General features: G+C 41.1%; 3 protein-coding genes, 1 non-coding gene and 2 pseudogenes across 4 annotated transcripts; 4 read left to right on the top strand and 2 right to left on the bottom strand.

Annotated features, from left to right (window-relative positions):
- Nucleotides 1-53286: 53286 nt before the first annotated feature.
- On the top strand, nt 53287-55747 carry LOC138070385 (serine/threonine-protein phosphatase 1 regulatory subunit 10 pseudogene; annotated as a pseudogene).
- A 12986-nt stretch (nt 55748-68733) lies between these two features.
- On the top strand, nt 68734-102440 carry RNF11 (ring finger protein 11). Its single transcript, XM_068964568.1, has 3 exons — nt 68734-69085; nt 98862-99031; nt 100196-102440. The coding sequence occupies exons 1-3, from the start codon at nt 68963-68965 to the stop codon at nt 100365-100367; spliced, it is 465 nt and encodes a 154-aa protein (XP_068820669.1). The 5' UTR covers nt 68734-68962; the 3' UTR covers nt 100368-102440.
- On the top strand, nt 92831-92902 carry TRNAY-GUA (transfer RNA tyrosine (anticodon GUA)). The gene has a single exon. It is a non-coding gene; the product is annotated as a tRNA-Tyr (tRNA).
- Nucleotides 102441-111333: 8893 nt separating the features above from the next.
- TTC39A (tetratricopeptide repeat domain 39A) lies at nt 111334-151165 on the bottom strand. Its single transcript, XM_068964050.1, has 18 exons — nt 151128-151165; nt 143420-143524; nt 135701-135832; nt 134763-134839; nt 133451-133518; nt 131315-131379; nt 129164-129263; nt 127783-127848; nt 125770-125878; nt 125285-125352; nt 125144-125203; nt 124087-124248; nt 118692-118783; nt 116606-116726; nt 114417-114528; nt 113888-114002; nt 112852-112968; nt 111334-112340 (listed from the first exon to the last, which is right to left on the bottom strand). The coding sequence occupies exons 1-18, from the start codon at nt 151163-151165 to the stop codon at nt 112217-112219; spliced, it is 1731 nt and encodes a 576-aa protein (XP_068820151.1). The 3' UTR covers nt 111334-112216.
- Nucleotides 151166-172811: 21646 nt separating this feature from the next.
- On the bottom strand, nt 172812-235640 carry EPS15 (epidermal growth factor receptor pathway substrate 15). Its single transcript, XM_068965052.1, has 13 exons — nt 235470-235640; nt 218534-218695; nt 217940-218137; nt 212263-212466; nt 209954-210070; nt 209625-209715; nt 205915-205950; nt 204539-204675; nt 200039-200108; nt 181472-181548; nt 178646-178808; nt 176122-176306; nt 172812-173583 (listed from the first exon to the last, which is right to left on the bottom strand). Exons 1-13 carry the CDS (start codon nt 235638-235640, stop codon nt 173437-173439), a joined length of 1758 nt encoding a protein of 585 aa, XP_068821153.1. The 3' UTR covers nt 172812-173436.
- On the top strand, nt 194561-195396 carry LOC138073600 (large ribosomal subunit protein uL6 pseudogene; annotated as a pseudogene).
- Nucleotides 235641-236759: the final 1119 nt, after the last annotated feature.

The raw sequence follows: 236759 nt of genomic DNA, 5'->3' as shown, positions 1-236759 counted from the left end.
CTAATTTTGGTAAGATTCTAAAGCTTCCCTAGAAATTTGGGGTTAGAGACAACAGATTCTAGCCTTGTTTTGACTAATCTCTGGAATAGAAGAGACATAAATTGGGGAGCTGTGGACTGCCATGTCCCACTCTGTGGTTTAGGAAGAAAAGAACAGCAAATCTGCAGTAAGAGAGCAGTGAAATATTTGCAAAGCAAAGAACAGAGATGAGAGATCAGAAAAATGTGATCCCTGGCTTTCTTAACAGTGCTCCATTCCCTTATTCCAGTCCTTCTTGAATCCTGCCCTTGGCTTAGTAAGGCACCCTCATATCTTAATTATAAATTCCCCTTTTTGCTTAAGCTGCTGCTGCTGCTAAGTCGCATCAGTTGTGTCTGACTCTGCCACCCCTAACAGATTTGATTTCTGTTACTAGCCTCTATCACTGAGGCCTGTTTTTAACTGTTTTGTTTTGTTTTGTTAGCTTTGGTGAGGTACCCATATAATTCTTTAATAAATTACCCTTTTTGCATTAAGTAGAGTTTTGTTTCTGTTACTGTAACCAAAGCATCCTAATCAAATTCTTGTCATTACAAATGAGAAATAAAAAGAACTATACATTTAAAGAACTTTTCACACTGTAGTGATAGAAAAAACTGAGTATTTCTTCAGAACCTAATACATTTGCTTGTTTATTAATGTGTTACTTTGTATCATAGGTATATACCTTGTTCTCTTTGAAAAATCTAATGAGCAGTACATAAGAAATTACAGCATGTCTTTTAAAGTGAAAGTGAAAGTTCCTCAGTCATGTCCAACTCTTTGCAACCCTAAGGACTATATAATCCATGGAATTCTCCAGGCCAGAATACTGGAGTGGATAGCCGTTCCCTTCTCCAGGGGATCTTCCCAACCCAGGGATGGAACCCAGGTCTCCTACATTACAGGCAGATTCTTTACCATCTGAGCCACCAGGGAAGCCCACATATGTTTTAGGTCAGTGACAAAGGACAGTTTATTATTCATAGCAATAGCCAAAGTATCATCATTTTTGCCTCATTTCTTGAGCCCCAGTTCCCAAAAGGCAGTGAAAAGAGGCCCAAATAATGACTGCACAGTGGATTGCATAACAGGAAAGAACACTGAGTGAATGGAAGCAAGTATTTTATAATGAGCAATAAGCATGCCTGCCCTTTGAACCATAGGAAGCCACAATATATTCTAAGAGTGTTTTACTCCATATACATTGGTGAATAGAATTTGGTATTCTGTGTGTCTGCTCACAGGCATGCAGAAATACAAGAGATCTGTGATTAACACTGCCATAGGGTATTGATTACAGTTTATTTTTAAATCACAAATACCTGGAAATCAACACAGATTAGCTTAGGAAAAATATTTTTATTTGTAAATCTAATTCAAATAATGGTTAAGCAACTAAATATAGAAAGCACAAGAACATCTCTTCTTGGGTCTCAAGAACACATGGAACAGGGTCAAAGTCCATCAAGACTATTTCTGTTTATACCAGTCAAGTTTTGATGAGGGGAAAATGAATCACTATCATGTATGAGAAAGGGGATTTTTAAGAGCTATATCTTAAATAGTTGTAGAAGAAGCTGGGGAAGTGAAGGTTTAGAAGAGAAGTTAGAGGATCAGACAAGTCACATAATCTGAGAAGCCACCTTGTCCAGCTGCCACAGGGAGCCTGGGGAAGGGAGAAGGAAGGCTTGTGAGAATGTCTAGAGGAAGATGTGCCTCTGTGTAGCAACTGCCTTGACAGTATTTTATCAGCCATCTGGTGGGGACCGTGGGGCTATTGTTTGTCAACAGGGTCAACAGTTAGGAAGAAAGGCTGTATGCTGGGGGAATGAACTAGAAACACAGCAGAGGAGAGTGAGGACAATTTGGAGCCCACTGTCCTCTGCAGATACCACATGTAAACATGATGGCCTTCACAGAATAATGGCTTCTGCTTGAAGTCCGCCTTCCAAATAGTGCACAGATTACTTTCTTGGCCAACTCTAACCCATAATCATACAGGGGAAAGTGTACAGGGAAACATAATTCTAGCGTAAGGAGTTAACAGAGTATAAACTATCTCAGTCCACTCATCAATTTGGCGAACGCCAAATTGCTAGAGTCCCAAAGAGTCGGGCACAACTGAAGCAATTTCACATGCATGCACACATGCACACACACTTTAACAATATTTAAAACTTCTGCAAAAAGAAGTAGCAATTGTGTTCTCATGTTCCATGATGAGATGATGCAAGATACCCCCCATAAAAAACAATGCACCTAGACTCTCCCCAGTGGAGGATACAGAGTCCCACTTGTCACTCTGTCCATTTTTGAGTGATGTTTCTCTTTTAGTGAGACAGATCCGCATTGAAATTCTGTAACCTAAATAATGAAATATAAGGTTAGCCACTATTTACATGTGTTCTTAGAGGAATAAGATAGAGGAAGAAAAGAAAAAGAACTGGTATATATTCATTTCAAGGTAGGAGTGAAATGCCTGTAACTACTGCCATCATTTTTGTAATTTGTCACGTGGTCATTGCTGAGACAAAATATTCACAACTGGATTACCAGAAGTAATAGAAGAGTCACTCTTTTCTACACCCTTTCTTTCTTGGGCCTGAGAATCCTGGCCAAGAGATAGAGAGATCTCACTATATCTTGGTATGGAACACATCTGTCTGGGCCATGAAAAGTGTTGCCGTTAAAACTGGGTCTTCAAAAAGTCCCCTCTCCAACCCCCATACCATTCTATCAGATTCATGCTTTGGGTAAAAGGGAAAATGGTAAGAAAAGTTAATTCCATGAGCACAACCCTACTGACACACCTCATTTGATGTCAAGTAAAATTGTCTTCTGGTCAGAAGCGATCTTTTCAGATACCATGATGGTGAATCAGGTACCCTGAAGTCCAGGGATAGTGGTAAAGGAAGAAGCTCTGTGGTCTGGAAAGGCAAATCCATATCTAAAGTGAAATTCAACTGAGAACACAGGTAATAATTTTCTCATGGTAGAAGTAGTCTGATGTAATCAACCTGTTACCAGATGGTGATACATGCTCCTCCCAGGAAATGGGGAACCAGTGTTAGTCTCTGCTTTTTGCAAGTGGGGCTCTCAGAAGTGGCTGTAGTCACATCAGCTTTAGTGAGTGGAAGTCCATGTTCCTAAACCCATAAGTAACTTTCATCCCTTTCAACATGGTTGTTTTCTCCATGAGTCTGTTGGACAAGGACAAGGGTAGCTGTTGGAAGAGGCTGACTGACGTCCATGGAACAGATCATCTTGTCCGCTTGATTATTAGCATCTTCTGATATTGCCCTTTGGGGAGCATTTACAAGGGCCTCCAATTTATCTTCACACTTTGTGCCCATTCTGAGAAATTTACCTACAAGTATCTTCCTTGACTCCTTATTGGTGATTTTCCAGTTGTACTCCTTACAAGTTCCCAGCCATCCCCCCACATCATTAGCCACTGCCAATGAGCCAGTGAAAATCTATACGTCTGAATGTATACTTCTTCCAGTCTATAAAAATAGGTCAGTGCTCAGAGTTATGCCTACTAAGACTGTCTTTCACTCTTGACCATCAGAGTGATATATGAGCAGGGCTATGGTACTCCAACTCTGAATTTTTAGCTGATGCTGGCACGTCGTTCAGAAGCATCTGTGAACCAGGGTCAAATATTTCCCTCCTCAGTCAACTGGTGACAAGCAAGTCCACTTGATCTCATAGATACAAGTTGAGAGAAGACCAGGTAGCAGGAATCAGAGCCCCAAGAATATTAACCATTTCCTCATACAATTTCTTTGTGCCTTCAGAATCTACTCAAATTCAGTTTTACATATCTTAATGCCATGTTAGATCTGTCACAGATCTGTATGCCTAACTTTATCTAGTGAGTCAGACAACATCCAGTTCATGGCGAGCAGCTCAGTTCACCAGTTCAAGGTAGCTTGGTGGCCATGGTCACAGATTAAGCCTCTACTGGCCTAATGGCAAGCTAGGTGTTGTTTCCAAAAGGTGAATAATTATTGGCAGGTGTAACACAGCTTTGTTTGGAATCCTATAAACTTTGATTAACCTTATTTGCCTGCTGAAATCTTCATACGGCTTCCTATCTGATAGATGCTTCAAATAGCATAGATCTGCTGGGCCATATGGCCCAAGGGGCAGAACAATTAACTTGGTAACCTGGACCTGTTGCAGAGCCTTCTATTCTTTTGGGCAATAGTCAGAACTGGAACTCTTTCCAGTTAACTCAGTGAGTCAGAGTAGCACATCCAAGTGAGGTTTGTGTTGCCTCCGGTATCCATTGTACCTCTTAGTGCTTGGAGAAGTCAGATGCAGCAACTATTTTTCCAACTTGAAGCATCTTGTCCATTTCCATCTGAACATGCTCCAGACCACTGGATGCTAAGAATTTGCTGAGGCAACAAGCCCTTGTATTTTGTGGAATTTATTTCCATCTTCTGACATGCATATATCTTATCAAATTATCTAGAATAGTTACTAATTCTTATTCACCATGGACAATCAGCATGATACCACAAATATCCTGTGGTGTCCATTCATGTGTAACGAAGATCAAGACCAATTTGGACTAGATTATGACGGAGGGTTAGAAAAACAATATAACCCTTGGGGGGAACAGTGAGGGTACAGTGCTTTTCTTTGCAAATGAAATAAAACTGCATCTTGTGGTTCATACTAACAGGAATAAAGGCGGGGGAGTATTTGCCAGAGGAATAGCAGATACAAGGGAAAGTGTTGATTTTTTTTTTCCAGCAATGAAACAACACATGAACTGCAGCTTTAATTGAAGTCTACCTGAATAAATCATTTGGAACAATCCTCTTTCATCTTCTAGAAGCTATCTGTCTTCTGCACAGGCCAGAGAAGCAAGCTGAAAGAAGAGTCACCATCCCTGCCTCTTCAAGCAACATTAATCTTTTTCATCTTTCTATGTGGTTTTGCTTTTGGTTTCTTATTTTGGTAGGGAGAAACACTTACAGTGCCTTGCATTTGGTTTTTGCTACCATAATAACTCTCATTCCATAGGTTAGAGAGCCTACATGGAGATTTTGTCATTTGTTAAGTATGTCTATTCCAATTATGCTTTCTGCAACTGAAAAGAAAACCATGGATTGGGTTTGGAATTCACTGGACCTGTTGAGATGGACCCAAACCATAGCTACATTAGTGACCTGACCTCCGTAAACCCCTATTTGACTAGTGAACTACTGTGACATTTTAAAACTCCAGTAATTAGTATAAATTCACAACTGCTGTCTCCATTTAAAAATCTGGTTTTTTCCCTTAGCCCAGTGCACCATCACACTGGAAAATGGTTGTACTTATTTGGGGGGAAGCCTAGAAGAAAGATTTACAGTGTGAATTTTCAGCAGAACAGTGAGGTCCTTCCTCAAAACCATCTTTTATCCTAAGGGCTCTGGGTCTGAGAAAAAGCTTAAATCTGGGATGTAGTTGAGGAACCACAACTGTATATTGTAGAGATTCAAGCTATTTATCTAGCTAGAGCTTTTTCTCTCATTCAAATCATTAGCTTTTATAGGTTAAATCTGTCTGCACTGTGGTAGACAACAGCTGAAGTGTCTGCTTGGCTCTTTCAGCTCTTGTTTTGCCCCTGGACACCTTGGATTATCACCTATATAACAATTCAATAGTAAGCCATGGCAGAGGACCAAAGATACATTTTCCCAAAGACACACAGATGGCCAACAGGCACATGGAAAGTTGCTCAGCATCACTAATCATCAGAGAAATTCAAATCAAAACCACAATGAGATGTTACATCACACCTATTAGAACGGTTGTCATCAAGACAAATATAATAAGTGTTAGCACTTAGTGGAGAAAAAGAAATACTTGTGTACTGTTGGAGGGAATGTAAGTTGGTGCAGCCATTGTGGAAAACAGGGTGGAGATTCCTCAAAGATTCTAAAATGGAACTACCATATGGGCCAGCAATTCTGGATCATATCCACAAGAAATGAAAAGCTATCTCAAAGAGGCATTTGTATCTTCATGTTCATTGTAGCATTAATTACAATAGCTAAGACACAGAAACAAGTTTCATCAGTAGATGAATGGATAAGGAAAATGTGGTATATATAGACAATGGAAGAGTGTTATAGGACTATATAGTGCACATCTTGCCATTTGTGACACTGATGGACTTGATGGGCATCATGCTAAGAGAAATCAGGGGAAAGCAAATATTGTATAGTCTCACTTATATGTGGAATTTCAAAAAACAAAACTCAAAGAAACAGAGGGCAGATGAGTGGTTGCCAGAGGCTTGGGGTAAGGGGTGGAGATGGTCAAAAGGTACAAATTTCCATTTATAAGATAAATAAGTTCTGGGATATAATATACACCATGGTGTTTTTAGTTAACAATGCTGTATTACATACTTGAGTGTTGCTAAGAGAATAAAGTTCTCATCACAAGAAAAAAATTGCAACACTTTGGTGATAAACATTAATTATACTTGTAGCAACCATTTTGCTATACATATATATATATATATATATATGTGAAATCATTATGTTGTATACCTTAAACTAATATTGTCAATTACATCTCAGTAAAACTGGGAAATTTTAAAAGAAATTAAAATATATTTTAAAAAATGTTGAGCCCTGAATTGCAGGAGCATTTATATGCAGATTTGGTGTTCCACGTCCATTTTAGCAGTCACCAATAGGTGAAGGTACTTTTGTGGAAGTCCAGGAATCTAGTGTAGAAGTTCCAAAATACCACCAAAGAAAAATCTGAGAAGAAATATTTTGAAAATGGTAAGATAAAGAGTTTCACTTTGCCCGTGTTTCCTCTCCCTCAAGGTAGCAGGGCTTGGTGTCAGGAGAACCCCACAGCCTGTGATTTTGCCCACAGGAGATGAAGAGAATATGTGAGTGAGTACCTGCTTCTCCCAGCTGTGCAGGATGCTGACCAAGAGATGCTTTCCTTTCTCATCCAACTCAGTTTACTGAAGTGATCTGCAAGACTGTGTGATTCGGAGAGGGTGGGAGGACAGGGACACAATTGTGTCCCTTTGATGTATTTATATCAAAGGGACACAACTAATAGCTTCACTCTTCTTCCTACCAGCTGATCTGTGGATTCTATCAAAAAGGCCAATCATGAGACATTGGGAATGCCTTACCCTACCAGGATCATGAGAACTCTCAACTCTCTGTGCATCTCCGCCATATCTACAACCTCCCCAGGCTGGCTCCCAGCATGAGCTTCTATGGACAGTGAGAGCTAGCCCTTGCAAATGGCTAGTAAACAAGCACAGAAAGTCATCCCAACTCTGTGGGCCTAGGAAAAGGTTCATAAACTTTAGTGATTCAGGGTAGTGCTAAGGGGAGGGAGGCAGGGGGCTCTCAGCATCCAGTCTGTCTTTGCAGGATTAAGAAAAGGCATACGATTTTTAGAATTTCCCCTTAAGAGGAAGCACAAAGTATAGATTGGGCATACCCATAGAAAAAGTCTTTAAAAGTCTCAGAATTTCTTAGCTGTACTAACAGATGAAGGTACTCTCTCCTGAAGTCAGTCAGTAAATAATGAAAGAGATGACTTCTTCAAATGTGAAGACAACAATGCAAGACTTTAAGAAATAATAAAAAATTTTTTCAAAAATCAAAGAAATATTACACCATCAAAGGAACACAATAATTTTCTAGTAACCAATCCCAAAGAAATGGAGATCAACAAATTGCCTGGCAAAGAATTCAAAATTCTTATTAGGATTACTTTTGGTCACACTGCATGGCATGTGGAAGCTTAATTCCCAACCAGGGATCAAACTTGTGCCCCCTGCAGTAGAACCACAGTCTTAACCACTGGACCACCAGGGAGGTCCTCAAAATAATTGTTTTAAAGAAACAGTGAGCTGCAAGAGAAGACAGACAATGAAATCAGGAAAACAGTGCATGAAAAAGGTTCAACAAAGAAAATAAATTATTTTTTAAAATTCTGCAGCTAAAGATACAATGAATAAAATAAAAATTGTGACAGCATGAACAATATACATAATCAAGCAGAAAAAAAATCTGTTAATTCAAAGAGAAGTAATTTGAAATTATCATCCATCATCACAGGAATATATAGTTTATTTCAGCTATCTAATTTTTACCTCAAGGAACTAAAGAAAAAGAACAAACTAAGGTCAAATTTAGCAGAAAAAAGAAAATAACAAGGATCAGATTAGGAAAAGGGTACAGACAAAAAAAAAAGAAAAAGAAAAAAAATCAATGAAACTAAGAGCTGTTTTTAAGAAAAAACAAACAAAATTGACAACCTTTCAGTCTGACTAAGGAAAAAGAGATTCAAATAAATCTGAAATGAAAGAGAAGATATTACAATTGATATTGCAGAAATACAAAGGACCATAAGAGACCATTATGAACAGTTATATGCCAATAAATTGGACAACCTAACAGAAACAGATAAATTCCTAGAAAGATAACCTGCCAACACTGAACAGACAAAAATTGTGAATCACTATGTTGTACATCTGAAACTAATATAATAGTATTATAAATCAACTTGTACCTCAGTAAAAATTTTTTAAATAAAATAAAATTTTATTTAATTTTTAAAAAGACTGACTCATGAAGAAATGGAAAGTATGAATAGACCTAAAACTGGTAAAAAGATAAAATTAGTAATCAAAAATCTTCCCAAAATAGAAAAGTCCAGGACCAGATGGTATACCTGGTGAACTGTGCCAACAGTTTACAGAAGAATTAATGCCAATCCTTCTCAAACTCTTCCAAAAAATTTAAATAGATGGAACACTTCAAAGCTCCACTTGCAAGGCCAGCATCACCCTTATACCAAAGCCAGACAAGAATACTACAAGAAAAGAAAGTTACAGACAGACCAACATCCCTGATGCACATAGATGCAAAAATTCTCGGCAAAGTATTAGCCAACCAAATTCAACAATACATTAAAATAATCATAAACCATAATCAAGTCGGATTTATTCTAGGGATGCAAAGATGTTTCAGTATTTACAAATCAGTAAATGTGATATATCATATTAGCAAAATGAACACTAAAAATCATATGATCACCTAAATAGGTGCAGAAAAAGCAGTTGATAAAATTCAACATCCTTTCATGATAAAAACTGTCATCAAAGTGAGTACTGAGTGAATGTACTGCAACATACTGAAGGCCGTATATGACAAGTACACAGCTTACCTCATACTCAGTGGTGAAAAACTGAATTTTTTTACTGTTAGATCAGGAATAACACAAGGATGCCCACTCTCACCACTTTTATTTAACATAGGACTAGAAGTCCTGGCCAGAGAAATTAGGCAAAAAAAAAAAAAAAGATATCATATATAGAAAACCCTAAAAAATCAAAACAATTGTTAGAACTAATAGTTACAAAAAAACACTGTTAGAATAAACAGATTCAGTAAAGTTGCAAGATACAAGATAAACATACGAAAATCACTTGCATTTTGATATGCTAACAATAAACTGTCTGAAAGAGACATTAAGAAAGCAGTCCTACTTACCGTCACATTAAAAACAATAAAATATTTAGGAATAAACATAATCAAGGAGGTGAAAGACTTGTACACTGCAAACTGTAAGCTACAGATGAAAAAAAACTGAACAAGACACAAATAGATTGAAAGAATATAAAAAAAAATCCATGCTCCACAAAATGATCTACAAATCCAACACAATCTTTATTAAAATTCCAGTGGCATTTTTCACAGACACAGGGGAAAAAAAATCCAAAAATTTATATGGAGCCTCAGAAGATCCTAAATAGCCAAAGCAATCTTAGAAAAACAAAGTTGGAGGTATAATACTTCCTGATGTCAAATTATACTACAAAGCTATAATAATCAAGCACTATGGTACTGGCATAAAAACAAACACTTAGAACAATGGAATGAAATAGAGAAGCCACAAATAAATCATGCATATACAACTAATCTTTGACACGGGCACAAAGAACACACAATGGGGAAAGGATAGTCTCTTTAGTAGTGTTAGGAAAACTGGATATTCACATGCAAAAAAATGAAACTGGACCTCTATCTTACATCACTCACAAAGATTAAAAACTTAATGTAAGACTGGAAAATGTAAAAACTCCTACAAGAAAACACAGGGGAAAAACTCCTTGATGTTGGTCTTGGCAATGGCATTCTATATTTGACATAAAAAGGACAAGCAACAAAACTAAAAATAAACAAGTAAGACTATATCAATTTAAAAGGATTTTGCACAGCAGAGGAAACTATTAACAGAATGAAAAGGCAGCCTGTGGAATGGAAGGAAATTTTTGCAAACCACCTACCAAATAAAGAGATTAATATCTAAAATATATAAGGAACTCATATATCTCAATGCAAAACACAAATACTCAAAATTTTAAAATTAGCAAAGGACCCAAATAGGCATTTTTCCAAATAAGACACAGAAATGGCCAATGGTACATGAAAAGATGCTCAGCATCTCTAATCATCAGGAAAATGCAAATCAAAACCACAGTGAAATATTACCTCACTCCCATCAAAATGGCTATTATCAAAGAGAGAATACAAAACAAATGTTGGTGACGATATGGAGAGTAGAGAACCCTGGGCACCGTTTGTGGAATGTGAATTATTTCAGCCATTATGTATGTCGTTTCCTCAAAAACTTGAAAACAGAATTTCCACATGTCCAACAAACCCAATTCTGAATATATATCTGAAAGTGAGTATCTTGAAGAGATATCTCACTTCCATCCATGTTCACTGCAGCATTATTTATAATAACCAAGCTATAGAAACAACCTAAGTACCCACTGATGAAGGAGTGGAGAAAGAAAATATGGCGTGTGTGTGTACATACACATGTATATATACATATACACATAATAATGAAATATTATTCAGCTACAAAAAATAAGAATATCTTGCCATTTGCCACAACATGGACGACCCTGGTGGGCATTATGCTAAGTGAAATAAGCCAAGTAGAGAAAGCCAGTTTCTGTGTAGTATCACTTATACATGGAATCTAAAGAAAAAAAAAATGTCACAGTTATGGAAAAAGAGTAGAATTGCATTTGCCATGGATTGGGAAAATGGGGAGATGTTGGTCAAAGGGTACAGACTTTCGGCTATAAGATGAATAAGCTCTAAAGGTCTAATGTACAGATAGTGACTGTAGTTAATAATACTGTATTACATGCTGAAATTTTATAAGAGAGTGAATCTTAAGATTTCTCACCATACACACTCAAAAAAGTGTCCTTTTTTGAGGACACTTTATTAAGTGTCCACCCACCTATTAAGGTGAAGGACATGTTGATTAAATTAAGTGTGTTAACATATCACATCATCATGTATACCTTGCTGCTGCTAAGTCGCTTCAGTCGTGTCCGACTCTGTGCGACCCCAGAGACGGCAGCCCACCAGGCTCCCCCGTCCCTGGGATTCTCCAGGCAAGAACACTGGAGTGGGTTGCCATTTCCTTCTCCAATGCATGAAAGTGAAAGTGAAGTCGTGTCTGACTCTTTGCTACCCCATGGACTACAGCCTACCAGGCTCCTCTGTCCATGGGATTTTCCAGGCAAGAGTACTGGAGTGGGGTGCCATTGCCTTCTCCGAGCTAGAAGTGTAAATCCCACCTAACTCTGGATTTGCATTTCTCAAATCTATCTGCTTCCTTATAAAGTCAGAGTGATATTTTATAAATGCAAATCTAATATCATCTCTCCTCACGTAAAGCCCCTCAATTGCTTCCACCTGACACTAATCCCATCCTTAAACTCTAGGTTCCCGTCATCCCTAAGCAGTCCTGGAATTCATCAGGCTGTCTCATGCACCTATTCTTGTTTTACTCCCCAATCCTTTAGCCTTTAAAAGATAGGTCTCTGTGGTCAGAGAGTAAAACTTCCAGTTACAAGAAGAATAAGTTTGGGATATCTATTGTACAGCATGTTGATTATAGTGAATAATATTGTATTATATACTTAAAGTTGCTAAGAGAGATCTTCACCATTCTTACCATAAAAAAGAAATATTAGTATGTGAGATGATACAGGTATTAGCTAATGCCATGGTAGTATTCTTTTTGTGATATAGAAGTGTATCACATCAGCATGTTTACACCTTGATATTACACAATGTAATATATCAATTATATCTCAATGGGGAAAAACAAGGACAGCTCTCTGAATCCTTTATGAGGACTTTTTAAACCACTCCTTGCATCTCAGTTCAGCTCAGCCACTCAGTCGTGTCCAACTCTTTGTGACCCCATGGACTGCCACACGCCAGGCTTTCCTGTCCATCACTGTTTCCCAGAGTTTGCTCAAATTTATGTCTGTTGAGTAGATGATACCATCCAGCCTCTTATCCTCTGTCATCCCCTTCTCCTCCTGCCTTCAGTCTTTCCCAGCATCAGGGTCTTTTCCAACGAGTCGCATCAGGTGGCCAAAGTATTGGAGTTCCAGCTTCAGCATCCATCCTTCCAGTGAATATTCAGGACTGATTTCCTTTGAGACTGACTGGTTTGATCTCCTTGCAGTCCAAGGGACTCTCAGGAGAGCTGGCACAGTCAATTCCTTCTTCATTTGTACTGACATTTTATCTAGTACTAAATTCAATTGTTGTTATTATTGCTATCTGTTACTACTACCATCTGTTCATCACACACACATATATTAAAATTAATTGTGGGCAGGTGCTACAGAGAGGTGGAGGAGGAAATGGCAACCTACTCCAGTATTCTTGCCTGTAGACTCCCCGTGGACAGAGGAGCCTGGCAGTTTGCAGAGTCAGATATGACTGAAGTGACTTAGCACACTGCTGCTGCTGCTGCTGCTAAGTCGCTTCAGTTATGTCCGACTCTGTGCAACCCCATAGACAGCTGCCCGCCAGGCTCCGGCATCCTTGGGATTCTCCAGGCAAGAACGCTAGAGTGGGTTGCCATTTCCTTCTCCAGTGCATGAAAGTGAAAAGTGGAAGTGAAGTCGCTCAGTGTGTCCGACTCGTAGTGACCCCATGGACTGCAGCTTACCAGGCTCCTCCATTCATGGGATTTTCCAGGCAAGAGTACTGGAGTGGGGTGCCATTGCCTTCTCTGGACTTAGCACACTACAGAGAGGAATAGAGGAGTGAGACCCTGGCACCCGATATTCCTGGCCCTGTCTTCTACCTGTTGAGCTGGACTGGCCACCCCCAGGGGCTCTGCACTGCCACCAGACCCTGGATACCTGTGGGGTACACATATTCAGAGTTTGACCTAGGATGAGCAGAAGCTCAGTGTGGCCAGGCTGGACTCTACACATCTCCGTGGTCCTGGCCCACTGACCTAACTGCTCTGGCCAGAAATACCAGTTGTTGATGGTAGTCAGTGGGGGTGACTTGGGCAAGTTGGCGCTCACCATCCAGTACTATTTTGTAATGGATTGTGAACCAACCATCTGCTTTGTGTATATGTGATAAATGATAGAGCAGCCCAGCTAGATATTCAGGTTACAGTGGGAGAAGAAGTCCTGAGCTATAACGGTTCCTGAGAACTGGTGAGGGTTTCCTATTGCTCTTTTCAGTCATGGATAGAGGCAGTTTTGAAAGTATCTGTCAGTTTAAGGAACAGACTCTCAGAGTAAAGAATCATGATGAGTTCCAATGATTTTAATTGGCAATAAATCAGACTTGGATCATCAAACTCAGGTAACATAGGAAGAACACCAGTGGGCTCACAACTTACAGTAACACACCATGGAGGTGTCAGCAAAGACTAGGCTGAATGTAGACAGATTAAAGGAAACACTAATGATGCTTCAAAAATCATCTGATAGGGACTTCCCTGGTGTGGGCTTCCCTGATGGCTCAGACGGTAAAGGCTCCACCTACAATGTGGGAGACCTGGGTTCTATCCCTGGATTGGGAAGATCCCCTGGAGAAGGGAATGGCTACCCACTCCAGTATTCTTGCCTGGAGATGGACATAGGAGCCTGACAGGCTACAGTTCCATGGGGCTCGCAAAGAGCCAGACATGACTGAGTGTCTCACTTCATTTCACTTCCCTGGTGGCCCAGTGGTTAAGAATCTGCCTTTCAATGCAGGGGACGCAAGTTTGATCCCTGGTCAGGGAAATAAGATCCCACATTCTGCAGGGCAGCTAAGCCTATGCCACAACAAGAGAGGGCACAAGTCACAGCGAAAGGTCCCATGTTCCACAACTAAGACCCAATGCAGCCAAATAAATAAATAAATTTTTAAATTATCTGATTCCATATAAAAAATACACTCAAACTGAAATGAATTTAAGACTTATGTTCCTGATTTGAGATACTAAGTGGTATTGTATAGTTGCCACTTTATTGAATGTGTACAACAGTCCCATGACATTTGTAGTGTATGCTTGTATGGCTTCAGATTCTAGAACTAAAACTGATCTGTTACCACATATAAAAAAATTATTTGTATATCTGTCCCCACTGCTAAATTATGAGCTTCTTAAAAGTAGCACTTGTCTCTTTTTAGTGTTTCTATCCCCAGGAATTAGCACAATGCGTAGCACATAGTAGACGTATAATAACCATTTGAGAATTCAGAATCAGTCCAATTAGCTTCTACCTCCAAAATATATCACAAGTATATTCTTGTCTATATCATCTGCTGCTACTCTAAATCATTATTATACCTTGCCTATGTTACTACAAGTCATAACTATCTCCCTGCTCTTTTTTCTTGGCTTTGAACAATTCATTCTCTACACAACATCCAGAGTAATATTTGGAAAAATAAATCAGATTATCATGATCCCCTTCTCAAAAACTTTTAGTGTCTTTCTGTTGTGCTGAAATTAATTCCTAACTCCTTACTATGTCCTATACAGCTTTTTATTCAAACCACCTTTCAGTAGCTCAGTGTGTTCCAACCACTCGAGTCATTCTGCTTCTCAAACATACCACACGTTCCTGCTTTGAGTCTTTGTGTTGTTCCCTCTGCTTTTAATGATTTGCTTCCAGAGTTTCGCATGGCTGGCTTCTAAGTATTATTCTGATTTCATCTCAAATATCACTTCCCTTGAGAGACCTTAGCTGATCTTCATGCAGGAAAAGACCACAGAATTAAAAAAAAACGTGTAATGTGGTATTAGTTTGGAGTTACAAGTATCCATATATATGTATATATATTGTGTTTGTATATTTATTTATTTCCACTGATCCCTCTAATCCTGTTGTTAGTATTAGCATATTCATACTATATATGCTCATCCTATATATGTTAATACTGATATCTCATTCCAGTGGCAGTGAGCACAGTTAATGCTCAGATTTTGGTTTCTAAAAACTATTCCCCACTCAAGGGAAACAGTGTTCCTTGAAGAAATGGAAAATTCTATCTATTTCTGCTTTATTGACTATGCCAAAGCCTTTGACTGTGTGGATCACAATAAACTGTGGAAAATTCTGAAAGAGATGGGAATCCCAGACCACCTGACCTGCCTCTTGAGAAACCTGTATGCAGGTAAGGAAGCAACTGTTAGAACTGGACATGGAACAACAGACTGGTTCCAAATAGGAAAAGGAATATGTCAAGGCTGCATATTGTCACCCTGCTTATTTAACTTATATGCAGAGTACATCATGAGAAATGCTGGGCTGGAGGAAGCACAAGCTGGAATCAAGATCACCAGGAGAAATATCAATAACCTCAGATATGCAGATGACACCACCCTTATGGCAGAAAGTGAAGAAGAACCAAAGAGACTCTTAATGAAAGTGAAAGAAGAGAGTGAAAAAGTTGGCTTAAAGCTCAACATTCAGAAAATGAAGATCATGGCATCCAGTCCCATCATTTCATGGCAAGTAGATGGGGAAACAGTGGAAACAGTGGCTGACTTTATTTTGGGGGCTCCAAAGTCACTGCAGATGGTGATTGCAGCCATGAAATTAACAGATGCTTACTCCTTGGAAGGAAAGTTATGAACAACCTAAACAGCAGAGACATTACTTTGTCAACAAAGGTCCGTCTAGTTAAGGCTACGGTTTATCCAGTGGTCATGTATGGATGTGAGAGTTGGACTACAAAGAAAGCTGAGCACCAAAGAATTGATGCTTTTGAACTGTGGTGTTGGAGAAGACCCTTGAGAGTCCCTTGGACTGCAAGGAGATCCAACCAGTCCATCCTAAAGAAGATCAGTCCTGGGTGTTCATTGGTAGGAATGATTTTGAAGCTGAAGCTCAAACACTTTGGCCACCTGATGCGAAGAGCTGACTCATTTGAAAAGATCCTGATGCTGGGAAAAATTAAGGGCAGGAGGAGAAGGGGATGACAGAGGATGAGATGGTTGGATGGCCTTACCAACTCAATGGACATGGGTTTGGGTGGACTCTTGCCTGGAAAATCCCATGGATGGAGAACCCTGGTAAGTTGCAGTCCATGGGGTCGCGAAGAGTTGGACACGACTGAGCGACTTCACTTTCACTTTTCACTTTCATGCACTGGAGAAGGAAATGGCAACACACTCCAGTATTCTTGCCTGGAGAATCCTAAGGACAGAGGAGCCTGGTGCACTGTCGTCTATGGGGTCACACAGAGTCGGACACGACTGAAGCGACTTAGCAGCAGCAGTAGCAGCAGCCAGGAGTTGGTGATGGAGAGGGAGGCCTGGAGTGCTGCGGTTCATGGGGTCTCAAAGAGTGAGACACGACTGAGCGACTGAACTGAACTGAACTGAACTGAGGGCAAGAAGAGTACAAAATGAACCTCGAACATTTTCTTGTCCTTAAAGTAAGGAAGTGCTTATTAATTGATAGGACCAGGCCGAAAGGACATCTGAGCCAGCTTGAAGGGGCTCCCACTCGTCAAACGTGGGAAATTTTGAAATAAAAACAAATAGTAATAGGCTATAATGTATTGAATAAAAAAGAATCCATGAGTCCATATTGATAACTTTTTTAAAAATTTAAAGGAGATAATGACAGAAAGTAAGTAGTAAATGCAGAAAGAATGATAAAATTAGGACATCACCATTTTGCAACCTCTTTAGCAATAACTAACAATTGTACAAGTCAATGTACACTAAAATATGAGGTTTAAGATTGTTGAGAATATGATATTCACAGTCTCAAAGAATCATCCACTCCTTATGTATAAAAAGAGAAAGCACTTTTGCAATGAAAAAAATCTAAAAATGACGAAAGTGATCAAAATTGTGTTAAAATGGGACCAGTTAACATTGTTTGCCTCCTGATAGGTTTGTGCAGAGAAGAACACAGCAATTCCTATGTAGTATTTCTGAGGTTCTGCCTCCAAATTAATCTGTATGTAATCATGGAAGTGAAAGTTGCTCAGTCGTGTCTGACTATTTGCGACCCCATGGACTATATAGTCCATGAAATTCTCAAGGCCAGAATCCTGGAGTGGGTAGCTGTTTTCTCCTACAGGGAATTTTCCCAACCCAGGGATCAAACCCAGGTCTCCTGCATTGCAGGCATTAGAAACCAATAAAATAAATGTAAATTAAAGGATAGTCTGTAATACAACTGACCTGGATTCTTCAAGAGCGCCAGTGTCATTTATGGCTGATTCACATTGTTGTATGGAAGAAACCAACCCAATACGGTAAAGCAACTATCAACCAATTTAACAAAAAAAAAGAATGCCACTGTCTTGAAAGACTAATGAAAGGTAAGAAATTGTTCTTTTTTTTTTAATTTAATTCTTTATAAATGAGACTAGGAGCTTTGCTTCCCTAGTGGTCCAGTAGTTAAAACTCCATGCCCCCAATGCAGGGGGCGTGGCTTCAATCCCTGGTCAAGGAACTGAGATCCCACATGTCATGTAGTTTGGCCAAAGTAATAATAATAAATAAGACTAAAGAAACATGTCAACTAACATGTGATACTTGCTTGGATCCTGGATCTCCCCCCCACACACACACACATACATAAACACATACATAGCACTATAAAGAATATTATCAGGACAGTTGGGGAAATTTGAATATAAACTGTAAGATAATAATATTGTATCAATGTTCAATTTCATGTGTGATAATTATATTGTGAGAATGTCCTGACGCTTCAAAGTTACATGTTAAAGTGTTTAGGAATGCTGTATTTCCCACATTTATAACATAATTCCACCTGCAACATAGGAGACCTGGGTTCTATCTCTGGGTCAGAAAGATCCCCAGGAGGAGGGAATGGCTACCCACGCTAGTATTCTTGCCTGGAGAATTGCTTGGACAGAGGGGCCTGGCGGGCTACAGTCACTGGATTGCAGAGAGTCAGACACAACTGAGAGACTCTCACTTTCATAACATAATTGTTTAATTTAGTATTTTGAACTAGAAGCCCCAGTTGGTAACTGATAATAAAAGGATTTATTGTTTTTCAGTTGCTAAGCCATGTCCAGATGCCCAATAAAAGGATAAAGTAATAGTTTCAGTAAGATTGGTTTAGAAGTGATATGCAAGATAAACTGCAGGGAAATTATTTAAGAACTTGCTCTGTTATACTAGAAGCAATCTGAGGTGAATCTTGATCTATTACCAATGTTTTACTTGGCAGAGAAGTAGGAGAAGAGCAACACAGGCAGAAGAGTCAACATCACACAGCAAGGGGAGCAGGGTGTTTGGTTGAAGAGGAAATTGTAGTCTAATGCAGCATGAGCCGGAGTGTAGTAAGGGACACAATGACGGGAGATAAGACTAGAAAAATAAATTGCAGCCACATTGTGGAGAGCTTTGAATGCTCAGCTAATGTTCTAAAGGCAATAGGTGACATAAAATATTTTTAAGAAGAGAAAGATGTTTTGGAGTGAAAATTATAAAAGAGTATTGAAATGCTCAATCAGTTCAGTTCAGTTCAGTCGCTCAGTCATGTCCGACTCTTTGCGACCCCATGAATTGCAGGACACCAGGCCTCCCTGTCCATCACCAACTCCTGGAGTTCACTCAGACTTGCGTCCATCGAGTCAGTGATGCCATCCAGCCATCTCATCCTCTGTCGTCCCTTTCTTCTCCTGGCCCCAATCCCTCCCAGCATCAGAGTCTTTTCCAATGAGTCAACAAAATTCAAGATAGAGAAAGTTTTCTTTTTCCTAAATTTGGATTTTCATAAATGACAGTGTATGCTTTAACAAAACAAAGTTACAAAGAAAATTCCAGGAAACTAATATTCTTGAAGAGATCGAAACTTGCCAGCTGGTTTGTGTCTCATCAGATAGGTATATCAAATATAAATATTTTGTACCTTTACTTGAATCTGCTAAGGATATGTTTTTGAGTGTTAAGTTTGATTATCATTGTAACTCCTGCATTTTTAGATTTATGTTTCATTTGCAGTGTTTCTGATTTCAGAGGGATAATAATTATTGTTTTAGATTCTTGTTTTTTAGCTCTTCCATTCAAAAGCACAAAGGAGTCTTTGTTCCAGTTTTGGCAACATTATTTTTATTAAAAATTTTCCAACATGCTTTTCTCTTTGCTGGTGTTATTCTTACACACATACCTACAAAGTCTAAATCAACAAAAATACAATGAAAGTGGCATTTTAATTTACTAAATCAGACAAGATATTTTGAATTGTAATAAAACTTTTTTTTTCATAGAAATCAAATAGTAGCATATGTAGTTGCATAGAAAATAAGTTGGATTCTTTCCTGGATAATGAAAAGAAGAACCAATAAAATCAGGCATAGGAAGAATAATAAGTTGGAATCTTCACTAATTTGCAGTCTTCAAATTACTTAAATTATTTAGCTTCCAAGTTCTCTTGGAATTATACTCTTCATGTTTGATATGTGTCTTATATGTTGATATTCTACAGCGTTATATATGAGTGATGTAGATAGTACATGACTTAGCATTTTAAAGGGTAATTTTGAGTATGTTCAGTTTTTGGTTTAAGCCTAATTTTAAATACAATTATTCTGTCTCCCCATCTATTATTAAGATAGGATTTAAGTGTTTCCTTCTTTCTTCCTAAAAGAGTTTCATTTAATTAGTTGATTTTTTTTGTGTGTGAAACATTTACTTCCTGAGGAATTTCTTTTCTAAAGAGAAATGCCAATTTTCATTTATTAAAGTAATAGCAATACTGTTTAAAATGTTTACCTATTGGAACTAGAAATGTACTATTTCTTTTCAGATGCTCATTGGGTTAAAACTCTTGGCATTACTTTTGTGGGATGTAGATGCTATCTTCACTCAGGTAAATATGAATAATGATGAATAAAGAATATTTGTTAAAATAATACTCATCTTAAATATTACAAACAAAAATGCCTTTAAAAAATCAAAACACTTCCAGATGAAAGAGTATGAGACATGATAGCAATACTTGAGACACTTAGAAGTAATATTTATAATGATTTTGCACAAACAGATTAACTTCTGCAAAAGAAAGCACCATTGTTGTTATTATTGTTGTCATCAAGGCAAAAAAGTACAACCCAACATTTTGTATTCACCATGATTATTGTTATACAAAATCATAGCGTATAAAGACTTGAAAAGGCAGGAAGAAAAGGAAAATACTTGCTGAGTTAAGATTTAGAGATTGTTTTTATTTCTAAAAAAAACTGCAAGTTTAATTAGAAATAAGCATATTAACAGTCTACAAAGCCAGTTAAAGGTCAGTCTTTATTTTACCATGTTAAAGAGAGAAAATGTTTTAAAACTTTTAACAATATTGAAAATAACAGAAAGTAAACTATTAAAAATATTCTTTTAAAAAACACTTCAATCAAACTATTTTTTTAATCAAAGAAACTGTCAATCTTCCTCAGGGGTGGGAAGAAAACAAAGGATTGAGATGAAAGCACCCTTTGATTTGTCCAAAAAGGATTTAGGCGTTTAAAAATTCCATATGCTTTTATAACCTTCTGATTTATTTAGTCTTATGTTTCTTGGCATAGCTCAAACTTCCATAGCTGGTCTTCATAAGAGGTGTGTGTCTACACTGATAGAAGAAAGGAACACGTGGTAAAGCACCGCCACATTAATTTTCCATTTTGAATACTTTCTACGAGGGCTGATAATGCTGTTTTTTCTTCATTCAAGAACTTTTGAGATAAATTTTGCAATTTTTCAAAAGATTAAAATCGTGTCTTAGATGCAAAGTTTGAATTATGTAATCAATAGTATCAAGTTTTCAGAACCTTAGGCAAGAACCTGCTTCTGGGGCCCAGCTGTGACAACCTCAGACATGGAGAGGAATCAGCTACCTTTGAATCTCCTAAGATCTTTATTGACCCAGGAAGTCAATCACTGTCCTCAGTCACAAAGACTGAAGGAGATACCCTTTTCATTTTGACATTCTCCTTTGCCTCAGGTGAGATATTTCAGGATTATCCCTGCCCTGTATTTGGGGAGGTAGAGAGGCCAGACATTTGGCAGGAAGTTGTGAGACTGCAGACACATGTATTATATTGTTCTAGTTTCTTCTGGTATGATGCTAAAGTGAGGACCTTTCTGGAGATAGAGACAGTAAATTCCCCTTCTCCAAGGAGGAGAAATGCAGGTATAGTAAATATATTTCCACATGACTGCTGAGCCCTTTGTCTCTTTGAAATCTGCCAGTTTCAGCCCTTGCTCTAGGGATTTGCTGGCCATGGCTGCATTAGGTGACCCTTCCTTAGCATCCTTTTGACTACTGCAGAACAGATCAGAGTTCACACCTGGTCCAACTTGAGTCAAATTCTTTTTCTCTTAGAAATTTCAAATTGGTATTCAAAGTTGATAGAATTCAACTGGGAAAACCAGACGTTGTCTGAATGTACTCCCAAATTGGAGTGTTCCTGCACTGTTTCAGGATGTCAGTGTGAGGGTGAGAGCAGGTCAGGGCAATTTAAGGGCAAGCATTCTGAATTTGAATTTCACCTCTGCCACATACTCAATGTGTAACACTGAGAACATTAATCCTCTCCAAATTGAACTTTCAAGTGAAAAAAGATGCAGTTAAAAGTGCTAACCTTGAAGCACTGGCTTCCGTTGCAGCTCAGCTGGTAAAGAATCTGCCTGCAGTGCAGAAGACCTGGGTTCAATCCCTGGGTTGCGAAAATACCCTGGAGAAGGGAAAGGCTACCCACTCTCCAGTATTCTGGCCTGAAGAATTCCATGGACTATGTAGTCCATGGGGTCGCAAAGAGTTGGACACGACTGAGCGACTTTCACTTTTCACTTTGCAGCACTGATGTGAAGCTCAAAGGAGATAAATGATGTGAAATTAATGTGATCATGAGCAATGTTTTTGTGATGAAATTGAGTCAAGTAGAAAATATCACACTATATAACACATAGTTGTGAAACTCTGTCATATATATATATATATATATATATTCACATATATGTATGTGAAACTCTGTCATACACACACACACACAAATGTGTGTGTGAATTGGATCAAGCTATAAAGTGTATTAAATTGTTTTACTAAAGGTTGTGGTATTTTTTTTCTTACATTTGAATGGTGCTGCTTAACATACATGGTCCAGAGACATCTCCATTAGAATCATTTGGATACCTGTTAAAAATGCAGAGTCTTGAACTCCACTGCCAAGAATCAGAATTTCTGAGGGTATAGTTCAGGAATCCACATTTCAGCTACTTCTCCAGATAAGTCTCATATACACTGAAACTTGAGAATCAGTGCTTTAAACTTCTAGAAAGTATTCAAATGTTAGTTGTTATTATTATATAATTAAGTTCATTCCTGCCTTCAAACACAACTGTACTCCACGACAGGCATAGAGGAGGAGGCAGTTAATCTGTTTCGAGTCGTGTAACATCTATCAGCATAGTGCTCTGGCATTTTGGTTGATCTGATATGTTTTGCTGCATTTGACTTCTTGTTTACCAGACGACTAACTCTAAGGCTAGAACTCCCAACCTCTATACTGTACCTCAGAAATGTCACAGATGTTCCCAAGGTATTGATTCCCCCAGTTCTCAGAAACTTGAATTATGAGACGCCTTCTATATTTACTCCAGTGTGTCATTTTTGGAAGCACTAACAAAGGCACAGATGGTAAATATATATATATATATATATATATATATATATATATATATATATATATATATATATAAAATTTATGGTCAAATGTAGACTAGAATTCAGATACACTAGAGCTACTACTCAAAATGTTGTTCACAAGCCAGAAGCACTTACATCATCTGGAAGTTTGTTAGAAATGCAAATCTACCTAGAGGGGTAGAATGGGGTGAGAGGTGGGAGGGAGGTTCCAGAAGGAGGGGACATGTGTATATCTATGGCTGATTCATGATTCAGAACCCAACACAATATTGTAAAGGAATTATTCTCCAATTAAAAATAAATAACTTATTTTAAATGCAGAATCACAGGCCCATCCTAGACCTACAGTAAAGTTTGAGAAGCACTGTACGAGAAGAAACATATAATCTGTTACCTAATTTTCAGCAACAACTTCATGCAAAGGTAACAATTTTCTGAAAAATAATTATTTAAAGTATACCCACTACCCTATCAACAAAAATGCCAGTATTTTGTAGGTAGTGTTTGCTGGCTATAAAATCATATGATTATTGCAGAGATGTTTGAAAATTTAAAAAGTAGGAAAACTTATCCACAATGAAATGTATATTCATGGAACTTCCCTGGTGGTCCAGTGGCTGAGAGACATCTTCGTGGACAGATTATTGCACTGTGGTGTGATAAGTAACAGAAGAGCATTCACACTGTGAATGAGGCAAGACTTCTGGGATCCTGGAACCTATTGGGTAAGAAAGGAGTTAACAAGATAAAATCCAAAGTAAGAATAAGGCAGTTTAGAAAATATTCTAGTCTGAAGGATCACTACAATAAAAGACACAATCGTGAAAGATAACACTAAAAATTTTACTGAGAGTTTATTGAGCCAGGCATTGTGCTATTTATCATCTTCTTGCATATGCACAACCCCATAAGGTTGGATTTGTCATAGGAATGATAAAGATGCCATTGGAGGGTTTTAAGCAGGAGAGTAGTGTAATTGTGTACTTTAAAGGGAAAGAATCACTCTAGGGGATTCCCTGACAGTCCAGTGGTTAGGACCACGTTTCCATTGCAGAGGGCAAGGGTGCAATCCCTGGTCGGAAAACTAAAATTCTGCATGCTGTGCACCGCACCCCCCCAAAAAAAATTAAAAATAAATAAATAAAAGAGTCATTAAAACTAAAAAACAACAACAAAGGATCACTCTGGCAGTATAGAAAGTGCTTTTTTAAAAAGCCACTACATGCAGGCTCTCTTGAAATACGTGTAATTACCAGCGTTCCCCAAACCTGGTTTCATAAGTGAGATCTCAGATTCCCGTTACCACTTAAAACCAAACTGTCCAATACCTTAACTCTTTTATTCTATATCTTCTTTTTCTCTCTATTCTGTTGACTTTCTAGCAACATACAACACTCTGTAAGGAAATTGTTATTAGGTTTTGTAACATGGGCTCCCTCTGTTGACTGTGTAGCAATAAAACAGCAACCGTTCGACATCCAGCAGAAACAATTGCTTTGGATCTGTACAGTAATTCTTCTTTTTTTTTGCTTTTAGGAAAATTAGAGGTCTTTAAATTATGTAACTTATAAAGCAATCAAGTGTATTTATGACCCAGTTATTGGGTCATTTACATTTTAACCAAAGAAATATTTTCATACTCACAGTCACCATTTTCACTGGCCTTGTTCCATTTCTTCATCAAAAAGCCATTTATGCTCATTAAGCTGAACAGCTACTTGAATTTCATAATAGAATTATTCAGACTTCAATTTCCTATTATGCCCGTAGTCACACAAATGAACTTTATTATTGCCACTTATCAGTAATAATCACTCATTAGGCGTGTCATTTCTATACAACCTCCAGATCGCCTAAGTCCATAACAGGTTGGCTCCCAACAGCTCCAAATGAATACCTGGCAGAGACTGCAGTAAGGGATTCACTATGTGGGCTTCCCCTGTTGGACTGTAGACAGTCATGCACTCATTTAACAAATACCTACTGGCACTTGCTCCAAGCCAGCTCTGTGCTTCAGAGACTTATTGTAACATCGATCCTGAACCCAAGATTCCCTTGGTCTAGTGAAGGAGACATTTGACATCTGAAGCAGCCTCTACCTTGTAGTAGAATTTACATGTAATTCCAGTGGTACTGCATGCCATAAAAGCAGGAGTTATTAATTATGATTGAGAAAATTCAGAAGGATGCCTTGGAGAGTATGCCATTTGGTCTGAAAAGGATATAAGCACCATGACGGCAGGATTATTTTCCTGTTTTGTTCAGTGTTTTATCTGAAGTTCCTACAAATACGACTGGCACATAATAAGTGCTTAATAAATAGCTATTGAATGAATGGGTTGATCTTGAAATCAATAAGAATTTTAATGACAAAAAAGCAAAGAAAAAGAATTTCCTTTTTGAAGAGGCTTCAAAGCCATGATTATTACCTTTCGTTTACTCTTGACTTTCCATTACTTTTAGGATAAAATACTGTCCCCTGTCCTCTTCTCCAGAGTTATATCCACATATCCCATTCCAAGCCATTAGAGTTTGCAGATGTCTGGTGAGGAACTGGACAGCCTACATTTTATCTATCTGAACAAGAAATAAAAAATACAAAATATTTTAACTTGGTATGAATCATTCCTGTACCAGTTATAATGTAAGTTATTAGTGAACATACTGATCCCGTGTATATGTGTTTCAAGTTGAAATCCACACAGTTTCAAGAAATAGAAAATCCAGTTAAAATTGGTTTAACTTAGTGAAAGGATTTATTGTCAAATGTAACTGAAAGCCAAACAATAGGGCAGAGTTCAGAGTGGTTCAATCGGGGCTTTTCCTCAATCGCTGTTCAGCTGTTTCATCTCCAACCGCTATGAATATAGCCCATAATCCTTGCACTGGCTTCTGTAGTGGATGCAGACTAGCAGCTAGCAGAAAGATGATGTGCTTTCTTGCTCACATACAAAGGAAGAGAGCATTGCTTCTTAAAACTATTAATAGTGAGTAAAAGTTCCAGACTTGACTAAACCCCCACTGAACTGCTTTCTGTAGCCAGAAACTTCCAGGTTTGACTGATTTATGCCTGATCTACCAGAACGAATCGTTGTGTCAAGGGGCTTAAGATTGCCTGGCCTCTGTCAGTCAGAGCCCCTCTAGAACTGGGATTGGAGTCAACGACACAAGGAGGAAGGAGTAGTGCCCAGAGGAAAATATGAGTGTGGTAAGAAAGGGAGAATAGCAGAAAGTGAAGAGGAACTAAAGATTAGATAGCATCACTGACTCGATGGACAAGAATTTGAGCAACGTCCGGAATTCAGTGGAGGTCAGAGGAGCCTGGCATGCTGTAGTCCATTAGGTTGCAAAAGCGGGACATGACTTAGCGACTGAACGACAAAAGGAAGGGAAGTGGGAAGGCTGGTGCTGGATAGGCAACTGATGAACCTCTAATGTGTCACCTTTTTGATTGGCAAGTATGTATCAGCTATTGCTGGAATTTTTATTGAGGTTATCTGAAATTTCTGCTGGCTATAAATCTACAAACAGGCCTGAGCTTTTACCATTGCTCCATCACATATTCAGCTCTCTCTCCCCAGAAACCCCCTTTCACCCAGGAAACTCTTATTGTCCTTGAAGAACTACTCTTCCCTGAAAAGGCTTTTCTGACTCTCCATCTGGTTACTCACTGACACCAGGCTCTCATGGTCCCCTGGTTTTCCTCTAGGGCAGCAGTTGACATACTGAGATATATTTGTTTCCATATCTGGCTCTCCCACAGGCAGGGTTCTCCTTGAGGATAATGTTATCAGATGCTTTGGCTGCAAATAACAGAAACCTAATGCAAACTGACTTAACCAATATGATAATTTATTATTTTTCAAAATGTTAAGTGTTTGGGTAGGGCAGCCTCCAGAATTGGTTAATATAGTGATTCAACAGTCTCATCAAGAGCTCATCTTCTTTCCCTTTCTCTGCCATCTTCAATGTTTAGCTTCACCTTCAGGCTGCTAGAGAGAAGGCAACGGCATCCCACTCCAGTACTCTTGCCTGGAAAATCCCATGGACAGAGGAGCCTGGTAGGCTGCAGTCCATGGGGTCGCTAAGAGTTTGACATGACTGAGCGACTTCACTTTCACTTTCACTTTCAGGCTGCTAACAGGATGGCTAAAAAGTTTTAGGCATCATATAATCCAGAGAAAGAAGAGGAAATTTCTATTTCTTTGGAATAAGGAAAACATATTCCAGAAACTCCTATGAAGACTTTACCTTACCTTCTCAGCCATCTCTACATCAGTCACTGGCAAGGGGAATAATGTTATCACAGAGTTTAAGTTAATCATCCAAGGCAGGGTGGAAACTGGTAAATGTTTATGTTAGTTACTACAGTAAAGTCTTGCTGTCAGCCCTCATCCCCTGAACTCTGAGATTCTATGGCTCTGTGCATCTGCCTTTGTGACTCCATTTTCCACCCCAGGCCAAAACTTACCAACACTGTCATATCCTAGACCATATCCTTACCAATAAATATACCCCTCCATAACTTCACTTTGAAACATCTCACTTGCTGACTATATTTCCAGCTCACTTTCTTTAGTATTGCAACTCCAGCAATCTTTCAGCCTCACTCATATTCCACTAATGATTGACATATTCCACCAATGTTCCTACCACCTTTTCACCATCTGTCACCCACTTTATGCCCTCATTTCTCTTCCTAGCCAGCTTAAATTTCATGGTGCATGGTTATGATCACTCCCTTGCATATACTATCAACACCCTTGCCCCACTTCATTTCATGATACTTTTTTTGTAAGGTTACACCCCTACCCATACCCTACTCAGCTTATTCTGTGCACCAAGACCTTTATGTGTGGCTGAAGAAAAACACATGACATTGTACACTAGTCTTTCAGTTCAGTTCACTTGCTCAATCATGTCCGATTCTTTGCGACCTATGAACTGCAACACGTCAGGCTTCTCTGTCCATCACCAACTCCCAGAGCTTGCTCAAACTCAGGTCCATCGAGTCTGTGATGCCATCCAACCATCTCATCCTCTGTCATCCCCTTCTTCCACTTCCAATCTTTCCCATCATCAGGGTCTTTTCCAATGAGTCAGTTCTTCGCATCAGGTGGCCAAAATATTGGAGCTTCAGCTTCAACATCAGTCCTTCCAATGAATATCCAGGACTGATTTCCTTTAGGATTGACTAGTTTGATCTCCTTGCAGTCCAAGGGACTCTCAAGTGTCGTTTCCAACACCATAGTTCAAAAGCATCAATTCTTCGGTGCTCAGCCTTCTTTATGGTCCAACTCGCACATCAATATGTGACTACTGGAAAAGCCATAGCTTTGACTAGACGGAACTTTGTTGGCAAAGTAATGTCTCTGCTTTTTAATATGCTGTCTAGGTTTGTCATAGCTTTTCTTCCAAGGAACAAGCATCTTTTAATTTCATGGGTGCAGTCACCATCTGCAGTGATTTTGGAGCCTAAGAAAATAAAGTCTGTCACTGTTTCCATTGTTTCCCCAACTATTTGCTGTGAGGTGGTGGGACTGGATGCCATGATCTTAGCTTTTTGAATGTTGAGTTTTACTTAACCATTAGTCTTACTTTACTCTTAATGGATTTTTACCGCTGAACAGTAAAGCTGCTCAGCAATCACAATACATTTCATTAGTCTGTTTTGTCTTTCATTCTCCTAGGTGATCCTCCATCTCTGAAAATACCTCCTTTTATGTTCCAAATGTAACTGCCTACTCTGATTCTTATTTTATTGAGAAAACAAAGGTGACTAGAAGAGAACTTCCTTAGATTCCTAACACCACATCTAGCCATCCAGCTGCATCTGTGCCGATAACCTCTGCTTTCTCTATTAATGTGCATTCACAGTCTATGAAACTAATGGACCCATTCCTCTTTTTATGCCATAGATCCAAATCCATTCTCACTTACTCAAGGATATTGCCCCAGCAATTTTCCCATTTTTCTGTCTGGCATCACCAATATTTTTTTCCTACTATGTCAGTGGTTCTTAACCATGGGTTATTTTTGCTCATTGCCCTCCCTCATCTTTCAGGGAACATTTGGCAATGTCTAGAGTCCCTGATCGGAGAAGGCAACGGCACCCCACTCCAGTACTCCTGCCTGGCAAATCCCATGGATGGAGGAGCCTGGTAGGCTGCAGTCCATGGGGTCGCTAACAGTTGGACATGACTGAGTGACTTCACTTTCACTTTTCACTTTCATGCATTGGAGAAGGAAACAGCAACCCACTCCAGTGTTCTTGCCTGGAGAATCCCAGGGATGGGGGAGCCTGGTGGGCTGCCGTCTATGGGGTCGCACAGAGTCGAACACGACTGAAGCAACTTAGCCGCAGCAGCAGCAGCAGCAGAGTCCCTTATGGCTATCACAGCTGGGGAGATTGGGGAATGCATAGAGTGGATAGACTGCCAGGGATATTATGTTCAGAATCCTATAATGGAAAAGACAGCCCTCCACAACAAAAAAGTATTCAGCCCAAAATGTCAGTAGTGCCAAAGTTGGGAAACTCTAAATTAGGTCATTCCTATAAGCACACACGCATAAATTCTGATATTTCTCTCATATTAAATCCTTAAACTCCCCTTCCAACTTCAACCCTGTTGCTATTTTATTGTAGAAGTCCTCAAATATCTTATCTAATCTTGCCGTGCCACTTCCTTTCCTCTAAATCTCACTTAAACTTTTCCAGTCTGGCTCTGCCCCATCAAAGCCAGACATTCCATCAGAATTTCTCTTGTTAAGTTCAACAGTCAATTCTCAACGGCACATAATTGAGTTGATCATTCTATTTTCCTAGAAACATTGCCTTCATTTGATTCTTAAAATCTACCCTCTCCTGATTTTATTTCCAATTTTAGCAATTCTTCTTCAGTCTTCTTTTCTGGTTTTTTATGTCCTAACCTTAGCCCAGAGCTCAGTCCTTGGACCTTTTTCTTGTTTATACTCACTTTCTTGCTGACTTCATGTAGCTTCAAATAATCATCTACATGCCAATGAATCCTAAATTTTTATCTCTAGCCTGAGCCTCTTGCCTGAACTCCAGAGCCATATATCCAGTTGCTTATTCATCATCTCCACCTGAATATTTAAATGCACGTAAGGCTTGGCTGTGGTGTTGGAGAAGACTCTTGAGAGTCCCTTGGACTGTAAGGAGATCCAACCAGTCCATTCTGAAGGAGATCAGCCCTGGGTGTTCTTTGGAAGGAATGATGCTGAAGCTGAAACTCCAGTACTTTAGCCACTTCATGCGAAGGGTTGACTCATTGGAAAAGACTCTGATGCTGGGAGGGATTGGGAGCAGGAGGAGAAGGGGACGACAGAGGATGAGATGGCTAGATGGCATCACTGACTCGATGGATGTGAGTCTGAGTGAACTCCAGGAGTTGGTGATGGACAGGGAGGCCTGGCGTGCAACGATTCGTGGGGTCGCAAAGAGTCAGACACGACTGAGCAACTGAACTGAACTGAACTGAAGGCTTGTCATGTCCAAGCTTAGCTCCAGATCTTTTCCCTTAAAACCTGCTTCTTCCCAGTCTTATTCACCAAAGTAAATGTCATCCATGATTCCACTCTTCCACATCTCAGTCTGATCCATTAGCAAACTTTATAAGCTCTACCTTTAAAATACAGGATATTCAGAATCGGACCACTTAGTACCTCTACTGCTATCATCCTAGGCACCATCATTTCTCCCCTACAATACTACCTATCAGTCTCCCAACCTCCACCCTTATCCTCCTCCAGTCTATTATCAACACAGGAACCAGAATGAAAATGTGACATCATAAAGTAGATCATATCCCTTCTTGGTTCAGAAGCCATCCAATTGCTACCCATCTCTCTCAGAATAAGAGTCAGAATTCTTATAGTACTTAGTCTGCCCCAGTTTCACTAGCCTTTTTGTTTCTCCTGGATCACACCAAACACACTCCAGCCTCAGAGATTTTGTACTTGCTCTTTTTTCTATCTAGCATGATCTCGTTTTTGTGAAAATGCAAGGTCTTTGCTTAATGGTCAGCTTCCTAGAGAGGCCTTTCCTGATCTCGGTATCTCACTGATTCTTCCTGCCCTCCTTCCTTTCTTTATTTGTATTCCTGACTTTTGACACATTCTAAAACTCTATGTATTTCACATATTTATTTGTCCATCTCTCCCTAATAGAATGTAAGCTCCATGACAGCATGTCTGTCTTGTTCACAGTTGTATCCGTAGTGCCTAGAGCAATGCCTCAAACATAGTAGCTTCTCTATACTTATTTGTGGAAAGAATGATCCAGCCCAGTGACCACTACTGGGAGAGACCATATGACTTTAATCCAAATCCGTGGTGCCCAGGAGAGGCACACAATAGGAACTAGTAAAATAAAGGAATCTTCATTATTGTTTTGAACAGTTGTGCCTGTCATGTTTTTCAGTACTTTCTTGATTCTGATGGATCAAGTTTCTCCTCATCTGCACTCTTCAAATAGTCCTGTGGGGAGACAGAGAGTTCTCTGGGCACTCTTTTTAAGTCCCTTGGTATCTGGGAGGCTTTCTATTCCCTTTCTCCTCTTCCTGAAGTTTTTAACCCATGACTCTGTACCCCAGCCAAACCCTGGGCATATCTGACACCATCACTCCTTTGGGCTCCACTCCTGGAACACCTGCACTTTCCACCTAATTTTGGATGCCTGACAACTTTGTTAAAGATGATATTGACTCTTTTGTGTCCCTATATATTTAGGATAGGGCCTGGAACATACTGCTACTACTGCTAAGTCGCTTCACTCGTGTCCGACTCTGTGCAACCCCATAGACGGCAGCCCACCAGGCTCCCCCATCCCTGGGATTCTCTAGGCAAGAATACTGGAGTGGGTTGCCATTTCCTTCTCCAATGCATCAAAGTGAAGTTGCTCAGTCGTGTCCAACTCTTAGTGACCCCATGGACTGCAGCCTACCAGACTCCTCTATCCATGGGATTTTCCAGGCAAAAGTACTGGAGTGAGGTGCCATTGCCTTCTCCATGGAACATACTAGGCATTCTATAATTGGTACTTGGACTAAGCCTTTGCCTATTTCTACTTTTACTTACTGCCATTCAATAAACCTCATTCTCTCCATATTACCACATAGTCACCATAATACCTTAGTAAATGTGTCAGTAAACATATTTCTGTGGTGTTGTGGTTAAGAGCATAGTTTTGGAATCCAATATACTGAGTCCTGGCTCTGTAACTTGCTGGTTATAAAATTTGGGAGAAAAAAAGATATTTAACTTCTATAGCTTCTCTTCCTCTACTGCTAAAATGGAAATAATAATGCCAGAGAAAGTTATGGTGAAGATTAAATTCGATACTGTATACTAAACCCTAGCACTCTGGAACAAAGTAGTTCAATAAGTGATAACAGGAATATTCTCTAGTGCATGATAATAATAATAGTACAACGATGAGTATCTTGAAGATCAGGGACTATATTTTTAGCGTCTAGAATGTATAGACCTTGTGAAGGATGCAGATGGTGAGAGGTGGGGCTGTTGATGTCAGCTGGGGCCACATTATGAAGGGTTAAGCCTTTATTCTTTAGATAATGAAGAATAATCAAAGAGTTGTATAACACCTTAAAGCAAAGAGCAAGTTAAAGATGATATTTGTGAGTACCAAATGAGGAAGGCCAGGAGAGCTGCATCGGGCCATGTTAACAACTCATTGAACTTTATGGTGACTGACATCAGTAATGCACTCAGGCTATAGTTACATGATGTCAGCCTTCAGATGAAAACGGAAAACTTCAGTCAAACATCTGGTTGTTTAGTCTACCCAACATCAAAGACCTGGCTGTTCTGAAACTTTCAGATGTTTGGCTGAATGGTTTAGTTTTCATCTTCATCTAAGGGGCCTGGTAGACACAATCACTATGATTTTTGTCAGCTTTAGGCTTGAGGGTTCTTTTTTTTTAATTATAAAAACATTTTTATGGTAACATAAAAGGATTTTTTTTTAAAGAAAAACAAAACCTTCCTAATTCTACCATGCTAAAACAACTGGTTTTATTTTTGTATATTCCCTTTATAGCATATAAAGTTTATATTGCTTACCCACAGTGAACATACGTTTGTGTCCTTTTCTTTGCACTTAGTGTTATATTGTAATGTTTAATGTTAATATAATTCATGTTGGAAAATAATTACTATATAATATTATCAACTCAATAAACTAGACATCTACTGAATTTTAACATCTTGAGACTGTTGGAAATTTTTGTACTTTTTCATTAAAATGTATAATTTTTTATTTATTAAATTTTTCCCTCTAAAAAATTTCATAGGATAATCAGTTAAAGGTCAAAGTGTTTTTATGACTCACTATATATTTATATATTCCAAAGGAATTTTATTAATTTATGTTGATAACAATAATGTATGAGTTCTCTATTTTACCATAATCTTATCAACATTGATATTATAATTTCAATGCTTTCAATTTTGGCTAATTGAACCAGTTCTAACATAATAACATATAAGTAATATATTATATATGTAATATATATGTAACACATGTTTTATATATGTGTGTATTATAATCTATATTTGCCCTTATCTCTTTTTCTTTCCCAAAACATCAATAAAAAGAGAAAAAATGATTTTTTTCAAGGTATCAACTCATAGTTTAAAAAAATGCAGGAGAAGTTGTCAGTGGGCACATTTTTAGAAGTGGGGAAAGTTAGCAGAGTTGAGAAATTTGAAATATGCTGACAGGTGAATCCAGTGGGAAGCTATAGAAATGAATAATATTAATAGTAATATCTTACAACATATCTTCTTAAATATCAGGCATTGTTCTAAGCATTTTATATATATAATTTATACATATTTATATATATATATTTATATATATGTGTATAAAATCATTTAATTCTCAGAACATCCTTTGAGGTAGATATTATTTTTACCATTTTACAAATGAAGAAAATGAAGTATGAGGTCAAATAATTTGTCCAGGGTCACATAGCCAAATTTCAAGCCCAAGCTATCTAGGTTCAAAATTTATTCCCTTGACTACACATTGTACTGCCTCTTGATAAAGCCTCAGTAATGTGAAGCACAGAGAACCATAGAAGGCAGGGACGAGGTATGGAAATTGATTGAAAGTCTGTGAAAAGAGAAGTTAGACTTGCAAGTCCCTTCCCCAAATGAATAAATCAACCTGGCATATCTCCCTACCCTGGCAGGAGACCAGACATTTGATCAAAAGAAAAATTGAGCCCTAGAGGCCAAAGCACAGATAAATTAGGTCCTGTGGTAGCTGGAGAGAAGGGCCAAGTGAAAACAGGAAAGTTAAGTGAGTGCCTACTTACTGAATGGTGAGGCCTTTGACCCCTATGTCCTGTTCAGGTTAGAGTACTTGGATAGTCAGGCAGTCACACCTGCCTCTCTTACCCAAGAGAAGGGACTGGAGAATCTGACCAGCTTTAGAGAAAAGAACTACAAATACTGATACTTTGGGATCCCCAGCAAACTGGTCAAGTAACCCCCCTATTACTCTACAGTGAAGCCACCAATCAACAAATTCCATCCATTTTACACAGAGCTTCCAATTGACTTTTTAGTAACTTACTGCTAAATATGAAGAGCTGCAAAATTTCACCAAATATTTGAAAAGAGATTCCACAATGAGAGGTGACAAAAGAAACAAACAGAAAATTAAACTCACAGGAAATAAATTAGGAAACAGAAGAAAATTTTGAAATGATCATTACTATGAGAAGGGGATGACAGAGGATGAGGTGGTTGGATGACATCATCAACTCAGTCAACGTGAGTTTAAGTAAACTCCAGGAGTTGGTGATGGAGAGGGAGGCCTGGCGTGCTGCAGTCCATGGGGTTACAAAGAGTCAGACATGACTGAGCAACTGAACAGAACTGAACGGAATTGATACTTAGATAAAAATAGACATTGCATTCATGAAATAAGACTAGGATGCTTTCTTTTAAAAAAAGAAAAAAAAAAGGAATAATAAAAGACTAAGAACTTGTGAAAATTAAACACATGATAGCAGAAAGAATCAACAAAATGTTTGGAAATTAAAGAAATAGAACAAAAAGAGTCTGACAACAGAAGAGATAAGGAAACTGAAAAAAAAAAAAAAAAAAACAATCCAGGAGATCTTAACATCCAAACAACGTGAGCTTCAAAAAGAGAAAGCAAAAAAGAAAAAACTTCCATGGCTGCTGCTGCTGCTGCTGCTAAGTCGCTTCACAGCTAAAGAATACATATTTCCAGTTTATAAAGGCTTATCTTCAAGGGTGGAGCAAAATGGATTTAAAAAACAAAAACTATGTCAAGGGGCATCATTAAGAAACTTCAGAACACTAGAAGATTAAAAAGAAAGTATGCTCAGGCTCCCAGGGGAAAATAATGGTGTTATATAAGGGATTGAGAGAGTATTGAAATAACATTAAATTTCTCAAAAACAAACACTAGAAACTAGAATATGAAATAGCAATGCCTTAAAATTTCTGTAAGAAAAATTTTTTCAACCAAGAAGTCTTTATCCAGAGAACTACCAATCAATTGTGAAGGCAAAATTAAGGCATATTGAGACTTGCAGAGTCTTTTCAAAAAATTACTAGCCATATCTCTTTTCCAGGAGGCTACTACAGGATATATGCCACCAAAATGAGGGAGTTAAAAAAGAGAGAGAGAAACATGGGATTGGAAAATAGGAGATAAAAGAAAGGAGAGAGGCAAAGAGAATCCCCAAGATGATTATAAAAAGGAATCATAGAACTGAGAAAGTAGCATTGACATAGGTGCATGTGTGCATGTTCAGTCATATCTGCTTCTTTGTGACCCCAGAGACTGTGGCCCACCAAGCTCCGCTGTCCAGGGTATTTTATATGCAGGAATACTGAAGAGGGTTGCCATTTCCTTCTCCAGAGGATCTGTCTAACCCAGGGATCGAACCCACGTCTTTTGCATCACCTGCATTGGCAGGCAGATTCTTCACCACTGCACCACCTGGAAAGCCCAAATATATATATAGTTAGTTAGTTCAGTCGCTCAGTCATGCCCAACTCTTTGCACCCGCATGGACTGCAGCACGCTAGGCTTCTCTATCCATCACCACTCCCGTAGCTTGCTCAAACTCATGTCCATCGAGTCTGTGATGCCATCCAACCATCTCTTCTTCTGTCATCCCCTTCTCTTCCTGCCTTCAATCTTTCCCAGCATCAGGGTCTTTTCCAACGAGTCAGTTCTTCGCATCAAGTGGCCAAAGTATTGGAGCTTCAGCTTCAGCATCAGTCCTGCCAATGAACACTCAGGACTGATCTCCTTTAGGATTGACTGGCTTGATCTCCTTGCAGTCCAAGGGACTCTCAAGAGTCTTCTCCAGCACCACAGCTCAAAAGCATCAATTCTTCAGCACTCAGCCTTCTTTATAATCCAACTCTCACATCCATACATGACTACTGGAAAAACCATAGCTTTGACTAAATGGACCTTTGTCGGCAAGGTAATGTCTCTGCTTTTTAATATGCTGTCTAGGTTGGTCATAACTTTTCTTCCAAGGAGCAAGCGTCTTTTAATTTCATGGCTGCAGTCACCATCAACAGTGATTTTGAAGCCCCCCCAAAAAAAAGTCTGCCACCATTTCCATTGTTTCCCCATCTATTTACCATGAAGTGATGGGACCAGATACCATGATCTTAGCTTTCTGAATGTTGAGTTTTAAGCCAACTTTTTCACTCTCCTCTTTCACTTTCATCAAGAGGCTTTTTAGTTCCTCTTCACTTTCTGCCATAAAGGTGGTGTCATCTGCATATCTGAGGTTATTGATATTTCTCCCGGCAATCTTGATTCCAGCTTGTGCTTCATCCAGCCTAGCGTTTCTGCATATAAGTTAAATGAGCAGGGTGGCAACATACAGCCTTGACGTATTCCTTTCCCGATGTGGAACCAGTCTGTTGTTCCATGTCCATGTTGCTTCTTGACCTGCATACAGATTTCTCAGGAGGCAGGTAAGGTGGTCTGGAAATCCCATCTCTTAAAGAGTTTTCCACAATTTATTGTGATCCACACAGCCAAAGGCTTTGGAGTATTCAATGAAGCAAAAGTAGATGTTTTTCTGAAACTTTTTTGCTTTTTCAATGATCCAACAGATGTTGGAAATTTGATCTCTGGTTCCTCTGCCTTTTCTAAAACCAGCTTGAACATCTGTAAGTTCATGGTTCACATATAGTTGAAGCCTGGCTTGGAGAATTTTGAGCATTACTTTGCTAGCGTGTGATATGAGTGCAATTGTGCAGTAGTTTGAACATTCTTTGGCATTGCCTTTCTTTGGGATTAGGATGAAAACTGACTTTTTCCAGTCCTGTGGCCACTGCTGAGTTTTCCAAATTTGCTGGCATATGGAGCACAGCACTTTAACAACATCATCTTTTAGGATTTAAAATAGCTTAACTGAAATTCCATCACCTTCACTAGCTTTGTTAGTAGTGGTGCTTCCTACTGCCCACTTGACTTCACATTCCAGGATGAAGGTGAGTGATCACACCATCATGGTTATCTGGGTCATGAAGATCTTCTTTGTATAGTTCTTCTATGTTTTCTTGCCACCTTTTCTTAATATCTTCTGCTTCTGTTAGGTCCATACTGTTTCTGTCCTTTATTGTGTTCATCTTTGCATGAAATGTTCCCTTGGTATTATAAGTATGTTCCCTTGGTATTACATTATTCCCTTGGTTCCCTTGTTCCCTTGGTAATATATGTACAACATCATATTCATGATGTTGTACAGCAGAAACTAACATAACATTGCAAAGTAATTATATTTCAATAAAAAACTGGGGGGTCGTAGGATACCATGTACAAAAATTGAAAGAGAATGAAGGGCTCCAGGACTTATGTCTTCAGGAAAATAAATGGAACAGATAAATTATCTGATATACTTGATAATGTAGAAACTAATGGTACAGAGAACTAAACAAATGAAAAAACTATTAATATCTCCAGTAAGGAAAGTATGTACAAGACAGGAAATATAGTACACTTAGCTTAGCACCACAGGACTGGAAAAGGTCAGTTTTCATTCCAATCCCAAAGAAAGGTAATGCCAAGGAATGCTCAAACTACCGCACAATTGCACTCATCTCACATGCTAGCAAAGTAATGCTCAAAAGTCTCCAAGCCAGCCTTCAGCAATATGTGAACCATGAACTTCCTGATGTTCAAGCTGGTTTTAGAAAAGGCAAAGGAAGCAGAGATCAAATTGCCAACATCCGCTAGATCATGGAAAAAGCAAGAGAATTCCAGAAAAACATCTATTTCTGCTTTATTGACTACGCCAAAGCCTTTGACTGTATGGATCACAATAAACTGTGGAACATTCTGAAAGAGATGGGAATACCAGGCCACCTGACCTGCCTCTTGAGAAATCTGTATGCAGGTCAGGAAGCAACAGTTAGAACTGGACATGGAACAACAGACTGGTTCCAAATAGGAAAAGGAGTACGTCAAGGCTGCATATTGTCACCCTGCTTATTTAACTTCTATGCAGAGTACATCATGAGAAACGCTGGGCTGGAGGAAGCACAAGCTGGAATCAAGATTGCCGGGAGAAATATCAATAACCTCAGATATGCAGATGACACCATCCTTATGGCAGAAAGTGAAGAGGAACTAAAAAGCCTCTTGATGAAAGTGAAAGTGGAGAGTGAAAAAGTTGGCTTAAAGCTCAACATTCAGAAAACGAAGATCATGGCATCCAGTCCCATCACTTCATCGGAAATAGATGGGGAAACAGTGGAAACAGTGTCAGACTTTATTTTTGGGGGCTCCAAAATCACTGTAGATGGTGATTGCAGCCATGAAATTAAAAGACGCTTATTCCTTGGAAGAAAAGTTAGGACCAACATAGATAGCATATTCAAAAGCAGAGACATTACTTTGCTGACTAAGGTCCATCTAGTCAAGGCTATGGTTTTTCCTGTGGTCATGTATGGATGCGAGAGTTGGACTGTGAAGAAGGCTGAGTGCCAAAGAATTGATGCTTTTGATCTGTGGTGTTGGAGAAGACTCTTAAGAGTCCCTTGGACTGCAAGGATATCCAACCAGTCCATTCTGAAGGAGATCAGCCCTGGGTGTTCTTTGGAAGGAATGATGCTAAAGCTGAAACTTCAGTACTTTGGCCACCTCATGCGAAGAGTTGACTCATTGGAAAAGACTCTGATGCTGGGAGGGATTGGGGGCAGAAGGAGAAGGGGACGACAGAGGATGAGATGGCTGGATGGCATCACTGACTCAATGGACGTGAGTCTGAGTGAACTCCGGGAGTTGGTGATGGACAGGAAGGCCTGGTGTGCTGCGATTCATGGGGTCGCAAGGAGTCGGACACGACCGAGCGACTGAACTGACTGGACTTCCCTGGTGGCTCAGACGGTAAAGCATCTGCCTACAATGCAGGAGACCTGGATTCAATCCCTGAGTTGGGAAGATCTCCTGGAGAAGGAAATGGCAACCCACTCCAGTATTCTTGCCTGGAAAATCCCACGGATGGAGGAGCCTGGTAGGCTACAGTCCATGGGGTCACAAAGAGTCAGACACAACTGAGCGACTTCACTTTCACTTAGCTTAGCAGTAGCCAATACTTAGAATAATTCAAAACCTGAATTTTGATTTAGTCAAAAGTTATATGTTAACTATATAAGGGAAAGGAAAATAGGTGTCTAGGGTGATAGAAGAGATGAATACTCATCTTCCACAATAGGGATTTGAAAGAAAATGCCTAAAGCTGATAAATCAAAAAGAATCAGTATAAGTTGAATTTCCTTAATTTTTTTTAATCATGTGTTTCTGTGCTGACTGCAAGTTACTTAACAAATATTTACCTGTGTGTTTGGTGTCTTGCTGGGCACTGAAGATAAATAAATAAGCAGAATAAAAGCTTTACCCTTAAAGAAATAGCTCAGAACACAGGTGAGGGAAAAGATAAATAACCAAGTAGCTATCAAATAGATGAAAAGTGCTATAATAGAGAAATATGGTGGGCATAATGGGAGAAGAAAGGAGGGCATTGCTAGCTTTGCCTTGGGAGAGGTGTATCTTAGCTGCTTCACAGAGGAGGAAAGGGAAGGGAGAGCTTTTCAGGCAAAAGGAATTGATGTGAAAAGAGTTGGAGGTGCCAGCAAATTTCCTTTGTCATGTCTGTTAATGCTAGAAGGTAGGATGTGTAGAATCTGGACTTCCTCAATTTTGTTCAGTTTTATTTGGGTCGGGTCAAGTTTAGAGGCATTCTGTGGACATTTTCAAGTCTCAGAAAGGTACCTGCTATTAAAATCCAGCTGATGTCCTGTCTTTGAGGTAGAAAGAAAGCACATAGCTATAGATGGCACAGTGTCATTAATAGGAAAGCCAGGAAAACAATAAAGTGTTTGAAGTTTTTTGGTACATATATCCTCTTACAGTCTCTGTGTCCAATTTGCCCTGTGTGGAAGACCACTGAATTGCAAGCAGAGTTTCTGAGTTTCCAAATATGCTTTCATCCAAGCCTCTCCAAGCAAAACTGGCAGCATTTAATCATCTTTCAAAATATTATGCCTGTTGGTAAACAGACATTAGCTATGAGAATAAGCACTAGCCCACATGTTCCTTGGTTCCCTTTCCTCCATCCTCACTATAATTATCCTAGTTCAGGTGTTGATATCAAACATGGCACCTGATTCCTGACTTCCTTCTCTTTGCATCCAGCCTCTTCCATTCAGTCCATTTCTCCTTGGCACCAGGTTAACTGTTTCTGAAACACAGACCTAATCGTGGCATTCCTTTGATTAAAAAGAAGAACAAGAAAGAAAAGCAATTTTAATGCCTCCCCATAGCCTACAAGATCAAGTCCAGACTCTTCTGTCTAGCTTCCTGGCCACAAACTACATTTCCAGCACCCTTTTCTATCATTCTTCTTTCATCATTTCCCTCTACTTCCTACCACACACACACCCATGCACAATGTTCTTTCTCTAAATTTCCCTAAACTTCTCTGAAATCTTATTCTTCGAACATGGTGAACTTTCATGCCATCAAATATTAGCATGTGTTTTTCTCTCTTAAATGTCCTTTGGCATAGGTATCTTCTTATCTTAAGGCCTAATTCAAATGTCTCTACTTATGGTTAAGAGCATGATGTCTGATTCACCAGAATCTAACCCAGGATTACTAAATGTGTGACTTGAACAAGTTACCTAAGCTTACTTTGCTTTAGAAATAAAAGTGGAAAATAATAGTACCTGCTTCACAGGGTGAGATATAAATAGCACGTGTAAAACACCTAGAACAATGGCAGGCACATAGTTTGAGCTCAATGAATGTTAGCTCCAGTTTAAATAATAATAAATGAATAATTAATGAACAAAATTAAATGTCCTTTTTCATTTATCCAAGGAAAATTGATCATTTCTTCAACTTCCGCCAAGGAAAATTAATCATAAGCAATTCATATTGCCTGTGACATTTACTTTCAGATTTCTTCTACTTTATACAATATCAGTCATATAGAATATATTCAAAATGATTTTTTAAATAAAGTAATATTAACTTCTGAAGTTTTTAAAAATATTGTTTCAAACAATATTTTATACCTAAATATTGTTAGGAAGTGACTTAACAGCAGCAGCAGCAGCATGGATTCATATCCTGGATCAGCCACCTACTAATAATGTGATCTTGTGTGTGTGCTCAGTCGCTTCGTATCCAACTCTTTACAACCTTATGGACTATAGCCCGCCAGGCTCCTCTGTCCACGGGATTCTCCAGGCAAGAATACAGGAATGGGTTTCCATGCTCTCCTCCAGGGGATCTTCCTGACCCAGGGATCGAACTCACGTCTCCTGCATTGCAGGTGAGTTCTTTACCCACCGAGCCACCTGGGAAGCCCAATGTGATCTTCGGCAAGTGACAAAACCTCAGTTTCTATGTGTTTAAAAGGAAGAAAAACATAATTTATCTGACAGAGGATTCAATGGTAATTTTCCTTCAGAGGTTTCCCAGGGTCTGTAGACAAAGCCTAAAACTTTCTGCTAGGTACACAAGTCTCTCCATCATCTGGCCTTTGTCTACCTTTCCAGCTTTGTCTACCACACTCTTCCTTGTACTTGCTACTTCAATGATTCTAAAATGCTTGCATTTCAGGTTTGTCCAGGTTTTTGCATTTTTGTACATGCTGTTCATTCTGCCTGAAGTGTCCTTCCCTTCCCTTCTGCTTACCTAGTTCTTCATCCTTCAAAACTCATTGAAATATTTATAGAATACCTAACAATATATGTTCTGTGTTCCTCTGGTCATTCTACAGATGTCTAAATGCCATTTGGTGTAGTCCAACTGCCTTCAACTGCATCCAAACTGAAAATCAGAGCTATTGAGACTCTTAGAGTTCACCCAACCTAACCCAACACTGCTCAAGCTGAAGAAGTAGTACTAGAGAGAAGAGACTGACTCAAGGTCATGGAGATCTCAATAATTTACTGCTGTGTAACTGTAATTATCCCAGAGTTCAGCAGCTTAGATAACAACCTTATTATTATTTCTCAAAATTTTGTGAGTCAGGAATCTAGTCAGAGCTAGGATAGTTGCTTTTTCTTCTCCACATGGAATCAAGTGAGATCACTCAGTGACAATTTGTGCCCAGAGGGCAGATGGTAACAGATTAAAGATGGCTGTAAATTCTTTGATCCTCAGTTGAGCTTCACTCAATGCTTTGAACCTTCACTTCATTTGGCCCCCTCTTCCCTTCCAGAAAAGGCTTCCCTGGTAGATTAGCTGGAAAGAATCTGCCTGCAATGCAGAAGACCCCAGTTCGATTCCTGGGTCAGGAAGATCCCCTGGAGAGGAGAGAGGCTACCCACTCCAGTATTCTTGAGCTTCCTTGGTGGCTCAGCTGGTAAAGAATTTGCCTGCATTGCGGTAGACCTGGGTTCAGTCCCTGGGTTGGGAAGATCCCCTGAAGAAGGGAAAGGCTATCCACTCCAGTATTATTGCCTGGAGAATTCCATGGGGTTACAAAGAGTCAGACATTCACTTTCACTTTCACTTTCAGATAGTTTCAATGTGATCTCTTTGCTAGAGTACATACTAAGTCACTTCAGTTGTGTCGGACTCTTTGAGACCCTGTGGACTGTAGCCCGATGGTCTCCTCTGTCCAGAGGCTTCTCTAGGCAAAAATACTGGAGTGGGTTGCCATTTCCTTCTCCAGGGGATCTTCCCTACCCAGGGATCGAAACGGAGTCTCCTGCAGCTCCTGCAGTACAGGCAGATTCTTTACCACTGAGCCACCAGGGAAGCCCAAATAATAAAGGCATCTCATACATGCTAAGTCCCTTCAGTCAAGAGTACATGGAATCTTAGGGCTCAAAGAGAAAATGTTCCCAGAAGACAGGAAGTGGGAATTACCAGTCTCTTAAGACTTGGGCTTGGAAACTAGCACAGTGTCACCTCCGCAGTATCTTCCTGGTCAATACAATCATAGAGCCCATCCAGACTCCAGGGAAGGACACAGAGACCCCATCTGTCACTGGGAGGAGGATCAAAGAATTTACAGCCATCTTTAATCTGTTACCATCTGCCCTCTGGCCACAAATTATTTACATTCTTCCCACAGCACAATACATTCACCTCCTCAAAGGACCTGCCCCTCCAAACTCAGCCTATTATAGCATCAGACTCAGGGTCAACATCCATGATCTCATCATCTGAATAAGTTCCAGGCGTGGATGAATATCCTCAGATGTAGTTCCTAGGGTGTAGTTTCTTTAGCATTGTTCTTTTCCATTGAAGCTCTCTGAAACGAAAAATTTACCTTCCCCACATACACCCAACTACTGATTATAACGGTGAGCAGGCATAAAGTAACTGCTGCAGACATTCTGTTCAAAGGAGGGTGGTGGTTGTGGTGGTAGAAGGAATAGACGTACAAAGCAGTCACTGGTGCTTAGAAATTCTGAAATCTAGCCAAACACTTGATGCCAGTTCTTTCATTAAGGCCTACTTCTGCTCCCTGGGAATGAGTCTCTGTGACTTTTGGTTCTGCCCTCTGAGTCACCCTTCTTTTTCCACAAGAAATAGCCCATTTTTATAGTTGAATAGTTTTTTCAGCCTGCTTTCTGCCTGTAGTAGCCTGGGAGTCCAAAGACTTCTTCTCATTTCATACTGCCTCTGTCAGTTTCAGGCCAAGCTAACGTAATCCTTTTAAAATTTAGGGGATTTCCTGTGTATCGAATTATACTCTGCTCCATTATCCAAAACACACACACACAAATCTTTCAGATAGTATTTCTCGACCTTGGTCCCCCTGTGAACCTGCTGTGGAATGACATCGTTAAGACTCTTAGAAACCCTACTATTTAACACAGAGTATCCATAAGGCACAGCATTGAGATCCTCAGAAAAAATTTGTTTCCACTAAGAATAACTTTGAAAGCATCTATGAGACACTGCCTTAAATCTTTCTGACCTACACTGTTGGTGAGAATGTAAATTGGTGCAGCCATATGGAAAACAGTATTGAGTTTCCTCAAAAAAATAAGAAGAGAACTATAATACGATCCAGCTAGTCTACTTCTGGGTATATATCCAAAGAATGTGATAACAGTAATTAGAAAAGATATACATACCCCTATGTTCACCACAGCTTTATATACAAGAGCTAAGATATGGAAACAACCTAAGCGCCCATCAACAGATGAATGGGTAAAGAAGATGTGGTGCATGTGTGTATACATACACACAGACACACACAGACACAGATGCACACACACAGAGAAGTACTATTCAGCCAGAAAAAGACGAAACCTGCTATTTGCCACAACATGGGTGAATCTTGAGGGTATTAGGCCAAGTGAAATAAGTTAGAGAAAGACAAATCCTTTACGATTTCATTCATATGTGGAGTATAAAAAAAATAAAACTAAACAAAAACAAACACATAGGTACAGAGAACAAAGAAGTGGTTTCCAGAGAGGAAGGGGGGTGGGAAGGGTGAAATGAGTAAAAGGGATAAACTGTATGGTGGTAAATGGAAACTAAACTTTTGATAAGCATGCTGTAGTGTAATAGAAATTGAAATATAATATTGTAAACATGACTGTTATAAACCAATGTTACTTCAATTAAAAGATATCTTTCTGAAGTCTTAACAAAAGATCTTACAGTTGCATCTTTGGCTTGTTTTTACCTGGTGATGTCATTTTGTCAGCAACACCTTAGATTTGATCTTTACCATGAGGCCATTCTTTACCTTTGAGACTCTTGTGCTGCTTGGAAATACTATCCTGGGTTCTTCTTTAGTTTACTTCTCTCTTCTAATATTTAATTATAAATAGCTACAAGAAGCCAGTTGACACTTTGGACTTTCTGTCTAGAAACTCCCCAACTAGATCCTCAAGTTCATTAGGTACCTTTCTATTTTCCATGTTGCCATAGGTAACCTTGTTTTCAAACCTTCCTCTGGCTTCCAATAACAATTTCTTGACTGTTCTGAAAGTGATCTCCAACACCTCCTCCAGATCTTTCTAGCTTTCACTAACAGACTGCTCAAGGTCCTTCAAGTCACTACCCATTTCCAGTCTCAAAATTAATGTCACATATTTGGGGTTTGGGTTACAGAAGTGCCCAATTACCAGTTATCAGCTTCTGTTGTGGTTACCAGTTGTTCCCTAACAAACTGTCTCAAAGCTTAGTAACTTTAAAAAAAAAAAATCATTTTGTCTCTCAATTTTGTGTGTCAATATTTGAGGTAAGGCTTGAATAACCAGTTCTCAGCCCCATATGAAATGAACTGGGGTCAGCTGATGGTATTCAGCTAGAAGTTGAGCTGATCTGAAGGATCCACGATAGCGTCACTCACATGACTGAGACATTAGCAAGACTAGACTTATCCTTCTCTTGAAGGCCTTCTCTTTGTTCCTCTCTTGAAGGCTGGGCTCATTCAAGCCCTTCTCTTCTGCATGTAGTCTCAACTCCTGTTCATGAAGTATGTCCAGACGTGTTGTCAAACATCTTTTATGACACCCAAGAAATTCAAGAATCAGTGTTCCAAGAAAAAGGAAGTGGAAGCTTCCAGTTTTTTAGTCCTGAGTTTGGAACTGTCAATTTTTGCCATATTTTATTTATTAGCTAGAGAAAGGCAATGCCAAAGAATGCTCAAACTACCACAAAATTGCGCTCATCTCACACACTAGTAAAGTAATGCTCAAAATTCTCCAAGACAGCAATATGTGAACTGTGAAATTCCAGGTGTTCAAGCTGGTTTTAAAAAGGCAGAGGAACCAGAGATCAAATTGCCAACATCCGCTGGATCATAGAAAAAGCAAGAGAGTTCCAGAAAAACATCTATTTCTGCTTTATTGACTATGCCAAAGCCTCTGACTGTGTGGATCACAACAAACTGTGGAAAATTCTGAAAGAGATGGGAATACCAGACCACCTGACCTCCCTCTTGAGAAATCTGTATGCAGGTCAGGAAGCAACAGTTAGAACCGGACATGGAACAATAGACTGGTTCCAAACCAGGAAAGAAGTACGTCAAGGATGTATATTGTCACCCTGATTATTTAACTTCCATGAAGAGTACATAACGAGAAATGCTGGGCTGGATGAAGCACAAGCTGGAATCAAGATTGCCAGGAGAAATATCAACAACTTCAGATATGCAGATGACACCACCCTTAAGGCAGAAAGTGAAGAAGAAGCCTCTTGATGAAAGTGAAAGGAAAGAGTGAAAAAGTTGGCTTAAAGCTCAACATTCAGAAAACTAAGATCATGGCATCCAGGCCCATCACTTCATGGCAAATAGATGGGAAACAGTGACAGACTTTATTTTTGGAGCTCCCAAATCATTGCAGATGGTGACTGCAGCCATGAAATTAAAAGATGCTTACTCCTTGAAAGAAAAGGTATGACCAAACTAGACAGCATATTAAAAAGCAGAGACATTACTTTGCCAACAAAGGTCCATCTAGTCAAGGCTATGGTTTTTCCAGTAGTCATGTATGGATGTGAGAGTTGAATTATAAAGAAAGTTGAGTGCTGAAGAATTGATGCTTTTGAACTGTAGTGTTGGAGAAGACTCTTGAAAGTCCCTTGGATTGCAAGGAGATCCAACCAGTCCATCCTAAAGGAAATCAGTCCTGAATATTCATTGAAAGGACTGATGTTGATGCTGAAGCTCCAATATTTTGGCTACCTGATGCAAAAAAGTGACTCATCTGAAAAGACCCTGATGCTGGAAAATATTGAAGGCAGCAGGAGAAGGGGATGACAGAGGATGAGACGGTTGGATGGCATCACTGACTCAATGGACATGAGTTTGAGTAAACTCCAGGAGTTGGTGATAGACATGGAGGCCCGGCATGCTTCAGTCCATGGGGTCACAAACAGCTGGACACAACTGAGCAACTAAACTGAACTGAACTGACTGAAAGCAGTTAGAGGGTCTGCTCAGATACAAAGGGAAAGGATATGAATATCACCTCAATAGAAGGAGCATCAAAGAATTTGTGGCCATATTTAATCTGCCACATAAAAAAGTGAAGTTGCTTAGTCGTGTCCAACTCTTTGCGACCCCAGAGACGATAGCCTACCAGGCTCCTCTGTCCATGGGATTTTCCAGGCAAGAGTACTGGAGTGGGTTGCCATTTCCTCCTCCAGCCACATAAAGAAAGTTAACAGCAAAACAAAAAGTTGAATCCAGATCTTCTGCCTCCAGATGCACGCATGAGTCATAGCATTCATTCATTCATGATTCAGCAAGCATTTCTGAAATGTCCCTCTCTGTTAGATACCATATTAGATGCTGAGACAGGATATAAACATTGAAAAGGTATAAACTCTATTCTAGAATAACCCATAGTCTAATGAGATCAGTAGATATGTTAACAGATAATGTTAAATGCTATTAGAAAATGAAATTATTAGTTGCTCAGTTGTTTGTCTGACTCTTTGAGACCTCATGGACTATAGCCCGCCAAGCTCTTCTGTTCATGGAATTCTCCAGGCAAGGATACTGGAGTGGATTGACATTCTCTTTTCCAGGGAAGAATCTGGGTCTCCTGCATTACAGGCAGGTTATTTACCATCTTAGCCACCAGGGAAACCAGATGCTGTTAGAGAGTTATGCCAAATGCTAAGGGAACACCAAAGAGGGAGGAAATATCTACAGTTGGGTAGAGGGAGTATCAGCAGGCCTCCTAGAGAAGTGACTTTAGAGCTGAATTTTTTTTTTAAGTCTTCTTTTTTTCTAAGGCCTCCTCAGACAATCATTTTGCCCTTTTGCATTTCTTTTTCTTGGTTATGGTCTTGATCTCTGCCTCCTATACAATGTCACGAACCTCCATCCATAGTTCTTCAGGCACTCTGTCTATCAGATCTAGTCCCTTGCATCTATTTGTCACTTCCACTATATAACCATAAGGGATTTGACTTAGGTCATACCTGAATGATCTACTGGTTTTCCCTACTTTCTTCAATTTAAGACTGAATTTGGCAATAAGGAGTTCATGATCTGAGCCACAGTCAGCTCCTGGTCTTGTTTTTGCTAACTGTACAGAATTTCTCCATCTTTGGCTGCAAAGAATATAATCAATCTGATTTCAGTATTGACCATCTGGTGATGTCCATGGGTAGAGTCTTCTCTTGTGTTGTTGGAAGGTGTTTGCTATGACCAGTGCATTCTCTTGGCAAAACTCTGTTAACCTTTGCCTTGCTTCATTCTGTACTCCAAGGCCAAATTTGACCATTACTCCAGGTATCTCTTGACTTCCTATTTTTGCATTCCAGTCCCCTATAATGAAAAGGACATCTTTTTGGTGTGTTAGTTCTAAAAGGTCTTGTAGGTCTTCATAGAAACCATTCAACTTCAGCTTCTTCAGCATTACTGGTTGGGGCATAGACTTGGATTACTGTGATACTGAACGGTTTGCCTTGTAAATGAACAGAGATCATTCTGCTGTTTTTGAGATTGCATCCAAGTACTGCATTTCAGACTCTTTTGTTGACTATGATGGCTACTCCATTTCCTCTAAGGGATTCCTGCCCACAGTACTACAATGGTCATCTGAGTTAAATTCACCCATTCCAGCCCATTTTACTTCACTGATTCCTAAAATGTCAGTGTTCACTCTTGCCATCTCCTGATTGATGAACCTAACATTGCAGATTCCTATGCAATATTGTTCTTTAAAGCATCAGACTTTACTTCCATCACCAATCACATCCACAGCTGGGTGTTGTTTTTGCTTTGGCTCCCTCTCTTCATTCTTTCTGGAATTATTTCTCCACTGATCTCCAGTAGCATATTGGGCAACTACCGATCATGGGATCCAGTCCCATCACTTCATGGCAAGTAGATTGGGAAAGAGTGGCTGACTTTATTTTGGGGGGCTCCCAAATCACTGCAGATGGTGACTGCAGCCATGAAATTAAAAGACACTTACTCCTTCAAAGGAAAGCACAGACACCATATTAAAAAGCAGAGACATTACTTTGTCAACAAAGGTCTGTCTAGTCAAGGCTATGGTTTTTCCAGTAGTCATGTATGGATGTGAGAGTTGGACTATAAAGAAAGCTGAGCACCAAAAAATTGATATTTTTGAACTGTGGTGTTAGAGAAGACTCTTGAGAGTCCCTTGGACAGCAAGGAGATCCAACCAGTCCATCTTAAAGGAAATCAGTCCTGAATGTTCATTGGAAGGACTAATGCTGAAACTAAAGCTCCAATAATTTGGTCACCTGATGCGAAGAACTGACTCGTTGGAAAAGACCCTGATGCTGGGAAAGACTGAAGGCAGGAGGAGAAGGGGATGACAGAGGATGAGATAGTTGGATGGCATCACCGACTCGAGGGACATGAGTTTGAGCAAGCTATGGGATTTGGTGATGGACAGTGAAGCCTGGCTTGCTGCAGTCCATGGGATCACAAAGAGTCAGACATGACTGAGTGCCTGAACTGAATTTCTTTTTTTATTACTTTGCCCAAGTATTTTATTTTTTAATTAATTTAATTGGAGAATACTTTACAATATTGTGATGCCATACATCAACATGAATCAGTCACAGGTATGCATGTGTCCCCTTCATCCTGAACCCCCCTCCCACCTCCCTCTCCACCTTATCCCTCTGGGTTATCCCAGAGCACTGGCTTAGAGTGCCCTGCTCTATGCATCAAACTTGCACTAGTCATCTGTTTTACATATGGTAATGGGCCTGGCGTGCTGCGATTCATGGGGTCGCAAAGAGTCAGACACGACTGAGCGACTGAACTGAATGTATATGTTTCAATGGTATTCTCTCAGATCATCCCACCCTCGCCTTCTCTCAGTGAGTCCAAAAGTTGTTCTTTACATCTATGGCTCCTTTCCTGCCCGGCATGTAGGATCATTGGTACCATCTTTCTAAATTCCATATATATGCATTATTATACAGTATTTGTCTTTCTCTTTCTGACTTACTTCACTCGGTATAATAGGTTCCAGGTTCATCCACCTCATTTGAACTGACTCAAATGCATTCCTTTTTATTAGAACTGAGTTTTAAAAGCTAAAGAGAATTTCCTAAGAAGACAAGACAGTGAAAGACTTTCTAGGCACAGGCTGAGAAGAGGTGGGGTGAGGAAACATGGAATGTCTGGGGAACGATGAGGGGTTCACATGATTGAGGTGGAAAATGTGAGTAGTAGAAACCTGAAATTATTTTAATGTTTTTTCCTGAGGTAGTCAGAAAGGTATAGGGAGAAGGGGATCGGAGACTTCATTTCAACCTAATGTTTTTCCTATTGATTCTAAGAGTTGTGACTCCAGAGCTTTTCTTTGTTTCTATTTGCAACCCTGCCACCCCATTTCTTCATTAAATCACAGCAATAGGACTAGAGGAAGATAAGACTATTTAATGTTCTGTATTTATATCCAGTAGCATTTAAACTTCTGTCTTCCAACAAGAGTGCAAATCTGGGTAATGGACTGTGTGTCATAAATGTTATTCATGCCTCTTCATATGATTCTCTGAAGACTATATATTAAGCCCAACCTTAATCCTTACTGGAATACAGATTGATATGGTTCAACAAAGAGGTTATTTTACTTGGCATCAGACTGCAACATGCTAAGTCAAAGACCTATTCCAATACCCATCCCCTGCAATGCCTATGTGAAAATCAGAAAAAAGTACATCCCCTGGGTACATACAGCCCTACACTAGGTTTCAGTGGCTTGGAGAATAGAGCAGGGTCTGAATTTCAGCTGCCATTTGTTTCCCGCCTCAGGCACCTTTGTGACATGAACAAAATGTGTGACTCTATGTTCTGGCCCCGCCTGGTTATTGGTGTTCTATTGTTAAATTCAGAACACAGCCTCTGGACACAAACCAAGGAAGTTAGTTTCTGTCCCCTTCTCCCCACATCTTTTAATTATAACATTTTGTGATTTACTGTTCAAACACTAAGCAAATCTTCCTCCTTCTGTCTTTATTTTTCTGTCTGAAAGCTCCAGAGACTGTTCCTTCCTATATGGAATATAGAGCTCCATTTGTCAGGAATAAGTTTGGCAAGCATAATACTCTATCCATACTTTTCATCTGACTTAGGAAAATGATGGGTTTTTTAAATTTTTTTTTCAGTGAATAAATCATTTTGAAACACTAATACCAGAAATAAAAAGAAAGAGGGAGAGAAAACGTTGCCGACAACCCTGTCTCCTATCATAATAACTGTTCTCATTTCTCCATATAACCCTGGTGACGTTGTCTCCAAATTCCTAAATTCCAAACTCTGTCCTCATGTATGTCATTTTTTCATTGTTTTAATGAAAGAATACATTTCATTTTATTTTCTGTACTTTTTACTGAATAGTATTGGCCCCCCCCCAAATTTCATGTTTCATTCATGCATATATCCAACAAATTTTACACAGTTCTTATAACTTGCCAGGCTCTATTTTAGATGACAAGGATTCAGTAACAAATATGCCAAAGACTTTATCCTGTGGATTTAATTCTAGTTAAAAAGACATACAACCAACAATGCATATATAGCAAAATGTCAGGTGCTATAAAGCAAATTAAAGCAAGGCAAAGGGATAGAGAACAATGTTGCAGGGAATGAGCATTTTAGAAAATGCCTCTTGGAGTAGACACAATTACTTAATGCTGATACCAAATTCAAACATTTAGACCATTGTTTCTGAGATTGCCTATCAGTGAAATACATATTTATGTTTTTATTAAACGTTTCCTTTAGCATAAAACTCTGAAAGAGGACTACTAGCAGTTTTAGCTCCTGGTTTTTCCTAAAGATTATAATCACCACAATTCACATGTCAGAGGGCAAAATGTTAGCAAGAGAGAATTCTAGGAAGATGGCAAAGTAGAAAGCACCAGGATTCTATCTCCCCACCTGCCAACAACTGCACTAGCAGAATCTGCCTCCTGTAACTATTTGCAACTCTGGAACCTATCGAAGACTTGCTGGCAACTTCAGTGGAAGACTTGCTTCTGATCACAGAGGTGCAGACAAAGAAGCAGGCAGTCGTTGCTGCACCTCCCACCCCGTTGCAAGCGCCTACCCATACAGCAAAATTCCAGGGGATTTAAAGGGCTGCCATTACTATTCTCCCTCTCTTTTCCTCTGATGGAATTGAAGAGAGAAATAGAAGGTTCGATTCTGGGATTTATTTAGGGGTTTGAAATTTTCTCAAGTCGGCCATGAGGGAAAAAGAAACAAGCCACAGCAACATCTGAACCCTTGAAAAGATCCTGAGAGAAAGGGGGAAGGGAAAACAACAGCCATCAGCCCAACCACTTGTGTCTTCTGCCCCTTCCCACCTATCTCGCCCACCCTACCAGCCCACACTGCCTGGTACTTGAAATCTGTGGCTAAAGGACCATTACCACATAACTTCAAAAATAATTAACCATCCTTCCTTCCGAAACCCACCCAAATTTATTCATTCAACACTTGCTTTTTTTAATCTACTCAGAACTTTTTTCCTATGAGCCCCCTCCCTAAATGGAGTTGGGGAGGGGGGAATGCATGCTGAGTTGGCTTTTATTTTTTTTAAGAGACTTTTTGATCCAATGAGCTCCCCCCCCAAATAACTGAACTTTGGGTTCTGATTGGTTGTTTTATTTATTTTTTTCCTCCAAAAGTTTAACCTCCTCCCCACCTGAGCCTGATAAAACCTTGATCATGGGTTTGGGTCCCATAGGCCTCAAAGAGAGTCCTTAAACTTAAGGATGCTGGATAGCTTCCTTAACTGAGATGGGGAACTCAAGAATATGGATGAGATTTTAAAGATATTCAGTCTGATGAAGGAAGCATGAGAGATGGTGAGTCATCGCACTTATCTGAACATTCTGCTGCAGACTCATTCACCAGAAATATTGGTCAAGTTTATTGATGCTGGTAGTTACAAGTTTCTTAACAATTCACTGACAAATTAAAAAACAACCAACAACATTCCCTTCTTGCAGCAAATTCTACTGACCCTGCAGCATCTCCACTCCCTGCAGACCATCTCAAGTAGAACAACACAGCCAAACTGGTGAAGCAACTGAGCAAGTCAAGTGAGAATGAAGAGCTCTGGAAATTGGCCTCAGTCCTTATCAGCAACTAGTCATCCACTCCCAGAGCAGTACGCCACCCAGCCTGCTGAGAAAGATAAGAGAAACAGAAAGAAGAGGGAAAGAGTTAAACCACCCCTCCTGACCAACCGGTGATAGAAGTGAAGGCTGAGACTCAGGCTCAGGAGGCCCCAGAGAAGAGGGAGAAGTCTAAGTCTCTTATAACCCCAGTGTCCAGTCTCACACCAAGTTTCACTGGACTAGAGCTGGAGACCCCCATCTTTGGTGACTGTGAAGAATACCAGTGTAGTGGTGGTTTCTGACAAGTACAACCTTAAACCCGTCCCCCTCAAGTGTCAACACAACACCCAATGCCACCAAAGAGATCTAATAATCCTGCCACAGCCAATGGAAAGCCTGGGCTTTCTGGATGTGCTCAATTCATCTTCTGTTCCAGGCATCAAAATCAAGAAGAAGGTGCTGTCACCCACAGCTGCCAAGTCAAGCCCATTTGAAGGGAAAATAAGCACAGAACCAAGCACAGCCAAAACTTCTTCCCCAGAGCCAGTCAGCACCTCCTTCTGAGGTTATGGACACAGAGTGTCCAGAGCCCCCAGTTTCCCCTGCTGAAGTCCCAGAGCTCATGGATACCACCTCTTTGGAGCCAGGAACTCTGGAAGCAAAGCCAATTGAGAGTACCAGAGATCCTAGTCAGCTGACTCGGAAAGGCAGGAAGAAGAAAGCTGTGATGTGGTCAGAGGGCAAACTGGGAGAGTATTTCTGTTTTGAACTGGATGAAACTGAATGAGCAAATGTGAGTAAGATCAAGGACTTTGGCAGGTCAGCTAAGTGAGAGATACCATCAGAGCGAACACATGTTTGAGATAGGCTGGCATCTGAGCCACAACACCATGGAGGAGAAGGTGCCCTGGATGCGCACCAGGCCCCTGGTGATGCTTTCGCCTCTCGTTATCCCTGAATGCAACAGGAGGTACATCCAGGCTGAGGAGGAGAAGCGAATCTTTCAGGAGCTCTTCCTGAACAAAGAAAGTCCTCATGAGCCTGATCCTAAGCCTTAGGAGCCTATTCTCCCCACCCAAACTCATCACCCTAGACGTGGCTTGTTCCATGGATGAGACCCTAGAGCCTAAGGGGCCTGTGGTTCACCTGATGGGGAAGGCAGTTTGAAGTTGCCTCCTATTATGGCCAATTTTATTGGAAGCACAGGTGCCGGGAAGAGTCCCCAGGACCCTGGAGCAGGAGGCATCAATTTGCAGGAGAGCCTCTCCTCCATCGTGGGTAGACCTAGTTGGCCCTCACAGGAAGGCCAAAGCAACCAGACTATTCAGACAAGATCAAGCAGATGCTGGTGCCACCTGGATTCAGGCCTGGTCCAATAGCCAGTGGTTTCTTACTGGAAGGCCCTGAGGGGCCCAAGGGCATGCAGCACGTCCTCCCTGAACCTGGGAAACCTATGCCAGATCCCCATGGAGGACCTGGGTGTCCTGGTAGCCCAGAGGGTCCACGTCTGCTGTGTCCCCCACCCTCTTCCAGGGAGGGGGTGGTGATCCCTTCTGGGATGGCCCATGTGACACCATGCAGGGTGACCTGGTATGGGGGGATCAGCATCAGGTCCTGGACCATACCATAGAGGCCATGGTGGCCAAGGAGGAAATGAATCTTCTCTTCCTCCAGTCTGAGGGGCCAGAAAAGCTCGTTCTGAAGGAGACTTCCAAATGGAGGAGGGGACCCTGGTGGGGGTGTGGTTGGAGATGGTGGGTATCATCTCCACAAAGGCCCTGGCAGTGGCATGGGGGTGAAGGCAGTGGACATTGCCCCCACGAAGGCCCTGGTGGAGGAATGGATGCTGGTGGTAGACATTGGCCCCATGAAGGCTTTGGACATGGGGGACGGACCCCATGGCCACCAGCCTCATGATGTTCCTGGTTATTGAGGCCACAACCATTGAGGGCCACCCCCTCACAAACACCATAGCCGTGATGGCCCTGGCCGTGGGAGGAATGTGGGGCCACTGAGAGCATGATGGAGGCCACAGCCATGGAGGAGACTGGAAACTTTCCCCCTAGGATCAGGAACAAGGTAAGTGTGGATGTCCACTTTCACCACTTCTATTCAACTTAGTACTGGAAGTTGTAGCCAGAGCAAGTAGGCAAGAAAAAAAAATTGAAACCAATTTTCAATTGGATTTGAATTGAAACCAAATCCAATCCTTTCCAGATTGGAAAGGATGAAATAAAAATATCTCTATTTGCAGATGGTATAATCTTATATGTAGAAAATACTAAAGATTCCACAAAAAAGTCTGTTAGAACTAATTAATTAATTCAGAAAAAAAACAGAATACAAAGTCAACACAAAGTCAGTTGCATTTCCATGCACTAAGAATGAGCAATTTGAAAAGGAAATTATAAAAATAATCCTCTTACTATAGCATCATAAAGAATAAAATACTTAGGAATTAACTTAGGATGTTAAGTGCGATGAAAACTATAAAATATTGCTGAAAGAGATTAAATAAGACATAAATAAATGGAAACACCTCATATTTATGGAATGGAAGATTTAATATTGTTAAAAAATGACAATATTGCCCAAAACAATTTACAGATTCAATGTGATCCCTACCAAAATACCAACTACATTTTTTTTTCAATATGAAAAAGCATACTAAAATTCACATGACATCTCAAGGGACCCCACAAACACAAAACAATTTTGAAAAACAAAACTGGAAGACTCACACTTTTTGATTTCAAAACTTACTACAAAGTTACAGTAATCAAAATAGTGTGATACTGGCATAAATACAGACATAAAGATCAACGGAATAGAATATACAGCCCAGAAATAAACTATAACATATATGGTCAAGTGATTTTTGACAAAAGTCTCTAGACCATTCAATGGGGGAAGAACAAGCTTTTCAACAAGTGATTCTGGGGAAAATGGACATACATATGCAAAATAATGGAGTTAGACCTTCAGCTAACATCACATAAAAAAAAAAATTCTTCACGGATCAAGGGCCTAAAACAATAAACTCTTAGAAGAAAATAGGACAAAAGCTTCATGACATTGAACTTGGAAATGATTTCCTGTCTATGACATTAAGGACATAAGTAACAAAAGAAAAATTAGACAAATAATACCTCATGAAAATTTTAAAACTGTATGCATCAAAAGTCAGAATAACAGTAAAAAGGAAAACAACAGAACAGGAGAATATATTGGCAAATCATTTATCTTTAAGGCATTAATATACAAAGTATATAGAGAGCTTTTAAAGCTCAACAATAAAAAAGCAACCTGATTCAAAAATAGGCAGAGTACGTGAATATATATTACTCCTAAGAAGATATACAAATAGCCAAGAAGCACATGAAAAGATGCTCAGCATCACTGATCGTTGCTGCTGCTGCTGCTGCTGCTGCTGCTGCTGCTGCTGCTACTGCTGCTAAGTCACTTCAGTCGTGTCCGACTCTGTGCGACCCCATTGATGGCAGCCCACCAAGCTCCCCCGTCCCTGGGATTCTCCAGGCAAGAACACTGGAGTGGGTTGCCATTTCCTTCTTCAATGCATGAAAGTGAAAAGTGAAAGTGAAGTCGCTCAGTCGTGTCTGACTCTTTGCTACCCCATGGACTACAGCCTACCAGGCTCCTCCATCCATGGGATTTTCCAGGCAAGAGTACTGGAGTGGGTTGCCATAGCCTTCTCCTCACTGATCGTTAGGAAAATGCAAATAAAGACTATAACGAGTTATGACCTCACACGCATTAGGATGGCTTCTATCAGAAAAACAGACAACAACTAATATTGGCAAGGATGTGGAGAAATTGGAACCCTTGTTCATGTTGATAACTGGAGGATTATTGTTTAGTAGGTATAGGGTTTAAGTTTTACAGGATAAAAAGAGGTATGGGAATGGATAGCGGTGTTTAAAACCACTGAACTACACATATAAAAAATGGTTAAGATGGTAAATTTTATGTTACAAGTATTTTAGCACAATTTTTAAAATTTGAAAAACAACGTTATCAAAAGTCTAGATATGTTCAGTTTGCAGTTTCCCAGCATGTCATAACATTTCTCTCTACTACTATTTCATCCATGTTCTGTCTGCCTGAGTCCTTGGTCATCAGTCCTCCCCAGCTGCTCCTAGTCATTCTATAAAACTCAAGTGTCAGGAAGATTTTTTTTAACACCCCTAGACCAGCGTTTCTCAAACTTTAATGGGCATCTAAATCATCAAAGGATCATGAAAATGTACATTCTTATTTATTCAGTCTTGTGTGGGGCCTGAAAGTTTGCATTTCTTTTTTCCTTTTTTTTTTTTTTTTTTGAGTTGGCATTTTTAAGAAGCTCCCAAGTGAGTTAAGTAGTGCAATCCATGGAACACACTTGAGTGGGGAAGATTTAGAATAGCAGTTCTCAGACTTCTAATCTTAGGACCACTGTATGCTTTTTAAAATTATTAAGGACCTAATTGCGCTTATTTAACTTATATGCAGAGTACATCATGAGAAACGCTGGGCTGAAAGAAGGACAAGCTGGAATCAAGATCACCAGGAGAAATATCAATAACTTCAGATATGCAGATGACACCACCCTTATGGCAGAAAGTGAAGAGGAACTAAAAAGCTTCTTGATGGTGAAAGAGGAGAGCGAAAAAGTTGGCTTAAAGCTCAACATTCAGAAAACTAAGATCATGGCATCCAGTCCCATCACTTCGTGGGAAATAGATGGGGAAACAGTGGAAACAGTGTCAGACTTTATTTTGGGGGGCTCCCAAATCACTGCAGATGGTGACTGCAGCCATGAAATCGAAAGACGCTTACTCCTCGGAAGGAAAGTTATGACCAACCTAGACAGCATATTAAAAGCAGAGATATTACTTTGCCAACAAAGGTCTGTCTAGTCAAGGCTATGGTTTTTCCAGTAGTCATGTATGGATGTGAAAGTTGGACTGTGAAGAAAGTTGAGCGTCAAAAAATTCATGCTTTTGAACTGTGGTGTTGGAGAAGACTCTTGAGAGTCCCTTGGACTGCAAGGAGATCCAACCAGTCCATTCTGAAGGAGAGCAGTCCTGGGTGTTCTTTGGAAGGAATGATGCTAAAGCTGAAACTCCAGAACTTTGGCCACCTCATGCGAAGAGTTGACTCAATTGAAAAGACTCTGATGCTGGGAGGGATTGGGGGCAGGAGGAGAAAGGGATGACAGAGGATAAGATGGCTGGATGGCATCACTGACTCGATGGACATGAGTTTGAGTGAACTCCGGGAGATGGTGATGGACAGGGAGGCCTGGCGTGCTGCGATTCATGGGGTTGCAAAGAGTTGGACACGACTGAGCGACTGAACTGAACTGAATTGAGCTTCTGTTTATAAAATTATATCTAGCATGTCTCTCATGTTAGAAAATAAAACTGAGAAATATAAAATATGTATTTAATCTCTTTAAATCACAATATTAATTCCATTACATGTTAATATATATAACATATTTTTATGAAAAATAACTATATTTCCAAGAAAAGTCTTCTATATTTTTGCAATAGCTCTTTAATATTTCGCTCCACTTTGACCAAAATGAAGGCATCTAGCAGAAAATTTGTAAGCGCATATTTGAACTCAACAACACCATCAATCAAATACTGGGTATCTATAGACTACTTTATCCAATAACCAGCAGAATATACATTCTATTCAAGTCCACATGAAACATTCACCAAGATAAACCACACTCTGGGCTAGAAAACACCTCAACAAATTTTAAAAGAAATCATACAATATTTGCTCTCAGACCACAGTGGAATTAAACCAATAACAATAACAGAAAATCCCTAAGAACTTTTTGATTAAACAACACACTCCTAAATAATCTCAAGAGAAATTAAACAATATTCTTAACTAAATGAAAATGAAAACCAAACTTATCAAAATTTGTGGGATGCAGCAAAAGCACTATTTCAAAGGAAATTTAGAGCATTGAATGCATCTATTGGGAAATAAAAAAGATCTAAAATCAGTCACCTAAGTTTCCACATTAGGAAACTAGAAAAAGAAGAGAAAATTAAATCCAAAGTTAATAAAGAAAAGAAATTAAAAAAATAAAAGTAGAAATCAATGGAATTGAAAACAGGAAATCAATCAAGAAAATCAGTGAAACCAAAACTGTTTCTTTGGAAAAAAACAATAAAATCAATAAACCTCTAAGCCAAGTTAACAAAGAAAAAAAGAGAGGATACAAATTATTAACATAAGAAATGAAAGAAGGGACATCACTACATCTATTAAACAAATTTAATCAATAATTAATAACCTTCCAAAACAGAAAGCACTAGGCTCAGATGGGTTTACTGTTGAATTCTTATAAACATTTAAGAAAGAAATTATGCCAGTTCTCTCAGTCTTTTTCAGAAGAGCAGCAGAATAGATGCTAACTCATCCTATGAGGCCAGACTTACCCTCATTACTGAGACCAGAGAAAGACATTATAAAAAAAAACAAACCTGACCAATAGCGCACATGAACATAGATGCAAAAACTCCTCAATGAAATATTAGTAAGTAGAATTTAACAATGTATAAAAAAGAATTATATACCAAGTGACATTTATCGCATATGCAAGGCTAATTCAACAGTTGAAAATCAATTAATGTGGACTTCTCAGGTGGTATAGTGGATAAGAATCTGCCTGCCTATGCAGGGGGCATGGATTCAATTCCTGGTCCAGGAAAATTCTGCAGGCTGCAGGGCAATTAAGCCTGTGTGCCACAACTACAGAGCCCACGCTCTAGGACCCACAAACCACAACTCTCGATGTGCCAAAACTACTGAGCCCCAAGCTCTAGGTCCCATGAGTCTCAACTACTGAACCTGAGTGCCTCAACTACTGAAGCCTGCATGCCTAGAGCCTGTGCTCTACAATAACAGAAGCCACCTCAATTGAGAAGCTGGTGTACTGCGATGAAGAGTAGCCCCTACTCATGGCAACTAGAAAAAGCCCATGTACAGCAACAAAGACCCAATGCAACCAAAAATAAAATTAAATTAAAAAAAGAATGAGGGAAGACCCAGTTAATAAAAATAAATTAATGTAATCCATTACATTACAATCTTAACAGCCTAAAGAAGAAAAATCACATGATCAATAGATATAGAAAAACTATTTGATAAAAATCCAACACTCAAAAGAAAGAGAGAAAAAAATCCAACACTCATACATGATAAATACTCTCAGAAAACTAGAACTAGAGGGGAATTTTCTTGATAGTATAAAGAATACTACAAAAAACCTACAGTAGCATTTACTGAATGGGGAGATTCCAACATTGGTAAGATTTTCCACTGAGATAAGGAACAAAGAAAGGATGTACCCTCTTACCGCTGCTATTCAATATTGTCCTGGAAGTCCTAGTTAATGCAATAAGACAAGAAAAGAAAATCAACGCTATTTAGGTTGAGAAAGAGGAAATCATAGGTTGAGAAAGAGGAAATCATAGGTTGAGAAAGAGGAAATCAAGCTGACTTTGTTAATAGAAGACATGATCATCTCTATAGAAAATCTAAAAGAATCAATAGAAATAACAAAAACCCCTCCTGGAACTAATAAGTGATTATAGTAAGATTGACCCCTCCTAGAGTAACATTGGAGGATACAGTGTTAATATACAACAATCAATTACTTTTCTATATAACCAGCAATGAACAAGTGGAGTTTGAAATTAAAAATGCAATATCACTTACATTCAGTTCAGTTCAGTCGCTCGGTCGTTTCCGATTCTTTGCGACCCCATGAAACGCAGCACGCCGGTCTCCCTGTCCATCACCAGCTCCCAGAGTTTACCCAAACTCATGTCCATTGAGTCAGTGATGCCATCCAACCATCTCATCCTCTGTCATCCCCTTCTCCTCCTGCCCTCAGGCTTTCCCAACATCAGGGTCTTTTCCAACGAGTCAGCTCTTCGCATCAGGTGGCCAAAGTATTGGAGTTTCAGCTTCAGCATCAGCCCTTCCAATGAACACCCAGGACTGATCTCCTTTAGGATGGACTGGTTGGATCTCCTTGCAGTCCAAGGGACTCTCAAGAGTCTTCTCCAACACCACAGTTCAAAAGCATCAATTCTTTGGTGCTCAGCTTTCTTTATAGTCCAACTCTCACATCCATACATGACTACTGGAAAAACCATAGCCTTGACTAGACGGACCTTTGTTGACAAAGTAGTGTCTCTGCTTCTTAATATGCTGTCTAGGTTGGTCATAACTTTCCTTTGAAGGAGTAAGTGTCTTTTAATTTCATGGCTGCAGTCACCATCTGCAGTGATTTGGGAGCCCCCAAAAATGAAGTCTGCCACTGTTTTCACTGTTTCCCCATCTATTTACCGTGAAGTGATGGGACCAGATGCCATGATCTTAGTTTTCTGAATGTTGAGCTTTAAGCCAACTTTTTCACTCTCCTCTTTAATTTTCACCAAGAGGCTCTTTAGTTCTTCTTCACTTTCTGCCATAAAGGTGGTGTCATCTGCATGTCTGAAGTTATTGATATTTCTCCTGGCAATCTTGCTTCCTAAGGCCCACTTGACTTCACATTCCAGGATGTCTGGCTGTAGGTGAGTGATCACACCATCTTGATTATCTGGGTCGTGAAGATCTTTTTTGTGTAGTTCTATGTATTCTTGCCACCTCTTCTTAATATCTTCTGGTTCTGTTAGGTCCATACCATTTCTGTCCTTTATTGAGCCCATCTTTGCATGAAATGTTCCCTTGGTATCTTTAATTTTCTTGAAGAGATCTCTAGTCTTTCTCACTCTATTGTTTTCCTCTATTTCTTTGCACTGATCGCTGAGGAAGGCTTTGTTATCTCTCCTTGCTATTCTTTGGAACTTTGCATTCAAATGGGTATATCTTTCCTTTTCTCCTTTGTTTTTTGCTTCTCTTCTTTTCACAGCTGTTTGTAAGGGCTGCCCAGACACCCATTTTGCTTTTTTGCATTTCTTTTTCTTGGGGACGGTCTTGATCCCTGTCTCCTGTACAATGTCACTAAGTATTTATCAAAATACTTAGATACGTATCTAATAGAATATGTACAAGATCTATATGAGAAAAACTATGAAATTCTGGATAATGAAATCTAAGTAAAAAGAGAGATAGATATCCACATTCATGGATAAGAAGACTCAATATTGTCCAGATGTCAGTTCTTCTAAAGTTGATCTGTAGATTCAGTGAATCCCAAATTCCAGCAAGTTATTTTGAGGTTATCAGCAAACTGATTCTAAAATTTTTATGAAGCAGCAAAAGACCCCTTTTTTAAAAAAATGGGCCAAACACCTCACCAGTTAAAATATACAGATGGCAAATAAGCACATGAAAGGAAAATTTCAGAGAAATGGGAATTAAACAATGAGATACTACTACATACCTATTAAAATGGCCAAAACCCAAACCCAAACACTGTCAACATCAAAAACTGGTGAGGATATGGAACAATAGGAATACTCCTTCTTTGCTGGTGGTACAGCCACTTTGGAAGACAGTTTGGTAGTGTCTTACAAACTGAACATACTTTTACCATATAATCCAGCAATTGTGCTCCTTGATATCAGCCAAATTACTTGAAAACAAGTTCACATAAAAACCTGCAAACATATTGTTTGAGGGAATGTAAAATGGTACAACTACTGTGGAAAAGCAGTCTGAGTTACTCAAAAAATTAAATATAGAATTACCATATGATCCAGCAATTTCAGTCTTGGTGTATAATCAAATAATTAAAATGAGGGTCTTGAAAAGATATTTGTACATCCATGTTCATAGCAGGATCTTAGCAGCTAAAATGTGAAAACAATCCAATTGTCCATCAATGAATGAATGGATAAGCAAAATGTGATACATACATACAATGTAATATTATTCAGCTTTAAAAAAGAAGGAAATTCTACAATATGCTATACCAGGATGAACCTTGAAGACATTATGCTAAGTGAAATAACCCAGTCACAAAGTACAAATGCTGTGTAATTATACTTACATAAAATACTTACAGCGGTCAAAATCAGAGACAGAAAGTAGGATGGTGGTTGTCAGTAGCTGAGGGAAGGGGAAAAAGAAGAATTATTGTTTAATGGATAATTGGAGACTTCACTGGTGGCTCAGGTGGTAAAGTGTCTGTCTATAACGCAGGAGACCTGGGTTCGATCCCTGGGTCGGGAAGTTCCCTGGAGCAGGAAAAGGCAGCCCACTCCAGTACTCTTGCCTAGAAAAGCCCATGGACGGAGGAGCCTGGTGTCCATGGGGTCGCAAAGAGTCAGACACAACTGAGCGACTTCACTCACTTTCACTTGGTTTTACAAGATGAAAAGTGTTCTGGAGATGGATGCTGGTGATGGTTGCAAAATATTATGAACATATTTAACATTGAACTTTACACTTAAAATGGTTAAGGGGGTAAATTTTATGTTGTGTATTTTACTACAATAAAAATAATTGGGAAAAAGATCCCTATACACAGATGTTTATAGTAGATTTATCCATAATTGCCAAAACTTGGAAGCAACTAAAATGTCCTTCAGTGGATAAATGAATAAATAAACTGTGAGATAGCTAGAGAGTGGAATATTATTCAGTGATAAAAAGAAATCATCAAGGCATGAATAGAAACAGAGGAATCTTAGTTTTCACTTAAGTGAAAGAAGTGTGAAAAGACTACATGCTGTAAGATTCTAAATATATGACATTTTGAAAAAAATCAAACCATGGAGACTGCTAAGACATCAGTGGTTGCCAAAGGAGGAATGAATAGGCTGAGTACAGAAGAGTTTTAGGGCAGCGAAACTATTCTGTGTGATGTTATAATGGTACATACACATAATTATATATTTGTCTAAACCCATAGTAATGTACACCACCATGAGTAAACCCTAACATAAACAAGCATTTTGTGTGATAGCTTACCAATTTAACAAATGTTTGGGACTTCCCTGGTAGTCCAGTGGTTAAGAATCTGCCCACCAATGCAGGGAACATGGATTCAATCCCTGGTCTGGGAAGATTCACATGCTGCAGAGTAACTAAGCCCATGGTCCACAGCTACTCAGCTCATGCACCTAGAGCTTGTGCTGTGTAACAACAGAAGCCACTGCAAGGAGAAGCCCGTGCACCACAACTGGAAAAACCCCACTTGCCACAACTAGAGAAAGCATACTCACAGCAATGAAGACTCAACGCAACCAAAAAATAAGCTGGTCTGGTGCAGGGTGTTGATAATGGGGGAGGCTATGCATGTATAGGGGCAGGGGTATATGGTAAATCTCTGTACCTTCTGCTCAGTTTTTTGATGTGAACCTAAAACTGGTCTAAAAAAAGTGTTATTAAAAAAAAAATCTGGCTCAACAGAAGATACTAGATTTTCATATCTGTTTCTGCATTAGATATCCTGGTCAGAGAAAACAAGAATCAGACAAAGCAGTGAAGGCATATTTTATTCAGTACCTGTTGCAATAGGAGACAAGAGACTCAGTATAGAATTAGACTTCACTCTATATTATATAAAAAGGACAAGTGGGAATTTATGGGCAAGGAACAGGGTGGGAGACAGTGGATGGAAAATTACAAAGAGGAAACATCAGGGATAAAAGAAAATTCTGGCTAAAAACATTGATAGGATTTCTGCTAAAGGCAGGCCAAGGTGGTCAGATACAAAGGGAGAGGGACTCTGGCTAAGCTAATTCAACTATATTCTTGCTAAAACTGAAATAAGTAGGTCAAGCACAAAGCCCAAAGTTAGAGCCTTGAGGGCTTAGAGGAGCCAGACTAGAGCTGGGTCTAGAAGAGTCTTTGTCACTTCAATAGTGTTGGTTACTTTTTTTTATTTAAAATTGTTTTGTAATTAGATCACCCTTTCTGGTATACAGGACACTTCCCAAATGTTCCCTTCTAAAACTAGATTAGGAAGAAAGATCATTGAATAGCTACGTCGTTACAAAAGTACACATGGATGCTAAAGGCATTGAAGATAAGTCTTCTCCCATTCTGTTGTTTTTATACACTGAGAAAAGACTATCAGAACGAAAAATGACGTAGTTCCCTCTCCCAACCTAATAGAGGCAACTGGTATATAATTTAAATACTGGCTTTACCCCCTGAGTAGCCATGTGAAGCCATATTTCTATTCCTGTAAAACAGGAATGTTAACATCAACCTTTCAAGACTCAGGCTAATAAATGGAAGTTATGGTTTCATTCATTCTTACATATATATTCAGATATACACACATCTGTGTATATACATAGAAATTATGTTAAATTATACACATAAATAGATACATAGAATATAATATAGTAATGGATCCCATTTATTTTATATTTTTACATATATTTCAACTAAATGAAATCAAGGGCAGCTATATGAAGAAAGTAGCATCTAAGGACGATCTTAAAAGATAGTTGGATTTCAACGAAAGGGAACAGCATGGCAAAGGATCAGAAATGGAAAAGAATAGTGAAAATTGAGGGCATGGTAAGTATTATGATGTGGCTGGAGTATAGGATGCCTGGTTGGAGTCAAGAGTCATATAGGCGGAATGGGGAAGGAGGTGGGAGGAAGTTTCAAGAAGGAGGTGACTTATGTATACCTATGGCTGATTCATGTTGATGTTTGGCAGAAACCAACACAATTCTATAAAGCAATTATCCTTCAATTAAAAAATAAATTTAAAATTAAAAAAGTCATAGTGGAGATCAGGATGGGACCAAATGGTTCAAGGCCTTAATGTCATGCTAAATTTCTGAACCACAAGTCTATGAACGCTCTCTGATCACACTCTTCATGACAGTAGTGTGGAGAATGTATAGATGGTGCAGAAGCAAGGGCTTCATTAAGAAGTTGTCACAACAGTTCAGAGGGGACCAGGGAAATAGCAATAAGAGAAAGGAAGAAAATACCTGAAAATTTCCTTCCAAATGATCCAATAATTTTATTTGTCCAAGCCACAGAATTAAGCAATGATTCTTGGGGATGTGTGAAAGATTCTGATAACAAACATGGCATTACAGATACACCTATTCAGGTGGGAGCCATTAACAGGAAGAAAGGTAAGTCTTGGAAAAGAGGGAAAATAGCAAAATGGTTACATTTAATGTGTGATATGAGTGTATTCAAATAAAATATGTGATTTTGCAGAACAAGGACTTCAAAGTTACAGCATTTAGGACATGTCATTTTAACACAGTTCTACTTCCAGGAATCCTTTCTGATCCTCACCCAATGCTCTAAGTACTCCCTCCTGTGCCCTCTAGAGGAGAAGGCAATGGCACCCCACTCCAGTACTCTTGCCTGGGAAATCCCAGGGACAAAGGAGCCTGGTGGGCTGCCGTCTATGGGGTCGCACAGAGTCGGACAAAACTGATGCGACTTAGCAGCAGCAGCAGCAGCAGTGCCCTCTAGAAACCTGTCCTGGGGGTGGTAGAAGACCTCACTGTTTACATATCTTCCTAGCTGGATTCTGGGCTCCATCAAGAATAAGCCAGATTTCCTTAGTGCCTAATATAGAGTCTAATGGAAAAAAAAAAAATTAGTAAAAGAATGAAAAAAAGACAATCAAGACCCTCTTTTCCCCTCGTTGAATGAATGACTATTAGAGCATTCTCATCTTTCTTACTTCCTCCCTCTACATACATTGCCTCTTGAACTCTTTGTTATTTCGGTTAAGAAAGGCTATTCTGCCTCAGGCAATGTGCCAGGTCTTTGTACAGAGAAGGGGCAGATTCAGCTTGATCTGGCTGTGACAGAGACTCACAGGGACTCAGGAACTGAGTGCTCAGGGACTGTGAGCACAGAGGAGGTAACTAACCCAGACAGGAGGGTTAGAGGACAGGCTTCCCAGTGGAATCAAAGTTGAGTCCAGGAAGGACAAGTGGGGATATAGTTTGATGGAAGGTATAAGCTCAGGAGTGGGGAGAAGTGAGTTTATGTCAGAGAAACATTATGGGTAAAGACCTCAGCCAGAGGGAATAGTCTTCTAGATAACTGAAAACTATTTAGACATCCTAAAGATTAGAATATGAGAGGGAACAAGGCCACAAATGAGACTGGGGAGGTAGCCAGATTTGTAAACCATTTAAGAATTAATACTTCAGTCATAACAGTATTGGGAAGTTTTTAATGAATGTTTTAAAAGGCTTAAATTCCTCCTACAGGAATGACCTGATCAGATTTACATTTTAAAAAGATAACTGTACAAATAGTAAATTGAATGGGGGCAATGGCGAACGCAGGGGAAATAGTTCAAAGTATTACAGCAGAGAAATGACGGTAGCTTGTACTATGGTGGTAAGAATAGAAATAAATAGAATAATCGGTTGAAGAATTCTTCTGACTGTGATGTAGGAGGATTGCAAAGTGACTGGGGAGGTAGTGAGTTTGGACTTTATTCTGAAGGGATAGACCCTTTAATATTTTAGTCATGGGAGTAATCCATTCAGATATGGGTTTTAAAATGGATTACTTGGCAGAAGGTGGCCAGAAGACTGTCAAAACAACGCACAGTTAAGAGCTGAGACAAGCGAAGAGGGAGCAGAGCGCGTGGGGAGGAACCGAAGACCCAAAAGAGGTATCGGAATCGCGTCCCAGGCTGTCAGAGAAGCAGAAACTGACGCAGCCCCAGAAACAGCTGCTGGGGACGGGGGAGGGGCGGGGGGGGGTGGCAAAGGAGCCGGGAGCGCAGCCGGAGCTACCCACGCCTCCCAGCGCCGGGGGCGGGACCAGGGCACGCACGGCGGCGTGACGCAGGGCCGCAGCTGGCCTCGTTCTGGCCGCCGCCGCCGCCGCTGCGAAGCGGAGTAGGATGAGGCCCGCGGCTGCGGCTCCGGCGTCGGCGGGGCCAGCAGCAGCAGCTGAGGCAGCAGCTGAGGGAGCCGCGACGGCTGCGCCCCCCCACTCCTGACCTGGATTAGGCCCAGCAGCTCCGTGGCCGCCGCCGCCCCGCGGGGGGGCGGGGTGGGGAAGTGCTTCGTCTCCCCGCCCCCCCCCCCCCCCACTGCCGCCGCCTCAGAGGAGGCAACCGCCGCGACCCCGGGAAACCCGCGGCCCAGCCTTAAGCCCCCAGCCCCAGGGACTGGCATGAGCTGCCCTTCGGCGGCGCCGGGGGCCGGGGGAGCCGCTGCCGCCTGAACCCCGGCCTGCCGCCCGACCCCACCTCGCTGACCGAGGCTGACCGCGGAGGGTGCGAACGACCCCGCCACTGCTTTCTTCCTCCCCCAGATCACACACCCCAGCTCCAGAAGATGGGGAACTGCCTCAAGTCCCCCACTTCGGATGACATCTCCCTGCTTCACGAGTCTCAGTCCGACCGGGCCAGCTTTGGCGAGGGGACGGAGCCGGATCAGGAGCCGCCGCCGCCATATCAGGTAGGGGAGGGTGTGTGTTGGGGAAGGGGGGTGCGAGGAGTAGAGGCGGCTCTGGCGGAGATTGTGGGGGCTTCGGGGCTGTCTGTCACTGTCCCTGGCCTCGGCGACACCCGGCCTGAGAGGCACTGGACCCCCTTAGGGCTGGGTTTAAGTGTGATTGCTCCCATCGTCAGTGTAGGGGGAATCCTTCACCTCCCTTCGAGCAGTGTGGGGATGATACTTCTGTCCTTGAGTTCTGGGATTCGAGTGTGTGATTATATCCCCTTGGCCAGTGACTGGTGGTTAGACTGTGGAGTTCGGAAGTGATATTTTCATGCCTTTATATGTGCATTGTGAGGTTCGAAGGTGATTTCCTCATCACCGGCTGGATTATGGGTTCTGGATAAGTGGTTAACCTCCCCCCACTACCCCACCCCACCATACATACATCCCATTTATACTTTCAAGTGTGATCCTCCTCTCCTCCCTCTCGTCTGTCTGTATTCATTGAATTTAGTAGGCGTTCATTTCTTCCTGTGCTTGGGAGATTTTCAAGTAGTGATTTTGGTTCCAGCAACATGGAGTTGCTTCTTTACATATATATGTATACATATTTATATGTGTGTGTTTATACTAATTGTAGGAGTCAGCTTAGCGACTGAACAGCAACAACAATATTAATTCTGAACCCCTCCTCTTTTTGCTCCACCCCTGTGACACACCTTTTAAACGCGCTGATTTAGAGAACTTGATTATCTTGAACTTTGGAAACCTTTAAACCTTACTTGAGAAATACCTTCTGTTACTCATGGTTCTCCGTGTGTATCAAAGACTTGTCTTCTAAATGACTTCACTGCTTTTTGTACAGCAGTCAGCAGCTCCAGATGTCTTTACACGATTTGTAAAGAGCTGAAGCCCTCTTTAGAAAACTCAAAATAGATAGGTAGATGTTATAATCCATAATATATGTATAAACCTTTCCTCTACTTTTTCAAGATGTTGATTAAAAACTTTACCAGAAGGACTTGGATAGTTAAGTGGCTTAATTTTTTTTCCTGATTGGGGTTTAATTTTCTAACTGGGCAGTCTCCTTTGTTGTTTCATGTGGTGACATCATTATCTAGTGTTATTCTTTTTTCATTCCTATGTTAATCAGTGTCTCACCACACCAGAAAAACCTGATCACAGATGCTGGTTTTCTGAATAAAACCCATCAGGGGCCTTTCATATATGCTGGTAAAGTCCAGTCTTTTCATGTGGCTTACAGAAGACTCCATGATTTATCCCTCACATTCATATTCCAGGCCTGTCAAACACAACAGCTTGTTCACACCTCTCTGCCTTAGTTCCAATTGCTCTCTCTGGAACCCTTCCCCCAAGGTCAGCAGGTGAGCGTGTAATCCTCTTTGAGGACTCAGCTGAGCTGTATCTGAAGTTCCTAAATTCCCCTCCCTTTCTCCCTGAATCAATCACTTCCTTCTTTGTGTCTCCCCTGAAGGAAGTGTCTGCACTTTCAAAAGCAACGCATATAACACTTATACGTTGTTCTTGTTAAGTTAGATGTGTGTCTCATTCTTGAGGCATTTCCCTCCTTCTCCAGTATAAGCTGAATGCAGGTAGGAACTCTGTTTCCTGTTTGTTGTATCCACAACATCTGGCTTCATAGTAGTTGCTCAGTAACTGGAATAAGGGAAAACTCTAAGCCCTTGAGAACAGGGACTACCCGCCAGTGCTTAGTGCAGTTTCTGGCACATAAACACTTAAGTGTTGAGTGAATTAATGAATTTAAATGGAGTATTGTTATGTAAGTTTACACACCCATTTCTTCCAAAGAATTGTCACAGGAGAAGTCTCTTTAAAAATCCAAACCAAATCTAAGTGCTTTCCTGAGTCTTTGAAGCAAGTAAATTGTTTCACTCTTACTTTCCTTCAAATTTCACTCTTGATTTCCTTCATAAATGTTTATAGGACAATGTGCTTATTTCCATTTCATGAAAAAAAATTTTTAGAGGTACAAGTTTTTATTTCAGAATCTCCTATATTCCTTAGTCCTCTTGTAAGCAAGTAAAATACCTTCAACTTATTGTACTCTTTCTCTTAAATAGATGTATATCTTATACATTGTTAAGAATAACTTCTTTAGAATTTATGGAGATTGTATTCAATCTTTGCCTTTTCCAGGAGGATAAGATAATAGAGAGGTTTTTTTTGGTATCAGGTAGAAAGGTCTTTTTGAAATGTTATTTGTGACAATGGGAGTTTTTCGTGGTTTCCTTTTCCTGAAATGAACAACCCAGATACTGATAGGCAACTTTGGTATCAATTTGAAGAAAGTAATTTCTTCAAAGATAAAAGTATAAAAAGAGAAACTTTTGTAAAAATTTGTCTTACCTGAAGGAACTGAAATGTTTTAGGAATGTAAAATATGTGTTAGGAATGTAGAATTCAGATTGTCTGAGAAACACCAATCCAAGATAAATAATTTATACTTTTAATGAACAGAAGTAACTTATTTTTTCTTCAAAAATAGTATATAATTGACAGCTATAGAAATACTGGCTTATTTCTTTAAAGAATAGTTTCAGCTACAAAAGGATGTTTTAAAAATTCAGAGAATAACTGATTGTAAAGGAACACATTTGGTATTCTGCAGTGAGTAGTTAAAAGATGTGTGTACATATATATGCCAAGAGCTCTATAATAAACTTCAATAAGATCCAATTATTTCCTATTAGCAGGATCTGAGATTTGTTGTATCTATTTATGCTTGAAAGTAAGCATAAATAAACTGTGGTCAAGTTTATGGAAAATACGTATTTCTCTCCTGGGTTTCTTTTGTAGCCTCCTCACTGGTCTCACTCCTTTCACCCTTGCTCTCCCTTTAATCTATATTTAATCTGTCATCCAGATTGTTTCTGGTAAAATAGATCATGACACTCTACCAAACTTTCTGTGAATCCTCATTTCATTCAAAGTAAAATCCAGATTCCTTAGTGTCCCATAAACCCTACATGATCTGTACTCTCTGCTCGCATACATAGCTCTCTTTATACTTGCTACTGCTCTACCCGTGCTGGCTTCTCTTTAACCTCTCTGGCCTCTTTGTTCTAGGATACACCAGAACTTTTGCCCTTGTTGATTCTGTGCCTTGAGTACTTTTCCCCCAGGTATCATCATGGCTGACTCCTTTCCTTTCAAGTTTTTACTCAAATTGTGTCTCCTTCTTAAATCCTCTCTGACCACCCTATTTAAAATTGCATTTACCTTAGCTCTCTGCTAAGCTTACCTTGTTCTGTTATTTTCCCATAGCATTTATCATTTTCTAACATTATTATTATCTGTTTCTCCTGCTGGTGGTAAACTCCATGAAGAAAAGGGAGTGTTAAAAAAAATTGTGGTTTCCCAAGTGCCTAGAATAGTGCCGGGACATAACAGGCACTCAGTTACTGGTTGAAGACTGGATTTCCTTTAAATGAATTAATATATTTATTTTGAGGCAAATGCAATTGAATGTCTTATAAAAATTATGCATATTCCTAGTGCCTTTTTCCTTTATTGTGGGTCATTTTTAAGAAATCAATCCTAAAAATCTATATCCCAATAATACTAAGTATAGTAATTGGTTTAAAATAATCATTGATAAAATAGTGTAATTTTTTTCAACCCTTTGTAATCTTAACAAAATGTTTATGAGAAAGAATGTGAATCCTTGTCCTTAAAGAAATCTGAGATAAGAGGTTAGAGCTGTTCTTGAATTAGAAGATTAAAAACAAGAAGTTTGACATACCATCTACTCTTTAAGGAAGGAATTTTTAAAAAGAATACAAAGGAGATCTACCCATCAAGGACAGTCTTAGAAGGGTTGTTAGAGGGAAGATAAGTCATGAAAGGCTGAGGAAAGGGCCAGGTAAGATAGCCCAGCCTTGGAAGGTGTAAGTGAACTAATTGAAAAACCACTAGTCACTCAAAAAAGCTCTTCACAGTATTTTTATCTGAATAGGTATATATTTGCACAAAGTGGTATCTCTCAGTTTTGCATCAGTTGTATGTTCAGTAGTTTGAGATTTACTGATTTCTTCTGTCCTGCACTTTGTGATTAATACATTTGAGATTTTGAAATCAGAAGAAAAATTATAATACAGCACTGAGTGCAGTTGTAGCTCTGGTTTTAGAGTCAGATGGGTCTGAGTACATATCCTGGTTGTTACTTATATGTAGACTATGAAGAGGGTTTATCAGATGATGTTACGTCTTGAGGAGCTTCTTTCACAAATAACAAACATAACATTTTGGATATTTCAAACTGACTGAAAGTTGTTTTTTTAAGGCGTGGTCTTTCCTTTACTCTCTCTCGTTTAAAAATCTAGACTAAGAAAATACTTATTTTTAAGCTTTCGAACCTGTAATAAATAATACCTTGTTTTTTTGATATCTTTATGAAGTTCAGGTAATTGAGGTTTTGAGGGTTTTTTTGTGTGTTATTATTATTTTTAGTGTACTAGTGTTTTGTTTACCATTTTGCTGAAAACTACCTCAATGTATCTCACATATCTTACTCTTAATAAACAAATTGTTTAACATATCTTACTCTTACTAATCGAATTGTTTGTGAGACTTTATCCCTCCCCTCTTAAAGTTCTACCTTTTCATTGAGGTGCAGATCAGCTCCAACCTCTTTAATAAAGCTTCCACTTTCATTTTTCCCTCTCTTCATTTCTTCCCTCTCTTCATTTCTTCCAGTACAGTACTTTTTCTGTGTAATATTTATCTGGAAATCATATATTACCTTATTAATTAGTTCTTGATGCTTTAACATTTATTATTTTTCCAGATCACAATTTTCTTAAAAGTGAGAATGATGTGTTCAGATTTTAAAAGTTTCTCAGTAGAGGAGAATGGCAGCTTACACATTATAGACCTAGAACTCTGCCTTCTCCCTCTTACACCATCACCACTGCAACTGAGGTCTTCATGACCTCTCACAATTTGATGTTTAATGTCTGCTCTTCTCCCCATTCATTTCATCCGTTGTTATTCAGTAGATTCTGTCCAAATCAGATTCCCTTGCCTCTTAATCCTTAATGATTCTTCATGACTCATCACTAAAGACCTATCTTAGCATTCAGAGTTATAATCTGACATCTTTTATACTTTCCCAGCTTTTGTAGTCTCATATGAAATTACAGGTGGCACAGTGGCAAAGAAACTGCCTGCCAATGCAAGAGATGCAAGAGATGAGGGTTCAGTCCCTGGGTTGGGAAGATCGCCTAGAGAAGGAAGTGGCAACCCACTACAGTTTGGTTTTTTTTTTTTTTTTTTTTTTGGAAAGGAAAGTTTGCTTTATTTCAGATGCTGATGTCTGGGGAGGTAGGGTGGCAGACATCTGTCCAAAGGCCAACTGCCCCCCCCCACACACTCACACACATACACACTCTCTAGTCTCTTGCTGGAAAATTCTATGGACAGAGGAGCCTGGTGGGCTACAGTCAATGGAGTCTTCAAAGAGTCGGACACAACTGAGCGACTGAACACACACACACATGCACATAAAATCTGTACTCTAGTCAGACTGACATTTGCTATATAATCTTTTGGGTTGGTCAAAAAATTCATTAGAGTTTTTGAATGATGTTACAGAGAAATGCAAATGAACTTTTTGGTCAAACCAGTATATATGTATGCCTTCTGGTTCCCAACCTCTGTCTTTGCTCATTGCCCAGAATACCCCTTTTACTCATTCCCAGTGTAAATTTTAGTTTGCAGTGTCCAGCTCAAATGTTAGAAGTCCTTTTCTGATCTCCCCCAACATGAATAGCTTCTTAATCTGAACTCACTTAGCGCTTGTTTACCTTTCTTAGGACGCTTTACCTTTCCTATTTGATTTTAATTCTTTATAACAATGTTACATCTCCCCTTCCAGAATCCAAGTCTGATGATTCATCTTTGCATTGCTAGAACTATTTTCACATAGCAGACACTCAAATACTTGAATAAATGTGAAAATCGGTTACTGTGTTTTTCTGTGAATGTGAAGTTTTATGGTTGTTGACTTCTGTGTAATTGTTCCCAGAATCCTGTGCTTTAGTGTTTGGCTTTGGTACTTTAGAGGGTTCTGCTGTTTTTCTCTCCCATGTTAACTATTTTATCTGACTATATTCAGTTTTGTCCCATCACTTCTAATTTATAAAGTGCATAGCTTTGGGAAAGTTAATCTCTTTACATTTTTTTTCCTTTGAGTTTGGTCTGTGTTCAGCTTGCCCCATTTTTCTTTTTTTTAAATAAGCAATTTACTTGTAACCATTGTTGCAGGAATTTTGTCTGTGCATGATCTCCCACTCTGGATGTCCTTTAATTAAGGCTGATTCTTTGCCATTAAGAATGTATGAGCACCTTTAAGATTAGGATAGTTTGTGTTAGAGTTTAATTCTAGGACTAATTATAGGGTAACTTGAGAAGATAGGGGTAATGAGTACTTGGTACAGAAGGTCTGAGAACTTTACTTTCTTAAAATATTTTTTAGTTGGTATTTTCTGGTATATATTTTTTTGTAAAATTTTGATCTTTAAAAAAATCTTAATACTTAGGTTAGATTTTTTTTTTTTAATGATCTTAATTTTATTTGGTTCCTTCTACATAGTATAAGTGTCACAGACTGGCTACTCTAGGTTCTCCCTGCCTTTTTTCTTCAACTTACACCACTACTTTTTGTCTTCACTGCCTCAGCCACCTTCAGAACTTGTAGAAATGAGGAAGGGAGTGGAAAGAGGATGATGTAAATAAATACAATTTAAATTGGATGTTATATTTCTTTGTCATCCTGCCCCAAGCCATTTCTGAATATAATTATCCTCTATGTATTACCTTTCTTCAAGCAAAGAGTTCTGGATGATATAGAGTTAGGGGTGCTGTGTTTCTGTCCTGTATCATAGATTATTTTAAAGACTGTAACAGATTCCCAGAGGCTGATTACTTGTCAGTAACTTTTAATATTGAATTTAACAAATACTTATGATATTGTTAACCTGCTCAATATTCAGGATTTTTGCACTTGTGATGTAAATGAAATTAAGAGTGAGATGGTAAAAATACCAAAGACTCAGAGTGGAAATATAAGTGCAGGATGTGAAGAAAAGCAAGCATATAGATAGGCAAAGTGTATGTGTTTTTAATGGCAGAAGAGATTGCTACATGCAATTGAAAAGTAAAGTGATAAGGGAGAACTAAATATATTTTCTGCTCTTGGGGAATCTGGCTGACCTTTTGGTTTTGATATTCAGTTTGACTTTGTGGTATGTTGCTTTTAAAGTCTTTGAAGAGTTCCTTTTTGTAACCAATGAAAAATATTTTGAGTTCATTTTAATGTGAATGCACATATACCTATCTTTTAATTAAATAGCAAACCTGAAGTGTGTTCCCAAGGGCAGTTGAGCAATTAATCTTGTTACTTAATCCAGAGAGCGTACAATAAGGTAAATAAGGGATCTGAAAGTATGGGAATGAAGAAAGCAATCCTCCAGATATATTAGTTCCTAAATTTATTAAAACTTTTTGAATTCTTATAAAGCTAACTGATTTTAAGAAGAATGAGACTTTTATAATTGTTCCAGTTAAATTGCACATAATCTTGTATAACAATTTAATTATTATATTTGAGGAAAAAAGCAGTTTACCATAAACTGAGTAGCAAGGCTTTAAGGTTAAAAAGCAAGACACTTGATACCTCACTTCTTCTACCAGTCAGTAGGTGTGTGCTGGGCACGAAGACAAAAGGAAAAATTCTTTACCCCTAAAGAGCTACTGCTTTAAGGAGACAAGATTAATGTATATACATGAAGCATTTATTCAGTGTGAAACAGTATAATCAAGTATTAAATTGTTTCAGACTTTTTAAGTTGGAGGATCAATTGATAATATAGGGCAGTGAATCACAAAATAACTCTTTAGCTTCTGAAGATATCGAATGATGAACATCAGTATGAAAAATGAATAAAAGGGAAGAACTGCCCTGATTAAACTATGAGTTGGGGAGCTTGGAGCCAGAAGAATAATCAGTAGGTGGTGAGCATGAATTTAGAGGGAGTTGTATAGTCTTGTACAGTTAAAGTATAATATGTGTGTGTAAAACCTTTTTATTGTTTATATATAATATAATAAAGACTATATCTTTAATAGTGTAAATAACAATCCCTTAGCTACATAACCTAGTGAACTTGCATTGCAGGCAGATTCCTTACCGTCTGAGCCACCAGGGAAGCCCTTACATATTATAGCCACCATCAGTATATAGCCAATATCCAGCCCCCCAAAAGGCTCCCTCATATCCCTCCAACATACAATGCCCCTTCTCCAAAGGTAGCCACTCTTCTGACCTCTTAACACCTTATATTATTTTTACCCAATTTTGAACTTAAATAATTTGTTCAGCATTGTTTGTGAAATTCAGTTATGTTGTTTCATATTCGTGGGAGCAGCTCGTTCTTTTTCGTTCCTGTTCAGGATTCAGTTGAGTAAATACACTTTTTTTAATGTAGATAATTTTTTAAAAAATCTTCATTGAATTTGTTACAATATTGCTTCTGTTTTTTATATATCGGTTTTTTGGCCCCAGGGCATGTGGAATTATAGCTCCCTGACCGGGCATTGAACCCATTGGAAGGTAAAGTCTTAACCATTGGACCACCAGAAAGTGAAAGTCGCTCAGTTGTGTCTGACTCTTTGCAACCCCATGGCCCTGGAATTCTCCAGGCCAGAATACTGGAGTGGGTAGCCTTTCCCTTCTCCAGGGGATCTTCCCAACCCAGGGATCGAACCCAGATCTCCCGCATTGCAGGCAGATTTTTTAACAGCTGAGCCACCAGGGAAGTCCCTAAATATATTTAAAGTCCATGTTACTATTTGATGTATATTTGGGTTGTGTTAGTTTTTGTCTGTATGAATGTGCTATGAACATCTTTTTAAAATATACATAAATACCTATTTGTATATATTCAGGAGTAGAAATGTTGGGTATTAGAACAGATATGAATTTAGTTTCTCCCACAATATTGTATTACAGAAATTTCAAAAATAAAGAGAAGTTGACAGAATTGTTTGGACACCTATATTCCTACCACTTAGTCTGTAGTTAACATTTTACTGAATTTGTTTTAACATACATCCAACCCCTTTATCAATCCATCCTATTTAGGGATGCATTTTAAAATAAGTTGCCAAAGTGGTTTCAGCAGTTTACACTCCTATCAACTGTGTATGCTCTACATCCTTACCAGCACTTGATATTGTCAGTCAAGCTTTTATTTTGGAGTTAATAAGTCTGTAGAAGTGTTTCAGTTTAGTTTTAATTTGTATTTCCCCAATGAGAAGTGCAGGCTTCCCTGGTGGCTCAATGGTAAAGAATTCGCCTGCCAATGAATGTCTTCCCTAACCCCTTGAGAAGGAAATGGCAACCCAATCCAATATTCTTGCCTGGGAAATCCCAGGGACAGAGAAGCCTGGAGAGATATAGTCTGTGGGGTTGCAAAGAGTCAAACATGACTTAGCTCCTAAACAACATGAGAAGTGCATACCAATATGCATATTAATGTGTGGTCTTTTGTTGCTGGCCTCTTACTGTTTTCAAGATTCATCTATATGAATCCTGTGGTATATATCAGGACTTCATTCCTTTTTATTGTGAGGTATTTCATTGCATGGATCAACCACATTTTGTTTAGCCATTCATCATTGATGAATGTTTGCACTTGCATTTTTTGGCTCTTATGAATGCTTTTATAAATGTTTGAATTAAAGTTTTTATACAGATATGTCTTTATATCTCTTGGTTTATACACTTCCTAGTAGAATTGCTGTGTCATATAATTCCATGTTTAACCTTTTGAGGGACTGCCTGACTTTCCCTGAACACTTGTAGTATGGTTTTACATTCCCACCAGCAGTGCTCAAGGGTTCCAATTTCTGCACATCAGCACCAAAACTTGTTATCTGCTTTTTGCTTTGTTTTTAAATGGCCACTCTAATGACTATGAAGTGATATCTCATTGTGGTTTTGCTTCCATTTCTATAAAAGCTAATGTTGAGCATCTTTTTGTATGCTTCTAGGCCATTTGTATATCTTTGGAGAAATGTCTATTCAGATCCTTTATCCATTTTTAATCAGATTGTCTTTATTATTGAGTTGTCAAGCATTCTTTATATATTCTGATCCCTTGTCAGATATGAGATTTCAAGTTTTATCCTGTTTTGTGGATTGTCTTTTCACTTTTTTTAAAATTAATGTTTATTGGAGTATAGTTGATTTACAATGTTGTGTTAGTTTCTTCTGTACAGCAAAGTGAATCAGTCATACACATACATACATTCACTCTTTTTTAGATACTTTTCCCATAGAGGTTGTTAGAGTATTTTGTAGAGTTCTCTGTGCTGTACAGTAGGTCCTTATTAATTATCTGTTTTATGTATAGTAGTGTGTATATGTCAATTCCAGTTTCCAAATTTATCCCTCCCCCCACTTCTCCCTTGGTAGCCGTAAGTTTGTTTTTTTTTTTTTTACATCTGCGAGTCTGTTTCTGTTTTGTAAATAAGTTCATTTGTACCATGTTATTTTTATATTCCACATATAAGCAATACCATATGCTATTTTGCCTTCCATTACTCAGTATGACCATCTCTAGGTCCATCCATGTTGCTGCAATGGCATTATTTTCATTCTTCTTTATGACTGAGTAATATTCCATGGTATGCATATACTACTTCTTTATCCATTCTTTTGTCCATAGACATTTAGTTTGCTTCCATGTCCTGGCTATGTAAGTAGTGCTACAGTAAACGTTGGGGTGCATGTGTCTTTCTGAACTATGATTTCTCCAGACATATACCATATGATTGTGGGATCATATGGTAGCTCTGTTTTTAGTCAAGGAACCTTATTCAGTTGTCCACAGTGGCTTTATCAATGTACATGCCCATCAACAGTATAGGAAGCTTCCTTTTCTCCATACTCACTCCGGAATTTATCGTTTGTAGGGTTTTTTGATGATGTCCATTCTGATCGATGTGAGGTGATACCTCATTGAAGTTTTGATTTGCATTTCTCTAATAGAGGTGTTGAGCATCTTTTCATGTATTTTTTGCCATCTCTGTGTCTTCTTTGGAGAAATGTCTATTTAGATCTCTGCCTATTTTTTTAATTTTTATTTTTTTAATTAATTGAACTGCATGAGCTGTTTGTATATATATATATTTTGGAGATTAATCCCTTGTTGATCACTTCATTTCCAAATATTTTCTCCCTTTCTGTAGGTTATCTTTTCATTTTGTTTATGATTTCCTTTGCTGTGGTCTTTCTTGATGGTGTTACTTGAGCACAAAAATTGCTAATTCTGATACAGTCCAGTTTATTTTTTCTTTTGTCACTGGAGCTTTTGGTGTTATCTGAGCAAGTTTTGCCTAACCCAGGTTCAAAAAGATTTATTCCTGTGTTTTAAGAGTCAATTTTTGTGTAAGTGTAAGGAAAGCCCAAATTTATTACTTTACATGGGAGAAGTATCAATAACCTCAGATATGCAGATGACACCACCCTGATGGCAGAAAATGAAGGGGAACTAAAGAGCCTCTTGATGAAAGTGAAAGAGGAGAGTGAAAAGGTTGGCTTAAAACTCAACATTCAGAAAACAAGGATCTTCCCATCACTTCATGGCAAATATATGGGGAAACAGTGTCAGACTTTATTTTTGGGGCCTCCAAAATCACTGCAGATGGTGATTGCAGCCATGAAATTAAAAGATGCTTACTCCTTGGAAGAAAAGTTATGACCAACCTAGATAGCATATTCAAAAGCAGAGACATTACTTTGCTGACTAAGGTCTGTCTAGTCAAGGCTGTGGTTTTCCCTGTGGTCATGTATGGATGTGAGAGTTGGACTGTGAAGAAAGCTGAGCACCAAAGAATTGATGCATTTGAACTGTGGTGTTGGAGAAGACTCTTAAGAGTCCCTTGGACTGCAGGGAGATCCAACCAGTCCATTCTAAAGGAGATCAGCCCTGGGATTTCTTTGGATGGAATGATGCTGAAGCTGAAACTCCAGTACTTTGGCCACTGCATATGAAGAGTTGACTCACTGGAAAAGACTCTGATGATGGGAGGGATTGGGAGCAGAAGGAGAAGGGGATGACAGAGGATGAGATGGCTGGATGGCATCACTGACTCAATGGACGTGAGTCTGAGTGAACTCTGGGAGATGGTGATGGACAGGGAGGCCTGGCGTGCTGCGATTCATGGGGTCGCAAAGAGTCATACGACTGAGCAACTGAACTGACTGACTGACTGATGATCCTGTTATCCTGTTAGAGCACCACTTTTTGAATACTGTTTCCCCATTGTTGTGCCCCAAATCAATTGTCTGTAAGTGTTAAGGGTTTATTTCTGGACTCTTCTGTTATATCCACTGATTTTATATGTCTGTTCTTAATGCTAGGCCTACACTAGTTTGGCAGTAAGTTTTGAAATCAGGAAATGTGAATCTTCAAACTTTGTTCTTATTATTCAACTTTATTTTGGCTCTTTTTAGTCCCTTGTAGTTCTATATCACTGTCAATTTCTGAAAATAAACCAGCTGGGATTTTGATTGGGCCACATTTAATTTTTTTTTTAATGAACCCACCCTAAAACATCATTATTATCCAAAATCCATAGTTTACATGAAGGTTCACTCTTGGTGTTGTACATTGCATGAGTTTGGACAAATGTACAGTGACATGGCTCTTTCATTATAGTATCAAACAGGATATTTGTCCTGCCTAAAAAATCCTCTGTTTCACATAGTCATCCCTTCCTTCTAACCCCTGGCAACCACTGATCCTTTACTGTCTCCATAGGGTTTTTTTGGTCTTTTCGAGAATGTCTTATATTTAGAATCAAATAGAATGTAGCCTTTTCACATTGACTTCTTACATTTAGTCATATGCAGTCAAGGCTTATCCATGGCTTAATAGATCATTTCTTTTTAGTGCTGTATTCCATTGCCTTGATGTATTACAGTTTATTTACATAAAGGTTATGATTAAAGCTGATGTTAAATCCATGTGTAGGTTTTTGGGTGGATGTAAGTTTTCAACTCCTTTAGGTAAATACCAAAGGAGCACAATTGCTGGATTGTATAAGAGTGTGTTTAGTTTTGTAAGAAGCCACCAAACTGTCTCTCAAAGTGGCTGTACTATTTGCATTCCCACCAGCAGTGAATGAGATTTCTTGTTGTTCCATCCATGGCCTCACCAGCATTTGATATTGTCAAGTGTTTTAGGTTTTCACCATTCTAATAGGTGTGTAGTGATATTTTTGTTTACTTGTATTAATTTGCAATTCCCAGTGCTTCTCATTGCGTCCACCTCTGCCCCTTAAGGTGAAGAAAAATAGAATGCTGTGACATATATCAAAATAGTTCCTTTCCTCTTCCTCCTCTTGCGAGCATGAGGGAATTTTTCTAATATAATAATAATTAATAATCTAATAATAAGTGATCCTAATAGTCACTGTGAGGACCTGGTATAGCTCAGGAAGTAACACTTACAGATTTAGTGCTGGTTCCCCTGGAGATTATAACTCAGGCTTGTTCATACTGAACCCCTCACAATCATACAGTTCCCAGCAGAATTATAGTTTAGGTTTTTCTACCCTAGCACTGGTTCTACTTGCATGCTAGATCAGAAACTGGAAGTTCTTAATTTTCATAGTAATTATTTGACAGTGAATGTTATTCCCATCTTATAGATGAAGAAACAGGCTTAGTTAGCTGTAGAGTTAGTCAGCTATATGAGAATTGAGTTTTAGATGGCAGAAGTAATTGCACAGTGTGGCAGTGGAATAGCAGAAGAATCAAAATAGATATAACACATTAGATTTGGCTCAAAGGCAGTCATGGGAACCTGGGAGTCCTTTCCAGTAGAGTGAATCTGTCAGAAGAATGGGATACTGGAATGAAGTGGGTTATACAGTGATATAATTGAGGTAATGAGGCTCCTTTATAATAAAGTGGGTCTTCTAAAAATACCTCGTAAGTCATATAAAGGCAGGTTTTGTATAGCACAGCAGGATTGTGCTAAATTGACAGAAATGTCCCTTTGTGTAACATCTGTTTTGTCATTTGAAAATAAACAGCACTGCCACTTAGCAAAATGCTAAAGTTGGCAAAGTATTTTTGTTGTTACAGTGGCCTCTCCTCTGTCCTCAGCTGGTGATTCCCCTTTCATCTTTCTTTTCTCCTGTAAGTGATCAGGGGTCCCTGTCTAACCTTTCTCTCCCAAATCAAAATAAGAAATGATACATTTGCCATTAATTGATATTAAGGCACCAATTCCTGATTAAAGTTAATTATAGTATAGTATAGTTCAATCCCTGGGTCAGGAATATCCCCTGGAGGAGGGCACGGCCACCTACTCCAGTATTCTTCCCTGAAGAATCCCCATGGATAGAGGAGCCTGGTGTCCATAAGGTCGCACAGAGTCAGAAATGACAGAAGCACCTTGGCACGCACGTGACATGCATAGTTCAGTGTGAATGTGTTTTATTTAGCATTATCTCCACTAGTCATTTGTATCCTAGTTTCTTGCTTTTTATTGTGATATTTTTTAAATGTTAAAGTAATAAAAGTAGATTTGAAGTTTAAAAGGGCCCTGAAGCCACAAGAACTGATAAGTAGTCTATTCAGCGTAATGAAGGAGCAAAGAAACTTAAAAGAACAAGACTTAGAAAGATGAAATATTCAGCCTAGAGGAGTGGGATGGGGTTGGGGGTGGGAAGGAAGTTCAAGAGGGAGGGGACATACATATACTTATAGCTGGTTCTTCTTGTTGTTTGGCAGAAACCAACACAACATTGGTGAAGCAATTATCCTCCAATTAAAAATTAAATTTTTTAAAAGATGGGGTATTGAAATCATACAGGAGTGGATCCAAGTGTAGAAAATCTAACTGCAATTAGATTTAAGTGAAATTTTCCAATTCAAACAATTTATTTTGGATAGATAAGTTTGGGATAGAAAGCCTTCTAAAATATATTTTACATTTTTAACATTTTTTTATTCCAGTACACTATCTTTGGTAACAATGTCTTTCTAAGATTGATTGTCAGCTGAGTCAAACTTTGCAACCCACCCTTTTAATTCTTATTCCTTCCCCCATATCATAAATCACTGAAATACTGACTTCAGAGCAGATTTTCATCTCATTTTACTGATTCAAAATTATTAGAAAGATGAGTTTATGATACTCTCTAAGGAATAGAATGATGCCCAGAGTCTTCAATTATGCAGGAATATTTGTGTTACTGAGTGAAATTTATTCTGCTTTTCATTCTGATAGCTGCATTTTATAATTTTTGTGGGGAGGGGCCAAAAATTTCATTTCCTTGGCACAAGTTTGCTAAAGTAAAGTTGATTTTAGCAGGAAGTCCATATACACGTGAGAGTAGAGAAATAGAGAAAGGGAAGAAACCTTTAATACTGAAGTAAGCTTGTCAGGATTTCATTTTTCAAATCTACCTCCCATTCCTGTTTCATTAGTTGGAATTTTGTCTTGTCCCTAGATACTGTTTCTCAAAATGCTTTGTTTCTCTTAAAATGTACTTTAGTTACCTAAGACTCCTTATGTATAAATTCTTAAACTCACTGTAATGTTTAGCTTGAGAAATACTTACCTTTAAATCCACAGATCCCTTTGGGGTCAAGAATAGAACTGCATTTCACTGTAACTAATTTCCTTGGTAATCTTACATATCCATTCAAAAGCAGTGTCTGAGAAGGGAACCATGACTTTTCATCAGTTTGGTAAAGGTTTCCATGCCACAGAGAAGGTTAAGAATCCGTGAGAGGCAGTCTCTTGAGTTGCAGGTCATGAGCTCATATCTCTGCTGCCAGAAATGGCGAAGCCTTGGGGGTTTGAACCACAGAGTTCTGATAGTTGTGTGATATAGGTATTCAGTTAAATTTTGCTGTTGCAACACTGTTAGGTAAATTGTCAGACCTCATTTAAGATTGGGTAACATGAAGTGGAGCCATTTTTAAATGCCTGAAATTCTGAAATCTATTGAAAATTAAACTTGAGGTATAATTTCTTAGTCATGGATGAAAAAATTGTATCATAGCAATACAGTAGCATCATAGTTTCAAATTGCTTAGACTGTGGAGTTCAGATTTTTTTTGACAACTCATTTTAGAAAAAATACATTTTATACCAGATTTGTTTATAAAAACGGAAACAAGTTTCATAAACAGCATTGACCCTTACCATTATGTATTCTGTATATTGTTTCATTTTCTAAAAAGTCCTAGTTTTAACCCTTTAAAACTGATCTCACAACTCACAGTGGTTATGACCTATAGCCCAGAAAGACTCCAAGATACAGTACCACAAAGATAAGATTACGAAATACATTTAAAATACTTTTTATGTCTCTCATTTCAAACAAAATCTCTTAGGAACAAACTTGCCTCTCTAAAAAGAGAGTTTTAGAGAAGCGGATACATGTTTGTAACCTGGGAGTTGTCATTAAGATGCTTGTGCCAGGTCCTTTACATTTATTATCTTTATTAAAGATTTTGAATTTTATCCTAGAAAAGGGGAAAGATAGCCAGTGAAGGGAGAAGGCAATGGCACCCCACTCCAGTACTCTTGCCTGGAAAATCCCATGGACAGAGGAGCCTGGTAGGCTGCAGTCCATGGGGTCGCTATGAGTCGGACACAACTGAGCGACTTCACTTTCACTTTTTACTGTCATGCATTGGAGAAGGAAAGGGCAACCCACTCCAGTGTTCTTGCCTGGAGAATCCCAGGGACGGCAGAGCCTGGTGGGCCCCCGTGTGTGGGGTCACACAGAGTTGGACATGACTGAAGTAACTTAGCAGCAGCAGCCAGTGAAGGATTTTAGGTAGGGTTAGAGAAGTATTATGTAAATTAAATTTTTGAAGGAGATCTCTGAGAACAGAATATATATTCTATTTAGGAAGCCACTGCATTAGTAGATATTGTTACCTGGGGTGTTGTCAGTAGAGAAGAAGAGTTACAGGTGAATTCTCTTGTTATTTTAGAGAAATAAAGAGCAGAACTCAGTAATGGATTATATGGTAAGAATTTTTCCCAAGAATAGAAACATCAAGAACACGTTATTTTGGGAGGAGATCAGCTCTGAAGGAAGAGGGTGGTATAGAAATAGGCAATAATGGGCTGTGGAATTGAAGGTGGATAGATTTTAATGAGAAAGATGTAGTATAAGGTTTCTGAGAAAGTGGAAGCAGATGGAATCCAGAGGTAGTGGGATTGGCCTATACAAAAGAAAACAAGCTTTAGTTTTTAATAATATTAAACAATACACTCATGTGGTCAAATTCACATGGACAAAAGTACAGGTGAGAAATCTTTTCTTCGGCCACTCAGTTCCACATCCAATAGGCAACTAATGTTAATATTTTTTTTATATCCTTCAAGAAATTTTATACACATGCAAACAAATACAAGTAGTCCTCCCTGATCCCTTTACACAAAATGTAGCCCACTGTACACACAATTTTGCACGTTGCTTGTTCTTCCACTATGTCTTAAAGCTCTTTCCCTATCTGTGCATAAAAGCTTCATTCTTTAGGGCTGCATAGTATTATTGTGTATACTGTTATTTATTTAACCAGTTCTGTATTTGATGGACATTTGGGTCAGTACTATTCTTTGGATAATACCTCTGTTTTAACAAGTCAGAAAGACTAACTGGAGATAGGTGCACAAATGGGCAGGACTGTAAGTTTGACTGTAGAAGTTAAGTGGTCCAAATTATCTGAGTACAGAGAGCTAGGTGGTCCATTTTTGGACCAGCAGAGTGAACTTTAATATTTAGGTTAAGTGAGCTGATGTGTAGGGAGTTACTTGGTCAAATAAGCAGGAATTAAAATGCCTCACCTAGGGAAATCTGGTCAGGTCAATACACCAGATGGAGGTAAGGGAGTCACTGGACCAAAGTTGGAGTCATTACCAGGAAAACTCTTAATTAAAAAGTACATGTTTGTCTGTCAGAAGTCACTTTTAGAAATCACCTTTTGATGGAGAAAAATTAGGACTATTTTTGGGTAGCCTCAAATCAGGACCTTCCATTTAAGGTTAAGTGGATCTAGCTTATCTGAAGGTCAAGGATTCCTTTTTAGGGCAAAGACTGTGTTTTGGGTTCAGAAGCTCTATGAAAAGACATTACTGCCTAATTTCCAAGAATTTCCATTTTCTACTGTTTTTCGGTTATAGGATATATAATTTTAAGCTAAAATAGAAAAATTGATTAAGCCCAAGTTATAAATTTGTTTGCAGTAACATAAGGTACTTGCAAGTGGTTATAATTTTTTCAGATACTTTGGGTGGGTCTAGGAGGTCACTCTCACTATTAGGTACCATGGGCCAAGGATAAGATCAGACTTGAAACAGTACAGGTCATGTGGGTGGCAGGTGCTAAAGACTTGCGGTGGGACAGCTAACTTTGGTTATAGTTGTGAGAGGGTTTGTTTAAGGACTGGGTGTTCAGGTATCAACAGCCAAGATTTCTTCTCTGAGTTTTTAACTTATATTCCTTCAGCTGGTTTTTCTGTTTCTCTGGCAACCATCCAAGTTCACACAAGTGTGTCTTAACCCTTTCATTATTTAATAATTCTTGAGAAGCTGAAAACCATAAATCCTCTTCCTGGGCAGGTGCACAGAATTTTGTATGCAATTTGAAAGAATTTATGTACCCACTTAAGCCCAGATCTCAATTAACAATCTCTGGCCTATCGTCTCAAACTTCTGTTCTTACTCCCTTGCATTGCTTTCTTCAGTATACCTTGTCTGCTGCTACCAGGTCTCCTGTTAACAGTGGTTCCTCCGTGCCTGCTATTTAATATAAAGAACAAAAATTTAAGAACATTTGACGTCCTGTACTCTTGGAAATTTGAATGAGTGTGACAGGGTCACACAGCTATTTTGTAACACCACACTGAGCCCCGTTTTCCTGATTTGTGGTACACAGTATGTATCATTGGATTTCATTACATAATTCTAAACTAGAAGTGGTTTTATATACTTTAAAAAGAAATTTTGAAATTTATTCTTTTTTTGTAGTTTTACAGTTTTAAGTATAAACAAAAATTTCCACTGATTTGTATACATTTGCACTCCAAAATAATATTGTTGAAACAGAATATTATTTAACCAATAGTATCCTATATACAAGAAAGTCTCAAAATAATTTTATATGACTGATTCAGTATATCTTAAAAATGGAGTCAGTAACATGCCACAACATGGATGAAGCTCAAATATATAATGTTCAGTGAAAGAAGCTAGACATAAAAAACCACCAAAAAAAAAGGGAGCTAGACACCATACACATAGATGTGGCTCCATTTATATAAAATGTCTAGAATAGGTAAATCCATAGAAACAGGCTGGGGAAAAAGAGGAATGAGTTTTATGATTTTTCCCAAAAGTAAATATTTTAAAATATAATAGTACCCTCATATTTTTGCACACTTTTAGTTTTTACTTAATGCCATTTAAGTATTTCCTCATGTTGCTGCAGTCTTGAAAGTTCCAATTTTTAAGAGCCATTAAATCTATAAATCCATTAAGTCTGTATTATGCTCCTGTACATTCAGGGTGTTTCTTGATATTCTAGGATAAGTTTCTTGGTTCCTGATAGTGGTAGGAGTGGAGGAGATGGTGAGATGTGTTTCTCATGTATAAATTGTACCACGGAGCTTTTATGAAAAAGTAGTGTACTGACAGTTTCAGTTTGAAAATAACTTGTTAATAGCTGGCTGATGGGCAGATAGCCTTGCTTAGGGCAACTTTTACATTTGGATACTAACATTAGTAACTTTCTGGTAGTCATAACTTTTACTTATATTTGTATTAGGAAGCCTTTTTTTTTTTTTCTTTTGAGGTTCATTAGCAAAAGGACTTAAGAACTCTGTATTCTGCTTACTGGTTAAAAATTTCCTGATGACCTGACCCCTGGAATTCATCTTGAAGAATCTAAAGATTCAACCTCATTTTCTAGTTTAAGACTTGTAGGTGCTAATATTTAGCATAATCTGAGCAGTGTAGTTGAAAAGTATTAGCATCTCAGTATTTATTTAATACAGTCACAACATTGAGATTCAAGATAGCTGTGTCTTAAAAAGGATCATCATATACAAACAAAACAGAAAAGGCAATAAGATTTGGCAGTGATGTGATGAAATAGGAAATAACCCTCATACACTTCTGGTGGAAACATAAAATGGTGCAAGTGCTTTGGAAAACAGTTTGGCAGTTGTTCAAAAGATTAAACTTAGAATTATCATATGACCCAGCAGTTCTGCTCCTAGGTGTATACCCAAGATAAATGAAAACATCCCCATACAGAAACTTGTACACAAATGCTCGTAGCAGTATATTCGTAATAGCCAAGAAGTGGAAACAACCCAAATGTCCATCAACTAAGAATGGCTAAGCAAAGTGTGGAGATACATACAATGCAGTATTATTATTCAGCAATAAAAAGGAGTGAGATTTTGATACATGCTACAACATGGGTAAAATATGCTAAATTGTAGGTCGCCAAAGAACTGCTGTGTCGCTCAGTCGTGTCTGACTCTTTGCGACCCCGTGGACTGTAGCCTACCAGGCTCCTCAATCCACAGAATTCTCCAGGCAGGAATACTGGAGTGGATTGCCATTTCCTTCTCCAGGGGATCTTCCCTACCCAGGGATCAAACCTGGGTCTCTCACGTTACAGGCAGACGCTTTACCGTCTGAGCCACCAGGGAAGCCCCTATAAAATAGATAAACAAGGATATATTGTACAGCACAGGGAAATATAGTCATTGTTTTGTAGTAGGGTTAAATGGAGTGTAGTTTATAAAAATATGGAATGACTGCTGTATACCTGAACCTAATATAATACTGTGAATCAACTATTCAACAGCAATAGCAAAAAGCTGTTAGAATCCAAGAAATATATCTCCTAAAGAGTTTTGTAGAATTCTTACAAATGAAGTTCACTGGTTTTTAGAGGGCATTAGTTTTTTTGGTGATGTTAGCCCTGGTTCTTCAAATATTAACTTTTAAGAAAGAGAGGGGAAAGGTATCTGTTAAAGAACTTAGTGCAGTAAATGCAATAACAGACTTCCTGAGATCGAAAGCCAACCCTTGGCTGCTACAAACATATTCTCTTTGGAATTAATACCTTTTTTAAGCTTTCATCTTTTAACTCCTTAAAGGCTGTGTATATTCTAGCTCTGGTTTTGCAGAGAACTCTAGGGCTTATTACTGTTAGCTTTCAGGTAGTCATACATTTGCATCTTACGTTTAAGGATGAAAGATAATTATTGAAATGTATATTCATATTCTTTAAGCTGGTAGGATGCTTGAATGAGAAAAATTTCAGTATTTTTTGGCTGTAGCAAAGAAGTGGTTCCAACAGTAATTTATGTAGTCAGTCAGAGGAATATCTCTTCGCCTACAACTGCCCTGGAAATCAGCTCCACTGGTAAGCAATTCTTTGTCAGTCCTTTGGTACCATTTCCCCTCTGGAAACCAGTTTGCTTGATGAAAAGGAAAAGGTAGGCTAATTTAGGTCTCATTTAGCAAAGAAAACGGTGGTGGTGCTTACGAGACTCTTTAGACAAAAATTAATTCAGAGGAAAGGTGCTTTATTGTAATGATATACACATGGGTTAGAATCAAAAAACTGTAAAGGAACCAAGGCAGCCAGTGTCTCCCAGTTCTTTTACCCAGGGACTTCAGGGTTTTTCATTTGTGAAAATATCACCACAAATATCTGGTGATTCCCTAATATCTGCTGGTATTAGGAAATATCACAAATATCTATGATTTCCTAATACCTATGCAGTATTGTTCTTTACAGCATCAGACTTTCATCACCAGATTTCAGCAGATTTCCTAATATCTGCTTTACTCAGCATTTCTAATCTGTCTTTAATACCATTAGTTTCCTCAAAACCTCAGTTTACATGTTTCTTATTTGCTGCTCAGTACCTTTCAGGTCAATTAATTCAGTGTTCCAGTTCTAAGAGAAAACAGTCTCTTGGTTCATCCTCTCTTCACCAGTCAGTAGGTGCCACTCATCAAATGTTGACTGGCCTATGGATCCACTGAAATGTATGCCTGTCCCAAGAATTGCCAGGTCATGGACAATTTAGAGATAGGAGCCTTTGATGTGGTAATCATCTTGTTTGCTATCTCTGTATCCCCCTACTTACAGGGGATTTAAGCTTTATAAGGACAGGCCTCATCTATCTTCGTCACCACTATATCTCCTTTGCCTAAAATAGCATCTGAAATGTGGTTGAGTATTTAAAAAATATTGTAATTTGTGCCTAGTCTCCAAATGTGACCTTGATTTCAGTTGTCTTGACCTTTAGATGGATTTATCTAATGACTTGCTATTGCTGAGTGCCTGTAGTAATAATGCCTACCAGCCATCTACCAATTAGGATGCTGTGCTCAGTGAATATTTATATAGTGAATGAAATAAGCCAACTTTTTCATTTCTGTAAAAAACAAGCAAACAAATGCAAACTGCCTCCCTGGAAGCAGTGCTCCTTTTCCATGTAGATGACTTTGGTTTGTATACTTCCGCATTAAACAAAACATATCATTTGTCAGTGTCATTGATGGGATACTGGGGTTTTTTTCCCCTCAGTGTATAATTGTTATCCTTTATGGTTCAGGAATTGCATTAATGCTAGTCTTTGGGGTTTTGTTTGTTTGGTTTGAGTCTTTTTGGTCAGGAGTCATTGAACGTCAGAGTAAGAATATGCATTCAGATCATTTATCCACATCCTCCAGTTTATGGCTGTGTTTCAGTCTGGCAAAATGCAGGAAACATCCCCAGTAGGAGACTGCAGCTGGGGATCGGGTGCTGCCAGCAGCAGCTTGTGCGGCTGTAAGGAGAAAATCAGAAGAACTAACTCTTCTGGAGGAAAGGATACAGATTTTGGTGACAAGCTGCATTCTTTAGCAGTGACTTTATTTTTCCTTTACCACAGACCAGACTTGTACTATTTCCAGCCTCAGCACATTATTTAGGCACTTCCCCACTGCATTGTTTTATTTAGTTTCTGAAATTGTATCATAATTCCCTAAACTGGGTCCAATTTTTAATATAGTGCCTTTCAGATAGACGTATTTAGACTTTGATCTGTTTCTGTCTTTCTTGACTTTAAACTCCCTGAGATTAGAGCCTATTTTATTTTTCATAACTTTCATAATTTTATAGGTGCTTCATTATTTATTAACAAACAACTGGAACACTTCAGAGGTTTACCTTATCAGAAAGTCAGACCTTGCTTTTTTGTGTGACTGACCCTCTTTTCTGTTTGCCCTGCCTCAGCACATCTTGTAATCCTTTGTTCTTTTTCTATTCTACCCCTTTCCATGATGCTGCATTTCTTTGCCGAACACATTTTTAATTTAAATTACTCCCTTTCTTTAAGGCAAATATTTTGCTTGGATTCTCTTGGGCTTTTTGTTGTTTTTGTGTGGGGTTTTTTGTTTGTTTTTTTTTTGCATGAAGACTTAAAGCGTTAATGAACAGAGGTCATTCTGTTGTTTTTGAGATTGCACCCAAGTACTGCATTTTTGTTGACTATGAGGGCTACTCCATTTCATCTAAGGGATTCTTCACAGTAGTAGATATAATAGTTATCTGAATTAAATTCTCCTATTCCAGTCCATTTCAGTTCACTGATTCTTAAAAGCTTCCCTGGTGGCTCAGAGGTTAAAGTGTCTGCCTGTAATGCAGGAGACCCTGGTTCGATCCCTGGGTTGGGAAGATCCCCTGGAGAAGGAAATGGCAACCCACTCCAGTATTGCCTGGAGAATCCCATGGAGGAAGGTGCCTGGTAGGCTACAGTCCACAGGGTCGCAAAGAGTCGGACACGACTGAACACTCTTGCCATCTCCTGTTTAACCACTTCCAATTTATCTTGATTCATGAACCTAACATTCCAGGTACCTATGAAGTATTGTTCTTTACAGCATCAGACTTCCATCACCAGTCACATCCATAACTGGGCACTGTTTTTGCTTTGGCTCCATCTCTTCATTCTTTCTGGAGTTATTTCTCCACTCTTCTCCAGTAGCATATTGGGCACCTACCAACCTGGGGAGTTCATCTTTCAGTGTCATCTTTTTGCCTCCTCTTACTGTTCATGGGGTTCTCAAGGCAAGAATACTGAAGTGGTTTGCCATTCCCTTCTCCAGTGGACCACGTTTTGTCAGCAGAGACATTACTATGCCAACAAAGGTCTGTCTAGTCAAAGCTATGGTTTTTCCAGTAGTCATGTATGGATGTGAGAGCTGGACTATAAAGAAAGCTGAACGCCAAAGAATTGATGGGACCAAATTGATGAAAGCCAGAGAAACAATTCTAAACTGTGGTGTAGAGAAGACTCTTGAGAGTCCCTTGGACTGCAAGGAGATCAAACCAGTCAATCCTAAAGGAAATCAGTCCTGAATATTCATTGGAAGGACTGATGCTGAAGCTGAAACTCCAGTACTTTGACCACCTGATGTGGGGAACTGACTCATTTGAAAAGACACTGATGCTGGGAAGGATTGAAGGCAGGAGGAGAAGGGGATGACAGAGGATGAGATGGTTGGATGGCATCATCAACTCAATGGACATGAGTTTGAGCAATCGTCGGGAATTGGTGATGGACAGGGAAGCCTGGCGTGCTGCATTCCATGGGGGTCGCAAATAGTCAGACATGACAAGAGACTGAACTGAACTGAAAGCATTAAGGAGGAAAAAAATGTTTAAATTTATTTGAATACATTTGCTTCTCTTACAGTGAATTCCCTCTTTCACAAGATTTAAACTCACAGGGCAAGTACATGTATGTCTCCTAGTGACATTGAGGAAATGGTAGTTAGATAAAGATTATAAGACATTTACCACTGAGCCACTGGGCTTCCCTGGTGTCTCAGTAGTAAAGAATCCACCTGCAGTGCAGGAACCACAAGAAACATGGGTTTGATCCCCTGGTGGAGTCACACAGAATTGTGCCAGCATGTGTGAAGTGTTAACTACCAGGGGAGCCTGAAGTACTGAATAGACAGTCACTGCCTAGCATATACTAAAATTCTAGACTCCCAGAGGGAAAGCATGTCCGGCATAAATCATATTGTTCACACAAAGAGTTTAGGCACAGTGAGCCATCAATTAATGGCTCAGAATCCAGCCTTTTAAAACTTGCCGTTTTTATATTCCTGTCCAATCTTCCATTCTAGTCTTCTGACTATATTCTGTTTGGCCACTTAGAAAATACCATTGGCTCTCGAGTTACTTAACAATAACTCATCCTTAAGGTCATTTTTAGTAAGTATGATGGGAATAAAAATAGGTGTTTGTGGTAAGAAGAGAGAGGCCATCTTTAAAATATTAGGAGTTCTTAGTCATTTCCTTCTCTGTAGAGGGTTTCTAAAAAGTTGCATGTAAACTGAAATTAGAATGGTGAATCATTTAAAATTTCTAGAGGGTTCCTTTGGTTTAACAAAAATACCAAAGAAGAAAATACATCCATAATATTATAAGAGATCAGAGTTGTAGTTTTGTGTCTATTAATATGCTTCTTCATAAGATAGAGCTTTCCTTTTCTGTTCTGCTCTCTGTGTTCTCTGTACCCATATGTGAACCACAAGACCAAAGAAATTGAGCCTTTTATAAGCACCTGCTTAAGAGACAGTTAAGGTGTTTTGGTTTGTAGTATAGGTCTTTTTGTTTGTACTAACAGTAGTAGGTATGTTCAAGGATTAAGGAGTCTTACACTACCCACAGTCTTACACTATTTGTTCCACTGACTTTGGAATTAGTCATATATTGATGTGGATGGCAGTCAGTTGATCTGGGACTGAGAATAAGAAAAATAGTCTAAATTGGAAGTCATAATTCAGGGGTTGAAAATCTTAGCTGCGGGATTACAACAGAGGCCAAAGAGTTGCTTGTATTCAGAGACAAGCCAGAAAGCTAAGACCAAAACCGGGGCAGTTGCAGTTAGCCTAACCTTTGCACACCAGAGGCATTTGATGATGGGAAGAAAGCAAAGGGTTCAAATAACTTATTCACTGCAGAAAGTATCAGAGACTCGAGTTTTCCAGACTGAAAATCCCATATTCATAAGTAGCAGTATTTAAAAAACTGTTCCATTGATTCCTAGGATTCTGCAAAGGTACCCTAGATAGGGGGGTGGGAGGGTGCAGGATTCTATTTATTTTTTACTCAGCAATAGAATCTATTTTATGAGACAGTTTCAAGATAGAGTTGCTGTTTTTTGAAATTCTAAATTCTGAAAGTTGTTGAAATTACAAAACCTTTATTGCAGATGAAAAAAATTTATAACTTTATTAGAAATTCCTACTTTGATGGCTTATTTTTGAAATAAAACATTTAAATTTATTTTTGAGAGTTCAGTAGCTACCTTAAGAAAAACATGACTTTTTTTATTGTTTTGGGGTAGGGCTGGGGGAACTTACGTGTATTTCTTTTGCTTCAAAGCCAGGAGAAAGCTAACATCATTTTTTTAAAAACAGTATTTGCATACCTTTTTTCAAATGAATTTACAATAAAACATGTAGACATCCATCATAATCAGCAGATATTCTTAATCAAAAACATTTTAATTTGGATGTACTTTTAACATTGAGTCATCTACAGTTAACATCTAAAACAAAAAATAGTTATAGTCAATATACAGTACACCTTAACCAATACAATCTAACAGAGCTTAGTTGCACAAACTTATATTCCTTTTATTACTAACTTCCTGATTAACGTTGCTAAATCAAAAATAAATACTGGTACTATAGTTTTCTCTTTGTTAAAAACAGAGAAATGATCATTGTATTTCTAGATAGATAAAATGGTTTGAGCTCAGAAAAAAAAAAAAAAATTGCCCACTAGGTATAAAATCTTTAATAGGTGAATATCTAAACCAGAGGTGCAACAGCCATTTTTACAATCTTTAATAACAGAAGGGTCATGTAACTTTTATAGGACTGAAGAAAAGCTCTCATGCTGTGGTAAAGAAATGCAGTTTTGTACCTCACTTCCTCTTTGAAAGCTAGAATTGACAGCCTCTTGCTTAATAACTATTTTGTTATTTGTTAACTAAATTTGTTATTTAATTGTTATTTGTTGAATTTTAACAGTATTTGTTAACTGAAGTTTCACTGTATTGTTTAATCTTAATTCTCTTATTGGCAGACACATGTAATTAAGATGAGGCTAAAGGCAGTGTCTCTCAATATTGGGTGGCAAGGAGGAGGATCGGGTAAAGTTTTACATTGGCAAGATATTAATATACTTTGAACCAGTGGACCTGCAGGGGAAAGTAGAGGGAATTGCAAAAACAAAGGCAGTAAGATGGACAAGCTTGAAACTTTTAGGAAACAGCTAAATGGGCTGAAGTAACAGAGCTCTTCAAATGCAATATTGATAGTTATAAAAGCCACTGTTTGAGTTCCTGCCATTCTAAGGTTCACCATCTTTCTCATTTAAGTCTTAACAGCAACCATATATGGTAGGGTAATCCAGATAGGTTAAATCTCTTCAACATGGTCACTCTAGTGGCAGAGAAGTAACTTTGACAGTAATCCAAGGTTATCTGGATCCAAAAACCATACTCGATAATAATAAAATATGTTCTTTCCATGTGAAATGAACTAAGTGTTTGGATGAAGAATGTAATTCTGATAAGTATCCATATGCTTCGTTATTTTCTAGACGAGCTAGAAGTATTAATCATTATTGATTTTATGTGGTAATTTATAAAACATGAAACTTTGAACTACTGGCATTTTACTGTGTCAGAGAATATAACATTATTTGATAAGAATTTACCTTTTTTTGAGATCTTTAATTACAGATTTGTTCTGAATCTCAAAAGAAATAGTCTTGAGTTGAATTGCCTTTGACCAGAAACTCAATAATAACTAGTCAGAAAACAGGTTTATAAGAATAGGGCTAATTAAAGGAACATAATCGTATCTTTAAGAGACATTGTGATGAAATGTCTTTTTCCTTGAATTAAATATTTCAGTATTTGAGCCTAATATATGTGTATCTGAGACTTGCCCCTAAAATTTCTCTTTGAAAAGCATATTTATACTTGAGCCCTTACAAAGTCTCATTATTGGTGCTCTCTGTTATTTTCTTTTGAACCCCAGAAACCATTGACTAAAAACAGCCTCAGCTGATGCTAGTTCTAATACTTAGGGAGGTTATTTCACAGAATTTTTTTTAAGTTGTTAAACAGTTTTTTCAAATTGTTAAAAAAGGTTGTGTCAACAAATTAAGTGATTATTCCTGAAGGCATAATCTCCTACTTGCATATGTTGGCTATCATTGTAAACAAATGCCTAAATTGTAGAAATCATAAGTAATCATACAGGATGAATAAAAATAACATTTTCTAATGTTAATGTGAATAGATAGTTGTGATTTAATGTGAATTTTCCCATGAAGACGTTATACATAGGTTGAAAGTGTTATGTCTCAGTTTATTCAGTAGAGAGATTATCTGAAACACTGTATTAGGTGGCTCAAAAATGGTTTTAGCCACAATGAAATCATTAGGTCAGAGATGAACTTCATAGTATTCATCGACTTGATCTTTTCCCAGATGTCTCATCAGAGGTTTTTTCTGAGTATCTTATCTAATAAGGTAGCTTTCTCTATCAATCAAGGAACTTTGTTTACACTTCACTCCCCATCACCTAGTACATAATAGATACTCAGGTATCTGTTGAAACAATGTATAAAAGTGTGAATAAAATTATCTCATAAATGTGAGACTTCCTTGATGGCTTAGACAGGAATCCACCCACAATGTGGGAAACTTGGGTTCAGTCCCTGGGTTGAGAAGATTCCCTGGAGGAGGGCGTGGCAACCCACTCCAGTATTCTTGCCTGGAGAATCCCCATGGACAGAGGAGACTGGCAGGCAACAGTCCATGGGGTCTCCAAGAGTCGGACACAACTAAGCAGCTAAGCACAGCACAGCGAGTAGAAAAATAAAGCAATACAGTTGCTTGACCCTTGAACTACGTAGGTTTGAACTGCACAGGTCCACTTGCATGGGTGTTTTTTCAGCTAATACGCCCTACAGTACTGCATGATGGTTGAGTCCTCGAATGTGTATTCCATTTGGAAAGAAGGTGGCCTCATTTTGCTCACTGGATCATCATATCCAAATACATATGCAAAGCCTAATTTTACAGGAATTTATTGCGATAATATCTCATCTTTCCAAATAAAGAAAAAATTAATTTTAAAGATTGTTGTCTGTATGGAAAGAAATAACAAGTTTGCAAATAAGAATCTGTAATGGCCAATTCTACTGTAAGTAATGATATATACCAAGACCACGAAACTCCCATTGTGGCCTACAGAATATTGAATACAGTCCATTTGGTTAATTAATTACGTTGATTTATCTGTTTGTGTATCAGGAATGAATATGTCTGTGTTATTTGGTTTTCCTATAGAAATACTTCAAGTAACATTCCATGCCAGTTTTACTGTAAAGCTTATTTTTATATCCTTTAAAAGTAGGTCAGATATGCTAATGTTAAAGCAGGGTAAAACAGAATTTCATGCCAGTGCATATTTTTCCAATCTCCTTCCTCTCCAAGGTCCCCTCCTCAGCCAAAAAAGGAAGAAACAAAAGGAAAACGTTACCTAGAAAACAGATTTTTTTTTAATAATTATTTTCTCCATTTTAAAAAATTTAGGAACAAGTTCCAGTTCCGGTCTATCATCCAACACCTAGCCAGACTCGCCTGGCAACTCAGCTGACTGAAGAGGAACAAATTAGGATAGCTCAAAGAATAGGCCTTATACAGCATCTGCCTAAAGGAGTTTATGACCCTGGAAGAGATGGATCAGAAAAAAAGATCCGGGAGTAAGTTTTAATTTATACATGTTTCAAAGGTCTGTCTTCAGAGATTTGTTTTTTAAAAATATTCTGTTGCATTTTGAGAGTCAGATATTTAATGAATTCTGGGCAAAAATTTGTTTAGATGTAGAAATTAAGAATTTTCATATGAAAATAAATAAATGATGGTACAAATTCTGACCATTTTATAGGTTGCCTGTGTCCATTTGGATGACAGTTAATGTCAGTTAAAAATTATTTACCTGTGTAATAAGTGTGAACTAGTACCAGCATTGCTGGTGGCCTAATCAATTGGTAAAGCCGTTTGGCAATATTTCACAGACCTTTAGATCTAAACCCTTTGAGATAGTTAATTCTAGAGATCTATCCTAGAATATGTACCTCATTTCAGCTCCCAGAGTTTTATGCGCAGAGATAGTTACCATAATTTTAGTTAGTGAAAAACAGTAATAGAGGAATACTTTGGTAGGTTATATAGAGATTAAAATTGTTTGCTAAGGATTTTAGTGATATGAGGAAAACCTTATCCGTTTCTTAACTTACAGAATAATTGTACTAAGTCTGATGAGTTAAATATAAAATTTTACTTCAGGGAGATTTTTCCTTCAGAGTTCATTATTGTTTGAGAATCCCTGAGAACAACTATTTTCCTTGTAGGTTAAGAATGATCTTTACCAACAGACATAAAGTAATTTATTATGCTGTGCTTGGCTGTTTGAGCTGTAGCACCATTTAGGGTTAGTGGTTCTGTATTTACATGTAGTTATTAAAGTGAAAGCTGTCTGGGCTTACACTGAAAACTCAGTTCAAATAAAATTAATCTAACATGGTTTCTTATCTACTAAAGTTTCACGTCCTCCTTAAGGTGTCTTCTGTAATATGTAGCTGTTTTACAAGCACAATTCTAGCAGTGAACTTAATTCCTATCTGATACGTTTCTCTTTGTTGATTGCTCTCAAACTCTTCAAATTCCCAGGTGATTGAAAAAAGAGATTGTAGCAGGATAATGCTAGGAAAAAATTCCGTCTGGATGCTTAGGTGATAGAATGACAGGAAGCCATTTTTGTCTGTTCATATTAACACTGTCTTTGTAATGGGGATTTTAAAGAGTATTCTAGATAGATCACTTGTCTAAAAATGCTTTCTCATTTCTCTCCCTCACTCCAACAGGTGTGTGATCTGTATGATGGACTTTGTTTATGGGGACCCAATTCGATTTCTGCCGTGCATGCACATCTATCACCTGGACTGTATAGATGACTGGCTGATGAGATCCTTCACGTGCCCCTCCTGCATGGAGCCAGTTGATGCAGCACTGCTTTCGTCCTATGAGACTAATTGAGCCAGGGTCTCTCATCTGACTTCAAGTGAACCATCATTTTTGGTGGTTTTGATCTTTTGTCACTGAGCCCAAAGAGCCAGGGATTAGGAATTAAGATCATGCACAAAAGTTTCCTAAAATTTCCTGAATGGCTGCAGATGTTGGGGAAAAGTACATGATATTTTAGAAACTAAGGGGGAAAAGTAGGATGGTATTTTTATGTAAAGCCTTGACCCAGTGTTTAAAAATATAATTGTATTTAGATCTTGTTATTGCTCCAGTACATAGGAATTGTGTAAAGTGTTACAGCAGCTGTATATGTTTCAATTGTGTGTGTCAGAGATTAGGAAAAAGATAGTGGTTGTTTTTTCCTAAATGAAATAACTTTCTTCTTCTCCCCCACCCAAATTCTTTTCTGAAGTTGCTGGCATTTGGGTCAAGGTTTTATTAAAAGCTACATTTTATAACACTGGCACAAAAAAAGTAGTTTTAAGCTTGTTTGCACAGTTCTTTTTTTCCATTGGAAATGGAATTCATTGCCTTAGGTCTTTTTTAAATAGTGTATTATTATCGTTGGGGCTGGCTCTATGCTTGAAAACCAGTTTATTTATAACCTGTTATAAGTGCTATATCTGTTTGCAGTTAGGAAATGCAGAATTCAAAGTGATCTCCTAGCTTGTAAGCAAACTGAGATGCACTATCCCTTTTCTATTAAAATAAAAATCAGTTAATGTGTCAAGAAACCAACTCTAGTAAAGTCAGGTTTAATATTAGCCTTTCTTATGTGTTTCATCTAATTATTTTGGTTGTTAATAGGTGATAATTATTTTGGTTGTTAATATGGTGATAATTAAAAGTCAAGGTAAATTTTAAATATTAGGAATTCTGATTTATTGAGCTCGAATTATGCCACCATGCTTATGTAAAAATGAAAGTGGCAACATGGTTAAACTGAGAAAGTTTCTCAGTTGTAACAATTTTTATTTTCTCTTTCCTGTGACCTTCTTCCCTGTTGTCTTGAACCATAGCAAAAGGATACTGCATCTCTTGTTGTATTGCTGAGGTTATTGAAGTTACACAAAACACATCTCAGTCTCTGTTTCTTAGAAGGAAAGTCCTGCTAGTTGACTGACAATTCTAAGCAGGGAGAATTAAGATAAATGTGTTTAATTAATGTTTTGCACACAAATGCAGAATTTGTGTAACCACATGACATCATAGTTGTGATCTCAAAAAAAAGACTTTCTCCTCTATCTTTTTCTTGCAGTTAAATGTAGGAATTCTCTGAAACTCTAAGCTTCTGAAGTGTTAGAGGTAGAGATGGTCTAGCAAAGATGTAGTTTGTAATGTTTTATCCATTTAGCATGTGTTTATTTTTTGTTATGTACTAGAAGATGACATATTTGTTTGGCTCAGTGATAATTACAACTAAAAAATCATTCATTAGCGAAAGGAGAAGCAATCTCAACCTTAACAAATCAGAAATGTTTCTTATTATTTTGTATTGAGTTGAATATTTGACTCTTTAACACTTTTCTACATACAGAACACAAGTCAAGTCTCTTGAAGGGTTCTTCATAATTGTATTAAGAAGAATTTAGTATGTCAGAAGCACTTAAAGATTTGACATTCAACTGTAGCAGTATCTATGTTGGTTAATTTTCTTATGAGCCCCATGATGAGTTTGAGAAAAATTGAAAGAAATTATAGATTATCAGGTTCTGTTAAATTGTTACATGTATCTTGCTTAAGTTTTTGTTCATTAATTTATATCCAATTACATAAAGCAAATTTGGAGGAAACACCTGAAGTTGTGCAATATTTTCAGCGATACTACTTTTTTATCTTTGTGTTTTCTACTTAAACATGATGTCTGTCATCAAGTATTATAGTCAGACTTTCTTTTTTTCTAGATTGTCAAAATTGGTAAATGAACATTTTTTTTAATCATCTTCTATGTTGCTATTAGTCTTTCTTTATTAACAAGGTTTCTTTTACAGAAGTTTGGCAGTAATATTGAGGGAACCAGGATTGAGCTGAATTTTTTTTTTTAATAAGGTACTTTGTATTCTTTAATTTTGATCTCCACATACCATGTTAAGAACCATCAATTTTGGCTTTTACCAAGTTAAATAAAGTTATAATACAGTTGTAAAGGGCTAAAGTTAGAATTGATTACATAAGAATCAGTTCTCCCAAGTTATCTAATCCTTCCTTCAGAACACACATGTACAAATTTAATTAATTGCCTTTAGTTTTCTAGGTATATATATAAACTTTGGGGGAAGTATTTTTTATGGCTTGGCTTTTACTATCATCTAATCATAAATTTGGAAGCTTGGTAGCTTCTGTATTTTCTAAAGCAAATAATAGGCATATTACCCTGTTATCCGGCATAATTGGGATTGGGTAAGATGTGTTCAGGCTTGGCTGTAGGATTTGAAATGTCTGAAAAGCCTGACCAGGAAAAAAATAAAAGAATCTTATTCTTTTAAATGTAAACCATAGAAGAAATACTGTCAGATACTTGGAGTTTGGTTCACAAACTTATTAAATGCTCTGAGTGTTCTTTATAAGGCGTCTCTTATAACAGGTATTGACTCTCCAAACTACTTTCAGTGTCTATATGACATAAAACAGAATATAGTGAGCATCAGGGTAACAAATTCTCTATGTGCAAAGCTCCTCTTTAGGGAAGCATACATTTTTAAAAAGGATTAAGAATAAAGGAATACAAAGTAAAACTGCCTGTGGTCCTTAGACTGAAAATGGCAAACAGAAAAGGTAAGTTTTTTGGCATAATTCATAAATGTAGACAGTTGGTGGCCATGTTTGCTTACAGAGGCACTGGCTAGCAGATCAGTTTCTCAGAGTCAACTGAGGACACTTGACACTTGCATGTTAAGTGCATCATAGCTAATCAGCTAATTTTTTAAGCCTTTAAATTTGAAATCGGTGGACATGAGAAAAAGTGGATTTTTGGGTAGTATCTCCTGAAGTAATGCTAAACTTACTCACCTGAATTTAAAGATCAGCTATTCTTTTACTGGGTAGGGGAAAAGTTAGGTAGTCTGTAGCCCCTGCTTGTGTCCCCTGTGTAGCTCCCCTTTTCTCAACTTCCTGAAGACTCAGGCTTGGTGCAGGTTGTCCGCATCATGTGAGCCTTCAGGGTCATTCAGTCATATTCTGACTGCCTTCTGTTACTCCTTTTGAGGACATAGTTTATTTAATTCCTTCTAATTTCTTCCTCCTGGTCCCACTTCAGAAGTATTTTGCCATCATTAAATTAAAAAGTGTGGGATAAAAATGTCCAGCTACAAAATTTCATCTTTGCATTAAATGCCATTACTGATTGACCCACTGTTAGGTGACTGACCTGAGAGCTATCAAGAAATGGCCTGCAAATTTTTCTTCAGTTCTCTATTGTCAGAATAGACACTTGATTATGGCCAGGCAGTAGTTTAATTAATGCTCATAGTTCAAATTTAGACAGCACTTTAGTTTGTAGAAATTTCAAGTGAAACATAAGGATTTAATGGGAATGACTGTTAACTACTTGATTACATTATATAAAACACCTTAAAATGATACTTTTTCTGAGTGGTTTGAAAGATGTAGCAAGTCCACTTCATGTATTTAGGGAAAGTTAAGTGGACTGTTCTCTCTTCACAGAAATTATTATTTTTAACTAGAGAAAAATACATGGCTTTTTAAGCTCTAAGAGTTACATTATAACACAGCAATGTTTGTATTAAAAAACCATATAGAAGTTAGTATGAATGAGGCACATATAATTTGGGAATATTAAATGTACTTTGTAATGCCTTTTCTGAGAGCCTCTGGGTCTGAAAACAGCAGTACTGGGTGATTGTTTATTCAGATATTGATTGTCCCAATAACAGGTATCCAGACTTTGCTTTTCCATTTATCCTTCATTTTCTTGCATGGAAACAGAAAATGCAGATAAATTCCTTTACAACCCATTTCTTGATCCATAAACCTTTTGTTAAGAGGCTTCAGTAAAATTTTACAAAAGGGGTTTGGACTTAACCTGCACCTTTTAATTGTCCACATTGTTCTTCGTTACATTATCACCCTGAGCAATGTGCATTAGCCCAGGACAGTAACTGGATACATCTAATTAATGTTATTGATAGACTGAAAAGAGTTTAAGGAAACTTTAAGAGGTACTGACTTCTCCATTTCTGTTTTTTGAGAAAAGTTACTGTCCACTGGAAGACTTAGTTATCTTGGATGTTTTCCACAGCAAGTTTGTTTTGTCTGTATAGTGAGTGAAGCAGCATTATTAATAAGGTACAGATTTTAGGCATCTAAAACTGACCACATGATAAGCAGTGCCTGTTTGCCTTGAACACATTGTAAGCAGTGCTTATTGACTGTGTTTCTTGGTGCTGAGAAAAGTTGAAAAATGCAACTGAGGGTTTACTTCAGGAGTCTGGTCATAGTAGTGAACTCTGAATGATTACGAGAAAATATGGTTGGCTAAGCAAGTGCTGGGCCCTTTTCTCTGGGAGCCATATGGTAGTTAATCTAGTAATTTTGGATCCAAAAGCAGGTGTAGGTGTTATGTGAATTGGGAAGGCTGGGCTGTCTTAGCAGTGAAGACATTGAGGTTGACTTCCCAGCACTGTCCATACCAGGGGTATGGAAATAAGCTACATTCTGCCAATTCCAGAATCAAAGCCAGTCTCACCTTTGAAATAGTGCAGAATAGTGATCCTCTTTCCATGAGGGTAGCTGAACTCAAGCACAGATAAGTTAATTGCTACAATTTTAGAGTATGTGCTGAAGGGAAGTTGTTTTTCACAAACTATTTTTCCTCATAGTCCTTGATACACTATAATGTTTTTTTGATATGAGGAATAATAACCATTCTTCTGAGTAGTGAGATGGATGCTAGCTGGGCATTTGCAGGTTGAAGGTATCTTTAAGAAATCACATTTATGGGTTTGGATTTCAATAAAGTGCATTGCTGATTTCTCATGAAGAATAGAGAACATGAAATGCCAGCTTACATGGACGCTTAGAGCCTGATTATCACTTAGCATATTGAAAGTGTTTTTCTCCCCCTAAGTGTCACAGCTGGTGAAGAGAAGATGAGGTGTTTTAATGGCAATTTGCATGAAGCAGGAGCAATTGGTGGTGGTGGCATTTGGCATGGCACTGGGTTCCCAGCTTCCATGGTTAACCTTATATGGTACATTCTTCACACAGCAGTTAAAGTTGTTGAGTAAATTGGATTATCTCGTTCATCTGCTTAGAGCTTTTAATTGCTTTCTATTGTGGAGAATAAAATCCAAGCTCCTTAATGGCGATAGTAGATTTTCTGCCTCTCTCCTTTAACAGTACTCTACTTTTTAGACTTTTCGTGCTTTTTAAAATGCCAAGCTCTTTCCTGTCAGGTCTCTTGTGGTTTCTATCCTGTAGTTCACTTCCCCAGATTGTTTGATGGCTGGTTTCTTATCCTCTGTACCAACAGTCCCTGTTTATTCCATGGCTCTAATTTGTTTACTTTGATTTGTTTCTATAGGAGCAGGACATTTAGGTGCTCTGCAGATATCTATTAAGTGAAGGGAAGGAGAAAGCAGGGAGTCTGAGCATTTCTGATGGTTGGAAGCCACCATCTAGGAGGTTCCCATTGGAAAGTAGGGATCTTATAAAGACTTTGGAGGGTGGCAAGAAGGACAAAGGCAAAGCTCTTCTTGAGTGGGCAGCTTGCTGATAAGCCTTCTCTCTAATCAGTACTGCCCTTCACCTGGGAATCACCTTTTGAAAGAAAGGACGTATAGTGGATACATGTTGTTTTTGTCTGCCCAGTACCCCATGTTTTTCAGTAATAATTCCCAACCAAGTGTGTAACCCAAGATGGACCAATTGTAGTACCTCATGCCCTTTCCAAGGTGGTTCTTAACACTTCAGTGTGCATCAGATCCACCTGGAGGACTGCGGTTGTTCAACCTCACTCCTACATTGATTGAAAGGGACTTGATAATTTGCATCTAACAAATTCTCAGATATCTAATGCTGGGAAGCCACCAGCCTAAGGGAGGAACATTTGAGCCGAAGTCAGACTAATCAAGAGTCCTTATTTGGGGATTTTTCATACTAGGGGTAGATCATCAAAAAAGCAAGAGAGTTCCAGAAAAACATCTATTTTTGCTTTATTGACTATGCCAAAGCCTTTGACTGTGTGGATCACAATAAACTGTGGAAAATTTTGAAAGAGATGGGAATACCAGACCACCTGACCTGCCTCTTGAGAAACCTATATACAGGTCAGGAAGCAACAGTTAGAACTGGACATGGAACAACAGACTGGTTCCAAAAAGGAAAAGGAGTACCTCAAAGCTGTTTATTGTCACCCTGCTTATTTAACTTCTGTGCAGAGTACATCATGAGAAACGCTGGGCTGGAAGAAGCACAAGCTGGAATCAAGATTGCCGGGAGAAATATCAATAACCTCAGATATGCAGATGACACCACTCTTATGGCAGAAAGTGAAGAGGAACTAAAAAGCCTCTTGATGAAAGTGAAAGTGGAGAGTGAAAAAGTTGGCTTAAAGCTCAACATTCAGAAAATGAAGATCATGGCATCCGGTCCCATCACTTCATGGGAAATAGATGGGGAAACAGTGGAAACTGTCAGACTTTGTTTGAGGGGGCTCCAAAATCACTGCAGATGGTGACTGCAGCCATGAAATGAAAAAACGCTTACTCCTTGGAAGAAAAGTTGTGACCAACCTAGATAGTATTTTCAAAAGCAGAGACATTACTTTGCCGACTAAGGTCCATCTAGTCAAGGCTATGGTTTTTCCGGTGGTCATGTATGGATGTGAGAGTTGGACTATGAAGAAAGCTGAGCGCTGAAGAATTGATGCTTTTAAACTGTGGTGTTGCAGAAGACTCTTAAAGAGTCCCTTCAGCCCTGGGTGTTCTTTGGAAGGAATGATGCTAAAGCTGAAACTCCAGTACTTTGGCCACCTCATGCGAAGAGTCGACTCATTAGAAAAGAATGATGCTGGGAGAGATTGGGGGCAGGAGGAGAAGGGGACAACAGAGGATGAGATGGCTGGATGGCATCACTGACTTGATGGACATGAGTCTGAGTGAACTCCGGGAGTTGGTGATGGACAGGGAGGCCTGGCGTGCTGCGATTCACGGGGTTGCAAAGAGTCGGACACAACTGAGCGATTGAACTGAACTGAACTGAAGGAGCCCTTTTCTTCTGGTTACAAAGCTGTAAGGATGTAAGGTCTGAACCATCATGCAGAAGAGTCAGTTCAAGAGAATCTATGAACAAAGTAAAGGGTTGGAAAAGGCCTAATGGATGCACTTGAGCCGTTCATTGATTCAGTCATCCCCTAGGCCAAACTCACCACTGCCTTCCCACAGTTCATGTGGGCCAATACATGTACCTTAATATACTAAGGACTGTTGTTCAGTTTGGCTATTTATTTAGTTGATTCTTTTTATCTTCAGCAGGCCTGTGAAGCAGTTGACATTAGCCCCATTTTGTAGAAGAGTAAACTGATTCTCAAAGAGGTAAAATAATTTGAATTCAAGCTGTACTTATATCCACTATCCCATGTAGATAATAGAATTTACAGTTGCTATTTTAAAGTAGATCAGGCTTTTCTCTTATGAATTTGCTCACTACCTCTTTTCCATAGATAGATGTCTGCAAGTCACCTCTAGCCCAGGGGTGACAGATTTCTGGCCCATGAACCACTTTGACCCACAGATGTGAAATATTTGGCCAGCCAGAGCTCTTAAGCACTTGAAAACTTAAATTCTAAGAGTGTCTTCAGCATCACATGCTTCTAAGTTTGCCCGTGTTCCTACCTCTCAGTGTCTCATACCAAATCTCTTGTAGCATATGGTTTAGACTCAAGCCACAGTCCAGGCCTGAGCCTCTGCATCAGTTCACTTTCCATCTCTGGAGTAGCTGGCTGGAACTCTACCTCTTCAACTGGGATTAGCTCATACATTTTCCTCCAACATCCTAATTTTATGAGCAAATATGGTTGCTTAAGGATTGCCTTTGTCCAACTTAGACCCTGCCCCTACCTCATGATGCCAAGTGCCATGTGGGGAACCATGCCACACAGACATAATTCCATGCACTCCAGGGATTTTTAGTGTTTTGAGTTGTTAGCCAGTACCTTTTCCTTATTTAACACTGGCCCAAGAGTCAATTAAATCAGATCCAACTTGAAGCTAATAATTGGAAAGCTTGACCAGTAGTTTTGCAAAGCATGAGCTTTAGAGTTCAACTGCTTGGCTTCAGATATTTCTGATGCATAATAGCTGTGTGGTCTTAGGCAAGTTGTTTAACCTCTCTCTGTTTTCTCATCTGAAAAATGGCCATAATAGCCCTACTTCATAGAGTGGTTTTTGAGGATTAGATAAGTGTGGACGACTTAGACTCACAACTGGTAAGTAGCACTTAATATTTAGACGTCCACAGCAATCTTCTGTAATTCTGTATCTTCCCAAAGTAAGGGCTCTGTTTTGTCATTTTAAGAGCTAAGTAGACAGTGGAAGCAACTCATAGACTGCTCACTACTTCAAAATGGATTTTTAAGGCCCTGCGGGCTCCTTGTTTGTGGATTTACTTCACCCTGTCAGACAGTGATGAACTTTGCACCAGATTTCCACAGAGCTGTGCTAACTCAAGCAGAAAGGCACTTTCCAGCCTTGGAAAACTGCATCTGAGGGTGCGGGTGAGAAGTTCCCATTTGCTGATGGTTTTCAGAATCCAGACACCTCACATTTATTAGTGAATTAGTGTGATGGTGCTAAAGACATAAAAGAACTGTTGAGAAGGCACACTGTTGGACTAAATTTGAAGCAAAGAGGAAGACTGTTTTCCACTCCTTGCCATCTTAGAAGAAATCAACTTGGGAGTCACTCCAGAGAAAAGTATCTGGATTTTATTCCCCTGTTGAATGATTCAGGCACGCAGCAGGCTGGGGCTTTCTAAAACCCCCCAGTGCTCCCCCTGTTGCTGGGAATCTCCCACTCAGACCTGAGCCAAGTGTTTGGTTGGTGCTGGCCTTTTAGAGTCCTGGCTTCGCTGTCAGGTCATGGCTTCTTTGCTGTGAATGACGATAGCTGTCTTGGAAACGCTCCTATTCTGACTTGAGAGATAAGAAATAGGGAATTCTGCCAACATATGGGAGAGCTGATAGGGACCAGCACACTGCTGGAAGCTACCCTGCCAGTTCAAGGCCTGGGACCAGTGAGAGGCAGAGTAGACTTTGTTGCCAAGAGCCTGTTCAGAGCATCTTACACAGTTGCTGCTCCCTAACAACTGAGTTCCTCTGTGTGGCAAGGATTCAGACTTTCCGCAAATGAGGATTAGTTGCTCTCTGGGTGTCCTGGACCACTGTAGAGGCCCCTGATTGAGGGAGTCTATCATTACTTCTCATAAGCCACCTGGGGACACAAGCCTTTGACAAAAAGTAGAGAGGTACAGATCAGTTGCCTCTTTTTGAAGATGAAAGCCCAGAAACAGACTTGACCAGGATTAGAACTGTTGACAGCAGGAGAGAGCCTTAATCTAGTTCAAATTACTAAATTTGAGAGGCTCCATGACTCCCAGGGTCACACTGAAAAAGCAGTAGTAGCAAAGCAGGGGCTGCAATTAGGTCTCCTTACTTGGAGGCCAGAAATCTCCTCACCCGATCAGCTGCCTTTCTAGGGCAGATGTGCTAGGAGGGTCTGCAGTGTTAGAGAAGCAATGACCAGAAATGGCTCAAGACACAGTGAGACTCTCAAGACAGCATTTTCACCTTCAGAGGCCTCTGCACAAGGATACAGTGGTGTAGACACCCAGCATTTTCACGTTCCTTCACATACGTGTGTGTTTGTTTTTGGCCATCCAGCTTGCAGGATCTTAGCTCCCTGACCAGGGATCGAACCCTGGCCACGTCCGTGAAAGCACCAAGTTTTAACTGTTGGACCGCTGGGGACCTCCCTTACAAGCGTGTTTGAGGGAGGAGCTCAAGCTGCAGGTAGGATAAAGGAGACAAAACCAATATGTCTGCAGCCAGGGCAGCAGACGGCTGGGCGGCTGATGCGTGAGGCCCAGAAGGAAACAGCAACAACTAGGAGATCACCCTGGCATAAAGAGTTCAAAAACACCTAAAATGAACACTGAAAGAAAGGCTTTTGTAAATGGCAATTTTATGCTTGGTATGTGGTGACCAGTGCTGCTTTTATACTGCGATGGGTACCATTCTGATATGTGAGGGAGGCCAAGAGGCCACCCTGTTCAGCAGTCTAGCTCTAGTTCACCCCTTTCACCTGCCCTGCTGGGCTGGGTGCCCAGCATCCAGGCTGTGGAAGAGAGAGAGCTTGCCCTTTGTGGAAAGCATTCTTTCGTCTAGTTCTAACAAGATACTGGAGCTTTCCTTCAGTAGCATTTCTGTTCTGACAGAAAGAGGATCTTTCGACTGTCTTTTCAGTCGAAAATGAGAATATGCTTTACCTAAAACCCATAACTTCATTCAATATCAGTCAAGGAAACTTAGTTGTATATTAACTGAATAAACCTCCCTGTCCCTAGCATATGCCTAAAAGTGTTTGCTAAATACAGCAGGCTGGAAGATTGGAAAAGTCGTCTGTGGTCCTTCCCTTACAGAAACTGCATTTGTGTGTTTGAGTTAGTAAGACACTTTTAGGGGCCAGAAGGATAAGTGTTGAAAAGAGCTTCTACTCAGCTCCAACTGATTGTTGCCTTGTGAAAATGAGGCCCAGTATTGCCAGATTTTTAAAGTAAGAAGCCAGAAACCAGATTTATTTGTGAAGTCTCCCCATTTTTAAATGTTTGTTAACTTATTCTGAAAATTTTAAAACATTAGGTTGTCTAAATAAAACATGCTTGGGCCATATGGCTTCTGATTGAAACTTTCTGCCCTGCCCAAGAATTCAAGCAACAAAGTATTTTGCTGAAATAGATGTTGTATGATCTCTGAAGTGTATAAGTTTTATTACTGAAATATAGCTTTTCTCTTGACTGAAAAATCTAAAACATACATAAACAGGCTAAGAATAACCATTCTGTTTCTAAGAAAAATACTATCAGTAAATAAATGTACCCTGAAGTATAGGAGATTTTTTGTCTTTCATAAATCATTCCCAGTGGTTTCAGTTTGGCATATAGCAGACTAGTGTCTGAGAAACTTTACCTGCCAAATTTCTTGGCTTTGGCACAGAAAGGGCTCCCCTTCCTTCAGGCCTCGATATCACCATTCCTTAGTAGTGGGAATTGATGTTTTTTCCTACAAATGGACTCAAGATTATCTCACTAAAAAGACATGTTTGTTTTTTTAAATTGCAGAATTACAAAGGGACTGTAAGAAGTAAGGTAGTGGGATTGTGTGAAACCTCTGTGTTTAGCCCTCAGAAATCTCGAAGCCTGAGGTCCAGATCCTCTTTTGGGTCCTTCCAGCCCTGGAAGCTGAGACCTCGCTGAAGTCTAACAATGATTTACATACAGGTGGTTGGTTGGTGGTTTTTTCCCCCAAAAGCCAACTTTGATTCCATCAGTGTATTTCTAAGGAAAATGTAAACTGTTCATACATTCTCTTAACATCACAGTGAAAAACAAGTACCCGTGTGTGTGACAGGGCAGGCAGGGAGCTCCACCTGCTCTGGCCTTGACCAAAGCCCTTGGCCGCACTGGTGAACATGCTGGCTTCACTTCTGCACAGACACCTGTCATGCTGTCCCACTGGAGCACCGGTGGAGCCCAAAGGCAGGGCAGGGGGAGGGGTTCTTTTTGAAATGTTTCCAGGAGCTCTGTCTAGCTGATTCTGTCTTCCAGCCTGGGACTGCTGCACAAAACTACAAGGACACTGATGAGACCATAGATCTGTTGCCCTTTTCTAGGGAAGACTTGGCTTGGAGTGTGGCTGCCTGGATTCGAAAATGTGTCCTTGACTCCATGGAATAATTCTTATAGTTTTGCCTGGAAGAGACCAGAGAATCAGACATGTGAAGATGCTCCAGGTTGTGATTTTTCCCTTAGTCTGAGCTGTGGGAACCCACTAGCTAAGGAATATTTTTAAAGCCTGATCCCTATCTCTGTTTAAAGAAAGAGTTGGGCTTAAATTTAATAGGGATTACCTGTCATCGTGCCCTCTGGAGCCACTCTTGGTCCTTTGGGGCCCAGTGTGAAGGAATGCTTTCAAGATCCATGGGCTAGAGGCAGGAGACCTGCATCTTCACACCAGCCCTGCAGCTTGCAGTGTGACCCTGGATAACTCAGTCACTGAGTCTGAGATTTCAGTTCCTCTTTGGTAAATTAGGGGAGAAGCCTCCCTACAACCAGGTGAGAGCTGGGTTCCCCCGGGACGTGGGCCCAACCTCTGGGCTGCTACACTGCCTTTGCCAGCACCCTCTCACACTGCCGCCTGGCACCTCTGCCTCCCCTGAGCTCATGGGGAACAAAGGCCAGGCCAAGGCAAATCAAGCCTTACTTGGCAGTTTCCAAGAGTTTGACGGCCTCTTCATTTCTGCCTTGCTCCATAAACAGCAGGGCCAGCTCCAGCAGGGCATTTGGGATCAAGTAATGGTCATATTTAATCCTCTTTTCACTGTAGGACAGAAGAAAACACAGCTTACAGGCTCTGCTCTTGAGACATCCTGTGGGCACATCCGTCAGACTCCTCCTGAGCGTCTCCCAAATGGGAGGATCCAACTCATGGTCTCGTGGGGTTTTCTGACCTGAATTCCAGCTTGGAAGGTTCCCACTATTTAGCCCTAGAAAGACTTAAGAACCACAGCAAAGCCTTCCAGTCCTCTGCACCTGGGGCCCCAAGTCCCTGACAACCTATGGTTCGCGTCATGTCCTAGGTCCACCTCCACCTCAGTCCCCAACCCTGCACCCCCCTCCCCCCACCGCCTTTATTTCATCTGCAACCCTTTCCCTCTATGGCTTCACCTAAGCAGGGAAGGACTGACCGCCTGACCTCAGGTGTCTTTCCTGTGTCCAGGCATTAGCACATCCTCTACCTGCTCCACTTAAAACTCCTCTTTCCTTGCTTTCTCTGCCTGAACTTTCCAACTGAAGTGGCATTACTGGAAAGCCTTTCCTGGTTTCTAGCATTAGGTTCAGGTCCCTCCTCCTGGCACCTGCTGGCCTCTCTGCTTTCCTCTAGCACAGCCCTCACCATACCAGATTAAGTTACCTATAGCTGTCTCTCTAATATCTGCACTCCCCAAGGACAGAGATCCTCAGTTACAAACTCCAGGGGCACCATTCACAGGAAACACTGCAGATAGGCTCCTGTCACTGGGCAGTCTGGTGGCCCTGGAGGACAAGGTCTAATGATCTGGGCCTAGAAGGGTCCTGGCACAAAACAGAAACTAGTACATGTGAAGCGAGGAGGAGCAGGACAGAGCCAGGCACCGTGCACGTGTGCAGAGGGAGAGAGAAGCCCAGAAAACGCCACCCTGGAGCCCCGGGCCCAGCAGGAGGCCATCTGGAGCGAGCACAGCCACAGAGGCACTTACTTGGCAGAGATGCTCCTGAAATTCTCCTCAGCCTCCTGGACACGGCCCAGATATTTCAGACACAGGCCTTTCAGCAGCTTCACCAAGCACTCATCATCCACTGAGTACTCATTCTCTGAGAACAGGGGAGTGAGGGAAGACAGCTTTGTTCATTTGCTCAACAGTTACTCTTGGAGCCCCTACTCTGCTGGGCCCTGGGGACACAGAGATGGCTCGCACATAGCCCCTGTCTGCAGGGAGCACACATCTGGGGAGGAAAGACAGATACCGAGACGATGACAACGCAGTGAAATCAGGACCGACTGAAGGAAGCTCGGGGCTTGTGGGAGCCCAGCAGAGGCCCTGATGCTCCCTGGGGGACAAGGGGCAACTTCTTGGAGGAGCTGTCACTGAAACTCAGCCTAGAAAGGCCGAGGACAATTACCAGGGCGGAGAAGTGAGGAAGGACATTTTGGGTAGAGGGAACCTTCAGCTGTAAAGACCGGTGGTCAGACCCAGCCTGGCCAGTACAAGGGCCTAGGGTAGTCACCTGGGCCCTTTTCCAGCATCTCTTCAGCCTTGATGATAATCTCAAGGATCCCGTCTGTGAGTTCCGGCTGCTTCCCAATCACAGCGTAGCCATTCCAAATGTACATCATTTCCTAGGGGCAGGGGAGCAAGTCAGTCCTAGGTTTCCTCCCCAGTGGGGCCTCAAGCTCCTCCATCTATAAAATGTGCAGCTCCGATGAGGATCACTAAAGGTCCTTCTAGCTCTAATCTTCCGTGACAAGCCTCAGCCCAGCCTTTGAAGCTGTAGGCTTGAGGGAGTGATGGGGATTCTTCTCTCTTACTTATTATTGAAATCTCTCCTTATCCCTGTGAGAATTTAAGATGGACCTGTATTCTCACTCTTCTCCTTATATAGTTTTCAATTACATCTCTGTTCCTGGATCCCTAGGGCACTAGTCTGCACTCTCCCAATCTCTCTGTCCAAATTTCCCATCCTTTGAGAACAAGGTCATGCCCCACACTCTCCAGGAAGTTGTCTTCCTTGCTCCAGCTATCAAGGCCTCCTGTACCAGAGGAATCATAGTTTGACGTAAGCTCTTCAGGGGCTTAAGACCAAGATACCTTCTCTCCTATTTCACTAAGGCAGTGGGCCTGAGTTTACATCTATGAAACATATGATTTCTTTCTTTGCCTTAACTGCCAGGAAGCTCAGAATACTAGATTTTCATTCTAGTAATTCTGTTAGCCAAGATTAGCATTTCCTAAACTATCAAACCAAGCAATGGACATGACAGTAATTTGTATACATAAAGTTCTAGAAAGACTTTTTATAGTTCTTGTTATGTTCTAGGGAGGGACTTTAAGTTTTGACCAGTACTTAGTAAATCATTACATGGTCTAAAAGAGTTCTGTGGCTAAATAACAGGGAAAAACTGCATTTCAGCTTCTTCTCGGAGACCTACCATGCAGATGAGCATATAAAGGCTCCAAGAAGGTCTACAGTATGTAAACTTTGTTCAGGCCGGTCTTTCCCAAATGTATTTAATCACAGAAACAATCTTACGCACACGTAGCATCTTGCAGGTTACAGTTTTGGAAATTCTCCCCTAAATATCCGGTTAGCTGCTTTCCCTGCCCCTCCTTACAACATATGCCCCCATTTGATGATAGCTTTATTTTATATTTTTAATTGTAAAATAGTTCAAAATTTATTTAAAGATATTCAGGATATAAGCTCAAAATAAATTCTACATAAATGCTGAACTTGTTAATTTCTGCAGTAAGTTTAATAAGTTTTTATCAGCAGACTTTCATACCTGCTGTATGAAATGGGCAAGGTAGATATTTACATTAAGGGAAAGGAAACCCTATATCCAAGGTCACACAATTAGTGAACAGCAGAGCCAGGTCTCTGAAGCAGCACCCTTCCTACCTTTCTGGCTGCCTTATTATTTGAATAACAAGGACTCTTAACAAACTAGAACTTGCTCTGATGCCTGCTCAGATCATGCATGGAATTAGCATCATAGCTGTGATTCAGAATATGGTCTCTGGAACCAGACTGCCTGGGTTCAGATTCTAACTCATCAGCTAAGGGACTTGGACAAGTTATTTCATCTTTCTACTTATATCTTATCTATATTTTAGCTTCCTACTTATCTATTAGGCCTTTTTATCCCCTTCTGTAAAATGGAGATGCCACCAGCACCTAAGAGGGTTCTTGTGAAGATCAGATGAGGCAATAGGCAATGGGTGTAACGAGCCTTGAACAAGCATGTGCCCAGTAACAATCCCAGCAATTACTGTTATTTCAAAGTTGGCTGTAACACAGGTCCCAGCCTCAGAAAAGCTTGGGGCAGTGATGGAGGAACAGTATAAACAATAATTAAAACCATGTGACAAGACAGAAACAGACAGGATGGCAACACAAACAGCTGAGAGATGCCTATCTGGGAGAGCTGCGCTTTCTGCTTTCAGGCATCTGCAGCCTGCTCACCTGCCTGCCCACCCCCATCCCTAGTAGACCATGCTTTCTCAGAGGCTGAGGTAGGCTCAAACTCCTGTGTCCCTCACCCAGGGCCAGGTGATCTGTAAAATCATCTCCAGGCCCTGGGGTCATGAAGGTCTCTGTCCTGCGTCCACACCCTCCAGGGTCACTGGCTATATCCCTGACCCTCAGCTAATCCCCACAATCCCAGATGAGTTCAGGCCCAGTCAAGACCCTCCTACCAGAGCAGGGACGGGCAATGAGATAGGTTTAGGGGAGAGGTAGCGTCTGGACTTCCGGATGGCAAACTTCTCTGTGGGTAGAGATTTCCCAGCAATCTTGAGTTTCAGGCCTGGCACAGCTCTGTGGAAGAGATGAGGATGGAGAGAGGGCAAGAAAATGCTAGAACTGACAGTCCCCAACCTGCCCACTGCTTGACCCCTCTCTGGGCCTCATTTTCCCCATCTATATGACGAGAGTGTTGGATTCATACCCTGTGGCTACGACCTAATTTCATAGGCCCTATCGCAAGATCTGACCACTTCCTATGGCTAGGCAGGCTCCTCTGCACCCGTCGCTAGAGCTGAGAATGTACATGACCACCACCACCACTCCTCAGGTCTGCTCTGCCTTCCAGCTGTCCCTCTCTACTCCCAGCCCCCATTTCCTGAGGGCCCAGCAGAAGTCTGACCCTAGTTTCACAGAGGAGATTAAAACTCATAAAGGGAAGGACCTGCCCAAGACCACACAGCACAAACCTTTCATTAACTCTGGCCATGTGAGTTGCAGCCTCCTCAGCTGTTTCCAAGGGTAGAGTAAAATGTGGTATGCAGCTGAGCAAGACTACATCTGGGGCCCCCATCCCCCCAGCTCTGCCTTGCCCTGAATCTCTGCCACAATCATGGGGGTATGGCTGTGACCTGAGCCGTCCAGGCCCAGGAAACAGCTGGACCTAGTTGTGAGGTCGCCAGCAAACACCTCTGCCGCTTATTCACTGTGGAATCTCTCTGGGCCTGCTTTCTTATCCCTGAAATGGAGACAATGATATGGAAAGGAGAAGTTGTTACCCCCAAATATGCGTCTTTGGCATAAGGGCTATTTTAGGCTGATTATTTTTAAGAAAACAGCAAACACACAAAATGCTCTGAAAATCTAGTAGAATTTAACCTTCTTGTAAGAGACATTTACAAGGAAAGTGTCATTTGTAAGGATGTCTTTCTCTGGACCAGGAAGAGGAGGAAGACTGAATCTCCAGAAACTTATCAATGAAGAAGGCGGAGACTAAAATCTGCATAACAACCATATACCCTCTCTTTTACCTGAAAACCTCCCATAACTGGCTCCCCATTCAACTAACTCTTCTTTCTTGTTTTAGCTGGAGATGGCATTTAAGGTCACAGCTTGGGCCATTTCAGAGTCACCTCGGTTTTCCTGGGTCCCTCCCATACAGAAGTTATTACATTTCTGTTTGCTTTTCCATTAATCTTATTATGAGGGTCTCAGCCAAGAATCTAGAAGGATGGAGGAAAAATAACTCTTATTTCCCCACAGATTCTTACCCTCACAGATCTTCTAGAAGAGTTACATAAGATAAAGAAACTAAGTCCCTCAGTAAATGACAGCACCCTGTGACTGCGACAGCCCAGGAAGCAATGGTCACACTTATTGCCGTATCTGCAAGTTGGGGCTAACCCTCACCATGACCGGGGGAAAGCCCAAGGCTCCCTCCTCAGGCCTGCCACGGCTGAGTCCTGCTCTAGGCCCTTCGCAGAAGGCAAACCCAGCAGTGCAGGTAGGAATAAAAACAGCCACCATTTACTGGCTCCAGGCCCTACCACAGACTCTTAAATCTATTCTCTATTTGATCTGCAAAACAACCCTGCAAAGCCGAGTTTGTTATTCCCATTTTACAGATGCTGAAACTGTCCCAGATGACACAGGTAACAAATGGCAGAGGCCAGATTTAATCCTGCTTACGTGATTCCAACTCTGCTTTTCTGAGTGTATCAGGTTAACTCAGCAGAAGGAACCTCTCTGGACCTGTGTCCACATCTGTGCTACACTCTGGATGAAAGAGGCACAGTGGAAATGATGTTGACAAAACCACTTTTGTGAAAGAAAACCTCTGAACAGATTCAAGGGGCTCTAACAGCAGCAGCAAGAGGAGGTAGGGGTGGGAGACAACGACAGGCGCGGCGTGGGGGTAGGGTTGGGGAGGGCTGGGGGCTCCGGGCCCTGGGGATGACAACCCCCCATCTCCATCTGCTCAGGGTGGCTGTGGGCAGAGCCTGGCTGAGACCTACAATGGAATGCAATGGCCGGACCCACCTAAACAACTCCACTTCGTCATCTCCAAATGGTTTGTAGTCCTCCTTCCCAAACATGCTGAGGTAGGCGGCCTTCATGTAGATATAGGTGGCCTGTGTGAGGCGGAGCAACAGTCAAGCGTCAGCAACCTGCCCTCCAAGTCACAGTCCTGAGCTGGCACAAATACCTCACTGGAACCTCACTATTACCCCCAACCCCCAGGGGAGAAAGTGGGTGAGGAAGCTGAGGCAACTTGAGGACATGACCTAGGGGTTAAATCCGTACTGGGCCATGTCTAAGCTCCTGACCTCTCCACTTTGAAGCAACTGGGCAGATGCAAGCAGCTAGTGGGTGCGCCAGGCGGTGCTGAGGACAGGATGGAGATACAAAGACGGGGCAGCAGGGGCTTCAGGGAAGATACTTCACACTGGGCCCTTGAAGGCCAACGGGAAGATTCACAGAAACAGAAAAAGGACCTTCCAGGCAAAAGGAACATCCTGATCAAAGGGAGGGCAGAGACGTGTGTAAGTGGGATACAAATGGGTGGTAGCATAAAGCATGGAATACACAAGAAGTGTGAAGCCAGGAGGGGCAGGGACCTGGGTTGTGGCTCATCTCAGGGTCCCTTGGTGAGACTGCCTTGTTGTGTACCAGGCACTTTACATATATCCCAAAGACAATGCCAGAAAGGAATCTGTATCCTACCTCTGCTTCCTGGGACCGCAGGGCTGCTAGGGGCAGAGCTGGGAGGGACCCCAGGTTTGTGTGGCTTCAAGGGATCCACCGACAAGATAAGGGGTGGTTTGCAGAGCCCCAATCTCACCCCCATCTCAGAGATGTATTCCTGAAAGCCGCTCCCCTTTGCCTGAAGTTCAATGCCAGAGGAACCTGGCTCTGTGCTGCCCTCCAGTGGTCGAGTCTTGAACCACAGCTCCTGCCCCCTGGAGCTGCTACCTAGCAAAGTATAGCCGGTAGAGGAGGGAAGGGAGCCGGACATCCTGGAGTCTAGTCTTAGGAGAAGGTGGAAAGCAACTTCCACCTGGGAGCCCCACCCATGATGAAACCCAGGGCTGCTCCCAGTTCCAGTCTGCCCCCAGCACCTCGGCCTGCCCTTCACAACATGAGGAAAACCTGGTCTTTGCGGGGTGTGCTAAGATGCTTCCCTCAGTGAAATCTGTTCCCCAGCCCTCTTTAGCCTCTTGGTGTCACCTGTGCCTTCTCCCTCCCCCTAGCCCCAGTACTGAGCCACCCAGCCCTCAGGACTTGACTTCCCAGGGCTCTGGAATCCCACTGGCCTGGCCCTATCTCTCGTGCCATCTCCCGCGCCAGGCCTCGCCAGCCATTCTCCCACCGCTGCCGCGTGGACATTTTAGAATGAGGTCACAGCAGTCTCTCTTTGACTCATGATACCCCACTGCACTTAGGGAGAAGGCCCACATTCCCGGTCACGGCCTGCGAGGCCCGAGGCAGCCTCCCTCAATTTCCCCTCCAGCTTCTCCACTGGCCCCCCCTCGCTCTAGCCACACTGGCCTCTGGGCTGTTTCCAGAATATATCAACTCATGGCTTCAGCTTCCTTCGACACCTGTCCTAACATCTACCAGGCCTGGAACATTCTTCACGGAGATGTCAGCCTGGCTTGCTCCTTCACTCCATTCTCGTGTCTTCTCAGGCAGGCCCCTCCTGACCACACTGTTCTCCACATCCTCCACCCGCACCTTGCCCAATTTTTCTTCATGGCTCTTAACCAGAACCTGGCGTTATCTTACACAGCGCATCATCTATGTTTCTTGTCTCTCTCCCCACTAGAACATGAGCCTCGAGGTCTTTGCTCTGCTCAGTTGTAGCTGACGTGCTCTAGAATAGGACTGGCATGTGAGGGTGCCGAGCGACTGCAGGACAGATTTCTAAAAGCACAAATACAAGCCAGAAGCAACAAGAGCTCCCCCACTGTCAGGCTAAAGCCCAAACAGCCCCTCAGGGCCCTGGAGACCGGCTTCTCCGGCTCCTCCTCTGGGCCACTCTCCCCCATCACCCCCTGAACTCACCTCAGGGCCCTGCTTGTGCTATCCCTCTGCCTGGGACCCCACTGTCCCTTCGTTGCCAGGCTCATCTGTGGGCTTCCTCTCAGAGCTTCTTCCCCAGCCCTGGCCCCCACCCGCACTGAGTCAGCAGGAATTAGGACGGATGCAGCGACCTAGCATGGCGAGAGCCATGGGCATCCAGGTTACTGACCTAGCATGGCGAGAGCCATGGGCATCCAGGTTACTGAGGGATGTTATGGGGCCATGCTGATGGAGCCACAGCCGCCCTGCCTGAGGGGCAGTCCTCTCTCCCAGTTACTTGTTTGCCTGTTGATTCCACATATTTATTTGGCTGGATTATTCTACTAGCTTATGTGCAGGCAGACAGTCCTTGTCCCCAAGAAGCTTCCAGTGTGTGGCTTAGAGGGGGAAGATCCCTCCACAGTCCCCCTGCACTTCCGCCCACAAGCCCTTCACCTGGTGAAACAGGACCTCCTGGCAGCCCCTGGCTCCCCAGCCTGTGCCCCTGCAGTTCTCCTGGCCTGGGGTGTCCTGCCACCCTAACTCCTCGTCCTTCGAGACTCTCAGTTCAGACATCTCCTTTTCCAGAAGCCTTCCTTGTCCTCTTGGCCGGGCCGCTCAGGGCCGCCTCTGAGCCCCCCTTGACGCCCCCATTGTGGCACTGAGCACACACTTGTCACCGCCTGGTTTCTGGCTGCAAGCACTAGGGGTGAGGCCCACAGGGGAGAGCCCGCCGAGCACGGGCAGACAGAGCAGAGGGCCCACGGGGTGAGCCCGCCAAGCACGGGCAGACACTGAGCAGAGGGCCCACAGGGGAGAGCCAGCCGAGCACGGGCAGACTGAGCAGAGAGCCCACGGGGTGAGCCCGGCAAGCACGGGCAGACTGAGCAGAGAGCCCACGGGATGAGCCCGCCGAGCACGGGCGGACACTGGGCAGAGGGCCCACAGGGTGAGCCAGCCGAGCACGGGCAGACTGAGCAGAGGGCCCACGGGGTGAGCCAGCCGAGCACGGGCAGACACTGAACAGAGGGGCCGGCACGCAGGGCAGTAGCCACAGGCCAACCCCCTAGAGCTGGAAGCCGGTGGACTTTAGTAGCCAAGCACTGGAATTTAGGGATGAATGAGGCCCCAGAACTCGAGGTGCCACAACCTCTACCTACGTTCACAGGAAACCCTTTTGAGAAAGCATTGCAGAGAGAGGGGGGCTGACCACCCCACAGCCACAGAGCTGAAGGCTGAGCCAACTCCCAGGCAGACTTGCTGGCGCGTGGGAGGCCTGGCCACCCCTCTGCTCCTCACAGCAGCTGGGTGGCCACCTCAGGTCTCTTCTTCCCCGGGTAGAAGGCCCAGCTGCCTGCCCCACTTCACAAGCAGGCTTCTAGATCACTTTAATTTAAAAAGGTTCCCGGAGGCTTTGTTGGGAGGGGGAGGGATGAGGGATGAATGCTGGCCCACAGGGGCTGGGCCTGAGGAAGTGCCTTCAACAGCAAGGTGGTCTTGGGGCAAGCTGGGCCTACTCAGGGGAACTGAGGAGCAAGGGAAAAGCAGAGGCCTTGGAGTCACACAAAACTGCCTTCAGATCCTGTGTGTGTCACCAACTGCTGTGTGGCCCAGGGAAGTTTCTCACCCTCTCTTAGCCTCAGTGTCTCTCATGTGCCTGATGAAGGTAACATCTACCTCACTGGGTGTAATGTGGAGGAAAGGACAAGCGCTGGGCACACAGTCAGAGCTCAGTGAAAGCCCACTCCTCCTCCCAGCCCTGCCTGCCCTGAGCCAGCGAAAGTGAAAGTCACTCTGTTGTGTCCGACTCTTTGTAACCCCACGGACTGTAGTCCACAAGGCTCCTCTGTCCATGGAATTCTCCAGGCAAGAATACTGAAGTGGGTTGGCATTCCCTTCTCTAGGGGGATCTTCCCAACCCAGGAATTGAATCCAGGTGTCCTGCACTGCAGGCAGATTCTTTACCATCTGAGCCATCAGGGAAGCCAGCCCTGAGCCAGAGAGTCCCTTTCAGCCTGGGCCCTAGGCAAGGTGACTGAATAGGGACTTTCATGCAGAGGTGGGGGAAAGATGAGAAAATCAGGGTCACTGAGACATACGTGCTATGGATTTCACAATAGTGGATGCTCTCTGATGCTCTAAATGATTCTAAGACTCTTAGTTCAGCACTCTGTGCTATCATTACTCTATGATGATAATGGCTGATACTTATTTCACCACTTACCATGATAATACTTTGGGCACCTGATATGAAGAACTAACCCATTGGAAAAGACCCTGATGCTGGGAAAGATTGAAGGCAGGAGAAGGGGATGACAAAGGATGAGATAGTTGGATGGCATCACCAACTCGATGGACATGAGTTTGAGCAAGTTACCAGGAGTTGGTGATGGACAGGGAAGCCTGGAGTGCTGCGGTCCATGGGGTTGCAAAGAGTCAGACACAACTGAGTGACTGAACTGAATTGAACCATGATAAGTATTTATGCTGAGCATCTGTTTTGTTTCGCCTCCGTGGCATCTCCTTAATGCTCACTCCCAACAACACTTATTCTGGGGCATCACCTCATTTTTCTTCTGGCAAATCACCCCTCTCCTACTTCTAATCCATGAGGGGTCTTCCCACCCCTGTTTCCAGGCACTGGCCTGTGATCTATGCAGACCAATGAGGCTCTATCATGGGACTTTGGTTGAAACCAAATGGGAGAGATGATATAGGAACAGGCAGCCCATAGCCACCCTGCTGGCACATGGAGAGAACCTGCCTGTACAGTGAAGAAGTCACAGAGAAGAGCGTAGTCCCAGCTGGAAAAAATTAGCCCAAACGACTTAGAATTCCTGGATTCAGCCCAACCTGAAATCAGATGTGCCTAGAATTTTCAGTTTTATGAACCAATAAGCCTTTGTGTTTACACCTGCATAGTCAGGTAACATGTCCACTAGCTCCATGTGACTTTTTACATTTAAAGTAACTAAAATAGAACACAATTGAAAACATCCAGTTTCCCAGTTGCAGCAGACAGATTTCAAGAGCTTGGCGTGCACGTGTGACTGGGGGCTTCCACACTGGACAGCATAGAACATTTTCACTGTAACAGAAAGTTATGTTGGGCAACACTCACTCAGACCATGTGAGTGACACTTCTGTCCCTTGTGGCTAAAAATCTCGACACCTTGTAGTTCTAAAGGTCACCTGTTTCCCGTGGTCTTTAGTTCCTTCCAACCCTGAGGTCTAGTAGAATTTGTGGTTTTGCTTAAATTATAGCTGAGATGTCTGTGTTCACTTAGGGGTTTGGTCCTGGTCTGGGGGCTCATGGCCAATCTAGGCGGGTCTTCTGGTCTCCCTGTTCCCCCAGCATGTGGTGCCAGCCCACCTTGGACCAGGAGTTCTCCTTGCTGAGCAGGTCTGCGTAGAAGTAGGCCATCTTCCACTGGCCCTTGTAGGTGAAGCACCACATCAGCTCCCAGTAGCACATGTGGTGGAACTGCTTCCAGTGCTGCTGGGCCTCACAGCACTCCTCGAACCGCCGGATGGCCTGTGGGTACCTGCCACTGAGCCTCTGCCAGTATCCCCCAGCCCCAGTCATCTGCCCCAACCCCCCGCCACACCCTCCATCCCTGCCCAGCTCCACAGCAGCCCCAGCCCCATGCCAGCCTCAGGAGGGGGGCGAGCAGCAGCATTGGGGAGACAGCAGGTATGGCCGCCAGTCCCGGTTCTATCCTCAAAGGCTTACATGACCTTGGGCCCAGTTACCAACCCTCCTAGGGACTCTAGTCTTTTGGCACAAAGCGAAAGGGTGTGGGACAGAGCTATAACAGAGGCATGATAGGCAGTGGGAAGTGTTAAAGTGATACAATGATGTCTCTGCCTCAGAGCAAACTCCAAAGGTTCCAGCAGCTTCCACAAAGTGACTTGGACCCGGGGCATCTGTCCTTCGGCCTGAGGAACCACAGCCAGGACCAGCAGGAAGTGCCAGAACTCCGAGTCACGGGGTCTGTCCTGGGCCTTGGCTTAGTGCTGGGGATTCTGCCAGGGTGGTAAGCCTCCCCTCTCTCACCCTTTCCACGGCTCCCTCCCACCTCGGAGCCCAGATCCTTAGTCAGGCCTTCCAGGCGCCTGCTTCGCCCTTGGCAGCAGGCTCCAGCCTGTCACCCTGCCCTGGACAGTGGACCCTCCCGCCTCTCTGCCTTACTCAAGGGCGCTGTATCCCTCCTTCTCCCTGCCAATCCCACTCACCAGCACTGCCACCTCCTCCCTCGCCCTCCCAGACTCTCCCGCCGTTGGCAGTGCCTCTCCTGGGCCCGCTCCCTTCGTGGGTCTTCTCTCAGGCCCCCTCCTGGTCTGCCTGTCCCCTGTCTGTGTGTCTGCAGTCCCACTGACCTAGAAGACCTGAGGGGCCTCCAGCACTGGCTCAGACCCCTGTTACTTACCACATCAACATTGCCTTTAATGACTTCAATCCGCCCCGCAAAGAACAGGAAGATGGCGCCCTATAATGACACGTATCTGGGTTTGTGGGGGTCCACAGGGCACATGTGGGCTGCAGGTGTCTGCCAGGAGGTGAGGCTCACCTTAGGGTATCGCTTCAGGTAGGGTCTCAAGAGCTTCTCTGCCTCCTCGATGTTGACGTTCCCGGTGCCTGAAGGAGGTGGGGGACAACAGGACTCATCACCATCCTCCCTGGTGATCCTCCCAGCAACCTGCCAGGGGCTTCTCAGGGTCTCCATTTCTGCTCTGTGAAATGCGGATGATAACTCTTCTGTGTCCGGGGTGATATGAGGACTGAATAAGACCCCAGGGCTGACAGCATCCTCATGCCCTCTACAAGGTGGGCAGGACCCACCCCCATTTCACAGATGAGAAAATCGAGTCTGGAACCCAGTCACACTGTAAAGAAGTGAGTGTCCAGGCCCCTGGACAGTTGCAGTTCTACTGTTTCTGGTTTCAGGGCCCCCTCCCCAGTCCTGGGGGCCAGCAGCCCCTTGCCCTCTCACCCCTGCCCTTAGAGGCAGTCAAAGCCCAGAGGCCCCGGCGCTCACTGGGAGGGTGCTCCTACCAAGCACGAAGGTGAGGAAGGTGTGGTAGCAGAGCAGCAGCATGACGCAGAGCACGGCGCGGAAGCTGTGCCCCGATGCCCCCTCCTCCAGCTGCAGCAGCCCGTAGTCCTGGGGGAAAGACGGGGACAGCTGAGGCAGCCAGGCCCGAGGCCCCCAGCTCTACCCCGCGACCTGGGGCAGGGGAGGGGAAGGGAGGTCCCTGGACAGCTGTGAGGGCAACATTGCTGCGGAAGGGGCCAGACAGCGCTGGGCTCCGAGCCTGGAGCCCTGGAGGCCAAGCAACCAGGAACAAGAGGCCATCCCTCTCAGTGCCTCAGCCATCTTGCTGAGGGGTAGAGGACCCCACTGCCACAGCCAGGGCAAAGGCGACAGCGTCCCCTACCTCCCTAATAGCCCCGTCCCCATTCCTCCCTATAGCCACCTGCTCAGGCGCCAAGGCCCTGAGCAGCCCCAAGTCTGGTCGGGGAGTAGAAATGACAAGGAGGCAGATAATCCTAACCACAGGCTCAGAGCACAGACAGGGTCATAGAAACTGCAGGCTGGGAAGGCTGCCAGGAGGAGAAGGCTCCAGAGCCTGCCTGGGGAGGAGCAAGAAGCCAGACTACGCTTGTATCACCACCAGCAGTTTCTGCCCCACTGCCTATCCTAGAGTGTGTTCCTGATCTTTCTAATAGACACATCGGACTTGCCTCACCCCAGCTGCAAACCCTCCACAACCCCCTTGACTTTGGAACAAAGACGAAGCTGGAGCTGGTGGGTGCAGGAGGTCCCTCTTGCTCCGGCCTTGCCACCCTCTCTTCCTGGCCAGGCCACCCTGTCCCACCTCTCAGACTTTCTCGTATTCTTCCATCATCATCCTGAGATCCTACTCAGGACCAAAGGGCCTTCTTATTAAAAAAAAAAAAAAAAAAACTGAGGACTTGCAGAGCCTGTAATGAGTGTTTCCCTGGGCCCAGGCCACGGACCACAGATGGCAGCCAAGCCTGTACGTGTCCTGGGACAGGAGAGAAGCAGCAGAGGGTCCCAGGGAGGAGCAGCCCTTTCCAGTACTCGACTGTCCTCAGGGTACAGGAGAAAGCCTCAGTGTGGTGCTGGAGCGAGCAGCATCACCCTGCTCTAAGCTGTCTTTCACACAGAGAGAAACAGGCTACACAATCTGGTGGACCAAGGAAGACTGCTTGGTCCTGTAGTATTTATTGTTACGATCATGCTCTTACCATGCCACATAATATGGGGTCTCTGTGTAGTAATGTTTCCTTTAAATAAATTTAAGTAAAAAAAAATAAGAACCACATTTGAGAAAAAATAATATGTAAATAATAATATAGAGGTCTGTGCACATGGCAAAAAATCAGGAAAGGCTGGAGAAAGTCTAAGCTGGAGAAACACTGATTTGATCAGTGGAGAGGTCAGTCAGTAGTCTTTGTTCAGAGTCACAGGAAGAAGGGGATGAGGCTAGACAGACCCAGGGCTCCTGACTTCCAGGCTAATGCTCCTTGTACCATTTTGGGTCTCCTCCACCAGGCAGCCCTCCCTGATCTGCTACTTGGCACTCAGGTTCCTGCCCTCAGTAAAGCCTCTGGGTTCTTGAGTCCTCTGGTTTCCACCTCAAGGCCCAGTGCACAGCAGGGCTCCCCATGGGCATCTCCCAGACAAGTCCCAAGGGGAGGGACTTGCTCAAGGCTATCTGAGAGAAGGACCAGGTTCCTAACACCTACCAGACATAGAGATGATGACCCCAGGCCCCTAAAGGACCCCAGGAGCCGCTCTTCATACCCATCCTCACCCTAGAGCCTCTCCACCCTGAGAAGAGCCTGGTAGCAATCACTGGTCCCATTTGCAGGAGAGCAGACTGAGGCCTAGAGAGGCCTGGGCCTTGTCCAGGGTCTCACACCGAGCGGAGCGCTGAGCCAGGGCTGGTGCTAAGGCCCCACAGCCCCTCAGCCACACCCTACCAGCTGAGCTCCGGCCCTGGGGCTGAGGCTTGGGAACCCCAGGAGGGAGGTGGTTACCTTGTTTCCTGAAAACCCTACGAACTCGAGCAGCCGCAGGATCCTGGTAGGAAGCATGGACAGTGTCTGAAGAGAGAGGCAGGCAAACCCATGAGGGGTGGGGGCCACCCCTCCCAAATGCAGACCTCCACAGTCCTGGGTGTGATCCCTGAGGTGCAGGTCCATCTCTGGAATGCCCATGAGGCCGTCCCCAGCTCCCACTGATGGACAGAGGCACTACAGCATGACAATAAGGAAAAGACTGCGTCTTGATCCTAACCTCACCACTCCCAGCTCGGTCACCTCTCTCTGCCTCAATTTCCTCATCTGTAAAATGGAAATAAAAATAGCCCCTACCAAATGGATTACATTAATACACATGAAGCACATAACAGAGGTGGCACCTAGCAGTTAGCTATTGTTATTACACTTAATCCCTGCTTTGTACCAGGATCTCTGTCATTGCATTGAATCTCGGAACAGTCTTGCAAAGAAGGGATTTACTGCTATGTTTGACAGAGGGAGAAACAGAGGCATAAGGTAAGTGACAGAATATGCCCAAGGCTCCACAGATCAGAAGTGGAGCCACTTCCTGAACCCAAGACAGTCCAGCTACAACCTGCTGAAGTATCTGATGCACTTTGCAGCTTGTATTTTTCAGCACTTGGGCCAGAATCACTGCTCCCATCTTACAAATGAGGAATGTGAAACCCAGAGAGGGGCAGGGATCCCCATCTGAACAGGCTTTGCCTATAGGGGAGGAGCTGCCGCCCACCTCACACACTTTGGGGTAAGTCCCTGGCCACCCAGGGCCAGGAGTCCAAGTCATCCAAGAGCAGCTCCTCCTCCCAGGAGCAGGCACACCTCTTCTGAGCCTCCCTGACTCAGCTCACACTGTTCCCTCTGCCTAGAATGCTCTTTCCACCTGGAAAACTTCCCTTACCTGTGGATCCTTCAAGTTCCAGCTCAAATACTCCCCACTCCCCGGAACCTTCCCCAACTCCCCCAGAAAGAAGTCCTGGCTTTCTGTCCCCCATGGGTCACCAGTTGTTTCCAGGCCTGTCTCCTTCCCAGCCACTGGTCAATGTTTAACCACCAGCTTTCTGGGGTAGAAAAGGCCCTGATGTCTTGTGTTTGTCAATTTCTGGTGCTATAAATACTGTCGCCATAGTTGATTTCAAGCTTCAACTTGCCTCAGGAAGAAACATACAGAAGGGACCATGGAGCCATGGCCAGCCTCCACTCCCACCCCAGCTGTGAGTTACCCCCAGGCTTGTGGCGTGTCTGCTTCATCACTGGGGCCCAGGACAGTAGCCCGGCAGAGACCCAGTGTAGCCAGTGATGTGCAGGGGAGATTAATCTTGAACCCAGATGCTGGACACGGGGAGGTACGCCCACTCACCAGGTTGAAGGCGCCCACGCCGAGCTTCACCCCTCCTTCAAAGTGCCTGTGGTTCTCCCCCTTGCAGTACTGTGAGGACTGCACAAGGCTGTCCAGCTCCCTGTGGAGGGAGGTAAAGCCTGTTTCAGCCACAGCTGGGGGGCGGGGTCCCCTTCCAGCTGGGGCCAAGTGGCCCCACTTCTTACTGACCTCAGAACTCCCTGGTGGTGGATGTGTAACTGTCTGGTAATCCAGAGAGCCAATATTCGAGGAACCTCTTGCCCCATCTCCCACCGTAATGACACAGTCTTTGCTCTTGAATTTCAGCTCTATCAGCTCTCACATACCCGCCTCATCTGACCTCTAGGCATTGGCTTGTGCTCTGCATTCTGTCTAGAACAGCTTCTCAACCTTGGTACTACTGATAAAACTGGATAACTGGATAATTCTTGGTTCTGATTGGGGGTGGGGGGTGGAGGCTGTCCTGCACATCCTAGGAAGTTTAGCAGCATTCCTGACCTCCACTCACTAGCTGTCAGGAGCAGCCCCTCCCAGTATGACAAGCAAAATGTTTCTGGACGTTGCCTCGTGGCGGGGAAACTGGCCCCAGATGAGGAACACTGGGCTAACTCCAACAGCACCTCCTTAAGGAAGTCTTCCTGGAGTTTCTTGGTCAGAATCCAACCCTCTTCCTTCTGGTCACCCATAGCTCTGAGCACACACATATGCCAGTCCGCCTGGGGCAGGAGAGGGAAATTAAAGAGGTACCTACCTCCTCCCCAGGCCATGAGCATCTTAAGAGCATTCACTCAGCAAACACTGACTGAGCTTCTCTGGACGGCAGGGCACAAAGCCGTCAAGCTGCTATCTTCACAACTCTTCCCTCTCAGGGACAGACCCCCATCAAGTCACTGAGAGGAAGAGGGGGAACCCTGGAGCCTGACCTCATTTGGGGTGCTGGGAAGGCTTCTTCAAGGGGCTGACATCTGAGCTGAAACCTGAGGAACAAGGAGCTAGCCTGCACAGAGTGTTCCTGGCAGAGAGAACAGCATGTCCAAAGGCCCTGAGGTAGGAATGAGCTGGTATGTTTGCAAAACTGAGGGAAGGCCCAAATGTCTGAGGCGGAGTGGGGCAGGAGATGAGGTTACAAGAACAAACGGAGCTCCCAGGAGTGACTCGGCAAAGACCTGGGACTTTATTCTAAGAGCAAGAGAGGTCTTGGGAGTTGGCAGGGAGTGACCTGACAAGGTTTGTGCTTTGAAAACATCACTCTGGCAGCAGGTAGGGAGCCTGGTGGGGCCAGAACACACATCTGGTTTCCTTGAGCAATTCCAGCAGAGACCACAGAAAGGAGCTGGCACCCATATACGGCATGGTGTGTTATACCCCAGGAACACCTTGAAATCAACCTCACAGTGTCTCCACAGGGAAACTCTCACATTAAGTGGGCAAAGTAATGGCAACAGTCTCAAGTCAATTCAACTTTTAATGGAAAAGGAGTTTCAATGCCAAACTGGGGGCAGGAGGCAGGGTTAATTACTTTCAGAGCTTTCCTGGTCTGGGAATTACAGACAAGGACTGCAGGACCATGTTGGGCAGAAGTGCTCTGGATTAAGTCTTCAATCTTCGCTCCATAAACACGGCCCTATGTGTGGCCCAGTGCTGGGCCAGCATGGAAATAACCTATCTGGCCCTCGAGGAGCTCCCAGTCTGGGGAGGGGGTGTGTGTGTATAAGCACCATTTCTACGTATTGGAGGGTTCAAGGAAGGCTTCATGGGGAAAGTGGCATTTGGACGGGGCCTTACGGATGTGTAGGAATTATATTGCTGTCCTCAAAATGATTGTTCCTGCATCTTTCTCCTACCCCAACCAGACCGAGCTGCTTGTACCGAATATGTCTTATTTTTCCCTAGTTCAGAGTTAGGCACAAAGACAGCACTTGGGGGGACCAAATGAACAGATACACCCAGAAAACCAGGGGAATAATATTCCAGAAAATGGAGGTCCTGAGGTTGCAGAAATGTGAAGTCACACAGCATTCTAGGTGTCCTGCCTCCAGCCAGCACCCTCTGCCTCCCACAGGGCAGCTTGAGGGGCACAGGATCGTAGGTGTTGTGCTCTGCTGTGCCCCCCAACCCTCACATCCCCCAGCCCAGGCCAGTCCCACTCACTTGTAGGTCTGGTAGCTGTTTCGAACTTTGATGCCGCCCTTGATGAAGCTCACCATGTTCTCGTCCTGCAGGAGGGAGACTTGCTAAGAGCCAGGCCTGGGTGCCTAGACACAGGCTTGAGAGGATCATCAAGGCTCCAGATCCTTCCTTGCTTTCCCTGGGCCTCACTTTATGAGGGGCCCTGCATGGGTAGAGGTCCGAGGTCAGCTAAACTAGACCTCCCCACTCTATCCTGGGGACTTAAGACGAGCGTCTTGCTTGCCAAACAAGCCTTCCAAAATGCCCAGGGCTGGACCACAGCCTCCTTTACCAGGCTCACATGTACATGAACTATGCGCTTGGAGAAAGGCCTGGAGGAGATGCTCCCACCAGTTAACCGTGTCTCCTCCAGGTAGAGGAACTGCGGGGAAGGAAGGGAGACTTTTGGTTTGGGATTGTGGTTTTTTTTTTTTAACAACAAGCAGGTATTTATCACATTTGTAATTTAAAGCACCAATACCTGGGGACTTTCCTGGTGGTCTGGCGATTAAGACTCCACACTTTCACTGCAGGGGGCATGGATTTGATCCCTGGCTGGGGAACTAAGATCCCACATGCCACACGATGCAGGAAAAAAAAAAGAAGCACCAATACCTACAGCCCACCTGGCTGTTCCGCTCCCAGGTATACACCCAACAAAAATGGATGTATTTCAAGAAGGCTCATAGCACCACTGTTCACAGTAGCCAAGGACCGAAACAACCAGATGTCCTTTAGCCAGAGAATGGATAAACAAACTGGCATGTTCACAGCAGGGAGCATTAAACACAGCCTTATGTGATTGGGTAAAAAAAGCAAGTCCCACACAGTTTGAGGCCTTAAGAAACTCAAAGGCAACCAAAACATAGCAATTTGGTGTTCAGACATGAATAGGAAGCTGAGAAACCATTTTTTTAAAAAATAGGGTGGGGATGATACATACAAAACTCCAGGTAGTGGTCTCCCCCCGGGGGAAGGGAGGGAGGAGGCAAGGAGGCAAGGAGGCTTGTCAGCAGGGTTCTGTTCTTTGATTGGGTGGGGGTGGGGTTCATGGGTGTTTAGGTATTATGTGTAATAATAGAGTATACAAACAAAGGAAATAAAAGGCCATTCATGGTGATCCTCATGAAGAACTAAGATAAATCAAATTCTAATCATCCAAGGTCCAAAAAGATAGAAATATCACTAACAAAAATAAAGAACACCCCAACAATAAAATTTATATGTGCCTCTCCCACCCCAATATACCTATTTACATGATGATTGCCTGCAATGCAGGAGACGTGGCTTCAATCCCTGGACACAACTGAAGAGACTGAATACATACGCACATATATTTATAACTATAATCCTGGCTTTTTGGTAAAACCAAAGGGTCTCACAATTTCCTCTATGGTGAAGAGCACAGGCTCTGAGTCAGCCAGAAGGCATGTGCTTAGTCGTGTCCAACTCTTTGTGACCCCATGAACTGTAGCCCACCAGGCTTCTCTGTCTGTGAGATTCTCTAGGCAAGAATACTAGAGTGGCTGCCATTTCCTACTTGGCTGAGTCAGCCAGATCTGGTTTAAACCCCAACTCTGCCATTTGTTAGCCATATGACCCTGAGAAGGTGGGTCCTTCCCCCTAATTCTCCCCTTCACAGGCCTGAGGTGATGGTTAAATAAAATATGCAAATGTAGGCAGAAACAAATATGTAATGGGTATAAGGTATGTAAAAATGACAACCCTGCAATGTATATACAAAGTACGGTGTGTTGCAGGTGCTACAAGTCAAGTTCTTGAATGAATCAAGTTTGATTCATTCCAGCTTGTCTGTTGAATAAATCAAATGTCAGGCTTTGATTGACATTTGAACCCGTGACACAAAAGCAGCAGAAAACCAGCAGTCACGAGGTGGACGTGCATCCTGTCAGTGGGTGGGGACATGTGTGCCCCTTGTGGAGAGGGAAAGCCCGTCACCTCTGCCACTGAGCCTGCCCAGGGCCAGGAGTGCTGGGGTAACTGTGCCTTGGTCCTTGCATCAACCACAGGTCATGGCTTCTCTAGATCCTTCAGGCTAAGATGTGGTGCTCCGCCCTCTGAAACCCCCAGGATGCTTGTACAGGCAGCGGTTCCTACCTGCAGGAAGGTCAGGGCCGCTCTCTGCAGCAGGCACTCTGCGTAGCAGACCTCAGCGTGAATTTCCTCTGCGGGGAGAAAACCAAAGCCCTGCGGCCTCCTGGAACTCTTGGCAGGAGACTCGGGTCACTTCCTCATCTCATTTCCCAAAAGGCAAAGGGAGCCCGAGTCAGCACCTGCCCACTGCCTCCTGAGTCCCATCACCAGGTTCCTTCACACATGGTACTCAACACGTCCCCAGTTAGCTTACACTGCCCACGCCTGCATCCCCCTAGAAGCCAGCGCAGGGCCCTGGGCCTTGTCCTCCTGCCCTCCAGGCCTCACTGTAGGCGCTGTGCACCAACACCCCTAGGGCACTGGGATGAATGGATGAAACCAGGGAAGCCACGGGCTGTGGGAGCGAGGAAGGAGAACTGACACAGCTGGAGGAGTGAGGAAAGACTTCCAGGAGAAGGATATCTGAGTTGAAAATGGGATGGAAGCATGAGGCAAGAAGAGCTTTCTTGGCAGAGGCACAGGAAAGTCAACAACTCTGATGCTTGGGGACAGCTGAGCCACAGAAGGTTGAAATGGGGTGAAGTGGGGAGAGACTGAGGGGACAAGGAAAATGAGGGGCAGAAGTCTGGCTGAAAGGGCCTTACACACAGGTGAAGACTTACAGATTTGGTCCTGTGGGCAGCACGGAGCCATGGCAAGTTTGAACGAGAGGGACACTATCGAGGGCAATGTTTTGTGCTGGAACCATCGAGGGCTCTCGAGGTGGGGATGGCCATTTGCCCTCCACCCCCACTGAAGGGTCCCCAAGTGCTTATGGTTGGCTGCTGCTGCCTCTAGGACTGAGGTCATGGCACAAAGATGCAGTGTGGCTCTGGCAGCCCAGACCTTCTCTGCTACTGCCCCCAGCTATTTCGTCACAGGGTGTCAGGCTCTAAAACCACAGTCCCCTCTGGGGCACCTGAGATCACTATGGTCTTTAAACCACTAAACCTAACTGCACACACAGCCCTAAGTCCACCCTAGCCTGAGGAGCAAAGTGACAGCTCCTTTGACAGCATTTTCTTTCCTCAAGTTGCAGGCCTCAGCAGGTAATGCTGTAACGTAACTGAGTCTTACCTGCTCTCCACCCACCCCCACACATGAGACCAGTCCTCAAAAGGCCCCAGGTCTGACCCATCAATGTCTCAGTGCCTGGGCCAGGGCTCGGCCCCCTGGGTGACAACGAGGAGGATAACTGCCCCTTCCTCCCCCTTCCCGGGCCTGGAACCAGGCAGCCTGGCGTCAGCGGGCTGAAAGGACACCCTGGATGCCACACCTTCTGTGAACTGGTCCATAGTAGGGCGGTGCACCAGGCTACTGAAGGAATCTGTTACAGAGGACTTCTTCCTGTGCCTGCAGAAAAACAGGGCCTCAGATCATTTAGGGAGGTGAGCAGGGGGCTCAGGCACCTTCAACAGCATCCCCTGCCCCTCCCAGAGGACTCCACACACTTAGCTCCTGGAAACTCCCCCAAATCCAGGCTTTCTCATGCCCTTGCCCCTGCTGCTGCCTCTGCATGGAGCCCCCTCCCCTGCCCCCTCTAACCTGACCTGTTCCTCGTCACCCCACAGGACCCAGCTCTGATGTCACCTCCTCCAGGAAGCCTTTCCTGCTCCTCAGGCTAGACCCCCACGATTCTATGAGCTGCCCTGCATCACGCTGAGCTGTTACTGTCTGTGCCTGAGTCTCCCTGATCAGGCCGTTCAGGCATCAGAGGGGCCAGGGTCTGATGATTATCTGGGCGAACAGAGCCCAGCACAGGGACTGGCCTAGGTCAGGCTAGAGCGTGTCCCAGTGAATGATGACTCTACCTGTGCACAAACACTGAGGGTCTGTTTATTCATGCATTCAAGCAGTTAATGTGCACCGAACACCAACTATGCAGTTCCCACAACAACTCTATCATCACACCCATTTTACAGATGAGGAAAGTTGAGTCCAGAGAGGGACTTGCCCAAGGTCAGAGAATTATTACATGACTACAGCCAGGATTCATCTCCTCCCAATCCAGTCTGGCCCTGAAAGCCCTCAGTGACCAGGTCAGACAATGTGGCTCCTGAGGCAGCGCCAATAAGGACAGCTTTGAGCACATGGGGACACACTTTTGAGCCAAAAGGAGCAGGACTAATAGTGGCATTTTAGGCACTGGGATAGGCCAAAGTGACAAACGGATCCTTCACAACGCCTCATCCCTGCCTGCCCCATGGACCTGACCTCTGACAGAGCGACTGAGCCTCCTTCATCATGTTGCCAGCAAGTAGGATGTCCTGGGGGTCGAAGGTCATCATAGCCTGCATCTCTAGGATGGTGGCGTAAGTCAGCGAGTGGTACATGCTTTCCTTGGTTCTGCCAGAGAGAAGGGACATAAAAGCATCAACCGCTAGAACTTCAAGATAGCTGATCCCATGTCATCATTCACCATCCCCTCCCCCATCGTGCATGGCGGGGACACAGGTCCAGAGAGCAGAATGGACTCGCCCAACAGCTGACCCTTCCATTGCTACTCAGGCGGCCTCGGATCCCAGCTCCTCTTCTTCCTGCTGCGTGGCCCTAAGTGAATCTCCAAATCTGAGCTTCAGTTTCTCATTCATTCTATACAGCATCTATACATTCTTTCAGATGGCAGCAGCAGCATGCTGACCTGAGGTGGTACTTCCCTGCGCCAGGGCCATCTTTCGCCTTCTCCCCTACCCACCACAGGCCAAGCCCAAGTGCTGTCCGCAGGGCCTCCTTTATCCTCAAACCCCACCCCAGGCTTACCCATCTTTGTGTCTGGACGCCCCTGGCCTCACTACCTCCTGCTTCTCCCCATCCCGTCACCTGACCACACCGCTTTCTGCTTGAGCCCACCTGGGGCTTCCACCTCCCATGAGATAACTCTGGGGGTTGAGGCCCTGCCCACCTCTCCAGCCCAGTTCTCCTATCACTTCTGCTCCTGCCTCAGTATCTGCACACATTCAAGTCTACCCACACTGAACCATACACGCTTACCTCAGGAAAATTCCACCCTTTCCCTCCTGCAGGCCTTTGTCCTTGCTGTTCCCACAGCATGAAATGCCCGTTCTCTACCCCACACCCCAATTCGTCTGTAAAGGCGCTCAAACGCCTCAAGGGGCTCCTGCTTGAATGCCACTGGGGCTCCTGCTCCAGGGAGCATGCCTCTATGCCTGAGGTGCGGGCCACGCTGAGCTTAAGCCAGCAGACACTCAGCTCTCTCCCAGAGGCGGGCATCTCAAGAACAGGGCTGTGTGGGTTTATCTCTGTCTTAGCACCCATGTGACAGTGCAAGCTGGGCTCAGGAAGCCTCCCCCTCCTCTCTCCCTGCTCCTTCACGGTCCCAGACCTCTCATCTAAAGGCTGTTGGAGAGAGAGGGACGGCATTTAGTCTAACACATACAGAGAGCAACAGGCAAGGAAGGATGGGACCCGGCCCCTCTCTGTACCTGGGAAGTCAACAACATCTGGGCCTTGATTTATGGTTCTGCAAAACGGGGACAATAACGCTGGTCCACCAGAGTCCCCATGAGACTGGCCAGGGAGTGCTCTAGCCTTGCACAGAGTAGACGCTGCAGCAGTCTTCACTCCCTTCCCTACACTCCCTTGTTAATTATTTTCCAAACTCCTCAGTGCCAGGCTTATGCTGGGAACTTCACAGGAGGCAGAGATGACTAAGGTTTATAGGCTGTTTATAGACTGTTATAGACTATACGACTTCACACATTTTCCTGCCTTTCTCATTCATAAAACACCTCTGTAAATTAAGTTGCTTTTCTACTTCTGGGTGATTCTCAGGTGATATTATCCTCAGAAGTCAAAGGTTTATGAAGAGAACCAATCCTAGTAGCTGTCAGGACACCTCCCAGGTCTTTGCTAGAACTGCTTGTTGGAGGGCAGTGGCGTGCGGAAAGGAAGTCACAGCCTGTCGTGGGGACAGAATTCAAGCTCCAGAATATCTCAGACACAGGCACTAGTTACCAGCTGTGTGATCCTGGTGAGTTCTATAGGCATCTCTGAGCCTCAGGTTTCTCCTCTGTAAAATGGACACAATAATTCTCTCCCAGGACTTTTGGTATCCAGTCCGGAGTCACAATGCCGATGCTCAATAAATATAAGTCTAAGTCCCTCTGGGTCCTGCCAGGGTCAAGGGTCATTGCCCTGCATAAAAACTTTCTCCTTTAGGAAGGGTTTCCCTGGCAGCACAAAGACCCACATCCCAGATAACTCCCTTCCTCAGGCCTGTCTAACTCTCATCCTCCTTACCCTCAGGTCCCAGGCCCAGGACTCAGCTCCACTTGCCCAGCCCAGTAGGAGGGACCCTGCCTGGGCAGCTGGCAGGCAAAGTGGAATTTCAAGTCTGTAGGCTGGACTGGGATTCAGGGCACAGAGGTATAACACAGCCCCCCAAGACCTCAGGCACCCCAAGTTTAGTTTGCATTCCACAAAGTTCTTATCTGTGCCTATGGTGACTGGACCGCTGGAAGCAATGATCCCCTTCCCTGTGAGCCAGACCCAGCTCTAGGACACAATGCCCACAGGGTCTCTGCCAGGCCTAGACCAGCTGTCGAGAGAAGGAGAGCACTGAAGATCCATCGGAAGAGCTGTACGTTGGGATCGGGGACTCCTCGGCCACCTGCAGGTCCACTAAGCCCAGTGGCCTCCAGCCCTTCCCTCCTCCTGCCAGTAGCCATGACTTGGGCCCTTGTCAGCTACTTGTCAGCCATCTTTGTCCTCACCATTAGGCTGACTCTGATCCTACCCCTACTGCTCTTTCTGGGGACCTCCCTGCAGTCCCAGCCTAACCCTGACTTCCAGAGGACCTCTCTGGATGAGGCTGTTCTAGGCTGGAAGGCAGACAGAGCCCCCCACCTCCAAGCCACTTTCCTTCATCCTCATGGAAGCCCCCCAGCGCCTCTCAGACCCACCTTGCTGCCCTTCTCTCCAGCTCACTCACCTCCAGGGGCAGTTGTATCCCCAGTCCACCTTCCATCACTCAGCCCTCATCCTTCTGGGACCTACTCCAGCTCTCCCCACCCCTGCCAGGCTGAGTGTCTCTGTTCTTCAAATACACTAGGCCTTCGTTCTCTGCCTGGCCTTTGCACAGGCTGTTTCTCTGCCTGGAAATGCTCTCTCTATCTGGCTGACTCCTCATCCAGCCTATCTCAGTTTAAATGTCACTTCCTCCAGGAAGACTTCCAGGACTGGCTTCACGGGTATGCCATCTGTGCAGTCACACAGGGGTCCATGCTTGGTTTAATGCTCTGCTGTCATTGTTTTGAAATCCTTAATAATTTTTGAACAAAGGATTCTACATTTGCATGTTGCAATGCACCCTGGAAGTTACGGGGCTGGGCCTAAAGCCTTCCTGACCAGCCCCTTCCCACATGAGTTGGGGTCCTCGTACAACTCTCAGCACCACCCTTTACTGGTTCCCTGAGGAGCGCTGAGAGCAGCCCATACCTTGTTCAGTCCTGCGGCCCCAGCACCCCACCTGCTGCCATGCACACAAGGTTACTCACAAGGTGCTGCCAAGTGAAATGGTCATGGGTGCCCAACTGCCGCATCCTGACCTCATCATCAACCCACAGAACAGCTCTGCTTCTGGAGGCCTGCATGACACACTCACCCTCCCAACCACAGGCTCCCCACCTCTGCGCTCTCTCATCACTCCCACTGCCCGATCCTCCAGCCCGTCCTGTCTTCCTGACCCCTCAAGCTTCCTCATATCACCCACTCTCTTGTCAAAACCCTCACTGCTGAGCCTTCCAGCCCCCTGCAGCACTGGTTAGGAGCCTGGCCCCAGAAAACAAGAAACCGCCTACTCTCTCCGCAGCGCTGCCACCGCACAGAAAGGGAGGAAGCCGCCACTACACAGACAGGTGCATCCTGAGCTGGATCACCAACCTCAGCCCATCACACTGCTCATCAACTTTTCCTCAATCCCTGTCACCCCCTACCCACCCCACCACCAGCCTGGGCCCTTACTCTCAGCAGGGGACTTGGCTTCCTCTCTCAAAGGAATCCTAGGGGACTCCTCTGGTGGTCCAGGTGTTAGGAATCCGCCTTGCAAGGCAGAGGACGTGGGTTCAATCTCTGGCCGGCAACCGCAATGCCATGGAGCTACTAAGCCTGGTTGCTGCAACTGCTGAAGCTCCTGCACCACAACGAGGGAGTCCTCAAGCTGTGACAAAAGATCCCACGTGCCGCAACCAAGATCCGATGTAAACATTCAAGAAAAGGAATCCCAGGACAGTGCACACCACCCTGTTCCCAACACATACACCCCTCTTCTACCTCCTTCCCTCCCACCTGGAAGAGGAGGCAGGCGTGAGGCCTTGGTGTCAGATACACTCCTCCACCTGCTTGAGACCCAAGACGGCCTGGAGGCACAGTGTGGCTTGTGGAGCTGAGCGGGGCTGGATTTCAACTGTGGTTCTGCTCGGTATCAGCCATGACCAATTTTTTCATCAAATGAGTGGAGTAGTGACCATGTTCCAGAGACAGTGCTCAGGGGCAGACATGGAGTGAAGTAACATAAACTAGAAGCTACTCAAAGACGTGACAAAGGGAAAGCAAAAACTGGGGGGTGGGGGGGGGGGGAGTGGGAAGCCTGGTGAACCCAGTTACTTCCCAAGGGCAAAGTACGGCTAACAGTAAGTGAGACACTGTGTGTACAATAGGAACAGTGAATGAAACTGACCCCCAGCATCTTTCACAGCTTCAGTGGCTGTGCCTGGGCAGGGGAGGTCATGTTATAGCAAGAATTATTTTCTCTAGACCAGTGGTTCTTCACAGTGATAGAGAAAGATATTTCCTGTGCCTCCCCACACCTCCCTTCTGGAAAGATTATTTGGTTGTCACAAGAAGGGGTGGGGTGTACGCTAATGACGAGCACTGTTTGGTGGAAGGGGAGGCTCTTAAATGCAGAAAGAAAGGAAAGACCCTTTTTTAGAATGGGGCAATTGCTGAGATAGAGGCTACAGCGTCTCCTGAATGAGGTAAAGGTGGCCTCACAGGAAGACTGTTCTCTCTGTGCTGCCTCTAGGGGCCTGAATTCAGGACTCCCTAGGAAAGTACCCTCCTGAGGTGAGAGCGGGCGAGGCAGCCCCTCAAGGAGGAGGGGGCTTCAGCGGGGAGGAGGGCTTTGGGGGGTGAAGTGGCAGAGAGAAGCTGCTTAGGGACAGGTAGTGACCAGGAGGGAAGGGGAGCCAAGGAGCCTTCCAGAAGTACTGGAAGGTACTCAGAGATGGGGCAGGATGGAGCCTGGCCTGCCTCAGACGGTGGCCACACTCTTGAGCAGAACTGGTCCTGCCCCACCTCAAGCCAGACCCTCTCAGAGGGTGGGCTGAGGTGTGAGGGCTGCTACCAGACGGAGCGCTGTACGACTCATGCCCACCAAGGACTGGAACTGCCCCCTCAGAAGCTGGGCCGCTGACCCCAGACAGGAGAGGGATGGGTCAGTCAGGTCCAGAGAAACTGAACAGGACTGGCTTGAGGAAAGCAGCAGCCCTGCCCCAGCACTCGCTCTCCCGGGAGAGCTGGCGGGGAGGGCGGTTCTGGGGGAGCCAGCTGTGGCAGAGGACAACCCAGAGCTGAAAAGAGGGGATTAGGCCAGCAGGCGACAGACGTGATTAGACCCCACCCCGACCCCATCTCAACCCCCGGACCCAGGCTGCCAGGGCTCTCTGCCCACGTAGAGGAAGGTAGTGGGGGGTGTGTGCGTGGAGAGGGGCGCGGTGTTCTTTTCCTGAAATGCTAACATCTGGGGCCCGCTCTCTGCCAGCTCATCCAAAAGCTGATCCCACCAATCACAAGGCTACTTGGGCCAGACCCTCCCATTGGATTTTGAGTGAACTTGCTCTTAAATATGACCAGACAGCCAGCCAGGGACCATGGGTGTCTCAGGAAAGCCCCTCCCCACCACGGGGAGAGGATTCTCCCTCTTAAAGAAAAAAGAAACACTGAGAAAGCCAAGATTATGTAGGAAAAAAATAAAATGTTTTTAAAAGAGATAATCATTCTGTGATAATAATAACAGCAATAAATACTCATTAGAATGCTTACTACATGCCAGGCCCCATCCTCAGGACACTCATATTTTAAATATAAAGAACACAGTGCACCCATAAACCAAGAATAAGATGTTTTAGGGAAAAAAGAACATTCAGAAAACATTGAGGAGTACTAGGGAATTAATCATATGATTACACACAAAAAAGAAAAGTCAGTGGATTTAATGATAAGGTTGAGGAACTTTCCTAAAAATCAGGGGGAAAAAAGATAAAGAAATGCAGGGGGGAGGGTACAGATAAACAGCTCAGAAGAGGACTGGACCAGGAAGCCTAGTGGCTGACGTAAAGTCCAGGAAAGAGAAACAGAATATGGAAGGATCATACAAGAGAATTTCCTAGAACTGAGTTTTCAAATTAAAAAATACCAATTAAACAGACGTACACTCCAGCACATCATTGCAAAATTTCAGATTTGCAGGAATAAGAGAGAAGATCCTAAACATGTCTGGAGAAGGAAAAAAGATCCCATGCCATGGAAGAAGAATTAGGATTCTCCTGGCTACAGTACCTGCCAGGAAACAGGGCAGAAAACAATGCCTTTAAAATTCTGAGCAGGAAAGCTTATATTCATGCAATTCTCTCTTAGGAAACTTCTAGAGGATGCGCTGTAACCAAAGGAGGGAGGATATGGACGTGAGAGAAAAAGCCAGGCCAAGCAAACTGGAGAGAAGTAAAGGGGATTCCAGGAGCCAGCTGGAAGGTGGCCAGTAAACAGGCCTGTCCTCCAGGGAACAGGTTTCCAGTAAAAGGAGGGACTGAGAGGGTTTCCCTGATATATGTGAGTATTTAGAGAAAACCTCATGACTTCATGGAGTGGCTATAAAGAGCTCAGGATAAACATATAGCAAATTAGGCAAATGAAAAAAACAAGACAATTATTAACTACAAAAAGAAAATATAACCTTACAAGGTAAGGCTTATCTTTGTGATGGGCATAATTCTAATAATTACATAGTTATAATAATGAAAACACTGATTACTAATTTAGCCAGATATTGTGATATAATAATAGGCAGAGGAGGAAGGAAGGGTGGTAGGGCAGGGGTTTAAGAAAGCTAAATTCTTGTCAACCATTTGTTGTTTAGTTGCTAAGTCATATCTGATTCTTTTGCAGCCCCGTGGACTGTAGCCCGCTAGGCTCCTCTGTCCATGGGTTTTCCCAGACAAGAATACTGGAGCGGATTGCCATTTCCTTCTCCAGGGGATCTTCCCGACCCAGCGAACGAACACATGTCTCCTGCTTTCCAGAGAGGTTCTTTGCCACTGAGCCACCTGGGAAGCCCCTTGCAACCATTAGATGATTTGTAAAAGTAAAAAGTAACAGGAGTGAATTTTATGGTATGTGAATTATATCTCAACTTCATTTCAGTTTTAAAAAAAACTGAAAAAAGAGGTAAGGAAAGAGCAGTCCAAGTGTATTATTTAGAAGAAATGGCTAAACTACTAACTGTCATTATTTGCCCTAAAGGCTTCAGTGAAAGCAATTCAAGTCTTCAGTACTCCGGAGGAAAATAACCAAAAGGGGCTGTTTTGGAGCTGGATTCTGTGGGACCAAGAAATCAAAGTGGAAGAAGCCACAAGAACCTGAGGAGAAGGAAGTCACGGCGACCTTGAGGAGGGCTTGGCTGTTCGTGGCTGTGGAATGGGGATCCTGAGCCATTTTTATGGAATTCTCAGAGGTCAGAGTGACCTAGAAGGCTGAAGACATTTAGTTACACCAGATTCCTCTCATGTAAGACTTCTGGTTCTCCATCTAACACCCCCATCCCTACACTCACATATATGCACGCGCACACACACACACACACACACACACACACACACACATACACATCCTCCACCCCAATCTGGGCTTAAGCCTTACCTGGGCTTGAGGTAGTTGAGTGCTTCTGAGAACTGGTTGGTGAGGAAGAGGTCAAGGGCGGTCATGCACTGGTCCAGGGCCTCATGGAGGCTGCTCACAGGAGTCCTGGTGGGAGAGACACAAGCATGACCTGGAAGCTCTCAACAGAGCCTCGGTCGAGAGGCTCAACTGTCCTGGCTGAAACAGAGCCTCCCAGCGCCCATTTGACCTGCCTGGTGATCCTCGGATGCGTCATGAGCTCCTCCAGGCTGCCCCCTCTGTACTAGGACACAGGACAATCTGAACCTACCTCTGAGTATTCCTAAAGGTAGGAGAGGGGAGTGGAAGGGGAATGTCATCTGAGACCCAGTGGGAGAATTGGGAAGGGGATGAGGATAGTGTTGGGGGTTGGTGCAAGGAAGCCTCAGGAATAAGTTTATCTTACCTTCCATGGCCCTTTTGACCCATTAGACTTTTCTGCCCCCACTTAGGGGGGACAGCCCACCCACTAAGTCCCACTTCAGTCCTTTTCTTCCTCCTTCTTCTCTAGGCCTTCTCCTGGCCTCCTCTGGCCTGCACTTTAGAACCCCACAGGCCCTGTCACAATGGGTTGGAATGGGCAGCCACCCTGTCAGAGCTGCCCAGGGGGCCTTACGTTCAAGAGCCACCTTAGCCAATAGCATCTCCAGTATTCCTGGCCTCCTTCCAGTCCTTACACCTCTTTTTAAAATATACTTAGTTTTATTTGGCTGCACAGGTCTTATTCGCAGCATGAGGGATCTTCAGTCTTTGTTGTGGAGTGCGAGGTCTTTGGTTGTGGCATGCAAGCTGTTAGTCGTGGCATGTGGGATCTAGTTCCCTGACCAGGGGTTGAACCCCAGCCCCCTGCTTTGGGAGCACAGAGTCTTAACCACTATACCTCTTTATAGCTCTTATCACTCTGTGACCCTTTTTTTTTTAACTTATTTTTGGGTTTATTATCTGTCTCCCTCCACTAAAATATAAGCTTCTGAGGGCAGGAATCTTCATTTTGTTCACTACTGTATCACCAGCATCTAGTATCTGGTACAAAATGGGCTTTTGATAAATATAGGTTGTCAGTAAACGAATGAATGAACAAATAAATGAATGAATGAATAAATGAAGAGCCCTGGGTTCTGAGAGCAAATTCCTTATCTTTCTGAACCTGTTTCCATCTAAAAGATGAGAGATGATCCCCAAAGTCCTGATTTCTTGTGAATGTTTCTTCTCAAGGGGTCTCTTTTACGTAGCTGCTAAGTCACTTCAGTAGTGTTTGACTCTGTGCGACCCCATAGACGGCAGCCCACCAGGCTCCCCCGTCCCTGGGATTCTCCAGGCAAGAACACTGGAGTGGGTTGCCATTTCCTTCTCCAATGCATGAAAGTAAAAAGTGAAAGTGAAGTCATTCAGTCACATCCAACTCTTAGCGACCCCATGGACTGCAGCCTACTAGGCTCCTTGGTCCATGGAATTTTCCAGGCAAGAGTACTGGAATGGGGTGCCACTGCCTTCTCCATCTCTTTTACGTAGAGAAGATTCCTAAAAGAGTCTTGACGGTCTTACTGCAAAAAGATCCTTAAAAGTTAAAGTTCCTTCTCCACCAGATAAAGTCCTACACCTATCTTAAGGCCCAGCTGTAAGGACTCTGTGATGCATCCTCCCAGGCAAAATGAAGTATGTTTTTTGGTCAAAACTGTTTCTTCTCCCAAATCTGTTCTCCAGATTTCTCATCTCAATAAACAATACCCCTCTATCAAGTTTCCCAAGCCAGAAATATTAGTAGTCATCCTTGACACATCCTCCCGCTGGCCTCCGTCATCTGCTCCATCAGTAAGCCCTATCAGTTCTACCTCCTGAAAATATCTTAATCCACCTCCTTCTATACCCAGTGGCCTCCAGTCCAGGCCATTACCATCTCTACTAGGTCTGATGGGAGACTCCACCTTCTACTCCTGTCCATTCCTAACTCTTCTCTCTGTTACCTCATTTTATTCTGTGCTTCATTTCTCTTCATTCTCTTCTTGGCCATCTCTTTCACTCACTCTAGATTTGGAGTAATTTCTTTATATCTTTCATTTCACTAATTCTCTTTAAGTATGTCTCATCTGCTGCTTATCCTGTCCACTGAGTTTTTTAATTTCAATGATTTTATTTTTCATCTTCATAAATTCTACTTGGTTCTTTTTCAAATCTGCTTGGTCATTTTTGGCAGTATTTTGTTCTCTGCTTATTGTTGCAAGTCCATCTTTGATTTCTTTCCACATTTTAAACACAATCACAGTGTCTCATCACTCTAGGATCATAGAGTCTATTTTTTTTTTTTCACTTTACAATACTGTATTGGTTTTGCCATACATTGATATGAAGCCACCACAGGTGTACATGAGTTCCCAACCCTGACCCCCTCCCACCACCCTCCCTGGATCGTAGACTCTAATTCTGCTATTTCTTGCTTCCAGTATCTATTGCTCACAGCGCCTCGTTTCCTTGTATGTTTCATAATTTTACCACAAGCTCCTATCTGACTGATCCCAAAGGGATTTTAAAATGAGAACCCACTTCTTCAGAGAGCATTTTCATTCACTTCAGCCAAGTTCCCTGTGGTGCTACCACCCTAAGACTACTTATGTTACTTTTTTGGTTTAGCATTTTCAGGACCACAGAGATAATGTATATTCAAACCTGAAATTTGTGTGAGAGCTGACTGGTATGTATAAGTTTCTAGGGAGCCCCTTGGTCCCCACCAGAACTGTGGTCTCCCTTTGTGGTGTGTGGGTATTTTTTTCCTAGTCAGTATCCTTATGTGCTGAAGACACCCTTGAGGGTGGCACATTCATGTAGTGGCGGGGTGGGTAGGGAGGATAAGTTCCAACCCCTCACACTGTTGGGTAGCCCCAAGTCCTTATTTCCCATTCCTGGTTGTTGTTGTTTAGTCACTATGTCATGTCTGACGCTTCTGCCACCCTATGGACTGGAGCCCACCAGGCTCCTTTGTCCATGGGATTTCTCAGGCAAGAAAACTAGAGTGGGTTGCCATTTCCTTCTTCAGGGGATCTTACCAACCCGGGATCAAACCTTCATTTCCTCCTCTCCTGCACTGGCAAGTGGATTCTTTTACCACTGAGCTCCCAGGGAAGTCCATTCCTTAAGTGTCATTAAAACTCAAGATTCTAGGTTTCTGTAGCTTGTAAATACCACCAGGTTGCTGTGGCTTCATCTTATTTACCAGCCTGATTTCAGCTCCCTTGGCTTGAGGGATTTGTTACTTCAGCAGACTCTCAGGAATGTATGGTAAAGGATAAATGTAATAGCCAAAGGCATCTTTTTAAAACCCAAATCTGACCATGTCATTTCCAGACTTGAAAGCCTTTACTGTCTTCACCGTTAGGATAAAGCCAAAAAGACCCCACTTCATGAGGTGGGGACGGTATCTTCCTTTGCACCCAAGGATTAGCCTAATGAGTGGGGTTCAGTCCATTCATCTCTGCTAGTGAATCAGTGAAAAGGCTATGAGTACCCACTGCCCCAGGCACTTAACTGCTGTCCTCTCCTTGAGCGCTCACAAAGCTTTGTGAAGTGGAATTATTATTCCACTTCAGAAGAGAGACTAAGACACAGAGAGAGGTGACCTGGCCAAGGTCACATGCCCGAGCATGGGTTCTAACCCAAGTTTCTGCCTAAGCCAGTGCCCACCAGCTCAGCCCCAGGGAATCAAGTCCATTGTCCTGGCTTCTGTCCATCTCTAAACAATTTCAGAGACAAGAGCCTACCTTCCCTTTCTGTGCACACCCCACTCCTACTCCCGCATCAAGAAAGAGGTTCTGCTTCCTCAGTCTACCTGGAGAGAAAGATGCACAGACAGAAACACAGAGGCACATATTCCCTTCTCTGGCAGCCTCAGCACCCTTCCCCTTAACTGTGGTGAGGCGGGTCTGCGGTGACCTCTCCAGACCTGGGGCTAGACCCTGGGGAAAAGAGACTGGACCCAGGCCTGGGCCTGCCCTGAGGGCTACACGAGGCAGAGGCATTGACAACCAGAGTTATCAGGTGGCGCTCATGGGCATCACTGGGGGCTGACGAGACCAAGAAGTGAGCGTGGGGCAATCAAGGAAGTTTTCTGGATATGATGGCCCTGAAGTGAGGACTAGATGGATAAAGCAGTCCCTGAAGGGGAACAGAGTGTGAGCAAAGGGCTGGAGGCATGGCACCATAGTGAGGAGGGGGCGCCAGCCACCATGGGGCAAGCATGGAAGACAGGCTTGGCAAGGCCTATAAGTGAGGGAGTGAGGTGGGGGCATCCCAGCTGGTTGGGAAGCTGAGGTGGGCTGGAGACATCAGCCCCACTGGACTTAATAACAGCACTAACAAATACCCATCACCGTCAGGAGAATATCACTTCAAGTTATCTAAATTGATGCCTGCATTATTTCACTCAATCCTCCTACCAGCTCCAAGAGCCAGAAGTTCTTATCTGCATTTGACAGATAAGGAAGTGAAGACAGTAGAAAGAGGAACCTGGTTTCCTGCTCCCAGGAACCTGGGAGAAGACAGAAATACTTTCTGCAAAAGCAACCTGCCAAACCTTTCCCTTCCCCTGGCTGTGACTGAGGTCCCCACTTCTCTGTAGGCTGTTCCATGTCTTTAAGTCCTTCCTGCTCTAAGGTCCCTTCTGGGGCCCAGGCCAAAATGTTCCTGGGCTCCCAAGTAGTGATGGTGGCCTCTTCTTCTGTGCTGCAGGTGGGGGTGGGTGGGCAGGGATGTTGAGCTGGATAGAGGGTGGGGAATGGCTAGTGACAATGAACACCAGGATCTTTAGCATAGGGGGAGGGGGCTTGAAGTCAAAGTGAGAAGAGAGCTGAAGGGTGGGAGGGGGTGTCAAGCCTGGAGCCATCCCACTCTCCCCTTCCTTCCCACCCCTTCACTTCAGTCTGCCTGGAAATCACTACCTTAGTGTGTGATGGGCAGAGCTGGGGCACCCTCGTACCTGCTGAAAACAGAAAACCCTCCTACCCAGCCCTCAGTCAGGGTGAGGTGGGTGGGGCAGTGGAGGCAGGGCAAGGTGGTCACTCAGAGCAGACAGGAGTCAGAGCTGGCCTCTACTTCCTGCTCCAGCATTCACGGGGAACTCTGGCTCAGGGGAACCCATCTATGGGGGACCTGTCGCTTCCACAATGACCTTTCTAAACTGCAAATATGATTGGGACTCTGCTTCTAGAGTCACCCTTAGCTGTGCATAAAGCCAGTACCACGTGGCAGGGAGTATGGCCTAGGTGGTGTGGAGTTTTGAAATCAGAGAACCCTGGACTATAGATGCAGCTTAGCAATCAGTTGTTGGAAAAACTTGGGAAAGTTCTTTAACCTCTATGAGCCTCAGTTTCCTCATCAATAAAATGGGAATGACAGTATCTACCTCCCAGTGTTGTTGCTAAGAATGACTGAGACAGTGTAAAGGACAATAAAAAGTACTCACGAAATGTTAGCAATCTTTTTCCCTAAGATGTTTCCATCATTTCTTTTACAGAACAGCACCACTTTTATAATGAAACTAAGTAACTTTAAAAATTGAATGCACATGTCCTACTACTCAGCAATTCCACTCCTACCTGGGAACCTGGAAGGACACTCATATATGTGCAAGACAATCATTTGAGAATATTGTTTGAATAACAAGATCCTGGGAACCATCTCAGGTTCAGGTGGACCTTCTTTCCACCTCAGGAAGGCTGGATAAATAAATAAATAACAGTCTCTACATCAGGTGGCATAGCACACATTGGAAGGCAAGTGCAGACCAGGGTTTCAAGGATCAAGAGACCTTTATCTCAGAAACCTGAAGCTGAATGAGTAAAAGCAAGTTGTAGAATGATTTATGCTGTATGACTCCATTTACAGAAAAAATTTAAAGAACTACATAATTTTTAGGCTTAAACATACTCAGTAAAAGAATAAAAACAGACAGAAAAATGACAAACCAAAATTCAGGATGGTGACTGTCTCTGTAGAGGGAAGGGTAGGGGTAGTCCACAGGGGCTTTGATCATCTTTGCCATGGTTTATCTCTTAAAAAGAATAGGAAATAAATGGGGCACAATATTAACATCTGGAAAAGCTTGCTGGCAAGGGCATAGAGTTCATTTTATTATTGGCTATATTGTTCTGAAGGTTGAAAATATTTCATAATTTTTGAAGTGATGGAGATTTAAATGTTAGTTTGTTCACCACTGACCGTCACACATGGAGCTGGGCTCAGAGTAGGCCTGAGAATTTGTTGAGTGACTGAATGAGTGTCTATGGTAAAGGAACTGCTTTGCCGCTGCTCTGCTCAGACCCCACCAGAATGCACTGGCTGGGACCAGATGGAACTTGAGGGCACGCAAATGGGCAGGTATGGTTTAGTAGGAGGATGACCTGCCAGTGCAGAAGGGCAGGCCCAAGGAGGGGTCAGAGGAGCCTAGAGTTGTAGAGAGGACTCAGGCAGGGATGTGAGGGTGCAAGGAAGAGGATGAATGAGGCTTCTAGTCTGAGGGTTCAGGATTCTTTGATAGGTGCCCTGCTCCACACCTGCCTTTTCTCCTAAAAATCATTTTTCTTGGCCCAGCGGGGGTGATGCTCAGGGCTAGGCAGACAGACTTAACTAGCTTCCAGATTTATAGAGACCAACCCAGAGGAGGAAGGGAGCAGCCAGCTCAGCCTCCCTGTATTTTCCAAAGGAGGGACCAGAAGTCTAGAGAAGATAAAGGACTTGGTCAAAGTCATACAAAACGTTGCCTGACTTACCAGGCAACCCTCCCCCAGGACAGGGAGTCCCCCACCCACCCAGGGAGTCCCCCACCCACCCAACTTCCAAGCCCTCAGTCTGGAACACACAAGGACCCTGTGGAGGCCTCCAGCTGACAGGCGGCACCAGCCTTATCACCTCCCTATTCATGAGTTAGCCCTGAGGCCCTACGCAAATACTGTCCTGTTGGCCAGGCTCCAGGCAGAATGGCACCCCTCCCAGCTCACCTGGGCCGGATCTCCACCCAACAACTTCCTAGCAGCTCAGGCTCCCAGCCCCTACCAGTGGGGCCCACGAATGGCAAAGAGCTGCTCACTGCTGCGGGGCAGTGGAGGGTCCCACAGGTTCCTCAACAGGGTGCGGTGGCAATGAACACCAGTGCCACGTTGAAAGTGACTACGCCCACCTTTACTACCCCTGTTCCTGTTGTGCCCAGGGGCCCGGCCGCTTCCTAGCTTAGCCTTTTAACTTCTTCGAATAGCCCTGAAGATGATGTAGTGCCTGGCATCAGACACTGCTGGTTTCAATTCCCAGGCCCACTTCTCACCTCCTGGGAGACCTAAGACAAGTCATCTAAGAGCTACTGGCTGAGGTCCCTCACCTGTAATGGAGGTGATGACGGTGGGCTCAGGTGTAAACGCCGGCAGGGAGGGAGGAAGCTCTGACGTGGCTGTGGCCACAGCTTCCGACAAAGTTGGGACCCAGAGGGGAGTGACCGACCCAGGGTCCCCGGGGCCTCCACCTTCCCCGCCCAGCCCCCTTCCCGCTCCCCGGCTGCGGCGGTGGCGCCCGGAGGCAGGGGCTAGAAGCCGCAGTGCGGGCCGCTGGGGAGGCTGGGCCCGGCGCCGCCCCCCGGCCCCCGCCCCCCGGCCCGACCCGACCCGACCCGGCCCGGCCAGGGCCCCCTCGGGCCGGCCCGCAGCGCACTTACCCCGCAGGTAGGGCGCCCGGGGCGCCGGCCGTGGTCATCGCCGAGGGGGGCGGGCAGCGTGCCCCCGCGGACGCCAGCCGCGGCCCAGGTGCTGCCGCCGGAACCCCGAGCGGGCGCTGTGCGGCCGAGCCGCGGACGCGGCGCCCGGGGAGGGGCGCGCCGGGGGCGGGGAAGGCGGCGGGGCCGGGCCGGGCCTCGGTCTGCCCACCCGCGCAGTGGGGCCAGGCCGCCGCCCGCCCGCGGCCGACCACAGACGCGGGCTGTGCAGCGGGCGCGGATGGGAGGGCTGCCTGGGGCCGGCGAAAGGCGCCCTCCACACCCCCCATCCCCACTCTGACAGTGAGAACCGGGTCGCCCAAGGTCTGGTCTGCCCTGCCCATGCCGGAGAACCCTTTGCGCTCAGCCCCTGGGAGGGCGGGCTCTTGCTTTCCTCACGGAGCCCCAGCAATCTGGGCCCAGAAAGTTCTCCTAGACCTGAGGTCCACCTCCCTGCCACTCTCCCATCCCCACGGCGCCCGCCTCTCAGCGCCCCTGACCTGAGCCCTTCACCATCCTACTGCATTGGTTTGGGGCAATCATGCAGAGAAAGACCTGGATTTTAATCCCACCCACTTTCCCACAGCTTGGCTGTGCTTGCAAGAGACCAGAAGGCAGAAAATCATGCCGTTTAGCACTCACTGCCAGCCAGCAGTTTGCACTTGCCTCCCCAAAGAATCCTCATAACTGCCATTTTACAGATGGGGAAACTGAGGCACAGAGTTCATGTGACTTGCTCAAGGCCACTCACCTAAGAAATAGCAAGTTGTGATTGGAACTCAACTCTCCTGACTCTACACACTCTTGCCTTCTTGGCCCCCTCTCCCCTGATTCCCCAGGGCCTATGTGGGGTCACCCATAACACTTCAGACGCCTACTGTGTGCCCAGCCCTCAGGTATATGTCTAGAACCAGAGTTAAGTTAAAGTCGACCAGGCCTCCTGGCAGAAGAGCCACTGGCCCATAAAGAGTTAACCAGCGGCCACCTCCAGGCTCCAGATGCTCTTGATCATGACTCATCAGCGCACGTGGCTGCCATTAGAGCTGTCCCTTCACAAAGGCAGGGGACAGAGGGAGGAGGGGTTCCAGCACCCCTGCATCAGCCCTGAGCTCCAGGATGTCAGAAAAGGAAATAGGAGGAGCCTGTAGAAGCAGCCATGTTAGAAAGAGGGCTTGGACTAGGTCCTGGAGGAGCCAGGCAGATTGGGCCTGGTGGCAGAGGGAAGAGGCTTTGGGGACAACTGTTTGAATCTAGGCAGGTTGCCTGGAAAGGTAGTGAGTTCTTATTCTGTCCATATGTGAGCAGGGGCCAGATGCTCACAAGCAAAGGCCATCACACCTCTGGGATTCTGACATAGGCATGGAAAAGCTATTTAACTGCAAGAAGCCGACTATGATAACATCCACCATCATCTTTAGAAGTCTGGGTAAGGGAGAATGCTACAGAAGCTGGAGGAGTCTGAGGCTTACTGGAGAAGGTGGACACAGAGTTGAGTTTTGAAGTTTATATTGTTTATACACAAGGAAGTTGTAGAAAGGATGTACCAGATGGGTACATGGATCAAAGAGCTTGGAAGTGGCAAAGGCACACTGAAGACAGCTGGAGTTTGTGAAGCTGGTGAGAAGCCCAGCAATGTGTTAAAGAGGAGCCTGGGGGAGGAGGCTGGTGGAGGAGACCCAGATGGTGGGGGGTGGGGAGTGTCTTGTCACATGCCATGCACTTTCAGGTCTCTAGGCATTGGCACATGCAGTTCCCTCTGCCTGGAACACACCTTCTTCCTTGTTATGTATTATTCATTTGTTTAACCAAGGGACAATCCAAAAACATATAATTGAAAGGCTTTTTTTAAAAGAAAGAATACAAATTTATCAATATAAAATTTAGAGGGTCCTCCCAGAGCTTTGGAAGGGGCCAAGTAAGTGAGGAGTTCTGAAGCTTTATGCTACCTTAGCTTCAAGGTAAATCTTTAGTTGTACTTCACCAACATTTATTAAAAACCTACCATGTGTGAAAGCTCCTACTCACCCTGAAGGTTTCAGTTCAGATGCATACATAGGAAACCCTTCCTCCCTAATGGGGGCAGTAGCTTCCTGGGCACACACTGCTCTAACCCATTCTGACCTCCCCTATGACCTGGGGCGAACACCATCTGTGTGGTGGGGGTGGGGTGGGGTTTGTATGTGACTGTCTCTGCCATCAGACTGGGAGCCTCTGGGTCTGGTCAGACATCTCTGTGTCAGTGCCCAGCTAACCACCAAAAACTTGAAAACTGGGCCTAGCACTTTACCATTTTCCTCTCAGGTAATGATTACAATAATGACTGACATTCATCACAGGCTTATTATGTGCTGTATATGTTAAGTATATAACGTGGATTATCTCATTTTAATGTACACATTTAACCACTTCTCTGAGCCTCAGTTTCTTCCTCAGTAAAATGGAAATTCTGCCTGCTTCTAAAGGTCATTTTGAAGATTAAGAATTCCTATGTGTAAAATGCCCAGGATAGTGCCTGGCATGTGCCTACAGTGCTATTTAAGTGCTCTGATGCTGGTGGTGGTGGGGCCAAGGTAGATGTTATTATTCTCCACCTTGTACAGATGAAAACTGAGGCTCAGCTCTGCCTTCAGAGCTGGAACTCTGTCTATACCACAATAGCAGCAGTGATGCTAGAGCCACTCACCTGGTGAATCAGAGCATCAGAATGGCCTATCCTTCAGGAGGGTTCCACCCAGGCAGTTCCCAGCCCCCAGGAACTCTGGCTCAGCCCCAGACCTGGGGAGTCCATGAGTTACCATTATTTCCACCTCCCAACCCAGGTGACCTTGCTCAGGCCATCTACTTATTTCCAGGGGACCAGGAGAGCATCTTGAGTCCTGGGTTCCTTCCTCCCCTGCCAGGGGACCTTTTTTTCTGGTGCTTTGTGCCTAGGAAATGGTGGGCCTGCTTTCCTCTCTCATTTTCTCCCCAAGCAGCAAGAGCAAGCAACTGGGCTCACTGCACTTCTCGGTTGCCCTGAGAAGCCTCATATAGACTAATTCTACTGATACCATCTCTCAGCTTAAGAAGACCTCCAGGGAATTCCCTGGTGGTCATATTGTCACCCTGCTTATTTAACTTATATGCAAAGTACATCATGAGAAACGTTGGGCTGCAGGAAGCACAAGCTGGAATCAAGATTGCCGGGAGAAATATCAATATCCTCAGATATGCAGATGACACCACCCTTATGGCAGAAAGTGAAGAAGAACTAAAGAGCCTCTTGATGAAAGTGAAAAAGGAGAGTGAAAAAGTTGGCTTAAAGCTCAACATTCAGAAAAATAAGATCATGGCATCCAGTCCCATCACTTCATGGGAAATAGATGGGGAAACCAGTGGCTGACTTTATTTTTCTGGGCTCCAAAATCACTGCGGATGGTGATTGCAGCCATGAAATTAAAAGACACTTGTTCCTTGGAAGGAAAGTTATGACCAACCTAGACAGCATATTAAAAAGCAGAGACATTACTTTGCTAACAAAGGTCTGTCTAGTCAAGGCTATGGTTTTTCCAGTGGTCATGTATGGATGTGAGAGTTGGACTATAAAGAAAGCTGAGCACTGAAGAATTGATGCTCTTGAACTGTGGTGTTGGAGAAGACTCTTGAGAGTCCCTTGGACTGCAAGGAGATCTAACCAGTCCATCCTAAAGGAGATCAGTCCTGGGTGTTCATCGGAGGGACTGATGTTGAACCTGAAACTCCAATACTTTGGCCACCTGATGTGGAGAGCTGATTCATTTGAAAAGATCCTGATGCTGGGAAAGACTGAGGGCAGGAGGAGAAGGGGATGACAGAGGATGAGATGGTTGGATGGCATCACCGACTCAATGGACATGGGTTTGGGTGGACTCTAGGAGTTAGTGATGGACAGGGAGGCCTGGTGTGCTGTGGTTCATGGGGTCGCAAAGAGTTGGACACGACTGAGCGACTGAACTGAATTGACCTGAACTAGTGGTTAGGACTCAGCATTTTCACTGCTGGGGTTTGAGTTCAGTCCCCATTCAGGGAACTTGTTTTTCAGTTGCTAAGTTGTGTCCAACTCTGTGACCCCATGGAGTGCAGCATTCTAGTCTCCTCTGTCCTCCACTATCTCCTGAAGTTTGCTCAAATTCATGTCCATCAAGTAGGTGATGCTATCTGACTAATATCCTGCAAGCCACATGGTGTGACCCAAAAAAAAAAAAAAAAGAGCCTTCAGTAACTAACCTCCTCAGAATGCTCTAGAAAGTTCCACGGCAGCTTTATCTCCCATCCTACAGATGAGAAAACTGAGGATTGAGCCAAGTGTGACTTGGACTCAGGTCTAGGCATGCCTTAAACCAAATCTCAACTCTATCCTATAGAGAAAGTGTGTGGAAATGGGTAGGGGAGATGTCACACAAATAGGGGTCTGAGCACATGAAAAGTGATGCCACTGTAGAAGGAGCTTAAGCTGTGAAGTCAGTTCTGGCTCTGCCCCTCTGAACCTCAGTCTTCCCATCTGTAAACCTGCGGTCACAGTGGCAACCTCTCAGGCATGCTCATAAGCTTGCCAAGCATTACTCAGGGACCCTGGTCCCCTCCCCTCTTCACAGCTGCCCTTTCGGTGCATTTCTCCAGGCCCCTCCCTTACATGGAGCATCCCACCTCCACTGTCTCTAAGACCCAGAACTACCCCTCAGACCCTAGAGCCCTCCCAACCCAGCTGAGCTGGTGACTGTGAAGCTGGTTTTCCTTAAAGTGAGTGAGTGAGCACCACCCAGCAGGTTACAGGCTTGAGCTCGTTATTAATTCACAAGTAAACAGGCTCATCCACAAAGGGCCCTGGAAGAGGGCCAAACCAGTCACAGTTCTTCAACATTCCCTGGAGAGAGGCCCTTAGGGAGGACTAGGCCTGCTCCTTGGGCCGCCCTCCTCCCTCCCCATGGACTCTGGCCCTTCCTAGCTGTGTAATCCTGGACAGGTTACTGCCTCCCTCTGGCTCTTAGTTTCTCTCTCCCCACCAAATATAAAAGGAAGAGAAGCTTGGACCAGGAGGTCAAGGGCCCTCCCTGCTCTGATGTGCTTGGTTTCTGGGATCTGAGCTCTTTTTCAAAAGTCTGGTCCCCCAGAGCTGCCAAAGGTGGGTCTTAGAAAGGAATGCCCTGTCAGGAACAAAAACCAAGAACAATTTTGAATGAAAAGAAGATGCAGAATGCTAATGAGGGGGTTCTGGCATTGAGTGGCATCCTGTCAGAGGTCAGAGCTGCAGAATCAGGAAGATCCGGCTGGACTCCCAGCCCTACCATGTCCTAGCTGTGTAGCCCCCAAGCAAGTCACTCTGCTGGCTTCAGTCAGGGCAGGGAGGGAGTGTTTTAGAGAGCAGGTTTGCAAGCTGGGGCTTATACCCCACCTCTGACACCATGGACCAATGATTTTGTCTTTGAAATGGGGATGTTGACGGCACCAACCTCACTGGGTTGTTGTAAGGATTAAATGAGATAATAGACATAAAGCTCTTAGAATGGGCCTGGTCATTATTCTTTGAGCTTTAGTTTCCTCACTCATAAAGCAGGGATAACAAGACTGACATGAGCAATAAAATAAGCAAATGGACCTGAAAGAGTTTTGGAACCCTGCAAGGCTAGCCAGAGAACAGGGACTTCCCCTATGATATGCACCCAGACCTGGCCAGGACCACAAGGGCAACACCCACTGGACATCCAATACCTCCCTCAGGGCAAATGTGCCACCTCACTCACTGCTGGTCAGAGTAGAAAGTGGCACTATCTTTCTGAAGGGTAACTGGAATTATGGGCTGAGAGCCTTAGAAAGATGACGAATAACACCTAGGCAGCAATCATATCTTAAGAAATAATCACAGACACAAAGATTTATGGTACATGGATGTTCATCATAGTGTTTCTTATAATAAAGATATAGCTGAAACTCATTTAAATGCCCATAGATAAGGAATTAGTTCAATGAATCATACTGAACTATTCTGCAGATGCTAAATTTATAGAGAATTTATTTGCCTGGATGACTGCATATTCCCTATTTTCTCTGCTCTCACCCATGTCCCTTTATTGTCTATTCTCCACACAGCTCCAGCCCTACTTGATCAGACCATGTCACTCTTCTGTTCACACCTCTGCACTGGCTCCCCATGGTGCTCAGTGCAAAAGTTAAAGTCTTCACCAGCCCTCCTTCCCCACTCTCTCTCTCTCTCTCTCTCTCTGGTGTCATCTTCCTTTACTCTCTGATTCAGTCACACTGGCCTCCTTGTTCTTCTCCAAATATGTCAGGCATGCTACCACCTTGGGCCATGGTATCCTCACCAGGGGTTTAGAATCGGAGGGGCCACATGGTGACTCCCACATCAGAGCCCTCTCCCACCCCGTGCAGCTGCCCTTGGCCAAAGGGGATAAATCAGAATCCTGGGGTCAGGAACTTCAAGAATGTAAAACTTGGCATTTTAAATCATGAGTCTGACCATCACAGATGCCTCAACTCACAGGATCTGAGAATCCCATAGGTGAAAATTCAGCACTGGCCTTGAGTCCAGATCCAGAGCCAAGGAAGGGACCCCTTAACAGCTCAAGGATTCCAGTCATCAAATTTGACACTCCCTATCTGGAGGCATCTTAGAGCTCATGAACTCAGGCTCAAACTGAGAGCTGGAAACCTGTCCACGCAGGCCCCGCAGGCCCCTGGCCTCTTCAGCAAGGTCCCTCCATCCCTGGGGCAGCCCTCTCTTCCACAGCAGCTCTGCCACTGAATTACTCTCTTAAAAGCATCCTGCCTGCTTGCACTTCCTCTCCTATAGGAGCAGCCATGGTGGGGGCCATGTACTGGTATGACTGAAAGGGACCTTGTTTGTAGGCCAAGTAGGTGGCCGTTACTATATTAAGATGCACAGGCATCATTTCCCTCTTCTAACAGTTCCTGGTTTCCCAGTTCTGGTGCCTGCAATCACACCACTGGCTCCCAAACCTTCCTTTTTTTTTTTCTTTTTTTAAAGATTCTTTTATTTATTTATTTATTTTAGACTGTACCGAGTCTTTGTTGCTGCACACAGGCTTTCTCTAGTTGTGGTGAGCGGGGGCTCCTCTTCGTTGTGGTGGCTTCTCATTGCTGTGGCTTCTCTATTGTGGAGCACGGGCTCTAGACACACAGGCTTTAGTAGTTGTGGCATGAGGGCTCAGTAGTTGAGGCTCATGGGCTTAGTTGCTCTGTGGCGTGTGGGATCTTCCTGGACCAGGGGTTGAACTTGGTCCCCTACATTGGCAGGCCAATTCTTAACCACTAGACCACCAGGGAAGTCACTAAAACTTTCTGAATCCCTTCTGTTCAATGCAAATACCATAGATGGAGGATTCCCTTGTAGCAGTGAACTCACATTTACTGATCACCGAATCTGCCCCAGTGGCTGTCTGTCAGATCCTTTATCAATGTGGCTTCACCAGGTCTTTCCACCGCTCAGTGAGCAGCTATTGTTTTACAGATGAGTAAACTGAGGCTCACGTGGGTCAGGCAGCTGAATCAGGGTCATAGAGCCAGTATGTACATGGTAAAGTGGGGGCTGAGCACCCTCCCAAGCCCTTTAGCCTTTGGCCAGGCTGTGGGAGACAAGGCAGCGTGGTGGGTGAGGGCCGCGGGTGAAGAAGTCACAGGCCTCAAGCTGAGCAAATGGAGACCCGGTTTGTTGCCTTAGGTGAGAGACTCTGTAAGGGCATCTGGGAGTCAGAATTCTCTGGGTATTTGTGACCAGCAAGTTCCAGCTGAGGTAGAAAGCCAGGCGTGTTCAGGTCCTCACCTACACTCCTCACACAGGGGGCTACGAGACAGAGCGCAACTGGGTTCTTACAGGAGGGCAGGCGGGCAAGAAATCCACGTGAATCCAGCTGCTCCTCATCCCCTCAGCCAAGCGATCTCACCCTCCTCAGAAATCATTCCCCCATGTTCTCATCAAGACTGAAGCATACTGTGCTGGGCTTCAAGGACATGGAGGTAGATGAACCCTGTCCCCTTTTCATATGTAGCGGGGAGACAGAAGGGGGTGACCATGACTCAGTGTTAAAATGCTCTGTCTTCTCAGCAATATCCTTTCTCCATGGGCAGCAGGGTCAGCTTTAAATATGTAAATCCCCTCCCTAATGCCCTCTGCTGCTGCTGCTAAGTCACTTTAGTCGTGTCTCCCAATACACAATAAAATCCAAACTCTGCCTTCTTCTGGGTAGCCTGCCTCCTGGATCCTCAATGACACACACACACCTCTCTGCTCTTCAGACACATCTCAGGCTTTGACAGGAAATACCCTCACTGCTGGAAATACTCTGGGCATAATGGATTTTTCTGTCCACCACATTGCTCTATTTTAAGCCACATATACATGTGTGTGTGCATGTGTGTGTGCTCAGTCATGGCTGACTCTGTTACCCCATGGACTGTGGCCCTCCAGGATTATGTCCGCAGGATTATCCCAGCAAGAATACTGGAGTGGTTTGCCATTTCCTCATGGCTGAATCACTTTGTTATACACCAGAATCTAAATACAACATTGTAAATCAACTATACTTCAATTAAAACAAACACACAAACAAAAATACCCAGAAGAATCAAACCTACGGTATTAGAAGTCAGGATAGTAGTTACCTTTGTGGGCTTGCCCCTGGGAGGGGCACAAGGGAGACACTGGGGGCTGGTAATGGTCTGTGTCCTAATCTGGGTGTTGGTTACATGGGTACTGGTTACCTTGTGAAGAGTCATTGAGCTCTGTACACTTAAAGTGTATGCATTTTTCTGTATGTATGCTACCCTTGAATTAAAAGTTTATTTTAATAGTAAAAAAAAAATTTAAAGAAAAGAGTCATCTAAAGTTGAATTTTATGGGGTGACTGTCAGGAGTGGTAGATGGCATTCTAGGCAGAGGTAGCCCTGAGCAGCTCAGCACAGTTGTGAGAGTCCTACAAAGCCAGCCATTGTTGCTGGACCAGAGTGAGGGTCACGGAGTGATAGGAAGTGGGCCTGGGCAGGTCACAGCCCCTCCCCTGGAGAGTCTTGACCTTTCACTACTAAGTGATAGAAAGCCACAGAAGAGTTTTAAACAGAAAAATGACATGGTCTGGTTTTTTATTTAGAAAAGACCAGTCTGAAGGATGGTCAGGAAATGGAAAAGTTAGGGGCTGTTGCAATAGTCCAAGGGGAATGAACAGCTTCAAGAGTCATCAAGAAGCTAAAATCAGCAGAACTTGGAGACCAGGGTGGAGGTGAGGGAGGGAGGTGACAGAGATGCCTCCCAGATTCCAGGCTTGGGCAACTGAGTGGATGACTATGCCCTTCACTGAGATGGGCACACAGGAGGAACAGGTTTGAGGGTGCGATGTGAAGTTTGATTTGGGGCTTTCTGAGTTTGATGTGCCAACAGGACAGTCAGATGGAGCTGTTGGGAGGGTAGTTAGATTGCCCTTCTCCAGGGAGTAGCAGGGTGAGCTTTAAATATACAAAGGAAAGGAATCAGGGGTCAAAGCTCAGAAGGGAGGCCAGGGCTGTCCCCTCTTCCTCTTCTCATGAGAACACATCTGGAGATACCAACTCAGCCAGGAGTTGGGGGTGACACACAGAGGTGATGACACACCCCTGAAGCTGTGGTGCACATGGATGCCCACTTCAACCTAGGAGTTCCTCCACACTGCTGCTGCCCCAGACGTGGAGGGTGCGGAGTGTGAGCAGCCCTGCTGGAGGAGAGGCGCAGCTGCCCACACCTGACTCCCAGTCCGGCCCAGGTCCAGCCCACCTGAGTTGCCCTCACCAGTGAAGCACCGGAAGCGGGGCTTGGGGTGATGGGTGGCATCTCCTCACTCCCAAGCCCAGCCCTGCTGGGGGCCATAACACGCGAGCAAGCGACACGTGGCGCGGGTGGTGGTGAGAGGCAGTGGGCTGCCCCTCCCGGGGCCCTCCGGCCGTTACCCCGCGCCCAGCAACCCGCACGCTGCCGTCGCCTGCTATGTCCCGTCAGCTGTCCCTCTGTCGGCTGCCGTCCCGCAGTCCCACCCGCGCCTCCCGCCGAGTCCCCACCCCCGCCTGGTACCTGTAGTCGCTTTTCCCGGAGGCCGCCCCCTTCCAGGCGGTCAGAAAGGCCATGGACGCGGGCCCGACTCGGAGGGGGCGCGGGCGGCCCCTCGCGGCGGCGGCTGCAGTAGCGGCGGCTCGGGTGGCCGCACCTGGACGGAGTGGGCGGGGCGGGCCCCGTGGCTCCTCCCCGCCCGGCCGGGCGCCTCCCTGCCTGGCCCGGGCGTTGGTGTCCAAGAGCCGACCTGCGGTCCCAGGGCGAGACCACTCCCGTCCACGGTCGTCGAGACAATGAGAAACTGAGCCCCTCCCCCCTACCCTAGGGATTTGTCCAAGGTCACACAGAGAGCCAGTGGCAGTGCCAGGACCTACCCCCGGCCCCTCCACTCCCAGTATTGAGCCCGTACTCCGTATCGAGAGGTGATGGCGTCACCAATGCCTTTCCCACCTGCCCAAGTGCAGAACCCGCCTTGCCAGGGCAGTACCTGAATGAGGTCAGGGGCTTGGGGCTGCCCTCAAAGTGCAGGGCACAGAGCAGGAGGGGCGGGCAAAGAGCGGACAGGTGGAAAGGAGCCGTTGGAGTGTTGGGAGTGCAGGCTGCTGGCCGAGCAAGGCCCTGGGACATGGCCCTGCTCACAGACTTCTGGCTCCCAGCCCCTGGGGGAGGTGGGAGACAGAGAAGAATGAACCTGTCTCCAGCACATACTTTCTTTGGAACCCCATATTTTGTCTTAGGTAACGTACATTTTCACTTTTTATTTAAAAATAGTAATAAATAGAAGAATCAGCTCTGGAGCAAGTGAGCCCCTGGCACTGCAGCCCAGCAGGTTGCATGGGGGTGGGGAGGGTGGGAGCTCTACTAAGGGTGAGGAGCAAGGGAGCAGCTTGAGGAGGTATTCGAGAAGGATCACTCCAAGATGGAGCGTGTAGGATGGACTCAGGGCTCCCGGGAGACTTCTCTCTGTGAGAGAGTGGGGGGAGGTGAACACAGGTCAGGGGAGCAAGATGGCAATGGGACTTCTGTCTGCTTTTGGGCTGGGTCTGTATCCTACGTCTTGAGCAACACAATTGATGCATCAAATGGTGACTAATTGTAATGTGCCAAACCCTAAGCCAGGTGTTTTATATAAATTTTCATTTAATTTCATCTTATTAAATACTCACCCCCTTTTCAGTTGATGAAACTGAGGTTCAGAATGGTTCGCTGACTTCCCTGAGAACAAGCCTTACAACCAGATCTGTCTGCTCCATCTGGTGCTCCCCCAACCCTGCCTGCGGCCTACAGGTGGGCAGCGCACAGAGTGGGAGTCCTGGTCAAAGCAGAGGGCAGAAGCCTCAAGGTTCACATGGGCAGTTTCTCTCACTTTTCCTTAATAAGCAGCAGAGAAAATACCACCTTTTCCCCTTTCTCTGAGCACTCATGTCATGGCCTTGGCAGATCAACAAGGGCCCGAGAATGCTGCCTATCTGACCACAAAGCTAGAGCTTCCAGATCTGGAAATTCCAGTTACCGTGTACTCAGGAACCCAAACCCCTCAGCTCACAGAGCTTTTTGCCCAGTCTGTCGGCACTGGGCACTACTGATAGCCAACTTCCTCCTGGGCTCACAGGCATAAAAACCACAGGAGCTCAGATGGCCTGGTCTCCTCTTTAATCCTCGTGGGATTAAAGTCTCAACCGGCCTCCAAGCCCACAACCACCACTACTTCCTATAGGAAGCCTTCCTGTATCTCCCAATGGAGGACTAGCTCCCTCTTCAGAGATTTTCTCTCAGAGCATTTAGCACTATGTATTTTTTTAATCCTTATATTGATTATCGATGACCATATTAGTCCCACTCTTCAGATTTCTATCTGAAGGTACAGAGAATGTCTCGCATTTGTGTCTTCCACGGAGCCTAGCACTATTGTTACACACAGTAGATGATCACTACTGAGAGAATGAGGGACCTAACATTTATTAAGTTTCTACTTAGTGGCAGACACAGTGCTGAAGGAATTTACATACACTACCTGTATTCTGGGCAACTCTGCTTTGAGAATATTTGAGTTAGTTTAGAAATGTTCCTGAGATCAAATTAGGAACTGGGGGAAATTCTTTGGAGGTTCAGTGGTTAGGACTCAGAACTTTCACTGATGGGGGAGGGTTCAATTCCTGGTCAAGGAACTAAAGATTCCCGCAAGCTGAGTAGGGCAGCCAAAGGAGGGGGAAAAAAGAACTGGGATTCAACCCAAGGGTTCTCAGACTTCATGGCTTGTTTCCTGTTCTTTGACATCTGGACAGCTTCATCATCATATTATTTTCATCACCATCATTTGCTTAGAACTTTGTTAGGCATTATTCTAAAACCTTATGTACCAACTCATTTCATCCTCAAAATAATCCTATCAGGTATGTCCTTTTACAACCTCAATTTTTATAGTTGAGAAAATGAGCAGAGGATTAAGCAATCTGGTGAAATAACAAAGGCTAGTTAAGTGGCGGAGCTAGGACTCAACCCAAGCAGCCAGATTAGCGTATGTATCTTAATCCCAGTCCCAGTCTGCCTGCCACCCAAGATTTTAGAATGCACATAGTGTTTATGAACCACTTTCCCAAAGTTTATCTTTTTTTGAATCTCATGTCCCTACCCCCTACCCCTCAAGGTATATAGCAGGTATTATTAACATTCTCTCCTGTGCTCTGGAGCCAGACTGCCTGGGTTAGAATCTTGGCCTAACCATTTGATAGCTGCTTTTGACTTCAGGCAAATTACTTAACCTCTCTGTGCTTCAGTGTTCTCATCAGTAAAATGAGGATAACACCACTACCTACCACAAGTGTTGTTGTGAGGACTAAATGAGTTGATGCAAACAAAAGAGAATAATGCTGGACAATGTGTGATAGTTTTATCCAGAACCAGTGGGGAACATTTAATATCAATAAACTTTCAAGATAACAACTTTATTTCAACAACTTTATTCCCTTAATCATATAGAGACATTTTCCTAAAATATTTTTTTCTGTCTTCTTAAAACACAGACATGACCGCTCTTACTTGGTGAATATCTGCCATGTAGCAGGAATGAAGACTTTATATTCATCATCTTTAATCTTCACAATAACCCTGTGAAGTGAGTATAATCCCCACTGAAGACAAGAGAAGTTAAAGAGATTTACCCAAAGTCACACAGCTAGCAAACAGTAAGGCCAGGAACCTTCTCAGGAAGCTGAGCTGCTCGGGGTCTTCTTTGAGAACATCAGTTCTTGCTTAGGGCCCAGGGTTGCTGTGTTTGGTATCTGTTGACACTCAGGCTCAAAGGGTCTTATAAGGCCAAGGATGCAAAAGACAGCCTGGTGTGCTGGAACAGCAGGTCTCAAAGTCAGTGCACCTGGGCGGGGGTCTTGGTCAAGTCATTTCCATCTCTCTATACAACATGTTTACCATCTGTAATAGTGTTGTGAGCATTAAGTAGGGTAATGCATACCAAACGCCTTAGAGACAGGCTCAGAGATGGTCCTTAGTGTCAGCTACTTTTCCTTGTCTCTTTTCCTTTTTACAAAATAACTCAGTCCTCTCAAGTTTTGACTCCAGAGGAAACAGAAAGGAGAGGCTGAGATTAACCTCTCAGGTCTTGGACAGCTGAACACATTCTGTACACTTATTGCAGAGGAGAAGAAAAATAAGTCGGGTCTTTCAGCAAAGACATACCTTCCCTCCATAAGATAATCCTTTACATTATTAACCTGTATATACATTAGGACCCACATTTCTTACTTGAAAAGAGACGCTTAAAAAAATGACTTTCATTTCATCCTGTGACCTGGTATATATTAATAACAAATTCTATTTCACAATTTTTAAAATGCTAATTATTAACATACTAAAAAATCTACAAGTGTAATATAAGGTTTGCTTCAACATAATCGGAAAGGGAACTGGGTAGGAATATACATAAAATAAGATTGGACATGAACTGGTATTCATTGAAGCTGATTATTGGTACATGGGTGTTCATTCTAATTTACAGGCCTACCTCATTTTACTGTTCTCTGCTGTATCGTACTTTGCAGATATTATGCTTTTTACAAATTAAAGGTCTGAAGCAACCCTGCATCAGAGAAGGCAATGGCACCCCACTCTAGTACTCTTGCCTGGAAAATCCCATGCGCAGAGGAGCCTGGTAGGCTGCTGTCCATGGAGTCGCTAAGAGTCCGACATGACTGAGCAACTTCACTTTCACTTTTCACTTTCATGCATTGGAGAAGGAAATGGCAACCCACTCCAGTGTTCTTGCCTGGAGAATCCCAGGGATGGAGGAGCCTGGTGGGCTGCCATCATGGGGTTGCACAGAGTCAGACACGACTGAAGCAACTTAACAGCAGCAGCAGCAACCCTGCATACAGCAAGTCTATGGGCTCAATTTCTCTACAGCATTTGCTCACTTTGTGTCTCTATGTCACCAGTCTGGCAATTCTTGCAATATTTCAAACTTTTTCATTATTATTACACTTGTGATGGTGATCTGTGATATTTGATATAACCATTGTAATTGTTTTGGCATTTCTTAGCAATAAAGTCGGAGAAGGCAATGGCACCCCACTCCAGTACTCTTGCCTGGAAAATCCCATGGACCAAGGAGCCTAGTAGGCTGCAGTCCATGGGGTCGTGAAGAGTTGGACACGACTGAGCGACTTCACTTTCACTTTTCACTTTCATGCATTGGAGAAGGAAATGGCAACCCACTCCAGTGTTCTTGCCTGGAGAATCCCAGGGATGGGGGAGCCTGGTGGGCTGCCATATATGGGGTCGCACAGAGTCGGACACGACTGAAGCGACTTAGCAGCAGCAGCAGCAGCAATAAAGTATTTTAAAATTAGGGTAGGTACATTGTTTCCTTAGATACAATGCTATTGCACACTTCAAATAAACTACAATGTAGTGTAAACACAACTTTTATATACACGTGATTCACTTTATTGTGACATTCACTTTAGGTGGTCTGGAACCAAGTGCCTGTACTCTCCATTTTCTCCATGCTGCTGGCTGCACTAAACTGACTTCACAACCCAACTAAGAAGTTACAACCTACCTGTTGAAAAACAAGTTAGAGAGTAAAATTATGCACAATCTATAAAAGGATTCTATATACGACAATCATATTAGAGTGGCTGTGTTTCCTTCAAGTGGCATTTTCTCAAGATTTGTTTAAAGGGAGTAAAGAAAACACATCTTATATGGTCAAGCCACTACTGATTCAATACCAGTCAGAACTTAAAAGTTATTAAGGAAAAGCCTTCACGGGGTTAGGCTGTGAACCTTAATATGACAGGGATCAGTGGATGTTTTATTACAGGGGTGATAAGGCAGATTTCAATTCTGTAAGAATCTGACTGCCACATGGAGGATGGTCTGGAAGCAGAGAGAAAAACAGAGATTGGTGGCAAGGAGATTTGGAAGCTTAAGCAAAAACCTGAAGAGAGATGATGGAGACCTGACCTGGGGAAGTGGCGCAGGGGACAGAGGGGACAGATTTGAGAGATACTTAGAAGGCAGAGTTGTGAGGATGGTTTGGAGGAGGATGAGTCAAGGAGAAAGCCTGGCACATATACACTCTATAAATGATATGATCAAAGAGAGGGTGAGGTCAGAGCCCAGGGAGTGAGATGTTTCACTAAGAACTCAGAAACGGGAGAGTCAGCCTTAGGAGGAGCTAAATATATAGTCCACATATGTGATGAAAGCAGGAAATGCCAAGTCACCCCAAAGAGACTTTATAGCTACCCAACCAGCCAAAAAAGGCTGTAGCCTGATTAAACACATTAGTCTTAAGAACGTGCTCATCCAAGGAGGCTGCAGAGTGAGGAGCCTCACAGGCAGGAGGCATTCAAGCATGGGCAGAGAGAAGGAGTCTTATTCAACTAAGTGTGGGCGCCACAAGCCCTAGGGCAACATTGACTGGAAACGGACATTTTGGTCTTTACAGCAGTCCCTGAGAACTTGCTTAACACGAGTTCTGTCTCTTTTACTGATGAAAATCAGGTTTCTAAACTTGAAGGTCAGACCTTGGATAAGGTTGAATTCACTAAGTAATGAACGTCCCTTAAATGAGGCTTTCCAGGAGACTGTCTGTCAGTCTTTCACAATCAGCAGAGCCCTGCCATCAAACGATGTCGGCTTGTTAAAGCCGCAATGTTTGCTGTTAAATTTTGACAGTTGCCATCTATGCTTTTACTAATGCTAGGAACAGAATACTGTGTCCTAGGGATACCCCATCTGGGAAGTCTTTCCCAATCCTCTCAGTCAGAAATATTCTCTCCTTCCTCTGGGTGTCCCAGCATGTCTATCATAATCTTCAGTGTGCAGTGCCGTGAAATTAATTCTAAGTAACATCTGTCTCCCCTACAGACGTGTTGCACCCTGAGGGCAAGGCTCTGACCCAGCACAGTACCCAGAACACAGTACACCTTAGCAAAGGTGAATGGAATGATAATGATCTTCTCGCTGTACATTTCCAAAACTTGCACCTAACTTAAGGAGTGTTATGGAGATTAACAAGAGTCAGTGTACAGACCTTCCTTGACTTATAATGGGGTTATATCCCCATAAACCCATCATAAATTGGAAATATTTAAGTCAAAAATGCATTTAATACACCGAACATCAGAGCTCGGCCTAGTCTACCTTAAACATACTCAGAACACTTAAGGTAATGTTATGTGATGTAAGAACACTTGTATTTACCTACAGTTTGGCAAACTTGTCTAACACAAAACCTATTTATAACGAAGTGTTGAATATCTCATATAACTTATTGAATATTGTAGTGAAAGTGAAAAACAGAATGTCTGTCAGGATACTCGGTGGTCTTAAGTGTACTGGTTGTTCACCCTTGTGATTGTGAAGTGGACTGGGAGGTGGGCTGCTGCCCAGCAACATGAGAGGGGATCATACAGCACATCACTAGTCTGGGTAAAGGTAAAAATTCAGAATTCAAGGTATGATTCCTACTGAATATGTATTACTTTTGCACCATCTTTAAAGTAGAAAAATTGTAAGTTGAACCAGCATAAGCTGAGGACTGTCTGTATATTAAAGTGCTTCAAATAGTACTGGTATATAATAAGTGCTGTAAGCTTGCAAGTATTATTATTATTTTTAAAAACTCTCTTTATGCACAAGAAAGATTAGAGGTACTTCGCACTATGAAGCAGAAGCCACAGGTCAAGAACAGAGTGACTAGGTGCAACAGCACTGCAAACTCAAGGAGTAGATCTATTACTAATAAGACATGTATCTGGACAAAGAGACCTGGAAGTCAGCCTCTATTCTAGTGGCTCTCAAAGTGAGGTCTAGCAACTTTAGCTTTATCTGAGAACTTCTCAGAAATTCAGATTCTTAGGTCCCATTCTAGACCGACTGAAACCACAAGCTTGTGGATGGGGTCCATAATCTGTACTTGAACAAGGGCTGATGCTCGCTGAAGTTGACATCCACTCCTTTTCCCTCACCACCCACATCTAATCAAACCCTGCGTGCATGCTAAGTCACTGCAGTTGTGTCTGACTCTTTGTGACCCTGTGGATTGTAGCCCGCCAGGCTCCTCTGTCCATGGGATTCTCTAGGCAAGAATACTGGAGTGGGTTGCCATGCCCTGCTCCAGGGGATCTTCCCGAGCCAGGGATGAAACCAGTGTTGCTTCTGTCTCCTGCACTGGCAGGTGGGTTCTTTACCACTAGCGCCACATGTAAGGCCTGTTTGTTCTCCTAAATAAGTCCCCTTCTCTCAGGCCTCAGCCACAGTCATATTTAGGTACTTACCATCTCATATGAATGACTCCAATAGCCTTCCCCTGCTCTCCCCGCCTTACCTGGCTTCCTCCTAAAGTAATCCTCCAGATTACCACCAATGAGTTCTTTCTACACACAAACACTTCATCTTTGGCCACAAACCTACGCAACCCACACTGAATGAGACGTCAACACGTGCGGCTTTCTGGCACGCTGTACCGTGTTCTACACTTTCACCCTATACAACTGTGGCCTCTGCCTAGAATGCCTGTCCCTTCATCTGTGTGGCAAACTCCCCAAAATGTACTACCTTTGCCTACCTTTTAATGCATTCTTTCCAGAGCTTTGCCAGCACCAAGAAAACAATTTTTGTTTTTACCAGTTTCATGGCTTTGAAATTTGTACATTTTTAATAAAAGAAAGGATGCTCTCATCCCTATGTTCATTTTTATCATTTGTCATATTGATAACTAAAAGTTGTTCAGTGCTTTCATGTGTCAACAACTATTCTAAACCCTGGTAAAGATTACATATGAAAATGAACTGGGAAATGTTTTATAAGATGCCATGTGTTATGCAGTAGGTTTATTTCATTAATCCTCAAGAGCAGAGATTACATGGATTGTTCTATTTATGGTATTTCTCCTCTGAATTCTCACCTTTAACAGGAATAGAGAGCAGTGGTTGAAACAGTACTGCCAGTCTACTGGGTTCAAATTCTAGCTCTGTCACTTACTAACTACATAACTGTGGCCTCATTAGGGCACCTCTGGAAAATGGAGACAAAAACAGTACCTATACATTACAAGGTTACTTTTTAAAGGATTAAATGAAATAATATATGTAAAGCACGAAGGATTCTGCCTGAAGCTCAACATGTTATCTGGTGTTATTTATCATGCTCTGTTCCTAAAGTTTCCTATAGGCAGTTTTTTTCATACAAAATGAGACAAAGCACAGTAAACTGGAAAGAGTGTCATGTTTTAGAATCAGAGAGGCCAAAGTTCAATTCCTGGCTCATCTACTTATTAGCTGTATTATCTGAATCACATTATTGTAACTTTTTTGAGCCTCATTTTTCCTATTTTTAAAATAGATGCTGAGGACATCCCTGGTGGTCCAGTGGCTTAAACTCCATGCTCTCAATGCAGAGGGCCCGGATCTGATCCCTGGTCAGGGAATTAGATCCCACATGCCCAACTAAAAGATCCTGCCTGCCACAACAAAGATCTGAAGATCCAACATGCCACAACTAAGACCCAGTGAAGCCAAGTAAATAAATAAATACTGAAAAAACACAGATGTGAATAACATTCCTATTTAGGGCCGTTGTGAAGATTAAACAACATGGACAGAGGAGCCTGGTAGGCTATATAGTCCATGTGGTTGCGACAAGCAGGACACAACTGAGTGACTAAACACACACACTCATAAAGTGCTCGCTGTAGTGCGTTCAATGGCCAGTACTTATTCTCACTATTAATAAGAACATGGTGGAATTTGCTTAATTAAAATAATATTAAAAAGCTGTCAAACTCAAATCAATCAGAACAATCCTGTGAGCTGGGTATTATGATGCTCACTAGAAGAGGAAAATGAGGCTCAGTTCAGTTCAGTCGAGTCCAACTCTTTTGCAACCCGAAGACTGCAGCACACCAGGCCTCCCTGTCCATCACTAACTCTCGGAGTTCACTCAAACTCATGTCCATTGAGTCAGTGATGCCATCCAACCATCTCATCCTCTGTCGTCCCCTTTTCCTCCAGCCTTCAGTCTTTCCCAGCATCAGTGTCTTTTCAAATGAGTCAGTTCTTTGCATCAGGTGGCTAAAGCTAAGGGAGGCTAAATATCTTTGTCAAAGTCTTCTTTCCTAAAAGTGGCAGACCAGGGTTGCATGAATTTTTGACACCACAGTGCCTTGCAAGAGTCACAAATCCTCATTCAATGAATACATACACAAACCACCTATGTTTTGGACACTGTATCTATGCATACATTTCCTATCTTTCTTTCACAAAATAGGTGTCAACTAAAAACAAGTTAACATTCATTGGGTATTCTACACCAGGCACTGTGTCTCAAGCACTTTACACATAATTCATCTGTGCTGATTGCATGTCTACTCTTCCATGGACACAGCAAGAACATAACACAGAATCACGCAAAACTCCATGTCAGCTAGGATGTATGGAGACTATGGTTTATTATTACTTAAAGTTTATTGTTCTCATAATTACAGGCTACAGTTTAGAAGTTTGAAACATAAGAGAAAATTCTATAAAGAGAACTCAAATAAATCTGAACAAGTAGGTAGAAGATGGTTAAAACCTTGTAATAAGTGCTACTTAGCTCTCAGGAATACTCATCTGTCCTTTTCCATCACAGGCACTGGAGCCAGAGTCAACAACATAAAATATGATCATAAATGACTCTAAGACATTCATCCTACTCACGTGAGCATGGAGGTTTAGATATATATATATATTTATATAATATATACATACTTTAATATCATATTGGTCCACTGAGTATACATATTTTAACAAAAGATAAGAATCTATGCAATCCAGTTAAACACACATAAGATTAAGGTACACTGAAAGTTGGTGTTTATAAGTTACAGATATTTAGTACTTTCCAGAGTGTTCTTTTAATTAAAAAAAATATTTTAAAACCATTTCAAACATCTGCTCATTTTCCCAGTGCAAAAAAAGGTTGTTCAAGTCAACTTACCTTTTTCCTAAAGTGGAAGGGGAAGAAAAAAAACCCAAAACCCACTACCATTTACAACTCCCAACACTACCTTCTCAATCAACTTTTGGAGTATATCCTTATAAATGGATTAGTTTATCAATATTAAAGCCCTGTGATTATGATTCAGCCCTTGCTTTGTCTGTATGACTTTCATGCTGAAATGCTTTAATTTATAAAAGTAGAAAAAAGCAATGCAAGAAAGTAGTTTAAATTCATTTTGAACTGCAGTAATCCAATTGTGTGTGGAGAGAAAAAAAGCACCATTTCAAAATGAAATAATTGGATATTCTGGAATTTATTCATAAGCTAGGCAATAAGTTACTCTGATTAACACAGATCAATACCACCTTGACTTGGTGACCACAGGACACATTTAATTAGTTTTTAGGTGCATTTTCCTTTATCTTGGTTTTCAACACATTATTTAAGTCAGTAACTGATGTTAAAAAAATTTAGATTACTCTACAACTTACAGCCTACTTCACAGTCCATTTTAAATTCAGCTTGTCTGCTAAGTCAGTTTTGCAGAAGATAGGCTTTTAACACATAAAGAGATCTGATAACTGGGCAGGTCTCCTCTCTCCCAATTTAAAAAAACAAAAAAAAAGTTTTGCTAGCTTGCCAATTTTGTAGGTGAAAAATACAAAAAGAATAGACTATTTTAATCCACAAAGATGGACACAAAGCAATAATGATTTAATACATGTCAATTTTTTCATCTGTATTCAGAGTATGTTTTTACATTTCAAGTAATTGAGCCTTCATTAAAGAAAACAAAAAAATATATATACAAAAAGTTAAAGTACCTTCCAGTTCTAGCTTACTAAAGTTTCTTCTACAAAAGTAAAAATATAAACCTACCATGAACTAAAGAGGACAGTGCCATGGCAATGACAGAATGGCTGCCAGGTTAAGATTTTTGCTTATCTTATATTGGTGAGTATATTTTAGGTGAAAATTTTTCTTCATTCTCTAAGTACTTAAAATCACGGAGAGGTATCTGTTTATCTAAAATTCTTTAAATCCAGAAAAAAATTTTTTTAATTTATTTCAGATTAGGAAAAGATTGAGTCTGAAGCTCTAATGGTTCCATCTAAAACATCCTGTTTTCAACAGTGGGAGTCAATGTATGCAAAATATTTTTTCTTGTCTATAAAAAACAAATTGAACAGTATTTTGATTAAAAGGAAATACAAACATGTACTTTAAACTGGCCAATTTGCCCTATCATAAAAGAAATAGGATGTTCTTTCCCTTCCCCTCTTTCAACCATTTAAATTAGGGGAGAATACTGCCAACTTTAAGAACCCCACTGGCTATCATTAGAGTAACTACAGAATAAGGGTAGCATAGGGGTGAAACTATTTCTCTATATTCCAGAAGGCAGAAACTTGGGTGCTCTAGCTTTACAAGTAAGAGAGGCACAGGCAGGCAACAGCTCACACTAAATGCACACCAGAGCAGGGGCCTAGGTGAAGTCATCTGGGTTACCACTTGCACGGGGGAAAAAAAAGACAAATCTGAAATGGGAGTTTAAAAAGTCAAAACTTTCGTCACATTTACAGGAATCTCAAACCTTTTGTATTCCCATGCTCACAGGTAGGTTTGATACACATTGTAAATAGCTTCAGTATTCAAGAAGGAGAGTGTTGTATGGTTGACGAAGAACAGGAGATTTCTTCATGCTTCTGATATTTCAGATTTGCTGAGTGCAATAGCCAGTTCTAAGTCTTCTTGCTCTTGCTGATTCAGTCGGGCAAGTCTCTGCTCTTCCTCTCTCTCACTTTCTCTCTTGGCCCACTCAATCATGTCTTCCTCAGAGGGATACTGCCATTTAAAAGATAAATGAACAAACAAATGAATACATTCATGAGTAAAACAAGTACAAAGAAAAGAAGGAAAAACAGCTTTCACAAAAGGAAATTGAACTATGTGTTTCACCTGAAGGGCTCTGGAAAAAGTCTTGATTTTTTTTTTTTTTTCCAAAAACAAGTTTAATTAGTTTAAACTTAAAACTTTAAATTTAAACTTAAAAATTAAATCAAAATATGATTTAATCTTAAAAGCAATGCAGTCTATAGATAGTCTATAAAACTGAACATTAAAACATCATTTGTAAAAAGTGGTTATTCTTAAGGTGGATCAGGAGATTTAAAAACAGGAGAGAACTAGCATATTTATCTAATGTAAAACATTTACTACTTCAACTTCAGTGAGCATCCTCACATGATACATCATTTTTAACTTAATCCCACTGGCAATTTCCTATCTTATTCTAGCCCTTCAGGTACAGGAAAATTATAAAGCAAAGAATATACTATACATAAATTTTGTTATACATAAAACAAGAGTACTGGGTATATACCAAGCAAGATGTGGACCTAATCAATTTTTTTAATTCATTATAATGATTTTAGAAGGTATTGAGAACTTTTTGACCCATTCCAAATAAGACCTTAATGCTGGTAATTAATAAGTCAAGGAAATATATGTATCCACCCCAAATAGCAACCGTGGCAGATACTAAATAAAAACATTCTACTTGGTTTCAAGTCCTGTCATATAGAAGAACACCATAATAGGATGAATACCATAACAAACAGGATGAAAAGAAAGAAACTGTCAGGCTTTTTTGAAAATGGTAGCGTTCTTTCTAGGGAATTATAAGATCTTTGAAACTTTTAATGTTTAACAAATCTTTCATTTGAAAAGACATTTTAATTATTAGATGCTTAATATTATACTATACTGAGATTCTGGAAAATGAAAAAAGCAAATTGCTTTTGTTCAAGACTCATTCCAACCAGGTTTTGACTTATTGAAATCATATTTAAGATATTAAGTGCCACAAACTGCCAGAAGGTTATTTTGTACTAAGAGCATTATAGTAAGAAGAGCAATTCTGGGTTCTCTCCTTGAAACAACTCAAATTCCATCTAACAAGAGTCAGTATAATTCTGACACCCTCTGTTTTCCAATATTTAAAATATTGATTCCTGTTCTGCCTCTTCACATTTGGAAGAAGCCACTGAAACTTAAGAGTACAGATTCAAAAGCTAAATAGCCTAGTCTAATTCTGCCTACCTGCTTTACTAACTAGAAATGGCTGCAGGAATAAAGTGACCGGAAGAGTGACCCTAAGCTACACTGAGGGAGACATTAGGCAGACTGTGGCCAGCCAGCTGGCCACTAGATCTCTTATTTATAGAATCATCTCAAAGGCTTGAGGTTGTTAAGTAGAGGAAAACTGCTTTATTATAAAATAGACAGTGATAATGAAGGTCATTTTTATCTAAAAAAAAGGCAACCTGGGAAATGAAACAGTTAGTTACTCTAAGAATTAAAACAAAAATTTATGTTTATCTACATAATGATGATATACATGTCATTGCTTAATGCCCCACCAGGGTGATATTTCCAGTTGATTGCCCCATTTCTATGATCTTATAAGACCCGCCTATACTCTTAACACCACATCCTTCTATTGTCTTTATTGGCCTACTTTAGTCAGCTCTGGGAGAATGCAGAGTAGATATGGAATGCTAGTGAACTGAGTGAGTGAATCAAAGTCGCTCAGTCATGTCCAACTCTTTGCGACCTCATGGACTATACAGTCCATAGACTTCTCTAGGCCAGAATACTGGAGTGGATAGCCTTTTCCTTCTCCAGAAGATCTTCCCAACCCAGGGATAGAACCCAGGTCTCAAGCACTGCAGGCAGATTCTTCACCGACTGAGCCATCAGGGAAGCTTTGGGAGAATGTGGAGTAGATATGGGAAGCTAGTGAATTAGAGTCCTCCAAATAATTAAAGATTGTTTAGCTCTTAAAAATTATATTTATTTAATGAAACTGACTTATATTTTAAGAACATTTCTGTATGAAACCAGAGTTTTATTTTCTATTCAAAGAATCTCTGGTCCTATCTTCTTATATAATACAGTAATTGCTGACTGGTCTCCAGAAATTTTCAAGGTTTTATACACAAACACACATACACAGTTACAAATAACACAAACTCATTATTGGCATTATTTATCCAGAGGGCAGACAGCAAATGACTCTCTAGTGGCCCACTGTCGTAACAATTTGCAAAATAATAACTGTCAAGGTTTTGCAAAGCACCTGGTATATATCCTGAGAACTAAGACTACTAAAATCATCTTAACAATGCAATAATTTCAGAACTAGCAGACAGAATCAAACAGAGGTTTTCTTGGTTGGGGGAAGAATAAAGATCATTTTTAATATGTTGGTAAATTTAGCTGAAATAATGCAAATTTGGCAGACTCAAAAATAATCTTTGAAAGCTCTTTAAACTGTAAATGGAAAGATTTTCCCCCAAACAGCCCATTCACAGTACTTACAGCACTGAAGTTAGCAAAATTGCTTGGGTCAGCCTCTTTATTGGTAGTGGTAGTAGTAGAAGTGAATGGATCGCAAAACATATCAGGATCTTTTTCTTTGGGGCTATCATTGCCTGAGAAAGGCTGAAATGGATCATTCAGTTTAAAGGGATCAGAAGAATCCATTTTGTTGATGGGTCTTTTCCCTGGATCAAAATCATTACAATTAACTCAACCAGCAAGTATGGCAAACACAAACACACAACAACATGAACACAGGGAGCATTAAAGAAGTGGGGATGGGGAACCTAAAACACATTCTTAATATGGTCTTACATGACCACAACCAACAGTCTGTTGTCAAAAATTTCACACACAACCTCTTAAGTACACTCCAGTTTTATGCGGGTAAATGGGAAAACAGCCAAGGGTGAAGCAGCAGACCTGGAATCTTCTCTGCTCAGAGAGTTAACTTCTTCTCCAAAGTAGCACGCTCCCAAGGAGAGAGACAAGAATGGATAAAACAGGAGGAAAATGACAAATAATGACAAAAACAGCCTCTGCTGTGATAACCTCTGCCTAATACATAACTCTCCACAAGTGGCAGTAAGGGCAAATGATCTCTGAAAAATGCTAATATTCTTCTGATTTTTCTCTGGATCTATATGTAACACCTGGGAGCATGAAATTAAAAACTACTTTGGTAAAGCCCAGCTACTTCTTGTCATCTACAATATTTCAAACTGAAGGATAAAGAGAATGTTTTGAAGCCCAGGGCCTAAATTCTGTGGTTACTGATAAACTAATCTTTGACCAAACAACAGCATACTGTTATTCATCACCATTTTCAAACAAGTTTTCTAATTTTCAAGACTTAAACTTAGTACTTGCTGAAGAAAGGATAAGAATAGGTGTTAAAATATCTTCAAATCTAAATATATATTCCTAAAGATGTGTTAATCTGGTAACGGCAATCATAACAACAGAGTCTTTCTGTCACAGCTTACAAAAGGTTTTCACATCTCATATCTCAAAGGATCCTTCCAACAACCCTTGGAGGGCAGCATGAGAACTAATGCCACCATCTAACAGCTCAGAGATCTGGGGCTCAGACATAGGAAGCTCTATACACTCAAGATCACAGAGCATATCAGAGGATACTCAGAATGAGAACTCAGATCTTTAATATCCCAGTTCAACAACCATCCCCCTTTTTTTAAACTTTTTTTTAAAAATGTGGACCATTTTTACAAAGTCTTTACTGAATTTGTTACAATATTGTCTCTATTTTATGTTTGTTTTTTGGACTCGACATGTGGGATCTTAGCTTCCCGACCAGGGACTGAACTCGTACCCTCTGCATTGGAAGGCAAAGTCTTAACCCCTGGACCACCAGGGAAGTCCTCATTCTTCTTTCTTTGATTTTTCTACAGTGATATATACTCAGTTTATTGAAGTCTTAGATTTAGTTACAGCATTAGTATATTAGTTTATTGCAGATTTTAAAAATCACAATAAGCAAATTAACTGTCACTTGTTTTTTAACATATTCTGACAAATTTACCCTAGAACAATTAAATGATATAGGCTATTCTTCCCTAAAAGATAGAAATCACTTGTTCACTTGATTTTTCAATAGGTAGTTGGGTATTAATAATTTTATTCACAATTCTTTAAATCAAAGAAGAAAAAAGAAATCTGCCCAAGAAATACCACAGGGAGGCTATTATAAAAAGGCAAGAATAAAAATCTAGAACTACTGTGGCTGAAAATTTATCAAGGATATATGGTAAAAACAATGATGTACCAGATATGTCTTCTCAAAAACAATCTAGCGGCACTACAACTACCCAGGGGATTACCCTTTACCACTTCTCATAAACTTTATTGTTTTCATTAATTAAAATCAAACAAAACCCCTTTCTTTGGTACAGTACTAAACAAAACAAAAGCAAAAAAGTAAGAATCTGTTTCTCGACCAAAAACACCACCTTTTTAAAATAAAGGAATCTCTTATTAAGTGAGGTAAATAATATTTTCCTTCAAGAAAAACAATACTTCCTTTCAAAATTCTGACACCAAAATGCTGAATTGGCCATTCTGATACCAAAGTGGCCATATATTCTCATATTGAAGGACTTAAGGAAGACTTCACACTTAGCAGGAAAAAGAAAGGGACTCTGGATTATTAACCTTCCCTTATAGAAATTTATTAAAATATCACAGTGCAGGAAACTCTGTTTAAATGGAAGCTCATTAGCTTTCAAAAAGCAAGAGATTTCATTTACTGCCTCTCTGAAATGATTTAAAAATAAATTAGCTCTTGCCAGAAAGGTAATTCCTGACAGTTACACAGGTTGGCTTCTTAGGCACAAGTCTGTAATTCTGCATTGAGATCAGAACAGATGATAACAGCAGGCTTCTGCCATGCTTTCTGACTTGTTCTGCTAAGGCCCTTTATATAACGTCTACAAGTAAGGCTCACACAAACTTCTTGGAAAGAAAATGAAAGCAGTTGATTTAGGAAAGGTACCAACTCTCATACCAGGTGGTGGTGGGCAGGGTCTTGTTGGAGTTCCTATCTTTGGTGGCAGTGCTGGGGGTACATCTTCATTTTTGACGGATGTTTCCTCAAGCATATTTTTTGTAATGGCCACACTGCTGATGGAGCTTGATGTGGCTGAACTAAAAGGATCTTCATTGTTGACCTTTGTTTGGAAAGAAATATCTTCATTGTTGACCTTTGTTTGAAAAGAAATATTTACCCATGATTATATATATTATGCCAACCAAACTGTTTATGGTTATATTGCATTTGGAAGAGTGATTTTCAATTTTATGCAGCTTTATTTATTTCAATTCTGAGAGCACTAACATTTCAACTTTGCATTCAGAACCAAAACTGAAAAAAATTTTTAAGTTATTCTATATGAGTAGTGATTATACCACCACTACTTATTAAGCACAACAGATCAAAACAAAACAAACCAACTCTGGGTTAAAGGACTGACAAGATTCAGGTAATACAAAACCACTGAGGCCCATTTTAAAGGGACTAATGTATCTTTCCTCAAGTGAATATCTGATCTAAATGATAAAGAAAAAAAAAACTTATTCCACACTTTCCAATGCACTTAAACTAGGACAGATAAGAAAATGGCATCTTGAAAAACATTAAAGACAACTTTAATGTCATGAAAAACATTAAAGACAAACAATAACAACTTTAAAAAATGAAAAGTCAACTTTTTTTTAAAGCAAACTGATCCCGTAGAATGGTAAGGCTTATTGAGGGTCTGAAGATCTGGCTTTTCTAACACATGGAGTAATGAAGGATTCACTTTAAAATACGCATGTATTTATTTATATGGTCTTAGTTGCTGCATGCAGGATCTTTGCTGTGTCATGCGGGATCTTTCATTGTAATGCACAAACTCTCTAGTTGTGGTGTGTGGGCTCAGTAGTTGTGGCACGCAGGCTTATCTGTTTTGTGGCAGGTGGGATCTTAGTTCCCTGACCAGGGATTAAACCTGCATCCCTTGCATTGTAAGGCAGATTCTTCACCACTGGACCATCGGAGAAGTTCCCAAAAGATTCATTTTTCTATAATGAATGGGGTATTACAATTTAGGCTACTGCTGCTGCTAAGTCACTTCAGTCGTGTCCGACTCTGTGTGACCCCAAAGACGGCAGCCCACCAGGCTCCCCTGTCCCTGGGATTCTCCAGGCAAGAACACTGGAGTGGGTTGCCATTTTCTTCTCCAATGCATTAAAGTGAAAAGTGAAAGTAAAGTCGCTCAGTTGCATCCGACTCCTAGCGACCCCATGGACTGCAGCCTACCAGGCTCCTCCATCCATGGGATTTTCCAGGCAAGAGTACTGGAGTGGGTTGCCATTGCCTTATCTGAAACTTAGGCTAGTGTTTCTCTAAAGTAGCACTACTGATATTTTGGGCTGGACATAGCTCTGTGATGTGGGGACTGGATAGTAGGTTGCAGGAGGTTTAAAAGCATCGCTGCTTTTATCCACTATATATGAATATCCTCCTCCTCAGCTGTGACAACCAAAAACATCTCCATTGTTCAGTTGTTAAGTCGCATCTAACTCTTTGTGACACCACTGTACTGTAGCATGCCAGGCTCCTCTGTCCTCCACTATCTCCTGGAGTTTGCTTAATTCACATCCATTGAGTCAGTGATGCTCTCTAACCATCACATTCTCTGCCGCCCTCTTCTCCTTTTGCCTTCCATTTTCCCCAGCACACCTTGCTAAATGTTTCCTAGGGGAGGGTATAGGTGTAGGGAATAACACCCAGTTGAGAATCAATGATAGAGACAATTTGACATACACTCTAATTTTACTTTTTTGGCCTGAATTAATCATAGGGTTACACTGGAAAATAGGTAGTGGACATATACTGGTGGGCTATTATCTTAATACTAACCTTAACAGCCTCAGAACATAAAGTCAAGGAACCAGTGCAGAGAAGATGGAATGAATGCTCAGATTTTATAGTCACTGACCCTGACAGTCAACAGGGGGGAAATGTAGTTAATTTGAAGAAATATGCTTAATAAGACAGAAGATTCTTAGTCACAGACGTAGAAAATAAACTTCTGGCTACCAGTGGGGAATAGGGGAGAGGAGGGACAAATTGGGGGATTAGAATTGACATTTACTCACTACTATACATAAAACAGATAATAAGGATCTACTGTCTAACACAAGGAACTTACTCAGCACTTTGCAATGGCCTTTTTTAGAGTGGATATATGTATATATATATGCATTATTTATTTGTTTGCTATACAGCAGAAACTAACACAACATTGTAAGTCAACTACGGTGGTGGTTTAGTCACTAAGCTGTGTCCAACTCTTGTGACTCTATGGACTATAGCCCACCAGGCTCCTCTGTCCATGGAATTTCCCAGCCAAGAATACTGGAGTGGATTGCCATTTCCTTCTCCAGGGGATCGTCCTAACCCAGGGACCAAACTTGGGTCTCCTACACTGCAAGCAGTCTCCTGCGCTGCAGGTGGATTTTTTACTGAATGAGCACCAGGGAAGCCCTAAAATCAATGATACTCGAATAAAAACAGAACATAAATAAATCAAAAAGAAAGAAAACTCTTAAAGTTGTTGGGCAAACCTGTCATGAGAAAATTATCTGTACCATCACCATTGTTTTTGTACACAGAAATGTCTACTTTGATTATATCTTGTATTTCATTCGTCTGAAATCCACATTTGCTGTGACTTATTTAAATCAAGTTGCAATGTTTGTGAAAGGTTATAAAATCAAAAGGAAAAATTGCTCCTTTGGTGGGAACACAGTATATTTTACCCTCCCACTAATTACTGCAAATTACCTTTGACAATGTGCTAAAATCAGCAAATCCATCTTCAAATGATTCACTTCCAAAAACAGAAGCAAAGGGGTCCGTGGCTAAAATGAATAAAGAAAATCAATGCAACGGGACAGAAAAACATCAAATTTCATGTTCTCTTTTGGTGAGTAACATTTAGACATATGAAAATATCTACTCCCAAATATGAGTCCCTGAACTAATGATTTAAGCCCACAAAGACAGATGAACACATTGATATCCCCACAAGAGATATTCCTTTCTATAAATCAACTGATGAATGATTTAAGAATCAAAAATAGATGAACTAACTGTAGGTAAAGTGTTTAAGGCTTTAATACACATCAAATAATACAGCTCCTGTATGCTTAAACTATTTCTAATAAAGACATCAAAAAGTAAAAAACAAAAACATAATTTCACATTTCACACACATCCTTCAAGGTCCATTTATTTCACCTGCTACCATATCCACAAAGCCTGGAATATCCTAGGTGTCTCCAGTTTGCACAGCAAAAGTGATTTCTTCTTTCTTCGTGGCATTTATTATGGTTATCTGGGATTGATATATTGCTCTTACTAGATTAGCGAGGTCCTTAGAAACAAGGAATAACATTTATCTAATGAAGAACGGTTAAAAAACATTTATTGGCCATACATAAAAAATTTAAGAAAATAAGAGTTTCCAACATCCAAAGAACTCACCGTACAGTAAGAAACATACAAACAAATAATAATAAAACAATCTTAAATGAACTAGTAGAGAGGTATGAAAAACCTGGAGTGAAGCCACTGTCTGGGAGAATCAAGAAAAGTACTGAAGAAGCCATTACATTTGAGCTAGGTCTCTCAGATAAAGGAGGGAGCGTGCTGAATAAATGGAGGTCAGGGAGAGAAACCTATTACAGGCAGAAGGAACAGAAATTGCAAAAGCAATATTTAATCACTGTTTCACAGGCATGAGAAGTTATCTGTTCCATCATAGTGCACTTAACAAATGGACTAACATTTTCAGCTGGCACAAACCGACTTACTTTGTGATAGGTTTTGCCTATTTAGGCTTAAACACTACCAATTAAGTCAAAGAATGTTTATAGGAATTGTGGCTTGATATAGGAAAGTAGAAAAAAACAAAGGAAGGAGAAGAGAATCTCAAAAGAGAGGGCAAGACAGAGCAAATGGGCACAGAAAAAATGCTCCTGCTATTCCTCAATTCTTCATGTTTACATCATATCAGTTTTAGGACAAAAGTGTACTCACCCACTCATGTAAATGTATAAAGTGTGCCTTTGTCTCTAACAATAAGCACACCGTAGACATAAACAAAAGAGGGGCAACGAAGATCTACATTATCTTTGTCTTGTCACCAAGACAGTCATGGGATGGGCAGAAGCATAGAGAAAATCAGTCTTTTAGGGATACACCAACAACTCTGAATGTGAGGAGGATTTTGAAAGTCCAGAGTTACAGGAAATCCCACAGCTTTACTCATAAAGGATGCTTTTGTTTTACTCTGTATCTGCTGAGTCCCACAGCCTGAGGCCCAGCCTGGTCACAGCTGCTGTTTCAGGCTTTCCCTTCTTTCTCCTCTTCCTGTGATTCCTGATGCAGTGGCAGCTGAGCCACAGCCTGAGCAGGATGCAACACTCTCCTGATTGGTAGAAGGTTAATGACGGAAAAGGAGTTGGGCTCATTTCAGTGGCTGCTGCTGCTAAGTTGCTTCAGTTGCGTCCGACTCTGTGCGACCCCACAGACGGGGGCCCACCAGGCTCCCCTGTCCCTGAGATTCTCCAGGCAAGAACACTGGAGTGGGTTGCCATTTCCTTCTCCAATGGATGAAAGTGAAAAGTGAAAGTGAAGTCGCTCGGTCGCATCCAACTCTTAGCGACCCCATGGACTGCAGCCTATCAGGCTCCTCCATCCATGGGATTTTCCAGGCAAGAGTATCAGAGTGGGTTGCCACTGCCTTCTCCTCATTTCAGTGGAGGGAACTGAAAAATATGCCTCATGCTTTTGCTCTGCACTGTCCCATAGCTTTTAAAAACAGTCACTATACACGTGGCAATAGTGCAGTTAGGTCAGGGTTGACTGAAATATTACCAAGTGCACACTGTGAAAGACACTATCAGCAGAATCAGGCTTTGAATGCAAATGTGATCTGATTAGCACCCTCTTCTCACCAAGAATCAAGGTAAGGATCACTTTGGAGAAATACATAGAAGCATCATTTTAAAAACCATCTATAGGCTCATTAGCACAAATAATCCTGAGAAGAGTTGAGGAATGGGCAACATGGGTGAAGAGGATCAAGAGATACAAATTGCCAGTCATAAAACAAGTCATGGGGATGTAATGTACAGCATGGGGACTAAAGTTAGTAACACTGTATTGCAAATTTGAAAGTTGCTAAGAAAGTAACTCTTAAAAGTTCTTATCACTAGAAAAAAAACTGCAACTTTGTATGGTGATAAGTGGTAAACAGACTTATTGAGATGATCATTCTGTGATGCACACAAATGTTGAATCATGTTGTTCACCTGAAACTAACATAATGTACATCTATTATAGAACTGCAAGGAGATCCAACCAGTCCATTCTGAAGGAGATCAGCCCTGGGATTTCTTTGGAAGGAATGATGCTAAAGCTGAAACTTTAGTACTTTGGCCACATCACGCGAAGAGTTGACTCATTGGAAAAGACTCTGATGCTGGGAGGGATTGTGGGCAGGAGGAGAAGGGGACGACAGAGGATGAGATGGCTGGATGGCATCACTGACTCGATGGACGTGAGTCTGAGTGAACTCCAGGAGTTGGTGATGGACAGGGAGGCCTGGCATGCTGCGATTCATGGGGTCGCAAAGAGTCGGACACGACTGAGTGACTGAACTGAACTGAACTGGAAAGAAAGAATCCTTACCAATATTTTAGCATACTTTGTTAACAGCTTTTTTTTCCTGGTATTTTGTCCTTATATATTTGAGATCATACTAGCTCAATGCTTTTTACTGAGGTGTAAATAATAAAGCTGCTGCTGCTGTTGCTAAGTCACTTTAGTCGTGTCCAACTCTGTGCAACCTCATAGACAGCAGCCCACCAGGCTCCCTCGTCCCTGGGATTCTCCATGCATGAACACTGGAATGGGTTGCCACTTCCTTCTCCAATGCATGAAAGTGAAAAGTGAAAGTGAAGACCTCAGTCATGTCAGACTCTGCGACCCCACAGACTGTAGCCTACCAGGCTCCTCCGTCCATGGCTTAGGCATATTACTTTTTACCTCTTTGTGCTGTGCTTAGTCTAAGTTCAGTTGTGTTTGACTCTTTATGACCCCATGGACGTAGCCCACCAGGCTCCTCCGTCCATGGACTTCTCCAGACAACCCACACCCTCCTCTAGGGGATCATCCCAACCGAGGGAGTGAACCCAGGTCTCCCATATTGCAGGCGGATTCTTTACCGTCTAAGCCACCAGGGAAGTCCAAGAGTATTGGAGTGGGTAACCTATCCATTTTCCAGGGGAACTTCCCGACCCAGAAATCAAACCAGGTCTCCTGCATTGCAGGCAGATTCTTTACCAGCTGAGCTACCAAGGAAGCCCCTTTTAACCCTTTAACGTAATTTAATTCATAGCATTCATCATACTTGACATGTTATATTTGTTTATTGTGCTGTGCTTAGTTGCTCAGTTGTCTCTAACTCTTTGTGACCACATGGACACTATAGCCCACCAGTCTCCTCTGTCGACAGAATTCTCCAGGCAAGAATACTGAACTGGGTTGCCATATTAGCTCTATAAAGACAGGGGCTTGTTTTGTTCACTATTATATCCTTAAGGCCTAAAGCAAAGTCTGGCAAAGAGGAGACACTTATTTTTGTTGAAAATACTGAAAGAAAAACCATCTCATTACTAAGGATCTTCCAAACAGATGCCATAACATTTCTCAGTACAACCAGCTGACCAACAAGGAATAAGGGAAACCTTAAGGCTCACAAATAATCCCCACAGAACAGCTGTCTAACCAGAGAACCCTGGGAGGAGGTAGCAACCTTTTTTACCTCCATGACCCACTCACAACCCATAAGATAATTAAGCTCAAACTCACAGAAAACCTTCAAGAGATACTTGTGAATTATAGTCATCAGCAAAGGATCTACTTTCTCAAGCTGGTCTCCAAAGAGTTTGCTCACTCACTCACCCAGTAATCCACTCACATTTGCTAAGCATCTATCATGCTCAAGCCTAGGTACCAGGGATTTAGAGGGATAGAAGACATATTTACCTTCAAGGAACTCATGATTTAACTGAGTGATATACTTGTACACAACTGCTACACAGTAAGTGTTAAAGTTCAAAGAGAGCAAAGGAAAAAATAACAACTAAATTTATGTGGAAAGGGGAAAAAAAAGACTTTACAAAAAAGCTCTCACTCTCTTTTACTTATAGACAGAAAGGAGGTGGGAGAAGAGAGATACACACTCACTATACACAAATATACATCTGCTCATACACACATATCTTTTCATTCAAAAATTAAGTGGCAAAAAAAAAAAAAAATTTAAGTGGCCATGAAGAGACATTCATGGCCTGTGGTTTGTGGAAATGGAGAAAATTAGAGAAAAAACATGAAAGAAAGCAGAGACTAAGAATTACAAAATATATGAACATATGCATGCTTAGTCTGAGTCATTGCCTGTAAAAACACAGACCTACTTGACATTTTCCTAATGTTGGTGTCAAAGATGCTGTGAGAACATCATGAGTGCTCTTCTATAACCTCAGAATGTTATAAAGTTTTAATTAAGAATTGGAAAGATTATGCATTTTCTCATTAGAAGTCAGTAAAATATTCCATGCAAAAAAGTTTCTGGCACTTGAACTAACCTCATTTATAATGAAGTGTAAACAGAATGTTTACAAGTTAAAAAAAAAATGTAGAAACTGAGTAACCTGCATTGACTTTCTTTAGCTTTCTTTCTTAGTCTACACTGTGTCTATCACCAGGAGCAAATGCTAAGAAAATGCAAATGCTAACAAAAAACAACAACAATGCAATGTGAGACAAAAATATTAAAAATATTTAAGGTCCTTCTATCACTGCCATAACTACTAAATTTTAGAGGCCGAAGTAGAGTGATTTATCATTTAATTTTTAACAACAAAAATTGTTATGTTTTTAATTTATTTTGAAAGCATACAATTCTCCTGTTCTATGAGATTAATCTTTTTGCTAAGTAAACACTCAATTTCCCGGTGAGTAAGGAAGGTAAATATCCCGTGTTTGCGACTTTGGTTATATAATGCCATGTATCTGAGTCTCAGCGGTTTCTAGATGGCAAGAGTTTATTAACAAGTAAACTAAATAAATATATTAAGAACCTACATATATTTGTAAATTGGAGGAAAACACAGATTTACCAACTTAAACATAAAAAAAAGTTCATGTTTCATTTCTCAAACAAAAGAATTTTAAAAACTAAAGAGAAAACAACTATAGACTAAAAGAATCCTTTCCAGTAAAAGAGTTGACAACATACACCCACACTCTTCACTGCCAGATCTCACTTGGAACTAGCCAAGAGGATATTACAAGTAAGTCTGCATTTGCAAGCCATTAAAAAGTAGCGGCAGTAGTAACAACAACTACCATCTATTATGAGAGGAACTACAATAAATACTTTAACATACATTATCTCATGTAATCTACCCAACAAAGCCCAAAGTATAATTATTAACCTCACTCTAAAGTTTAGGAAACTAAGACTTAGAAATACCTACAGAACTAGCAATGTATCTGAGTTAAGTTCAGGCAACTGGACTCGAGCATTTATGTCCTACTGATGACAATCTCTTTCTAGACTGTTTAGGTTGCTATTGAATTTAAAAATTTTATGACAATGTAGCAGATTTGAGACAAATAATTTATTCATTTTTTCAGCAGTCAATTTTTTCATTCTGCCAAGTCCTGGAAGCACTAGGATGGGACAGTAGGGATGTAACAGATGACTCGCAGATCTGTGCTTAGGCAACTGAACAAGATGGTAATGCTATTAGCTGAGATGAGATATCCAGAAGATGTTCAGTACTATTTTACATTTCATAGAGTGGATAACTTCTTTCAGACATGTATCTGTGAGTAGGTAGCCATTCCCTTCTCCAGGGGATGTTGCAAACCCAGGGATCAAATCTGGGTTTCTCGAATTGCAGGCAGATTCTGTATCATCCGAGCCACCAGGGAAGCCCTACTTTTATAAACACACACACATTTATTTGGAACACAGGGCTAGTGACTTAGATTTGTAGTTAGTAAAGAAAGCTGAGTGCTGAAGAATTGATGCTTTTGAACTGTGGTGTCAGAGAAGACTCTTGAGAGTCCCTTGGACTACAAGGAGATCCAACCAGTTCATCCTAAAGGAGATCAGTCCTGAATATTCATTGGAAGGACTGATACTGAAGCTGAAACTCCAATACTTTGGCCAAATGATGCATAGAACTGACTCATTTGAAAAGACCCTGATGCTAGGAAAGATCGAAGGCAGGAAGAGAAGGGGACGACAGAGGATGAGATGGTTGGATGGCATCACTGACTCAATGGACATGAGTGTGAATAAACTCCAGGAGTTGGTGATGGACAGGGAGGCCTGGTGTGCTGCAGTCCATGGGGTCACAAAGAGTCAGACATGACTGAGTAACTGAACTGAACAAGATCAAATATTAACAAAGACAATTCTGGCAGTGATGCAGATGACAGATCAGCAGGTAAAGAGACTGGAGGCAATTTAGTATCACAGTCAGTCCAGGTAAAACATGATGAGGACCCAACCAAAGCTGAGTATAAGGAGGAATAGACAGAGTCCAATTGTGGGTAAAAAAACAAAACATGGCAATTTATTAGAGATGAGGAAGGACAGAGAAGTCTAGGATGACTGGCTGAGGACCAATATAGTGTCACTGGTATAAAAAGTAGAATGTAGGAGGTAAAGCTTTACTCTTTGTAATTGCTTGTATTATACTTCAAAGGAAAGACAAACTGGAAAAGATGACAATCAATTCTAAGCACTGTTGAGCTGACACCTAAGGAGATATATCCAGCAGGTAACTTGAAGGTACTGGAGGCTCAGGAGAGAGATCAGGCACAGAGGACAAAATCTAGGAGTCATCACGGAACAGGCTGTAGCTGAACGCATAGTACTGGACAACACCATCACAGGAAGTGTGTACTAAGAGAAGAAGAACAGAAGCTCCAGACTAAATATAGAACAGAAAGATAGCCTCACTCTTTAGCTTTTTCTCCAGGACATTGAGATTATTTTCTTGCTCTTGTTCTGAATAAAAGACATCTGTCCCAGATACCTCCTGGGAGCAAACTGGCCTGAGGGAACAGAGACCAGCACAATCCAGGGCAACAGGAAAATTTTCTAGAACATATTAGATCAGCAGTTCTCAAAGTGTGATCCATGCATTCCACAAGTCCAAGACCCCTTTAGGGAGGTCTGTAAAGTCAAAACTATCTTCAAAGTATTAAGATGATATTATCTTTCTCATTGTATTGATTAATTGCAACAGTGTTGCAAAACCAGTAGTGGGTTAAAAAAAAAAAAAAAAAGGTGGGTGCCTTAGTAGGAATCAAGGCAGTGGCACCGAACTGTACCTGGTTGTATTCCTCACCATCACAAACTCACGGAGGGGAATCATGGAGGGAAAAAGGCCAGGTGTACTTATGAATGTCTGTCCTCGATGAATCAATAAAAATTATTAATTTTAAATAAGTTGTGACCCTTAGGTCCACATCTAGAAATTATGAAAGACAAAATGAGAAATACACACAAAACATTTCTGCTGAGTACCAAAGTATAATGGTTATCTGAAGGAAATGCACTTACATGATGGTCTGAGAAACAAGGTGAACTAGCTGCTTTTTTCTTGGAATAGGATTCTTACTTAAAGAGACAAGTAAACAATAGCTATTCAGTTTTAGGTATTTCAGGTATCTTCCTAAATAAAGTGAATCTGACACTTTAAGGAAAACAACTGAAAGTATTTTTTGCAGATTATAAAAATTACAAGCTATCAAGTAAAAATCAGAATCTTGGAAAGGTTTAAATGCCTCGTAAGCTTAACATTATACTAATATTTAATTAAAAGACTCATGAGATGGATGGTGATATCAATAAATGTGATTTAAAAAACTATTTACAATGAAATGTGCTAACATTTGGAAGACACGTGTAACTGAGTGAACCAATAGGTTTCAAATGATCAATGCATGTTACAAAGCCATATATGGGGCACAAGGTTCATTCATTGTGCAAGAAAGACTAATGGAGTTTAATGTAACAGAATATGAAAAGTTCATTGATACAGTTTCATATTCCTTATTATAACTAACTTTGTGTGTGTGTGAGTGTGTGTGTGTAACTAACTTTGAATAAACTAAAATTTATTGATTTTTGGTACAGTAGCAAACTCCAGGAGATAGTGAAGGACAGGGAAGCCTGACGTGCTGCAGTTCATGGGCCTGCAAAGGGTCAGACACAACTTACTGACTGAACAACAAATAACAACTAAGAAAAATATCCACAATTATCTAAAAAGTCTATTAAAATAATCCTCCCTTTTCCAGCTGTTTGAGGCAGATCTTCATACATTTCAAGCAAAACACATACTGTAGCACACTGAATGCAGAAGTAGACATGAAGATCCAGCAAAAGCCACACATTTAAAGAGCTTTGCAAAAATATATAAACAATGCTACTCTTCTCACAATATTCTTCTTTTTTTGGTTTGGAGTTATTATTTTTGTTTAAAAATACGGTATTTATGTTAATATGTAATGGGTTTATTATTTTTTGTTTTTAAATGAATTAAAAAATTTTAATTTCTCAGTTTTAATTTCTAACAGTAAATACTGACAAATACGATCCCCAAAACAAAAGTTCTTTGAGGGTCTTCATTTTTTAAAAGGATCCTGAGACCAAAAAGCTTGATAATCTCCGAAGTCACTGCCTATGTTTGCTTCAAATAACCTACTTCTTTCCTAATTAGTTTTTGTTATCATTGTTGAAATAAGAGCCCAGTAAGGGTGAATTCTGAATTATTTTCCATCAACCCCAAAAAGTCTTTTTATGGACCTTTCATAAGATTCTTACAAAATTCTTTCATTTTTTTTACCTAATATTTTTTCATTTGCTCTCAGGACCCTTCATCAAATTCTGGGTTCCAAAGACATCTTAATTTTTTCATTTTTATTATTTAGTAAATAAGAGGTAGGATAACACAGCAGAAAGATCAATGGACAGGGATTCAGAAGTAAACTAGTAAGTAGTCCTGGGACTCAGGTTTTCTTCCATATATTAAGGAATCAGACCAGATAATAATTCTCAAATCTTAAACAGAATTCCAATATATGAAACAAGTAAGATGGATTTTAAGAATTAACTCTAAATTCTTTTTAAGTTTAAATTTATAACATTTACTTATCACAATGACAATGAGAACAATGAAGCAATTTTGATTAACACAAATGTTTAAAGTCAGGGATCAAACTTATTTCTGTACTTGGCTTTGTTTGCTCTATTTGAAAAACATTATTCATCCAAGAAAGCAGCTCATTTCTGAACAAGTCTTGTAATCTCATAGTGGCTTAAATAAATGTTTATTTATCGGTTTGCACAAAACCTATTTAATTTGATATTATAGTGCACTCCAATATGTTAAAATCTGGTCTGGAATAAAGCTGAATGCATATACCTAATTAAAATGCAGTTTTTAAAAATTCAGAGACACTTAAAAAATAATGAAACTAGACTTGACCAACCCCCTAAAGGCCCCTCTGGAAGCTGGTTTCATGAAAAATAATGTGAAAACTCTGGTCTAGAGCATGTTTATGATTACCTCAGCTCTAACAAAGGCAGTAATGTAAGTTTAAGAGAAAAAAAAATCTATGGCATCACCCTACTCCAATTTTTGTATTGTCAGAACTGGATGAGAAGATATAAGGCAGAGGCATGGTAACAAAATGATTAATAGCATGAGCTCTGAAATAAGACATGGATTAGAAACTGAGCATTGAGACAGCTATTGTGACCCAGGGCAAACTGTTTGGCCTGAGTCCCATTTTCCTCATTATTAAAGAGAGAAAGAATAGCACCTCCCATATAATCGTTATAAAGATTAAATGAGAAAAATGCAAAAACAAAGTTTGAATGACCTATATGGCTCTGGAAAGAAAGAAAAAAGAAAAAGGACATTCAGACCTCTGATATTTCTTAGTCTGTGGAAAGTCTGTAACTCAGCCCCATACACAACGAACATATTGCCCACTCAACTCTAAACAGTTTTAATTCTAAGATTCTCATTCAAATCAAGATGTCAGCTAGACTGCAGATGATGAAGATACAGACTCTCAATTTATATGTAAAGATGGTTCAACACAGGAAAATCAATTAATGTAATACACTACATTAACAGAATGAAGAAAAAAAACCCAGATGATCATCTCAATTGATGCAGAAAAAGCATATATTTGACAAAATTCAAAATCCTTTCATGATAACACACTGAACAAACTAGGAAAAGCAGGAAACTACTTCAACATAATAAAGACCACATATGAAAAGCCAACAGTGAACATCATACCAATGGTGAGAGACTGAAAGATTTTTCTCTAAAATCTGTAACAAGACAAGGATGCTCACCTTCACCACTTCTATTCAACACAGAAATCCTAGCCAGAGCAATTAGGCAAGGAGGAACAAAAAAGGTATCCAAACTGAAAAGGAAGAGGTAAAATTATCTGTTTTCAGATGACATGATCTTACATGCAAAAAACCCTAAAAAAAAAAAAACTTTAGAATAAATGAATTCAGCAAAGTAGCAGGATACAAAATCAATGTGCAGAAATCAATAGCATTTCCATATACTGATAATCTGGACAATCTGCAAAGGAAATTAATAAAACAATGACATTTACAATAGCATCAAAAAGAATAAAATACTTAAGAATTAACTTAGCCAAGGAAGACTTGTATACTGACAACTATAAAACATTCTGAAAGAAAGTAGATACAGATAATGAGAAAAACAGACAACATTCATGAACTGCAAGATTCAGTATTGTTATGACGTTAATATCATCCAAGGCACTCTACAGATTCTATGTAATCACTGTCAAAATCCCAATGACATTCTTTTGCAGAAACAGAAAATTTAACCTAAAATTCATATGGAATCTCAAGGGACCCTGAATAGCGAAAACAATCTTGAAAAAATGACAAAGTTACAGGTCTCAAACTTCTTGATTTAAAAACTTATTACAAAGCTATTGTAATCAAAACAGTTCTGGTCTTAAGACACTTAGATCCTTAAGAACAGAATAGAGAGCCCAGAAATAAACCCTTACACATGGAGTCAAATTATTTTCTACAAGGATGTTAAAACCATTCAATGGGAAAGGAAAAGTAGTTTTGGGAAAATGGGACAGCCATATGAAAAAGAATGAAGTAAAATTAACTCAAAATGGATCAAAGACCTAAATGTAAGACCTACAACTAAAAACTCTTAGAAGAGAACGTAAGTGAAAAACTTCACAACATTGGATTTAGCAATATTTTCTTGGATAGGACACTAAAAGCATAGGCAACAAAAGAAAAAGCACATAAACTGCACAGCATCAAAATTAAAAAGTTCTGTTCACCGAGAGACAGTATCAACAGAATGAAAAAGCAAACTATGATATGGGAGAAAATATTTGCAAACTGTATATCTCATAAGGGGTTAATATCCACAAACTACAAGGAACTCCTACACTGCAACAACAAAAAAGCAAACAACTGATTTTTTAAAATGGGCAAAGCACCTGAAAAGATGCTACAAAGATATACAAATGGCCAATATGCATCATTATTCACTAGAGAAATGCAAATCAAATCAATGAACTGCCATTTCACACCATCAATATGGTTATTATTTTACAAAGTAGTATGTGTTGGCAAGGATGTAGAGAAACTGGAATCCTTGTGCACCACTGATGGGAATGTAAAATAGTAAGGCATGGAAAACAGTATGATGGCTTCTCAAAAAATTAAAACCAGAGTTACTATATGATTGAGAAATTCTTAGTAAATACTTAAAAGAACTGAAACCAAGGACTTGATTAGGTATTTGTAAACTCATATGAATAGCAGCATCACTCACAATAGTCAAAATGTGGATGCAAACCAAGTGTCTATTGAAGGAGGAATATATAAACAAAAGGTGGCATATTCATACAACAGAGTATCATTCAGTCTTAAAAAGGAAGAATACATGCTGATACAGCTACAACATGAACCTTGAGGAATTATGACAAATGAAATAAGCCCAATACACAAAAAGACAAATACAATATGATTCCACTTTTATGAGGGACCTAGAGTTGTCAAATTCATAAACACAGTAAGTAAACGGTATTTACCAGGACCTGGTAAGAAGGGGAAATGGGAAGTTCTTGTTTAACTGGTATAGTTTCAGTTTTAGGAGATGAAAAAAATTCTGTAGCTAGATGGATGTGATGGTTGTACAATAATGTGAAGGTATTTAATACCACTAACTGTATACTTAAAAATGGCTAAAATGGTAAATTTTATATCATGTATTTTTCACCACAATGTTAAAATACCCACTTATCAGAAAAAAAGTGAACAATATGCCCCTCTCCCCAAATAAAGATTCTCATCCACTGGGCTCCTTTTATATGCTCTGTGAGAACAGTAATTGATTCACCCATTCATTCAGTAATATTATGTCCCCAGGTATGGTTTAAGGTTCTTGGGAGATATCAGTGAATAAAAAGATTCAAGTTCCTGTGGATGCCAAAATTTAGTAGGAGGAAAAGGAGATAAATAAGAGAAAAACACAGAAATTTACTTAGTACACTAAAGGTAATAAGCCAAAATACAGTAAGAAGGAGTAAAGAACATTATGGTAGGAGTGCTGGGCTAGATGATAAGGTGACATTTTGGCCAAGATTTGTTAGAGGTAACAGAGATCATCCTGTGGATATATGGAGAAAAATCATCCTAGGAATGGGGAACAGCTAAGAGTAAAGGGCCCAAGGAACATGAGCCTGTTTCTTGAGCAAAAGTAAGGTCAGTGTGATTGGAGCAGAGTGAGTAAAGGTAATAACAATGAGATATTATTAGAGAGCTTTAGGCCATTGTAAGGCTTTTACTGTATATAATTTGAAGGTAGAATCAGTAGCATTTCTTGATACATGAGAGACAGTAAGAGAAAAAAAAAGAACCAAGGATGATTCTAAGATTTTAGGTCTTAACAATGTTAAAGATGAAATTACCATGGATTAGGATGGGGAAAGCTCTTTGCTGCATTTACTGTGAGAATGAAGACCATTCTCAGCAGACTGCCAACATTCCAGAAAAATTTTTGACATTACTCTGAAAGGACAGACAGTTACTGTGAAGGGCCCAAGAGGTACCCTTCAATCACATCAATGTAGAACTCAGTCTCCTTGGAAAGAAAAAGAAGAGGCTCTGGGCTGACATATGGGGAAACAGAAAGGAACTGGCAACTGTTCACAGGATCTGTAGTCAGAGCATGATCAAGGGTGTTATACTGGGCTTCTGTTACAAGATGTGGTCTGTGTATGTCCACTTCCCCATCAGCGTTGTTATTGAGAAAACTGGTTCTCTTGCTGAAATTTGAAATTTTCTGGGTGAAAAATACACCCACAGGGTTCAGATGAGGCCAGGGGCTACTTGTTCAGTATGTCAAACCCAGAAAGATGAGACAATTCTTGAAGCAAACAATAATGAACTTGTGTCAAATTTGGCTGCTTTGATTCAGCAAGCCTCCACAGTTGAGGACAAGGATATCAGAAAAACTTTGGATGGTATCTATGTTTCTGAAAAAGGAACAGTTTAGCAGGCTGATGAATAAGATCTGAGTGGTCCGGCTGCAGAAACAGCAAGATGCCAGATGGTTCTATGGACTCAACTATGATATTTTAAAGAGGCAATAAAAAGTCTTTTGATTTGAGGGGAAAAAAAAAAAAAGATGGGGAAAGATTCAAGAGAAGCAGGTTTAGGGAGGAAGATTAGGTGTTTGGTGTTAGACACATTGTGTTAGATGTCAATAGATAACTGGATACAGGTGTCTGGAGTTCACAGGAAAAAGTGTAGCTAGAGTTAGAAATCAACACGGAGAGAGTATGTAAAACCATAAAACCAGATGAGAACCCCAAGGAATACAGACAGAGAAGATAAGTTTAGAGTCTAAGACCTAGAGCAACACAACATAAAGAAGTTGGGGAGAAGAGAAAGAATTAGAAAAGAGAGAGAAGGAAGGACCAAAGAGGTTGGCGGAAAACTAGAGACATCATCTGAATGTGAGTCCATCTATTACTACTTCCTTAACCTTGTGAAATGGCTTCATCTCTTCATTTCTTGGTTTTCCTGTCTGTACAATAAACATAACAGCAATTTTCTCAGGTAGTTGCTCTGAGAATTAAACAAGATCAAATATGAGAAAATAGCACATGTAGTGCTGGAACTAAGCAAGTGCTCAGTAAATGGTATCTATTACTATGATGATAATAACAAACCTTAGCCCACTTCCAGTCTACTATAGTCATTTACTCTACCACTTTACAGGAAATGAGCCAGGAACTGGAAATCAAAGAGAAGACCAACAGAGGCAACAGAAACCTACAGCGAGACCACAATTTACCACTTTAGCCTTATTTAACCTGATTATTCCTCTATCTGTAAGTAAGCTTTATCAAATGTCTGTTTTTCTTTGAACATGCACTATATGTCCTTCCTCCATTCCTCGCTCATGTTACTCTCTTTGCTTTAACTACTCTTCCCATGTCTACTTCTGTAGGCCATTCTTTCAAGGCATACCACAAAGGCCACCTTCTGCTCTGAAATCATTCATGAGTTGCCCTAAAGGGAGGCCATCTCCCTTTTCTTTAAATGCTTGCAGTGTTAATGAATTCTCATGGCACTTACCATTCCTCAGTGTGGTCAATCAAGAGTTAATTAAAATGTATTAACCTTTCATTTTATTCTCTTAGGTTATCCTTTCTTATAATATCCCTATCAATACATTAATTCATCAGTTCAAAACTGAGACTCTAAAAGAGCAAATGTATTTTAAAAAGATACAATCTGACCACTTTTATTACAATAAGCCTTTTAGAAATCTTATTTGCTGTAGTTCTAAATTTTGGGTTAAATCCAAACCCAGCACTACATTAGATCTTTTTTCTACATATCTGCTTGATATTAATCTTCAAGCTGAAAACAAATAATGCACACTGTTAAGTATCATCTTGATATTTGCACAAGAAATTCAAATTGTGAAGGCATTTCTATACTAATCTTTCTCTACACTCATAATCCTCAATTTGTCATAATCAGCAAATTCCTACACTCAATAACTCACTCTATTTTCAACTAGAAAAACAAGGCATCCTATTTTTAGCATGATATTGAAGTATTTACATGTTTGAGTCTACTTCTAATTCCCTGCTCTCCTGGACAACTACTGAATAGAGAGAAAGAAACAGTTACTTAGTTGAAAAAGCTTTTAGACTATCAGACATAGGTTTGAATCTTGGCTTTACTGTTCAAATCTAATAAAACAGTAAATCTTGACCAAGTTACTTAATGTTCCTATCTTCAGTTTCCTGACCTTTAAAATGGAAATATTGGATTTATTTGGTGGTTCAGTGGTTAAGACTCTGCACTTCCACTACAGAGGGTACCAGTGCAATCTTTGATCTGGGAAGTTCCACATGCTGCAAGGTGCAGCCTAAATAAATAAAGGTATGACATACTTGGGGTGTGTTAAAAGGCAAAGACTCTTTTATAATGAAAAATTAAAAACAGACAAAAATAAAAAGCTAGTATAATGAACCCTCATGTATTTATTGCTTAGCTTTAGTACTTAGCAACTTTATTTCCTAAACACAGTTGTTTATTCACTCCACAAGATTATTTTGACACAAACCCCAATTTAATCACTTCATCTCTAAATCTGACATAATGTATCCTAAGATAAAGACTTGTTTAGTTTCTCTGGTTTTGGCCATGCTATGCAGCATGTGCAATCTTAGTTCCCTGACCAGGGATTGAACCTGTGCCCCTTGTAGTGGAAGTGCACAGTCTTAATCACTGCACTGACAGGGAACTCTGAAGACTGTTTTTTAAAAGACAAAACTAAAATAGCATTTTCATATCATCTTAAAAAATTTAAAAATTTCTTAATGTCAATCTGTCCAAATTTCTTTCATCTCATAAATCTTTTTTTAGTTGATTTATTCAAATCAAGTACAAGCAAGATCTACAAATATTATTTACATGATATGCTCCTTAAATTTGTTTTTACTTTTAAGTTCCTTTCCCCTTCTCTTTTTTTTTTTTCCCCTATAATATTTCTGTTGGAGAAACATGGGAAATCCCAAGGGAGTTTTGCTAATATGGGAAGCCACTAATTTTTAAATTTAGGTCACGATCCATGAGAAACAATGCTGACTTTGAAACTGCCAAGGAACACTGTCTTTTAGAAAGCAAAAAAACATTTTTATTGGTTTTACTGACATTTGCTAGAGTACATATTAAGCTCTTTAACATGAACAGTAAATGAGATAATAAATGATAAGAAAAGTGGAAAGTAATATGCAAACACCATTGTTTTTATTGGTAGAAATAATAGGATATATTTAGGTTGGTGCAAAAGTAATTGTGGTTTAATATTGTTGAAATTTGCCATTTGATATTGGAATACATTCTGATATAAATGATTATGTTATATATCGTTTTGATGTACCTTTCCTATTTTATGCTTTTTGCTAATAAATTTTACTTGCTGTTTATTTTAGATGCATTGCAGACTATGAAAATGATGTTAGGCAAAAAGCAAATTAGAGCGATCTTCATATTTAAGTTCAAAAATGGGTCAAAGCAGCAGAGATGACTCGCAAAATCAACAATGCATTTGGCCCAGAAACTGCTAATGAACGTACAGTACACTGGTAGTTCAAGAAGTTTTGCAAAGGAGACAAGAGCCTTGAAGGTGACAAGAAAAGTGGCCAGCTATGAGAAGTTGACAACAACCAATTGAGAGCAATCATTGAAGCTGATCATCTTACAACTACACAAGACGCTGCCCAAGAACTCAACGTTGACCAGTCTACAGTCATTTGGGATTTGAAGCAAACTGGAAAGGTGAAAAAGCTCAAGAAGCGAGTGCCTCAAGAACTGACCACAAATCAAAAAAAAAATCATCACCTTTAAGTGTTGTCTTCTCTTATTCTATGCAACAATGAATCATTTCTCAACTTGATTGTGAGGTGCGATGAAAAGCGGATTTTTATACAACCAGCAACAAACAGGTCAGTGGTTGGACAGAGAAGCAGCTCCAAAGCACTTCCCAAAGCCAAACTTGCACCAAAAAAGGGTCATGGTCACTGTCTGGTGGTCTGCTGGAGGTCTGGTCCACTACAGCTTTCTGAATCACAGTGGAACCATTACATCTGAGAAGTATGCCCAGTAAATCGATGAGATGAATGGAAAACTGCAACACTTAGAGCTGGCAATGGTCAATAAAAGGACCCAATTCTTTTCTGAGACAACACCCAACCACAGGTCAAACAACCAATGCTTCAAAAATTGAACAAATTGGGCAGTGAAGTTTTGGCTCATCTGCTATATTCACCTGACCTCTCACCAACTGACTAACACTTCTTCAAGTATCTTCAACAACTTTTTACAGGGAAAATGCTTCCACAACCAGCAGGGTGCAGAAAATGTTTTCCAAGAGTCTGTCAAATCCTGAAGCACGAATTTTTATGCTTCAGGAATAAAATTTATTTCTCATTGGCAAAAATGTGTTGATTTTAATAGCTTCTATTTTGATTAATACAGATGTGTTTGACCCCATTACTGTTGTTGTTCAGTTGTTCATTTGTGTCTGACTCTTTGAGACCTCATGGACTGCAGCACAGCAGGCTTCCCTGTCCTTCACCATCTCCCAGCGCTTGCTCAAACTCATGTCTGTTGAGTCAGTGATGCCATCCAACCACCTTGTCCTCTGCTGCCCCTTCTCCTCCTGCCTTCAATCTTCCCCAGCATCAGGGTCTTTTCCCATGGGTCAGCTCTTCGCATCAGGTGGCCAAAGTATTGGAGCTTCAGCTTCAGCTTTAGTCCTTCCAATGAATATTCAGGGTTGATTTCCTTTAGGATTGACTGTTTTGATCTCCTTGCATTCCAAAGGGCTCGCAAGAGTCTTCTCTAACACCACAGTTCAAAAGCATTAATTCTTCAGCACTCAGCCTTCTTTAAGGTCCAACTCACATCCAAACATGACTCCTGGAAAAACCATAGCTTTGACCCTAGTTAAAATGATTTAAAATTCAGGGTCTGAAAGCACAATTACTTTTGTACCAATCTAATAACTATGCAATAATCTTAAAGCCATAAGCAAGTAAGTACAAGAATATATTTGATGAAGACCAAAAAAAAAGAAGTTGAAAGAAAGGGTGATGTTTACTGTTCAAAGAAAATTATTTCCTTACCTGAATCGCTTGCTGCAACAACAACTGTTCCACCAGGAGCAAAAGGATCATTGTGCTTTAATGTTTCTACCTAAACAAATTACACAAAGTCATGATTGAGAGAGGAAACTTTTCATAGCTGAAAGTTTATTGCCACACCAAAGAAAATATTCTTCACAAACTCTCAACTAATTAAGAAACACAAGGCATTAGGAACAAATATTTACCCCTACTGATTTACAATCTTATTAAATTGAAATGATTCATATCATTTTCTAATCTTTTACTGTAAAACATAACATACATTCAGAAAAATGTATGGAACATTATGAACCATTTAATAAAAGGTATCAAGTGAACATCTATGAAACTGCCAACATCTCAAAAGTCTTCATGTGCCTGTTCTAATCACAATCCCATCCCTCCCCTCTGTAAAGATCATTATTACCCTGGCATTGGTATCCATTTCTTTCCTTCATAATTTTGCTACTTGTTTAGATGCACACTATTCTTTAACTTTCATTTTGAAATAACGGTAGATTTCTAGAATAGCTATAAAGACCTCTTATATTCCCTTCACCCAACTTCCTCTAACGTTTATGCGTGTGTGTTTGTATGTGTGTGTGTGTTTGTGTGTGTGTGAGAGAGAGAGAGAGAGAGAGAGAGAGAGAGAGAGGATGCTTTCTATTAAAAAAAAAATTTAGCCACTTTCAATAATATGCCATGTAAAAAATCTGGATCAAATGGTAAGCATGAATGGCTACAAAGAGTGAGGACTTTGTAATGTTTTATAGAAGCCAGAGATTCTGATTACTGAACTATCTTCCTACTTCAGCTTGGTTTTAAATCAGAGTCAAACAAAATGTGTATCTAGGAAGGTAACTGAACTTTCTGGCATCAGGTACTTTTTAAGAGGCCGGCTAAAAGTCGTCTTGGCATACAATTAAATAAAAGGGGGACAAAAAGAGTTTTGGAATATTTATCTCCTACTCTGACTCATGACTATCAATGTCATCTGTATTACACAATCTACTTCTAATCATCAAGAACTTAGGTTATTACAACCGAACGTCAAAGGATATTACAGAGCTCAAGTAATACAGATGTATTTGACAAGAGAGAAACAATGCTCACTGAGACTTACAATATATTCTCTTTTTATAAAACGGGATCCATTAAAACTACTTGCAGAAAGAATAACTAGTGATGTTTTTAGAACTGAAAATTTTAACTGATGGTTAACTTACATTTTTATAAAATGAACACACTAGCTTGTACTCTGATTATCTGCTAAATGAATAAACAGCAATCAAGGGGGGAAAAAAAAATCAAGCTGGTCTGTATAGCAAAGTAACTCTCCATGGTTCCTAATACGGGAGTTAAAATACCAATGTGAGACAAAGTCACTGACATGATAACACAAGTCACCAACTATTAATGCTTCTTCTCTCAACTGTTGAGAGAAGGAAAAACTAACAGACCTGGTTTTAAACAGCTTGTAGATTTTATTTACCATCACAGAGAGAGAAATAGAAAAAGTAGGCCTATATGTGTGTCAGATTTAATTCTATTCTTTATCATACACTGTGTATGAGTGCTAAGTTGCTTCAGTCATGTCTGACTCTGTGACCCCATGGACTGTAACCTGCCAGGGTTCTCTGTCTATGGGATTCTGCAGGCAGGGATACTGGAGTGGGTTGCCACGCCCTCCTCCAGGGGATTTTCCCGACCCAGGGATTGAACCTGGGTCTCTATGTCTCCTGCATTGGCAGGCAGGTTCTTTACCACTAGTGCCACATGGGAAGCCCACACGCTGTGCACGTACCCTAAAAGGGCACTGAGACAGCAAGAGGAACAGGATGGACTGTGCAGCCCATGAAGGAGTAAGCACCCACAAAACTCTCTTTATATTATGTTCAGTTTGGTAATTAGGCAATTTAATATACGAAAGTAATTTGCATGACTAAAATTCAGATGGTGTGATTTTATAATTAATGTTCCAAATCCTCCTATAAGGTCACCTAACCTAATCTATCACTGAAATTCTCTTTTCTACATCAGCCATCCATTCCCTCCTTTCACAGTATGACTTAGCATGTAGCTACCATATGCTAGCTAGCTAGGATAGTAGAAAATGGCACTTGTTGTTTTGGCTTGTTTTTAAAAATTATGTCCCTCTGAGGAAAGAGACCATCCTTGAAGGAACAAAAAAGACTTGTAAGGAGAGATTCGTATCTTAAGGCATTAACAGAGTCTCTTTGAAAAGAAGAAAGATGATCAAAAGCAAGGGCTTGTAGTTAGGAAAAAATGAGTCTGAATCTTAGACTACAGTGGTGGGACCTTAGATTTTGGTGAGATAGAGTCTGAATTTAGTTCTGTCACTTACTTAGTTACTTACACATAATAACCTCTCATTTACTTATCTTTAAAATGAGGATGATACATGAGCCTCATAGGATTATTGTGATGCTTAAATGAGGTAACACATGAAAAGAACTTAGCACCATGCCTGGCACATATAAGAAATTAGATAAATCTAACTATTATTATATTGCCAATTTGGTGTTTAGTTTACAGTTTTGAATGGAGAAATTAAGAGCTGTCAGCTAGGGCACTGCTGCTTTCAAAAACTGGGCAGAAAGGGGGAAAAGTAGAATGAATAATAGAAAAATTTCACCAGAGGAGAGGAAAAGAAATTAGAAGAGTTGCTTTGGCCTCTTGCTTTTTAAACAATAAGAGTAGATAACAAGAGGCTAAAATAAGGTGAGAGGGAAAGAATTCAGGTTGCAGGCAATTTGAGATGAATTTGGCAAATGGGTCCACACTACAAACTGAGTGTTGTAGGAAAACAGAGTATCCAGTAGCCTGTGGAAACCACAAATATTCAGTCACAGAGGCATTTGCTTAGTTTTACAACAGTGGAAAACACCAGTTGCTGGCCAAGTAGTTCTTTACTGAATACAGTAAGGAAGCAATTCAGGAATACCAAAGTTTATTACCTTTAAAATAATCAATTACGCTTTTAAGGAAGTTCTCTTAATCTAAGAGTATTAATAGACAAAATTTCTGCTTCACATGTCTATCAAGCAACTGCTCCTTTCTAGATCTGGTTTACTTACAGGTGTGAAATATCCTGTCTCAAAAAATAAGCCTTCAAATAAAAACTTAAAAAAACCAAACAAACAAGAAAAAAAATTAAAAACCTTTCCAAAACCATTGATAATTATTGAAATTGGGCTATAGATACACAGAGGTTAAAATACTTCATTATGTTACTCTATTCTGCATGTGTTTAAATATCCTAATATAAAGATTTTGTTTTCAAAGCCTTTGTTTACAAAGCCTCCAGACTTGGTTGTCTGACCTTAGTTAATTTTTCTGAGTTCCACTGTTCTTATTGTTAAAATAGGGACACCACCATCTACTTTGTAAGACTGACGTGAAGATTAGAAACTATGAATATAAAGCCCACAACAGTACGTGGATCATAGTGGGTGGTTTTTAAATAGTAATTGTTGTACTATGTATATTATCAAGAGAGCCTGACATTTAGTGGGAATTAATACATCTTTACAAGAATAACACTCTAGATGTGTCCACAAAATAACAGAAATGATTTTTTTTTAAGATCAACACTGTTCCCTTTAAATTGATTTCATTATTTCAATAACGCATACCAAATATTTTCAAAAAGCTTTACTGGAGACTAGCTTATGGATTTTTAATCAATTATTTTTAAAATCCCCAATGGGATCATATTTTGTCCTTTGAAGGGTGGACTTAGTATTTGGATGACATGAGTATTCTGTCAATTTCAGTGGGTGCTCACAGTCCGAAAGGCCAGTCTGAACCAAAAACTAGATAGGTTCAATGAGATTGAAATTTTTATATCACCCATCAGAAGTAATCTGCAAGAGAATTCTTTCATCACTGTGTATTTCAAGAAACTCACTTAACTCATCCATTTGTAGACAGAACAGAAAAGATCAACTGTATACTCATTTTCTTAAAGACAAAATAAAGTAGGCCAGTAAGTCCTTTGCTTGTTATCTAAATGCCTTATATTGCCACATGGAAGGAACAGGATTTACAAGAAAGGTAAAGGTATGAGTCTCATTCCCAGGAGTTATGGCAGTTTGGCAAACAATTTTCTTGTCTAGAGTGAGTGCCTACTGAATTATTTCTATCTTTCGGATTTGAAAGAAGACTCAAATAGTGTATGATTTTACTACTGGTAAATTGCTTTTTTTCCTACATTTGTCTTTTTCCCTACCTCTTCTCTGACCATTAAACAGAAGTTAACGTATATTTACTGATCACTGAACCAAAGTACAGGCAGGGCATGTGTACTAAATTTTTTGTAAGATATACTTCCTACCCTCAAAAAATTTACTGTCTAGCAATGATTAATGATTTTGTTATCGCACCAGACAATAAACTGTCTGCTCTTAAAAAAGAAAAAAAGAAACTCACTTAGAACATCTGCGGTCCATTTAACATATTTTTAACCCTCCTACTTACCGATGTATTACTGCTATCGCTGGCTGCACTGAAAGGGTCAGTACTTGAAGTGGCAAAAGGATCAGTAGAAGACTGCTTGAAGAAGCAGTCAGATGCAAATGGATCTGACCCTTTGAAAGGATCACCACCGAATGGATCTAAAAAAAACAACACAAATATGAGAGGTTAAAAAATTATTACTCTAAATTTCCTTTCACCGATGACAACTGCCTTAATTAAAAGGCATTTTGAACTCCTGTAGAGTCTAACTCAGGTACTTTATGACTACTTATGTGGGTCATAAAAATGTATAGACAGTTATATCTAGTTAAGCAGTTTTAATTAACATTCTTTACTACTTGTTCATTATTCATTCAAAGCAAGTCAATAACTCCAACACTTATTACACAATGTTGCATATACGCTACGTTTAAATAATTTTCTCTAACCTGGTGATTCTAATTTTGGGGGTGGGGAAAGGATAACAGTTTTCTTCGTGGTTTTGATAAAAGAGTTTTTCACCTAATAAACTGATTTTTTAAGTAAGAACATAATATCAAGTGATCCCATTTTTAAGACCCTTATTCTATGCTATTATAACTAAGAAGAAAGAAAAAAAGAACACATAGGAACGTTAAGTGAAAGCGTTAGTCGTTCAGTCATATCTGACTCTCTTCGACCCCATGGACTTCAGCCCACCAGGCTCCTCTGTCCGTGGGATTCTCCAGGCAAGAATACTGGAGTGGGTTGCCATTCCCTTCTCTACAAAGCTTCCTGACCTAGGGATTGAACCTGGGTCTGCTGCATTGCAGGCAGATTCTTTATCATCTGAGCCACCAGGGAAGCAAAGAAACAACAAAAATTTCTAAATCCATTTCTCTCTCTGGGCTCAATGATAACAGCCAACAGTTTGGAACAGGTTTTGGAAACATAACTAAACAGTATACCAGATTTGAGAAAATCCCAGAAAGAATATTAAAAAGCCTGACACAGTAATTATTTAAGATCTGTAACAGACTGTAATTGTAGGGGGGGAAAATGTCCTAAACCCTATAGTAATGTAGATCATTTTCTTGGCTAATAAGAAAAAAACAGTGTATTAAAAGCATCAAAGAATCATTTGATGTATTAAAAGCATCAAAGTATAAGCACTAATGTTATTTTTTATGAAGTATAGCTAACAGTTTACTAAGCAAATTCACAAGTATCTGTCACTTTTTCTCTGAAAATGCCAGGTACATACAACATCTTAGTGAAGCCTTAGGTCAATTTTAAAACTGAATAAAAAGGAAGTCCATTCCTAAAACTACCTAACTGTGATCTCTCATTCATAAATATAACATAAGCTTATAATTAAGAAGAATTAAAGCTAAGAAGGACTTCAATAAAACACTAACCAATTTTCCCAAAAGGATCATCCTTGAAAGGATCACCTGTGATAAAAGAAATATGTAGAAATCAAAATCACAGTATTTACTATTGTGGCACCATTACTTAAAGGATAACTTCAAAACAGAAGCAAAGTTTGTTTTATTAACCCTACCTCAAAGTAGGTAAGACAATGAATGCTGGCCACCTTTAGGAAATATTTAAAATACTAATAAGTATCACCATTTTAATAAGGGAAGAACATCAATACACCTCATAAAAGAGGCAAATTTGAATCAGAGCCAACTATACTTACCTCCTGACCACAAGGTCAGATTACATGGAGGGGAAAACACAGGCTTGAGGACAAGAATTTTACTAACAAAATGTCTACTTTTCACAGGAGTGCTGGATGAGTATTACCATCAACACTTGAGAAACAAAAATACCAGGCTTCACTGAAGTTAAGAAAAAAAAAGTGCTTAAAGAATTGAAGGGTCTAGAAATAAATCCTTACACATTTATCATCATTTGATTTTTGACAAGAGTGCTAAGACAATTCAATGGGGGAAAGAATAGTCTTTTCAACAAACGGTGCTAGGACAACTGGATATCCACTTGCAAGAGAATTAAGTTGGACCCCTATCTCACACCATGAGATCAAAAGCACAAGAGAAAACATAAATAAATAAATTAGACTCCATCAAAATTAAGACAACATTGAACACAGGAATATAGTTGTAAATCATATGTTTGACGAGGGACTTATATTCAGAATATGTAAAGAATGCCTACAAATCAATAATTAAAAGACAAACAACCAATTTTAAAAAGGGCAAATGATTAGAATAAATATTTCTCCAAAGAAGATATGAGGATCCTGGAATGTGAAGTCAAGTGGGCCTTAGGAAGCATCACTACAAACAAAGCTAGTGGAGGTGATGGAATTCCAGTTGAGCTATTTCAAATCCTGAAAGATGATGCTGTGAAAGTGCTACACTCAATATGCCAGCAAATTTGGAAAACTCAGAAGTGGCCACAGGACTGGAAAAGGTCTGTTTTCATTCCAATCCCAAAGAAAGGCAATGCCAAAGAATACTCAAACTACCACACAATTGCACTCATCTCACACACTAGTAAAGTAATGCTTAACATTCTCCAAGCCAGGCTTTAGCAATACGTGAACCGTGAACTTCCAGATGTTCAAGCTGGTTTTAGAAAAGCAGAGGAACCAGAGATCAAATTGCCAACATTCAATGGATTATTTAAAAAGCAAGAAAGTTCCAGAAAAACATCTATTTCTGCTTTATTGACTATGCCAAAGCCTTTGACTGTGTGGATCACAATAAACTGGAAAATTCTGAAAGAGATGGGAATACTAGACCACTTGACCTGCCTCTTGAGAAACCTATATGCAGGTCAGGAAGCAACAGTTAGAACTGGACATGGAACAACAGACTGGTTCCAAATAGGAAAAGGAGTATGTCAAGGCTGTATACTGTCATCCTGCTTATTTAACTTATATGCAGAGTACATCATGAGAAACGCTAGGCTGGAAGAAGCACAAACTGGAATCAAGATTGCCAGGAGAAATATCAATACCCTCAGATATGCAGATGACACCACCCTTATGGCAGACAGTGAAGAAGAACTAAAGAGCCTCTTGATGAAAGTGAAAGAGGAGAGTGAAAAAGTTGACTTCAAGTTCAACATTCAGAAAACTAAGATCATGGCATCTGGTCCTATCACTTCATGGGAAATAGATGGGGAAACTGGAACCAGTGGCTGACTTTATTTTTCTGGGCTCCAAAATCACTGCAGATAGTGATTGCAGCCATGAAATTAAAAGACGCTTACTCCTTGGAAGCAAAGTTATGACCAACCTAGATAGCATGTTAAAAAGCAGACACATCACTTTGCCAACAAGGCTATGGTTTTTCCAGTGGTTACGTATGGATGTGAGAGTTGGACTATAAAGAAAGCTGAGCGCTGAAGAATTGATGCTTTTGAACTGTGGTGTTGGAGAAGACTCTTGAGAGTCCCTTGGACTGCAAGGAGATCCAACCAGTCCATCCCAAAGGAGATCAGGCCTGGGTGTTCATTGGAAGGACTGATGTTGAAGCTGAAACTCCAATACTTTGGCCACCTGATGTGAAGAGCTGACTCATTTGAAAAGATCCTGATGCTGGGAAAGATTGAGGGCAGGAGGAGAAGGGGGCGACAGAGGATGAGATGGTTGTATGGCATCATCGACTCGATGGACATGGGTTTGGGTGGACTCCGGGAGTTGGTGATGGACAGGGAGGCCTGGCACGCACAGTTCACGGGGTTGCAAAAAGTCGGATACAATTGAGCGACTGAACTGAATTGAATAACCACAGAGAAAGATGTTCAACAATATTAGTCATTAAGGAAATACAATTCAAATCGAAATAAGATACCACTTCACATTCACTACGATGGCTATAATCAAAAGGATAGAGAGGCACAAGTGTTGGCAAAGATATGGAGAAAAGTGCAAGCCACATACACTACTGGTGGGAATATATATATATATAAAATGGTACAGACACTTTGGAAAACAGTTTGGCAGCTCTTCAAATGATTCAACAGAGTACTATGATCTGATATACACCCCAGAGAAAAGTAAACATATATTCACACAAAAACTTGTACATGAGTATTCACAACAGCATTATTCAAGACAGCCAAAAAAGTGGAAACTACCCAACAGTCCATCAACCAATGAATAAGTAAAATGTGGTACATCCATAACATAGTATTCATCAATAAAACAGAAAGAAATGTTGAAACATACTAAAATATGAGTAATCCTTCAAAATATTAGGCAAATAAATGATTCCAGACATAAAAAAGCATATATTGTATAATCCCATAAGTATGCACATCTATAGAGACAGAAAATAGATCAGTGGTTGGGCGAATTGAGGTTTAGGGGAACAGGCAATGACTTATAATGGGTATGCAGTTGCTCTATGGGGTAATAAAACTTGTTCCAAAACTAGATTTTAGTGAGAATTATACAACTATGAAAATGTACTCAAACCATTTAATTGTATACTTTAAATGCTCAATTTATATATCTTTTAACACTATATATATATGTGTGTGTGTGTGTGTATTAATAAAGAAGTTTTCTTAGTAGAGTTCTAATTTCTAGGCTCATTCTGGCCATGCCTCTGAGCAAATTATTCCATTTATGTTTCTTAGTTTCCCATCTTTAAAACTGGTAAAAAACAGACCTATCAGTTTCACAAGGTTAGTTTGGAAATAAATAAAAAGAAGTTTAACACAAGTGGTATCAGGTATTTTAATTTATTGAACTTGTGATTCTTCAATAAGACTTTAGGCAGCTACAAACTACTACAGGCAGGGATTGGAGCTACTAACTACTATTGTTTCGGTCATTATAAAAGCATGGTGTTGGCACTTTTGGTAAATAATTGCTGGTTGACTTAAGACTGCCCAATCTCTTCTCTTTCTTTGGGTCTCTATTCTGAAGAAGAAACATACTCTTAATCAGGGGTTCCTAAGACATAATCAAATGCTTAGTTCCAGGATTTAGTTGCCTGGGGAGGACAAATACTAAAGTCTGACCATATAAAAACATCATTCTCTTTTCTACTTTTGCTATAACAGGTAGGCTATCAAAACTGAAGCCCAAATTCCTATATGGTCCTTTTTGGTAAATCTGTAATGTAAATATAAGAATACTTACTGCCAACAAAAGGATCAGACTGGAAAAAATCCAAGTTTGAATCTGCAACTGGATTTGTCAGTGGACTTGTTTCTACATTAAATGGATCTTCCTAAAAATAATTTTAAATTAAAAAAAAAAGGTTTTAGAAACCAAAAGTTTTAAAAGGTAACATCTTAAAATAAAATAGCATGTTTGAAAAATCAACTGATGGTGATACAACAAATATTTTTGTGGTCATAAAGTCCATTTAACACATTTTTCTCTTTCCTTAGCATTAAATAGTATATAACCCATATTGAGAAGAGAATGATAAGAACATTTACATATTAATATAGAATTATTTTTACCTCTTTTGAACGTCTGTCACTATTAAATTCAGGACAAACTTTTTCATTAACAGCTACAGTCATCTCTTCATTTTCATCAGTCACACAAGAAGGCAGTATTTCAGGACTACTTCTTGCCTACAAAATATTAATCCTTCAAAATATTAATTCTTCACAATATATTTTCTACTTAGAAGAAGAAACTGACAAAGAAGAGTCAAAAATTACTAGAAATTTTTAAAAGATAAGCAGAATACATTCATTGGATGACTTCTATAATATTTCTTAGGAAAATGATATCACCAAGCCTCAAAACCACTCAAGGCCAGAAAACTGCAGTTCTTTCTTAACTACTTCCCTCTGGTTATCCCCTAGCTAGATTCCAAGTCTTATGGAGTCTACTTCTCATCTATTTCTCAAATTCTTCCATTCTTCTCCATCCTGACTGTCACTATCATTCATTTATAGCATCATCATTTTTGGTACATATTCAGTTCAGTTCAGTCGCTCAGTCATATCTGACTCTTTGTGACCCCATGAATCACAGCACACCAGGCCTCCCTGTCCATCACCAACTCCCGGAGTTCACTCAGATTCACGTTCATCGAGTCAGTGATGCCATCCAGCCATCTCATCCTCTGTCGTCCCCTTCTCCTCCTGCCCTCAATCCCTCCCAACATCAAAGTCTTTTCCAATGAGTCAGCTCTTCACATGAGGTGGCCAAAGTACTGTAGTAATAATATTCCAACTGCCTTCCTACCTCCAATATTTGTCCTCCACATCTATCCTTCTCAGGGCAGCCCAAATAATAGATCTAAAATAGGAATCTAATCATGATCTTCTGGTTAGAAGTCCTTCAATGACATCATTCCTTTCTGCATTTAGATCAGTAGATAATAAGGCTTAAGAAGTGGCAAAGCCAATTTCTATTTCATACCATTCTATGTCTTTGAAGGATAACCTAGTAATTTGCATTTTGTGCTTAAAAGAATATTGTGCAGTTCAAGACTGCACTGTACAACTAACACTAAATCTGTTAATTTTAAATCCTTAGTATCTATCAAATTTGTATTCCTCTCAGCTACTGGTCAGATCCAGGTTAAAACAATTCTCACACAGACTACCCCAATAGTCTCTCACCATATCTCAGTATGTCCAGTCCTATTCTCCAATCTATAATCCACTTTAAAAGAATTTTTGGTGGCACCCTACAGCTTGTGGGATCTTAGTTCTCTGACCAGTAATTGAACCCAGGCTACAGCAATGAAAGCACTGACCAAGTCCTAACCACCGGACTGCCAGGGAATGCCTTATCCAGATTTTCTAAAAGGTAAACTCAATCCTGTCACTTCTTGCTTAAAAATTCTTCAATGGCTACTCACTCTAGTAAGGCGAATTTCCCAACGCTGCAAGGTGAATCCAAATTTCTTACTCTTTGGTCCTTTCTAACCTAAAAGTGGTCATTTTTATCTAGGCACATATCATAATCACCTACGGAATTTGTTTTTAAAAACATATGTACCTGGGCCCAACCCAGAAACTCTAGTTCAACAAGTTTGGCATGGGGCACAGATATCTCTATCTTGATTAAAAGTACCAGAGGTAATGCAGGTAACCTACAGGAGACAGCCTCATCTGCTACCAATTCATCCCTCACCATCACAAAACATCCTCGGAAAACTTCTCATGATCCCGTGCAACATGTTTTCTCCCATTACATACTTATGCTAATGCTGTTTCCTCTGCCAGAAATGTACCACCTTCTCCTTTGCTTAACCTCTTCTCACTTCAGTGGTCACTTGTAAAACTTCCCTATGACATCCTCTTTGAGCCTCCTCCAAGTTGTCCTACCTGAATAGCCTATTTACTTTATCACAGCCTTTTAACACAGTGTTACACAACTAGACTGCATGCAGCTGGAAGACAGGGTTAAAGGTCTTTTGTCTCTGTAGCTCTCATTTGGAAGAGCAGCACTCTTGCATTAGCCGATATTCTCAAAAAGAAAACAGTAAATAAATGTCTTCAACATTATGAAATAATTACTTTCAGCTTTGGATGAGATTACCTAAAAATAAATACTACCTTCAGAAGTTACTATCTACAGAACCACAACTTTGAAAACATAACAAGTAGATCTATAACAAATAGATCAGTTAAAATCACATTTTGTACTAGTTTAAACTGTTAGAATCCACCCTTGCTTTCTCAATTGTCTCAGATGAGGCAAGGCCCCATATTTATATTAGGTATGATGTCAACAAAACTTTCATCTGAATCATTTTTTTTCCTTCTGAAGTTGGTTATGGAATTGAAGGAACTATTAGACTCACTGGAGACTCCTGGTGTATGGGCTCAGACTCTAGGTTGCTCTGGCCTTCAGTGTGCTCATTAAGATTGGCTGTTTCACTGCTGCTGGTACTGAGGCTGCAATAATCTGTAGCACCATTTACAAGAATGCTGTGTGGACTACTGCACCAATTTAATTGATTATTATGGTTTTCCAACTCTTTCATTTCCACAAGCTTCATTTGCATCTGTCAACACAAAGCAGAAATACAAAACAGAATTTAGCAGAAAGACATTTTTAGACAAAAACTAGACAAAATTATTAGAAAGATATGTGATAAAATAACTATATGCTTAGACTTGATCAAGGATAAATTTGCTTTCATTAAAGAATGCAGCAAGACTTAGAGAAAAGGATTTCAGTAATCCATCCCAGGAAGTTCTCCTCCTGAAATCACAGTATATATGGATTTGCTTTTGTACATCTTTTGAAAGACCCAAGAATTTTTAATATCTGCTAATCAGCAGTCCTTTAGAATATAACTAGAAAAAGTGTCAGAGTATTGGGAAAAAGATGGCAAAGCGGTAGTGCAAGACAAGATTTTGTGATGATGCTTTAGAAGAGGGAGAGGAAAGAGAGGAAGAGTTCATAAGACTTTGGAGCCATTCATATTCCTATTGGGAAGAAGAGAAGTGAAAACAAAGGTGCAATGAGCTAGTGTCCTACTCCCTGGCATTATTTATTAATGGGCTAGAACCTTAAGGAGTAGTCTCTAAATCTAAAATATACCAAACAGGTTAAATGAAGGACAAAGCTTTTTTTAATTTCAATATCCATTGACTTTCTATACCTGGGACAACACAATAAATTGTAATATATACAAAAAGAAAAATGTGGGGAACTAGAAGGAAAAAATGCTTATTTATACCAATATCTACAATAAAAACACATTTATATATATTTCAAAGAAATTGAGACAACAGAATCAAAAATTGTTTCTAGTGAAAAAAACAATAAACAGAACTTTACTGAAAAGTACCATTTTCATAAAATATATATATATTTTTTAATTACATTGGTGTCCTCTATTTATTAGCATGTTATATATATATTTTTTCTAGCAAATATAAAAATTACCTATTGATATTCTGTAAATCAAGGCTCTGTTCCCTAATCTTATTCCCCTAATATTTCCCATAAAGTTTTTAAGTTGCTCAATTTGGAATCTGTAATTTATCAAAGGAAAAGTCAGGATCATAACCTGGAAAAAGAACACTATATTGGATAAGGAGACAGATGTACATCTAGCTCCATCACCTTCTAATTATCAGGTTATCTTAGTCAAAGTACCCTCTCCAAGCTTCCATTTTTTAATCCATAGAGGTAGTAAGAACTATCTTCATAGAAGACCATTATGTGAAGTAAAAGATATATTTAAAAGAACTCTGTAAAATGTAAAGGCCTGTGTAAACAAAGGACAATGTGTGTGAAAGTACCTAGCACACTACGTTTCTCACTACTATAACAATTAAAATTTCCTATTCCTTTTCTACTAATTTACTCTATTTTTAAAAAGTTAAAGACTTGAAGCCTTTTGAGGATAGAGACCAAATTTTTGTTATTAACTTTGTATCTCTAACATCTAGCACAATGATGCATACTGTAAGTGCTTAATAAATGTTCACTGAAAAACACAAGTATTATGCTTATATATTTAAACAGTGGGCATCAGTGTGTGTGTGTGTATACACATTTCATTTTGTGTGTATATATATATATTGTGTATATATACACACAAGATTTAAACTAACAATCAAAAATACCACACATTTATAACAAAGCATATGCCTTGTATATTCCTAGTGCTATAGAACAGTGGTTTATAAACTTACTTTTACTTTAATCTACAGAAAGAAATAGAGTTTACACTTTGACCCAGTAAATATATATGTACATATGTCTCTCTGTGCGTGTGTATATATACATAAAACATACATATAGATGCATATATCATACATATAACTATACATTTACACACATACAGAGGGGTGAAACAAGTTTCATGAAGTAATACTCATCCTTATGTGTAATGTACGCTGTTATTTCTATTCTCTTTTATTTCATTAAAAAATTTATCATGACCATTAAATCAATCTTAATGCTACTACCTTGCAGTCTAAAATTTAAAACATTACTCACCACATAGATGAAGCAGTCAGGTGAAATACTTGCCTATCAAAGAGTTCTATTTAGAACAGTTTGTTCCTTATAGTTATTCCTGAGACAATCAACAGAATCATGAACACAACCTGGCTTTCCTGTGTCTGATTCTCCCATGCACCTGCCATTAAGCCTGTGTTTTTCCTTACTCTCTAGGTAAACTTAGAGGATATAGAAAAAAATAACCACACAACTAACACAAGCTCTTTGCAAACTGTGCAAGGAAAGTACAACAAACATTTCAACTGCCAGAAATACTTGGATAAATAGTATATATTGTGCAAGTAAGTTACATAGAGTAAAGGTCAAAGGTTGTTTTCTAGAAAATACAAGATGAGAAATAAAAATAAAAATTCAGCAAGTCACAAAACTTCTCTTTAGTTATTCCTTTTTCAAAAAAAGCTACAGCTAAGCTTTACAGAGCAATAAAAGCACCAGGCTAATTTACAGCCAAATTTCTTTTTTATAGGCCCATGGGAATATGCTGCCCTCTGTGGGAAAGACACACGGTACCTGAGTCAAGTGTAAGAATTTGGTATGTTTATTCTTAAGATTTGGAGATCAGACACAAAGATCTAATTCCTTCTACAGATATCTGGCACACTTGGTAGTACAGCTTGCTGACACTATCTTCCATGCTCAAAAACATGGCTTTATTTTCTCTCTGATAATTTATAGTATCTGGAGTCATTTCTATTTTTCCAATTTATGCTCTTTCCTTTGAAAGAAATCCCTTTTCAAAAAAGTCAAAGAAAAGAAAATTAAAAGACAAGCCAGAGACTGGGAAAAATTATCTGTAAATCAAATATCTGATAAAGGGACTTATCTCCAGAATATACATATATATACATTTTTAAAACTTGTGTAATTTAATAAGACAATCCAAAACAGGCAAAAGACTTTAAACATACATTTCATCCAAGAGGATATACAAATGGCTCATAAGCATACGAAAAGATGATCAACATCTCTAGTCATGAGAGAACTGCAAATTAAAAACTATGAAGTACCATTTTACATCTATGAGAATGTCTATAATCAAAAAGACAATAAAAGTGTTGGTAAAAATGTGGAGAAACTGGAACTCATATATTGCTAGGGCAAGTATTAAAATGGTACAGCCATTTTGGAAAAGCTTGGCAATTTAAAGTTAAAAAAAAATTTTAAGTAACTTTACAATATAACCAACTATTTTATATCCAAGAGAAATGAAAACATATGTCTACACAAAGAACTGTAGGCAAACAGAAAATTCATAACATCATTATTCATAATAGTCAACAGGAAGAAAGAATCCAAATGCTCATTAACTGGTGCATAGATAAACAACATACCTTATAAAATGGACTATAATTTTGTTACATGCTACAACATGGATGGGCTTCAAAACATTACACTAAGTGAAAGAAACCACATGAGAAAGACCACTTATTTCCTCTATATGAGATGCTCAGAAAAGGCAAACCTATAGACACAGAAAGTAGATTAGTAGTTACCCAGGGGTAAGGGTGGGGATTGATAATAAATGGGAACAAGGGTCTTTTGGGAGTAAGGGAAATATTCTAAAACTGGATTGTGATGTTTGAGCAACTCTAAATTTACTGAAAATCATGGATTGTACCCTTAAAATGGGTTAATTTTACAGTCTATAAATAACAGTAAAAATTATTTTAAAAACTTAAATAAAACTATTTTAAAGACTGTCCATTTATCTGGTATCATTCCCACTAGTATAAAATTCTTTTGGGTTTACTACACGTTAACTGAGTACCTACGCTGAGACAAGAACTGTGCTAAATGCTTGGATAAACATGTATGTTTCTAGACCAAAAAGCTCCATCTACTGAGAGAGGTAGACACATAAACAGATGTTCAGGGGAAAATGTTACAATTACTGTAACGGAAGTACAATGTCCAATAAAGGCAGGATTCAGAAGATACCACAAAGAAAGAAGAGGTTAAGCTATGGCTTGCAAGATGGGTGAGCAGGTATTCATCTACCAGACAAGAGAGGGGAAGGAAGCATATCAAGGGGAAGGACTTCCTTATATATAATAATTAACTGACCAAGTTTCAGAAGATCTGAATTCTAGGCTATGGCTCTTCTGCAGGGCACATGCTACTGCTAAGTCACTTCAGTTGTGTCCAACTCTGTGCGACCCCAGAGACGGCAGCCCACCAGGCTCCCCCAACCCTGGGATTCTCCAGGCAAGAACACTGGAGTGGGTTGCCATTTCCTTCTGCAGTGCATGAAAGTGAAAGGTGAAAGTGAAGTCGCTCAGTCATGTCCAACTCTTAGCGACCCCATGGACTGCAGCCTACCCTGCAGCTCCTCCGTCCATAGGATTTTCCAGGCAAGAGTACTGGAGTGGGGTGCCATTGCCTTCTCCACTGAAGGCTACATAACCATAAGCAAGCTCCTACACCTTCTCTGGCTTCAGTTTGTTCAAATTCAAATGGAAAGGAACGGGCAATGCAGTCTCTACACACATCCAATCATCCTACCATCATTCTATAAAATATCATTCCCCATTTAGGGAAGTCAAGAAACAGCAAAGCAAAGGATCTATATTCTTGACCTACCACAACAGTCATATTTATCTATATAAAGAATAATTTCCTAATCTCAAAAAAATAAAGGTTTCTAAATGAGCAAAACTGATTTTAAGGTTAGAATCCCCAAAAGGTAAGATACCAGGTTATTAAAAATAATAAATATTGCTTATAAAAATAAGCAATACTTACTGAGCACTTATTTAGCAAACCCTATGCTCAAATGTCTCACTGGTTTTGCCCCATTTAAACTTTAAAAGCAGCTGAAAGAGGCAGGCGTATTGTTAATTCTTCAATTTTGTTTTATTTTTTTAAATTTGGCCAGGCTGCGCAGCTTGCAGGATCTTAAATGTCAGTTCCCCAATCAGGAATAGAATCTGTGTCCTCAGCAGTGAAAAGGGCAAAATCCTAACCTCTGGTGGTTATTGTTGTTTAGTTACTAAGTCACGCCCAACTCTTTTGCGACCCCATAGACCGTAGCTCGCCAGTCTCCTCTGCCCATAGGATTTTCCAGGAAAGAATACTGGAGTGGGTTGCCGTTTCCTTCTCCAGGGGATCTCCCTGATTCAGGGACTGAACTCATGTCTCCTGTATTGGCAGGTGGATTCTTTACTGCTGAGCCACCAGGGAATTCCCAATTCTCCAAGATGAAGAATCTAACACTGAGATGATTCAGGCAGTAAGCAGCAAAGCAAGCGTTTAAACCCAAACCATCTAATTACAAAGCCTGCACACTCAACAAGATTCCAGTGATAATCATCAGATGTACTAGACTCACAAAAGTTTTAACTTATGACAGGTAACAAGAAGCCTATTCATATAAACTGACAAAAAATGAATAATAAACTGGGCAGAAGAAGCAGCAGTAGAAATGGAGAAAATATTATGCACGAAAAGGATATGTGAGTGCCCACTTGAGTGTATTTTTCACTCCCACAAAGACTTACTGAACTGATTTCCTGCTGTGAATCTTGCAGGTGCTGCTGAAGAGGTCCCAGCTGAGCCTTCCCTGACTCCACACTCTCTTCCAACTCTGCTGTTTCTTGTTGTAGGCGACTCAGCTCTTCTCTAGCTTTGGCCAGCTCTTCTTCATAAGTGGAGATCTGTGATTCTTGACTAGTTAGTTCAGCTTTCAGGGATGAAATCTACAACGTGAGGTGAATGAGACAAAAAAGGGATTAAAAAAAGAGATGTCATTAAAACATTCCATAATGCAATATTTATTTTAGTTTACTATTTTGGTATTTTTGATGTATACTTTCTATAGAAAAGGGCAATCAGGGACTGACAGAGGAGAGTGGAAGACATAGGTACCATACTTTCAACTAAATTTTAGAAAAAAAAAAAAATGCAGTGTCCTACTTCCCCTGTAATTTCTAGATGAAACATGCCCCATCTACTTCATGTTCCCAAACTTCATGTTGACTAGATTGCCACCTAGCAATAGCAACAAACAACAACGAGCAGAGAGGGTTTCTATCTTAAGCCAGCAAAAGAAACTAAGGTAAAGCCACAGGCAGCAGTAAGCCATCAGGCCTTACCAGCTGGGCCTCCTCAGCACACTTCTTTCTGACTTCCTGCAGTTGCTCCTCCAGCTGGGCTTTCTGCTCATCCAGCCCATCAAGGAGTTCCTGTACTTGCTGTTTCTGGGCCTGTAGTTTTTGCAGATTAGTATTCTCCCTTTGCACTTCATCTTGAAGATCCTTGAAGAAATACAGGAATATTAACATTATTTAGTGGAGGCAGGAGAAGGTTAATAATTTTTAAAAGTCTATCATAAGGGAAGGTAAAGTCTCATCTTATTACGTATACTGTGTTGGTGGATTGGAGGACTCATAGCTTTAAATACAATCTTTACTTGAGGACATCTTTCCTAGATTCCAGATTTAGACATTCAATTTGCTTACTCAGATCCATCCTTGGATGTCAGATGGACTTCCCTAACATAACAAGAACAGAACTCCTGGCATTTCCTCCCCCCGCCACTCCACAACATCTGCTTTATCCTCCATCTGCCCCCTCTCAGTTTCTCTGGCCAAAAAATACACCATCTCCTCCGACTCTTCTCTTTCTCTCACATCTCATCTCCAATCTGTCAGCAAATCTTGCTATTCCTTCCCTCAAAATGTATTTTAAAAACCAGCCATGTTTTTCTTCAACCTCAGTCCAACTCATTTTTCCCTCTCTCCTGGATTGCTGCCTTCTAACTGGTTTCCCTTCATTCACCCATGCTACCTTTCAGTTTATTTACAGCATAGCAGTCACTGTTAAAAAGCTACGTTAGATGATGGCACTCCTCTACTCAAAACTCTGCACTGACTCCCCATCTCCCTTACCATAAAAATCCGTCTTTACAATGGCCCCAGGTGGTCCCATCTCCCAGCTTCATTTCCACTGCTCTCTCCTTTGCTCACTCTTAATTTCAGCTACAGTGGTCTTTCTGATGCTTCTCAAACATGTCAAATACGCTTCCTTCTCAGATCTTTCACTGATTATCTCCTCTTCCTAGAAAGCTCTTCCCCAAATTATCCACATGCCTTAATCCCTCATCTCCTTGAAGTCTCTGCTCAACTGTTAACTCCTCAGTGAGGCCTCCCTCACCATTATCCACCACCATCTCCCTCCACCGATTCTCCTTCATATATAGCATATAATTTTATTTATTTTCTCTAACAGCTTTATTGGGATAATTTGCACACTATACGGGCTTTCCTTGTAGCTCAGTCGGTAAAGAATCTGCCTGCAGTGCAGGAGACCCGGGTTTGATCCCTGGGTTGGGAAGATCCCCTGGAGAAGGAAATGGCAACCCCCTCCAGGATTCTTGCCAGAGAATCCCATGGACAGACGAGCCTGGTAGGCTATAGTCCATGAGGTTGCAAGAGTCAGACACAACTTAGCAACTAAAGAGAGAGAGAGCACACTACACAATTTACCCATTTAAAGTGTACAAGTCAATGGTTTCTAGTATATTTAGAGTTGTGCAACCATGACGAAAACAGTTTTAGAACAGTTCTGTCACTATAAAAAGAAACCCCACACCCATTAGTGAGTTACTCTCTATTTCCCTACCAATCACCCTGACCCAAGGTAACTATCAATCTACTTTTTCTCTCTATAGCTTTGTCAAGTCTAGATATTTTTACATGAATGGAATCACATCTGGTTTCTTGTGACTGGCTTCTTTTGTGACTTAGAATGTTTTTGAGTTACATCTGAGTTGACACAAAATAATATAATTAAATAGCTTTAGAAGATATAATTTAAATTATATAATTCATATAATTTCATATCATAAAAATTGCCCACTGTAAGTTTACAATTCAGTAAGGTTTGGTAAATATATACAATTGTGCAAAAACCGCCACAATCCAGTTTTATAACACTTAATCACCTAAAAAGTTTCTTCATGCCATTCTGGAATCAATTCTCATTCCCCTTTCAAGCACCAGGCAACCAATGATCTGCTTTGTGTTACTATATTTTTACCTTAGACATTCTACATAAATAGAATAATATAATATGTAGTCTACTGAAATATGTAGTCTACCATATTCTTCTACCTAGTATAATATTTTGAGATTCATCCATGTTGTGAATGTATAAGTAGTCTGTTCCTTTTTATTGCTGAGTAGTATTCCACTGTATGGATATACCTGATGTACATCTAGCCTGATCCCAGTTTTTGGCTATTATGAGTAATAGAATATATTTCCTTCTATTAGAACATAAACGCCATGAGTCCAGGGATATTTGCAAATTTCACTCACTACTATATTCCTAGTTCCTAGTATAAAAGAAGTACTCCATAACTATGTATTGAATGATGATATCATCATAAAGATGTCAATTCTCACCTAATTAATCTATATACTCCAAAGAAAATCCTAACAAGATTTTCCAAGGAGCCTGACAAGCTGATTCTGAAACATATTTAGAAGAACAAAGGAAAAAAAGCTAAAACAGCATTATAAAATGTAAAAGGACTTACCGTATACAATACTATGAATTACTGGAAAGCTAAAATAGTTAAAACAGTTTTGTCTGATGCAAGGATAAAGGAAGAAAAAAGCAGAATTCAGACACAGATTTAAATTAGAATTTAGACATACACAGAAAAAATGATGAGAAGACATGACATTAAAGCAAAATGGAGGAAAAGAGAACTGATTAGTAAATGATGCTGGATGTACCCATATGGCAAAAAGAAAAAAATTATAACATCTCTAAACATACCAAACAGAAAAATAAATTTCAAGTATATTGCAAACCTAAGATGAAAAACAAAACTTTAAAATATGCAGAAGAAAAATAAAGATCTCAGTGTAGGAAAGAATTTCTTAAAAAAAGATAAACCATTTTAAAATGACATACTTATTTTTTCATCAATGTGCCAGACTTTATGTTTAATGATAAAGGATACAGAGATTTTTAAAAATACAATGGGAAATCTTTGTACCTTCTGCTTTTCTGTGGACCTAAAGCTCAGTAAAAAATAAAATCTATTCAAAAAAAAATACAAGGGAGATTTGGGAGACAAATGAAAGCAACCTTGCCATTCTCATTACTTATCAGGAAACATGGCACCCAGGATGGCCTAATTTACAAATCCTCTGACAACTGGGGTTCCTCATCTGAACCAGAGAAAATCATTTGAGTGACCATTTTCCTAATTCTCAGAAGAATGGTAAATTAATACCTCCACTGCAGATGCACAGGAGAGAGGTTAATTCATTATATATAAAGAATTCCACAAGGAATTAGGACTTGATGCTCTCCAGGAACCACAGGTGAGAATGAAGAATGGACTGATAACTCTAAGGCATGTGTCTGTGGGAGGTGGGCAGAGATCTTGAACAGGGTGAAGTAAAACTGTGAACGCAAATTTCTAAAAGTAACAGTAATTTTAAATAACATACTATCCAAAGAACACAATGATCATTCATCAGAATAAGAATCTAAGAACAACAGAGGAAACACTTATCAAAAAAAGGTCTCTGAATTATGGTTAAATAAGTCACTGAACAATGCTTTTAACAATGCTTTTTATCCTATATTTTCTCAATTGACCAATTAATTTAAAAGTGCAACTACTATCATGCTGCTTTCCTTTAAAAAAAATCCCCTTAAAATAGCCAACACAATGGACAATCATGAAAGACTCTTCTTGGGCTAACATTACATGAGTCTAGGTGACTGCAGATTCACAATGGTAAGCTCCACTAGTATTTATCATAAATTTACCAGCATGTCTAAATTTTCCTCATGCCTAAATTTTTAACCGTGCTTACACTGTTAACAGATCCATACTCAAAATGGACATACATTGGCTCTTAACAAACACATGGTAGTTTAACTGTCCCTCCCCTGATTCATAATTTTTGTTTGCCTTTGCTTTTTCCTATTTCAAATGTCCAACTGTCTTTAAAAAAAGAACAAAACAACAATTCACTGCAAAGAAGATTTCAAAAATTTATGTTGGTTTCCTACTGTATAGTACAGGAAACTCTACTCAATGCTCTGTGGTGACCTAAATGGGAAGAAAATCCAAAAAAGAGGAGATGTATGTATGGGGGCTGTGTGCTTAGTCACTCAGTCGTGTCCGACTCTTACACTATGGACAGTAACCTGCCAGGCTCCTCTGTCCACGGGGATTCTTGAAGCAAGAATACTGTGGGGGGTTGCCATGCCCTCCTCCAGGGGGTCTTCCCAACCCAGGAATCAAACCCAGGTCTCCCACATTGCAGGTGGATTCTTTATCGTCTGAGCCGCCAGGGAAGCCCAACGTATGTGTACATTTAGCTGATTCACTCTGTTGTACAGCAGAAAATAACACAACATTGTAAAGCAACTACACTCCAACACAAATTAATTTTAAAAATATGATGGTTCCCTCTTATCTATAACATAAAGTAAAACAGGTGACAGGATACCTTAGAACCTTCATTTCTGGTCCTCATGTTCACCTGTGCCCCATCCTCAACAGACCTTCTTTTTTCTCCAACAGACAATGTACTTCAAATGCCCTGTGCTTTTCCCATACCATCTGCTCTGTCTTGAATGCCCTTCCACACCATTCCTATCTGGAAGCTCACTTTTCATTCTTCAAGACCCAGCCAAATTTAATATGACCCACCTTGAGTTTCCTTTACCTGTACTCTTACGGCAGTTAGTACCTAACCTCTATTATCATACCTACTACAGTGTATTATATGTGTGTGTTAGTTGCTCATTTGTGCCCGACTCTCTGTGACCCCATGGACTATAGCCCATGAAGCTCCTCTGTCCAAAGAATTCTCCAGGCAAGAATACTGGAATAGGTAGCCATTCCCTTCTCCAGGGGATCTTCCTGACTTAGGGACCAAACTTGATCTCCTGCATCGCAGGCAGATTATTGACCATCTGAGTCACCAGAGAAACACAGTGTAAAAAACAATGTACTACAGTTACCTTTAAATAATAAACTCCTGATAGACAGCCAATGCTTCATCTTTCTTAGAGGTTCCACAATCTAATACAATGTCTTGCACATTCCAGGCAATTAATCAGGCAATGATTTGTAACTATCACAAGGATTCTACTATCTGGGAGAAACTACTGGGGAATGAGCCTGAAGCTGACAGAAACAACTTCATGTTCTTTCAACATACTATAGAAAGTTTCACTCTATATTTAAACTATAGCAAAATATTAAAACTAGCCTCTAACTGACCTGCAGCAAATGCATTTTGTTAAATTAAAACAGGATCTAAATTTCTATACTGATTCAACATTTGTATAGAATGTAGACCAAGAATGATTTGACATTTTAAATTTCCATTATATGGAAATAATCTTTACTGCTTTAGCATGTCACTGTGGCATATATCTTTCTTGTGTTTTTTTTTAAACAGTATATTATATACTAATACTCTTTAGGAAGACACAATAACAGCTTCACTTTAACCCAGTACCTTGAAAAACTACAGTGGCTTGAAAAATTCTTGTAATTACAAAATATTTTGAAAGCACGCCATCTGCAGATCTGAAGCGATTCCAGTGTCAATACTATGTTATAAAATTATTATATGGTTTATACATAACAATATGCTGACCCAAAAGGCATTTTTAAAGAAATGCTTAACAGGAATAAGGAAAAATATGTTACTTATTCCCATTTTCAAAAATTCTATTCTAATTTCCTACCCTCTCCCCAACCCCCCCTAAAAAATCTTAGACTTCGCATGTCTAATAATAATATCTAGTCTTTATAAATATACGTAATTTTGATGTCTCTACTTTCATTCTAAATCCAATTAAGAAAAATGAAATTTGCCTTAAAAGGGTCACGCAATATAAGAAAATGACTAAGATAAAATGCTAATTTTTAAAAGTTGAATACAAAGGCATATACAGTATGACTGCAAATAAATATAAAGCCATGCATATATACTCAGAAAATATAGCAAAATGTTAACCATGACTCTCCCTGAAATGTGTAATTGTAGTTTCTTTTTATACCTTTCTTTAGTTTACAAGATTAACATGGACTCATATTACTTTTATAATCAGAAAATGTCAAGTCTGCAGTTTTTAAGTATCACATATCATATGGTTTCATACCAATATAAAAATATTCTGATGCAAGTGAATTTTTAATGTAAGAATTACCAATAGTAGGATCAATGCTGGTTTCCTTTAATAAAATGAACCAGATCTCAAAACTTGTATTTTTTAGTGAGTCACACTTTAAACACATCCCTAGAAGATAGGTTTATGTAAGAGGAAAGGGAATAAACAAATCAATATAAGATTTCCTCACTCTTGCCCTTTCTCTTTCAAAGAGCAAACATATTCCCTCAAATTTCCCAACCTCACTTTTATGCTACAGTAAAAATCCACGTAGTAACACAAAAGTATGGGCCTTGAGGGAAAGGTTATTGAAAAAATACCTCACATTGGTGACATATTTTAAGCTGGATAGAGGTCCATATTCAAATTAATGCCCCTCCATGTCTATTTTAAATATGAAAAAAGATCTTCTCTAAAAAAATTCCAACACTAATCCACACACACAAAGGTCTTTTTCAGTAAGCAAACTTAAAATTATTAAACTGCATAGAAGCAAAATGAACAGATTGCAAACATAAACACTAGGAAGAAAAAGAATCAAATTTCACTACAAAATTACTTGGTAAGACTGCCACCACTGTAGTGTAATTTTCACAATTTCAATATCCATATCTACTTGGCTATTTTATTTTGGCACAGAATGGTTTATCCCTGAGACTAAGTGAAGTCAACAGATGTACATCTCTCTCCCTGCCTACCCTTGACTAGGACAGTGGCAGGTTCTCTCAGCAAACACCATCTTCCACTAAACTAGAATAATTTTCTCTTAATCTGAAGGTAGCCCTTTGGAGAAATCCTCTCCTGAATTAAGGTGCAACATCAGTTACTATCAAATGCCAACTCATCAAAGAAGTGACTAAAGAAGCTTGTAGATGTCTTCCTAGTTATGCTCTATTTTCCATGATCATGCTCTACTTGCTCACCTGTGCCATCAACAGCAAAAGAAAAGAGGGTAGCAGCAATTAGGAAATGGCAAGGATAAAGTGAACAAGACTACTGTAATGCACGGCCACGGTTTGCTTTAGAAAAATACCAAAGCAAGCCACATCCAAGGTTCTTTATCCAGGAGTGAAAGGATCCTTGATCTGCAATCTTGGCTTTATTTAAAACTAAATTTCAAGGAAAATATCCTATTTTCTAGAAATCACACAAGACAAAGAAAATGATAAACTTGTCCCCATCCCTCCATATCCTCTGAAGTGCTACGGAGGGTAGTGGAAATAAAATTTAAACAAATATATAAAAGCTCTCAGCTATATTCAAGAATAATTCATTTTAGCAACCCAAATCGGCTATACAACCAAAGAAGTAAATCTATGAAACATGAATACATTTAGATCTATTTCATATAAATACAGAGTAAAAAATACACAAAAAGGATACTAATTTATAAATAACTTACTTTAAAAAAAAACCAAAGCATACATACAGTAGATCTATACTTGAAAAGTTACTATAGAGAATAAAGGAATTTTAAGTATTTTGGTAATCTTACAGAAAATGCTATTTAATTGATTAAAAAACTCTACAGACTCATCCAGAACTAAAAATAATCAGGTACATTCATTATGTTGGCCTAATTCTCAAAATAGAAATTACAGGAATATCCTTAACATATAAAAGTATCAACTATGCAAGATATTTTTTAAGCCAAAGACCAGAAAGGGAACCTATTAAACTAGGGTAGATGTTAGAAAACCTCACTAATAGCCTGCTTTTATTTCTCAATCATATGCTTCTCAGCATGTTCTAAGAGCACTATCGCCAGGAAAAGAATGTTGAGCTCATGTATCTAATTTTATTTTCACCCAAAATAAATCATCTTTCTTCATCTAGGGGGAAAAAAATGGGCAATTACTATAAGCTACTAAATCTTTGTTGATGAAGTTTAAATAACTGTGAGCTTCTCTCTCATGAAGGTAGTATGAACAATATGGAAAAGTCTGACTCTTCACGATACCAACTGTGCTCCCAATCCTTTCTGCCTGCGGTTTTTGGGTGTCTCTTGTCCCATTTTTAATTTCATGCACAAAATGGAAGCTATTCATTTCTACTGTCAATAGCTTCCTTAAATTTACCTCCATCTAAGAATATATTATCATCTACACTATAAGATATGATCCAAGGTACAAATTTTAAGCTTAGGGAGCTCACAATATAGGCTGTAAGATATTGAAATCTATATACATACACATTAAATGAGTATAATAAGATAACATACTGGTATGCCACATAAGTGTACACACATTCCTCTGGAAGTTCCAATGCAAGAAAGACAAGCAAACTGAAGGGACAGAGAAGGGAAAATTTAGAGAAGTGATGAGTCTCAGTTGGATTTTAAGACATGGGTGGAATTCACATAAATAGGAAGATAGAGAACATTCTAGATTGCAGTAACCAAAGTTATAAGAGTGGGAATAACAAAGAGCAAGTGTATGCCACACAGTTCAGAAGCAAGCAATCAAAAAATAAGTACAAGAGGATGGCCTATAATATTTTTTTTCTACTTCCAATATACCCATGAGGATGACATTCTCCCACCACTAACAGTGGCAGTGGGCAGCAGTAAAGATTTTCACATATGAGAGTCATAATTACTAAAACTGGTTTGGAAAGAAAGCAAGGAGGAGGATGGAGTAAGCACTTAGACCTGACTTTAAAATTTCAGATGTTAGATAACAGGGGCGGCAGTAGTTAGAAAGAAAAACAGACAGGAAAATTCAAAACTTGAAGTCAATTTTTTTCAGCAAGGTGAGACTCATTTTAGATATACTGGATTTGAAATGATAAACCTCAAAATGCCTCATTGGAGACGTGAGACTTCCACTCTAGAGAGTTGAGGGCTTGACAGATATTTGGGAATCATCAGTATATGGTATGTGGATGACAAAAGGTAGGGAAAAGGGAGGAAAGAGGGGGTCAGATTGTGTCCATCAGTCCTGGGCAAAGCAACAGAAGCAAAAGGTCAAAGAAGGAGGGCTACGAATATTCAGGAGAATGCAACCCAAGAAATCAGTAACCAATGCAGGAAGGACCCATGGATTTGGCCTTAAGATCTTGGTCCTGGGGAGATAAATTAAGCACAAAGGTATGGGTGAACAGGAAATTAAGCAAGATTACTGAAAAGCTAGGAAGGGGGAAAGGGTCACACAAAGCAACAAAAATAGAGAAAAATAGGCTGGCAGTTAAAGTGACAGCAACAGGGGGAAAAAAAAATTGATTAGTCCTATATGCAGATAGGGCTTCCCAGGTGGTGCTAGTGGTAAATGTAGGAGACACCTGCCAATGTAGGAGACACAAGAGACATAAATTAGACCCCTGGGTCAGGAAGAGCCACTGGAGGAGGGAATGGCAAACATCCAGTACTCTTGCCTAGAATCCCATGGACAGAGGAGCCTTGCAGGCTACAATTCACAGCGTCGCAAAGAGTCGAACACACTGAAGCAACTTAGTGCATGTGCGTACATGCACACAAACACACACACATACATGCAGTCTGATATGAAAATAAAAGTCAGAGAAGGGCATGATGATGAAGGGAGAGTAACAAAGAGATGGCAGTAAGATATAGAATAATATTACCAATTAGAATATCTACTGAACTCTAACCCTGTGCCTATTACTCTGAGGCACTTTACCAACAATATAACAGCAAGCTCTGCTATCTCATGTTACAGAAGTGAAAACTAATGTGCAGAGTGGTTACATTTCTTCCTTAGGATCTCAATCTTCAGAAGAGCCAGAATTAGGAACTGAATTCAAGGTTCTCTGATACCAAGTCGTTCCTATAAGCTTCTATGCAAAATTGAAGAAAGTATACATGAGGGTGAATTCCTAAATATTTGTTGACTACCTTGAAGGACAGTTTTTTGTGTTTTTTTTTAGATTCTGTGTTATTACTGTCCAAATACATGAAGTTCTGATGAAATAAAATCATACGGTACAGATAAAAACAGGCTATGAGAGCCAAGTCGTTTTAGGGCAAAATGGCAGATCACTCAACAGTTTTTTTGTTGTTGTTTTTGTTTTTTAGGAATTAGAAATGTTTAAAAATAGATATGGTGGTTTCTGAAAAAGAAAGAAAAAGAGAAGCGAAAAAGAAAGGAAAAAAAAAAAAAAAAGAAGAACAGGAGGGCAGGAGAAGAAAAGAAAGAAACCACTGAGGAAATGTTAGCTTACAAGAAAATCTGACTTAGAAAGAAGCGACAAATGCTAAAAAATGCATAGACTTTGTGCTGGTTAATGCAATGGTAAACAACAGAATATACAGGCCCCATAATACTTCTGTAATGTGTACATATAATGCCTCTAGCACTTCTGGAAAATATGCAGACACTAATTAAAGGTCATTCTAGATAAAAATACATATTTCTTTAAAGGGGTGGGCATGGCGGGAAGGGGAGTGTGATCTCAGAACACATCCTCGCAGATGTACAAAGATGAAACTATGTTTTTTTGGATAATTCTAGTGAATGTGGCAGCAAAAATTTGTTGCAAGGATGTTGGCTGGTTTTCACAAAGTTTGTTTGTTTTTTACAAATGGAGCTATAAGGTTATATTTGAAGAAAATTTTTAATAAAATTGTGCATATCCAGTGTAAGGTAGGAAAGAATGTGGGTCTAACTTCTTCCTGTAACAACAAGAAACTCAAACCCTAAACATCTGAGATAGAACAGCCTTTTACAGTTTCGCCCCCTTGCATCATTTTGGATCTAATTTCTCCACAGAACTTGACAAACTAACAGTGTACCTCATATGAGTGAACAGTGATCATCTCATGACATGAAGTACAAAGTTAATTGTTCATTTGTTCTTCAAGAAAAAAATCATGAACTGTGAATTCTCAAGATGGTAATGTATCAGAACACAGACAGGAAACAAACATGGACAAAATTAATTATGTAGCAGACCTTCTAATTTACTTGAATTAGAAAGACTATATAAATGCTAAAAAAAAAAAAAAAAAAAAAACTAGTCTTTTGGCACTTTGATCAAATCACTGACAGGAGTTACCCCATGTCTGAGGTCAGGGGCAGAAGCCAGGAGGACCCCATGCCCCAGCAGCAGCAGCCAAGAGGAGTTACCCCACGTCCAAGGTCAGGGGCAACGGCCGAGGATGCCAGGCTGCGATGGCACAGGAACAGCCCAGAGGAGCTATTCCACGTGCAAGGTCAGGAAGGGCGGCGGTGAGGAGATACCCCTCGTCCAAGGTAAGGAGCAGCAGCGGCGCTTTGCTGGAGCAGCCGTGAAGAGATACCCCACACCAAGGTAAGAGAAACCCAAGTAAGACGGTAGGTGCTGCAAGAGGGCATCAGAGGGCAGACACACTGAAACTATACTCACAGAAAACTAGCCAATCTAATCACACTAGGACCACAGCCTTGTCTAACTCAATGAAACCAAGCCATGCCCATGGGGCCACCCAAGACGGGCAGGTCATAGTGGAGAGGTCTGACAGAATGTGGTCCACTGGAGAAGGGAACAGCAAACCACTTCAGTAGTTTTCCCTTGAGAACCCCATGAACAGCATGAAAAGGCAAAATGATAGGATACTGAAAGAGAACTCCTCAGGTCAGAAGATGCCCAATATGCTACTGTTGATCAGTGGAGAAATAACTCCAGAAAGAATGAAGGGATGGAGCCAAAGCAAAAACAATACCCAGTTGTGGATGTGACTGGTGATAGAAGCAAGGTTTGATGCTGTAACGAGCAATATTACATAGGAACCTGGAATGTCAGGTCCATGAATCAAGGCAAATTGAAGTGGTCAAACAAGAGATGGCAAGAGTGAACGTCAACATTCTAGGAATCAGCAAACTAAAGTGGACTGGAATAGAATGGGTGAATTTAACTCAGATGATTATTATATCTACTACTGCAGATAGGAATCACTTAGAGGAAATGGAGTAGCCATAGCGGTCAACAAGAGAGTCCGAAATGCAGTAGTTGGATGCAATCTCAAAAACGACAGAATGATCTCTGTTCATTTCCAAGGCAAACCATTCAATATCACAATAATCCAGGTCTATGCCCCAACCAGTAACGCTGAAGAAGCTGAACGGTTCTAAGAAGACCTACAAGACCTTTTAGAACTAACACCAAAAAAAGATGTCATTTTCACTATAGGGGACTAGAATGCAAAGGTAGGAAGTCAAGAAACACCTGGAGTAACAGGCAAATGTGGTCTTGGAATGCGGAATGAAGCAGGGCAAAGACTAACAGAGGTTTGCGAAGAAAATGCACTGGTCATAGCAAACACCCTCCTCGAACAACACAAGAGAAGACTCTACACATGGAAATCACCAGATGGTCAACACTGAAATCAGACTGACTATATTCTTTGCAGCCAAAGATGGAGAAGCTCTATACAGACAAAAAAAGCAAGACCAGCAGCTGATTGTGGCTCAGATCATGAACTTCTTATTGCCAAATTCAGACTTAAATTGAAGAAAGTAGGGAAAACCGCTAGACCATTCAGGTATGACCTAAATCAAATCCCTTATGATTATACAGTGGAAGTGAGAAATAGATTTAAGGGCCTAGATCTGATAGATAGAGTGCCTGATGAACTATGGAATGAGGTTCGTGACATTGTACAGGAGACAGGGATCAAGACCATCCCCATGGAAAAGAAATGCAAAAAAGCAAAATGGCTGTCTGGAGGAGGCCTTACAAATAGCTGTGAAAAGAAGAGAAGCGAAAAGCAAAGGAGAAAAGGAAAGATATAAGCATCTGAATGCAGAGTTCCAAAGAACAGCAAGAAGAGATAAGAAAGCCTTCCTCAGCGATCAATGCAAAGAAATAGAGGAAAACAACAGAATGCGACAGGCTAGAGATCTCTTCAAGACAATTAGAGATACCAAGGGAACATTTCACGCAAAGATGGGCTCAATAAAGGACAGAAATGGTATGGACCTAACAGAAGCAGAAGATATTAAGAAGTGGCAAGAATACACAGAAGAACTGTACAAAAAAGATCTTCAAGACCAAGATAATCACGATGGTATAATCACTCACCTAGAGCCAGACATCCTGGAATGTGAAGTCAAGTGGGCCTTAGAAAGCATCACTACAAACAAAGGTAGTGGAGGTGATGGAATTCCAGTTGAGCTGTTTCAAATCCTGAAAGATGATGCTGTGAAAGTGCTGCACTCAATATGCCAGCAAATTTAGAAAACAAAGGTCAGTTTTCCTCCCAATCCCAAAGAAAGGCAATGCCAAAGAATGCTCAAACTACCACACAACTGCATTCATCTCACACGCTAGTAAAGTAATGCTCAAAATTCTCCAAGCCAGGCTTCAGCAATACATGAACCATGAACTTCCAGATGTTCAAGCTGGTTTTAGAAATGCAGAGGAACCAGAGATCAAATTGCCAACATCTGCTGGATCATTTAAAAACCAAGAGAGTTCCAGAAAAACATCTATTTCTGCTTTATTGACTATGCCAAAGCCTTTGACTGTGTGGATCACAATAAACTGTGGAAAATTCTGAAAGAGATGGGAATACCAGACCAGCTGATCTGCCTCTTGAGAAACCTATATGCAGGTCAGGAAGCAACAGTTAGAACTGGACATGGAACAACAGAGACTGGTTCCAAATAGCAAAAGGAGTACGTCAAAAGGCTATATATTGTCACCCTGCTTATTTAACTTATATGCACAGTACATCATGAGAAATGCTGGGCTGGAAGAAGCATATGCTGAAATCAAGATTGCCAGGAGAAATATCAATAACCTCAGATATGAAGATGACACCACCCTTATGGCAGAAAGTGAAGAACTAAAGAGCCTCTTGATGAAAGTGAAAGAGAAGAGTGAATAAGTTGGCTTAAAGCTCAACATTCAGAAAACGAAGATCATGGCATCTGGTCCCGTCACTTCATGGGAAATAGATGGGGAAACAGTGGAAACAGTGTCAGACTTCATTTTGGGGGGCTCCAAAATCACTGCAGATGGTGACTGCAGCCATGAAAGTAAAAGACGCTTACTCCTTGGAAGAAAAGTTATGACCAACCTAGGTAGCATATTAAAAAGCAGAGACATTACTTTGCCAACAAAGGTCCGTCTAGTCAAGGCTATGGTTTTTCCAGTAGTCGTGTATGGATGTGAGAGTTGGACTGTGAAGAAAGCTGAGCACCAAAGAATTGATGCTTTTGAACTGTGGTGTTGGAGAAGACTCTTGAGAGTCCCTTGGACTGCATGGAGATCCAACCAGTCCATTCTGAAGGAGATCAGCCCTGGATTTCTTTGGAAGGAATGATGCTAAAGCTGAAACTCCAGTACTCTGGCCACCTCATGTGAAGAGTTGACTCACTGGAAAAGACTCTGATGCTGGGAGGGATCGGGAGCAGGAGGCGAAGGGGACGACAGAGGATGAGATGGCTGGATGGCATCACGGACTCAATGGACGTGAACTTCGGGAGATGGTGACCGACAGGGAGGCCTGGCGTGCTGCGATTCATAGGGTCGCAAAGAGTCAGACACAACTGAGCAACTGAACTGAACTGAAAGAGGCTTTGAAAGTCTGGTTTCTGTACTTGAGATATGAGCTCATATTATCATAATCAATAACTTTATAAATATAGAGAACAGCTAGAATATGCAGAAAAGCCATATTTGATTAAGGCAGAAAGACATTTATTGATGAGTCAAAATTCTCTTACTTCTCCCTTGATGCCTTCATTTTGGTATTTTTCATTAGCACCTACCTTAGAAAGTGGGGTCAGAAGGAAGCAGGGAAGCTATAGTAAAATGCCTTTTGTCAGAGAAATTAGAAAATAAATACTAAAAGTTCAAGTTAGTTACAGATTTTAATTATTCATGTTATTCCTAGTCTATTCATATTATGCCTCACTACCAATGGCTAATTCAGCGTAAACTCAATAGGTAATACAATATACTTATTAACACTTTCAGGTAAGTGGTCTTGCTTCAGAAAATCAAAAATAATCACTAAAATGAAAGTTTTAATTACTTGTAGATGTCAATTATCCATGTCATTCTTCGTCTAGTATCTCATTACCATGAACAAGACAAAATTACCTGTACTGACATGGAATGAGTAATGAATCTAGCAATGCAAAGCTTTAATCCTATGTTTTTTTTTTTCAGTGAACCTGCATGTTCAACCATTACAACCTGCCCTATACTCACCATGCTCTACATGCTCTAAAATACCTTTTATTTACAGCACCTTATGAAAAAAAAAAAAAAAAAAAAGTCAACTATTTAGACTCTCTCAGCCAAGACTTTCTCAGACATTTTGGATTCAGCAAACTTGAAGGTTTAACATGTACCTTACCATCAACACTAAGTAAAAGAAGGACTAGCATATAACAAAGAAATGTTGACTGACAACAAAACTTCTATAAATATAAGAAATCAAATATTTAAGGATAGCTGATTTAGCTTCAAAAGAACAGTGTAAATTTTAGTGTTCTCCCAAAGCAGCTATTTAAAATTCACAATCTCAAAAGATGCAGTAGTGAAAAACCATAGATAGATGTATACACACACACACACACACACACACAGTGTCTACTGAAAAAACCTTGGTACTGTGAAACATATCTGGCTAAATTTAGAAGTTGTCCAATATTATATCAGTAACTACATCTACCTCTTCAGATTGAGAAAACTTTTGTAGATCATTTTATCTTCCATTCTTAAAATATTTTCAGCAGTAACTGCTTAAAGTCTACGACTCTTACATTTCTTAAGCTCAAAAATTGCACAAAAATCAAGTAATTGAGGATATCATTCCATATTTCACTATCACAAAGAGAAAGATATTAGTGACAATCTGTCAATTCTGTATCACCTTTAGGAAAACTCCAGTACATATAATAAGTACAGTAATAGAATCAACTTCTAACAAGAAGTCTCTCGATCTGGCTTCTTCAACCCCTCAGTAAATCATTCTCTCCACCCTAACATGGTCCACCTGCCACAGCATCTCTGGTCAATGTGCCACATCCAAACAAAATAATGGATCTAACGGTTTTAGAGCTTCTGCCCATTTAAAACTATCAAGACAAGGAAACCCAGTATATGACTGTTGAGGTTAAGAAATGTCCATGATGAGCTGTTATTGGCAACTGCTACCAGTGCTTCTACATCCAACATCCTGTGCGTGCTGGTACAGCATTTAAGAAATGATGTCCCAATAACATGGCTATTGCTTATGGCTCCAAATGCAACACTGCCCAATTTTCTATATTTTAACATTTGAAATACCTCTTTTGTGTCATTCCCAATCAGAAAATGAGGTCTTTTGGTCTTTTCTATTTGTAAAATGAAGCTACTTAACACAGCACTTAGTGAAAATGAATTAAATCTCTTTAAGCCAAAGTTTAAGATATCCTGGCTACTAAGCAACTTATAAAATGCTATTTTGAATTGTTCCCTATCATTTCCCACCCTATTAGTATTGAGACAGTCCTTTAAAATATTAGGTCTCCTAGCTAACAAAATCTCACACCCATGAAAAACCAATTTGCGTTTTCATGATGATGATGATGCTCTCATTCATTCAGTTTTATTGGTGCAATAATATTTATATCACAAGTCATTCAAACTTACCTCTAAGGCTATAATATGCAGATAAATATCATCTTAAAAATACTTTTAAAATGAGAAATTTATGCTGAAAAATACTGCTTTATCATTGTAGTGTAATCTTTGCAGGCCAGAGTGAGGAGAAAAATAATAATTTCATAAAAAATAAAGATTTATATCACATAAATAACAGGGATTCTCTTTACCTACTCACCAATACCATAACCATCACATTGTAAATGCCCCTCTACATTTAAAATGAATCCTACTAAATCAGAAATGGAATACTGAATTTGACAGTTCACATACCTGAACCTCGCTTGTTCTCTGTTTAACAGCATCTTCTTTCTCCTTAAGGTCCTGTTCCACATTATTCTTTTCCCTAGAAGACCAGCAAACAATGCAAGAATATTTGAGAACATCAGCTACAGCCGGTATGGTTATCCATCCTCCTAATCCTGAATCGCTTTTTAAATACATGGTGAAACATTCAATTTTTAAATGAAGGGCAGCTTTTTCTACCCTCTTTTAGTTATTTATGGAATAGAAATCAATATAAGCTCTATTAGTAAAAAAAAAAAAATCGCTTTCTCACTAAAATGTGGTGAAAAGAGAATAGATTAAAAAAGGAAGAGGAGAAAAATAATCAATGAAACACTCAGGTTTCACTGATCTCACTGTTGCTATGGAAATGCTGTCCAATGAAAATTACTGGTGAAAAACAAGGAGGGGTTGCATCAGCTCTGTGAGCTTAACCCTTAAATACCACTGTTAAAATGAAAATGGCTAAGAGAAACAGTCAACAATATTAAGGAAAAGGACATTACTGAAGTGCTAATTTCCTCTTAAATCCCTTAAATCCCAATTTTAGAATGAAACAGACAAAATAGAAAAGACTACCAATACACAGGTCATCTGATCTATTCAATACTACATCTGCTCAAAAGCTATTTTAGGACCACCTTTCAATACCAATTGATCAAATATATAAGATAACATGCACTGAGTGAAAAAAAGAATCACCTTAGCATTTATTTCTTTCTACTCTTCAGGTCATATATGTTAGGATCCACATTTACACTAAAATATCATTTTCTAAATTCTTATATGCTTCCATCAAAACTGGATTCCTAATAAGGGACTCTTAAGCAATCTTAGATTTGGAATTACAAAACAGAGGTTTTTTTTGAAGTAAGAAATTTAAATGCCTGGTTGTACTGAAATCTCTCCCCTCCCCACTGCTCCCTTCACTTTCTTTTTCCACAAAATGAGATGAAAAAAGCCACAGAGTTCTGCAAGAATAAACTTTTGGGGTGAGGGGAAGGTAATGAGGGCCAACAAGAAGAAGGGAGGATGCCACTCAAGAAGTCCTTCAGATTAGTACCGCAGAGTTTTTTCTTAAAGCTTCATGACTGTATTTCAGTTTCATCTTAAGACATAACCCAAAAAGAAGTTCAGGCTCCGTTAAGTTGAGGCATAAAATAAAGTGAGAAAATTCTATCACAGGAGATACTTAAGGGACAAGTACATGCCACTTTTAAATTTCTCACCAATGTAGATAAAAATCAACTGTTTTGGATACATAGGTGCAATGCTCTT

Source organism: Capricornis sumatraensis, chromosome 2 (assembly GCF_032405125.1).
Source record: "Capricornis sumatraensis isolate serow.1 chromosome 2, serow.2, whole genome shotgun sequence".
Lineage (NCBI taxonomy): Eukaryota > Metazoa > Chordata > Mammalia > Artiodactyla > Bovidae > Capricornis > Capricornis sumatraensis.
Note: the sequence above shows the minus strand (reverse complement) of the source record. Positions and strands in the feature narration are given on the sequence as shown.

Coding starts and splice junctions, on each gene's coding strand:
- RNF11 (XM_068964568.1), top strand. CDS start 68,963: ATGGGGAACTGCCTCAAGTCCCCCACTTCGGATGACATCTCCCTGCTT. Junction 69,086..98,861: donor AGCCGCCGCCGCCATATCAG/GTAGGGGAGGGT, acceptor TAAAAAATTTAG/GAACAAGTTCCAGTTCCGGT. Junction 99,032..100,195: donor TCAGAAAAAAAGATCCGGGA/GTAAGTTTTAAT, acceptor TCACTCCAACAG/GTGTGTGATCTGTATGATGG.
- TTC39A (XM_068964050.1), bottom strand. CDS start 151,165: ATGACCACGGCCGGCGCCCCGGGCGCCCTACCTGCGGG. Junction 134,840..135,700: donor GCTCAGTCGCTCTGTCAGAG/GTCAGGTCCATG, acceptor GTTTTTCTGCAG/GCACAGGAAGAAGTCCTCTG. Junction 114,003..114,416: donor GATGCTGGAAAAGGGCCCAG/GTGACTACCCTA, acceptor CCCTGTTCTCAG/AGAATGAGTACTCAGTGGAT.
- EPS15 (XM_068965052.1), bottom strand. CDS start 235,640: ATGTATTTAAAAAGCGATTCAGGATTAGGAGGATGGATAACCATACCG. Junction 178,809..181,471: donor ATTTTAGCACATTGTCAAAG/GTAATTTGCAGT, acceptor TTCCAAACAAAG/GTCAACAATGAAGATCCTTT. Junction 173,584..176,121: donor ATTTTGCTAACTTCAGTGCT/GTAAGTACTGTG, acceptor TTTAAATGGCAG/TATCCCTCTGAGGAAGACAT.